Below are 279,536 nucleotides of genomic sequence, written 5' to 3' on the forward strand. Positions count from 1 at the left end.
ATTTCTCTTCGTTCAAAGAGTATGGCAGTCAGGCTTGTGCAAAATTCCGAATTTTAGAATGGATCTCCATTCAATTCACGAATTGGAATTTGAATTGAATTGGCTCCGCCCCACAGGAAGTTGAATTTGAATTTGAATTTGAATTGGAATGACAGGAAGTGGAATTAAATTCATGGCAATTCAAAGTAATTCCACAGTCACACAACAGGAAGAATGTGTTGAATCTCACATGCATTCAGTTTTGGGAAAGTCACTTTGCACTGTAAAATCAAATAGCTATTCTTACTTAAATTTAGTTAGTATAACTCAGTTATTGTCTTTTGTTGATTATGTTGATTTTGCTTTTTGAGATTACTTGGCTAAAAGGAGTAATTTAATGTTGAGGTGGAAAAGTGAACATGATCATTTAAGTCAAGTAAACTACTTGAATTGCTTAAGTTTTGCTACACTGTGAAGTTAGTTAGTTAGTTAACCTTACTTAACCTGTTAGTTAACCTTAGTTTAAAAAAAAAAACATGCAAACCGATTGTCTTGAAATTACAGACTAATCTGGAATAGGAACTCCAAGTTGTGCAAACAAATGCTTACTTTGTGTAGTACACTTACACTATGAGAATTCCTATTTAAACTAACTTGGCCATTACAAGTAAAGTATATTGTGTGTTTATTAAACACAAGGTGTGCTACCTGATGTTACATTTCCCACAACGCATTTCCAGAATGCCACTGCCCTGACCCACATATTTGTAAAGATATCACATATTAATCCTTACTGAAATTCAATCTTAAATTACAATAAAGTGACAGTGACACTAACAGTTATATACTAAACATATCCAATATCCAAAACACTCTAATGCTGTGGGTAGAACATCAGCAACGTTACGTTTATTTATATATTGTTTTACACTCTGAAAGTACTGCACAGAGAAGGGGAAACCTCACTATGTACCACCAATATGTGGCACACACCTGGGTTTGTCCAGCGGATCAGGGAACCCCCTAATCTTTGATGTCCACAGTGAGTCAGGACTTTGTTTTTCCATTGCATTCAAAGGCCTGATTTCTGCAGTTCAGTGTATACATGATATTGTTAAGGCATTGGGGTTGATATTAATATCCTGACCAGAGAAGAGAGTGTCATTTAATGGACAGCCACTAACACCACCATTTCTAGAAGCAACATAAGTTTGCAAGGAGATCTCCCAAAAATCCTAATCAAGCTCACATTTAGCCTCAGTAACTTAGCAGAGAAAGGGTACCTGTATGTATGTTTTCCAGCTACAGATCTGTGTCTGTCTATAACTGTCAGCACTAGTTCACATGATTAGTCTGTTTTGGATAGTCATTGATGGGGTGATGTATCAATATAAACAGTATATATAGCCTTTAGTGTCACTGTCACTTTGTTATTGTAACTTAGGATTGAATTTCAGTAAAGATTAATATGTGATTCCTTTAACAATATGTAGGCCGGGCCTGTGGCATTCTGGAAATGCAATTTTGTCATATCAGTTAGCTGAATTGTGACATTAGTTAGCACAACTTCAATACACCTGTTGTGTTTAATAAACATGCAGTATACTTTACTTGTAATTGTAATGACCAAGTTAGTTGAAATAGCAATTCTGTGTACTGTAAGTTCACTACACACTTTGTTTGCACAACTTGACATTACAGACAAATCTGGAATGGGAATTGCAAGGACAATAAGTTTGCATGTTTACTTTTCTACCTCAAAATTAAGTAACACTCATTTTACGCAAGTAATCTCAACAAAAGACAAAACCTGAATTCTACTTACTAGAACATTTTAAGTAAGTAAAACTATTGTTTTACAGTGTGGAAATGTAATTTGTTACTGTTTTAAGTTAAACGTTGTGTGTTTAATGCAATCATATCAGACATATACTGTGAAGCTTCATTGATTAAACACTACCCTTAAATTATGTATATGAATTTCTTCGAATTTCATTGAATTTCAATTCTACTTCCTTTAATTCAAATTCGAATTGTAATTCTACATCCTGTTTTTGACCTTAATTCAAATTCAATTCAAATTCAAGAATTGAATTGGAATTTAGGAGTCATTCTCAATTCAATTCTGAACTGTGCACAAGCCTGATGGCAGTATGATCATCTGCTGGTCAATGACGAACATTAGGTTAAAAGGGAAATCTGGTGTTAAATGGGTTTTACAAATGTTTGTTAAGTACACTTCATTGACAGTGTAATTAGGTTCTTAACATGTAAAACAAGGCATTGGCAACATTGTATGTGTGCTGAAAGTTTATTTAGAAGCAACATTTTTTTCATTCAGTGAGTAATTATTTTAATTATTTCTAATATAATTTTGAGTTTGCAATAAAAAACACAAAGACAAAGTGATTTCAAGAAAAAAACAATGTTTTATAAAATGTTCATCAGGTCTTTTCTGTGTCTTCACAGCATTCTTTAATCAATGGGTATTGAAGATTCACCAGAACAAAACTTAAAATCTTGAATGATTTCAACCTTGAATTGGCATGCTCATGAACTCTGCACCTTGCAATGTTTCTGGTAGCTATGATTTCACTCTCAGTAAATTTTTCATTTTCCAAAAATGGTGGAATGTTTACTGAGACACAGGGCCGTGGGAAGTGAGTTTTGGTTGGGGGTGCTGTAGTCGGTGGGGGGGAGTTTGCCAGGAAAAATAGGCTTTATTGAAATGGTAAAAAAGTTATTGTATTTTATTTAAATGCCTTTCTCTGTTAATGGACAACAGCATACTGACATTGCATGACACACAGCACAGGCATACATCACTGTCAAGACCATTATGGCTACACTACAGAAAAAATGCGACAAAATGTCGCAAACCACAGATTGATACTAACGCAAACAAAGTAACCGTCTGCTATCTGACGCTACACTAGTAAGGTAACAAAGTTGCTGTAGCCTTGCACCGGAATCGACGGTGAACACGTGAAATATAAAACTGTTGAACACCAACATTAATAAAACGTAATAATTATTGACGCTTCTGACATGGGTGTCAAAACAGGCTAAAGACCCTATCGCACAGCATATTAGACAGAACACATTGACTCAAAACATATGCATAACATAGGCCTACGAAACACAATATTCAGTGGCGTGCACAGACATTTTGGGGGAGGTGCTCAGGAGGGGGACTTTTTAAGACGTGGACTAATTCTAAAAAATTACACGCATTACGTTGAATAAAAATTGACTTGTGCTGCAATTAGTAAATCAATATACAATTAAGACAATAAAGAGACCAAAATGTGTTAATTTATGTTGCCTAACAAAACCTATACAACAGAAAACGTTAGGTCTTAAAGGATAATTCCGGTGTGATTTTGACCTAAAGTGTGTTGAAACATGATACCGAGTGTGAATGTATGTCTCATAGCTCACCTCGGCTTGTCCCCTGCACTCAAAAATCTGGCGCTAGTTAGCCAATGCTAACCAACACAGTGTTTCGTTGTGGTGCCTCGGGCATCGGCCTAGCCATGCAAATAAATCACTGTTTTACACCATTTACGAGGCTCAAAGTAGCTCCATACTTCATTGGTAGACTTCGAGGGCCTTGACATTTAAAACGAGACATAGAGAACTTTGAAAAGCACTGGTAGTTTATTTACAAGACGATTTATACAGATAGTACCTTAAGGAATTTTACCGCTCGACGCCATCTTGAATTTAGTCACGATAAGTCAAGTAATGAAAGTACCTGAAACGAACAAGTATGATAAGGGATCAGATTCCAAAAATAATTCTGTGAAAATGCATGGATTCCAGTTGCTGCTACTGAAAGCCACTGAATTATTTTTGGAATCTGAGGTGAGCTATGAGACATACGTTCACACTCGGTATCATGTTTCAACACACTTTAGGTCAATATCACACCAGAATTCTCCTTTAACACAGATTTGCAATTGCAAACTCTACCGAAATTATTTGTAGCCTATGTGGTCGTCCTCACGTTATCTGTCATTGACTTGGGTTACAGCGTTTAACTTTATCAGGTGACCAGTCGGCTAAAAATGCTTAGTTGTTTGATGCTGTATGAAACATTTTACCGCACAACAAAATGATTACACGTTGGGCTTAGAGGGCAAACTGTACGATTTTACTTAATCTGTAAGACAATAAAGCGACCAAACAGTACGAGAAGGAGTTATAGTGGGCTACTGACTGTTGTCATTACATGAATGCAGATGGGCATTTTTCACAGGTAATGGGGAACTTCCAGTTTCTTCTGTCACAAATGAATGTGTTAATACATGTTGCCTAACAAAACATATACAACAGAAAACGTTCTTCTTAACACATAAATTTGCAAAATTTACCGAACTTATTTGAATGTGGTCGTCGCGTTATCTGTCATTGATTTGGGCTACAGCGTAAAACTTTATCTAGCTTCATAGTTTATCAGGTGACCAGTCGGCAAAAATGCTTGTTTGGTGCTAAATGAGACATTTTACTGCACAACAAAATTATTACATGTTGGGCAAACTGTAAGATTTTGCTTGATCTGTATGTTACCTGGCTGATGGGGCAGGGAGAAGCAGCCTGTCAGCGACCATGCCTGCTATCTGAAGACGCTTACTGAACTGCTATGGTGCTGCGCATCTGGCGTGCCCTGCGCGTGCGAGTTCACTTGACAAAGGAAGAGAGATAGTTAGGCTAGACTTTCTGTCTCTGAAGGCGTCTGTCTGCCTGCCGGCCCAAAGTTGCAAGGGTGTTTTTTCCGCTCACAGTTCCAATGACTCCAAAGCTGTTCAGTTAAGGTAAATTAAGATAAAAAAAACCCTGCACCCCCTTTAAAGGAATTCATTCCTCTGTAAGAGGAATATGTTGCACTCATGGTGGCTCATCGTGCTACAAGTGGTGTTGCAATTTCAATGCCTGTGCAATCAACTATAATCCTGCAGTTGGTGAAAAGGGAAAAGATGGGGAGCAGAGCTCATTTTTTGTCTTGATGGAACAGAACGTATTGTGTGGTTGAAAAGTAAATTATGTAAAACATGTATAAATCCACTTAATCTGCAGTGTCCTGCCGGCGGGACTGTTACCCCCCTCCCCCACCACCCCCCAACATTGTAAATCATTTGTATACATCAGATTGTTATGTTAGCATAGTCATATCATACATAATTTGAACGCTTGGACTCTTGGGAATCAATACAATGTGTAGTGCTTTACATTGTCAGATTAATCTAACTATGTCTCACTTAAATTTAATCAAAAATGCTTTCCTACCCCTCCTCTGCCTTTGGTGCTTCCCTACCTTCTAGCTGCAGTGTAGTCATTCCATATCAGAACCCCTGAAGTAAAATTAAAATGCAAGCATGAAACTTCAAAGTGTTACCTTTCATTTGAGACCAAATTTATGCTTCTACACCAGTGTTTCTCAAACTTTTTCAGACCAAGGACCACTTAACCAATGAAAAAAAACCTCACGGACCACCTAGCTAAAAAAAAAAGAAGAGTAGACGTACTTCAACAGTATATTACACAATAGGCCTCACCTTGCTTATTGTGTCAGACGATTCATATGATTTAAACTGGCGTAGCATACATAGGCATGTTGCAGAACTGTTTGAATTTACATACAAGTTGGTTCAATATTGCAAACAACTCATCTATATTATATTTTACCACGTCTGCTTGCGGACCACTTGGGATAGCTTGCGGACCACTAGTGGTCCCCGGACCACACTTTGAGAAACACTGTTCTACACAAAGTGGTTCATAGACAGGAAGCATTTGATTGTCAGTATGCATTTTGGATAACCAAAAGTCCTATGGGGAGTTTCCATAAGGCATTTTACAAAACGCATGAGCATACCTTGGCAAATAATGGTCTAAAGTACTCATATTTTCATTCTATATTGATCTACTTTTGAACACAGCTTCACAAGACCTGAAATGTGGTGAGTTCAGAGATGCTTGTTATCCGGCAGAAAGAAAAAAACAATATTCTAGCCTCTGTAACTCTCTGTCAGTACATCACACAGTTATTCACTGTTTTCCAAGAAACTACAGTGTCTGAGCTTTCTAAAGAGGTCAAGCATTTGATTATAGACCAAACTAGGTGGGAACAGTGGCCTCTGAAGCAGGCGCTGTGCAATTTCAGGCAAAACCTGGAAATTGGTATTGAGAATGAAGCTGATAAATGTGGTGGTAATGTTTGAAATTGTTGCAACACTACAGGAGAACAACTGAGCCAGATGAAGGTTGGTATAATTCGTGCAACTTCATTAATGTAATAAATATCTGGTCTTCAAATGTGATGTTGACCACTTTCCAACCAGCATAATAATGTCATCCCTAAAACTAGCTGCATGCCTTACTACAATATTAAAAACGTTTTTTGTTGGGAGCCCAGTTACAAATTCTTCACTTAACTTTGAGACTGTATTTTCGTTAGATCTTTGCGTAGATTGATGCTAATGTATTAAAGAGGAGTGGATCCCTACGCCAAGATGGCAGCTCTCTTGACACATTTGTTCCAATGAAGAGCAGTAGTCAAGGCGACATCTAGTCAGTATATATAGATGGGTAGATGGAGATAGACAGTCAAAAGGAGGAGATGAAGAAGACTTCTTACAGGGTGTATCCATGACTTCAGCTATGTGGAAGTAAGACCTCTCCCTGTTTGTGACTTACAGGGCCAGTCTGTGATTCTGCACATTTTGACAGATTCAGTGAATTGCTATGGTTCTCAAGTAGGAAGCAGTAGGGATGTGTGGACTGAACACTGACAGACAATCAACATGTTGAGAAGTATGGAAGGGTATGTGCATTTTGATTGACTGGTGAGCTCCTGTAATGACCTATTGCAAAACTCAAACCCAATTACAGACTGCATCTTTAAAAAGAAAGAAACTTGCAAAACAGGGCAGTGTTCTGTTTGTTTTACTACTCACGATTGACAGTGTGACACAAAAGATGTTTTTAAGGTTACAGTTTTAAAATGAGATTCCCTTAAGTAAGGGATAATGTATAGAACGCCGGTCATTATTGGTAAAATAAGTCCCGACAGGGCGAACCGGACCCGACGCGCAGCGGAGGGGTCTTGTTCTGCCCTGAAGGGACTTATTTTGGAGCGTTCTACTTGAATTGTGAAGAGCCATTTGAATAGTGACAACATTTTAATAAAACAAAACAAAATTGTAATAGTGATTGTGAATAGTGATTAAATGTTGTTTACATCAGGTTGTTTTCATACCAGACATCAGTATCATAACACATTATAACAACTAGCAGAAGACACTTAAGAAGAAACTTGTGATGCAGCCCAGCAAAGAAAGTTTGAAACTACACTAATCCACTTAAATACTGTGTGCTGCTACAACTTGTTACAAACCAACCGAAGTCTTGTTAAAGGCATATATCCTGCACCTGAATTACTGAATTGATTAAATGCTTCTCATCTTTGTATAATTACTGACTCTACAGTAGGACAGTGTCCTGTAGAGTCAGTAATCATACACTCTACACTTTAGGACAGTTTTCTTCTCTTCTCTTTTCTTTCTGTTTCTTAACTGGTGTTGCGGTAAAAAAAAAAGGTGGGTAAAAAAATGGTCAATTAAAATGCTACACTACAGACCTAATGTGAGACCTTTATTTTTGTTACTTGTTTTGTACTGTATTTGTATGCCAGTTGTTGCTATGGGGGTCTCCTGTACAAACAAGTACAGGCATTTTGGGCATCTTACCATGTAGCGCTAAATGCTAAAAAATATGGGTTGTAAGTAACCTAATGACCATGGGGAATTTAGGGTCCCTAGGCCAGACCAGTTAAGAATCACTGCTTCAGGGCTTTCAAGTTCCCAGGTACTGTGCCGGAATTCAGGCAAATGCTAGGATGCATAAGATTTGATGATAAATTTGACAATAATTTATAAAGCTTTGAACAATTTTGTTAATTTAAGCCACATAAATGTAACCTGACTCTCGCCAGATGAATTTCGTTCTGCCTAGCTCCGCCTAGCTCCACTCACATTCATCTGGGATTGGTTCAGTTGAGAGTGATTTCGGCACCAGATTGTATGGTAGAGCCAATCAGGACGCAGGGCGGGAGTTTCATAGATGTGACGTAGCGTAGAAGTGACTGTGAGACTGTTCTCAGCGTCACGGGTTGGCTTGTGAGTGGTTGAAGTAGCACGTCAATAGATGACGGACAAGTGGCTTATCCAATCATACGCAAGGATTTTTTGATAAGGCCCAGCCTTCTGAAGCACCACTCCAATGGATCGATCCCAGATGGATGAGTGGAGCTAGGCGGAACGAAATTCATCTGGCGAGAGTCAGGTTAACATAAATGTTCCTTGTTTTTAGTCCTGACATTTTATATAGCACCATAAAGGATAATTGACTACACCTGATTATACTGTATATGAATGTGTTTGTTTTAATCCTCTAGAGTTCATTTAATGTGATGATGATATGAATACTTTTATTGTCAAAGTCTGAAATTTATCTTGCATCAATAGAAGCTCCATTTGCCTTAGTTCTCATACAACGAGCCTCACAGTCTGCTTTGGTTCTGAAACGGTTTCCATTGCCATCGCAACCACTATACCAGAAGTGAAGGCATTCTTTTTTCACAGTATCGAAATACCACTTCACAGTGTACTTCTGGCACTTTCCCTCATCTTGCCTAAGGGTACACACATCTGCAAAAGAGAAGCAAAAGAGTACAGATTATGGTCTCCAGTTTGTGCTACAAGAGATCTGATGTCCATAAATAATTTAAACTGGGACAGGTATTTTTCAAGTATCCAATACATTTCTCTGCAGATGATGAGTTTTAGATGAACATAATTTTATAGAGACACAGTATTTGGGACACACAAAGATTTTTCTTTTACTACCTTGCAGCAGTGTTGCATCCTTTCTCTGATGGAATACGTCAAATTCTGTGGGCACATAAAGCAGCCAAAGTCACGTCAAAAGAAAATCAAAGTGACCATAGAGTGGTATTCTCCAATTATTTATAAGCATTAACTACATTGCTCTGTAGATACATGATATTTTTGTCTCAAAGATAAGGGGCTCTAATTTGAATTGGCTGTGTGCATTATGAGCTGCCCTCCGAAATCACACTGTGAGAACACGACTTTACACTAACATTTCCCTCGGGCCCAAACGGTAAGGGGCCAATCAGCGACAAGAGGGGGATGACACTAGTTGCAAAATCGAAAGTAGCTGTGGTGAACGGTATGAGCAAAGCTTGCAAACATATTGCTGTGGGAAGAATGTGTAAATGTCTGTACAGCAAAGGTAGGCCTACATACATTGTTTACTGACTGCCCAGACTGTACATATCTGTCTATACAGTTCATACTGAATATCCATATTTACTCTGTTTTTCTTATAATATTACTGTTAATACACTGCATATATCTATATAATATTTATGTTGCTGCTACTATACTGCACATATCAATATATTTTAGTGGAAAATGTCTTTGCATTGACAGTATCCTTTCAGTGTTGTTATATCTTCACTATGCTGGGCTGTGTCAAAGTCTGTTGACATAAATCATAAATCAACCAGTCAGGTCCGAAGACTGGAATTTTACAAATATTAAATGTGTAACTACATTGTCCTGTAGATGTGTGATATGTTACAGTATTTGATATTGTTGTCTCATAGTCTCAAATCATTTGCAGTGTAAAATGTCTTTGCAGAGACAGTGGGATAGAGTTTTCTTTTAGTACCTTCCAGAATTGATAAATCTTCTCTCTGTTGGATTGTTTCAAAGTCTGTGGGCACAAATGATAAAACAGCCAATGTCAAGTTATGATAACTGCAATGGCCAAAGACTGGTATTTTCCAAATATCTATTTGTATTATACTGTTTTGTACATGCTACATTATAATTTTTTAAGATAAGGAGACTTTAGTGGAAAATGTCTTTGCATTGACAGTATTTAGGATCCGGTAAGAGATGTTCTTTTACTACTGTCATGAGCTCTCTCTCTGCCTGGTAACACACGCTGATTGAATCCCATTCTGTGCCACTTGGCTGCCTGCTCTCTCTCTACTGTCTGATCACCTCCACCTGTTCCTACTCTGCTCCACTCTACTCTCTGCTCTGCCTCACCCTCGTAACCACCGCAAACCAGCACCAGTTACCTACCTGCCTGTCTTGGAAAACGCCTCTGACTCTTTGCCTGTGAACCCGGACCCGCTCGACTACTTTTTTGATCTCCAGCCCCGGTAATCTTGACCTGCCTTCCGTCTCTCTTCTACGAATACCGCCTAGCCCTTGACTGTACTGCTGCTTCGTTTCAATTGCTGTTGTGTGTGTTTTCCCCAGGACTTCCCGGATCATCCAGCTCCTGCCATCGCTGCTCGGCTACTGGGGAACACACACACGCAGACTCTTGGAACCCCTGAAACCCCCGTAACCCCCAACCCTTAAATAAACTTTCTAACGTGACGCTTTTGTGGTCCTCGTCCTGTTTGGTGTCTGACCACTACCTTCCAGTGATGTTATATCTTCTCTCTGATGGATTGTGTCAAAGTCTGTTGGCACAAATTAACCAAAGTTAAGTCAGAAGAAATCCTGAGGAACCTTAGACTGGTCATTTCCAAATATTGAATGTATTATCTACATTGTTTGGTATTTTCAATGTGATATTTCTGTCTCATAGCCTCAAAGAAAATTTTCCCTTTCGGTCGATTCACTCGGTACAACACAAATACTATGGGATATCATGCCCTCGTGTGGTCTGGCTAAAGACACCTCTATTCACACCTGAAAGGCAAGACTCGTGGTGACATGGGAGGCCCCGTCCTCACAGTATATTACCCAAGTCGCCACCGTCACTCTAGTTCAAGCTCTCATCTCGCTTGGACGCCTCTACAGTACCTGTGCCTGTCTTGCTTGCTAGCTGGTAACGAAGTGTGTAAAAATAGCATTAGCATCTCTGAACGGTTTAACTGTCCATCAGCCTGGCTTGACAACAGCATCTATTGGTGAGACGACCGCTACTTCGGGCGCTGTTTGTGAAGGCTAATTGTGAGGTTCGAATCGTGTGTGTGTGTGTCTCGCCATGAGCTCACAAACTCAAACATCGACCTCCCCACCGCAAGTGAGACCCTGTCCCCAGGGCTGCTGAGAGAGACTACCACAAAGCCTGTCCGGTCTGCTTGGGAATAGTCCATGCCCATAGAGCTTTGACGCATCCTGATGCCTGTGTATTTTTTGCCGACAGCTCAGGCGTGCCACACTCGAACGCCCTGTGAAATTAGTTGAGAAGATCCTAGGACATGCTGCTGCCAAGCAGGACCGCTGAGTGCAGTCCTGAAGACGAGTTGGAGCTCTCGCTCAGTGCTGCCACGAGCTGTGCTGACCAGATGGAGGAACTGAGCGAGATGGAGCTAGCTCGTTCTCCGGTCCAGCAACACTAACCCCCCAGGGCTGACGATGACTGTTACGTCTTGGGCTTGGATGAGCACGGTCTGTCCGATGACAAGCAGTCTGATCTGCTGGGTGCCAAAGGTCTCCTCCAGCAAACGACGAGGGTGAAGTGGATAACTCCTTTTTCAATTTGTATCGTCATGCAGATCGGAAACTGGGAAAAATGGAAACTCGGAAAGTGGAGTGGCAACCCCAGCCCAGAGACCTACCAGGTTTGCTGGTTTCTTCTTGCCTCAGGCTCCAACAGTGGTGTGCAATGCCTTCCCCTCTTCCCGGATTTAGTCACAGAGGTGACGTCCTCTTGGAGCAAGCCACTGTCTACGCACTCTTCAGTGCCAGTACCCCCCCCTCTTTAGCTGCCTATCTAGCCCCGTCTCCAACGTCTCTTCCTTCGAAACACTGCCGCTTTTCTTACGCACAGCTGGAGAAGAGCTACCGGGCCCAGGCGACGGCGGCAAGCACTATGTCCTCCATATGGCTGCTGCAGACGTACCAGGCTATGTGCCTAGCTGAGGTATGCTCTGCAGTATACTTTTATACGCTATTATCGCCTGGACGTTGTGGCCCCTTCAGTGGACTCTTCAGTCCTTTCTTCTGCAGCCGGGCATTGAGGTGGCCTTAGGCCCTGGCTGTGTGGGGCGTGTATATAGGTCCCATAGTATCTGTGTTGTACCGAGTGAATCGACCGAAAGGGAACGTTAAGTTATGCATACAACTACTGTTCCCTGAGGGAGAGGAACAAGGTACAACACTAGGTTTCCCCGCTCAGCTTCAGTTGCTCGCTGAAGAGCGCTAGGTTGAACTGGGGAGCGACGGTGGTGACTTGGGTTATATACTGTGAGGGTGGGGCCTCCCACATCACCACACGTCTTGGCCTGGAGGTGTCTTCAGCCAGACCACGCGAGGGCGTGATATCCCATAGTATCTGTGTTGTACCTCATTCCTCTCCCTCGGGGAACAGTAGTTATATGCATAACTTAATTTATTTTTTTTGTGAGAAGTCTTTTCAGAGACGGTGGGATAGAGTCAAGAGTTTTTTTTAGTACCTTCCAGAGTTGATAAATCTTCTCTCTGCTGGATTGTTTCAAAGTCTGTGAGCACAAATTATAAAACAGCCAATGTCAAGTTATGATAACTGCAATGGCCAAAGACTGGCATTTTCCAAATATTTATTTCGTACATGCTATGTAATATTTCTCAAATATATTTCAAAGATTTTAGTGAAAAATATGTCTTTGCATTAACTCATTGAATGCCAAGCTGTTTTCGGAAGCTTTGTCCTAGTGTGCCAGCAATCTAGACCATTGTTGATGATTTTTGTACAGCCACAGTATATTCTGTGTTATAGCTATGAACACATACAATGGCTCGTTTAAAAGGTGAGACTTTAAGTTCTCAGTGGGTGCGAACCGTGTATTTCTACACGCCTCTGTTCCTGAGAAATCCCAAGCTAAACAGTGGCTAGTTTTCATCAAAATCTGTTTATTTTTTTTCTAGAAATGGAGATATAACGTCTTTCATGAAATATGAAGTGTTGCCTGTAAACTTTCCGGGAAGTGATCAGCGAGACCTGGCGAGACTGCCACCTAGTGATAGACCCACGAAAATGGCCTGGTTTTGACCTGACGTGCATTCGTCACTGATTCGACCCAAAGCGGCAACCGAGTTATGATAAAATGTCCAGATAAAATGTCCAGATGTGCGTTTTCATGAGTTTTTGATCGTCATATATTTCATTTCCATTCATCACAGAGTTCCCAAAATCACATATATGGTGTGTTAGAGTGTCTAGTTTCGTAATTAAAAAAAAAAGCTAAAAACTTAATATTAAGTTTTTGGCACTCAATGCATGGGAAGGAAAAGGCACTCAATGAGTTAACAGTATGGACCCTTTCAAGAAAGTTCCATTATCAGCATCATAGTTGGCCCCACAAGACTTCCTTTTTAACATTCCATATGTTATCTTAATGCAGAGGAAGTAGATTGGGGCCCAAATAGAACGTTCAAGCATTGTTTTTGTTTTTATTGATGAAAGGGTCTATTTAGGATCATAGCTGTCAACATTGAGCTTTGAAAATAAGGGAGATTTCCCGGGTTTCTCACGCAGAATATCGGGAAAATGTCAACATTCGTCCCCCAACGTTGGAAGGGTTGCAGTATTAGTCCGTTTCATAATTGGAAGCTTGTGCATTGGTCAGCTAAACAATACAACAAAGTAGCCTACTTTATTTACTAACAACAACAGCCTATATTAATTTGGTCAACTTTATACAGCCCTAGCAAGGCTAAAGTTCTGTAGCCTAATCGATGGCCCTGTGCGCTGTCATTCTCTCTCCTGCGCAAACAAAATATGTGCGTTCCAAGTAGCCTATAGTGCATAATTCTTCATAAAGTTGAACAAATGCATTTGGTTATTTTAGAGATTTTAGAGAGAAAATATAAATAGCCTGTCATGCAAGTTTATGGGCTACAGTGCAAAGTTGGGAAGTTATGGTAGGCAACTTGGAGTGAATATACAAACAGGGGAAATTCTTTCTCTACTCGCAGCTGAGTGGTAGGCTGATACACACAGCGTTCGGCCGTAGCCTAGGCCTACACTATGCAGGTGCCACTGAATCGTGCTCTCACGACAACCACGCCATCTTCTTAAATAGTCTCAATGTCGCCTTCAAGCAAGCAAAACGATGCTTTGAAAACATCTGTTTTGTTGGAAGGGCAAGGGTGTAGCAACAGGACAACAGTACAGAGACTGACAAGTCCGATGGTAGAGCTAATGTTATGAGATTGTTAAAATATGGGATATTTACGGGAAAATATTAAAGCGGGAAAAAAGTTAAAATACGTGAGAAACCCGGAAAAAACGGGAGGGTTGACAGCTATGTTTAGGATCCAGTAAGAGATGTTCTTTTACTACCTTCCAGTGATGTTATATCTTCTCTCTGATGGACTGTGTCAAAGTCTGTTGGCATAAATCAACCAAAGTCAAGTCAGAAGAAATCCTGAGTGGCCTTAAACTGGTATTTTCCCAATAATGAATTGTATTAACTACATTTTGCTGTAGATTCTATGTGGTATTTCTGTCTCATAGTCTCAAAGAAAATGATTTTTTAGTGAAAAATGTCTGCAGAGACTGAAGGATACAGTCAGAGAGTTTCTTTTAGTACCTTCCAGTCTTGATAGATCTTCTCTCTGCTGGACTATGCCAAAGCCTGTTAGCACAAATAATAAACCAGCCAAAGTCAGGTCAGAAGATAACCTAAGTCGACATCAACAAAAATGTACAGTGTACAGTAAAGGATGTATTGGATGGATGGATAAGGATAAGGATGTAGCATGACTATGGGGAGACATGGACGCAGCGAATAAGTTTAAAAGCCCGAACTCGGGGAAAACCTTAATGACCGTAAACTTAGCTCACATGTCAGTTTAAAGATACACACAAGTCGTGCCACTGAACGTCATCAGAACACGACACAATAAACAGTACACAACAACTCAACAGATAAAAGCGCAGACTGTGACTGCAACAATACCATACAAGTGAACACGTAATGGCTGGCTGTGAATTCTGTACAACGCGGTGCCCCTACAACAGACAATTAAGACATTTAAGGTGCTCCCAGCGATGTTTTGCGGTTTCTAAGCTAAAACATTTTTTGTCACATACTGCAAACATCACCTCGCCATCCGCTAGCTGCCTGTGCCCTGAATACACGCGGTCTTTGTGGATAGCCAAGGCTCCATAAAACGGCAGCAAAAACAACTTGGTCCAACCAGGACCATAAAAACATAAACTGTTCTAGCGAATCACCGATGAGATGTGCATTCAGGAGAGTTTCAATTGCATGGGAGGGAGGGGGAGGGGGAGGGAGTAGCGAGCTAGCTCTCTGTTTTGTTTGAACGTCAACAGAAGTGACGTTACCCAACATCGCTTAGAGCGCCTTTAAGACAAGTAATGGCAGCCTTACATTGTACGATTTTGGTCTGTTTTCACTGTCGGCGACTAAATTTCCAAAGTCGGACAGAAATAATGGGAGTTGTACTGGAATCGCGGCGCGCTCCCGTCAATTAGATCGTTAAGTGTAAGGTGCGAATCTTAACGGTTTTAAGTCAGTCCGAGTCAGTCCTTTTCTAGTTTTGCCGTTACGACAATATCAAACGTGTTTGATATTATCGCAAGTCTTTAGTCGTGACTCATGCAAATAGTGACGTGAACTATAAAAACCAATAGTGACCTCTCTCCAACACCAAACAGGGGCAAAGTAAACAACAGCTGTAGCCTATATGATTATTTGTTATTCTTATAATATTTGTCATTTCTTATACATATAGTCAGCTCTTCCACGTGACAGAACGACTCTATATTGGTTAGGGATGTCACGCATGAAACAATGCTGCAGAAACACGAAAATACGACTTTAAGTTTCGCATGCTATCATTTCAGTTCCTGTTCCTATCTATTGCACGATGAGTAATAATTTAAAGGAATCTAGTTGCAGTCTTGTAAATAGTGACCCTGCAAGATCCCTAGTCATTGCAAAATCATAGTCTGTGACTTAAAACTCTACTATGGTACTTGTCTTTAGATGTGAGAGGGTCTGAGACTGTAGTCTTTCAAAAATCTTTTCCAAATCTTTGCAAATCTTTCCAAAGTCTGTCAGTGTAAGGAGGGCTTAAAGTAGGGAGTAAAAAAAGAGATGCTTATCCAATAGACTTTTTTGTCACATTGTTAGGTCAAATGGTAGGGAAAGCTCTGGCTGACAGACGGGGCTTCAGTGATACCTGTGGCTGTTTGGTTAAATTACACCTGTACTCTTAATCAGGGCAGACACTAGGTGGGTTTACATGGATTTTTTTGTCATTCCGATTAAACTATTCCAAATTAAAACTTTTGTGTCATTTCTTTACATGGGGTACATTCTATTCCAATCAGGTGCTCTCAAGCACTTTAGAATCTTTAATCAGAATAGCCGTTACTGCTTTGCTTTAGCTTGAGAAGCTACAGCGGGCAATCCAATTGACCATACACATGGCTGGTCAGTTGGAATAAGAACGGAATACACCACCTCTTTGATTCTGAAAATTATAAACGGATTGGCAGTTTTATTCCGATCAAGGTGTTTATATTTGTCATTTCTATTCCATGTAAACCTACCTAATGAGTTGAGGCCTGCTGTGGCAGCAGGGCCTGCTCCCCCTCTTTTGTTTTTAGCCACTTGTGTGCACATGGAACCGTGGCATTAGAACAACCTTCGGTGTTGGATATTTATTTGGATTTTATACCATCTAAAGAAAAACAACAACTTGAACTAAAAAGAACCAACAGAACCGCTTGCGCTAGTCCAGATAAAAAGGAGCACCAGACAGGGAGTGCCAGCACACCACAGGTATGTTGACTGCTCTCTGAGGCTCCTGCCAAGCTGACACACACACACACATTCACGCAAGGACCTACTACCAAGTGCTGCATCAAGTGCTGCATGTAGGGCTAGCGTGTAGTGAGCAGGTTCTCTTGTGGTTTGGTGTTGTGCATTGCAGAAGGCTTTAGTCTTAGTCTTAAGGCATCCAATGTAGTTTGGGGTATTTTTGGTGACTCTAGAGCTTGCCGTACAGTTATATTTTTATTTTACCTTTGTTGTTGTAAATACTTCACGGTTTGAGTCCTTCCCCCTGTACATGCTGTATGTGCTTTTGTTTTGGAGCTGAAGCACTAGCAACAAGCAAAGAGCTATATCTACTCACCAGGTAATGTTTCACGATTCTCGCAAGATGTATCCAGGTTGACGAGACCTGAAGTTGCATGGCCGGTTTTCCTGGTCACTAACCAGCTATGTTCTATGGCTATGTTAGGTGAACGTTTCTCCTTTTACAAGTTTGTTTACCATCAAATTGGTGCATAGGATTGAGTAAAGGGAGAAAGGATAAAGGGGCCAGTGGGATTGAAACTCATTTGCTCATATGCTAAAAGCTACTGAACCCCAAAAGCATCACTGTCAAGAAAGATAGCAGAGAAACAGCCAAATAGATGGAAGAAAAACTGCTATGATCAGAAGGGAGCGTTCCTACAGTATGTCCCCCAGGTCCTATGTTCCCCGCTTTGTATGGGACCAGGGAACATAGCGTTTTTTAAAACGCTACCCATAACCACATTATATACAGCATACACTGACCAACTTGCTGTTTTCAAAACAAATAAAATAAATAAAAATAAAATACATATACACATACATCTACACATTAAACAAAGAACAGCAGGACACAGAAGCCAGGCATAGCACGTTTGAGAGCAGAGAATGCCAGAGAGTACAGGTAGCTTTGAGCCTGGATTTAAAGAAGCCCTATGCAACAATTTTAGCAAAAATGACCTTAATTATGCAGGTTGAGAGTCGTTCTGATGGTTCTACAACACTTTTTGGGTCGTTTGGTGGGTGTTTCGTCTCCCCCTATGCTTCTCTACCCTTGGGTGAACTTCGTTTTTGTAATGTGATTTGATAGTCTCTTGAACGATGTGTTTGCTTGACCGTTTTATTGTGAGCCCTGTATGTGTTTAGCTTGGTTTCTTGATGGCTAGCTCGCTAGCTAGTGGGGGTTTAGCGTAGCAGAGCTATTTCGTGAAAAATGCGAGCCCAAATCAGGCAAAAACCCAGAAACAGCGAAGGAATAACCAGACCTGCATAGGGCTTCTTTAAGATGGAGGGAGCAGTTCTTATATCAAGTGGCAGCTGATTCTACAAACTTGGAGCAGCGACTGCGAGGGCTCTGTCGCCTTTTTGCCTTAGCCGATAGCAGGGGATGTGGAGGTCTTTGTTGCTCGATCTAAGAGACCTGGGAGCTGAATTGGGGTGTATGAGGTCAGAGATGTAGATTGGGGCCAGACCATTTTGTGCTAACCACATAATTTTCCCCCCAACATTCTAAATCAATTGTATGCACCATATTGCTATGTAGTATAGTAATGTTATACACCATTTCAAAGCTTTGACTCTTGGGAATCCAAAAATGTCAACTTTTTCATGTACAATCTGTATAGTGCTTTACATTCTCAGATTAATCTTATTATGTCTCAATTAAATTTGATCCAAAATGATGGACAAAATGATAGTAATGGTACTTGGACACTTAGGATCAAGGTTATACTTTTTAACGACTGGACAACCGCTGTGCTTAAAGCATGCAGGAACAGTGCCAGAGGCTAGGCAGGAGTTCAGAAATACCTGAATGCTGAGGCCAATAATGTCAAAAGCATATTTTATAATTATTAGGGTTTGTCCCTTTTGCTAACATTTGTTATTGCTAACCAACTGGTACTTGTGGCACATTTGTGTATCAGGTTATGTATATGTTGTTGTTGTTGATATTGTGACTGTAGTTGCCGAAGAATTTTATAGACTATAAGAACTAATTCTTGAGGTGCAAAAAGACTAACATGTTCACTGTGGTAGCATCTTTTTTTAATAAAAAAAAGTAATATCTGAACGTCTGTTTCCTCCCATGAATGCACATCAGTTGTCCCACTCCTGAGAAGCACCAGATTCTTACCGAGTTATATTGAAGAGTTGCTATATATTGGCTTTCTTTGTTCAATTAATCTAACTTTAACAGAAATGTGCATTCATATTTACATTCATGTTCATTTTGATAATGTAATAGGATACATTTGCAATTCACAGATCACATCACTATGTGACACTGGGTATTGAAGGCTATCACCCAAGTTCTCCTGACGTTGACTCATGCATAAAGTTTATTTGAGGGTGTGACTATAGGCATACCACTGGTGTCTCCGCGGCCTGTGTTTTCTTTAACCCCATGTTCTATTTCGTAAAAGGTCTCTACTTGGGTGTCTCCTTTCCGATTGGGGATAGTTGGTTGTGGGTTGTAGTTGGAAGTAGGCAAAGGGATGCTGATGGAAAAGCACACATTAAAAAAAATAATAATAATTCAAATAGATCAGGAGTTGCTAGTCAGGTGCAGTAGGCTGCCTACTGAACATGTGCAAAGTATTTTTCACAATTTTCTGAGGGTTTGTTGAGTCAAAACATGAAGTCTAGTTTTGAGCAGATTAAATAAAAATAGTTCACTACTATTTTAGGCTTGTTGATTTAGATGTCAGAATACTACTGTATAAAATGGAATAAATATATGCATGCCACAACCAACATAGCTTTTTAGCACAGGGCATAAGTCTCTCACTGGCACAAACAGATGAAATAGAAACTGGCTCTGAAACTATTATCATCTTACCTGTCTATTAGAACAATAGTCGGCTCTTGGTCTATCTCTTGCTCCAAATGCTGACACATCCATCGTTCAGATGGGACAGGATATATATTGATTCCCCCTGTGTAGCATAGAGACAAATATAAAAACATAGTTCCTTGTATTGCATATAAACCATAAATAAAATGTTCCATGTAAATAACAATACAAACAATAGTATTATACTTTAGTTCAAACAACAAATATATGTACAGTGCTCTCCACTATAGACCCCTTCAATGTTTGTAAACATCTAGCTTAGGTTGGGTGCGCGCGCAGCATGGGGTCAGAAAAATGGAACAGCTACAGTAATAGACCTGCATGTTGAGCTGTCAAGGTATGTACGGTCATTGTCACCCAAGGGCCGCGAACCGTACCTTAATAAATTAGTATTAGCTAATGGTAATTGTTTACCTGAGCTGATAACAGAATGGATAGACGACGTTAGCAAGTGGCCAGAGATTCATTAGCACGACGTATACGGCTATCTGGTTGACAAGCCCAGACACGCAAAAAAGAAGTATAAGTAGACATTTGTCTTTACACACACACAATTCAATGGAAATTGGGATGGAACGTTTTCTGACCCCGACATGTGCACACCTTTTCTGTGACATGAACTGTGAAGGGTTCCCAATCCTTATCAACTGGAACTGTGACAAACTTGCCTAGATAAGGACCTAGCTTTACCCCCCCACCCCACACCCCTCCACACACACACACACACACAAACACACACGCACAGTGAGGATGCAAGAGGCAAAACATTCCATAAGGATTACTCTTGGATTAGCATTTTTGGGTCACCCAGTCTCCAAAATATATTGGCCCATTGCGAAGGCATACAAGGAAAAAGGCCTTTCCTGTCATTTATTTTTAAATTTAAGGGCCTGTGGGACTTTTCTCCAAAGGCCATGGGAACATCTTTTGGTGCATGGACATGGACATTTTAAATTCAAATCCGTCTGCCTCTGCCCATACACTGAAAGTGGGTCATGATTGGATCATCAAGCAGATCTAAATTCCAGTGATCCAATGATCTAAAGTCCAGATCAGTCCTAGCTTTGTATCCTCCAGGTAAATGAGATATTATTAGGAGAAGATGGGTATCTGTTTTATTGGTAGGTATTTAAGGGAGCTTTTACAAAGTATTAAATACAGGGGTGCTAATAGTTGTTGTCCACATTTTTTGTTGAAAATATGTATTCCTTGAAAAAGTAGGCCTAGTCATTTGTTCAAGTTTTATAAATTGAAGTTGCACAGTTTCCTTACTCTTAAGGAAGCTCAGGAAGGTTCGCAAGAAGCGCATTGGCATATTCCTGCTCTCCTTGCTTCACCTCTCCCAGATGGACCATATGTTGCTCCAAGGGAGGCTGGCCAGCTCCTCCACTTGTGTGGTGTTAAAGTTGTCCCCAACAGTCAGAGTGAACAGCACCACACCCTGACATCTTGCTAATTTGGAGGCATATTCAAGCTGGGCTCTATCCCAGTAGCTTGTTTCCCCACCAATAATGGCTAGAACCATTCTGTTCCTCCGTGGCTTTGTGGCCGTTAGGAGGCCTCTGTTAATGACCCACTTCAATGCGTATCCCAGCCTGGAGGACCCACCAAGCTGCTGCATGCTCTGGAAAATGTGGCTTTTCATTGAACTGCTGTCCTGAAATCTCATAAAATCAAACTCCTGTTGGACAGGAACTTGTCCTGCTGTGGGTCTGTATGCGCTAGAGACTTGATACAGGGCAACTCTGGCCTGATTATCAGACCTGGATGGCTGGCTGCTCACAGCGATCTGCTCTAGCACTGAACCCAGGAGCTCCTTCACACCCCCGTAGTGGTCTGCTTGCACAAAATGTGACCCGTCCACTAACACAGCTAGATCCAGGTCTACTTGGATAGGAGTTGGAGCCTGGTTCACACTGGAACAGCTTGATGCTCTTTTGCACGGATCTGGAATGAGTTAAAACAAATCACAAACTATAAGCCATTCAAATAATCCTAGTTTGGTTACAATATATTTCTATACTATCACTGAAGCTTTCCTTTTGAAATCTAATTAAAATTTCATACCTGCCATATTGCAGATGTAAACATATCTAAATGTATACTGTGCACTCAGATGAGTAAACAGTACATAAAACAATCTTGGTAATGTAAATTATATAGAGAGACAAATTCCAGCTATTTTTGACAGACAGTCGCATATAGCTTTTGAAAAGTACATTCACTATTTGAGAAACATCCATATTAACTTATTATAAACTGACCTAATATAAATACATGCATGCATACTTATGAGACCATTAGGAAAAATGATTATGATATGATTGCATACCATAGCATATTATACACTTTTGAACCTCACTCAACTGTGGTTTCAGTTCTTGACCACTCCCCATTAGCTTCACTATAAAGCTTCGGGTTTCATCAGCCTGTGTAGCAACAGAGAGTGCTTGGTTACTAACACACACAGATGTTGACCAAACATTTTTTGAAAATGTACATATTCAAGCAACATAAGTTATGAGAGTGCACTGTACACTGGTTGCAGACCAATTTAGGAAGGTTTGCAGTCTATCATAAACACCAATGCATGAATCTATTGAGTTACCAAACCTTGTGATCAAAATGCAACGCATTATGGGGTTAAAGGGCAGCTAAGCAGCCAACATTCAATGTGTAGCTTTGTGCTTCTACAACATACATGTAATGCCAGGAAAACTGTGATTTTGACATTTTAGCCTAGCCCCGAATACGTTGGATCTGACAAACGTTTTAATTGGTCCAAATTCCCATCCGATCTGTTGTGTAGTTTGAGCAGGTTTGTGATTTCTGATTAGAGGATATCACAATCACTGGACCATCTTTGGTTTGATCTGAGTGTATATTTGGAATGTCAGAAAAATGTTGTTGTTTGTCTTGCAGTGTGAGCACAACAATTGTGTCCCATTAAAATATGTAGTGTTAGTTACCATATTGTATGAGACTAAAAAAATGCTCTGTCTGACCTACATAAGAAGACCTCTCATAACAAGGATTCACAATTGTTTCCCATTACCTCTAAAGCATGTAAGACATTAGGGGCATTCCTGAAGGAGATGACAGCAGGGTGAATGTGGTGGGCTTTGAATTCCAGGACAGCAGTGTTAATTGCCTTGATATCCTGGGAGGCTCCATTGGTGACGAAGACAGCCACCTTCCGCATGAGCAGACTCTTTCGTGTGCGTTTAAAGACATGTCTGGCCACGAAGCGCATGGCTGTCCCAATGTTGCGGCGGTTTGAGGTGCGTTCCAGGGCAATGTTATTCACCTCTTCGATGAGGTGCTTCTTACGATGGTAGTCTGAGAACCGGACCAGGTACTTCACACTGGAGCTGAAGGACACAATTGCCACCCTGGCGCCCCTAGGGCAGTTGCTCTCAGCAATGGACATGTCCTCCAGTAAGTGATGGACAATGGCGCGCATCCTTTCAAACACCTCAGGGGTCACATCCTCAGACATGTCGAGGGCTATCACCAGCTCAGTGGGGTAGGCTGGGCAGTCTTCATGACCTGACGATAAAAAGAATAAGAACCATACAAAATTATACAACATGCTTACCCAACCCCACTTCCACTCATGCCATATTGCTGGAATACAGTACGAAGGTCGTATCCATTGGCACTTGTGAACATAACATAACATAACATAACATAACATAACATAACATAACATAACATAACAACATGCATAAAATGGAGACCGACAAGTTTTCAACAAAATTCAATACATTTAAGTCGTCTAAAATCTGATAACAAATCACACAAGCATGGTGAAGACAAGCAGCACGGATTATAAGGGAATAGAATGAAAGCCTCTACAGTAGAACAACCTGTCCAACTTCCTAGGTGTGATCAAAGAAGCAAACTAAGCTCATGTACCAGCCTAAAGGCTGTTGCCCTGCCAATGCATGTTCTAAATATTTGTTGATGAAAGATGATTTGTCAAAGTAATAGATCAATCTGCAGTGGTATATCTTGACTTTAGGCTTAGATAGGATTTGGAAAGGGTGAGGTAAGCGCTTTGATAAATTAAAGTGTTAACGTCAGTTCTGGCCAGGCCATGGTAGTCAAGAAGCTTGCCGCCCTCCCCTTCATCTCATTCATTCCTAATTGATCCAGGTGCATCCCCTCAGCCGATAATCTTTCTTCCCTAGCGACTGGCCACACAGATTCGGCACGCCTTTTAAATTCTACCCACTTCCTCTCAACCATATACAGCTCGGTTTTTGCTACCCACCGCCTCCCCTGCTCCACCTTGTCGTGTATGATGTGGCATGTTCTCTTGTCACATCGCTTGGCTCTGTTCATGGGGGGAATATTTATCTCTCCCTGTCCTGCTGGGTTGAGAATTCCCTAAACTGCTGCTGCCCCCTGACTTAATGCTTTTCCATGGTGCTCATGGAAATAGGGGGGTTCCTCTGAACAGAGCTATACCGCCAAATGTAATTCATAATTTACAATAAAGAAATTTCATTCAGAATCTTCTCTTGTGTTTCTTGACTAAAATGGTTCTGACAGAAATTTGGTTTATTGAATAGGTATGGATTGCTAAAATGCGATAGAGGAATATGTAATTCTAATCCTTAATCAAAAGGCATTCCTTAGGTGGTATGCTTGTCACTCACTTCTCAAGTCACCTCTCCTATAAATTACAGCACTTGTGATAACAAAGGGTTTGACTCACTTACCCATAGAACAAGCTGTTGAAAGAAGAAAAAGTCACAAACAATTAGTCAACACTTTGCCAAATCTTTAAAATATGAAGTATAAAATGTTATGGAATACAGAAAGCAATGCTTAAATTCAGTAGATATGAAAAAAAAACAATGTGGTTTAAAGGTACAGTCAGTGATTTTGGCAAAATATTGTTGACATTTGAACTCATGAATTCACACAATGGACAGCTGGAAGACTTGACTGCACATTTTATGGGAAATGGAGCTATAATTTATTTGTATACTGATACAGTACAATAAATAAAAATGAAAACATACCGCAGTTGTCGCGCACATAGTTGACTAGCTCACAGTCCTACAAGATATAGCATTTACATGTTAGATGTGGTGCAAACTCATCAATGTAAACCAAGGTAAGTGAATGACCAAGGGGGAAAAGAGCGTACACTCATCTGTCTGGGTCCTGAAGCTCCTCTGGGGCCCTGAAAAGTAAACAGCACACTTCCATTCTGACCTAGTTTATGCATTTAGGCAACACTCACTGAGAGGACACAATGCAGCTGGAAATCTTATAAGCAGGATCAACTACTGGCGAAATGAGGAATTGCAGCCTAATCACTAATCAGTATTACTGTAAAACAAATCAGTAGTTAGATGTACCACATAGCGGTACAAAATATGACCGCCTTTCAGTCCTGCACATTCTCTCTGCAAAAATAAATCACGCTGGTCAATTTGTCTCCATCTCCTACTCCATCCCCTACTCTTGCAACTTTTGTGTATGTAAATGAGTGTGTGCATGTGTGTGTTTGCTTTTGTATATGTGTCCTCGTCTGTGTGTGTGTTTGCTTGTGAGTGTGTGTGTGTTTATGTGTGTGTTTTTTTCGTGCGTGTGTGTCTGTGCGTTTGTGTTGTGTGTGTGTGTGTGTGTGTGTGTGTGTGTGTGTTTGTGCATGCTTGTAGAAAAGCAACCCTTCACTCAACACCTCCATCTACAGGCCGATTGGTGTACAGTCACTAAATGTACACATAAATTAATGTATTGTATGGCACCCCATAAACACCCCATAAAATAAAAACAAATCTAACGTACCCTGTGTCCAGCTAGTCCTGGAGTTCCGGGTTCACCCTGTGGACCATCCCTACCGGATTTGCCCTGATGTAGTGGGTTATAGTTAAATTTTACATAGAACATGATAATATCTTAATAATAATACAAATAATAATAAACATTATTGGACTGGATACAAAACACCTCACCCCTTGTCCCCAGCTTCCTTTGCTTCCAGGACCTCCACTTTGACCTTTTGCACCATGCTCTCCCTATGGGGTGAACACAAAAAAATTAAATATGTTTTACTCTGCTCTTTGAGTCTACTACTAATTGTTTGGTGATAAGTAAGTATGTATTAGGACTTACTTGTAGTCCTGGATAGCCTGGATAACCTTGCTGTCCCTTTAAAAGATTGCATTGATACATACATTTTATATTACCACAGATATTCATAACACATCACCTCAATGGTATTCAGAAAGAAATGTATTTAATAAATAGTCCTAAATAAATAAAACAATATATATATACAAACTGCATTTGGTTGTACCATGTCATATATTATACTTGGAACATGTTTGTCTTACATCCTACAAAGTTTGGGCTGGCTATGAATAATACTCTTCAAAACATAGTTTCCAAACATGGCTTCCCAGATAATTTGTCTTTAGGCTGTCAAACTTAAGTAATATTAAGAGCTGAAAAGAAATGAAGACATGAACAGAAATATTTTATAGTCCATGCTTTTGGGACCCATGATATAGGTTTGAATAAAATCTGAGACGGTGCAGCAACAACCTTATCTGATTTGATATGGAATTACCCATTTATCTTCTTTTTAAAAAATATTATTATTTTTTATTTATCATTTATTTATCCAGGAAGGTCCCATGGAGATACAATATCTCTTCTGGCGGGGAGTCCTACTCATTATTTACCTTTGATCCTTTTGGTCCAGGGAATCCATAGCCATCTCTACCATCCTGTCCCTAAAAGTAGTAGTTATGATATCCATACAATTAGTCAGTAATTTATATGTTGCATTTTTGTTTCTTGCCTCTTAACATGAAACACAATTTCATGATTAGCTTTATGTTTCCCACTGCCTGCCTCTGGTGTTTGTACAGTCATGACTCTGATTCTGACTCTGACAAAGTGGGCTAGACTGAGCCATACACTATTCCAGCTGATCAGCATTCTGTAAGGAATAATGGCCACCAAGGTGTCCCGTTATACGGAATTAATGGACGAGACAGAGGCAAGGGTTCCTCCGCCAAGTCCATTAATTCTGTATAACGGGACACCTCGAAGGCCGTTATCCTGCTTATCACTCAGTTGCCACTATAGGCAATGGGCTTGCCTTTAAAGCATGCAAAGGAAACTAACGGTTCAGTTTAAAAATAAGCTGACTTCTTCAGTTTGTTGTCCTACTTTCTTTGGTCCTGACAGTGATTGAGCATTGAGTGGGCATTTACATGTAGGTTGTCTACAGTTGATTAAATTTTTCCTTAGCCTAATTCCAGGCTCAACCGCTGTTCACCATTCAATGAGTAGCATTAAGAAGGAACGGTGATTTAGCTTTTTTTTTTTACCAGATCTACGTCACACTGTTGGTGTCTTGTTATTCAGAATTAATAGCCACCCTGCAGCCAATCAGAAAATGGTATTTCTTCTCTCTGTGTGATAAAGCTAGTTAACACATGGCTTCAGGAACACAAAATAGAGATAAATAATTGCAGTGGCTGTTGAGGTCAAATAGGAGCAGCCTTCTGCCAGGATTGCAGAGTGTATCTTTAAGTGTGAGAATTCTGAAAATAGACAAACCTGGGGTCCTCTAGGGCCGACTGATCCAATGTCTCCTTTAACTCCAGGTTCTCCTGGTTGACCCTAGACAGAGACGCAGCAAAATATGAGGGCTAAAGTTAACAAACTAGACTTGACAGTGGAGCTCTGAGGACGATAAAAAACATGGGAATATTTTAGTAAGCAGCGTAGGTGTGAGTATGAATGGATGGCAATGCATTTGACTAACCTTATGCCCTTTCTGACCTGGACTTCCTCTGTGTCCAATGTGACCTGTAGATCCTCGTGGTCCCTACACAACAGTATTGCACTAATTTGTGGTGATAGTGATTTTGTCCCCACCTTTCATTTACTATGGTTCACCTTGTGTGATCACTCCTTCACAGATTTGTGAATATATACTGCCCTGTAGGCATAAACTCAGATTTACTGAAAATATGGTGATTACTGTTGACACATTTCTGTTTTTGTGTTGAAATATGCTCTCTGTGATCTAGACTGGTTTTCTAAGAGTGACTTACCTGAAGACCAGGTACACCAGGTAACCCTATTGGTCCTGGATGACCCATGGGGCCCTTGTTTCCCTGAAAAGAGATTTAATTGATTAGAACATTTCTGAAAATGTGACCAAAGCATTTCATGTTTTATATCTATTTAGTCATTCAGAAAAACTGAAAGGTATTATTTTATTGAAGTCAGCATAAGGCATCCTGGACATCCAGTACAACCGAAAGCCGGAGACATTTCATGGCACATTATTTTTTAAACTATACAGTATGCTTTATTTCTTTTGGCTTCAGTCTGTGATTCTGGAGGTTATTTGATATTTGCCAATGATTTTTTCAGTGCTTACAGAATGAGCAGCTAAGAGACAATATGGAGCAATTTGGTAAATTATTTAAAATAATAATAATAATAATAATAATAATAATTGGATTGTGTTTACTGTGCCATGTAAACATAGCCAAAAGGAACGCTATCTAGGATGCCTAATATATGGTGCACGATGAGACACTCGAGGGGATGGTGGAAGTGATACCGGGGGTCCTTTCAGCCCAAAGTGGCCCAGATGTCCATGATCTCCAGGATCCCCACGCGATCCCTGTAATAACATGAGCATGAATGCCAAATATGAATTGAGATAAATATAAATGTTTATAGAAATATTACAAATATCTAACCTTACATATGAGTTCAAAGTTGATTATTTATTATATTACACTGTCCAAACGAAACATTGTGGCTTGGTCGATGTTCTAATGACTGCAGACTATGATACACTATGGGACTTACTGTATAAAAATCATGTTATGAGATTAACACATTCATATCCATTCAGCTACACAAGAGGCACCATATGCCTTGTGGACATGTGAAACCCAAAATCACAGTGTCCACCTGTGTGTTACGGTGGAATTAATGAAACATCTGTTGCTTTGGACTTGTTGAAATGATACAGTGTTGCATTTCCAACATCAGGTGAGGTAAGATTCAAACTAGATGTACCGCATAGCGGTACAAAATATGACCGCCGCTCAGTCCTGTACATCCGTTCCGCGAAAATAAATCACACTTCAATTTGTCTCCATATTTTACTCCATCCCCCACTCTTGAAACTTTTGTGTATGCTTGTTTGGCATGCCTGAGTGTGTGTGTGCGGCTGCACAGAAAGTAGCCTACTGGTGCTGAAAAGGTGAATAGATTGTAGAATAGCCAAAGAAGATGTAGCATTGTTATAAAACCTTTAAAATCTCTAAACAATCACAAGTAGGGCAGTTCATCACAGTTCATCCATTGCAACTGGATTGAAAGGTCACTTACACCTGTAGGCTACATTGTATTTGGGAAAAGCAAAAGGTATCAGCATAATGTTATTTATTTATTTATTTATTTATTTATAAACAAAAACATCTCTGTCAGTTCCATGCCGTTTTCAACAGCTATCACAAACAAAGGTCATTTTTGGATGGATGGATTTTTTGAGAATGTTTCTTCTTTTACATAAGATTTTAGTAATCTTTAGTTCATGTAATACTTTATTGTCAATGCACAAATTTAGTAACAGTAGTCTGAAACGTTATTGTTAATGCACAAATTAAGTAACAGTAGTCTGAAACGAAATGCTGTTTTACATCTAACCAGTGGTGCAAATAACTGACATGTGCAAATGGAACTTGATGAAATGTGTCGCTAGACTGTTCATACATATTTTAACGGGCCAAAGTTGAAGAGCTGTTGTCCGTTATTGTTCGTGCAGATATAGGCTGATTAATGTTACCTTGCATTGTGTAACTGAGGTCCATGGCTAGTCTGGCTTTCACCAAACCAAGCTCAATCTTTTAAGAAATCAAAAAATAAATAAATAGCGCTCTGGCTATTCTAAATGCAAAAATGCATCAGGGAGTTATGACAAAACTGTAACTAACAAACTAGATCCTAATAGAAAGTTGTTAGCTTCCCTAAGCTACAGGTAGGCTTATAAGGTAGGCCTGTTTACAACATAAATTGTCAATAGGCTATGCTGGCGACACAAATAAAATCTCCTTTGGAAACCAATGGCTTACGCCTTACAGTATCAAGCGGACTTAAACTGCCATATCGTGGCGAAAAGTTGTAATAAAATTCACGCAGCTCCATGAGTCAAGGAAAGCGCGAATGAAGTAGCCACTAAATGGGACCCACTACCATAGACAGTAAAAGAAAGCCCACTACACAGTAGCTTAAAGTGTGTTGCTAAAGCAGCCATAATGAAATGAAGGTGTCATTGTTTGGATACTTCACACACACGTGCTTTTTAATTTCACAGACTACAACTACCAAGCTGGAATCAAAGCACATCGATTCCCCTCTCACACCCTGCACGCACTTAAAACAAAATAAACAGGCGTCTCAGTCTCACGCATGTATAGGCCAAACTGTATCAGACCAGTGTAACGTTGGTAAATCTTCCATTGCACAGAATATTTTTTGTAGCACGTGCAACAAATGACAGTCGAAAGATACAATTACAGTGCTGCTATCAATTTGCTTGGTATAACCGCATTTATAGTTTTCTACAAATGCAATCAATCAAATTGGCCTCCATCACTCAACCAACGCTAACGGTAACATTACCTAGGTCCTTATTGATAATAAGATTAACGTACCTGCAGTAAAAACCAAGCATGTCCGATAAACATCCTCAGATTTATTTCGGCTTCAAGAAGAAATGGGAATTACATTTCATGTGAACATCATCCTATTCTTATTAGACGTTCTCTGCGGTAGCCTAAACCAGTGTTTCTCAAACTTTTTCAGACCAAGGACCACTTAACCAGTAAAAAAAACCTCACGGACCACCTAGCTAGTTGATCAGCTGGAGACTTCGCTCACTGCCTTGCACAACAGACAGACTGAGGAAGTAATTTGTCCCCAGGGCCATTGAACTGTTCAATGCTTCACTTAAGGGAAGAGGAGAGATAGACTTCTCTGCATAGTCTGTCTGCCTCTTAACCCCCTCTTAACCCCCTTGCTTACTGTGTCAGAGGATTCATATGATTTAAATTGGCATAGCCTACATAGGCAGTGTTGCAGAACTGTTTTGGATTTACATACAAGTTGGTTCAATATTGCAAACAACTCATCTACTGTATATTATGTTTTACCACGTCTGCCCGCGGACCACTTGGGATAGCTTGCGGACCACCAGTGGTCCCCGGACCACACTTTGAGAAACACTGGCCTAAACTACAGTCCTTGTAGGAAGCGTCCATTGTTTTTCCAACCCACTTTTAACTTCCAACAAAATTACGTCTCACTGCAACGATGCGCCATATAGTGGACAAACGACTACTTATCGCCAATACTGGAAATGCAGCCATGATGATGAATATTTATTTTGACTTTCTTTTAATCCTACTGAATTTGTAATTATGTATCGGCCGTTCTAATACCGATAGTATGTGGGTGCCTGTGTGTGTGTGCATGTGTATATGTGTGCACCGCCATCTACAGGCCAATGAGTGTACAGTCACTAAATGTACACATAACCTAATTTTTTTTAGACGAAACTTGGCATACCCCCAGAGAATGCCAGGTCAATCATACACATACAATTTGGTGCAGTTCTGAACATCTTAACTGAAGATAGGGGCGATTAAAGCAGAATAATATTGCATTTTCATTTTTTACCGGGGGGGTGCAAATCACAAATGAGTGATTATGGGCCAGGTTGATGTGGGCCCTTGAGACCAACATACCATAAAAGATTCTTCATCCTCAGTGCCACGGTTCAGGTAGTTATTTAGGAAAAACTGCTTTTTTTGCGGTTCGGTGGGCCCAGCACGGGGAGTGGCCCCGGGCCCGAAACGAAAATGTTTCCGTAAAAGTCTAGTGGGGCTACATACCCACCAAATTTCATGTGCCCCGTGGTTCGTGTGGTATCGTTGACCAAAAATTCAGGAAGTAGATGACGGGGAAAAAAAAAAAAAAAAATTGACAATCCCTATATGAAGGCTAGCTTCGCTTAGCTGGGCGGTCATAATTACCTTAATGCCTGGGGGACCTCTTCTACCTGCAGGGCCCTTAAAAACAGGAAAGAAAACACAATCATGCCAGGGAAGGGGGAAATTATGTGAATTATGTATTTTAATAAGAGAGTATATGGATATACCAGGTTTCCAGGATCTCCTGGTCTTCCTGCTAAACCATCCTGTCCTGTATCTCCCTGCAAGAGGAGCAGAAAGCTTAGTACAGGCATTCTTTAACAAAAGCAGCACACCTACTGTATGTTCATTGCCATCTGTCTGCCCCACACACTGAAGTCTTATTAACTGCATATTATCATATTGATATGATACGTTTGTGATACTTGACTTAGTTCAATTTTCTACTAACCTGTCTTCCTCTGTTTCCTTGTTGTCCCTTTTGGCCAGCAAAGATGTTGCCTGCACCAGGTTCTCCCTGAACAGATGCACAATTAACACATTTTTGAAAAATGCAACACAATGAACTGAACTGTCTTAAGTAGCCCTATATCAGATCACAAACCTTTAACCTTACAATATACAGTACATTTACATAAAACTAGATTATTTAGACAATTTGTGTATTATATCAGAAACTTTATTTATATTTCCTTGTCAAGGATTGCATGCTGATTCATTTTCTATATAAGCTGCATGAGAAAATCCTTAAATCCTTTCGAGTTGTTACCAGAAACCAAATGAGTAATAATGCTGACATTAATACTTACTGTATCTCCTTTTCGACCATGCTGTCCTTCTATTCCAGGCACTCCTTTAATGCCTTGTCGACCCTTGAACACACATGACGATGATAGATTACCGAAGGTGATCAAGCCTCTTTCAACAAAGGGGCCAGATTTATGACTTGTATTTAGTGTTAATGAAATCATACTAATTGGATGTTGTGATCGCCTAAGTTGGTCAACTAAGATAATTAACTAATGAGTAACCAAGTGTAACTGTAATAGGCAAATAATCATTGTTCAGATGTCAATAAAACTTATTTGGAGCAATTTGGTAAAAAAAAAAAAAAAAAAAAAAAAAATATATATAATAATTGGCTTGTGTTTACTGTGCCATGTAAACATAGCCAAAAGGAACACTATCTAGGATGCCTAATATATGGTGCACGATGACACTCGAGGTGATGGTGGAAGTGATACTGGGGGTCCTTTCAGCCCAAAGTGTCAAGGTACAACTAGAGGTACAACCCAAGTTAAGTGTATGTTACAAATAGAAAACCAGTTAGAGAGAGACTTTACTGGGCTGCCAGGCTCTCCTCTGTCTCCAGGAACACCAGCCACACCAGTTTCACCCTGTGAAGAATAAAAATCAAAAAGTTAATCTATAAACTTCAAATGTCAAAATTGTTGTTCATATAAATAACCAGTGAGAGATCACAAGTATTCATCAGTCACTCATTACAAGTGTAGCTATATGCTGTATTCCTAACAAAAATGCAAGGGAGGCCTAGCAGAAATGCAAGGGATGCCAAACAACTAAATTCCGAAAGGTTAAATAGACAATTTGCATTTTGTATTAGCAGATGCTGTCAAAGTAAAATAATCTGTTTTTTCCCCTCTGTTCTTGACATATCAGAAAATATCTGTTGCTGAGCCCTCATTGATGAACTGGCAGAGTTGTGAACTGGCAGAAAAAAAGGGTCTGCTTAATGTAAATGTAATCGAGCTCCTTAAGATGTACATCCTTGCTGGCCTAGCATGCAGGTAATTGTGCATTCTATTTTGCAAAACCATTTGAAGCTCTTCAAACATTTCTATGTAAATTGCAGAGTTAGTCTGTGAATTGGTGTATTACTACAAGTAATTGTGAGGGATAATTTGAAAACACAGACAAGGAAGAGAGAAAATGACCTGTTCACCATGAACTCCATCCAGGCCATGTTCACCATCTTCTCCCTATCAAACATGATTGGTACACATTGAACATATTCCAGTATGTCATATTCCAGTACAACAGTCAATGCTCCACTTATCACAGTGGTTGTATGTCAAATATACTCTATATGCAATAGTTTTTTTTATAGAAACCAAGAAATTAAGTAAATCAATTATATAATAAAAAATGTACTTAAAAATAGTTTGTTTACCACATCACCATTGTACCCTCTTGTGCCCTGAAAAATCCATACATCATATATATATATAAATATATTTAAAAAAAGCATGCTTATTGAAATGTCTTAAAATTATCCAGTCAGTGTACTCCTACCTTGTGACCTCTTATGCCTCGGCAACCTGCATCTCCTTGAATCCCAGTTTGACCTGGAGGTCCTCTATATCCCTGAAATAAGGAGGTTGTATGTGGTTCAACATTTGGCCTTTACATGGGTACATGACTACTGGATGCCTACACAATGTTATGATTTGATGGAGGGATGTCTTCATACGTGTCAGTTCCCTGACACTCAATACAAAGTCTCTGCAAACACTCTGACTCTGAGCAACTATATCTTTCAGGGAAAACCAGGCTCTTAAAGCTGCAGTTGGCAAGTCTGACAGATTGAGGGGACTTAGCCAATATTGTGAATGTTTACAACTCTCATGCCCCTCCCCCACTACCACTGAGCACCCTCACATCGAGTTGGTGTTTGTCAGTGTGCACCAGACTGCACCAGAATGATTGACAGTCAGATCTCACATAGCCCTGCTCTGATTGGACCAGAAGAACCGGGAGCTCTGGATTTTTGCAAAACAAATAACATGCTAGGTGGAGGTAGAAGTGTGTTTTTTTTCTAAAACCGGCTGATTTATGTTGTTCTGTCAGAGCATAGTGTCGGTTTCAAGTGAATATGATCAAAAAAATCTTGCCAACTGCAGCTTTAAAGAAATTGAGGTTACTGTGCAGAGAAGTAAAGTGAGGATCACACACACACACACACATCATGAGGGAAATGGAGAGAGCTAAGTTAAATTGGAACTTTACCCTCTCACCATCTCTGATGCATAAGCATCTGTAGCATTCTCTATTGATATATTGAAACTTACAGAACCGCCCTCTTCTCCAGGATATCCTTCATGACCCTTTGGCCCTGGATTGCCCTACTCAAACAGAATAGAAATTATTAAAACTTCAAATTAAACTCACAAAACATTATTTCAAATAAAATAAAAATGAAATAGAAATAGATACAGAAACTATGTAATATAAATGTAATACAAGTAATACACACGGAGCCTCTCAGTGTGTCCTTACCTTTTGGCCTGGCGGTCCTCGTGGTCCTCGCATTCCGTCTGGACCACTGCACTTACACATCACACCACAGCAAACCCTCTCAGTAGCTGTGTCCTAAAGAGGTGCAGGCAGAAAATGGAATGTAATTTGAGGCAAAAAGTCAAGGAGGAATGAATTGAAGGTCAAAAATATTCAGATGTAACTTTTACTAAAACTTGAGTTTCTTCAGTTGGTCTTTTAAAAGCCAAATAAAGACAATCAAGGCCTGTTGTATTAAATGGTGTACTCTGAATTAAAGTTGATCCGGTGACGTGGCTTACTATTTCTTTCCGTATGCCTTCTTCTATATTATACATCCTGATGGAAAAGGGCTTCTTGTATCCAAAACTTCCCCCAAACTCAAGCATCTGAAGCTCATGGGTATTTTGAGCTCCCTCCAAAGCCACTGTTACCAGTGCACTTACTCCTGCAATGCACATTATTAGGGTAACATTATTTAATTTGGTAACACTTTACTTGACAGTATCGACATAATAGTGACATGACACTGTCATGAACGTGTCATAAACAAGTCATAAACGTTTATGACATAACGCTTCTGTTATAGAGTACCGAAGCCACTGCGTAGCGTTGTCAAGGCAGCAATTTCACTGGAACTAAACAAATCAATCTAACCATAGTAATCATGGCTTTCTTAATCTATTTCAATGATTTTACGTTTTTAAGACGTTAGTATATTTTTTCTTACACTGTAGGAATCACCTACTACCATATATATTCATACCAACACAATCAAATTTGTGACTACAGAGTTTTATTTTAGCATGAGTTTCCTCGGAGCCCCTAAGGGGACATGATCAAAAAAAATCTAAAGTTTAGTTTCATGTGCTCACCTGAAACTTTCATGTGCTCACGTGAAAGTTTCATGTGTAAGACTTTTATGCGTGAAAGTTTCATGTGCTCACAACTTTCATGTGTAAAGGTTTCGCGTGAAACTTTCATAATGCGCATGAAAGTTTCACGTGAAGGTTTCACGTGCGCACATAAAAGTTTCAGGTGAGCACATGAAAGTTTCACGTGAGCACATGAAACTAAACTTTAGATTATTTTTTGCTCATGTCCCCTTAGGGGCTCCGTATAAAAGAGACCTGCATGTAACTTGACAGCATGCAGTTAAAATCCTTAAATTCACATTCATTGAAACTGACAACTGAAACTGACAAAATTCACTTCGATAATTTAATTGGTCAGAATGTTGTTTGCTGTTCGATAATTCGCCTGAGTTTATTGTTTTCTGTTGAAGGACCCAACGTGCAGGAAGAGGAAGGAACGCATGTGTCTTTGAAATAATGAACTAGCCGGCAAGAAGCCAAACAGCAATAGGCCTACTGTCCTACCTACCGTTTCTGTAATATAAACAAATAAAAATTTGTTGCAGTGTTAAATTGCAAACTTCTAGCCTGTCAACCCTTGAAATACAGAACTACTTAGCTAGCCACCAAACATCGATGTCTCTTACCTAAAGGAACGTCACCTATTACCAACCGCCCCGTATTTCCAACCTCTTACGTGTTTGCTTGATATTCATTTCTATACAAACCAAGACGGCAGATTCCTACAGAAACGCAAGCACCCACACCATAAGTATATCTAAATTAACTATGTACCAAAAATGTTTACATTTTACTGTGACTCAAAGAGCTACAGTGTTGTAACTGTAAGGCTGTGTGTGTACACAATTTAAGCCACTTCGAAAGTTTGTTTAGATCCAGTGATTCTGCCGTCATTGAAACGGAACGTCACACGTAGGTACTTTATTAAGTGACATTCGGTTTTTGTCATAACAAGTTAGGGTTAGGGTTAAGGTTAGGATTATGGATAGAGGTTAGGGTTAGGGTTCATGTGTCATGACAGGGTCATGTGTTCATGACAGTGTCATGTCACTCTTATGTCGATACTGTCAAGTTGTCTGTTCTGGTATCCCCTTGGCATCATTTCAAAAAGCAACAAGCAGCCACATGTTTTATAAAATATTTTTCAGTGTTTGATTTTGACAAATTCTGTAAACCCTAAATACAGTAGGCTATATTCCGTATGACACTGAACCGTTTCTATATGACATAAACAGTGAAAAAAATGTTTTGAATGGATGACGGTGGTCTGTTTGACACTGCTATCTCAAATATATGCATTTCTATATCCTACCACTTCTCCTTAGATGGCTTAATTCCAATTCCAGTTTCTCCACTGGCTCATCAAGCCCATCAGAGAAAATAATCAGCACCTGAAACATAATAAAGACAAGTACTCCATTCACTTATCACAACTGAATATTGCTCTAACTTAAAGTCGGAGAGTGAGTAGTACATTGCAACGAAACACCTGACAGTTAAGTTTTGTGTGAAGATTTTTTTCCTCCGTGGAATCCAGAGCTGGAAACAAAATAATTTAAAAAGACATAGGGTCCTTTTTTAAGCATTTAAACCAACACCAAAGCACTTTTCCTCTGTCGCACGCACAATATTTGTTTATCCAGCACTGGCTTTGCTAATAACGATGTCCACAGACAAGGTAGAGTATGTTTCATGATTGTATTAAAGGAACACTAGGCAAGCCTGATGCTTTTTTCTCTACGAAGCTCCCTCTAGCGCATGTACGTGTTGATACGTGTGTGTGCCCTCGCTAGGTCTGAAGCTCTTTTCCTTTTCATTGCATCTTCCGTCAAGGGTTTTCGCTGTTTCTTCGCCGGCTCTGCCCTTATACACACGTTTGCAACAACCGCTAATGTTTCGTTAGCCTGCCTCTGTGCTGGGGATGCAGGATGTAAACTGATCCTGCTTCTCGCGATGTCTGAGACTTTGTGAGACTGAAGGTCGGTGGGTACGATACACCGAACTTGCAAGTGGGATATTCTTCCTACAGGCAGTAGCGGTGGGCGAGAGAGTCTTCATTTGCCCTGTATTGAATCATTTAACCATATACGACTTACGAAGATGATTAATTAACACGAAAACGTTGCCTAGTGTCCCTTTAAAGTATGATGTATTGCAACATCAGAAGCAAATCAAATATGTAGTTTCTTATGTCTCATTCCATCGAACTACAGATCTGCCAAACTTACTGTAGTGTGTTTATAGCCGATAGAGGGCCCCGAAGTGAATGCAGAAGTGCCGTTCACCCTGTTACAAGTTGATGAAATACTGAAACGATTTTGGAAACATTATTTTAAGGTACAAAAAACTCTTTGGTGTTGCTTTAAGCGTGTGATCTGAAAAACATCATTGTTTAAATGCATTTAGGGTGTGTCCATATCCACTTTTGGTATTTTGACAGCGGGATAAATTATCGGATTTCTGGCAGTTGGTTTAAAATTGTTGTAGGCCTACTTTACGTTTCTTGATTAATCATGGGTGTGTTTTGGGTGTAGCAATAAACCAATGAGAGTGGCATCTCACATTTCTTTTAACAACTAGAAGTACTTGCACTCACATAAATACATCTCTGCACCCGCCTAGGCAATGATGACTCCGTCAGTCACAAACTAGCAAAGACACTTGTGTCCCGCCTGGCGCCAACCATAATGTAGGCTTTGTGTGAAGTTTCATAACAAGTAGCCATGTAATAAGCAGGCTAATGTGTAGTTCACTAGTGTTGGAAAGTAAATCCCCTCAGGACGAAGCAAAACTAAGCAAATTCTGTTTTCCTGGTTGGGATTTATTATCCTACGCAGACCAATCATTATCCCTTGCATAAATGTACAGTATATGTATACGTAAAATATAATATAGGCCTATCTGCCAACTAGAAGTCTTGATGCTCACCTTCACTTTAGCTGCTGAATCTTTGAAAACTTTTTCAAAAGATTTCAACAACGGTGTGTTGAAGACACTGTCCTTATTTATCACTATGTCTGTCACTTTTTTGACAACATCTGAGTTGTACTCCTGAAATGGGAAGTAATCCAGCTCCTTTCCCTCTTCATTCACCAGATTGAAGGCAATCTTTGTCTTGATGATGCTATTAGGAGCGCAACATATGTTATCCAGAGAAGATATTTTGTTGATTATCTTGGGCAGTTGTTGCTTTAACTGGAATGGTCCCAAGACGAGAGGGAGGTTAATTTGCCTTCTGGCATAATCAAATCCAATGGCAATGTCCACATTACATCCTATGGAAAACACAGAAGCAGTGCATGTTTTTTTTTAAATAATGGTATAAAACTATGTGCAGAAGATGACTGGCATATGCCTGTCGTGAAGGTGAGATAGGACTAAACTGTGAGTTTAGCTAGCAAAATTCACCATATGATCAAAAATATTTGTACCAATTATAATACTTGATTTAAATCCATTTTATTATTCACAGTATTATATTATTAATGCAGGGGGTAAATAGGTTAAATCACCTTGATAATTAGGCTACTGCTGGTTCCAGATTGATCTTTTAGGACATGTTAGAGTAGCCTACTACAGTATGCCTGTTGGCAACCACTCTGAGTAGTCAAAGGCGATTCAAAACGAGTCAGAAAGGTCGAAATCGTCAAAATGTCGGTGTCCACCACTCTAGTTCATCCAAAACAAACCAGGAAAGGGACTCAAAGTGCTAAATACCGGAATTTTCCTTTAAACTGGCTGGCAGACACCTTACAAATATAACCTCAGACTTATTTGCTGGTTACGGTAACTAGGTCAATGGATTTTACTGTCTATTTCTCAATACTTTTTACAAAATCTAAGCAAGAAAATGGCAAACAAATAAGATTAAAATTTTAGCATGACAGTCTGGGTTTGCAGACACAGGCGACACCGAACTTCGAAGCCACACAACCCCTAGCGTTATTGCACCGCAATGCAAAGCAACCCAACGCAGAACTATGAACGGGTCACGATGCCGAGTGATGGCGTAGCTACGCAGTGGTTTTGACGCAGAAGCATGTTTCAGCCTTAATACCCATAGGGGCAGAACTACAAGGCCAAGAATGCTTTGCGGAGTTGGAGAGAAAGGTGCAGAGGAAAAGAAAAAAATAGGCTTATCGTTGTTGCTGCTGGTGATGAATAAACATCGCTTTTCAGTTCAGTTGTACATGAATTCTTTGTATACTACTACCCAGAAAACCTCCTCCTGAAGATATCAAGGTTTACATTAACTTGGCTGTTCTTTCCTCACTCTACCATAGTAGATCTCCCATGCAAATACCTTCAGAAATTGGCAAAAGATCTTACCTGGGTCTAGGTCTGGGTTTATGTTTGGGTCATCAGATCGTGGGCAGAACGTGCCAACCAGCGTTGGCAGCATCTTTGTAAGTTCTTCATATGCTTTAATTGGAAAATACCTATCTTGACTGCCAGCAATCTTGAGGAGCTGATCAGTTTGAACTCTACCCACTCCGATCACAAACACATCTATTTTATCGGCTCGAAGATCATCAGTAGCAGCTTCAACATCTTCATCTGTCTCTCCATCTGTAATTAACAGTAGGGTTTGGCGGACACCCATGCTTCTGCGACTGCCATGTTCAGTCTTGAAGAATTCCTGAATGAATTTTAGTCCTGGAACAATTTTCATGCCTTCTCGAAGTTGCTTTATACCATCTATCGCTCTAATAACAGCTGTCCCATTCTCATACTCATTAAGGTAGAATTCCTTTTGTTGATAAGTGCTGAACTGAGCAACCCCAACTTGTAGAAAGCTTGAACTAATGTTAAAGGATTTCACCATGTCCATCATGAACTTCTTCATTATTGAGAAGTGTGAATCAGCGATGCTTTCTGAGCCATCCACCAGCATGACCAGATCCATTTTACAGTCTGGGGGAGAGAGACCATTTAAGAGAGCATTCTTATTCACTCAAAACCTCTGACAGAATATTGCATGATTTAAGTCACTTTCTAAGAGCAAAAGAGGGCTTGCCGTGGCTTACTACAGTATATGGGCTTCAGCACCATACAAGTTTTACATTCAAATATTGTAGTTTTATTATGATGTCTTCATGTGAGGAGGCTGTTATTTACTACAGATAGGATACCAAAGAGCTGTTATTAACTCTTACCTGCTTTGTTGACGTTACAGATTTCTTGGGTAATTCTTCTGTCTAATACCTCCAAGGCATTAAAATCATCCACATAGAACACCCTGTCATGGTTGTTGGTCATAGTTAACAGATGATTCCGTAACTGTTTATTCCCGATCTGCTTTACTCCAATTCCAAATATACTGATTCCGTCGTTTCTCAGTTTTGCAGATGTTTCTTCCAATTGTTGAGCATCGCTTGCCTCTTCATTTGTGATGATTATGAGAAACTTGTGCCCCCGTTTATTACTTTGGACACCATTAAAGTACTTCAGAGAGTACCTCAGTGCTCTGCTTGTGTACGTGTCACCACGTGAAGGCCTTAGACGTGATATGGCTTGTCTCAGCTCTTTTTTGGTTTCATATTGATTCAAAGCAAACTGGATTTGTGGTTCAGTGGAGTAGACAATGCCCCCAATGCGCACATGGTTTTCTCCAATAGAGGAACTGTTCACAATAGATGACATGAGGTGTTGCATACTCTGAAACTGTTCATGGCTGACACTCTGTGAACCATCTACAAGGAAGATTATGTCTGCCATATCGATTTGACATCCTGAAAAAAAATGAAGCAGGAATACATTGGTGGCATTATTGGTGGCACTAGTGTCTGACAACCATCTTTCTGACAGCCCTCTTTTAGAGATGACTAAGTTCAGTCATTAGGAATTTTTCAAAATAACAAGCAGTGGTTATCCAGAGTTTGTCAATGCCTATTGTTGTTCTATGGAAGCTCTGAGCTCCAGTCAAAAGTCATTAAATGTATGCCATGCTGGTTCAGATAGACCAAGGTAGCACTCTATTGTTAATTGTAGAATAGATGCTCCTAATCCGCAAAAACTACAACCACTAAACACTATAAATCCAAATTATATAGCAAATGTATAAAATTATATAGCAAATGTATAAAATTGTTTACCATCCTTAACACTGAGTGTGTCCCAGATTCAATTATGGCTTTTATTTCTTGTGTTATCTGCATAAAATTTTGTCCCACAGTCTTAGACATCGAGGATTCTTTTAAAGATTTTTTAAAAGGTATTTTTTGTCTAAACATTTAAGCTTTTTATGTAAAGTAAATAAAGTGATATAATCTGATACAAGGTCAGCTTAATGGCTGAAATCTAAACATTTTTATTCTCAAAAATAGTATACTAGTTAGTTACCCTATATAAAATAAATTTTCCTTGTTTACCTTGGATGCACTAAAGCAAAAATAACACTAAAGAACATTCAAGACTATAAGAAGATATGGAGTCAAAATGCAACAAATGAGCTGTAATGTCAGTTGGGCACTTAACCTTGTGAGGCTTGAGTTATTTGACCTTTGGCCTCCTCCACGGTGGTGCACAGCACCTGGACGATGTTCTGAGAGATGCCCTGAAGAGCACTGAAGTCAGAGACGCTGTACACATGCTGGTCATGAGGCTCATTACCAATCTTTCTCAACTGTTCCGCATCTGCATCTTTTATCCCGATAGCATACAGTATGATTCCCCGGCGCCTCAGGTCATCTGCGTGTGGCTCCACGTCATCTTGTGATCTACCGTCTGTGATGACAACAGCAATCTGCGGTACCCCCTGTCTCGCTCGACTCCCTGCTTGCTCAGTAAATTGCTCCTTGAGAATGAAATCTAGTCCTAAACCAGTCATGGTGCTACCCCCTTTGTAAGGCAATTTCTTGATAGACGCGATAATCTCTTGTTTATGTTGATAGGTGTTCAGGAGAAACTCTGTCTGTGGGAAGGTGCTATACTGTACTAAGCCAATGCGGACTTGATCAGGACTGACACTAAAACTGTCAAGCAGAGTGTGGAGGAAAGTCTGGACCTGCTGGAAGTTTTTTTCCCCAATACTCCAGGAGCCATCAACCAGGAATACAATGTCAGCCACAGCCTCCTGTGTACATACTGGAAGAATGAGGAGAATCGGATAATACATATTGATGTAATAAAATCTCGGCTGAATTAGTTGTGATGCATGCCGTCTTTTATTTAAGTGAAGCCTTGACATTGTAATTGCAGTTTTCCGTGCACTGCAAACACCCTTTTATCTTATAAAAAGAACCAACCTTTTTGTTCTGCTGCACAGACAGAGACATATGACCCAATCAGTACGATGACCAGAAGTAGTGCCATTTTTTCAACGCATCCTGAAATATGAACATTGTAAAGATGGAAATGACTGTATTTCTTTTGTGATTTTATAGCATTACCTGAGATGCTTTTGGAAATTCTGCAAGATTTTTTTCATGATGTTCTAAAATACTCTGACAAACCTTAAGGAAAACACAGGTTGGTTTTATGGCTGTGCTTTTAATATTCATACATACATCATTGCATACTTGACTTTGCTCTGATTGGTCAACATCTTAAGGCATCTTCCAGGTGTATCACTAGATTGCCTATTGCCAGGGCTCCATCTTATTGATTCAGATTGCTATGGACTGTCCAGGGTAGGGCTGTCGAGTAAATCCAGTGGGGGTTATTTTGAGTGCATGTACTTGTCTAATTGGGTTGTGGTCTATGACCATTTCCTTTCTAAGGCCATTACAGGCAGGGAAGGAAACAGTACACTCTGATAAGCCTGCTACGTCTCCTAGTCACATTTACATATCTTGTGTCCATGAAACCGGCCCTTTTTCTTCCACAAATATTCAATTCAGTCCATGATTGCATGATACCGGGACAGTTTTGGGTGTCGTAGAGTACAGTTTAAGGGCGGTGAGATATAATGATTATATGATCAGCTGCATGTTTAGTGCATTTAATGTATTATGAGAAGATACAGCATGCTATGAATTGACCATTGTTTAAGCTATGAACTCTACAGTCCAACAGTGTCATAATGTTTTTTAGACATACACTCACGCCACTCATATTTGCTTGATTTAGGGTGGAAATAGGAATAAGAATTGTTCCAAAACAAGATAATACATCAGAAAACATTTCCAGTTTTTTGATAAGAGCAACAAAAGCTACGTAGATCAGTTGTTGTTTTGACCATCACTTGCTGCAGTGTCTTTCCTGAACAAAGTAATCCTTTCATATGAAAACCCTTTCATATAGAAAACAAAGGTCACTAACACCAAATTGTGATGCCTTTCCAAATTGTTATGGAATTTACTTCACCATGCACCATTAAATTGTCTTGATTTGAGGTGTACTAAAAGATCACATAAATGCGGTATACTTACATCAGAGCCATGCAGAGTCAAGGAAAGATCACCTATCTTGTTCCACTGCCTCAGATAATATGCTGCCCTGGCAGATCCTGAGATTTGTGAGGGTGTGCCCAAAATTCCTACTGGAGTGTCCTAGCTCATTACATTTTTTCTTCTGTACAGTGCACACAGAAACACACACACCGTTCTTGGCTACTGGCTACATGGCCATTGGTGAAAAAATATATGTTTATCAGAATTGACCATAATCAATCCAAAATGACCAGACATGACTACAAACAGTATGAGCTCAAATGCCTTAGGTCGGAGTTACCTTAAGGTACATAAGTGACTTTCCAAACTTTCCAATAAATCTTTAACAACATCGGCCCTAAGTACATGTCACAGTTTGAGGTCTGACATACTAACAACAAAAACACCAATATTGTTGACTCATAATTAGTGCCACAGTTTATAAATTATTAGATTGCATTTTACTTTGGTAGTTTTGAAACTCAGACTTGAAATAGTTTTTGAAACTCAATTCTCAGGAGGGAGTCCATTGGTGTGGAGAAAAAGAGCAGAAGGTTTGGTCTCCCATCGTCCGGAAACATGTGGATGAAATGTGTTGAGGGTTCATGGATGGTGATGAGGTTTCTCATATAGACCCTTTCAAGAGAGTTCCATTATCAGCATCATAGTTGGCCCCACAAGACTTCCGTTTTAACATTCCATTTGTTATCTTAATGCAGACGAAGTAGATTGGGGCCCAAATAGAACGTTCAAGCATTGTTTTTGTTTTTATTGTTGAAAGGGTCCATAGGGCTTTGACCCCCAATTACACATGATACTTAGGGATGTAACAATATCAAAATCTCACAATGTGATAATACCTCGGTAACAAGTCCACGGTACGATATTTCTGGGAACTGGGAAATGACCTGGGTCGGACTCAAACCCGGTTCTTTGTGGGCACGTGGACCCGAGCATGGTATATGGACACAGCAACCCCCCCAGGATTGACTTCTTAAAGAGTTAGATGACAACTGCTGTTTTAAAATGAATGCCTAGAGAGGTACCTCCCTGCTCAGGAGTAATCTGTTGATGTGAACAGTAAGAAACTAGTAAGAATAGTAAGCATTCTATAATCATAGACTTTTCATAAATCATAATGTAAGCTTTATAGCTTTGGTATTTATTAATTGAAGACTTGATGCAAAGAAGTTGATGAACACCATTTTGTGGAATAATTAATGACGTCACTCTGTTTCTTCAGCTGAAATAGCCAGATTAGCTCTCTGAATGCTCTTCAAGACTGGGACACTCTGAAATTGTCCTTAAAATATGGGTGCTGTTGCAATTGTGTTTTGTTTATTGCTCTGAAAACTCGGAGTGGCAGTTAACAAACACATTATTTATTTACACTACATCCAAGTTCACACATGGTGACACATGATGTCCCTGAATTGAAGGGATGTGCAGTGTATCAGGGTGATGTGGTTATCTACAACAAGCAAGTCATGGGATATATGCATGTTCGGCAATGGAGGGCTTTGTTTGATCTTTTAACAGCAGTGCATCTCACTGTGAACCTGGATACGTTTATATTTCCCCAGGAGACAGTAACATATTTTGACAGTCAAATAGGGTCATAGCTGGATGCCAGCAATTGATGTCATGTACAGTATAGCCTGGAACAGTTTGCTGCCCTGATGGCCATTCATGTTTTGTGTTTTCTTGTGTTTATCTTGTCTTATGCTTTTTGTTTATATTTTGTTCTCCATGTGTCTTATCTTATCGGTCATGTGTTCTACCTGTTTCCCCCCTAATTACTATAGTGTCTGCCTGTTTTCTGATTGTCTATCCACCTCTTTCTTATTTTGTCTGTCATCTTGCTTATTTAAACTCTTGCTTAAACTCTTGCCACACTTGTTGCTGAATTACTTTGATATTCTCTAGCCATATGTCTGTCCTCTGTCTGGGATCTTGTTTTTTGTGGTGTTACTGACTTTTGATCGGATTTTACATTAAGTGATCCCTTGTTAGGAACTACTACCCTGTTGGACTAGTTCCTGGTTTTGACCTATGCCTGATATTTGTTCTGTGTTAGTCCTTCCTCTCCGTTTCTGTCTGTTTTGTTACCATTCCCTGCCTAGCATGTCTGGTGTTATCAGTTCGCTTGTCTGGAAATATCAACTCTGCATTGTCTACAGTTACTCTACTGTTTTGTCTGAAAATATGTGATATGCTTGACTCATTATAGAACTTTATTTACACTTGACACCAGTTTGTTGTACTTTTGGGTCCTCCAGACAAGCCCCTCTCGAACAGAGGATTTCATTGACAGATCTGTTTGCAACTCTTAATTATTCAGTTATTCAGTTTAAAGGAGGAACCTTTTGCTTTGATTTGGGCCATAATACAGTAGTGTCTACGTGATAGATATAATGTAGGTATGTGTAATCAACATCATACAAATGTCCCAAGATTAGTGAACATAAACAGATGGGTGCATTCCATGGAACCACACTGTGCCACCATTGTAATTATCCTAATTGCTATAATGACACTGAAAACAGGAAAAGGATGGAGTGGTTCCAAAAAATCACACATACACACATCAAGATTCCTTTTCTATCATCACATCTATATTAAACTACAGAGTCTCTGAATCTTCCTGTTCTTTGCAGTCAGTTCAGTCCACATCAACGGGACGGACCCACCTAGCCAACTTAGACCATGGCTAGGTTGGTTAAGGGTATTTGGATGTTTGTTGCGGTAATATGGTGGCAGCATGGGGCGTAAGCTAACTGGCTAATTTGTTTTGTGCAACTTCTTTTGTTTGTGATGGGCTGTGCCTAGGTTGATGGTTGGTTGGCCAAGGTTTTTATGGCTATGGTTCAGTCCACATCAACGGGACGGACCAACCTAGCCAACCTTGACCATGCCTGGGCTGGTTAAGAGTATTTTGGGTATTGGATATTTCAACGTGGTAATATGGTGGCAGCATGGAGGGGAGTGTCTCCAGGACGCTGGTTTCACTGTTACCCCTTCATGAGGTGTCGTGGGCCTAACTTAACGAAACATCGGTGAATGAGGGTGCCCACTTGATAACCCCAATGACATGCCGCATACTATATACTGCTGTTGGATGGGCCATTTGTATTGTGTTTGTGACCATTTGTTGGCGGATTTGTGGGTAGTGTGCTTTTTTAAAGTTAAACTTGAGCAGGGGCTTCTGAATGTGTTTTTACCTTGGATTTTGGCACAAGGGATTTTAACATCTAATCCTGTGTATTAATGTAATGCAAATGCCTAACAATGTCCTGTGGGACCTAATGATGATTATGACAAACATTATTAAACTGGCAGATGCCTATAGTGGCCACTTGTATATTTGACTATCAAAAGAAAATGAAAACAATCGGTACTACCTAAGTTGCTGCAGCTACAGTCTGAGTGCATAATCATAATCATCACCTCAAGAAACAGAGATGTATGTGAAACATTGGCAGAATTCTGGTATAGCCTGAAACCAGAAATGTCAGAAGGTAGGGGCATATGCTTTGCTTTTCTTTTTCTTTTGTAGAACAACAGTTCTGCACAGATTATTTTAAACTATTATGAGTTGTAACATTATATTGATTTACCCACATAATCATATGGTAGGGTATGATGTAGAATAGCATTCTGTCAGTACAGTTAATGACCAGGAGGCTCTTGAAAACCCTCTATTGGTTAAGCTTGAGGCAGTGGTACACGTTGTTAGCATTAGATCAGTCATGTCTTCCTTGCCATTGGACAAACCCATAACAGAAATACTACAATACTGTGCTTTTGTTGTTACGTGGCAATGCCTTGACTTGTTGGAGGCTTTTGTGTTTGACAATCTGATCTTTGACAGATTAGTTTCACTTTAATTACTATTACAGATGCATTTGATCATTTGATCATAAGTGGAGAAAAGTAGTCACTCTGCAGTTTGGTATCTTTGTGTGCACCCAAATGAACATGGACCCAGTGTTCTGAGGGAATCAGAAAGAAACTTATATACATGCATGTTAAAGATAAAGGCTATAAGAACATTTCCAACATTTCTAACCCTAGCTCTAGACTATGTTGCACATATTATTAACAAGTGTAAGGTCCATGGGACTGTAGCCAATCTCACTGGATGTGTATGCAAGAGGAAAATTGACCCCAGACCGAACAGAAAGATAGTGCAAATTGGAAGACAAGGAACCAAAGAAAACTTCCTATATGAACTGCACTGCAGTAGAGGCTATTGTTGCTTTTTATACGGCTCTTCACAATGCTAGTAGAACGCTCCATTGACTTGAATGGGATTTCCCAACGTTCTACGGTAAAATATTTCCATGTAATTACCGCTGCAAACATATAATTACCGCTGTCAATGGCAACGGGTTTTGTGCTGCTGATTTAAGTTTTTCATATCACTCCGCAAGTAGTCCGGTCACTTCTTGCATTGGAACTTCATTCAAAAGTGAAAGCAGACGGTTGATCAGCTGTGTTCTAAAGAATGTTTTATTCAAGTTCAGCGTGTGTTGCGAACTATTTGTTTATCAGCAAAAGCCACGACGAAACGGTAACAAATAAGTGTAAAGAGACATATCGTGGAGTTTATTTTTTCATTTTGCCAAGTAGCCATATAATAAGCGGGATAATGTATAGAACGCCGGTCATTATTGGGAAAATAACTCCCTTCAGGGCGAAGCAAGACCCGGTTCGCCCTGTCGGGACTTATTTTGCCAATAATGAGGTTCTATACATAATGTCATTATCCCTTACTTATTAGCCTACACGGCTCTTCACAAGGCAAGTAGAACGCTCCATTGACTTGAATGGGCTTTCCCAAAGTTCTACGGTAAAATATTTTCATGTAATTACCGCTGCAAACATATAATTAATGCTGTCAATGGCAACAGAGTTTGTGCTTCTACTTCAGGTATTTCATATCACTATGCAAGAACTGGAACTTCATTCAAAAGTGAAAGCAGACAGTTGATCAGCTGTGTTCTAAAGAATGTTTGATTCAAGTTCAACGTGTGTTGATAAACGGTAACAAATAGGCTAGGCTATGTAGGCTAAAGTCATATAGAGTGACCGTCAATAAGTCCCTTCAGGGCGGAACAAGTCCGGTTCGCCCTGTCGGGACTTATTTTCCCAATAATGACCAGCGTTTTATACATTATCCCTTACAGCAGATGTTCCGCTAATGGAATGCTTCAGTTACATCCCAGGTGTAGCCTTCCTTTAATAATACAGTGGAAATTCTTGCATAAATATATCTGGGAGAGAACCTGCTAGTAACTTGCCTGGTTTCACCAGACTCATTACTTCATTTCACCAAGTGAAGAGTCTGGGTATTAACAATAGGGAAATGTTATGTTATGAAATGTAAAGTCCAGCATCATAATGGGCGTAGATTTTGCATTAAATTTGAAATCACTGTTCTAGCCTATCCAATCACATTGATCATAAATTCCTACAGTACTTCCTATTTCAACTAACCTTTACAGGATATTATACAACAACAGTTAGGTCCAATTGAGCTATTTATTCATTTTTGATTGGACGAGAGGTCATCACGAGTGGCGATATCCCAGCACAACGACTCTTAAGACTTTTGACTGCTAGTTCACTCCGCATATTGCATTGAATTACCAAGACAAACGTTCCAATCATTCATAGTGAGAGAGCAACGATTTCATAACTTCACCTTGGAGTGAGAAAAACGCAAAGTAGGTGGCTGGCAGATGGCTTGTTAATGAGGTCAGACATATTTTTTTGTCACAAAACCTGAGTTTTTAGATGTAATTTTGATAATTTATTAACCTGACTCTCGCCAGATTAATTTCGTTCCGCCTAGCTCCACTCACATCCATCTGGGATCGGTTCCGTTGAGAGTGATTTCAGCACGAGATTGTATGGTAGAGCCTATCAGGACGCAGGGTGGGAGTTTCATAGATGTGACGTAGCGTAGAAGCGACTGTGAGACTGTTCTCAGCGTCACGGGTTGGCTTTGATGTGAGTGGTTGAAGTAGCACGTCAATAGATGACGGACAAGTGGCTTATCCAATCTTATGCAAGGATTTTTTAATAAGGCCTAGCCTTCTGAAGCACCACTCCAATGGATCGATCCCAGATGGATGAGTGGAGCTAGGCGGAACGAAATTCATCTGGCGAGAGTCAGGTTCATAGTTTATCGCTACGTATTACAAAATTTAAGGGCACAAACGCTGAACTTATTTGGTAATACAGAACTACTGCCGTTTTAGAGTTAGCTCCGCCATTTTGGATATTTTTTTCGAATTCACTTTCAAGCAACTTACGTCTCAAATGGTGTCACGTTACTTGGCAACGGTAATGTGGATAATACAATGTGATTTTTGAATGTTAAAAGTTGCAATTGGTGAATAAACTCTTTTGAGAGGTGGATAAACTATTTCTGAAATTTCAGAGGTGAATAAACTGTATTTCCTAATAATAACAATAATAATAATAATAATAATAGGAAAACATAGAAACACAATCACAGTATTTGATATTTCTTCTACAGTAAAACAATCAATACTGTAAATACAACTAAAATCACAGTGTTTAATTGTTTTTTATTTTACGGTGAATACATAAAATACTGTAAATGGAAGTACGGTACCTTTACTGTAAAAATAATTGACAGTAACTTACTGGATAATTGTTGCCAGTAAGTTACTGTAATTTTACGGTATTTTTTTACAGTGATTATCTATGGGAAAAACAACTTATCAAGGAGATAATATTGAGATTGTGAATTATCATAACATTTGATCAAACATCTTATGCGTCAGCTGGCACGCAAACAGTTTCCACCACTTTTGACTTGATATGTTCAAGGACATGAAAGTCGTTCACGATGAAGACCCTGTCCGGAGTGCCAGCAATCTGAATCAGCTCATCCTTGTAGACTTTGCCCACTCCAATGACATACACATCAACTTGCATGGCTCTGAGAAACCTTGCCTCTTCTGTCACTTCATCCTTTGACTTGCCATTGGTGATCACAATAAGGTTCTGTGAGACACCCTTGTTTTTCAGGCTGCCATTTGCTGTCTGGAAGTACCGCTTCCTGGTGAACTCAAGGGCCCTTCCGATAAATGTGCCTTGTCCTATTAGATCGATGGCATCAATTTTAGCATGTGCTGTGGCTTCACTGTCAACCTCGTTGAGGTGGAACTCTTTCTTGGGGTAAGCGCTGAACTGGGCTAGGGCAACCTGCACAGCCTCTGGTTTGATGTGGAAGCTGCTCACCACCTTTTTCATAAACGTCTTCATGATGGTAAAGTCAGTGGCACTGATGCTGCCGGAGCTGTCCGTCAACATGACCAGGTCTACCTTCTTTTTCTGGCATGCTAAAGAAAAATATATAATATAATTATATAGTATAATTTATATAATATATAAATTATATATATATAATTTGCATTTTATGTAGATTTGTAGTTCACTTTCACATAGAAATTACTTTTGAATATTATGTCGAATTTAATCTTGACATGCCAACATTAAACTCGAAATACAGTTTTAAACATACAGTTTAAGCTATGTACACTTCCCACAACTCCAATATTTGACAACCATGAATAGTAGGCCTACTTCAAATAGGTGCTATTTCATATAGATTGCTGCTACGTCTTGGTGGATGTCCTCATTGCCATCATCGTGAAGCGCGTAGCTTTATCTCGCGGTTATGGAAATACCATGCACTATGCCATATAGCTGGAATAATACATGTTTCCAATGATATACTGTTTCTATAGTACGAAATGTTATTTCACTCTGTTTTTACATGGGTAAGGCCACCGCACATCCAAATAAGTGCCCTTCATGACCCACAGGCCGTCAGTCCCCATAAGTTAACAATCATCTTTCTAAAATTGCTTTTCCATGTCTCACCTGCTTAAAATATATAAAGTATAAACACAGATACAGTCCCCTCCAGAATTATTGACACCTTTGCTAAAGTTGACTAAAAACTGGTATAAAAAATAATCTGTTGGGGATTTATTGTGGTCCTGTGGTGGTGTAACGCTTTGTGGTGGTGTGTAACGCTTTGCAGTGCTGTGTTCTATTTGCAGAATTCACATGAGAAAATATATAAATAGGCTTAAAAATCTGTTCTTTAGGACGGCACAGTCAATGGGTTATTGATGCTTATTTTGATTTTCAATTGAGCACAGTTACTTTATTAATCTCTAAAGTAATGAGTCAAAATCACGAACAACTTCAGGTGGCGCTCTCGTCCATTATATAATCTGGCCCAGTTAGATGGTGTTCTCCCCCCAGTGCTCGTGGTTCAGTCCAACCACAAGCACAAAAAAGGAAAATTGACGCATCATTTAAATTTTTAACTTCTGAACAGAAAACCGTAATTGTGCTCAATTGAAAATCAAAATAAGCATCAATAACCAACCAACTTTTTATTTTTATTTCCAGACTCATGGTCCAATAAATACACATACCAATCCATTTACTGTGCCGTCCTAAAGAATGGATAACGGATTTTAGGCCTATTTTTATATTTTTTCATGTGAATTCTGCAAATAGAACACAGCACTGCAAAGCGTTACATGGACCTATTGTAATCTCACAACAGAAAAATTCAACCTTGAAGGGAAGCAAATTTATTTTAAGAAAAAGGAAAATCTCAAAGAAACTAGACTGCATTTCCGGCGGGAACTGCGAAAGTGTGCTTGCCCTGGTCCGGTCACCAACGTGAGCAGATAGTGGCATATGCTATGCTGAACCTGGCTTGATCCAGGCATTGTAACAGTGCCTTTCAGTGTTGGAGCAGTGGCAATATCTCAAAAGCTCTAGGAGAGGGCTATTCAACTATTGGCTTGCGGGTTGAATGCGGTTCGTTGGATTTTACCTTTGGGCCTGCCTTCGAATAAAGCTTCTATGACTGAGATCAAATCAATAAAATAAAATGACAGCAGTGATTGGCTGCAAAAAAATAATGTCACGCGTTTTGCGCCTCTCAAACTGGGCTAAGGTAACCTACAGAGGAATTGAAATTATGAAATATGACCAAGGCATTAAAAAGCTTCTTGTTTGCCAGGATACTTTTTCACTGATTTATTTTAAAAAAAATATGAGCTATGAGTGTGAATGTTATATATTCCATCCCCCAAATTATGTTTTACTGGTTTATTTGACAAATAATCTATATGAATTTGCTCTATAAAGACCTTATGTCTGTTTGGGATTGTTTTGTGAGCCTGGGGTTGTTTTGAGAGCCTATTGATGTAGCCTATCTCAGATGTATCTCAAAATAAAGGAATACTTCATATTACTCTAAACCACCGTCTGTAAATCAACTGTATACTACTGTCTACATTGCACTGTATTTCTTGTCAATGAGTAGGCTAGTTTTGGTTGTTGGTGGTGTTATTGCATCCCTTAGTTATGCCTACAATGCAAGTTCCCTCGCGATTGGAAGCTCCTGTAGACAATAGTAGACGCATTTCAAAACATCGCGTTAGGACTCCTCGCCACTTCTTTTAAGCTGTCACAGACTTAGACTACTTTTAGGGCTAAAGTGCTAAATAGCAGTCCTAAAGTTACAAGTGAAGTAGGGGTGTGACTTTCGAAACCGACGTCTCGAATCAGTGTGGAGGCTTCGAAGCACAAGTGTTTCGAAACACTGCTTCGAAATGTGGTTCAAACCAGCTATGTCATGTGACCACTGCTTCGAAACATCGTTCAAAATCCCCATGTCATGTGACCAAAGTTAAGTGAACATTCGGTGCATTTCACCGGTGTCGGCAGGCGTGCTCGCGCGTTCAATTAAACAAAAACAAAGCCCGCGTTTTCTACTAAACAATAACCATGATGGTGTAGTGGTTAGTGAGGGTGTTTTTTGCACGGTAGCCAAGGCTGCTCAAATGTGGTTCGATCCCCGTTTGATTTGTAAGGTAGGCTATTGTTTCAGATCGTAGGCCTATCTGTTTTCTTACTTCACCATTAACCACACAGTTTCAACTAAACTCTCAGAATGGTCAAAAATCGAGAGTTTTTATAAGAAGAAAGTGATTTAGAGAATACATAGTGGCAGCAATAAGATTCTCTTAGTTAGACTTCATGTGGTCTCCAATCCAGTAAATGACCACGGGCATACTGCTTAGCTTTTGACAAAGACTGAACACAGGTAACACAGCGAGCCACTAACTTTAAAGACTACATCTCCAATACGAAGGATTTGACAGATTTGTTTCACCCTAAACAGCTCTGAGGTGTTGGCATTGTTTCAAAGCTTCGGAACAATTCGGCATGATTGCTTCGAACGTTTCAGTGTTTCATAAAGCCTCGCTTTACCCATCCCTAAAGTGAAGTTATGAGTGCAAGCATCTCATATCAAATGACCATGGCATTACGCAAAACAACATAAATCCTAATTAGCAACATACATCTCCTCCCTATTATGGCGTTCCATTAGTGCCAAAAATAATGCCTATGTCGACTAAATATTGCTTTTGTCAACTACTTATGTCCACTGAAGATGTCTATGCAACATTCACTTTACGACAGACGTGACAAAACGGCCTTGTTCATGTCATTGCTCACCTTACAAAACGACACCCCCTAGTGTTGACTGTGATGTTGTGCCATGACTCTGTTGCCTATGTCGTTTGATTCTGCTATGTTGACCTGCCTGTTGTTTGATTCTGCTGTTGTGCATGTCGTCTTCTGTGTCGTTTGGATCAGCTGTTGTGCATGTCGTCTTCTATGTTGTTTGGTTTTAATGTTGTGCATGTTGTCTTCTGTGTTGTTTGAATCAGCTGTTGTGCGTGTCGTCTTCTGTGTCGTTTGATTCAGCTGTTGTGCCTGTCGTCTGCTGTGTCGTTTGATTCAGCTGTTGTGCATGTTGTCTTCTGTGTCGTTTGATTCAGCTGTTGTGCCTGTCGTCTGCTGTGTCGTTTGATTCAGCTGTTGTGCATGTCGTCTGGTTTTAATGTTGTGCATGTTGTCTGCTCTGTCGTTTGATTCTGCTGTTGTGCGTGTCGTCCTCTCTGTCGTTTGTTTTTAATGTTGTGCATGTTGTCTGCTCTGTCGTTTGGTTTTAATTTGGGTTTAATGTTGTGTCGTCTGCTGTCATTTCATTCTGCTGTTCATCTCGTTTTCTCTGCTATAGTGCAGGGCGACTCCCCTGTCGTTTGACTGTGCATACGTTTAGAATATTCTTTGTCTGTTGATTGTGGCGTTACCAAGTTCGGATGTCAGATGTGTCGCCTCTCATGTCAATTGATTGACTGGTGTTGTATTGCTACCTGTGGGCATCAGACGTGCCATCTTTCAAGTCGACCCTCCCTTTCGTTGTATCCACAGACCCCTGCCCCCCATCATCAAACGTGGATAAACCAATCGCGGCTCAGCACGAGGCACTCTCGGCCAACTTCAGCCCAGAGAGAGAAACACCTGTAGACATTCCCTGACCCTGTAGAGCCATGGACTGAGTTGCGAGACTTTTTGATGTTCGTCATGGTTCATGTGCACCTCAACAGTCCCTATATTTCAGTGTTTCTCAAACTTTCAGACCCAGGACCACTTTACAAAAAAAAAAAAAAAACCAAGGACCACCAAGCTAAAAAAAGAAAGAGTAGACCTACTTCAACAGTATATTATACAATAGCTTACTCACTGAACCACCTTGCTTATTGTGTCAGAGAATTCATAATTTCAACTGGCATAGCTTACATAGGCAGTGTTGCAGAACTGTTTGGAATTACATACAAGTTGGTTCAATATTGCAAACAACTCATCTATATTATATTTTACCAGGTCTGCTCACGTACCACCTGTGGTTCCTGGACCACACTTTGAGAAACACTGCTGTATTTTGTGGTTGTCAAAAGAGTGTTAGCCTTACCGGACAACAGCTTTATTACTTGCAAATTTAGATACCCAATATTTACAACATCATCTCAGATATGTCAGCATGCTGTGGCCTACAGATCTAGTGTTTAGGCATTTCTGTTGGTGACCTATTCAGTTATTTTGATAAAATAAAAGTTGCCACCACAGCATTAATAAAATTGTAAGACTCAGCCATAATCATGTGTCAAATAAATATAGAAATGATCAATTACAGCTTAAATGTTAAAAATAAGATTATATCAATACACAGCCACTGTTTCCATAACACACTTGCAACTCAATAGGCAATCAACCGTTTCAATATAACAGTTGCAACTCATATTTCAAATAGCTGGTGAGACTGCAGCATAAAAAGGTGACTGATACATTTTAGATATTTTATTCATTTTTCAATGTGTGAAACAAGTGTGTGTTAACTAAAAACTAAACTAAAAAACTAGGGGGAAAAACAACAAAAATACCAGAAGGGAGGTGTGGTGGGACTGCAACATAGAAAGGAGGTTTGACACTCATTTATATTTTCAAAAAATATTTCAGTTCCTAATGTCTGAAGTGTGTGTGTGTGAACAACAGAAAATACACAATGTGCAAAGGATGGGTAGCTGTCTATAAACTCTGCACACCTATAACAGGGACAAGCTAAGGAGGATGCAGCACGTTTGATGGAGCCAGGAATGTTAGGGGAGGTGTTGAAGATGTTGAAGCTGAAGGCTGTTCATCTTACTGTACACCTTTCTCGTCCTCAGCATCCTTGGTCCTAGGTAAGCAGAACAGGCACAGTGGAGAATGGAGGGAGAGAACAGAGCAGGTAACATTCAGTTTATACTTGGAACAACTTCACATTCACAGCTGCCACATTAAGTCATAACCATAGACCAAAGCAAGAGGCCATCTCCAGCAAGACCCACCACACACAGCCAACCACCTTACATCTACACATAAACTGTAATGATAACATGAAGACAGATGTTGTTGGGGATGACTTTCTGAGCGATGTTGAGAACAGTACAAAGCTGACAGCCAACCAAAATCCATAAAATTTTAGCTATCATATTCAAGGACAGACTTTTCTTAATTGGTCAGTGAGGATACTTATTATAGTAATCGTTCCTGATGTGAACGGCCATTAACACAGAGACAACCATACTCATTTATCCTTCATGACTGCCAACCCACTCCCATTTCAGTGTCCAACCTGCCATGCACGTCTTTAGTAGAGTGACCAGTGCTGTCCTGAAAAACCTGGTTGAGGAGGAGAAACGGTCACAGTCCTCCCTGAAAACATCATGGTTCCTTGAGGAAGTAGACCACCGGTTCGACCTTGTCGTAATTGCCCTAAGCAGATTGAAAGAGAATGAGTTAGAGAAAGCCATAAACTTGCATTGGGACACCTTCCATCTTTTTCGTGGCCTGAAGATTGGTCAAAAGGGCAGCTGGACACCGGTTCAAAACGTAGTGGTGACTGCTGCAACATTAATCCTGGAAGTAAGCCAGGTACAGAAGTGCATTCTCAACAATAGCTTGTCCGAGGATTGCCTGGAGAACACTTTCAGCTGCATCAGACAGAGGAATCCTGTCCTAACGCCAGTAGAGTTTCAACACAGTTGTCCAGTTCCTCTCGATGGTCAAAACCGGAAGCTACCTCCTGGACTTCCTGGATATCGAGAAGACCATCTGCAATCTTGGTCTGAGGGAGGAGGAGGAGGAGCTGATCCAGCTGCCCTTGTGCTACAGCAACACCTGACTTAACAAAACAGATACTACTGTATTATATCATATAGCAGGATACATTGTTAAGAGGGTCAACAGCAATTGACTTAGAGTAATGCCAGCATGCTGTAACAGGAAATGGCAATGACAACACACTTCTTTCATGCTATGACCTAAAAAAGAAATTTTCAGCACATACATTAGAAGCAAAATCAAATAAGGCACCAAGGAAGGAAAAGAGAACGGACGATTGGCAACTTGGGAGCAAGGTTTAAAAGCAGAGAGGCAAAGGAAGATGTACTTGGCCTGTCCGTTCCAGCTTCAGGGAGCCCCCAGCAGCCTAATCTTCATGCCAACCACCACTACATCACTCCAATAACCATCCATCAACCCGGTGAGGTATCTGCTGTACATGTGGTGTTTACTCAATGTCTTGATGAAATCATCACCCAATTAAGTCTGATGTGAGCTCTGAATGTGAGCTCCCTGCCTGAAATGGGGCTTTGCAAACCTTGCTCCCACTGTGACTGTCAATGATTCAATAACAGCCTGGAATATCACTTTACCATGCCATTATCAGATGAATTATACCTCATTTTTTTTTAATGGGTGGCAGGGCTGTATGTTAACGCTTTCGTTGTTAGCACTGGTGCTACAGAACCATACAAGGTAAAAAGGACATATATCCACAAAAGGTAAAAAGGACATTTTATCCTTCTTATAAAGATTACTGACCTAATGATAGGCAATGTCCTCTTGTCACTTCAGCCTCTCTCGGCATCTGCAAAGCTCATATGCATTTAAGAAATTATTTGACAGATACAGCAATACAAATTATTCCATCAACATTACATCAAGAACACAAACCTGCACTGGTGAGACTTTAAAAGTGCAAATTTACAGGGAAATAAATTATCTGAAAGCAGTTGGAGCAAAAACTCTATCTAGCTATATCAGGTTCAAAGCAAATGTAGCACATAAATTTACTCCACTGTTCATCTGCATAACAGTAATCGCAAACTCGTTGATAACCAGCACATCTGAATATAGTTACCATGCTGAATGAAACGTATTTGATCAAAATCACGTTGGTGTCCTAGCTCATAACGTTAAACATGCTAACACTAATGTCAGTGAGCTGTCTCACTAACGTTAGGTAACGCTTCGGCAAATATCGTTATAAACTTAAAATCCCATTGATAACCAATCTAATTAAACAACGTCGTACTTACCACTGACATTATTAGGCAGACAGCAATGGAATTGAATGAGACCAACTGGCGAATGTCAATTTGTCAAAGTTTGGCACTGTTGAGCTCTCAGCACAATCAGAAGTGACTTGGGAATATCTCCGCCATTTTTCCATGGTCTTCTAGTTCAACAAATCACGCAGACCACAAGTTCCAGTTCACTTTTCATGGTGTTGATGAAGTAGGGTAAAACTGAGAAATAAAAACACAACATTTATCCTATTAAATAAGCTGGCTACAGAAAATTACCCTAGCTGCTAAGTTAGGTTCGCCAGAAGGCTAGCACTAACGTGACTAAATACCCTTCGCGGTGTACTAATTCGTTTACAAGTTAACATTAAATAAGTGACATGAATTACATTATATTTCTAATAATCTCGTAAACATAGCATTTCATTCACACGTACCAACGATGCTTTCAAAAGCCAACTTGAAGCTTAAAGAGGTTTGAAACCAGTGCAGATCACCATAACTTTCCGATCCAGTGTGTAACGATAAGTTGAGTCCAAGGCATATGACATCATCAGACAAAGACGTAAGTATCCGAAGCGCTACCCACTTTCACCATTAGATGGCATTAGTGGACCATTACTCTCGTCTCTGATAACTAAACCAGAGCTAGACATTCTCTGACTAAACCTTAAAAACATGGAATTACATTCGTTGAACACAGGACAAAAATGCATTTAACTGAACATGACACGGCCTAGTTTGTGTGCCCTTTTGTGTGCCATTTGTGTGCACCTCATGTTTTGCTAAATTAAAGACTTTTCCTTAACTCTGTTTATTCAGTCCAGTCCAGTGCATCAACTGATCAACTGGTCAGGATAACCCAAGCTGTCAGATGACTCTATCTCGAATGGATGGCCTGTTGAACAACAGAAATACATAAATTACAGAAACAGCAAAAAAAGAGCGAAACTAACATGTCTTACATAAACATTTTCAATTTCCCTTTGTCTGCAGCCTGCCATTTTGGCTGAAAACATTACATTTGAATCACATTGCCTAAAGTACATTCTCACCTTTACCGACAGTAGCCTGACCAGCTTAGTGGATGTAGCATTTACTGCATAGGCCTATATAGGGTACAGGAAACCTTTGGATGGGAGCAGAAAATGTATAATGCTCTGCAAGTACATTTCGTCATTAACTCCTTTGATAATTATGGAAGTGATTAAATGACCACAATGAGGAGAGTGTAGGCCTAAAGGGCTGATGCTCTACAGAGACCAGCGTTTATGGCCACCTCCTTGTCCCTGTCAAAGCAGCCATAGAAGTGGTTCAGCTCATCAGGCAAGGAGGTGGTAATTTATTTCATTCCATCAAAGGAGTTAATGACGGTATTTACTTGCTGATCCATGATAAATGTTCTGCTCCCATCCACACGTTTCCTATGCCCTGTATATACAGTAAATGCCATGTCTACTGAGCTAGAAGCTGGTCAGGTTACTGCCGACAGGACAATGTGATGCTAATGTGATTTTTTTCAGCAAAAAATGGCAAGGCTGCAGAGAAAGGGAAATTGAAATTGTAATATGAAAGGCATGTCAGTTTCTCTCTTGCTATTTGCTGTTTTTGTAATTTATTCATTTGTGTTGTTCAACAGGTAATGCATTCCAGGCCTCCACTGACAGCTTGGATCATCCTTAGTTGATCAGTTGATGCACTAGGCTATATATCCTATTCTTCTCAATAAATAGAGTTAAGGAAAAGTCTTTAATTTAACAAAACAATAGGTGCACACAAATGGCATACCAAAGGGCATACAAACTAGGCTGTGCCATATTCTGTTGCATGCATTTTGTCCTGTGTTCAACGAATTTAATTCCATGTTTTTTACAGGTTTAGTAATCAGAGATGAGAGTAATGGAGCACTGATGCCATCTAATGGTGAAAGTGGGTAGCGCTTAGGATACTTACGTCTTTGTCTGATGATGTCATATGCCTTTGGACTCGTTACACACTGGATCGAGGAAAGTTATGGTGATCTGCACTGGTTTTAAACCTCTTTAAGCTTCAAGTTGGCTTTTGAAAGCATCGTTAATGCATTGTGAATGAAATGCTATGTACGAGATTATTAGAAATATAATGACATTAATGTCACTTATTTAATGGTAACTTGTAAGCGAATTAGCTTACCTCTGAAGGGTATTTAGTCATTAACGTTAGCCTTCTGGCGAACCTAACTTAGCAGCTAAGGTAATTTTCTGTAGCCAGCTTATTTAATTGGATAACTAGGATAAATGTTGTGTTTTTCATTTCTCAGTTTTTACCCTACTTCATCAACACCATGAAAAGTGAACTGGAACTTGTGGTCTGCGTGATTTGTTGTTGGAGAGGAGTGTATCTATCGACCCTGGGAAGGTGCTAGAGGGCAGAACTAGAAGACCATGGAAAAATGGGCGGAGATATTCCCAAAGTCACTTCTGATTATGCTGAGAGCTCAACAGTGCCAAACTTTGACAAATTGACATTAAAACCAGTTGGCCTCATTCAATTCCATTGCTATCTGCCTAATAATGTTAGTGAGTAAAGTCTGACGTTGTTTTAGTAGATTGGTTATCAATGGGGTTTTAAGTTTATAATGATATTTGCCAAAGCGTTACCTAACGTTAGCGAGACAGCTCACCGACATTAGTGTTAACGTTAAACATGCTATGAGCTAGGACACCAACGTGATTTTGATCAAATACGTTTCATTCAGCATGGTAACTATATTCAGATGTGCTACAGTTTATCAACGAGTTTGCTTTGAACCTGATATAGCTAGATAGGAGTTTTGCTCCAACTGCTTTCAGATAATTTATTTTCCCTGTAAATTTGCACTTTTAAAAAGTCTCACCAGTGCAGGTTTGTGTTCTTGATGTAATGTTGATGGAATAATTTGTATTGCTGTATCTGTCAAATAATTTCTTAAATGCATATGAGCTTTGCAGATGCCGAGAGAGGCTGAAGTGACAAGAGGACATTGCCTATCATTAGGTCAGTAATCTTTATAAGAAGGATAAAATGTCTATTTTTTACCTTTTGTGGATATATGTCCTTTTTTACCTTGTATGGTTCTGTAGCACCAGTGCTAACAACGAAAGCGTTAACATACAGCCCTGCCACCCATTAAAAAATGAGGTATAATTCATCTGATAATGGCATGGTAAATCTGCGGCTGTTATTGAATCATTACGTAGCAAGCAAAGCCCCATTTCAGGCAGGGAGCTACAGTGATATTCCAGGGACTTTGTCCCTTAACAGGATGTGCCATTGACAGTCACAGTGGGAGGGGAACTCACAGGTTTGCTAACACCTACCTCATTAATATTATAAGCGTTACGCTGAAGTTCTAATTGTTAGTAGTGAAACCACCTAACATTTTTCAATATTTCCATCACCATGTGTAGCTAACACCCATGGTTATGATATTCAGAGCTCACATCAGACTTAATTGGGTGATGATTTCATCAAGACATTGAGTAAACACCACATGTACAGCAGATACCTCACCGGGTTGATGGATGGTTATTGGAGTGATGTAGTGGTGGTTGGCATGAAGATTAGGCTGCTGGGGGCTCCTGAAGCTGGAGCGGACAGGCCAAGTACATCTTCCTTGCCTCTCTGCTTTTAAACCTTGCTCCCCAAGTTGCCAATCGTCCGTTCTCTTTTCCTTCCTTGGTGCCTTATTTGATTTTGCTTCTAATGTATGTGCTGAAAATTTCTTTTTAGGTCATAGCATGAAAGAAGTGTGTTGTCATTGCCATTTCCTGTTACAGCATGCTGGCATTACTCTAAGTCAATTGCTGTTGACCCTCTTAACAATGTATCCTGCAATATGATATAATACAGTAGTATCTGTTTTTGTTAAGTCGGTGTTGCTGTAGCGTTTATCAGCTCCTCTCCTCCTCCCTCAGACCAAGATTGCAGATGGTCTCCTTGATATCCAGGAAGTAGCTTCCGGTTTTGACCATCGAGAGGAACTGGACAACTGTGTTGAAACTCCACTGGCGTTGGGACAGGATTCCTCTGTCTGATGCAGCTGAAAGTCTTCTCCAGGCAATCCTCGGACAAGCTACTGTTGAGAATGCACTTCTGTACCTGGCTTACTTCCAGGATTAATGTTGCAGCAGTCACCACTACGTTTTGAACTGGTATCCAGCTGCCCTTTTGACCAATCTTCAGGCCACGAAAAAGATGGAAGGTGTCCCAATGCAAGTTTATGGCTTTCTCTAACTCATTCTCTTTCAATCTGCTTAGGGCAATTACGACAAGGTCGAACCGGTGGTCTACTTCCTCAAGGAACCATGATGGAACTGGCTCCATCAAACGTGCTGCATCCTCCTTAGCTTGTTATAGGTGTGCAGAGTTTATAGACAGCTACCCATCCTTTGCACATTGTGTATTTTCTGTTGTTCACACACACACTTCAGACATTAGGAACTGAAATATTTTTTGAAAATATAAATGAGTGTCAAACCTCCTTTCTATGTTGCAGTCCCACCACACCTCCCTTCTGGTATTTTTGTTGTTTTTCCCCCTAGTTTTTTAGTTTAGTTTTTTTGTTAACACACACTTGTTTCACACATTGAAAAATGAATAAAATATCTAAAATGTATCAGTCACCTTTTTATGCTGCAGTCTCACCAGCTATTTGAAATATGAGTTGCAACTGTTTTATTGAAACGGTTGATTGCCTATTGAGTTGCAAGTGTGTTATGGAAACAGTGGCTGTGTATTGATAGAACTTATTTTTAACATTTAAGCTGTAATTGATCATTTGTATATTTATTTGACACATGATTATGGCTGAGTCTTACAATTTTATCAATGCTGTGGTGGCAACTTTTATTTGATCAAAATAACTGAATAGGACACTAACAGAAATGCCTAAACACTAGATCTGTAGGCCACAGCATGCTGACATATCTGAGACGATGTTGTAAATATTGGGTATCTAAATTTGCAAGTAATAAAGCTGTTGTCCGGTAAGGCTAACACTCTTTTGACAACCACAAAATACAGCAGTGTTTCTCAAAGTGTGGTCCAGGAACCACAGGTGGTACGTGAGCAGACCTGGTAAAATATAATATAGATGAGTTGTTTGCAATATTGAACCAACTTGTATGTAATTCCAAACAGTTCTGCAACACTGCCTATGTAAGCTATGCCAGTTTAAATCATATGAATCCTCTGACACAATAAGCAAGGTGCAAAGACGATAAGCAAGGTGGTTCAGTGAGTAAGTTATTGTATAATATACTGTTGAAGTAGGTCTACTCTTTCTTTTTTTAGCTAGGTGGTCCGTGGTTTTTTGGTAAAGTGGTCCTGGGTCTGAACGTTTGAGAAACACTGAAATATAGGGACTGTTGAGGTGCACATGAACCATGACAAACATCAAAGAGTCTCGCAACTCAGTCCATGGCTCTACAGGGTCAGGGAATGTCTACAGGTGTTTCTCTTCTGGGCTGAAGTTGGCCGAGAGTGCCTGGTGCTGAGCCGCGATTGGTTTATCCACGTTTGATGATTGGGGGGGGTCTGTGGATACAACGAAAGGGAGGGTCGACTTGAAAGATGGCACATCTGATGGCCACAGGTAGCAATACAACACCAGTCAATCAATTGACAGGGAGAGGCGACACATCTGACATCGAACTTGTAGCATACAATCAACAGACAAAGAATAGCCTATTCTAAAAGTCTGCACAGTCAAACGACAGGGGAGTCGCCCTGCACTATAGCAGAGAAAACGAGATGAACAGCAGAATGAAATGACAGCAGACGACACAACATTAAACCCAAATTAAAACATTAAACCCAAATTAAAACCAAACGACAGAGCAGACAACATGCACAACATTAAAACCAAACGACATAGAAGACGACATGCACAACAGCTGAATCAAACGACACAGCAGACGACAGGCACAACAGCTGAATTAAACGACACAGAAGACGACATGCACAACATTAAAACCAAACGACATAGAAGACTACATGCACAACAGCTGATCCAAACGACACAGAAGACAACATGCACAACAGCTGAATCAAACGACACAGCAGACGACAGGCACAACAGCTGAATCAAACGACACAGAAGGCGACCGCACAACAGCTGATTCAAACAACACAGAAGACAACATGCACAACATTAAAACCAAACAACATAGAAGGCGACATGCACACTGCTGATCAAAGCGACACAGAAGGCGACATGCACAACAGCTGATCCAAACGACAGAAGGCGACATGCACAACAGCAGAATCAAACAACAGGCCTGTCGACATACTTGGCGACATGTGCAACAACAGAGTCATGGCACAATATCACAGTCAACACTAGGGGGTGTCGTTTTGTAAGGAGAGCAATGACATGAACAAGGCCGTTTTGTCACGTCTGTCGTAAAGTGAATGTTGCATAGACATCTTCAGTGGACATAAGTAGTTGACAAAAGCAATATTTAGTCGACATAGGCATTATTTATGGCACTAATGGAACGCCATACCCTATAGCTAGCCACACAAAAAATGAATGATAGCCTACTAAATCTCTGCTTAGCATGCTTCTCCGCTTAGCATTCTAATAACAGAAGGAGCACATTTATGTTGACCACTACAACATGACTCATTATGTCTGTAACTCTATAAAACACTTACTTTCATAAAGGATGCAAACCATCCAGCACATACACATGGAAACCGATATTTTAGGTACTTGGCCACAAACTCAAAAGGTGTCTCTCTGAAGCTCTGTTTTAGAATCTTTGCTCTGAATGCTGCGTTGCTAGGCAACATCAAATAAACGAAATGAGAGTCTTTTCAAGGTATTAAAAGTGTACGTGTGATTAAGAATGGATGTGTGTGGTTTGCAATTAGAATAAACAAGAAATAACATTTCCAATAATTTCCCATGATAAATTACATAATATTTGCACCTTTCTTACTTGTGAGGCTCACACATATTTAGTGAAATGTAATACAATGTTGCCACCTAGCGTTCAGATGTAGGCTATTTAACATTAACGTGACATTTCCGGCTTATTCTTTCGTCAACTCCATGCTTTTAGGAAAACAATCTTTTTATCATAGTTCCCTCTTCAATGAGCGATTACCAGCTCGTTTTTGTAACAGAGATAGCTGTTTATTGTCCCTAGCTTTACAGAAACACCTATTCATATTAATACGTATGGAGTGCTGCCGACCACTGTTCATTACATGGCCCAGAATGCCTTGCATGACAAAACAACACAGTAAAACCTAAATGCCCGTAAACATATGAATTTGCATACTTGTAACATTTTTAATAATACTCTCCCATTATGATATTTAACAATAATGAAAAATTTCATTTGAATACCGTCAATGTGAAAATAACTGTACTACGTCAGCAATAAATAACTAATGTTCTCCTTACTGTTTTGGTTCGTAAGTCCATACTATCCCATGGCTGAACAAGGATTTCATGATTGGGCAGGATTGCCTGGAGAAATTGTGGCTGCCCAGAGACATTGTGCATACTTGGAAGGCATTGTGATAGATGTACAACTGCAAATGTGGAAGGTGATAGTTACCAAATACGGGTGGGTGGTTTGCCAAATGCTGGAAACTTTTGAAATGTTTTCTCTTTTTTTTTAGCTTATGCACCCTCACATTGGAGTCCCGAGTTCAAATACAATACAATCGATATGTGACAGTGTTCCTGAGATATGGACGACTTTCTGTTTCTGAGCGTCGCCGCCGATTTCGTTTGGCTGTGACGGGCAAACGCTTTTGAAAATCAAAAATCCTTCTGGTAACTTTTGTGAGGCTTGGTCCAAGGATAATGTACGTCAAGTTTCGTGGCGTTCGGACCAAATTTGTGACCTGTGAAAATTTAGTTTCGCTTTCTGTTCAATCCAATATGGCGGACGAACGACAAGCACACTTAATAAAACTTAAGAAGAACAATAAGTGTGCTGCTTTGCAAGCACACTTAATAAATATTTTTAACAAAAACACTTCACTCACAATTATTGGCACCCCTGAAAAATATTATAAACAAGACCTAAAAGAAGCATTTTCCTATCTAATTTCAATTTATTTAAGTTAATCCTCTAAAGCCCGCGGTCGAGGTTTACTTTCGACAAAATGCGATTACTGAATAAAGCGGCCGATTTAGTCAAATAGGGTGTCATATTTCGTTCGACCTCCACTCCACTAGATGGCAGACATGTCATACGTCATCCCCGAGTCGAAAAAACGACATGCTTTAAAAAAAACTTTCTAGCTACAGGTGCATTGAATCAGTGCGTGAAATACCGGAGCTAGTGTGCGTGTGAGCCACTTTGTCAGAGCGATATTGTCAGCGTCAGCGGTATTTGCATTAGATTATCGTCTAATGGCATCAAAAAGTTTACCTGAAATGAAGTGTTGGGTCTTCTATTCGCGGACCCTGATTCTGAAGGGAATATCTGCCTTCAGAAAATGGCGGTGATTCGTTTAGTGAGGCTTCAGATCGTCCCTGCCTTGCAATGATGCAGCTGGACAAAGTGAAGTTTACTCCATAGTTTAGCTTACACCAAGCACAAACATTGAATCGTTTGCCCAATATCACTGGTGGGAATAATGTTTCCGCGGGTTGGTGTTCATCGGGAAGTTAGCAGGGTGTTAGTGGTGTGGCCGAACGAGGGCTGGAGGTAGCCTAATATCCATAAGCGCTAGCTTCTGTCTTCTGAATGTGTGCCTCTCCGCTATCGCGGCGACAGTAACGTGGTGGAGCCTTTGTCTAATGCCACTGGGTATGTTAGGCGAGGTCGAAGTGCTCATAGGACAGTTAGGGGGGCATTAGAGGCAGTGTGGGGAGTCGCAATGAGAGGTGACAGTAGGCCTAGTCCGGAGCTCGCCAAATTCTCTCCACTTTCGGCGCGGCGTGAGGCAGATCTGGCCATGCTGCTCGCGAACAGGAGCAGAGGTGGTGACACAGGGCAGGGAGAGCCATTAGGCCATGCATAGTCTATCACAAGATGATGGGAATGCGGCACTGTATGGATAGGATATGGATATGGATAGTCATTATCTCTACAGCAAAAGGCCTGCTACAAAAAAAAAAATTGTCAGCCATTTATTAGTAATGATTTACACTGTTGATTATCTATTTCCCTGACCATTTTAGGACATGTGTTCTTTTTTGTGTGTTCATGTCCTTGTGATGTGTGTGTGTCTTTGTCAGCTAAGAAAAAAAAAAAAAAAAACATCAACAAAACAACAAAAAGAAAACAAATACTAACATTGTCTCTTGTCTTGTCTCGTCATCTCACTCCTGATCTGTGCCTTGCCGTGGCAAGTGAGCTTTTGAACTAAACAGGTCTTGTCTACTTGTGTTTTGTGTGTCATCTGAATAATATATATGTGCCCCATACATGGAATCAGAGTGCCAACTGTATGTAGTAAATGGAAAATCTCTACAGCAAAAAGGCCAGCCTACCGCTACATGCATTTGGTTTGTTTCTGCCATTTATTAGTAATGATTTATACAGTTTGTTTACTACTTACCTATTTACCTGAGCATTCAGTATTGTCCAATATAGCAATACAGAAGGTGAGGGACATTTTGGGGAAAAAGAAGTGGTGCATTTTATCATTCAAACATGCAACTTTTCATGAAAATTCTATAATCCAAGATGGCCACCACCATATGACGTCATAATATGCAAACCTGGATCTCCAACACACATCCTCTACATACTTACAGCACACTGCCCCCACCTACCCACACACACACTACAGTCACTGCTCCACTCCCCTCCCGCCCACACACACATCTTCACTGACATCACTCACATACATCACATACAGTACTCTGCTTGCAATAGTAAGTCCCTGCCCCCCCACATACACAGCACATTATTTCATCAGGAAGCTTCTCCACACACACATCCCCAACATACTTACAGCACACTGCCCCCCAAATACACAGCACATTGTCTCATGAGGAAGCTTCTCCAACACACATATTGCACACTGCCCTCTCCCCACATACACAGCACACTATCCCATCTCCCTGTCATCCCCCAACACACACACCAAGACCCCTGGCAGTTGGGTTAGCCCCCCTTGAGCTGTGGATCTGCCCAAGGTTTCTTCCTTGGTGGGGAGTTTTTCCGTGCCCCTGTTGCTCTTGGGTGCTCCTTGTTGGTGCCCCCACCCAATCCCAATCCTCCCCACCTTTTTTTATGCAGCCCTTGCCCTTAATCTACTAAACCCCTCTTCTACTGCACTTTTACCCCCCACCATTAATGCACAAATGGGCTGACACCAGACATAATTTCACTGTATTTCTTACTTCCAGTAACTATATGTATGTGACAATAATCTTCCTTGTATCCTTGTAACTTTTTTTTGCGATTTGGGGGCCCAGCCATTGAAGTGAAATGGAGGGGGCCAGAAACAATTTTTTCCCGTAAAAGTCTAGTGGGGCTACATACCCACCAAATTTCATGTGCCTTGGTGGTTCTGTGTCTCGGTATTGTTGACCAAAAATTCAGGAAGTAGATGACGGAAAAAAAAAACTTTTTCACACATGCAACATTTTTAGGACTTTGGTGACCCACCTCTCACCCAAACAGTAAGGAATGTTAATTCTGCCTCCAGAATTGTGTAGTACAGGCTACAATGAACTACCACACCAGCTTCCAGAACGTTTATTAGAACAGACGTTCCAAAAATGGCAAAGGATGAAATGTGAAATTCCAATGTGTCAATTAGGGCCGTGGCACCCGAATTTCAATTTTCAATGCAAACCGTTTGAGATATTGACCTGAAACTTCAGATTCCTTTGTTTGGTAACATAAGGCATAGTTTCACTGCTTTTCAGCAAAATCTGATAGGTACCATGTACATGATACCCCGATATTGGCTGTTTTCACATGGAATGACCCAATAAGCATGGTCTGAATACTCTTTTCAGAAACCAAGGCCTCTAGAACATACACAAAGGTGTCAGTAGTGTAGATAAAACTAAACAAGAAGAAACCCCGCTGAAATGAGGGGCACCTGAGACTGTTCATTAATTTAAAAAAGGACTTACGTGGTTTATGTCTTTACAAAGCTCACTGGAGATGTCCTTGTGCAGGACCTCCAAAGCATTATAGTTGGGCACATAAAACACCCTTCTTCTCTCTCCTCCAGTCATGATCTGCAGCTCACTCTCTGTGGCACCTGCCACACCAATGGCATATATCATGATCCCATAACTCAGGATCTCTTTAGACCACACAGGCAGCACAACAGGATCTGTGGCTGCTCCAGTAATGACGAAAAGGATCTGAGTTACGTCCTGCTCGCGACGGCCGCCATGTTGTTTTCCAAATAAGTCCAGTGCATAGCGAAGGGCAGCACCTGTGTAACTGTTTCCACCTGGTATTCTAATGGTTGTTATGGCTGTTCGTACCTCCTTTGCGGTAGTGTACTGATTTAGAGTGAACTTGGACTCTGCGTCGTCCGAGTAGATGATGGCACCAAACCGGACCAGGTTCTCTCCAACAGTTGTGCTACTCACAAGTGAGGTCATTAAGCGTTGCATGCTCTTGTATTGATCCACACTAATACTGCTGGAGCCATCAACAAGGAAGATCATGTCTGCCACCTCTGTCCTTCTGCAGTCTAAAAGGGAGTAGAAACAAAACAATTCCCCTTATTCACCCGGCGGCCAGAACAAGGCTAAAGGGTACACTTGCCATTACACCTCAGTCCAGCAGATGGTGGTGGTACTTTGCAACTCTGTTTGCAAACTGCCAAAAAAAAAAGTTTACCGAAAAAGAAGGGTTTACTGGCCTGTTCTTTTTCTTCAGTGAGTTTTTCAAACGGAGTGCATTACCACCACCATCTGCTAGACTTAGGTGTAATGGCAAGTGTATAGTGAGATATTGTGTCTGTGTGTGTGAAAAAGTATTGCTTGAGAATACGATTGCATGGTAATGTACTAGGGCAGCACGATTTGGGGAACATTTCTACTTGCGATTTTTCTGACATATTGCAATTACGATTTGCGATATGATTTTTGAATGTGAATGATCTGATTCAGTTCAATATTCCAAATGTCTCTAATTTTTGACACCCCTGATTCGTGACCACGACCAGTGCACAAGAAGCACAGAACCCCCTGACCGACTGTAAAGCTCACCAATCAGAATTTCTGTACCCTTCACTATACACACCCACCAACCAGAAGTGGCACAGTCAAGGTGGATGACATGAATATAAAAGTAATACATATGTGACAAGATTAACTGTGCATGACTATTTGTATTGCGTTTAGGTAATTTGAGTTGGTTCATATTGCAATTACAATTGCGATTGAAATAATTCTGCAGCCCTATTGCACAAAAGAATATTTTGTATAACAACAATGTCAATGGACAAAACTCGTCTGTGGACAGTTTCTTGGATTAATCCTAATACTTGTCCAAAAGGATTAAATATCCTTTAGGGAAGATAGTCTTTGTTTTCTTTCAGTCTTGCCTTAATTCATGTATGGGAAAACGTTTTACTTTTGTCATTAATTCGATAACAATGAAGAAAAGAAGAAAGGACAGGAAAAATAATAGAGAATAGAGAACTGTTCAGGTGCTCTTTCTTTTTTGAAAAAAAAATTCAAGCATTGGTCATCTCACTGGGGACTGCAACCACTTACTAGTGTCAGGATGACAGATCTTATAGAAGATCTTATCCTCCAAAACCTGGAGGCCATCAAAGTCTCTCTCTGTATACACCCTGTCTGTGATGCCACTGATTTCATTCAGCTGGGTTATATTGGCGCTGTCCACACCAATGGAGTAGATGATAATATTTTTGTCCCTCAGAGCCTGCGCAGGCAACTTAACGGCATCTTGGGCTTCACCATCTGTGATGACGATCAGGATCTTTGGGACATTGAGGCGCCCGCCCCTTGAGGTGTCAAAGTACTGGGAGGTAAAGCTGAGAGCTTGACCAGTCAGAGTTCTCCCACCCAGTTGCTTCATGGAGTTCACTTTCTGCACAAGGTCATTTTGGGTTTGGGGGCTGTCAAGAGAAAACTCCTCGTTCTGGACGGTGCTGAACTGCAGCACCCCCATGCACACAGAGTCTGGCCCAATGACCCGGCCAGCGTAATTGTGTTGTTGATGAAAGCCTTCATCTTGAGGAAGTCTGCAGGGTGAATGCTTCCAGAACTGTCCACCAGAAATATGACATCAGCCAGCATTTCCTTGCATGCTGCATGGGAGAAATCAAAGCTTGGGCAAACCAATTCACAGTGCACAGGACACAGTTTGAAAAAGTCATACACTTCAATCATAAAAACACATTTTGTTCACCTGTTTGAGAGAATATGTCTGTCACAATATCATCCTTGACTGGTCTAAGTGCATGAAAGTTATTGACGAAGAACCTCCTCTTCGGATCACCGCAAATGTCCAGCAGCTTGTCGTTATTGGCATCCTTCACCCCAATGGCATAAATGGTGATGCCCTGTTGGCGTAATCTCTCTGCTGCCCTTTTCACAACTTCATTGTCCTGTGACTCCCCATCTGTTATTACAATGAGGTACCTGGGTACCTTATCACCATGACTCTTTTCAGCCTCCTCAAAATACGGGCTCATAAAATTTAAAGCGGCACCTGTATAAGTGTCACCTCCAGTTTGTTTGATAGCATCCACAGCCTTCTCCAAAGACTTTTTGTCTGTGTAATCGGCCAGGTTGAACTCCAGGTTAGGTCTGGTTGAGAACTTTGCCAGACCAACACGTACCTGGTCTGGTCCAATAGGAAACATCCGAATGAATTCCAAAACAAACTTTCATTCGGCCAAAATCCTCATAGGGAATGCTGGATGAGTAGTCAATCAAAAAAAATAAATCTGCTTCCTCTGTTTGGACACAGTTTACAAGACAAAAAACCCACAGAACATAATTACTATAAAAATACACAACCCTGGGACTATTTACATTTTATTTCATGTCATAAATGTATCACTTTCAAGCACTGCTGTAGACACTGACCTTGTTTCATTGGTGGTGGTGGGGGTGGTTTCGTAATTTCACGGCAAATTCTTTTTGCCAGATTTGCTTCCATTGACTTAAGTTTCACAAAATCATCAATGAATACCACATAGTTCCTAACTGGGTCGGTGGCTATCTCTCGCAGTTCATTCCAGATGCATTTTAATACCCACTGCATAGACTTTAACTCTAAATCCGCTTTAATTTCAGAGCTGGACCACTGGCGTTATCGTGAGACACACCGTCTGTGATTATTACAGCAATCTGTTGCACACCACTGTCACGCCGGCTGCCCCTCTCCTTGGTAAACATGTTGTTCGTTGCAAATGTCAGAGCTTTCCCTGTGTATGTATTGCCCCCATGGTATGGTAGCAGCTTTATGCTCTGCAAAGTATCAATTTTATTATCATATGTGTTCAAGTAGAACTCGGGACGAGGGTCATCGCTGTAAGTGGCTAAGCCCACCCTCACACCCTTTGAGCTGATATCAAAGTCTTTGAGAATTCTTGACATGAATGCCCACATCAGCTGGAAGTTGTGTACTGAAGCATGATTAATGCTGCTGGATTCATCTACTATGAACACAATGTCTGCTACTTTGGCTGTTGTACACTCTGAAACACAGATGGCAAGATGGCATTAAATGAAAAAGTAAACAATGCATGTAAAGCCAGATATAAACAAACAATTCAGTTATAGAAACCAACGTCTTAATTAATGTACTAAAAAGGGTTTGGGTTTGTTGGTGAATGCAATACTAATATTAGCCAGCAGAGACTGCTAACTGCTAACATAATATTTAAGTAGTGATCCACAGAGAGAGCAAAGTTTGTGTCTGTGAAGTACAACTTTGTTTTGTGATTTCTTTACAATATATGGTAAAACTGGAGTGTATATTTCAGACAAATAAATCATCATAAATACATTTTAACACTACTTGCCAGTTTTAACAGTGGCATCAGCAGTCTTGTCAACAGCAGCCTTGATGTCTGTTATTGTCTGATGAGTTGATTGTCCAAAATAGATATAAGGGTCTGTTGCAATGGTCTGAAGCTCCACTCGGTCAGCTTGGCCAAGCCCAACAGTAAGTACAGTCACGCCTTGTTCTTTAATAACTCATGACGCTTTGATCACATTGTCATCTGATTTCCCTGATGTTATGAGCACCAAATATGGTTTAAATCCACGGGCTCCATACTCCGAATTGAAAAAATTATGGTGGGCATAGGTTATTGCCTCTCCAGTGTTACGCGTCCGACTTCCCCTTAATCTCCATTTTTTCAAATAGTCCATGATATCAGATCTTGTGTTGAACTGGTTCATCTTGAAATCCACTTTGACAGTATCACCAAACTGAGCCAGGCCCATACGATTGCCGTCAATGTTTATGCTGAGTTGGTTGGAAAGTCGAATAAGCATTTGTTTTATGACCTGAATCTGTGACTGAGCCGAACTGTCCACAAGAAAGAAAATATCAGCATATCTTGGTGTTAGATCTGAAACAAGTTATAAAAGAGAGGACTTAATAATCCAATTCGATAAAATCATACATTAGACAGAGAAGGAGAGAATGATGTTTTAATATTAGAACGTGTATTAAAGATGTATTAATATTAAATAATGTATATTTTTAATGTTGCTAATATCGAGACCAAATTGATCTGTAGGTGTCAAAGCATTAAAGGGACACCAGGCAAGCCTGATGCTTTTTCTCTACGAAACTCCCCCTCGCTCGGTCTGAAGCTCTTTTCCTTTTCTTTGCGTCTTCAAGGGTTGAAGGGTTTTTGCTGCTTCTTCGCCGGCTCTGCCATTATACACACGTTTGCAACAATATAGCGTTTCGTTAGCCTGCCTCTGTGCTGTAAACTGATCCTGCTCCGGTCGGCGGGTAGGATACACCGAACTTGCAAGTGGGATTTTATATACCGACTTACGAAGATGATTAATTAACACGAAAACGTTGCCTGGTGTCCCTTTAAGAAAATAATAAACTATACCCTCTGCTTGGGCATTCACAGCGGTGCAAACTGATTTCTGCATACTGTCTATTACGTTCTGCAGCTCCTGGTAGTTGTTGATGCCTACCAAGAAACGCTCACTAGGTTTGTTGGCAACAGATTGCAGCTGTTTGGCATCATAGTTGCCAACACCAATGGCGTAGATGACAATCCCCAATCTCCGCAATATTAGGGCTGGTCCTGCCACGTAATCAGAGGATTCGCCGTTTGTGATCACAATGGCAATCTTTGGGACGTTAGCTCGGCTGCCTCCTTCCGGGATAAAGTACTTATTCTGAAGGAAGGTGAGGCCCTTTCCCAAACAAGTTCCTCCTTGATGGAACTGGAGCTGGGCAATTTGATTAAGTACATCTCTGACGTTGTCATGATCCTTCAGCAGGAACTCCTGGTACGTGTCATCAGTGAACTGTGCTAGGCCTATGCGCACTTTGTCTGATGCTACAGTAAGTCCACTCACAAATGATTGAAGGAATTGCTTCGTCTGATTAAAGCTATCCACTCCAATGCTACTCGAGCCATCCACAAGGAACACAATATCAGCAACGGTTGCCTGAATTTCCCCTTGAGGATCAATAAAGTATCTATCTATCTATCTATCTGAAATTATAAAAAGATGAATAAATTAATATTTATTTACAAGTTGAGCACTAGAGATAGCAGAGGATTTAGTAACCCAAGTATTGACATCAGAATGCCATTTAAAATGAAGTACAAAATGTTTCTCTTAACTTCTTTACTTTCTCATAATAATTTAGTTTGATTCCTCTCTACTACGTCTGGTATTGCACTACCTGTAGAAACCTGTGTGGTCTGCCGTTTGGCCTCCTCCACGTTGGTACACAGCACCTGGACGATGTTCTGAGAGATGCCCTGAAGAGCGCTGAAGTCAGAGACACTGTACACATGCTGGTCATGGGGCTCGGTGGCAATCTCCTTTAGCTGCTCATCGTTCGCATCTTTGATGCCGATTGTGTAAATGGTGATGCCCTGATTCTTCAGGTCCTTGGCATGTGGTTCAACGTTGTCCAGTGACTGGCCATCTGTGATGACCACAGCAATCTGGGGCACATTCTCTCCGGCACGGCTTCCTGCTCTTTGCACAAAGTGCTCCTTCAGGATGAAGTCCAGTCCCTTGCCAGTCTTTGTACCGCCACCCTGGTATGGCAGCTTGTCAATGTACTCGAGAATCTCTTGTTTATTCTGATAGGTGTTAAGGTTAAACTCTGTGCGGGGAGTGTTGCTGTATTGTGCCAGGCCAATGCGGACATGATCTGGAGCCACATCAAAGCTGGCTACCAGACTGTGGAGGAACTCCCGGATACGCTGGAAGTTCTGTGACCCACTACTCCAGGAGCCATCAACCAGGAAGACAATATCAGCCACAGCCTCCTGTGTGCATTCTGGGAGAAAGATTCATTCTCATCAGTGAAAGAAAAGCAATCCGATTGACAGTTGTCATACTCAAATTGTTACCAGAAAGTGTCAGAAAGTTCCTGATAATCATAGGACATCTGTATTTTTTCGGAGATACATTTACCTGTGCTTTGTGATGCACTCAGGAGAAAACAAGATGCTGTGATCATGGCACCAAAAAGAATATAAGTCTTTGCCATGTTCACAGTGTTTCTGAAAGCCTGAAATAAATAACATGTAAAAGACAATGACTTTGTGTAAAGAAGTTACTTGAACTGATGACAGACCATGGTAGCCATCAACATGGCTTTGCAAAAGATAGCCATCTTAGTGTACACACTGCCAGTGGCATGTTTGCCTAGATAGTAGTGTCTGAAAACATCTGTGCAACTCGAGCATCACTGCCCATCAAACCTGCAAAAACATAACCCCCGCAGTAGCCAAGAGAAGCTAAAGATTATTTATTATTACATGATCCAATATTATAATAATGTGTCAGTTTATTATTTTGTTTTATGACACTGATAACATAGTTTGGGTATTTTACAAAGGCACGGTAAATACAACAGAAATTCCACCCATCTATAGAAGTACCCACCACTAGATACTAAAGAAGGAGGTGCAACGGATAGAAACACTCCTTCAATCAAGTCCCAGAGTGCATCAGAGACCACCAAGTCTGTGTCAATCACTCCATACCAGTGAGAGGCTCACCACACACACCACTCTCCTCGACCCACATTGCCCCCTGGTTCCTTCATGGCTTCAAACGGCTCCTGATGGGAAACTCTCCAGTAAGCCCAAGAGCCTCCCTCATCACAGCCAAGCAGCCGAACCATTTCCTATCATGACTGATACCCTGGGACACCCGATCAACAGCCTGAAGAGGAAGAGGAGACAGCAGTGGAGGTTGGAGATGTAGAAAAGGAAGAGGAGACCGCCGCCGTGGATGGAGAAGTGGAGGAAGAAGAAATCACCCACAATTATGCCCAGCCCGAAGCAGCGGAGGAGCAACCAGCTCCACAACCAGGTCCACCCTCACAGGTAGAGGTGAGACTTGACAGATCTAGAGGCAAGAGGGATAAGCGTGAGTCATTACCTAGGTCAAAGAAGGCCTCCTCTTATACTTACACTTATGCCAGTGGAAGTTCCCGAAGCTCTCATAAGAGCCACCAGATGGAGCTCACCCCTCTACAGGCAGCCATGATTGAGGAGAGGAAGAAACTTGCACAAGATCCAGGAGGAAAAAGCCTTAGATGACCGGGCCCAAGAACTAGACAGGCAAGCACAAGCAGCGTTGAAGGAACGAGAGAGGTTGACCCGATCCATGACGCTACAGCGACGGCTGCGTAGAGTTCAGCGAGAATTGGAAGAGGCTCGGCTAATAACCTCGTTCACCGGAGAAGTGACTACTGAACAACCACCTGCTCCATCTGCTCAGTCTAGTGTTTATAACCCCCCTCAAGGGTTGGCCCCTCTTTCCATGAGCTCAAGAGTTTTAGATGCAAGTGAACCTGTCGATCTGTTCTCAGTGCAGCGTGCTCCCTCTGCTGGTCCTCAAACATCTGCCTCCAATCCTGTTCCAGTGAATCAGCCAACCACTACTTTGTTCCAATCCTTACCTCTGGCTCTAAGTCAGCCTGTCAATACTGTGAGTCAGTCTGGGACTCGCTATCCAGTTCAAGGGAGCCACACAGTAGTCCAGACTTTTTAGTCCAGAACAGGCCGCCACTCCCTCACCTCCTTCGTTCCACCATTTAGTGCGGACCGCACCACGTCCTGCCAAGAGTCAAAGACCCTCAGATCCAGTCCCTGAGAAACCCGCACCTATTTCCTTGTTTAAGCCCAGTGAAAGGGCGTCAGAGGGAGCCAGCATCATGGAGCTGTTAGTGGCCACAGCTTTTGACATCCCAAAGCCAAGACTGCCTTATTTTGAGAGTGGAAAGGAGAGTGACTTTGTTCTGCTTAATATGGCGTTGGAGAACCTGTTAGACATCCACGCTCACCTCTCTGAACAATACAAGTTCCAGGTCCTCATGGACCACTTGAGGCTGCCCAGTGCGTACAAGCTAGCCAAGTCTTATATGCACGCCTCAACTCCCTACACATCTGCTCTTGCTGCCCTTAAGGCAAAGTATGGCCAGCCACGGCAGTTGGTACAAAGTGAAATAGCCAGTATCCTCCATTCACCACCTTTTAGATTAGGAGATAGCAATGCATTCCAGGACTTTGCTCTTTCAGTACATTCATTGATCGGCATGCTGCGATCAGTTGACGGTGCAGGTGGAAGTGAGTTGCGGTGTGGCTCTCATGTCGACAGACTACTTACCAAGCTCCCCTTCACTACCGGGACAGTTTCGTTGAGCACTGTTTGAATCGTGGCATCTTGAAAGATGGCAAAGAACAAACATACACCTTGGAAGACTTCTCTGCCTGGCTCCAGGTGAAAGCCCAGGCCAAGAGTATTGCCCAACAAGTCTCAGTCCCTACTTCAATGGAGAGACGAGAAGCAGTCCAAAAGATCCAGGGGAGAAAGGGGACACCTACCACTATGTACCTGAGCAATACAGCCACGGTGGAAAGCCAGCCTTGTGTCCAACAGGGCCACAGAAAGAGGATTACCATCTTTGGTAAACCCAAGTTCCAACCTTTCTGTCCATACTGTAACAACAACGACCACTTCCTGGGAACCTGTCCAAAAGTGAAGGAGTTCAGCCCATCAGAATTGAATTGATCAGAACATGGATAGAGAAGATGATCGTTGCTACAGATGTGCCCCCTGCCATAAGCCAGATAAATGCACCCTCAAAAAGCCTTGCAACACCTGCAAAGAGCTGCATCTCACCATCCTGCATGGCATCGCACATCAACTCTCCACCAGCTCACAAAGCCCTGGCAACTCTGCTACGGCAGACATTCTCAATGTGCTCGTCCGTGCACCCTGTGCCGAAGACACACTGTACATCGATCAGCCAAACCGATCTCCTCGTGTGATGTTGAAGGTAGTTCCAGTCTTCCTAATCAATGGCCGGCAGAGGCTGCAAACTTATGCCATACTTGATGATGGCTCAGAGAGAACGATCATTCTGACTTCAGCAGCGTCCCAGCCACAGCGCCATAGGCCATAGTCTGATGCTTGGGAGGACAGACAGTTCACTTTCCCACTTCAGCCACTGATCAGCCAGTTCGGATGGAGTGATGGGGTCATCCCAGCCTTGTTTGGTTTTCCACAAATCCTGTACCGCACTCCAGTCAGTCAGTATGATCCATTAAGATACATCTTACCTTATACCACCCAGGCCAAAGTGCTGGTACAGGATTTGTGGAAAACCAAACAAGGCTGGGATGACCCCATCACTCCATCCGAACTGGCTGATCAGTGGCTGAAGTGGGAAAGTGAACTGTCTGTCCTCCCAAGCATCAGACTGCCTCGCTGTTATGTGCCCCCTTGTGCCGACCAGTCGGATGTGTGCCGAGAGCTTCATGTCTTCTGTGATGCTGCAGAACGGGCCTATGGCACTGTGGCTTACTTACGTGTCCATGACGACCAGAATCACATTCACGTGGCCTTCATCATGGCCCGCTCCCGAGTGTCACCAAAGAGACAGTTGTCGATGCCCCGACTCGAATTGAGTGCTGCCTTATTAGGGGCACAGTTAGCCACTACCTTGAGGTGTGAACTCTCCTTACCCTTGGCCCGAACCATCCTTTGGAGCGATTCCACCACAGTGCTGACTTGGTTGAAATCCGAGTCATGCCACTACAAGGTTTTTGTCGGCACCCGGATCGCAGAGATCCAGGAACTCACAGACTCTGATGACTGGAGGTACGTTGACAGTCCAAACAACCCAGCAGATGCCCTGACCCGAGGCAAGAAACTGTGTGACTTGGCTCAACCCAACTGCTGGACGACGGGGCCGCTCTTCCTGCAGAAGCCTGAAAATTGCTGGCCTGTTGCACCTGATGTTGCCCACTCATCACCACCCGCAGACAGCACTGAATTGAAGAAAGCTGCAGATGTTGGGCTGATGAGAGTAGGAGGAAGGTTACGTCGAGCCCAGGACCTGGATCCCGACGTTATTCACCCAATTATCCTGGACCCGAAGCATCCAACTACACAGCTCATCATTAAGGACTATGATGAGTCCTTGCTGCATCCGGGCCCAGAAAGGGTCTTTGGAGAATTGAGACGCAGGTATTGGATCGTAGGAGGAAGACCAGCCATCCGTAAACATCAGCACAGCTGTAGGGAGTGTCAAAGATGGAAATCCTCTCCTGAAGTGCCAAAAATGGCCGATCTACCACCAGCGAGGCCGCGTCTTTTCAAACCACCATTCTGGTCCACTGGTGTAGACTGCTTCGGACCTTTTATCATCCACCATGGCCGTAGAACAGAGAAGCGATGGGGAATCATCTTTAAGTGCTTAACTACTCGTTGCTTGCATCTTGACCTGCTGGGAAGTCTGGATGTTGATGCCTTTCTCCTAGCTCTCCGTCGTTTCATATCACGTCGTGGCCAGCCCGTTGAGATCTGGGCAGATAGAGGAACGAACTTCCGCGCCGGGGACAGAGAGCTGAGGGAATGCTTCCAGGCGATGGAACCCAAGCTTCAGGAACACTTGGCCAATCAACAGATTTCATTCAACTTCAATCCACCAGGGGCTCCACACTGGTGGAGTCTGGGAGCGTGAAATCCGATCAATAAAGACTGCCTTGCGAGTGATTCTGGGAAAGCAAACCACTTCCGAAGCTGTCCTCCAAACTGTTTTGATCGAGGTAGAAGGCATCATGAATTCAAAGCCTCTAGGCTATCTTTCCTTAAACGCCGCTGATCCTGATCCAGTCACTCCCAATTTGCTCCTGATTTGGCGGCGGGATGCCTCTCTACCACAAGCCATGTTTGCCAACAGTAAGCTCCTTGGGCGAAGAAAGTGGCGTCATAGCCAGATGTTGGCTGACCACTTCTGGACGCGGTTCATTCGTGACTACTTGCCTAACCTACAACCCAGAGGAAAGTGGCTGAAGGAAGTCCAGAATCTGGAAGTAGGGAGGAATGTTCTGATTCTTGACCCACAACTGCCTCGGGCCTCTTGGCCGACAGGGCGTGTCACAGCTGTCACGGCCGGTAGAGATGGGCGTGTCCGATCCGCTGATGTCCAAGTCGGCAGTCAGACTTGACCAGTGTCACGTCTGATGATACTTCCTGAGCTGACTGATGACTGAGTCTTTTTCCGGGAGGAATTGACTCCAATTCCAGGGCGGCTATGAAAAGACTCCCTAAGTTTATATATATGTTTATTATTAATATATCGTTTCTTATTCTTTAATGTACATTTCATTTTTAACCGGCACAAAGTCCTTGGAGAAGAAAGTGCTGCAAAGAAATTGCAGGATTCTATGGCTGTCACCAAACCACGCCCAGTTTACCTGCTGGGAAACCCCGTAGCTCCAGAGCAGGGGCTCAGACTAGATAAATTGTTTGCTCGCCCTGCATTCACTCTTTTGTTCATCAACCCAGCACTCCAGTGTGTCCTGTGTCGTGTGCGTCTTTTGAGTTAACGTAAGTCATCATTTAATGACCTTAACTTTGACTTTTGTGATGTTTATGAGTTAGCTCTGCCAGCCCATATTGTGTAAAGTTAAGGTCTTTGTTTGTTGGTTCAATGTGTTTGTGTTTGAGCCCCATGTGAGAGATGGGATGATGCTGGTTGATTTGGGATGTCAAGTATTGTTTAGTTGTACCTTATATAGCCATATGATTTAGTTTATTGTTTAAATGTTAATTGTTTGTTTGTGAGTTGGGATCTGTACTGATTTCTCCCTTCTCTGTTTATTTCCTGCAGCACACACATACAAAACCCAGTGAAGAACAAAGAACTAAATGGGAAATCAAAATAAACTGCTTGTGTTGCACTGAAACCCTGCCATCTCTGTGTCAATCACTCCATACCAGTGAGCTTTCTAACCGGGGCTCTGCCTGCTCACCACACTCACTCTCCTCGACCCACATCGCCCCCTACAGTTCCTTCAGGTGTTATGTTAGCTAAGCTGCAGTTGCCCATCTACAAGGATACAAGGATGTTTATTTGTCACATACAGAGATTTACAGGTGCAAAACTGTGAGCGAGCTGTTGGTGAGCTATCAAGCTAATGCTAACATTGGCTAGCAAGCTAATGTTCGCTAATGCTAAGCTAGCTAGCTAGCTACCTTGGCAAACAAGCTGGTTTACATTAGCTAGCTAAGTATTTGTAAATTAAGTATTATATACCAGCTCTATGTGCTTCAACTTACCGATCTCTTCTATTGGTGTCTGTACATTTCATTTTGGTCGCCATCGCCGGCTTCAGATGTCCAGAGCAGGCTAGTGTCCAGCCCTTAGCTCTGTGTCCAGGCTACAGAGCTAAGAGGTGGGATTTGATTGGTCCGTCTGTGTTCATTCAGAGTTTTGACTGGATATTGAATCTACTGGAGATAGAACCCTATTATCCCAACTCGGTTTATGTTTTGTGAGATGGAACCTTTTTATTTTATTAATAACTGACTAAAAAATATTTTTGATACAAAAATAACATCACACAGGCATTAACCACCTAATGGATCAGATTATGTCAAAAACTCAATTTCGACCAAAAGTGGAGATAGAACCTTAATAATTCTAAGCTCACGAGGTGTTATTTCTCGCCGTCGAATAATGACACTGACATCTGCAAGGAAATACTTACTGTGCTTTTGCCATAAGCCAAATATGAATAACAAAGCAAAGAAACAACTGCTTTGTTTCCCAATCAGGTGTGGTAGGTACAGTGTAAGGTCAAAATGATCAAAGCAGACACTTTAATCCAAATCAACCGCAAGCAACATGGAATGCAATGCAAGCAACCAACTGTCAGGCAGTGACATTACCACTTCTCCACCAAACCACACATTTCCTTTATACTGTAGCTAACCTTTGTGAAAGAAATACACATCCCCAAAACAGCAGTAAAGACTGTTTTGACTGGAAAATAGTGGAAAAAAAACACACCCTTTCAGCCTTGTGTGTTGGGAACTGGCACTCCTCCAGATATGAGCCATCTGGACCTATACACTAACATTAATGTAATTGCACGTTAAGTCACGTTTAGCCTACCTCCAGAACTACTTTTGCTATTTTGCAACATCGACACCAAAAGCAGCGTGCATAAATTGGCTACAGTTTAACATACTTACATTGACTGGTATACTGATAGTTCTCGCTCCTAAAGCCTGAGAAATTCAGAAGAGCTGGATGTGAAGAAAGCAGCGCTTACTTACACCCTTCCCATATCTAGATATCTGGTAACAAGGTAGGCTATAAGGGAATCACGCTGCTTTTTGCAAGGCATCGTTACTCAGTTCTAAACCCAAACTCCAATATCTTGGCTGTGTGGTTTCAGAGGAACTCAATAAATTATGCCTGGGAGGGGTCTTAATAGAAAGCATATTGATTCGAACCAGTGTGAGCATACACCTGTAAATATACAGTTAATTTAAAGTTCTCCTTTTCATCGAGTCTAGACTACAGAACGACATTAAATTAGAACTAATCTGACTGCTCTTTTTAGCACTGCCTACTGTATATTCCACATTACTGAGTAGCATACAGAGCTTTGTTGCCTCTTGGTCTTAAACAGCTGGATAAAATCAGTAGGCTATGAGACACACTGTCATTAGTCTTTTTTATGTTAAAGTGAGCATCATACTGTAGTTCACGTTATGCTTAGAGCATGGAAAATGACCAAAGACCTTTTTAAAATCCATTTTATTTGAGGAGGTGAGGTAGAACTTGGTTGCTAAATATATTTGACAACCCTTGTCCATTAATACAAGGGGCATCGTTCATGCCTAAGGCTTGTCATTCTTCAGTGTAGGTGGACTGATTATTCGGAAATAACCCTCTGTACCCACAGGTTACTTCAGAAATTCTGTTTAATCAATGTCATAAGCGAGACATCATCATGTTTGTGTTCCATTAAGGGAGAGAGAGAGAGAGAGAGAGAGATGTCTCCCTTCATGCCATAAATCTGGTGATAAAGCCCTGAAGCAGTCGGTTTCACAATCATTCCCAGTTGCACTGTTTTTCCTCAAATTACACACACACACATCTGCATGCACACAGCCCACACCTCCTGGTGAACTTAAGAAGTCACAGCCCGCTCCAGAGTTTGTGGAGAGAGACTCCACAAGAGTTTCTCTCACACAGCTCTTAATCCACCAGCTCAGTCTACCATTTCTAAACAAAGGGAATAGTGTCAAAGTGAAGGTAGAAAACACTGTAGACTGCTGCTGTAAAAATGCACAAAGAGAGCATGGCTTCGGGGTTGTATCTGTGATGGGTTCGTTTTCGAGGGGCTAATTACAGTACAGATGTTGCCTGTAGGATGCCAGTTTGATGAGGAATGACAAATTCAAGGCCTGAGGACCGTCTCTATCAGATCTCATAGCTGAAAACATAAAAATGCTATACTTTGGTTTGCTTGGGTTTGGCCTGGTGGACATTTTGCTATTTACACGCAGGTGCTAGAAATGAGCACAGGAGCTCAGTGCTGATGCCTAAAACACGTCTGTACCTGTCAGGAAAACATGGGAGGATCCTCCATCAGGTGCACATCCCATTTCACGGCAGTGTAAACCTGTCAGGTATAGCTCAGCGGTGCATCACGTGGTACGAAAGGGTATTGCGTTTTCAATAAATTCATACTTCATACTACATTCATTCATAAATTCATACAAATCAGACATTTCTCGTAAAAAAAACAGCACCAGCTGAAATTCAACTTTAAGATAGTGTCACATTGTCAATATTATGTTGATCTTTGATATCAAAAATACTTGATACAACAATACTATGTCATTTCCAATCAGCAATGGCCATACTCCAGTTTAGAGTAATGTCATGTACATTTTAACTGTTTTTCTCCAATCTTTACAAAAGTACCAAAAAAACTAACTGACATGCAGGCACACACAGTTATGTGTGTGCCTGCATATTGTGTGCAAACAATAAAAATCAATCTGTGCAAATGGATAGTTCTGTGCCAACAACAGCGCTCAGTTAATGTGCAAATAGATCATTCTGTGCAAAAAATACCACTCAGTTGAAAAATATAAGATAAAATGAGGACGTGACAGCATTCTTGATTCTGTATTTTTCTTTAATTCTTTTTTTTTTTTATATCAAGCATCAGATCAATCAGCATCAAATGTATAAACGACTCACAAGATGAAATTGTCCTTACTCATTTTCAGACTTCCACAAATTCCAAACCTATAAGGGGTGTTCACACCAGGAGCAATAACTATAAAGATAACTGTAACTATGATACAAGCGTCCACACTAACCAACAATAAGAAAAGTCTATCCTTATGTTGATGAATGTGATACCTAAAATTTGATGGATTCTGATTGACTGTCAGCTTTTTATTGATCTTAATCACTCTGAAACAATGATGTTGTTCTTCATGTCTTTACAGTTATATTATATGTGTGGGACATTGTCATTAGATAGCAATACTTCTTTCCCCTTATCGTTATAGTTATTGTTTTTTGGTGCGAACAGCCCTTTAACATTTAAGTCCTAATGACAACTGCTTGTAATGGTTTTGTTCAAGTTGACATTTTATTTGATAAATTCATACAAATTTTGTTGATACAACGTTATGTTATTACATCTAGGTTGAATGTGGTAACAGTCAGGAAATTATGGCAACAGTCACACGTCAGACATTTCTCGTAAAAAAAAACAGCACCAGCTGAAATTCAACTTTAAGATAGTGTCACTTTGTCAATATTATGTTGATCTTTGATATCAAAAATACTTGATACAACAATACTATGTCATTTCCAATCAGCAATGGCCATACTCCAGTTTAGAGTAATGTGTATTCATGTACATTTTAACTGTTTTGCTCAAATCTTTACAAAAGTACTTTTTATGTTCCAGATAACCACAAAAATTACAATAGCACAGTTATGGAACGCTGTCAGTGCAAAGTGAAGACAGCTAACACTTTGGAGACACTAGGAAAAGCTCTATAAAATTACATTCGTAAATTGTTTTAAACATGAGTTTACCATCATGCTTGCCACTGTTAGAGTTGAATGGTGATGAATAGCCTTTCATGATGTTTTTTTATTATTATTATTTGTTTAACAGCTTAGAGATCCAACATCTTGTTGGTGCAGAAGTAGGTGTAGATGTGGAAAAATATTTACTTGTCACTTACAGGGAAGCTACACCAGGCGCGTAACTGAAGCGTTCCGTTCGTGACACGTAAAATCCATTTTAGAAGAATGGTCTATTTTTCTTTTACGTACAGTACGCGCCACTATCACGTATGGTGTAGCTACTTCCATTGATTATAGTGGAAGCTAATTGTTGCAGCAGACCCAACACGAACAGAATACTTCAGTTACATGCCTGGTGTAGCTTAGCCCTTAGACATGTGCAGTAAAAATTCCCATGGTCCCAATAAATGGTTCACTAAAAATGACCAATCAAAACTATACATACTTGGTACTGCACCACTTGTAACAGTATTTAGATAAGCTCTATAACAAAATGTGTGTGAGTCCTCAAATTATTTTCATTCTTTTCCCATTAACGCGCCTTCACACAATGAGCCTCGCAGTCTGTTTTGGTTTCGAAACGGTTTCCGTTGCCATCACACCCACCATACCAGAATTGGAGGCATTCATTTTGCACTGTGTCGTAATACCACTTCAGAGCATACTCTCGACAGCTACCCTCATCTTGCCTGAGGTTGCACACGTCTGCAAAAGAGAAATAAAAGATCACACCAAATGTTTACACCTCAAGTAGCAAACTTGGATATGTCGAGGTGGCATTTTACATAATTTTTAATATCAAATTGCACCTTTGCATCACTGTATGTCATTTTGGTGTAATTTGAGTATTTTTAAGTATTTGTTCATTTTATGAAGTTATTATTTCAGTGTTATAAAGATGTTTTTTTAGGGATTTTAAGTTCACCAGCTGAGAAGTTTATTATTTTACTACCTTGCACTACGGTTGCATCCTCTTTCTGTTGAAGTACATCTACGTCTGTGAGTACAAACCAGACATCGGTCATTTCACACATCAATAGAGCAAAAGAGTTAAATCATGTATTTAATTGTTATACATCCAGTTATTTAAAGAGAAGGGTAATATTGCTGCATGGGCCATTCAGTGTCAAATCACACAGAGTTCAGGAAAATGGTCACTGCATTGTCTCGGAATTTGCTCAGAGTTTGTCTACATAATGTTTAGGTCCCAAAACAAAGACCTGTAACTTCGTCCTTGATTTTTCATAATTTTTACACTCAAAAATTCCTGATCTTGGAAGCCATATTTGGACATTAGTCTACCCAAACTTAGTTGGATGACAAACATGTTCTCAGACTGACCAGACCATTTAAAGTTTGTACTATATGCCCATTTATTTTATATATGGCTCTTTATTTGGAACAAAGTTCAAATCTAGTGAAACCGAGATATTTTTTGTACCCCATTCTGTCTGCAAATACAATACTTTATCAATGTTGTGCCAATATTTGAGGTCTCCAAATGCACATGACATTAAAGATCAAACAAGGTGTGATTGCATTTTTGGGCCATTTTCATAAGACTAAAATGGTATGAACAGTAATTAAAAAAAATAATGAATTATACCAAATGTCACACTTTTTGCACTCTCCCCAACTCTAGGGCCTTACAAAAAGCATATACAATCTTTAATGATTCAGCCGTACTGAAAAATGGCAATACAGTACTTTTTAAAAATATTAATGCCCAAACATTGCTTCCAATATAAAGTGTTTTCAGGCTGTAAAACGAAATAAATGTTAAGGTCTGAAAGACAGGATTTGATCAAATATTTTACAGTCCTTGGTTTTGGGGACCATTCATGATATAGACAAGATTTCAACAAAATCTGAGGCAGGGAAGAAACAACTTTATCTGATTTGAAACAGAATTATCCATATACTTTTTAGTCACATTACAGCATATGTAAGGGATAATGGACGACACAGTGTTCGGTTATCAGAAAAATAACGTACGTTTGAGACTGTAATGCAACCTGACGCACAGTGGAGGGGCCATTATACCTTGTAAGTGCATTATTTTTCTGATAACTGAACGCCTTAGAGCATTATCCTGCTTATACCACTGTTGACAGTGTTATGTTATTTGCTGTTATAATTTCCCATTTTTAATTACTAAAACTTTCTTGTAGAACTACTTCTTTCCGCCACATATCAACTCATTTCTCAACTTGCAGGAATTTCAACCAACAATGGTATAATTACAGTGTTATTTACTGTTGATGTATTAAGTTTTTTTTTTTTTTTTTTTTTTTCCCCGTAATCTACTTCCTGAATTTTTGGTCAACGATACCCGGGACACCGAAACACCGGTGCACATGAAATTTGGTGGCCCACTAGCCCCACTAGACTTTTACGGAAAAAAATTGTTTCGTCCCCGGGGGCCACTCCCCCCCCCGTGCTGGGCCCCTGAACCTGCAAAAAAGCAGTTTTTCCTAAATAACTACCTGAACCGAAGCACTGAGGATGAAGAATCTTTTTATGGTATGTTGGTCTCAAGGGCCCACATCAACCTGGCCCATAATCACTCATTTGTGATTTGCACCCCGGTAAAAATGAAAATGCAATATCATTCTGCTTTTAATCGCCCCTATCTTCAGTTAAGATGTTCAGAACTGCACCAAATTTTATGTGTATGATTGACCTGGCATTCTCTGGGGGTATGCCAAGTTTCGTAGAATTTCATCCATGGGGGGTCTAAAAAAAAAATTAGGTTATGTGTACATTTAGTGACTGTACACTCATTGGCCTGTAGATGGCGGTGCACACATATACACATGCACACACACACAGGCACCCACATACTATCGGTATTAGAACGGTCGATACATAATTACAAATTCAGTAGGATTAAAAGAAAGCCAAATATTCATCATCATCATCATGGCTGCATTTCCAGTATTGGCGATAAGTAGTCGTTTGTCCACTAGATGGCGCATCGTTGCAGTGAGACGTAATTTTGTTGGAAGTTAAAAGTGGGTTGGAAAAACATTGGGCTTCCTACAAGGACTGTAGTTTACATGAAGAGAACATCTAATAAGGATAGGGCGATGTTCACATGAAATGTAATTCCCATTTCTTCTTGAAGCGAAATAAATCTGAGAATGTTTATCGGACATGCTTGGTTTTTACTGCAGGTACATTAATCTTATAATATCAATAAGGACCTAGGTACAATACGAAACTAGGTACGTACGTGGCTAGGAACCTGCAGTCTGCCCTGGCCGAACCTTCTGTTGTGTCTGAACTCCTGTCCAAGGAACTTAATAAAGGCTATGTTCTCGGCCCTTTCTCTGTCCCTCCTTTCTGCCCCTTCGCGTTAATTCCCCTCGGCGTGGCCCACTCGGAAGTACTCGGTAAAGAAAAGGCTGATTTTTGACATGCCCTCGCCCTCACTCCAACATCTGGTCAGCGTTAATGAAATGATTCCCCTCGAACCGTTTTCACTCCCACGCTTCCGTCGACAATGCCATTTGCCTTATTAAAATCCGACAGGGAAGCTCTCCTGGCTAAGGCCGACATCACAGAGGCAGCGTTCAAGGTTATGCCGATTCATCCCGCTGGTTGGCCGTTGTTCTGCGTTAAGTGGCAGTCAACTTTTTATTTCGCCGTCGCGGCTCACGTTCGGCTGCAGGAGTAGTCCCCACATTTTCAATTGTCTGTCCGGAAGCTGTGCTGGATTTTTGCTCCCGCCTCCGTTCATCCTCCACCTCCTGGGCGATTTCCTGCTAATTGATTTCCCAGCGGACCTAGTTCAGGTCTGGGCGTCCTTCGCGCTGTGTTCTTGGAGCTCGGTGTCCCTCTGTCGGCTGAAGACCCTGGGCCCGTTCACTCTCTCGAATTTCTGGGCATTATCCTCGACTTCGGTTGCAATCACGGGCCTCTCTCCGGGGAAAAATTAGCTAGGATTCGCGAAGTGTCCGCCTCATTTCTCTCCGTGGGCACGTTGACCAGCGAGACCTCCTCTCTCTCTTTTTGCCATGCGCATCATTCCGCAGGGTCGCTCCTTTATTTCTCGCCTGTTAATTCTGGCCCTCCGTTGTCAATTTATCCGACCCGTCGCTCGACCTGGGTTGTCAGTGGGATCTTGGTTTCTGGTCTAAATTGCTTACTGAATGGAACGGCATCTCATTTTTCTATAACGATCACTCTGATTCGTCTGTCTCTCTCGAGCTGTTCACGGATGCCGCTCCGTCTCTCGGTTTTGGGGGTTGTATAAAGACGCGTGGTTCGCAGAGAGATGGTCGGACGAATTTATGGCATTCGCCTCCGATGCTGCCTCGTCCGCCCTCTTCGAGCTGTATCCCATCGTGGTAGCCTGCGTACTCTGGGGTACCCACTGGTCAAGGAAGCGCATCACTTTCTTCTGTGACAACGAGGCAGTAGTGGCCATAAGTAAACAAAGGTAAAGCTCGCTGCCCTAAAATAATGTCCTTTTAAGGAGGCTCACCTGGCACTCTGTTATACACAATTTCATCATAAAATGCCATTCATGTCCCCGGATATTTTAACGTTCAAGCTGATGCCCTCTCGTCTCCGTTTGCAGGAATTCCACCGGCTCTGCCCTTCAGCCAACAAAGTGTCTACACCGTGCCCTCGTTTCGCCGAGCTGATCCTGGATTAAATCCTCTTTGCCTCAGTTCACTATTAGTGAAAGCCAAAACGTATATGTTAAAAGGCGTTGCTAAGTCCACAATCAAAGCCTATAATTCAGCCTGGTCCTGGTTCTCTATATTTTGTCAGCACCATCTGCGCCCATCCTCCCAGTTCTCATTTCTACCGTCCTGCGCTTTCCTGGTCTACTGCTTTGATCACATGACCTCAAACTTCGTCAATTAAGCAAAACAGTCGCCGGTTTACAATTCCACGCTAGGCTCCCGACCCCGGTTTCCCTAGTCTGTTCTCCAACTCACAAATCGCCTTCTCCTCAAAGGCATCCAAAATTCTTCCCGGCTCCATTGATTTTCGCCTCCCCATTCGGCCGGATATTCTAAACATCATGGTGGCGGTGCTTAATAGCCAGCTACCAATGCGTTGATAGCCTGCTGGAGGCCTTCTTCCTCTCGGCTTTCTATGGCTTCATGCGGTGCGGAGAATTCACAACAAATTCTCTGTACGACCCCACGCGTAATCTCTCTCTCTCTGATCTTTCCTTTTTCCCCACTTATTTCACCATTTGTCTGAAATATTCTAAAACCGATACTTCTGGTTGTGGTACTACTATTTCAATTGCAAAAATAAACAATGCATTATGCCCGTTCGCTTCCATGGTTCATTACCTTAAATTACAGCCTCATACTTCACCAGTTTTCCCCCTATTTATCACACCAGATGGTCAGGCCATGACACATCGCTGGTTCAGCAGCCAGCTAGCTAACGTGCTGCTCAAATGTAACCTCTCTCCAAAGAGGTTCACTTCACCTCATTCGCATTAGGCAGCCGACTGCCGCAAAAAAGGGCTGTCCCCGTCAAAAGCGCTAGGAAGGTGGTCATCCGACGCCTACACATCATACATCAGACTAACGCCTCATGATGTTTTCGATGCTCAGAAATTACTCTCTCACGCTAACTCAGGTACCTCTTTACCTTCTCAAATTCTGGTGGCGGTGGTTAAATTCTGGCATTCGCCTGCACTAATCGCTGTAACGTACCGGGGCCCAGCATGCCGGTAGCTCGTGGTGATTTAGTCTCAGCCACAGGCCTGTTGCCCTCTTCACTGGTTGCCCAGCTCGTTCGACGCTTATGGTTCAGGTCAATACTCGCCGGTTGCCCGGCTCGTGATGCTCGTCTAGGTTGCCCTAGGCGCTGGTTTGCCAGTTTGGTCAGGTTGCCCTGGATGCGGTCGCCGGCCATCACTTGGTCTAGGTTGCCCTAGACGCTGGTTACCCAGCTCACTGTCCAGGTTGCCTTGGACGCCGGTTGCCCGGCTTGTGACGCTCGTCTAGGTTGCCCTAGACGCTGGTTCCCCAGTTCGGTCCAGGTGGCCCTGGATGCCGGTTGCCCGGCCGTCACATCTGTCTAGGTTGCCCTAGGCGCTGGTTGCCAGCTCATGGTTCAGGTCGCGCCCGTCACGGCGGTTGCCCGGCTCGTGGCGGCTTCGTCTAGGTTGCCCTAGGCGGCTGGTTGCCCAGTTCGGTCCAGGTGGCCCTGGATGCGGTCGCCCGGCGCGTCCGTTGGTCTAGGGGTTGCCCTAGGCGGCTGGTTGCCAGCTAATGGTCAGGTTGCCTTGGGCGCCGGTAGCCCGGCTTGCGTCTCATGGTCTAGGTTGCCCCTAGGCGCTGGTTGCCAGCTTCGCGCATAAGCACTAAAGTCCAGGTTGCTCTGGATGCGGTGGCCTGGCTGCGTCCGCGATGTACTAGCTTCGCTAGTCACTGGGTGCCAGATGGTGAAGTGCTTATGGTCAGGTTGCCCTGGGCGCCGGTTGCCCGGCGCCCGCGGTGGTCTAGGTTGCCCTAGGCGCTGGTTGCCAGCTCGTCAAGCTTCTAAATCCCACTACAGCGAAAGCATGCTGCGGGCCCCACTACAACCCTGCTTGTATCCAAGCTGTTCCTTTATTCTCATTAAATTGTTAACTGATTCCTAGTCTGTCTACTGAGTCTTTCTGGTAGAAATGATGGCTTCAGTGAAAGTTCTACTAGGAAGACTCGTAGTGTAGCCTTTACTCCTCCCATGCTTACGGAGCCAATCTTAACTGCCTACTTCGGGAAAGCCCGCCAATCTGATCATTCACTCATTCAATCAGCTAGCCTATAGAATTCAGTGGGCTCTTTAAATATGTACCACCTAACACTGCTTCTGCTTCTCAGTACGCTGACCTTGACATCCCCTCCACCTCCCCTCCAGCCACCTCTGCCAGCAGTCCACGTCAATCGGGCATGGTCTGCCTGCCACATCATCTTCCTTCAGCCACGCCACCAGTTGGCCCCGTCACCGTCGTGGGGGTAGGCTCCCCGCCCCTGCCTTCATCCATCGGCGGGAGGCGAGATCGCTGGGCGGATCGAGGCGGGGCCTCGCCAAAGACTGTTGCCTATTCAGGACTCTATCATGCTTGTATCCAAGCTGTTCCTTTACTCATTAAATTGTTAACTGATTCTATTCTGTCTACTGAGTCTTTCTGGTAGAATTGGCTATTCTACAATCTATTCACCTTTTCAGCGCCAGTAGGCTACTTTCTGTGCAGCCGCACACACACACACACACACACACACACACACACACACACACACACACACAGGCATGCCAAACAAGCATACACAAAAGTTTCAAGAGTGGGGGATGGAGTAAAAGATGGAGACAAATTGATTAGTGTGATTTATTTTCGTGGAAAGGATGTAGTTCATCACAGTTCATCCATTGCAACTGGATTGATAAAAGGTCACTTACACCTGTAGGCTACATTGTATTTGGGAAAAGCAAAAGGTATCAGCATAATGTTATTTATTTATTTATTTATAAACAAAAACATCTCTGTCAGTTCCATGCCGTTTTCACTAGCTATCAAAAACAAAGGTCATTTTTGGATGGATGGATTTTTTGTGAATGTTTCTTCTTCTACATAAGATTTTAGTCATCTTTAGTTCATGTGATACTTTATTGTATCTGTTGTACTTTATTATTTATTGTCAATGCACAAATTAAGTAACAGTAGTCTGAAACGTTATTGTTAATGCACAAATTAAGTAACAGTAGTCTGAAACGAAATGCTGTTTTACATCTAACCAGTGGTGCAAATAACTGACATGTCCAAATGGGCCTTGATGAAATCGCATTAAGCTAGACTGTTCATACACATTTTAACGGGCCAAAGTTGAAGGAAGAGCTGTTGTCCGTTATTGTTCGTGCAAATATAGGCTGATTCATGTTCCCTTGCATTGTGTAACTGAGGTCCATGGCTAGTCTGGCTTTCACCAGACCAAGCTCAATCTTTTAAGAAAGCAAAAAATAAATAGCGGGCAGATCAGGCTGGGTTCACCCAGCCTAGTCCATAGGCACCCGTATTGTTTAATTTTCCGATTGAGATATCCACGCTCTGGCTATTCTAAATGCAAAAATGCATCAGGGAGTTATGACAAAACTGTAACTAACAAACTAGATCCTAATAGAAAGCTGTTAGCTTCCCTAAGCTACAGGTAGGCCTATTTACAACATAAATTGTCAATCATAAATAGGCTATGCTGGCGACACAAATAAAATCTCCTTTGGAAACCAATGGCTTACGCCTTACAGTATCAAGCGGACTTAAACTGCCATATCGTGGCGAAAAGTTGTAATAAAATTCACGCAGCTCCATGAGTCAAGGAAAGCGCGAATGAAGTAGCCACTTCTAAATGGGACCCACTACAGAGTAGCTTAAGGTGTGTTGCTAAAGCAGCCATAATGAAATGAAGGTGTCATTGTTTGGATACTTCACACACATGTGCTTTTTAATCTCACAGACTACAACTACCAAGCTGGAATCAAAGCACATCGATTCCCCTCTCAAACCCTGCACGCACTTAAAACAAATAAACAGGCGTCTCAGTCTCACGCATCTATTGGCAAAACTGTATCAGACCGGTGTAACGTTGGTAAATCTTCCATTGTACAGAATGATTTTTGTAGCACGTGCAACAAATGACAGTCGAAAGATACAATTACAGTGCTGCTATCAATTTGCTTGGTATAACCGCATTTATAGTTTTCTACAAATGCAATCAATCAAATTGGCCTCCATCACTCAACCAACGCTAATGGTAACATTACCTAGGTCCTTATTGATATTATAAGATTAGCATTACCTGCAGTAAAACCAAGCATGTCCGATAAACATCCTCAGATTTATTTCGGCTTCAAGAAGAAATGGGAATTACATTTCATGTGAACATCGTCCTATCCTTATTAGACGTTCTCTGCGGTAAACTACAGTCCTGTAGGAAGGGTCCATTGTTTTTCCAACCCACTTTTAACTTCCAACAAAATTACGTCTCACTGCAACGATGCACCATCTAGTGGACAAACGACTACTTATCGCCAATACTGGAAATGCAGCCATGATAATGATGATGAATATTTGGCTTTCTTTTAATCCTACTGAATTTGTAATTATGTATCGGCCGTTCTAATACCGATAGTATGTGGGTGCCTGTGTGTGTGTGCATGTGTATATGTGTGCACCGCCATCTACAGGCCAATGAGTGTATAGTCACTAAATGTACACATAACCTATTTTTTTTTAGACCCCCCCCCCATGGATGAAATTCTACGAAACTTGGCATACCCCCAGAGAATGCCAGGTCAATCATACACATAACATTTGGTGCAGTTCTGAACATCTTAACTGAAGATAGGGGCGATTAAAGCAGAATAATATTGCATTTTCATTTTTTACCGGGGGGTGCAAATCACAAATGAGTGATTATGGGCCAGGTTGATGTGGGCCCTTGAGACCAACATACCATAAAAGATTCTTCATCCTTGGTGCCACGGTTCAGGTAGTTATTTAGGAAAAACTGCTTTTTTTGCGGTTCGGGGGGCCCAGCACGGGGGGGGAGTGGCCCCCGGGGACGAAATGAAATTTTTCCGTAAAAGTCTAGTAGGGCTACATACCCACCAAATTTCATGTGCACCGGTGTTTCGGTGTCCCGGGTATCAATGACCAAAAATTCAGGAAGTTTCGCTAGCGGCGGTCATAATAATGTTAGCGTAATGGGACAATCACCATGCAGCATGCAATGACTACTGTCATTTTGCAAGACAATCTTTCTGTTAAAAATAGTGTTAAGTGTTATTGAGGAGAGGTAACACCTGTTTAGTCAATGTTGACAAATACAAGGTCCACAGTGACGTTTGTGGGGTGAGAGGTAATCAACTTACTGTATTGACTGCATGTGTCGAAGCATTCACTTTCCGTGTTAAACCGGTTGCTGTTACCATCACAACCACCGTACCAGAAGAGCGAGCATGCACCGATCTCTGTATTATAATACCACCTCTGCTCATACTTTCCACAAAATCTGCCGGCATCCACACTGAGTTCACACTGAGCTGCAAGCAAGACAATCATGTTTACTTTTTGACATGCAGGGGAACAGACCAGTTTTAGTGTAGTTGAGGGCAAACAGACGTGCAAATCAGGTAAAACTTGCAACAGACAATTAGCCTTTTCAGAACAGACCTGTCAAAGGCTTTCTTTGTGAAAAAGGTGATGTTATGTGTAATTTAGCTTTTATTTTTTTCCTCATTTCATTTTTATTTTATTTACATAATTTTAAGAGGATTTACTGGTGTATTAATTTGTCACACGTCTTGAGCATTTTAGTGTTCATTATAATGATTTTACAGGATTTTCAATTGTTTAATGTCACCTGCTTTGCATCCAAGAAAGCAGATGTTTAGACTGTCACACACAGGGAGCACATGATGGCTGCCCTACAGAGCCTGATGTTGAGTCATACAGAAAGTTTAAGTGAGGAAATGAGACTAAGTGCGATGAGCAGAAAGGGTACCATCAGTGTCTCCGCGCCCAATGGCCTGCTGACCCCCATCCTTTGTTTGGGTGTTCCGTGTCTGGTCCAGGCCTGTCTGCTCAGTATACTCTTCTACCTCCTCTGTGAATTCTTCCACAACTTCCGTAGTGCCAGTGGATGTTGGCCAAGGGACCCTGAAAAAGAGCATGGGTTTCATTTTGATCTTTGGGTGTGGATACCTATAAGCAGGGGTGCCGCTGGGGGGTTTAGGACGATTCTAAGGGCCCAGCACTGGCTGGCATGGGGCTCCCGGAGAGCTCACCCAATAATACTATATTACCGGGGAGGGGGATTAATGTCTGTCCCTTGCCTATAAGAATAGCCTAAGTACAATATTAGCAAGGAATTAACAAGATATTGATGTCAACCAGATGGTGGCCTATAATTGCACTGACAACTTGCTTTTGAAAACAATGATAATTTTAGTATAAAGGTATTTCTACTCTTACCTAGAACATAGTGTTAATTTTAACATAATTTTACTGGATTGTGATACAAATATATTACTAAATATACTCTTATTCTACTTATTTTACATAATATACCCTTTGCCATTCTAGTAGACAATACAAACTCATATTGTCTAGAATGACAAAGGTTAGATTATGTAAATTAAGTAGAATAAGAGCATAAAAAACACAATCTAAACTGAACAATGAGCATAGCATCACGGTTTCCATAACATCAACTTACACCTTGATTCCGAGCAATCCCAGTGACCCCTAAGGGAAATTCAAAGTTGCAAAGTACTAGAGGTCTGTAGACCACTGGCCAAAAAACATTTGATGTTTTTGTCACACAGATCACATCAAAAAATCTGGAGAAATATATCCTTTAGAAGTCACATTCTTACTTTTCAAGAGGGCGTTCTGCAGCTTCAAGAACACTCCCTTGGTTTTGTTGCTGGAAATCCCGACACATCTGCTTGATAGTTGCAGAAGGGTATGTGTTCACCTCCCCTGTGTGAATATAAGCAGCCACACCAGAATCACTGCAATGTAACCTCAGATGCTGCTTCATGGAATCATCTACATTCCATGTAAATAGCATAAAGAACACTCGGCTAGTATGAGCACAGAACTTTCGATGGAGACAACACTATAGGCCTGTTGATGTGGTGTGGGCCTGGCAGAATCAGGCTAGATGTGGAGGCACTACAGACAAAAGCTCTTGTACTTAAAAGCAATAGCATAAATGTAATAAAGTGTACACATTGTTTCTCTCACCACATACTTCTAATAAGTAAAATAAAAGTTATTTTGGAAGTCATAATTTATTGTATGTTTGAGTGGGACTACCCATTAGGCCCACATTTGGTGGTGGAAACTTTTCACTAATTAACTTTGGCTTGGCTTTGCTTACTTACATGTAAATCCATTTGACCACACCTTTCTTAAAGCAATTCTTTGTGCAATAGTGCATGTGTGTCTTTAGTTACCGCAAGCCGTTTTCACTCCCAAAATAGTACCTTATTCTGCTGAGAACATCAATCAAATCAAAACTATAGGCTAAACTAATCTTATACCTTGAAACTCAAAGTACAGATATAAAGAGAAAAGGGCAATGGTGAGTTTGTATAGATATAAGTAGAAAAGCAAGAAAGAATGCTGTTTCTCGCATAAGGGATTCCTTACTCTTAACGAAGCTCAGGAAGGTTCGCAAGAAGCGCTTGGCATATTCCTGCTCTCCTTGCTTCACCTCTCCCAGATGGACCATATGTTGCTCCAAGGGTAGGCTGGCCAGCTCCTCCACTTGTGTGGTGTTGAAGGTGTCCCCAACAGTCAGTGTGAACAGCACCACACCCTGACATCTTGCTAATTTGGAGGCATATTCAAGCTGGGCTCTATCCCAATAGCTCGTTTCCCCACCAATAATGGCAAGAACCATTCTGTTCTTACGTGACTTTACGGCCGTCAGGAGGCCTCTTGTGATGACCCACTCCACTGCATATCCCAGCCCATAGGACCCACCAAGCTGCTGCATGCTCTGGAAAATGTGTTTTTTCATTGCACTGCTGTCCTGAAAACTCGTAAAGTCAAACTCCTCTTGGACAGGAACTTGTTCTGCTGTGGGTCTGTATGAGCTGGGAACTGGTTGATACAAGGCAACTCTGGCCTGACCATCAGACCTGGATGGCTGGCTGCTCACAGCGATCTGCTCTACCACTGAACCTAGCAGCTCTTTCACACCCTCATACTGGTCTGCTTGCACATTGCGTGACCCGTCCACCAACACAGCCAGATCTAGGTTTACTTGAACAGGAGCTGGAGTCTTGTTCATATTGGAACAACTTGCGTCTCTTTTACAAGGATCTGAAATGAGTCAAAAGAGAATCACATAAAAAAAAAAAAAAACCTGTCAGCCGATGAAGGTTAGTCTACGTTGTGCACCATCTTTCACATTGATAACAATTTGTTCTAAAATATACCTAATAATTGTATCACAGTCACAAATCTATATACGCAGATATGTAGTGCCTCTAAAAAACATTCACCTGTCCGCCTTGGACAGTTTCACCTATTCTTGTTTACAATATTGAATCAAAGGTGTGACGACTAGGTACTGTGAATGACTTGAATTTCCCCTTGGGGATCAATAAAGTATCTATCTATCTGAATGTTCTGTGTTTGCTAACAATAGGTTCTCTTGAATTGTCCAGTGTCCAAATTGTTGCTCAAATTAACTATATGAAATGCTAGTTACAACATACTTAATTTTCATAATAAATTAAATGTAGGCTAGAATATATTTTAAATTGTGCAGGCCTAATTTGAACTACCAATAATTTGGCCATAAATATATGAAAAGTACATAAATATACAGACAAATACATACTTATTCAATTAATGAGACAATGCATCAATGAAATGAACTCATGGATGAGTGAATATATAAAATGAATGAGATAAATTATAAATTAATGAACTTTTAAAATGAATGAGATAAGTAATCTCACATACCGTAGCATATTATACACTTTTTAACATCACTTATCTGCTGGCGTTCTTGACCACTCTCCACCAGGCTCAGTATAAAACTTTGGGTTTCATCAGCCTGTGTAAACATCAAATACTAATTACTAATGCGCAAGGTCAATGATGTTGACCAAAAACTATATGGCAATTTTCATACAGTGAAACCCCCACATGTCCAACCCCTACATTTGATGACAAGTGAAGACAACAAGGAAAGAATTAGGGTGACTACATGTGCAGAACAATCTGGTAAAAGCACCAATCACATTATTATCAGAATTTTGAATATTCCATCTTACATAGTAAGTGGAAAAGTAACTAGATTCGGTAACACTTTACTTGACAGTATCGACATAAGAGTGAATGAACACATGACACTGTCATGACAAATGAACCCTAACCCTAATACTACCCTCTAACCCTAATCCAAACCCTAACCCTAACTTGTTATGACAAAAACCGAATGACACTTAATGACAGAAGCGTTATGTCATCAACGTTTATGACTTGTTTATGACACGTTCATGACAGTGTCATGTCACTCTTATGTTGATACTGTAGAGTAAAGTGTAACCCTAGATTCCTTCATTCAGGAATCATGATGAACTGTAACTAATACTAACGATTACTCCAAAGGGTATTCATTCTGATTTAATGAAATTGGATTGGACATTTTCTTAATCAGAGTAGAGTATAATCAGACTGAAATCGGATTGTTTGTTACTGCACTAAATGTAATGTTGATGGAGTGTTCAAGGACAGACATACATGACAAATGAGATATCCAAAAAGACATCACATATAAGTTAAGCGGGGCAGTGTGGAGTGGTACCAAATTGTACTAACCGTTTAAACCGTTTATTTTCATAACAATCCGTCAGTCTTCCTATGAACAAGATTCATACACTTTTTTCTTCATTATTGTACTTACCTCGAAAGCGCTTCGGACATTAGGGGCATTCCTGAAGGAGATGACAGCAGGGTGAATGTCGTGGGCTTTGAATTCCAGGACAGCAGTGTTAATTGCCTTGATATCCTGGGAGGCTCCATTGGTGACGAAGACAGCCACCTTCCGCATGAGCAGACCCTTTCGTGTGCGCTTAAAGACATGTCTGGCCACGAAGCGCATGGCTGTCCCAATGTTGCGGCGGTTGGAGGTGCGTTCCAGGGCAATGTTATTCACCTCTTCGATGAGGTGCTTCTTACGATGGTAGTCTGAGAACCGGACCAGGTACTTCACACTGGAGCTGAAGGACACAATTGCCACCCGGGCGCCCCTAGGGCAGTTGCTCTCAGCAATGGACATGTCCTCCAGTAAGTGATGGACAATGGCGCGCATCCTTTCAAACACCTCAGGGGTCACATCCTCAGACATGTCGAGGGCTATCACCAGCTCAGTGGGGTAGGCTGGGCACTCTATCAGACCTTAGAACACAATACAAGAGTGTTATCACAGAAAATAAACTGGTACTATAATTTTATACTATAACAATCACTGGCATCTACAACTGTCAAGTATGTGTGGATGATATAGAAATGTGTGATCTATTTTGGCTTGACAAGCTTTCAAGGGTTTATAATCCTTTCAAGGGTAGATAATAACACTAGGATCAATTAAAAATTATGATTTCTTTCATGCTGATTACTTTAAACATGACAATAACTCCATGTGAACAATAACATGTACGTACCAAAAAAAGACATGTTTTAAAAAAAAAAAAAAAAAAAAAAATGAAAACCTTACCTGAGGCACAAGCTGTTTAAGAAGAAGGTGACAGATAATTAGTCAAAATCATTTATAAATCAAATACAGAATGATATGGAATAAAATAATAGTACTGGCCCCTGGCCATGGAACTCTTGTCAAACTGCAAATATATGAATTTATGGCAAACAGAAACCTATTACTTACTTCAGTGATACAGCATGCAATAATAGTATAAAATGTAAACATACCACAGTTGTCCCGCACATAGTTGATTAGTTCGCAGTCCTGTAAAATACAGTGTTTACATTTCAGAGTTGTAGAATGTCACTAATGTAACCAAAGAGAAACCAAGAACAAGGGGGAAAAGAGCGTACACTCATCTGTCTGGGTCCGGGAGCTCCTCTGGAGCCCTGAAAAGTAAACAGCACACTTTGAATCTGACCTAATCTCACCTTGCTTTTCCATTGCTGTAGGCATTCAGGAAACAGCACTGAGAGGATCAAAGACAGCTGGACATTGCTCCAGCTGGGCCATTTACTGTCTAATGAAGGAATTGCCGTACATTGAGCTGATAGTATAATCCAAAGTGGTTTACAGAGACAAAGACAGTCCCTCTGGAACAACTTGGGGTTAATTGCTCAGGAGCAGAAAGGTATAAAAGGTGTGTACAGTATATCAGATAATAAATATCACATCCAACAAATATTAATAACTGATTAAGCATCCTTAAAACCAAAAGCTGTAAACATGAAAAGTTTTATCTTTTAATCCTCATGACATATAAGTTCAACCAAAAATACAGTGCTTACTGATTCACAACGTACAAAAACATAGCTGGAACATCATTTCAATGATCGTTTTATTTTTAATTATCATTATTTCACTAATTCACTATCTTACCCTGTGTCCAGTTGGTCCAGTAGTTCCAGGGTCACCTGGCAGACCACTATTGCCAGCATTGCCCTGTTTTAATATTTTGCAATTCAGTTATAAATAGTAAATGATAATATTTCAATACTGAAAAAATATCATTGTTGTGGGTACACGGCAGTTCTCACCCCTCGCCCCCTGTTTCCTTTGACTCCAGGACCTCCACTTTTACCTTTAGTACCATCCTCTCCCTATGGCACAAACAAAAATTATCATTGTATCATGTCCTCACTTGAAATATGGAATTCAATTCTTTGTCTTGTAAAATCTACACAAATACTGGTAAAGTATAGAATATTTCAGAGATGACTTACTTGTAGTCCTGGATAACCTGGAAAGCCTGACTCGCCCTTTAAAATATTGTATTGATCAGTACATTAAAATTCAGGTCTTTGCATTACACATTTTTCACAGGTACTGACAAATGTAAATGCAACACTGACCTCTGGTGGCACAGCATGTGGCATTCACAACTCAAAACATGTCCCATAAAACTTGTAAAATTCCTCTAAATAGGATACTATTTTCACATTTTCCTGTTTAGCTTCTTTAGACAACAGCACTCTTGGCTGTACCTTCAGTCCTTTGGGTCCTGGAGGTCCGTAGCCATCTCTCCCATCAAGCCCCTGATTCAAGCACAAACAATGAAAATAGTTTTAAGGACATTAAATAACTAATAAATGACTGACAAGCAGTTAAGTTGTGCATTAAGTTTTTGTTTTTATTTTTGTTTAAGTGATTTAAAAGTTTATTAAACATGCAGCACAACTGCATCATTATTGCAACACTGATTATCATACTGTTTGTCTGGGAAGGTGAATCCATGGCTTTATACCACCAGTGTTGATAATTGTTAAAGAAACAGGATAGAAGAGCTGTTTGCAAATTTAAGTTTGAGAAGCTTTTTAAATAGACGTACCGGGGGTCCTCTGGGGCCTGCAGATCCAATCCCTCCTTTGATTCCAGAATCTCCTTGTTGACCCTAAACAGGCACACAGTGAACATGATGAGGGTAGGACTAAACATAGGATTGGTGTAGTAGTGGTTAGTGAAGGGCAGTGTTGGGAGTAATGCATTAAAAAAGTCATGTAATTACAGTAATGCATTGCTTTTTGCTGTAATGCAGTAATGTACTGTAAGGCATTACCAATGCAATTATTTTTTACTCGGTACAATTCTCAGTAACTGACTGACTGACTGCTTTTTAATCCAAAATTGAGAAATGCTCAATTGGCACCAGAGAAAATTATCCAAGAATTAAAAAAGAAAATCTATGCTGGTCCTGGAATTTGATTGCCTTATTTAGATGACTGCAGAAAGGGAATTTGAGTTATCTCTGCCATTCATGCAACAGATCTAACATGGTTAGGCTATACTTCTCATTTCAAGCAGTGAGAATAACTAAAATGTTGCTTTTACAGACAAAGATCATAGCCATTATTCTCAAACTATATGCATTAAGTCTACACCACTGTAAGTGGAAGGAAAGGCAACCAGCAATGATGAGAACCATTTAAAGTCAACATACAATTTCACTATGGCTATATTTTACTATATTAAGTTGTGAGTGACCTTTGGCCTTTGGGGCCTACATTGTCACGTGAGCCATAACTGCAACCATTATATTGTTCTTTTGTTAGCCTTAAGCCTAGCTCAGTCATTATGCCATACCACATAACCTCCTGTTGTGTAATGAGCTGCATTGAACACATGAAGATCTATTGAGAACACCAAATCCATATTTAATGTTATTTTGGTGAAAGTAATGTAAATGTATTGTAATGCCTTACAATTCAAAGACAGTAATATTGTAATGTAACAAATTACTTTGAGATGACAGTAACAAGTAATAAATAATGCATTACGCTTTTGAAGTAACTTGCCCAACACTGGTGAAGGAATATACTGTCTATGGACAGTAGAATATTTTAATATTTTAATATTCTACTATCCATGTTCTAATTTAAACTTTTACGTGCTACGGTGCACTTATGCGTAGAATTACGTATTAGGATGCCCTAACAATTTGCCTGCCCGATTTGTACCAAAGATGTGGCTGAGAGAGATTACGTGGGGAGGAACTGTTATTTCAGTTAGCCTATTAGCTGGTTTGATGCTCAATGAGCTCAATGCAAATCAAACAGGCTAATAGGCTAACTGAAATAAAACCATTCCAATCTCTATGTATGGTGAAGGGTATGTGATGATGTTGGGCTATTTTAATTCCAAAGGCCAAGGGAACTTTATCAGGATGCATGGTATCCTGGATCCATGAAATAACTGGCCTTTAAAAATACAAATCTGCCTGCCTCTATGGGAATTTAACATAGGGGTGCCAATACTTGTAATTGGTGTCCTTAAAGGTTGGATATGTCCTCATTTTTTTACTTAAGGCATTAAGATCAATTTCCAAAAGATGATTTTATATTCCTCTTTTTAGTCAACTTTAGCAGAGGTGCCAATAATTCTGGGGACAACTGTAGTTGAAATGCTTAATATACTGTAGGTCTTACATGTCAAGGACAGGATCTTGGGAGGAGGAAAATTCATACTGTGATATGCATGTTTACCTTTTAACACATACTATAACTATGTAAAGTGTCAACAAATGGCACAGACATAGAAACATTCAAGGTTGTACCTATTGGTGTTGTAAACTGTGTTGCATTTTGTGGTAAATTTTGTAATTATTGATTTAAAGCCTATATTTGGCATACACAAGTTGTATTATTTGAAGGAAAGATTTGCTTTTGTTGTACTTTTTAAATGTTTTGTAGATGTTAATCTTTTGCAAACAAAATGTAATTTTGCCCACAATGGCCAGGGTGCTTTGGTTTAGGCCTGTGTGATAATTGTTTTGACAACAACATCAGTCAGCAGGCAAAAACTGTCTCATGCATGAACTAGCAATCATGTGGTGTGTGGGACCATTGACCTAACCCAATGATGTTTATGCTATGGATCTTTAGGGCCCCATGTGTGTGAAGAGTGTGGATGTGAGCATGTATGTGCATTTGATTTGACTAACTTTCTGTCCCTTTGATCCTGCACCTCCTGGAGATCCTTTGGGACCTGTAGTTCCTGGTCGTCCCTTCAGAGAGAACACATTTTATTACAGTGATTGGTGCTGTTTTCCATATGGCTTCAGGCCATTAGGAGCAATTTGTGGGATAAGACAAAAAAAATGTATTGGATTAGAATCACCAACTATACTTTTAATGCAGCATAGTGTCATTTTTGCAATTAATCTGCGTTTTTGTTTTAAGCAAATATTCACAGAATAGTGCAACACAACACTCTGTGATTTACAGTGTGGTTATCTTTGACAGTTACCTGAGGTCCAGGTAAACCAGAACTGCCACTTGGCCCTATTAGACCGATAGGACCTCTTGGCCCCTGAAAGACAAATAAATCAGGCATTAATAACCATACAAGGTAAAGACCATAATCATGAGCAATAACAACACTACATGAAATTACATTTCATGTTGAAACTGAAAGCTTTTGCTTAAACGTTTTACTGATGTATCTTTGAGAAATGACGTGTAGAACAGAAACACAAAACAAATTTACTACAGTAAGTTTTAACAGCACGTTTTCATGTCCTGGAGCTTTCATCTGTCTGAAAATGGGACTTTGTATATACATAGTATATCTGACTAAATTAGTGATCATTCCTTTCTTCATTTACAGTTCATGAACTCCTGCCAGAAGGTCTCCTTCATACTCGTTTTGACAACAAAAGCTTTCTGTACACACAGCATATTCAGTATCGGTGTTTGTATCAAAACACATCAGCAGGCTATTTAATGAGAGGTATTTAAGTATAACTTTCCTCATTTTTCAACAGAAAGTCTAACAGTAAAACTTCTTAACAACAGTTAATTGGTCGTTCTAGATTAATTAAGAATGGAATGAGTTTATTGTCTGCTTCCATTTGTTAAAAACGTATACACAGCATCAACATCAACGCCGTCTTATTGGAATCTACAGTACTTAAGCAGACCCATTGCAAATGACAACCTATAGGGCTACAGTATGTACATTTGCAACGTTTGATTATACGTGTAGTCCAACTAGCAGTGTTACCTGAGCGCCTGATGGCCCAGGGCTGCCCTGGATTCCAATATCTCCCGGATCTCCAATTGATCCCTGTAATAAAGCAGATGCACAGCGGTTAAAGTGGGATTTGGCAGGTGGGGGAACCCTAAAATCCAGTGTCAATGCAATGGGGAAAAATGATGAACATATTGAGTATCGTGGTGTAGCAATACTTTTTGGACAAGAATTGTTAGCTTTTTTGTCACCTCTGTACATGCGAAAAATTAACTCACCATTTATTTTAACAATATCATCGCACTACAGTATATCGTTGGTATGAAATAATATATTTATTATTTTTATCTGAGGTGGCGGAACTGCCCCAATAACACACACACACACACTTTAAACCCTGCAGATGCATGATACATTAATCAATTCTAGCAATATTGTTGATAACTATTGGTCAAATTTACCATTATTTCTTTGTGATATTGACATTTGCATAAACAGAACAGACAAGTTGCTCTTTATTTTATACAAAATTGTCTTGCAATCTGACAGCATTCATAAGTACATCTGCATCTAACCTGTTACTAGCTATGTTAAAAACTCCAATACAACATTTAATAATAATAGTTGCAGCAAATTGATACATCGCATTGTTGTGGGAATACAAATAGATGTTATATCTTGCTCAATACTAACTCCAGATACAGTAGTCTCAGACAGGAGACTAGACCATGGATTATCTAACCATGGAATATCTCACATGTCCATAGAATCCATAGTCCATAGAATATCTAACATGCTGATATTATACACCTAAAATCCTTAAAGTCCCCCCTCAGCTATGTAGGCTTGTCTTGAATGTCAAATTTAGATTAGCCATAACTAAAGACTAGGGTAGGTTAAAGACTATGGCCCTCTTGTGCTTTCCTGTATTATCACTCAGAGCAGCCTTCCTATAGGACTGGATTAAAATATATCTGTCCGAGACCAGTGTGCATATCTGAATTTGAGACATCTTATGCAAAATTATAGAAGAGAGAATGTCCGCTCAGGCCTGAAGAAGACCCAGACGGGTCGAAACGTTGTTGGTTTTTAATTAAAAGTTTAGAGCTAAACTCCGTTGTTCTCTCTTCTATTACGCTCATATACCTTTGTCCTGCACCTGGCCTAAAGAAAGGTGGGATGTGCACACAACTACCTCACTAAAAATCTTATGCAATGTTGCCTCTTCAACAGCAGTTCAAACTTTACCTTGACACCTGGGTTACCTCTTCTCCCTTGAGGGCCCTTGAAAACAGAAAAAGAATCAAAATCATACCAGTGAAATTGGTGACGCAATAAGACCCAAAGACATTAATGCAATGAGGGGATGATGGGCATACTGTGTTTCCAGCATCCCCTGGTCTCCCTGGCGAACCGTCCGGTCCTGCTTCTCCCTGTAAAAGGAGCAAGAGGCAAAAAGCTGAGTCAGTAGTGCTGTAAATCTATCTACTTTTATCGTGTCAATTTGTATCATGCACCCATGTTACTTCACAAACCTGCATTCCTCTGTGTCCATTCTCTCCTTTTTGGCCTGCTATAGTGTTGTCTGTCCCAGGCTCTCCCTGAACAGAGCGAAAAGGAAATGTTTTGAACAGGAAAAGACACTACATGTAGGTCATCCAGTGCACCTTGATATTAGACTCAAGATTCACAGAGCCTCTTATATTACACAACATTGATGTAACAAATACAAGTTGTTGCTGCTCTGGCAATTCCCTCAATTAGTTAATGTGACACAGTTGCACATAGATTTTAGTAACAATGTGTCAATAGCATCACAAAGAACAGTAGTATTCTCCAACCATAGATCACATGGTAACTAATGTTTTGTGCTGCTGTAAGAGAAAATATTAACATTTTTGAATGACCTGTGAGTCAAAATACACATGAAATTCACATGAGTGAGTGATTAAAGCTGACCAAAAGTCAGTAAAACTTACAGGATCTCCTCTCAGACCACTCTGTCCCTTGACACCAGGGTCCCCTCTAATACCACGGCGACCCTGGAACGCACAGGAGGATGAGAGGATATTTCAGATGGAATAATGCCTGTGTTCCAATTTGCATACTTCTATACTAACAATACCTAACATGAATGCACAAGTGCATTCACTTGTGCATTTTTATTCTATCTATAATTTCATGTGCTGGCAAATACATTCCTAAATCTAATGATCATGCTGATTTTGAGGCTGTCTTGAATGAAAATATGTTCAGTGCATGCAGATGCAATAGACCCATTAGAAAAATACTTTACTGGGCTGCCAGGCTCTCCTCTCTCTCCAGAAGCACCAGCCACACCAGTGACACCCTGTGAAGGATAGATATCAAAATGTTAATGTAAAAACAAGTTAAAATATACATTCCGACTATCATAAAACTACCATAACTGCAGTTTCATTTTGGATGAGTAAAATATATTGAATGTCTGTTTGTTTCAGCAAAAAGTCTTTGAAAACATTGAAAAAACAGGAAAGTTGAGGCACTCCTGATACATGTAAAAAGCCTTTAATCGGAAATGGCTACATGCTAATGTGTTTCAACTCAACCCCTTTTGAAGAGCACCCTGAATGTTTTGACTATAACAAAAGAAAATTCGACCCAGAGAAGCGTTCCTTCTTCTTTTCTTTCAAAAAAAAAGTTTAGTTGAAGAGAATCTGGAGGTAAATTACCTGTTCACCATTAACTCCATCCAGTCCATGTTCTCCATCTTCTCCCTGTCAAACAGAAATTGGATCCATGATGCTAAATGAGCTAAGTGGTATTGTCATTAATACAGTTCTGTGTTACATTTATATATTTGGATGTATGTGCTACACACCACACTGCAGATGTACATTGTGCATTTTTCTTTTTCATTTCATTAATTGAAGATTAAGTGAAAGAAGATCGATTATTTCTGTACTCACTGTATCACCTCTGTAGCCCCTTCCTCCCTGCAAATCCCAGCGACAATGAATGAGATATTTTTTTCAGTTTTTACAGAAGACATTTCTTTTCAAAATGTTTTCAAAACTCATTATGCATATGTACCTTTATGCCTCTTCTCCCAGGGCACCCTTGCACTCCTTGAGTTCCATTTGGACCTGGAGGGCCTCTTTCTCCCTAAAGAAAACAAACTGGTGTTTGAAATCTTTATTCTAATTGAACACAACTCTGAAACCAATTTGTTTTTGTTTTTTTTTGTTATTTGTTATTTTCTATTGAAATACATAGACAAGAAAGCTGAAATATTTTACATTAAGTAGTGGCACTTGGCTGCCAGATTAGTTACAAAATGTGACTCCCAAGGTACATTTGAGTTTTAAGACTTAAGTACATTTCAAATACTGTATAGCACTCTGACTGAGGCATCTTACTTCAGTCACTTTAAAGGTGCAGTATGATGCATTTAACGCCATCTAGTGGTGACCTTGCAGTTTGCAACCAATTATATACCTTTTCAAGTGTGTAGGAGAAGCACAGTGGCCATCAAGTGCCATGGAAAAGTGGAAGGCCCTCTTTTAGTGACAGTGTATTACGTATTCCCCCTATTCGCTACATCGCTTTACCACACCCCGTTCCATCCCTAGGGGGCAGCCGTGGCCCACTGGTTAGCACTCTGGACTTGTAACCGGAGGGTTGCCGGTTCGAGCCCCGACCAGTGGGCTGCGACTGAAGTGCCCTTGAGCAAGGCACCTAACCCCTCACTGCTCCCCGAGTGTGTGCTTCACCTCACTGTGTGTTCACTGTGTGCTGTTTGTGTTTCACTAATTCACCGATTGGGTTAAATGCAGAGACCAAATTTCCCTCATGGGATCAAAAAAGTATATAAATATATATATATATCCTTGGCAAACAAACAAACACACACACTATTTGATTTATACAGATATATAAATATACATGAAAATGACACTTACAGGACCACCCTCTTCTCCGGGATATCCTGCATGACCCTTTGTGCCTGGAGGGCCCTGCACAGATGATGGCCAGCACATTAATTGGAATCACAAAGCACACATGTAAAAGAATAATAAATAAATTGATCACGGAAAAATTAATTATACATTAATAATGAATTGATCAAAAATCTGCCTCTCAGTGTGTCCTTGCCTTTTGGCCTGGCGGTCCTCGTGGTCCTCGCATTCCGTCTGGACCACTGCACTTACACATCACACCACAGCACACTCTCTCTGTAGCTGTATCCTAAAGAGGTGCAGACAAGACATGGACTTACTGTAAACCCTTCAGCAGGGGAGCTTTTAACATTCTAAAAGAAAATTATGTTCTGCAACAATGCAAGGTTCTAAAATTACATGTTGAATTCAATAAACCTAGTTATTCGTTAGAACGTTCAATTTCCAGCATTCTTGTCACACTGGTGTGATCGTACCGGCTGAAGGGTTAAGTAAAGTCAAAAAGTTAAAGAGAAATGACTTATATATGCAGACCATATATATATATATATATATTATTGTGTGTATATATATATATATATATATATATATATATATATACACAGACAAGCTGAAGCACGACAGACAACACCACACAGAAATAGTACAATAGTACAATAGTACACTTTCAGCTGGATCTGCCACCAGCAAATCTTTCTCTTCCAGGGCACACACTATTGTTAGTAAAAGTGTTATATGGGCTCATAGGGAAACACTATAAAAGGAAATGGCTGAATTGTCTACCATGTTCTCTCTTAAAACGAATGTGTTGAAAATAACACAAATTGTGTTGTTTTTTTTTTTTTAAAGGAACCCAGGCTAGTACGACATGTTGGCCTTATAAGATTAACGTTGGCATCAGCTATAAAAAAGGTGGTATAAAAAATCTAGAAAACCTGTTAACTCGTAGGCCGCCATGGTTATGCATGTCTTAATGATTTCCTGGGTAGTGAGTGACGTGAATCGGTTGAACCGGCTAGGTCTTGACAGTAATCCTAAGTGGAACTCTTTACAACAAACCCTCTCATTCTCAGTTATCATTGGCAAGCTGTTGCTGGACAAACATTTTGCCCCACTCTCACTTCCTCTCCTCTCTAATCGTCTTCATTAATATAAATCTCGAGTAGGCCTACCATCCTCCGCGTTATCCTCCTGATTTACGGTGTGCTCAGGTTCACACATCTCTATGTCCATAAAGGGACAATACAGTTTATGTTGTTTCTAACACATTATTTTTAAAAGTGTATGTTGATCTATTAATTTCAATGCTTCATTCAATATAGGCCTATCCAACTAAATGTTATCACCCGGAGAGAAGATACTCTTTTCTAATTGGCTGGTGGGTGGCTATAAATTTTGAATAACCATTATGTAAGGGATAACGGCCGCCGAGGTGTCCCGTTATGGACTCGGCTGAGGAAACTGCCCTCAGCTGATCCGTTGGGGAGTTTTTTGCCTCCTCCTCGTCCATTAACTCCGTATAACAGGAAACCTCGGCGGCCGTCATCCCTTACATAATGGACAAGCATAAAACAATAAGTGGCAAGGCACAGAGGGCACAGACCTCTCTGACAATGGGCTCATAATGAAGAACAGGTATGCTTATACTCCTTATGGATCTATATTGAATTACACTAGGTAGCCTACTGTAAGTACAAACCATATGCTATAGACCCTTTCAACAATAAAAACAAAAACAATGCTTGAACGTTCTATTTGGGCCCCAATCTACTTCCTCTGCATTAAGATAACATATGGAATGTTAAAAAGGAAGTCTTGTGGGGCCAACTATGATGCTGATAATGGAACTCTCTTGAAAGGGTCTATATCTATGCTTTATAACCAGCATCTTTTCTGTTGCTGTTGCTTCTTTATAATGTGCCTTATTGTGTGCTATAGTGTTGTTTTGTATTGTTCTGTTTGTAAAATGAACAAAATCCATAATAAATAAATGTTTAAAAAAAAGGTAGCCTACTGTAGGCCTACTGTTTTTTTTTTTTATCCTGGATCCTGGAGTTGTATTATGTGTTATTTTTAGACATTATTACATTAGTCAATACAATGTATATATACAAAACTAGTTTTCTGTACTGTATGTTGCAAAGATCTGAAGCACTCAAATGGGTTATCTCAGATCTTTTTGAATTCTTTGGATCCCTAAACTGAAGATCACCAGAGGGACACCCAGCCTTACACCCTAGTGGCACTCCTTGCAAAACTGTTCTTAGTTTTCTGCATTTCCCTGAACAATATTGTGTCTTTATAAGCAAGGGATGCCGTGACACAAAAAAATACTGCTCTAGATGACTCGCTGTTGAGACATGCGTTTCACAGAGGCAATGTGAAAGTTCTAACCTGTTAATTAACATGGGAAATGAAAAAAAACAAATGCACAGGTATCGTAGCCCTGGTCACTACATATTACAAAAACTTGTACAAATCCTAAATAATGGAAATTATACAGACAGTGCATAAAAAGCACACAGTTAAGAGGAGTGGTAGCAACAGATTTTCATAAAACGCTTCTTACAATTTGTTTCAGTATGGCACTTTCCACATTATGCATTCCGATGGCAAGAGGTTGCTTATAGCCAAATCCTCGCCCAAACTCAACCAGCTCCAGCTCGTGGGCATTTGTGGCTCCATCCAAAGCCACCGCCAGAAGTGCGTGGACATCTGGTCAGAAAGTAGAGAAGAACAACACGGTAGAAAAAACTGAGTGGATTTGTGAGAGTTTAGTAAAGCTACTGTATGCTCACCCATCATTGTTTCCTCAAAGCTACTGTATGCTGTCTAGACATCCCATCTAGTGGGTTTCATACAACATCCTTCAAGTTTCCAATCCCCCTGGAACTAGGAATGCACTGATTAACAAATTCTGTGCCGATACCATGTATAAAATAATCATTTGACCAAGAACTGATGCTGATACTTTGTTAGTTCGTTTACTTTGTTTTTGTTGCCAATTATACCCTTCAGTAGAGTTGAAAGAAAAATATTCATTAACAAAAAAGAACCGAACCATCTTCAAGTCTTTTAAGCCTTCATAGCACAACATTTACCAAGTGCAGAATTGATGCAGCATAACAGATAAACATCAGCCACTGCCATCGGTAAATGTTATAAATGTGCTAATAGCCGATATCAGTCAACAAGGCCGATATTGGCTGATACCGCTGTTGGCTGATTTATCGGTGCATCCCTATCTGGAACAACTCTAAAGGCAACTCCAGACCCATGCAATTTCTTAACCCTATGATACTTCTGAATATTGACAGGATTGAGGAGTTCTGATAGCCTAGAAATCTAGACGCGCCCCTAGCGTCAGCAAATTACATTTGCTGCCAGGGCTAGTCTAGCAAGTCTAGTCTTGTGAGCTCCAGAAATCGAAACTCAATCAGGCCAATGAAATTGTGTATAGAGTCGTTAGGTGGGCTTAACATAATGATTGATGGCAGAGTTGCAACGATTTGGCTTGAATTCCCTGTTACTCGAAAACAAACTAGATGTACCGCAGAGCGGTACAAAATATGACCGCCGCCCAGTCCAGCACATTTTTTCCACAAAAATAAATCACGCTGAAAGGCCTATATGATTCTAACTGTCTCACTAAATTGCATTATCCACACTCAATTCTCACTGGTATCTGCTAGACAACAAGTACCAAAACATGATTAGTTCATAGATTTCACATGTAAAATTCATTTTATACAACCCCACCCCCATCTTGCCTGTTCATAATTCTGAGAAATTCTTGAATTGTGTGCATGTGTGTGTACATGTTTATGTTTATGTTTATGTGTGTGTGTGTGTGTGTGTGTGTGTGTGTGTGTGTGTGTGTGTGCGTGCTTGTGTGTTTGTCTGCGTATGATGTGTGTTTGTGCATGTGCATGCATGCGTACATATGTCTACTGTGTGAGTATGTGTCATAATTATGATTACTGTGAATGTATGTGTGTATGCGTGTGTATCTGTTTATGCACATGTGTGCACATGGAATGGGTTAACATGACACCTGGAGGCAAACATAACGGAAAAAATTGGTCATCCTAGGCCCCACGGTTCTCAAGATATTCACAGAAAACTGTGTCTGCCCTACCCTCCTTTCGGGGGTCCAGTACAGCGGGGGCTACAGATCAAAACAAAAACGATGGTTCCATGCTATCCATGTGGGGTTACATGCCCACCAAGTTTCGTGGTACCCCGGTCTTTCAGTGTCCCGGGAATCCTTGTTGGTGTAACGGTCACTAAATGTACACATAAATTATTTTATTGTAAGGCCCCCATGAACGAAAGTTCACAAAACTTGGCATGCATTCGGAGGGTGTCATAATGATCCTACACTTTTAATTTCGTGCAGTTTTGACCATGTCAGCCAGAGATATTGTGATGAAAACACCTAATTTTTGCTTTTAATTTTTTAACTAGGTGGCGCTATACATGAAATAAGTGGTAATGGGATGGGTTGACATGCCCCTTAAGACCAACATACAAAAAAAAGGTGGACCTCCTAGGCCCTACGGTTCTCGAGATATTCACAGAAAACTGTCTCCCGCCACCACAGGCCAGTTGGTGTATACTGTAGTAACATAAATTAATTTATTGTTTGGCCCCCCATGAACGGAATTCCACGAAACTTGGCGTGCATTCAGAGGGTGTCATAATGATCTTACACTTCCAATTTTGTGCAGTTTTGACTATGTTAGGTCACAGATACCCGCGATTACCTCATTTTAATTTCGTGCAGTTTTGACCATGTCAGCCAGAGATATTGTGATGAAAAACACCTAATTTTTTTACTTTTTGTGTTTAACTAGGTGGGCTATACATGAAATGAGTGGTTATGGAATGGGTTGACATGGCCCCTTGAGATCAACATACAAAAAAAAATGGTCCTCCTAAACCTTACGGTTCTCGAGATATTCACAGAAAACTGTGTCTGCCCTACCCTCCTTTCGGGGGTGCAGTCCAGCGGGGGGGCGACAGATCCAAACGAAAAACGATGGTTCCATGCTATCCATATGGGGTTACATGCCCACCAAGTTTCGTCTTTCAGTGTCCCGGAATCCTTGACGGAAATTTGGACATGCGAAAAAGGAAAAAAATAAAAATAAAAAAAATCTGACTAAACCTAGTCTGCGCGGCGGTCATAATAAGATGGATGTTGCTGTTGGCAAACAGTGTGACACGAGTTAAGCTTTTATTAAGTTGGCAAACGTTTGAACTAGCCAACTAGCTCCGCTGGTGGGAAACGCATGGGACTCATAGCGCTGCCGCTGTCCTATTGCGTGCAGAGGGAATATGAAAGACAACTGATTATCCCGCCCTCGGACTGCACTGATAGCTTCCAGACCCACATTTTAATGTGGGTCTGGAATCAGGGTGAGTGCCCAGACCCTACATTTTAATGTGGGTCTGGCTCGTCAGGCTAGAGTTCTGACAATTCCATCAAGGAATTCTTGCAACATTCTTCCGGCTGGGTATTGCCTGCAACCTCACGATAAGATACTTTACTTATCACAATACAGAGGCCACAATACAATTCATATTGCAATACATGTTAATTCTGAATGATGATCATACTGTATCCAACACAGAATTAGGTCTTGTGAAGAGTCTTCAGGGTCAAGTTTGGCTTTCCTTCTAAAATGTAGCTTGATTATAATGTTATGTATGTCTGCTCCACAAATGTGCAGTATGTTAAAAATCCATATTTGAAGACATACCGCTATTTCTCAGAGATTCAGACTCTATCTGAAGCATCTCAACGGGATCATCAAGCCCATCAGTGAAGATGATCAGCACCTACATTTTTTTAAAGAAAACACAGTGCAATTATTAATGTGCATGCAGCTCAAATGCCATATGACATCTTCTGTGAGCCAGTCGAGCAAAAGCAGGCTCAGAGGAACAGCTCTATTCACCTTACTCAGGCGGCATCCATTGTAAACCAAAACGAGACTGCAGGGTACACAAACCATAGAATTGTTGTATTATATGCATTAATGCATTAATGACATGCTGTAGGCAGTGTCCCCTGTAGCCTCGTTTTGGTTTACACAATGGCCACTGCCTGAATAAGGTGAATCGAAGGGTGACTACAACAAGCAAAAACAAAGGCCATTTATTTGGTGCAGTGTGCAACTGTGCTATCTAAACCATCACATGACTCCAAAGCCAGATTTTGTATGTAGTTGCTGTTTTTAAAAGATATAAGAAACTGAGTGGTTTTAGTGCATTTGTAATCATAGCCATGTACTATGAGTAACAGAGGTCAGTACTATTATTAGGCATTATGTATAAACATTGTATATCATTAATGTGATATATATTCTCTTGCTTACTGTTTGGCATGCTTACCTTCACACCAGCAGTTGAAGTGCTGAACATATCTTTAAAGGACCTCAGCAGCTGTGCATTGAAGGCCAGGTCCTCTACTGTCTGCAACGCCAGCACCTTTGTCATCACATCTTTGCTGACTGTTTCAAAGTTGAATTTATCTAGCACCTTGCCCTCTTTAGAGACTAGACGGAAGCCGATGTGTGCCTCGATAGTTTGGCCCTGTGCACAACACAGGTTGGGTAGTGAGGGGATGCGTTCAGCAATCTCAAGTAGGTAATTCTGCAGTTTCACTTGTGTACTGAATAGTGATGGTTTGGGCCTGTTGGAAATATCAAACCCAATGCCGATGTCCACAGAGCAAATGAAGGCTGAAGAAAAATCAAAGTACAGTACATGTTAATATTATCTATGGGAAAAAAAAACAATTTTACAAGGAGATAGTAAAGATTAAAATTGTGAAGTATCATAACATTTGATCAAACATCTTACGCGAGGTTGCTAGTGGCCTGCAAACAGTTTCCACCACTTTTGACTTGATTTGTTCAAGGACACGAAAGTCGTTCACGATGAAGACCCTCTCTGCAGTGCCAGCAATCTGAATCAGCTCATCCCTGTGGATATTGCCCACTCCAATGACATACACATCAACGTGCATGGCTCTGAGCAACATTGCCTCTTCTTTCACTTCATCCTGTGAGTCGCCATCGGTAATCACAATAAGGTTCTGTGAGACACCCTTGTTTTTCCGGCTGCCATTTGCTGTCTGGAAGAACCGCTTCCTGGTGAACTCAAGGGCCCTTCCGATATATGTGCCTTGTCCAATTTGATCAATGGCATCAATTTTAGCATGTGCTGTGGCTTCACTGTCAACCTCGTTGAGGTGGAACTCTTTCTTGGGGAAAGCGCTGAACTGGGCTAGGGCCACCTGCACAGCCTCTGGTTTGATGTAGAAGCTGCTCACCATCTTTTTCATAAACGTCTTCATGATGGTAAAGTCAGTGGCACTGATGCTGCCGGAGCTGTCCGTCAACATGACCAGGTCTACCTCCTTTTTCTCACATGCTAAAGAAAAATCATAATTTGCTCACTTTCACATTAGAAATGACTTTTGAATTTAGTTCATGTGCTTGCAATCTGGCAACCTACATGATGTTACTGCAAGAATATACTCTTATATTAAAACTAACCCCCCCACACACACACACACACACACACACACAATCTGAGCAGTGTAGATCCAGGCCTGCTTGCAATGATTTTTTAGTACCAATGACATTCATTCATATAGCTTCAGTGAGCATTGATAACAATAAGCATGGTCTCAATACTCTTTTTAGACACCAAGGCCTCTAGAACATGCACAAAGTTGACAGTAGTATAGATAAAACTAAATAAGAAGAAACCTTTAGCAGAACCCAGCTGACATGGGGGCACCTGAGACTGTTTATTTAATTTAAAAAAAGGACTTACGTGGTTTGATGTCTTTACAAAGCTCACTGGAGATGTTCTTGTGCGCGACCTCCAAAGCATCATAGTCACTCACATAAAACACCCTTCTTCTGTCTCCTCCAGTCATGATCTTAAGCTCACTCTCTTTGGCCCCTCCCACACCAATGGCATATATCATGATCCCATAACTCAGGATCTCTTTCGACCACACAGGCAGTAAAACAGGATCTGTGGCTGCTCCATCAGTAATGATGAAAAGGATCTGAGTTACGTCCTGCTCGCGACGGCCACCATGTTGTTTTCCAAAGTAGTCCAGTGTGTAGCGAAGCGCAGCACCTGTGTAAGTGTTTCCACCTGGTTTTCTAATGGTTGTTATGGCCGTTCGTACCTCCTTTGCGGTAGTGTACTGATTCAGAGTGAACATGGACTCTGCGTCGTCCGAGTAGACGATGGCACCAAACCGGACCAGGTTCTTTCCAACATTCGTGCTATTCACAAGTGAGGTCATAAAGCGTTGCATGCTCTTGTATTGATCCGCACTAATACTGCTGGAGCCATCAACAAGGAAGATCATGTCTGCCACCTCTGTCCTTGTGCAATCTAAAAGGGAGTAGACACAAAACAGTTGTGTGTGTGTGCATGAGAGATATTGTGTCTGTGTGTGTGTGACAAAGTATTGCTTGGGAATACAATTGCATGTTAATGTACTAGGGCTGCATGATTTGGGGAAAATTTGTACCTGTGATTTGTCTGACAGATATTGCGATTACGATTTGCTATATGATTTTTGAATGTGAATGATCTGATTCAGTTCAATATTCCAAATGTCATATTGCGATTACGACTACGATTGTAATAATTGTGCAGCCCTATATTGCACACAGACATTTTGTATAACAGCAATGTCACTGGACAAAAATCATATGTAGACAGTTTCTTGGATTAATCCTAATCCTTGACCAAAAGGATGAAATATCCTTTAGTGAAGTTATTCATTGTTTTTGTTCAGTCTACCCTTAATTCATGTATGGGAAAACATGTGTGTAGATTTTTACTTTTATAGTTGATTCAATGACTATGAAGGGAAGAAGAAAGGACAGAAGAAAGATTAGAGAGATAACAAATTGTTCAGGTGCTCTTTCTTTTTTGGACAAAAGCAATATATTTTCTGTCTCATTTAAAGCATTGTTCATCTCTCTGTGGACTGCAATCACTTACTAGTGTCAGGATGACAGATCTTATAGAAGATCTTATCCTCCAAAAACTTGAGGCCATCAAAGTCTCTCTCTGTATACACCCTGTCTGTGATGCCACTGATTTCATTCAGCTGGGTTATATTGGCGCTGTCCACACCAATGGAGTAGATGATAATATTTTTGTCCCTCAGAGCCTGCGCAGGCAACTTAACGGCATCTTGGGCTTCACCATCTGTGATGACGATCAGGATCTTTGGGACATTGAGGCGCCCGCCCCTTGAGGTGTCAAAGTACTGGGAGGTAAAGCTGAGAGCTTGACCAGTCAGAGTTCCCCCACCCAGTTGCTTCATGGAGTTCACTTTCTGCACAAGGTCAGTTTGGGTTTGGGGGCTGTCAAGAGAAAACTCCTCCTTCTGGACGGTGCTGAACTGCAGCAACCCCATGCGCACAGAGTCTGGCCCAATGACCGACCGCGTAATTGTGTTGTTGATGAAAGCCTTCATCATGAGGAAGTCTGCAGGGTGAATGCTTCCAGAACTGTCCACCAGAAATATGACATCAGCCAGCATTTCCTTGCATGCTGCATGGGACAAATCAGAGCTTAGTCAAACCAATTTACAGTCCAAAGAACACAATTTGAAAATATTTATATAAAGTCATATACTTCAATCATAAAAACACATTTGGTTCACCTGCTTCAGTGCATATTTGTGTCACGATATCATTCTTCAGTGGTCTAAGTGCATCAAAGTCATTGACCAAGAACCTCCTCTTCGGATCACCGCAAATGTCCAGCAGCTCGGCGTTATTGGCATCCTTCACCCCAATGGCATAAATGGTGATGTCCTGTTGGCGTAATCTCTTTGCTGCCCTTTTCACAACTTCATTGTCATGTGACTCCCCATCTGTTATTACAATGAGGTACCTGGGTACCTTACCCCCACGACTCTTTTCAGCCTCGTCAAAATACGGGCTCATAAAATTTAAAGCGGCACCTGTATAAGTGTCACCTCCAGTTTGTTCGACAGCATCCATAGCCTTCTCCAAAGACTTTTTGTCTGTGTAATCGGCCAGGTTGAACTCCAGGCTAGGACTGGTTGAGAACTTTGCCAGACCAACACGTACCTGTTTTGGTCCAATAGGAAACATCCGTATGAATTCCAAAACAAACGTTTTCATTCGGTCAAAATCCTCATAGGCAATGCTGGATGAGTGGTCAATCAAAAAAAAGAAATCTGCTTCCTCTGTTTGGACACAGTCTACAAGACAAAAAGCACACAGAAGATAATTACTATAAAAATACACAATCCTGGGACGATTTACATTTTATTTCATGTAAATTTATCACTTTCAAGCACTGCTGGAGACACTGACCTTTTTCCTTGGGTGGTGGTGTGGGTGGTTTCGTAATCTCACGGCAAATTCTTTTAGTCAGATTTGCTTCCATTGACTTAAGTTTCACAAAATCATCAATGGATACCACATAGTTCCTAACTGGGTCAGTGGCTATCTTTCGCAGTTCATTCATAGATGCATTTTTAATACCCACTGCATAGACTTTAACTCCTAAATCACGCAATTTCAGAGCTGGACCACTGACGTTATCGTGAGACACACCGTCTGTGATTATTACAGCAATCTGTTGCACACCACTGTCACGCCGGCTGCCCCTCTCCTTGGTAAACATGTTGTTCATTGCAAATGTCAGAGCTTTCCCTGTGTATGTATTGCCCCCATGGTATGGTAGCAGCTTTATGCTCTGCAAAGTATCGAATTTATTATCATATGTGTTCAAGTAGAACTCGGGTCGAGGGTCATCGCTGTAAGTGGCTAAGCCCACCCTCACACCCTTTGAGCTGATATCAAGGTCTTTGAGGATTCTTGCCATGAATGCCCGCATCAGCTGGAAGTTGTTTACTGAAGCATGATTAATGCTGCTGGATTCATCCACAATGAACACAATGTCTGCTACTTTGGCTGTTGTACACTCTGAAACACAGATGGCAAGATGGCATTAAATGAAAAAGTAAACAGTGCATATAAAGCCAGATATAATAAACAAACAATTCAGTTATAGAAACCAACGTCTAAATTAATTTACTAAAAAAAGGTTTGGGTTTGTTGGTGAATGCAATACTAATATTAGCCAGCAGAGACTGCTAACTGCTAGCATACTATCAAAGCGATCCACACAGAAAGAACAAAGTGTGTGTCTATGAGGTACAGCTTTTGTTTTGTGATTTCTTCACTATGTATGGTAAAACTGGAATGTATATTTCAGACAAATAAATCATTATAAATACATTTTAACACTACTTGCCAGTTTTAACAGTGGCATCAGCAGTCTCGTCAACAGCAGCCTTGATGTCTGTTATCGTCTGTTGAGTTGATTGTCCAAAATAGATATAAGGGTCTGTTGCAATGGTCTGAAGCTCCACTCTGTCAGCTTGGCCAAGCCCAACAGTAAGTAAAGTCACGCCTTGTGCTTTAATAACTCGTGACGCTTTGATCATATTATCATCTGATTTCCCTGATGTTATGAGCACCAAATAGGGTTTAAATCCACGGGCTCCATTCTCCGAAGTGAAAAAATTATGGCGGGCATAGGTTATTGCCTCTCCAGTGTTACGCGTCCGACTTCCCGTCAATCTCCATCTTTTCAAATATTCCACGATATCAGATCTTGCGGTGAACTGGTTCATCTTGAAATCCACTTTGACAGTATCACCAAACTGAGCCAGGCCCATTCGATTGCCGTCTATGTTTATGTTGAGTTGATTAGAAAGTCGAATAAGCATTTGTTTTATGACCTGAATCTGTGACTGAGCCGAACTGTCCACAAGGAAGAAAATATCAGCATATTTTGGTGTTAGATCTGAAACAAGGTATAAAAGAGAGGACTTAATAAACCAATTTGATAAAATCATACATTAGACGCAGTTGGAAGGAACAATGGAATTGTATATTAAATAATGTATATTTTTAATGTTGCTAATATCGAGGCCAAGTTGATCTGTAGGTGTCAAAGCATTAAGAAAATAATACACTTTACCCTCTGTTTGGATATTCACAGCGGTGCAAACGGTTTTCTGCATACTGTCTATTACATTCTGCAGCTCCTGGTAGTTGTTGATGCCTACCAAGAAGCGCTTACTAGGTTTGTTGGCAACAGATTGCAGCTGTTTGGCATCATAGTTGCCAACACCAATGGCGTAGATGACAATCCCCATTCTCCGCAACATTAGGGCTGGTCCTGCCACGTCATCAGAGGATTCACCGTCTGTGATCACAATGGCAATCTTTGGGACGTTAGCTCGGCTGCCTCCGTCTGGGGTAAAGTACTTATCGTGAAGGAAGGTGAGGCCCTTTCCCAAATAAGTTCCTCCTTGACGGAACTGGAGCTGGGCAATTTTATTAAGTACATCTCTGACGTTGTCATGATCCTTCAGCAGGAACTCCTGGTACGTGTCATCAGTGAACTGAGCTAGGCCTATGCGCACTTTGTCTGATGCCACAGTAAGTCCACTCACAAATGATTGAAGGAATTGCTTCATCTGATTAAAGCTATCCACACCAATGCTACTTGAGCCATCCACAAGGAACACAATGTCAGCAACAGTTGCCTGTTGACAATCTGAAACGATAAAAAGATAAATAAATTAATATTTATTTGCAAGTTGAGCACTAGAGATAGCAGAGGATTTAGCAACCCAAGTATTGACATCAGAATGCCATTTAAAATTAAGTACACAAAATGTTTCTCTTAACTTCTTTACTTTCTTCTTTACATGTTAATTTAGATAGATAGATAGATAGATACTTTATTGATCCTCAAGGGGAAATTTAATTTAATTCCTCTCTACTACGCCTAGTATTTGTACTTGCAAGATAACACACAACCTTCAAATGCGCACAACCTTCAAATGCTGGTTTCTGTCTAATAATTAAGTGAATTGCACTACCTGTAGGAACCTGTATGGTCTGCCGTTTGGCCTCCTCCACGGTGGTACACAGCACCTGGACGATGTTCTGAGAGATGCCCTGAAGAGCACTGAAATCAGAGACGCTGTACACATGCTGGTCATGGGGCTCGGTGGCAATCTCCTTTAGCTGCTCCTCGTCCGCATCTTTGATGCCGATGGCGTAAATGGTGATGCCCTGATTCTTCAGGTCCTTGGCATGTGGTTCAACGTTGTCCTGTGACTGGCCATCTGTGATGACCACAGCAATCTGGGGCACATTCTCTCCGGCACGGCTTCCTGCTCTTTGCACAAAGTGCTCCTTCAGAATGAAGTCCAGTCCCTTGCCAGTCATTGTACCGCCACCCTGGTACGGCAGCTTGTCAATGTACTCGAGAATCTCTTGTTTATTCTGATAGGTGTTAAGGTTAAACTCTGTGCGGGGGGTGTTGCTGTATTGCGCCAGGCCAATGCGGACATGATCTGGAGCCACATCAAAGCTGGCTACCAGACTGTGGAGGAACTCCCGGATACGCTGGAAGTTCTCTGATCCAATACTCCAGGAGCCATCAACCAGGAAGACAATATCAGCCACAGCCTCCTGTGTGCATTCTGGGAGAAAGATTCATTCTCATCAGTGAAAGAAAATCAATCCGATTGACAGACAGTTGTCATACTCAAATTGTTACCAGAAAGTGTCAGAAAGTTCCTGATAACCATAAGGCATCTGTTTTGTTTCAGAGATACATTTACCTGTTTTTTGTGATGCACTCAGGAGAAAACAAGATGCTGCGATCATGGCACCAAAAAGAACACAAGTCTTTGCCATGTTCACAGCGTTTCTGAAAGCCTGAAATAAATAACATGTAAAAGACAATGACTTTGTGTAAAGAAGTTACTTGTATTTCAACTGACAACAGACCATGGTAGCCATCAACATGGCTTTGCAAAAGATAGCCATCCCTTAAAGCACAATTCATTTCCATTCTTTCTCTAAGCTGTAAGATGGAAAGCACATGGCATGCGCTGTGGGCCTGGAGAGAACAGAGAGGAGAACTGAGAGGACAGCAGATGGAACGACAGCTATGTGATGAAAGTAATATTTGTGTAAAAACCAGCACTCACAATGTGAACAATGCATAGAATAGAACAGCACCCACATTGTGTGCAATGCACAATTTAGTGCAGCTTTATGCAAATAATTTCAGTGATGTCTTCACTGTATTGTTGTCTGTATTGTTCTGTTTGATGATGAGTAACAAATATTGCCTCAAATGTTCTGTGTTCTGTGCAGTCTATGTACTTTGACTCTTTTCTTTGCTGTGGTTAGGGTGACCAGACGTCCGGAAAAATTCGGGACAGTCCCGAAATGCAATTGGTTGTCCTGAATCCCGAATCCTGTCCTAATTGTAGCGAAAACTGTAGCCTAATAAGATAAGAGTCTTGAGTATGCTATTGTCTGATAGAACTTTTCATTCATGGTGGTTGGCAGCTCATTGCCTGCAGCAGTCCTGTATTTGTAGAAAATTGATAACACGCATTGATAATAAGCTAATAATAATAATAAGACAATAAGACTTGTAACCGGAGGGTTGCCGGTTCGAGCCCCGACCAGTGGGCCGTGGCTGAAGTGCCCTTGAGCAAGGCACCTAACCCCTCACTGCTCCCCGAAAGCTGCCCGTTGAAGCAGGCAGCTCACTGCGCGGGATTAGTGTGTGCTTCACCTCACTGTGTGCTCACTGTGTGCTGTTTGTGTTTCACTAATTCACCGATTGGGTTAAATGCAGAGACCAAATTTCCCTCGCGGGATCAAAAAAGTATATATACTTATATACTTAATTTTCATTCATTATTGACATGGAGGCTCAGTCTGGTGTCCTGATGAACACGCCGCTAAAAAAAACACAAACGAGTGTGCAAATTGCAGCAGTGAGGACAGGAAAAGTGCAGGAAGCCACGAGAAGGAGTGATTGGTCTTATAATGATTGTTGCTGATGTCTGGCTTACACAAAGCTACAACAACACAATCATTATGTTTTCTTAATGACCGACAGTTTAGTTTATAGATAAAAAAAATGGCATAAAAAGATTTTTGGTGCAGTTTTGTAATTCATCTACGTGTAACACCCTCTGTCCCTGTCCCGAATTTCACCCGGGTCATCTGGTCACCCTAGCTGTGGTGCTATCACAGTCAAAATTAAACAGCATAAATACCGAATAGAAATTCCAGTGTCTGATTACATTTGACATACTATATCCAGAGCCGGACAGTAACGGAGTACATTTACTTGAGTACAGTACTTGAGTACTATTTTGAGGGACTTTAAGAGTTGTACTTTACTCGAGTATCATTTTTGGGGAGTACGATGACTTTACTCAAGTACATTTGAGAGGCAAATATTGTACTCTTTACTCCACTACATTTCTATCTATAACCGTGAGTACCCGTTACTTCTTCTAAAAAAAAAGGAAAAAAGAAAAATCTCGGAAACCCTCAATTTGTTGTTTCCCTCTCAAACGTGATTGGATTGTGCAGGTGCCACTGATTGGGACAGCCTATCAGCAATTACCTTCAGCTTTCCACCAAAGTCAACTCCATGGTCAGATTTAGATAGGAGACGAAACCATGGACGAAACAATGGATGAAGACGCAGAAGGTTACTGGATGCCGGGAATGTGCCAACCCGTGGCCCCACCTCGCCAGACTATTTCAATTTGCTGAACAAGTTAATGATAGTTTTCGTTTCAATTACAAAATAGTATTTTGTATTTGAAATACATATTTTAAATACATGTATATATAAATACTGCCCATCTCTGGCAACATGGTAAAAAGATGAAATTTTACTTCAATTTCTTTTACATTCTCCACATTAACATTTTTCATAACTCCATGTAGGACATTTCTGTACATAAATGTAAGCACTGTGGCAGTAGTAATGCAATATTTAGAAAATGTACTCTTGATACTCAAGTACTTTTAAAAACAAGTACTTCAGTACTTTTACTTAAGTAGACATCTGACTGTTGTACTTTTTTGTACTGATCTGTACTTTTACTCAAGTAATGAAGCTGTGTACTGTCCGCCTCTGACTATATCTTCACATCTCATGATACTACCCAAAGCTATGGCACATTCACAATGTTTGTTGATGATGGTGGTGATTTTTAATACAGTACATTGTACAAGTTCGTTGCATAGAAGCTGGTTAATTAATTATGTCAGAAGAGCACATTGCACAAGTCAGTATTACAGGCCGTATGTCACACACCATCTCTCTGTGATGAGTGCATCTGTGGTTCCATTGTCAATACTAAACAGCTGCCAGGACTCCTACATGGTCACCAACTCAGGAAGCTATCATGGTAACAAATGACGTGTCGGTCAGAGGCCACATGGAAGCCATTAAATCTGCGTTAAATCAGAGAAGAAGGCACAGAGGTGTTCTCTAGTCTAGAGTATCTCCAGAGTCCTCAGCAGTGTTGGTACTAAAATTTCAGGTCTATTCAGTTGGGCACTTCTCTCACTCCATGGGGGGTTCCCCTGTATCAAGCAGCTAGGCTTGGCATTGGAGAGGTCTTCTAGAGCAGTGTTTCTCAAAGTGTGGTCCGGGGACCACTGGTGGTCCGCAAGCTAGCCCAAGTGGTCCGCAAGCAGACGTGGTAAAATATAATATCTCTCGCTTTGGACAAAGGCGTCTGCTAAATCCATAATCATAACCATAACCATAACCATAACCATAATATAGATGAGTTGTTTGCAATATTGAACCAACTTGTATGTAAATTCAAACATTTCAGCAACACTGCCTATGTAAGCCATGCCAATTTAAATCATATGAATTCTCTGACACAATAATACAATCAAAGTGGTTCAGTGAGTAGGCCTATTGTGTAATTTACTATTGAAGTAGGTCTAATTTTTGTTGATTAAGTGGTCCTTGGTCTGAAAACGTTTGAGAAACACTGTTCTAGAGGCAGTTGCCTTAAAGACATCTGTGACCATTTGTTACGTAACGATGGTATTTCTTTTGATGTTCACCATTAGGAAAAAAATTCATTTCCTCTGGAGTGAGTCTTGCAGACATGCCATCCATCACCAAACAGAGGAACAGAGGGAAAGTCCTCCTTTTGCATTCTCCTCCTGAGCTTGCCGAATCAGTGGAGGGGCTCGGCTAATATAAAACACTCATTGTAAGGGGTTATTTCTCGCCGTGGAATAATGAAACTGACATCTGCAAGGAAATACTTACTGTGCTTTTGCCATAAGCCAAATATGAATAATAAAGCAAAGAAACAAATGCTTTGTATCTGAGTCAGTATTATCAGGCATGGTACAGAATAAGGTTAAAATGACCAAGCATGTTTAAAATGAAAGTTTAAACATGCGAAAGTTTAAGCTTCCTTATTTAGCAGACACTTTAATCCAAATCCATCCAATCAACCAATGCAACCACAAGGAACATAGCATGCAACGCAACGCAAGCAAGCAACTGTCAGGCTGTGATGTTACCACTTCTCCACCACAACACACATTTCCCTTCTTCATACTGTAGTTAACCGTTATGAAAGAAATATAGCCTATACATATTCAAAACAGCAGTAAAGATTGTTTTGACTGAAAATAACATCACACACCCTCTCAGCCTAAAGCTGTGTGTTGGGAACTGGCAATCCTCCAGATATGAGCCACCTGGACCTAATTAAGAATGTGCCTGAAAAAAGCGAACCATCAGTGGGAGTACTGTGGGGATCAGTGGCAGCAACATCCGTCCATTATTGACTAAAGAGGGGTCTACTCCAAGGCATTTACTGTAGGTTTGGATTCAGTCCCCTGAGTCTGTGTAATTGTAGCATGCTTATTTATTCTCCAAAGGAAGTGGGCTAGGCATCTTCCAGCTCTCTGAGAACATGACTTTGTAATCAAATCTGGTCCATTGTTCAGTCAAAATGTCCCCAGCAATTACTAGCAATTAAAGTTTTTCATATCAGTGAATCAGATTGGGCTTGCAGAGTTTCTATTTTTTAATGTACACAGAGCTTGTTTAAATTAGAAAGTATTAGTACAGTGTGTACAACCTCTGTGAATAAGTCACAGATGAAAGGTTAGGAACACTTGAAACACTTTGTAATGTTTAACATAACAGGCAGAGTTAGAGCAACAATAGGTTTTTTGCCTCAAGATAACCGCATCAAAAACCGACTTAACATAACATAGAGAATGGTGTCTGTGACATTGCCAACAGACACAGAATGCCTGGTGTTGCACTATGCAACTTTGTGGAACAGTGCTGGAACAAGCAAATACAGACTGTGTTGGTACAGAGTCAGTTTAAGATATCTGTGTGCACTAAAGCCATCCTTACACCAGAAGACTTTGACAAGATTTGGGAAAGATTTTTGAAAGATTGTAGTCCTTTGAGTAAAGCTTAAATGGGGGTTATTACTGTAGTTAAAAGACTCCAATCTTTCAAGAATCTTTCCCAAATCTAAGTCAAAGTCTTCTAATGTATTATTGGTAGCATAAGTCTGACAAACCGAATCTCATCAAAGCATACCAAACATTTCCTTATGACCATATTTGACAAAATAAATAGACAGACTATTAATCATAAGCTCAGTTGAAAGCCAGATGTAAATAGGAGCACAGATGTTTGAAATTGTGAATGTAAACAGACGTTACTTGGTCGTCTGGATATATGCAAAAAGTCCAGAAACAAGGGGCCACCCATAGGCGAACTTAAACAGTATATGCTTCAAGGTTCTTTGTTGTTCAACAAATCGATTCAGTACATGAAGCACTGAACTTTCATAGGGTCTTTCTGATCACGCTAACCTGGATATGCACAAGTCAAAGAGTTCAATTTCCAGATGTTCATTATGCTGATTAGGCTTTCCCTCATTGTCATGCTCTCCTTGCTTCTTTCTGCAGAAGATTATGTGAAATATGATCAAAAACAGGGGGAAACTGCTCCTGAATGGATGCTGCCCTCATCCGTTCAAAGCCTGTCACTGTGCTTTTGATTTTTTTTTCTTATTAACTGATACAGACGGAAACTGCCCATTATGCAACATCACCAGTGGAGAAAAAAATCCAAATAAGCTTTGCATTAAGAAAGTTATCTTAAAGTGTGATGACAAAAAGCAACATTGACATACATTACATTGAATATCTGCCCATGCACATCATGCAGTGATGTAAAAGAGAGAGCAATTAACATGCTGGGAACACAAATGCTAAAGGGACACCAGGCAACGTTTTCGTGTTAATTAATCATCTTCGTGAGTCGTGGTTAAATGACTCATTACGGGGCGAATGAAGGCTCTCTCGCCCGCCCCTATTGCCTGTAGGAAGAATATCCCACTTGCAAGTTCGGTGTATCCTACCCGCCGACCGAAGCAGGATCAGTTTACAGCACAGAGGCAGGCTAACGAAACGCTAGAGATTGTTGCAAAAGTGTGTATAATGGCAGAGCCAGCGAAGAAGCAGCGAAAACCCTTGACGGAAGATGCAAAGAAAAGGAAAAGAGCTTCAGACCGAGCGAGGGGGGTTTCGTAGAGAAAAAGCATCAGGCTTGCCTGGTGTCCTTTTAAGGCAAACTGCTATGGACTTTCTGATACATGTGATGTGACATGTTGCACATCATCATTATCATCAGCTAAGAGGTTTTTATTGTATGTACAGGAAGCCTGATCATTCACTTATGATCCACTTACAGCGGAAATACATGTTGCTGGGATAGAGGAGAGCTGCAATGCTACACCTTGTTTGGTCTGACAGACTGCTGTTCTAAGCTGCTGCCAGTAGTGTGCATAACATTATCTGCTCTTCCACTGGTTGTTAGTCGGTTTACCTCATTACTTGTTAGTAACTACTAGTTAGCCTACTGCAACAGCACAATTAAGTAAGCTATCTTACAGCAGTGTTTTTTGTTTGAACATTTCAATCTGTATGTTTAACTGCACAGCACAAATATGAGACACATTGGGCATTACATTAACTTTGTTTGAATGGAATTGCATTATGTAGCATATATTTAAGCCTAACTGAAGCATTTGCTTTGGTTGCTATCTCCCCAACAGATGACACGGCATTTGAAGAGACAAAAAAGTATACTACCTGTAGACGTAATATCCTTCGATCCTGTAATTATTCATTCAGACATGTTTCTATAAAGAAAAAGAAAGATTAACGATGTGCAATTTATTTTAGCTTTATGATTTAATATGTTACAGACAATTAGACAGAGTCGTCATTTTGTCTTGGAATTAAATGCCAATTCCGTACATTGTTTGATTCCCTGATGTTTAATAGACTGTGGTTAATTTGTGTAATTTGTGTAAATATCCTTGGCAGCCTAAACAATCATTATTCAAAACATTCTAGATCCTTTTACAATTCAAGACACGCTGAAAATAATCCTTTCCAATTACAGTACTAATACAATCACGTTTAGTCTTGGATTTTAACCTTTTCCATGGGTTTATAACATTAATATAATAATAATATATAGTCACGTTTAGCCTACCTCCAGAAGTACTTTTGCTATTTTGCAACATCGACCCAAAAAAAAGCAGCGTGCGTAAATTGGCTACAGTTTAACATACTTACATTGACTGGTATACAGTTGATAGTTCTCGCTCCTCAGCCTGAGATATTCAGAAGAACTATATGTGAAGAAAGCGGCGCTTACTTACACCCCGCCCAGATGTCTAGGTCTCTTGTAACAAGGTTGGCTATAAGGGAATCAATCACGCTGCTTTTCTCAAGAAATTCTTGGTTTACGGTTAGCGACGTTTTTTAATAGTTAGAGCTTAGGTCGTTAAAAATAGCCATATCGGAAATGCGAGGTATCTGAACTCGAACTCCAATGTCTAGTTGTGTGGTTTCAGATGAACTCAATAAATTATGCCTGGGAGGGGTCTTACTGTAATAGAAAGCATAATGATCCCAAACCAGTGTGAGCATAGACCTGTAAATAACAGTTAACTTAAAGTTCTCCTTTTCATCGAGTCTAGACTACAGAACGACATTAAATTAGAACTAATCGGACTGCTCTTTTTAGATAACGCCTATATTACTAAGTAGCCTAGAGAGCTTTGTTGCCTCTTGGTTTTAAACAGCTGGACAAAATCAGTAGGCTATGAGACTAGTCTTTTTTATGTTAAAGTGAGCATCATAGTTCACTTTATGCTTAGGGCATGACATGTACATGGAAGATGCCTCAAAGACATTTTTAAAATCCATTTTATTTGAGCAGGTGAGGTAGAACTTGGTTGCTAAATATATTTGACAACCCTTGTCCATTAATAAGATGTTCATGCCTAAGGCTTGTCATTCTTCAGTGCAGGTGGACTGATTATTCGAAAATAGCCCTCTGTATCCACAGATTACTGAATAATTAGGCCTATCCCATTCCAATATGGCAGTAGGTTATTTAATTGCACCTGACAGGCCTGCATGCAGCAATGCACATATTCAATTCAATTAAATTCAAATTTCTTAGTCACACAGAATTAGATTAGATTAGATTCAACGTTATTGTTATTGTGCAGAGTAATTATACAGAGTATATGTAGTGAAAATATATAGGCAGACACATGCAATCAGATTTACCCTGTCCACTCAGTGTTTGCTATGGTTGAGCAGAGCCCTCAGAGTGTATTTGCTAACAACGTTTTTCAAATTTGAGTTGAGTTTTTTCAATGGCAAATATATGACACAGTCAGCACCTGCAAATGGCTGTGTCATGTGCCCAAATAAATGATTTCAAAAGGAAAGACACTCCCAATAGCAGAAAGACTTGTTGGGGAGAAATTGTTTTTAATCGATGTCATAAGCAGTGTTGGGAACGTTACTTTAAAAAAGTTAATTATATTATAGTTACTCCCTACTTGTTCCAAAAAGTAACTGAGTTAGTAGGCTAACTGAATTAATTTATGATAAGAGTAACTCGTTACCAGGGAAAGTAACTATTTGCGTTACTGTTACAAAAAAAAAGTTGCTATATGTCAAAGATTTTGGATTTTTTTTAGCAGTTTTGAGCAGCCAGTTGAAATGAGTAGAACAGACAGGTGTTTGTAGGCTACATAACTTTCAATATTTATTAGATAGATAGATAGATAGATAGATAGATACTTTATTGATCCCCAAGGGGAAAATCAAGATATTGCACATCGACAGACCTATAGTAGACTTCAGCCTGTGTCATAGGTTTTTGTTGTGAGGCAGAAAGATCTAGCTTTTGCTGCTTGGAGGTCTTTGCTCCGAGTCCTTCTTTGCTAGTGAATGGCGAGCTATCATCTGTGGTGGAGGTATCGGTGTTTTTGGCCACTAGCTTTAGATGCCTGTGTGAGATATTTCATTAAATTAGAGTTGCTTACAACGGATGTCGACAAAGTCTTCGCTCCTGGGCATAATGTACACATTACATGCACGTTCTTGCCTTGATGAATTTGAAGTAGTGCTTATGTCTCCACCTTGAAAAGGGCAACTTTTCGGGATTGCTCCTGACCTCTGCTGTTTCGTCGAATCTCTAATTTAGCGGTTGCGTGTGTGTGTGTAGCAAGTGTGCTGGCAAGTGTGTAAAAACACAGGCTCTGATTGGCTATCATGAAACATGACTCTGCTATAGCCAATCATAATCGCTTATGTCGTTATTAACCCACCTCCTCACTAGCTGTGAGCCAGGGTGCGTTCGGATTACACAGTTTATTCAATCAATGCATAGTAACGCACCGCATTTAACGTCCAGTAACGTTAATGGCGTTGTAACAACGGGAAAAGTAATTAGTTAGATTACCCCTTTAGTGAAAAAATAACGTCGTTACCAGGGTTGGGTAGTAACGGATTACATGTAATCTGGATTACGTAATCAGATTACAAAAATCAAGTAACTATAATCAGCCCAGATTACAATAAAAAAATTGTGTAATCAGATTACAGTTACATTGTTGGGGATTACCTGATTACATTTTAGCCTATCTTTTAATTTGACAACCAGTTCATTCAGATGTTCACTTTTTAGACTTTTTTAAGATATAGTTAAGAACAAAATTATTCATACCCCTGGCAAATATTGATTTTCTCTTGACCAATATGTTTGTTCTTAATTAAAATGGCACTTGCACATGCCAAAAGGTTGCAAGACAATGTGGCAAAAACATGAAATAAAAATTGCGTGTTCAAAATTATTCATACCCTTTTTAAACAATCACTGGAAACATCTTTATTTACCACCACAGCTCACAAAATGGTTCATATAATACCCACTAAGCCTCTTCATGTCTCCACAATGGTTGTCGACTGCACCTTTTTAGCAGCAATCTAGGTTTTGAGGCAGGAACGATTATTTGCCATCACTTTGGCCTTGTGCTCACTTTTTTGATGGTTTGAGGTCCGCTCTAAAATGTTGATATTGTTCTCTGTTAATCATTTCTTGCCTTGTTTGGCTGTATGTTTTGGATCATTGTGTGGTTTAATGTTCAAATGCTACCTTTTGGGGCAGCCATGGCCTACTGGTTAGGGCTTCGGCCTTTGAGCTTGCCGGTTCGACTTCACTAATTCACGGATTGGGAGAAATGCAATCAAAAGATATACTTACTAACTTATATACTATTGGGGCAGGTCTCTCGGCACACTGCCTGATCTTTTCCTCCTAGCCTCTTGTTTTAGTGTTACCGTTTACTTTGAGAAAGTCACCAGGTCCCCCAGGTTGAAAAACATCTCAAAATAATAATTTTCTCACCCCCACAATTGAAATTTGGGTTTAATGCTTCCCTTTTTTATGCCAATCTCAGGCCATGTCCCTGGGTCAAAAAAATCCAGCGAAAGCTAAATTATTTGTCCAGGTGTGCCCTTATAAAGGTTAAGCTGAGTTGTGCATGTTTGGAGAAGAGTGGAGAAAAATAGAATGAGAATTCTTTCATCAATTCTGTGGTGGTGCCTTTTACTTAATGGGCATATTTATTGAATCTAAAGTAATAAATCTAAAAGTAATCCTAAAGTAATCAGATTATGTTACATGTTTTTGCTAATCCAACTGATTATGTTACTGATTTACAAAAATTGCCATGTAATTTGTAGTCAGTAATGGATTACATTTCAAAGTAATCTGACCCAACCTTGGTTGTTACCTAATGCCATTCTTTTAAACGGCGTTATTCCAAACACTGGTTATAAGTGAGACATCATCCATTAAGGAGAGAGAGAGAGAGAGAGAGAGAGAAAGAGAGAAAGAAAAAGAGATGTCTCCCTTCATGCCATAAATCTGGTGATAAAACCCTGAAGCAGTCAGTTTCACAATTTTTCCCAGTTGCAATGTTGCACTGTTAGAAATGTAGGATCGACACTTAATTCTTCTTCTTTGTGTCCAAGTATTACTACACCTGAAAGAAATATCACCTAAAGTATCTCAACTGTAGCCTGGGTGTTCCCATGCTGCCTCAACTGCTGCATGGTATTTGCTTTAACTACAAGTATGTGTAATCCTCAGGGCACAGCTGGGTGCTTTCATACTCCTGTAAAGGAGCAATGAACAAAGAGTGAAGATAGGAGTGTTTCCTCATATCACCATGGGTGCACACACACACAGAGAGAGAGAGAGAGACACACACAGTGTTGTAATGTAACGGAGTACAAATACTTGACTAGAAATGTCACGTATCTGTACTTTACTTCGCTATTTAAATTTATGTCAACTTTCACTTTTACTCCACTACATTTCCTAGATAAAATGTATACTTTTACTCCGTTATATTTCCACTAAGCATCTTCGTTTTTCGTTACTAAAACATAAAATTAGAAGAAATGTGTGCGACTGCAATAAGGGAGGTTTGGCTTAATCACTGCTCCTAGATTGCATTACGCGACGCGCTCAGCGCTCTATTTCAGCTTGTTTGTTGCTAAAGGAGGAGGACGCACAACTGAAACCGCCATGGAAGCAGGAGCACCTACTGGAGGACCTCCCGTTATCATAGACGACCACCCCGACGATAGTGGTGAACGTCATACACCCGTGGCCGTATTTGCAAGAAATGTTTCTGTACATTGGCAGCTTTCTGTGAAGCTGAAGACTCAGCTACCTGCCTCAGCGGCCTGTGAAAGGCTATTTAGCATTGCAGGACTTGTATTCAGTCCAAGAAGAGTAAGACTGAATCAGGCCCGGGGTAGGTAATCGGGAGAATTCGCCGCTTCACTTTTGGGCTGGTCGAAGAAAAAAATATTGACATTTGTCACGTTAGTCTATCTTTTCAGTAGGACATGCTCCGCATTCTGTGCATGACACCAATGCAATGCCTCTGCATGGGTTGTAGCCTACTTGAGGGAGTTCTCCCCTCCCAAAAAGAATTGGTTGGGTCCATATAGCCCGTCTTTTCCAAAACGTTTTCTCAGATAAGGATAGCCGAGCCGGCCCTACAGTAGACACAAGCGTCAGGAAGGATGGATGGCAGCAGATCAACCAGTCAACCACTGAAAATGATGAGCCCGAAATTAGTGATGAGGAGGCCATGACTACAGGGACAAGTAGAGAGGATAAATTAAAGTTATTTAATGTAAGAGCAATTACCCTACATGATAAATATGCCTTGTTTGTTCAGAAGAGGGTGTAGTAAAGGAGTAGGCTAAATCACCAAACAACAATATAGCCTACCCATGCAAAAAACATGTAGCCTAAATATTAGTTCAATATGCCTCTTTGTGGAAGTGTGGGATAGGCTACATTTCAAAGGCTTTCTTTCTTTCTTTCTTAACTTGTGGAATAGTGGAATATTTTTTGTTAACTTCTCAGTTGAAGTGAATTATTATATAACCTTTACTGTACACATTTGTTTAACCATGGTACTAATAAAAACTACAGGATAGTAAGAGCTGAAATGTTGCTTCATTTATCCAATTTCCACTATGGAAAACGTTGGCCAGTCTTGGGCCTGAAACTCCCGGGCACCTGAATTCTGTCAACTTTGAAAACCTTTGAAGATGAACACACACCTTTTCAGTTTCAACAATGACTGGCATATTAGTAGCTGCTGGACATAGGTGGCCTGTGTGTGTGTGGGTGTGTGAGAGTGAGATGGTGACCTGGGGAGTAAGCCCTAGAAATGCTCATACCACATGACCAAATTGTTCACAACACTGCACACACACACACACACACACACACATACACACACACAGACACGAATGAAGAGTGAAGATAGGAGTGTTTCCTCATATCCCCATGGGTGCACACACACACACACACACACACACACACACACACACACAGAGAGAGAGAGAGAGAGAGAGAGAGAAAGAGATATATATACACACACACACACACACACACACACACACACACACACACACACACACACACACGAATGAAGAGTGGAGATAGGAGTGTTCCCTCATATCACCATGGGTGCACACACACACAGAGAGAGAGAGAGAGAGATACACACACACACACACACACATCTGCATGCACACAGCCCACACCTCCTGGTGAACTTAACAAGTCACAGCCCGCTCCAGAGTTTGGGGAGAGACTCCACAAGAGTTTCTCTCACACAGCTCTTAATCCACCAGCTCAGTCTCCCATTTCTAAACAAAGGGAATAGTGTCAAAGTGAAGGTAGAAAACACTGTAGACTGCTGCTGTAAAAATGCACAAAGAGAGCATGGCTTTGGGGTTGTATCTGTGATGGGTTCGTTTTCGAGGGGCTAATTACAGTACAGATGTTGCCTGTAGGATGCCAGTTTTAAATGCATGTTTACAATTGACGTTATTTTGATAATGCATCCAGTTGAACCAGACAAAACATGCTTCAGATGCAAAGACTATAAGTACTGAGAGGATGTCACAGGTGCTGATGTCTCAGGTCGTGGTATTCTATCATACTGTAGTTAAACTGAATGCTAAAGTTATCTGTGACAGACATACTTTATTGTCTGTCTGAGGAGCCTACAGTAACATGTTTTCTCTTTCTTGCTTTAGATATGGATAGATAGATAGATAGATAAGATAAGATAAGATAAGATAAGATAGATAGATAGAAAGATAGATAGATAGCTATAGATACTGTAGATAGAAAGATAGTGTCCGTCTGCCCCTGATGAACACTGGCAATACCTGTCAGAGATACTTGTCACATATTTTAAAGTGATAGTAAATTCAAAGATACTGAGATGTCTGCCACATCTGATACTTTCATCACCTTAGATAATTCACGAGTAAAGATTAACCTCATGTTTGAAAAAGCACCTTCTGCTGTTTTTCTAGCTCTTACATGGTGATTCATACATGGTCTTTGGAGAACACGGTCATCTCTGGCACAGCTCCTATGGTGACAGCCTTGTTTCCTTGGTGACCCCAGTGTATGCCTTTCTCTGTGACTGACAGGAGGGGAAAGGGAGAATATTGTTTCAGGTTTTTTTTTTCTCTACGGGGATCATGCATGTGTGTCAACAAGTAGATGTTTGTAGATAGATGTCCTCTCTTCTGGTCAAGTGGGTTAGAATGCCCTGACTGCGTGTTAAGACAGGCAGGAGCTGTAGACATTGTCTGAGTACAAAGGAGGCAAATGATGAATAGAGGGGCTTGGGAAGAGAGACACACATGTATTTATGTGCCTACACTGCAGCCATTGCTACATTAGTCTTAGATAGATAGATAGATACTTTATTGATCCCCAGGGGAAATTCAAGAAAGGATTAGGATTAGGATTAGATGAGCTGAAGGAAATTCTCTGAAATTGTTGCCCACTAAAAAAGTTGTGAGCCGATTTTTCTACCCATATGAATGCGAAATTGAGATGGCTGATGCACGGGATATAGGTCTACACGTGTGGAGAGCTACAATCATTGACCTCTTTAGAGATATGAGGGATGACAAATTCAAGGCCTGAGGATCGTCTCAGGCCTGAGGATCGTCTCGTATCAGATTTCATAGCTGAAAAGTGAAAACATAGAAATCCTATTTGGTTTGCTTTGGTTTGGCCTGATGGACATTTTGCCATTTACACGCAGGTGATAGAAATGAGTACGCTCAGTGCTGATGCCCAAAACACGTCTGTATTTGTAAGGAAAATATGGGAGGATCCTCCATCAGGTGCACACCCCGTTTCACGGCAGTGTAAAAATCTGTCAGGTATAACTCAGCGGTGCATCACGTGGTCCGAAAGGGTTTCGCGTTTTCAATCAATTCAAAATGAGGTGATTTTCTTATTCGTATTGTTTTCGGCCTGTCTTCATATCCCTCCTTTCAACTGCATGGGTTTTGTTGATAGCTGATGTCCTGTACTACAGTCTACAGTCAAGGTGAGTTTAATTTGTTTTAGCATGCCACGACAAATTCATGCCATGATACATTCAGTTACATGCGACCTGCTGCTTCCATAACAACATGCATATTTATCACAGTGAAATTAATTAAATGAAATTAAAACACAGCCTACTAACCAGAAATTGAAAAGTGGCCATGTAGTGGACACCAAGAATGTTAAAAAAATAGCGTGCTCGAACGCCACGCTTTTTATGACTATTTCTATTTCTATTTCATTTGTGTTCCAGGTGTTGAAGTTGCATCTCCAAAATCAGCATGAATATTGTCGGCATTTCGGTTTTACTGTCATGGATGACCATTGCATGTTCCTTTCGTCAAAATGATGTTGAACTGTTCTATGGTAAGAACCATTAATGTAGTAATATTTCCTTTTTGCTGTGACTTATGTCAGGGCGATGGGGTATGTTAAACTATTTTCCACTGTAATTGGTGATACTGTTGCAATTAGGAAAATGGACGATGTAGGTTATAGCATACAGTACCTAATCCTTTGACTTTGTTCTTTTGCCAGACATTCGAATTAATGTTCGAACAGGCATGTTCTGGGCATTACCTCAAACAAACATCATAGCATAATGAGATAATGAACACAGCTGTGTGTAACAGCTTTTAAGGATCATGCTATGTGGATCTGTTGCTGTAAATGGTCGTTTGGCACTGTTCATGATTATAAAATATAGACTTCCAAGAGACTGGTCGCAGAGTGTGTAGATGCTAGCACCACCCAAACCACATACTTGTTTGTTTCACTATACTTGCTGCCTCTCCAGCTGATATCACTTTGCTCTATGGAGGCATTTCCTTCTTCAAGCCTTTTGGCTGCTCTTGGCCTAAATCTCTAATAGCTCAGCAAAACGTATGTCCATTTCACACTATTCAGGGTTGTCATGTTGTGTGCCCTCATCAAGAAGCATAACTGTGCCTGCCTGCCTTTGTGCATTACTAGAACTATGGTCTACACTGTAGTGGAGGAGCTGAACACTGAGGCAGTGGTGTGCAGTGCAGAATTATTGAATTCCCTTTCATGCTGGAATTCAAAAAGGGGAGGAACTGAAAATGTGTTGCGTTAGTAGAGACATTAGTAACATGTGTTTCTGTACAACTCAGTGGGTGTAACAAGTTGTAAGCTGTATGACTTCCAAGGTCATAGTTTTCAAAACACAGACAATATATTTTTTAAGTAACTCTATAGGGGGCTTTTTTGTCATTGGATAGAGAGTGACAGGAAATGAGAGGGAGAGATAGATGGGGGTGGGGTCGGGAAATGTCGTATATCGGTCAGAATCAAACAGGGGTTCCTGTGGACACTTGGACGCTTATGCGGTTGATGCTGATGCTTGCGTCAGCCAGCCAACTGTCCCCCAAAACACATAGGATACTGATCAAAATATCAAACTGTACTGTATATCACTTACTTTGGACACAATTGTTTGAATTAATTTATTTATTAACATCATTATTATTATCATTATCAGTTCAAATTTTTATTTGACTTAATGAATTGAAATGTAGGACTGTCCTCATCTTTGTGCTGCCCTCTCCTAATGTCTTCTGTTTACGGCACAACAACTGTCCACAGAAGCAAACTCCCATCTGTCAAAACATCTTGAAGAGATTGAAGCTGTAATCATGGGGTGGTTTAACCTCATTGCATTAATCTGTCTTAGACATAAGGGCCCAGTGTGCTGGGCAAGGTGCAAGTCTAACAAAGTCTAATTTAAAGGTGGTATGTAATTTGAAGGACATTTTTTAGTGCAAAACACCCACAAATGACTTATCATCCACACTTTTAACATAATGTCAAAACACTTAAAGCGTAACTTTCGCCAAAATGCATCCTAGGGTGTTTTTGTGAATGTACTCGAGTCAAACTTTCATTTAAAAGCATAATTATGTCCGAAGCGCCACTTTTAAGCTTGTCTGTGTTGTCGTTTTCGGGTCAAATGGCCTTTTGAATGGGAATCGTAGGGGCACTACTATTTTGATACATGATCGCGTCAAAATCGCTATTTTTAAAACACTAAGAAGGCTCGACACAACATGAAACTTTGATCGAAGCATCATCAGTGTCTCTACATATGAGCTCGAGCATTGAGAACATTGTTTGTACACATAGTTTAGAAAGGTTTTGGACAACTCACTCTCTGAAGATGGCGGCGAGCAGAAAAACCAAGTGAGTTGTTTAATTTTGACACTTCCAAATGAAATGCAACATATATTTTCCACTGACTTTAGACCTCAAATGGTCAAGTTATTTTTACAGATACAGATACATACCAGCCCCTCTGTGGCCTACCCTACTTTTGGAGCGTGTCAGTGAGTGTTTTCTGGACAACAGTCAAGTCTGCAGTATTTCCCATGATTCTGGTTGTGTGTACTGAACCAGACATTCCTGTTAGAAATTTTTTTACGATATTGGATTTGTTATTTCCATAAGCTATAAGCCATAATCATCAAGATTTAAACAGGAAAAAAATGCTTGAAATGTCACTATATTTCACTATTTCACTATGTGTAATGGATATCTAAGGTATATATACTTGTACATTAATAAACGTTTCACATAAATAAATTACAGAAACAAAATATTTTTTTCACAATATTCATGGTTGATATAATATGGTTGATCATTCCATGTGGAATTACAAATCTCTCATTCATTTAGAGAGGAGCCTGATCAAGCCTGCTCAAACTAGATGCCTTGAGGCATTGCAATACAAACTGTATGTATCAGTGATTGTAAATCAAAGACTTCACAAGTATACCTGATTCCATCTGGTAAGTTGCAAATATCTGTTCCCCTAGATTGTGCAGTGGATGTCTACATGGTCTTGGACACGTCTGAAAGTGTGGCCCTAAGGGCAAACTCTTACGGCTCCTTTGTGGACAAGATCAAGCAGTTTGCACTTGACTTTGTGGACCAGCTGAATATGAGGTTTGCAATTATTTTGAACCAGTATTGATATTCGAAAAACATTTGTCAAAGTTTTTAAAATTGTATGTTGTTTGTTGAGTTGCTGCCTGTGTGTTTGTTTACTTACAAATGTTTCAAGGCTCATTTTCATTGTCATACTTTCCTTTAAGTGGAAAGTAACAGAGAAGAAATGTTTCTAAGTTTGAAAATGCATCTAAAAAATACAGCTGCAAGCAGCAATGTGGGGGCATAGCAGTACTAGCAGGAATGGCATTGCCATGGCATGAGCAAGCACTCACAGCAACTTTGATGGCAATTGGATAAAGAATGGCTGAGATATAAGCTAATTTACTTTATTCCAGTGCTCCTAGAGGTCAAATTATGGCAATTTCTGGGCATGTTCTCACAATCAAGTACCGAGTCTGTGTACCAAGTTTGGCTTTAGTGCATCAAAGCGTTGCTGAGATACGAGTCCACTTCCTGTATTGCAGAGCCCCATATAGAAGCCAAATGATGTCAATTTCCTAGTTTGTCCTCACAATCAGATACTAAGTCCCCTGTTTGGACATACATTAAAGTTTGGACTGAGCTCACTTCCAAAGTGCCTCCTATAGAGGCCAAATGATGTCAATTTCCTACTGTGTCCTCACAATCAGATACTAAGTCCCTGTACCAAGTTTGGACTTAATACATCAAAGCGTCGCTGAGATGTAAGCCCACTTCCTGTTTGGCGGCCTCGTCGCCATATTTGATTGGCTGTCACAGGCAAACATAGCCTGACGAGCCAGACCCACATCAAGATGTAGGGTCTGGGGACTCGCCATTCGCAGTGCTCAGTCCGAGGGGCGGGATGAAATTCCCTCTGCACGCAATAGTATAGCGCTACAACTCATGTCCCATGCGTTTTCCCACCAGCAGAGCTAGTTGGCTAGTTCAAACTTTTGCCAACTTAAAAAAAGCTTAACTTGTGTCACGCTGTTGCCAACAGCAACATCCATCTTCCAAGCAACAACATCCATGCCTTCTTTGTTTTCAAAGTAGCAGGGCGGGGCTTTCGACACGCCGCCCGGGACCGGGGGGCCGGTCTTGGCGCCCCTCCCCACCTCCGGGTAAGGGGGGACGGGCCTCTCCCACGGCACAAGGCCGGAGGAGCTAAGATCATGCAAACGGTTTCTTTTCAATCATTTTCATCACAGTGGGACGTATTAGGCTTACAGGTTGCCCCAGTCAGGACGAAGTTATGACTCACGGTTGCTGAAAAGTTTTGAAATTTACTTTGATGATTTAGTAGGTGTAAAATATTGAATAAAATGTTCTGCTGTATGACTGGCTTTATTTTAACTCTCATATTGAACTTTACGACGTGCAAATTTACAAAATTGGATCAACGATATTGTCTTCTACAGGCGTCAATGAGAGAACACTTCACTTACATGATTTTGGTTTCGATTTTCTAATTGGAGTAAGTCTTTGTGACAACACGTCATGATACATTTGATAATGTTTGATCGTTGTTTTGGGTTGAAGCATCTTTTACGTAGCCTAATGAATGCGCTCTAGAAAGTGAAAGTAGCCTAACCTAGGCCTATGCGCTCTGTGTCTGAGCTGTCTGTGTACGTCCGCCAATTGATTACGTTCCTCAAATGGAGAACACATCAATCCCATGGTATTTTTTGCCCTAAAATGCATGAAACATGCAAGTTCAAAATCCCGCCGGTACGTTACATCTCCGTTTCATATTTGCCTATAGCCTACAATAAATGAATTGAACGAACTCAACTGACAACAGGTATATCTACTGATTTGGTCATTGAGACTATACAGAATACAGAATACAGTACAACAAACTTTCTGTCTTTCTGAAGTTTATTTTTGTATTCCGGGGTACAGTAGCCTAATTGCCTAATGTCTTGACAATAGTTTTTCTTACCGGCTTGCTGTTTAAACTGACTGCGCCGCTCTGAACTTTCCTGCCAGGTTTATGACGTAAACCGCTACATCTCGGCTCTGGCATTGCCTAAACTCATCGTGTGGGAAATCAGATTATCTGTCAATATTGGGCTTTGAAAGTAAGGGATATTTGCTCAGTAATAGTAGGCCTAGGCTACATATTGTAACATGTATAGAGAAACCGAGGGGAAGTTAAATTAGAAATCGTTGGAAATTGAAAACACATACAAAAAAAGATTCGGGGCTTTTAAAAAGAGATTCGGGGCTTGAGCCCCCGAAGCCACCCCCTTCACTTCGCCAATGCAACCACCCAGCAGTAACTTCTGCATTCAGTGAGATTTGCACCACCCTAATTTTATTTTTGACTCTTCCCATCACCGTTGCAACCTCTGAGGGCTCATTCTCCAAGTTAAAGACCATTAAAAACCACTTGAGGAGCACAGTACAGACAGGAGAGACTGAGTGGACTTGCCATGTTGTCCATAGAGAATGAGGGAGCAAAGAAAATGGACATAGGCCTACACAGAGCATCGTGGACTTCAAATAGTGCTGCGTATTATTGTTGTTTTATTATTAGGGGTCATGTAGCCTAATGTTTTTGTTGTTCTCTTGGTTACACTTCATGTACGTTCGATGGACTTCAAAATTACATAGTTGCTCTCCATTGGCTGGCGGCTTGAAAGACCGCTGTTGCGGGCATGTGTAGCCTATTTTGTAAAATTATGTTATGATGAGTTTAATAAAGGGCCCGGTCATGTGCCCCGCCCCCGGCCCGGCTCTGACTTGTTCCGCCACTGACACGAAGTGATTGGCCTTATCGGAGTTTAATTTTTCCATTTTTCCAATTTTTAATGCGTGGATGCAAGTCCAGTTTTGACCCATTGGTGGCGCTAGAGTGTTGGGCATAGAGTTCTGTAAATGGGTGAGAGTGGAAGTGGAAAGGAACATTGAAGAAACGATTCTCAGATCTTGAAACATCCCTTGGCAGTTTTGGGTTGCCACATAGACGGATTTAGAACCACAGTGGTCTTGGGACAATTACCCCCCTTACCTGCAGGCTGAGTCAGAAACATTTCTTGTAAAATGTCACTTTGGCATCAAATGTGTTGAAGGAGAATTCCGGCAATTTTTTTTTACATACTGTAGATGTCTGTTTCTTAAGGTCACTGAGTACGAATAAAAATTAAAACAACACTCTGGGGGGCTCATGAAGTGTAGCACTGTAGCTGCCTGTAAGCTCTAGCTGTTGGCTGTTCATGTGCTGTTCATGAACATGTTCATGAGCCCCTATGTTCATGCCCCCAGAGTGCTGCACTGTAGCTGCCTGTAAGCTCTAGCTGTTGGCTGTTCATGTGCTGTTCATGAACATGTTCATGAGCCCCATGTTCATGCCCCAGAGTGCTGCACTGTAGCTGCCTGTAAGCTCTAGCTGTTGGCTGTTCATGTGCTGTTCTGAACATGTTCATGAGCCCCTATGTTCATGCCCCAGAGTGCTGCACTGTAGCTGCCTGTAAGCTCTAACTGTTGGCTGTTCATGTGCTGTTCATGAACATGTTCATGAGCCCCCATGTTCATGCCCCCAGAGTGCTGCACTGTAGCTGCCTGTAAGCTCTAGCTGTTGGCTGTTCATGTGCTGTTCATGAACATGTTCATGAGCCCCTATGTTCATGCCCCCAGAGTGCTGCACTGTAGCTGCCTGTAAGCTCTAGCTGTTGGCTGTTCATGTGCTGTTCATGAACATGTTCATGAGCCCCTATGTTCATGCCCCCAGAGTGCTGCACTGTAGCTGCCTGTAAGCTCTAGCTGTTGGCTGTTCATGTGCTGTTCATGAACATGTTCATGAGCCCCTATGTTCATGCCCCCAGAGGGCTGCACTGTAGCTGCCTGTAAGCTCTAGCTGTTGGCTGCAGTAACTTGAGCTAGGTAGAAGATTGTTTTCAGGGTTTTCCCCCCCTTACCAACAGACCTCGAGAAACGGTTTATGAGAAACCGTTTAAAATCGCTTAAAACACTTTAAAAGCTTCGCCTATTTCTTTGTACAACCATTAGGCTTTGCACAGGAAGATGTATTTATTTCTTCAGGCAAATATGTATCTGCTTAAATATCTCAGGATAAACACAGTGGAGCACAGTGGAATCCTACAGTGGACATAAAAGTGAAATAAAAAAGCAAAAGCTTTTTTTTTCCAAATGTAAAACATTAGCCAATTAAAGATGGTTATACAATATCCACATGTGTTAAAGAGGAATGTTTATAATATGCCTGAATAGTGGCAACTTTACATCTGACAACACGTATCTAGATTCTCATACTGAAACAGGATACAATTCTCACTCCCCAGACCTGAAACTTTCTCTCATATTCTGTATGCTATCCCCCTCCCATCTCTTTGTATGATTGGATGCATGTTAAGGCAAATTCTGCCACATGTTTGAACAAGCTGAGTGAATGTGTGCAAGGATGGAGGACTGTGCCTTTCATGGTATTGAAATCACTTCCTCAGAAATGTCCTCAGAGGCAGAAAAGCACATTCCAGAATCTCTAGCAAGAATCCTATCTCACACTGTCTTCAAAGTGTCATCCCTTTGTCTGTTCTGAAGAGACATATTGACAAATGGCTCTTTTTTATGTCTTCAGGCTAAATAAAGCACACATTTCTTTCAACACTTACACTTTAGGAATGTGGTTTCCGAGGGCTATTCTGGTTATGGTATTTTCATTAATTTGTACATTTAACCCTATATTTACCTAATTAACACATGTCCTAGACTTAGATTTAGAACTACTAATTTACATATGGATGTTTTACTGTGCCCTTATGCTATGACAGGATAAACAGGAACATAAAAGAAGCAATACATTTTGTGGTGCTGCAGTTAGCTGTGGTTTGATTTATGATGATTGCGACACTTAATTGAACTTGATGAACACACATGCACACACACACACACACACACACACACACACACACACACACACACACACACACACACACACACACACACACACACATAAACATCACACACACACACACACACACACACACACACACACACACACACACACACACACACACACACATTCACACTGTCTCTCTTTCTCACTACCACCAAAAGGTACTACCGCTGCGACCGCAACATGACTTGGAGTGTAGGCATCCTACACTACAGTGATGAGGTGAAGATAATGAGTGAGCTCATTAGCGTCCATGAGGCTGGTGGCAAACCCAAGCTGAAGAAAGCCATTCAGGACATCCGCTACATTGGCAAGGGCACGCACACTGACTGTGCCATTTCAGTTGCCACGGGCCAACTCATGACCGGGTAAGACAACCAATTGGACTGTTGTAGTGACACTGTAATAAACCGTCATTTCATGTACCAGTAAAGAGCTCCAGTCTTGGAGCTGGACTGGGACACATTTAGTCTGGCGATCACCAGACGGACTCACAAAAGAGAATTGGTTTGGGAATGCTTGGTTCACTTACAGTACTATTTCCAAGAGGCAGAACCAGCAGTGAAATGAAACTGAAATTGGTACATCAAACTTGAAAACTGAATCCTAAGTCGTAAATCATGAGAATTTCTTAAGTACGGCAAACACATCTTTCTTGTAAACAAAGGTTTAATACAGTTGTTTGCTCAATTCCAAAGAAGAGACAAATCCATGCCAACAGCGCAGCCATTGGAAGCAGGATAAGCTGGAAGCTGGATAAGTGGTTTTGATTGTTTCTTGGGTTTTCTGTGATTTTGGAAATGGCTGTGAATTGCTAGACAGATCTGCAGAGCAAATTCAAATGAGATCACGGATTTTACTTTATACAACCATTAGGCTTTGCACAGGAAGATGTATTTATTTCTTCAGGCAAATATTTATCTGCTTAAATATCTCAGGATAAACACAATGGAGCACAGTGGAATCCTACAGTGGACATAAGTGAAATAAAAAAGCAAAAGCGTTTTTTTCCAAGTGTAAAACATTAGCCAAGTTAAAGATGGTTATACAATATCCACCCAAGCTAGCTGCATATTGTTGTTGGAACATGCTCCACTAAACTGAACTTGTCCACAATTAACCCTCCTTGACTCAAAATCTGCAAGATTGTTTTGTCATTACAGTGTAACAGTACCTAATTTTGCATGAATTTGTTTAGCTCGCCTGTCCTTGGGAACAAATACATGGTTGTTGTAACAGACGGCCACCCTTTTGATGGTTACAAGGAGCCATGCGGGGGGATCAGCTATGCTGTTTCTGAGGCCCGAGGCATGGAAATCAAGATCTTCGGGGTTGCCATCACCCCCGATCACTTGGTAATGAGGAGTCCAAGAAAGAGTTGTTTTCTGTGTTGTGTGTGTGAGATAAGCTGCATGTCTTGAATTGCTGTGGTTAGGTTAGCCCTAGGTGTTTTTTCTTCTGAATCGGGTGCAATCAAGTCACAGCAAGTATATGTACTTTCCAAATATAAAGTATTTGATCAGACATTTGTCAGCCCTTGTACTTATTAAATGCAAATCTCTCTGGCACACAGTCAAGTACAAATGCCACATCTCTGAGATATGGTTTAATGCTTTTCTGCCTTCAGTGTGCCTTCAGGTTTTGATGATTGATAATTTGATGATAAGTCATTTCATTCTCTATATAATTCTAATTCAGGACAATCGTCTAAGTGCCATAGCAACTGAAGACATGTACCGTTACAACCTGTCTGCCACAAGCAACAACCCTGAGGTGGTGAGGAACACCATCAACACCATTGTCTCCACCATTGTGAGTAAGGACGCTGACCAAATCTCTTTTAAAGTGCCAGAACCGAAGGGCCATTTCTGTCTAAACAAAACCATTCTCTTGATCAAATCTGTGTCTGTTCAGTTTGTGAAGTTCTGCTTTGTCTCTTCCTCTCATGCCTTTCATTCCTTTTCCCCTCCATCTCTCCCCGCTTGCTGTCTGTCTGTCTGACTCTCATCTAACTTCACAGTACAAGGACTCGGAAACATTGGTGAGTCATAAAGCACTGACAGATTTACCCAGACAAACAACATTATCATAGACTTGCTGCAGCACACTGGTGTGTCGTTAGGACTGTGGACTGAGGGTTAGGGGGGAATTATAATTAACAATTTGCCCAAAATTGTAGGCTATTGTAATCACTTTTCATGAAATTTCTTGTAAACCAAACTTTATTTAATATTCAACCACCTTTCTTGATACCAAATAGCTTAGCTGCATTCAGAAGCAGTACAAAGTTATCCGGTATGTCCTGCTGTATAGCTGAAAGGCATTGAAAAAACTGTAATAATACCTAAAAAGGATGCCTGACCATGAACTTGATCCACCCCTGCTTTTAAATTACCAGTGTTTTTGCAGTGGGGGCAATAAACAGCAACAAACTTATTAAGGGGATTCCTATGCTTTATAAACATGGTAATGTGCCCTGTGCCGTGAGATTTTCTTATATTAAATAGTGTGCCATGAGAGAAAAAATTTGGGAAACACTGTAGTTAACTGTCTGAGAAACACTCTGAAACTCTGGGCTGAAATGGTTATGCTGTGTTGCTGTGAAATGCCAAATATAAAGGCCAAGCTCTGGCCAACATTCCAACATTGCTATGCACAATTATATTACATCACCCTTGATTTTTTTCTTTTTTATTCTGTTTCAGTGCTGTTCATATGAATGCAAGGTGGGTGCAAGTGTGTGACATGCTCTCTAACAGTGTGCCTCTCACCCCTCATACACCCGTCATTAGTTAATCTACTGTTTTTATTATAGACTGACAAAAGGTGGCACTAAATACACTTAATTTAACATGCCCATTCTCTGGAATATGCTCCCAGCATGTTTTTAAAAGTGATGTCATGAAACTCAGTGATGATTTCCACCTATATGTATGTGTAATTACAATAAGCTAAGAATGTGATCGATGTGGTGTGCTAATTGTCATAGAGGTGAATATATATCTTCTGTAAGGGCCTGTATTGGGCATGCAGTGATGTGATGTCAGCTCTGACTGACATCTGCTCATATTCACAGGCTCCTAGAGGATCGGTCGGGCCATCTGGAGAGGCAGGAGATGTGGTAATGTCTTCTTTATTCTGTCAATCACAAGGCACCATGACAGGCAACAGAAGATAGATAGATAGATAGATAGATAGATAGATAGATAGATAGATTTCCCTTGGAATGAATAAAGTATCTATCTATCTACCGTATTTTCCGGACTATAAGTCGCACTTTTTTTCATAGTTTGGCTGGTCCTGCGACTTATAGTCAGGTGCGACTTATATATGAAAAAAATTATATAATTGAACATGTTTTTAAATGTTACTTTATATTAACTGACATGAACCCTACATGAAACATTACTGTCTACAGCCTCGAGAGAGTGCTCTCAAATGCACAAGTCCTGTGCACTTTCAGTCAGATTAGTGCTTGTGCTATGCCTGAAACACTGCGTGCATACTTAAATCCTCAAATGGCGGGATTCTATTTATAGCTGGGCCTCAGATTAGGACAAATAAAAGCCAGTATAATTTTGTTTAAATTTAACTGATAAAAAGCTCTTCTTAATCATTTATATTGTTGGTTGGTTTAATATTGTTTGGTTCATAATATTCCAAGCGTTGCTCCAATGAAAAGTCATCAGAGAGAAACACCATGAGAGACATTATTTTACCCCATAGTTGCATCTCAACTACCATACACAGTAAGTGTGCTCATACAAACATCCCCTATACAACATCTAGAGGCTGAAGGCAATAACCTACATTTAAACACAATTGTTGCTACCAGGCATCAGCCTACGAATTTTATAAAAAAGTAAATCATGCATAATTTAAAAAATAACTAAATGTAGGCTATCTTAGACCTCTTTGGCTATACTGAATACGGTTTCCCTTGCAGCACAGCACACGTTCCATGAATGAATGAAAGCGGATGCCTTATCTCGCAATAAGCGGATGGAAATCCCGACACTCTTTCATACATTAAACGTAATAGTGAACCATTAAATACCCCACAGATTTCAGTGGTCACCCGATATTTAGCAATATAATCAAACAGTCCAAACGTAAATCAAATCTCAAATTGAACATCTTCTGCTTTTGATAGCCTACCGGTATGCCGCTCCAAACGAAAAGTATAGGCCTATGTCTCACAATTCTGCATTCTCCACATTTTTAGCTAAATTTTCATGTATCATATCAGCATTTTTCTTCAGTGAATCTTTTGTAAATTGCTTTACAATTACCGTCGGGCCTAGGCCTATCGACTGGCTTGCTTCATTCACGTCTAAAACGGCATCTTTTTCTCTCTAGTGAGCATTTAATCTGCTGCCAGCTTGTGACTCCATATCGCCCAAAATGCATGATTGCATTGTATTCTCCACATTTCAGATATACTGTATACCACATGGCATTTTCTTTCAGTGAATCTTTTACTTTGCAATTACCTTCCTGCCCTCCTCTTGACTCCTTAGTCTTCATTAACATGAATCTTTTTGGCCTCAATAATCCAGTTACATAGTCTCTGTTTTTGGTTTTGGATTTTGTTAAATACATTTCTAAATAAATGCGACTTATAGTCCGGTGCGATTTATATATGTTTTTCTTGTTCATGACGCATTTTTTGACTGATGCGACTTATACTCAGGAGCGACTTATAGTCCGGAAAATACGGTATATACCGTATCTATCTTTTTGAAAATGACCAGTTTTTTCTCTCGCCAAACTGTTGACTAGATTCTTTCCCTTTTGCTAGCATGTCAGATATCAAAGGCCTGTTAGGTTGTCTAGTTTTGTTTAATGTCAAAGCATACTATGAAGTGCGCACATCCAAAAGTGTTTCAGAAGGTGCCAAATCAAAAAGGGCATACAAGTGAAAAAGTGAAAAAGACTTGCACACTGCCTTTGAACGACTCAACTTTTAATAGAAAAAAGACACAACATTTCGATCTTACGATCTTCTTCAGGCTTCTTCTGCCTGAAGAAGATCATAAGATTGAAACGTTGTGTCTTTTTTTTAAAAGTTGAGTTGTTCAAAGGCAGTGCAAGTCTAGTTTTGTTTAATACCATGGTATAGCTGTTGAACTGAGCGTCGCACAGCCTCTGAAAGTGAATCGGTCTCAATCGCCTGCAATCAGTTAGCATTATTTTTTTAACATTTAAAAAAATAAATAATAATGATGATTAACACATTCATTTTGACAGCACTAAATTAAACACATTACAGTTGACCACACCACAAAATTAACCACATATTACAATCACAGCAGACAAAAGAGAAAAGTGGTCTTCCTTCTCTGGTGGGTTACTCGGTGTGTCTCACTGACTGTCCAGAGGTATTTAGGGCAGCAGTGACAGCCACTAGGGCATTTGCACAGGTGTGGCTGGGAGTTGATGGAAGATGTTTGGGGGTTTCTGTAAGGGCATGTTTGACAGACGTCCAAACACTGGCTATCTTTGAATGTATTCTGTAAACATAGAAGGGGGCCCTTTTCACTTCTCGTGTTTCAGGGTATTGGAATGAGGCTCACCTCTCCACAATGCCTGGGGGTACATGGGGTTAGTCTGCTGTTGTATAGGGGATGTTTGTATGAGCACACTTACTGTGTATGTGTAGTTGAGCGTTCATGCATTACTATGGGGTAAAATAATGTCTCTCTCTCTCTCTCTCTCTCTGTTTGTGCATGTGCGTGTGTTTGTGTGATTGGTACCATGCATGGTCTTAGATAGATAGATAGATAGATAGATAGATACTTTATTGATCCCCAGGGGAAATTCAAGTCAGTCATTCAACACAGTGTGTGGGTGTGATTTGTACCATGTATGGTCATTGTAGTGTGTGTGTGTGTATTTGTGTGATTGGTACCATGCATAGTTTTGCACAGTTTGCCAGACATAATTTGGCTGTCATAAAGTTTGCGAGCATATATTAACACCTCCACTTAACCTATACATGCAGTAAACAATTTTATTGACAACAAATGTGGATGGCCAGCGACCACCCAGCTAATGTAAATAAAACACTGGCAGCTTGCTATAAACCCATACATGACAAGTACATTTCTACTGCAATTACTGTCTGTTATATGTCATGCTACAGCTGTAATAATTATTGATACAACATTATGATATGTTTTAATGTAATACCAACAAAATGTTGTAGTTACAAGCCAGGCAACATTTAATGAAATGTAATGGTATGTACGTACAGGTGGGAATGACCTAAATGATAGTGCCATCCTATTGCTGCAGTCATGTTGGGTAGGGAGTCATTCTATTTTACACCAGCTAGTCTGTGGCATAGCAAATAAATATCAGCCATATTTTATGGAAACTGATTGACTCATTTAAATTAGTGTGACACAGAAAATCAGGTTTGAAATAAAACTTTCATTTTTGACATTACCTGCACCACTTGAGTTTGATTGTATAGCACTATCATGTCAGGGAACCTGATATAGTAAAAGGACCGATGTGACGAGACTTTACGCTGTATCTTCAGTGAAAACTGACCTGAAAACTGAATCGCTATCTTCAGTGAAAACTGGGATTTCGAGTAGGCTGGAAGTTTATACCCTGTGCACTGCAGGGAAATCAACAAAACAACGCTCTAAGTAAAAAAAACAAAACGATGGGGGTGGATCCCCTAGCAATCACAATTAAACCACCAAAAGCTGGAAGAGGAGATCAGAGATCGGGAGGGATGTGCCTGGGGTGTTTATCATTACCCTCACATATTTCATTCTCAAGCCATGGTGCTTAATGAGCCAACAGTCTGTCAGTGCACTTCAAACATGCCTGCCAGATGTTCTGCCCATTTAAGTACACAGATCTGTCAGAGCTACAGAAAACAGGCATTTGGGGGCATCTGGGAGTATTAACACAAAGTGATCCTTAATTAAAAAAAGTGCTTGTAATCTTTTGTGTTTCCAGGGAACTCCAGGAAGGCAAGGTGTTGCAGGGAAGCCTGGTAGTCTTGGAGCTAAGGTCAGCAATGTTTTGGCAGGCAGACTAAAAGTATTTATATAGTTGTCATACAAGAAAAGTTTCATATTCTTGAGCACTGATGGTGAGTATGTAGTGGGGAATATGTGTTGACAATACGAAATATAGAATGTTTAGGTTTTGCATTTGGGCAGACACCTGCCCAAATGCAAAACCTAAACATTGTATATCCTCTCTGAAAATGCATTTCCTTATCTTAGCAAACTACTTGTTTTGTTTTTACTCATTGTTTTCCTGTGATCCCCTTCTAGGGTTCAGCAGGTGACCAGGGACCCACAGGACACAGAGGAGAGAAGGTCTCCATTTTAGTTTATTAAACATGTTTGTATACATGTACATTGTCACTGTAACTTCCCCAGACATCAAAATGTCTCTACTAAGTCCCTATTTTAGCCATGTGTTCCCTCTGATCTCATAACCTCTAACCTCATGACCTCTAATATCATGATCTCTAACCTCTGTCTCTCATCTCTTATCTTTAGGGTGACAGTGGACCGGCTGGCGATAGAGTAAGTTTCTGATTGCTGATTGTGCTAACCTGTAATATGTAATATCAGCTGTATACAGTAGGGGACATACCATATATACAGGGGACATACCATAGATATATGGGACATACAATAGATATACACTACCAGTCAAAAGTTTGGAGACAAGAAATTTCCATTCCACTCCATTATAGACAGAATACCAGCTGAGATCATTTGCATTGTTTTTTTTACTCAGGGCAGCAGTTTTCAGATTACATTATGTTCTTACATAATTCCAAAAGGGTTCTCCACTGTTTTCTCAGTTAGCCTTTTAAAATGATATCAGATTAGTAAACATAATGTGCCTTTGCAGCATTGGATGAATGGTTGCTGATAATGCTGCAATGTAGATGTTACTTTTGCAGTTATGTAAGCACATAATGTAATCTGAAAACTGTTGCCTTGATTAAAAAACAACGCAACTGATCTTAGCTAGTATTCTGTCTATAATGGAGTGAAATGGACATTTCCAAGTGTCTCCAAACTTTAGTAGTGTATATATGGGACCTTTCAGTTGTATACAGTAGGGAACATACCATAGATATATATACAAGACATACCTTCTCAAGTGTCTTTCCGAGTCTTCCAGTTCCAGTGTTTTCAAAATATTTTTTTTCTTTTTACCTCACAGGGCCCAAAAGGCCCATCTGGACAAAAGGTCTGTATTAACTGGCCCTTAAAAATGACTATGAATATTTACTTTGAATTACTTAATTGAGCGTCTCTCCGTTTCTCCATTTGTGTAACAGTGTTTGTTTTTCTTGTTTCAACACTCGTTTACAGGGAGAGAAAGGGCAGAATGGTGCGGATGGAAAAGACGGACTGATGGTGGGTTGCTTGTGTCTTTTTTTCATGGCTGAGCCACATATGGCCCTTCATTCTGCACATTTAACAAGAGGTCTGGAATATTATAAATGGGGAACACAAGACAATGTTGCGGCGAATTGCTCATAAACATGTGTAATTACATCAATTATATATGTTTACATAATACTTATGTGCTTTCATTAAATTTGCAGTCATTAGGTGTAAATGGATGCACAACACACCTGCAACTTGTGCGATGGCCAGCTAGTCATACAGTAGGATGAGTTTTGTTATTACAGTGCATAGAAGGAGTGGAGGAATTATTCAAAGTCAAAGTCAAAGTCAGCTTTATTGTCAATTTCTTTACATGTTCCAGACATACAAAGAGATCGAAATTACGTTTCTCACTATCCCACGGTGAAGACAAGACATATTTTACCAATTTAAGTCCACAGACAAACATAACATTCAAGTAAACAAAAAGTAAGTAAATAAGTAAATAAGAGGGCACATATAATAATGAAAAAATAAGAGCAGCAAAATTTGGTTGAAATTGTGCATAGACAGTCAATAAAATACTAGTGCAAAGTCAGGCCAATAAAAGGCTTGGGTAGTTCTGTTTGACCTAAGTAATAAAGAAAGTGGCATAGTGGTGCAAGTTATGTAAGAGCAGCAGAAGTGTTGTGTTTTCAGGACAACAACACCAAGTTGTAAAGTGTACAAGTGTGCAAGTGTTCAAGTGTGCAAGTGGAGTAGTGCAGGCGGCCATTGTGGGTCCAATGTCCAGGATGTTATGTAGCTGAGGGTGGAGGGGGGGAGAGGAGGGAGAGAGTTCAGCATCCTTACAGCTTGGTGTATGAAGCTGTTGGTGAGTCTGGTAGTGCGGGAGCGCAGGCTTCTGTACCTCTTCCCAGAGGGCAGTAGATCAAACAGATTGTGAGCGGGGTGACTTGCATCACTCACAATTTTGGTCGCCTTGCGGGTGAGGTGGGTGGTGTAAATGTCCTTCAGGGAGGGGAGTGAAGCACCAATGATCTTTCCAGCTGTGTTCACTATGCGCTGCAGGGCTTTCCTGTTGTATTCAGTGCAGCTTCCGCCCCACACAGCGATACAGCTGGAGAGGATGCTCTCAATGGTGCCTCGGTAGAATGTGGTCATGATGGCTGGTGGAGCACTTGCTCGCCTGAGTTTCCGCAGGAAGTACAGGCGGCGCTGAGCTCTCTTCGCCAGTGATGCAGTGTTGGTGGTCCAGGAGAGGTCTTCACTGATGTGCACCCCCAGGAATGTGGTGCTGCTCGCTCTCTCCACCACAGCACCGTCGATGGTCAGTGGCAGGTGTTGGGTGTGACCTCTCCGGAAGTCATATTAACATTGACAAAAGGGGATTATAGTTATAGTTTTTATAGTTATCATTTATTAACTAAAAGGGATTTACAGCAAAGGGAGCAGAGCAGAAATGGGGGATGGGAGAAATGTGATTTAATGACATGACATCACCAGCTGTAGTTGGAATAATGACAGTGTTTTCACAAGACATTTTTCACAAAACGTCCAAGTTTGGAAAATTCCCTTGTGTATTCATAGTAAAAAAACATTCTTGATTCAGTCCAGTATTGCAATAATATCTCTTCAAAAATTATATAAATCCATAACATTTAAAAGTTGTAAAGACCTCATCCCCTTATTGTACTTACTCCATCATCCCCCAACACTAGCGTAACATGTGGAGGAAGTATCCCAGACACTAACAGTCACAATGTTGTACCGCCCATTTTGAATTTAGTCCTTGATGTGGATGTTTACTCTAACCTACCAGAAGAGTTTATATAACCACTCAAGGTAAATTTGTTGTTGGCTTTGGGCCAAAGAACCAGACACCACTGAATTAAAGGCTGTTCCTTTAGAATTCATATGGGGCTTGCTCTTGCTCTGAAGTGTATGTTGGCAAATGTTTGCAAATGTGTCGCCTGCATGTTATAGGCCTAAGGCCTGTGAGTTTTTTCAAGGAGAGCAGACAAGTCACCTGCTGAGAAGTTGAACAAATTAGACATGTGGTACCATTTTTCTCTTGGATTTACTGTTTGTGTTGTGTCCAAACATAAGGGACATCCCACTGCAAGCTCATCTGCACACTATTCATTGTGCCCTATTTTTAATGGTCAGACACTTAAGGAAAGCAGAATTGTATAGTTCAAATTGCCTTTATCTGTTAAAAGCAGAACAGCTACAGAAAACGTGTCTTGAATGGCTGAAATTAGCTTTGTTGACATTGATCCATAGGAACACCTGGTGGCTACTTCTAGAGCAATCATGACTTGATTAGTTCCTCAAATGGCCTTTTGACATGAAAGGCGACTCCCATCACGCTTTAAATGGATCTCAGCAGTCTTTGTGTCCAACGTGTGTAGAAAAGTTTTGAAAGTCAAGCAAGTAAGCTTTACTCAAAGAGTGCATGAGTTGCTTGATGGTGTTTTAAGCCCCCACCGTCGACTTCAAGGCACCTAACCCTAACATTAACCCTAACCCTTGCCTAATCCTAGTGCCTTCCATGCAGCGCTGCCTGGAAGACGATGTTGGGAATTTAAAACACCATTATGCACATGAGTTAGTGTTAGTCATGCAGCTCTATCTGGCCATGAAATCAATTCAGCCGGACAAGAGAGGAAAAGAAGAAAGGGTACCAAGAAGGATGGAAAGAAAGAAAGAAAGAAAGAATGAATGAATGAATGAATGAATGAATGAATGAAAGGAATGAATAAATTAATGAATAAGTGAATGTGCATCAGATTTATTGAGATCAGGATGAACCATTTACTAGAGAAAATGAAAGAGATATTACATTGAAAAAGTAGTAGTTTTTTTGTCAGAAGTTTGAAGCAAGAGTTCTTGTGCATGCTAGGTGATATTATAGTAATTAGACAATACCCTAGTAGACAATACCTTATAGTAATAAGCAGTACACTTATGATAATTAGACAATAGCCATTACCGTGACACTTCACAAGTGCCAGAACATAATGGACATTTTTTTTGTGGAATTGTCTATGATCACCACAGGTGCCCACACAAAAAACACAAATACCGTACACTAACAACATTTTATATAATGTGTATAGGGGGAGCCTGGACTGGTTGGCCTGTCAGGTTGCAAAGGAGATGATGGCATGGAGGTATGTTTTTTTCTTCCTTATGTGTGTGTGCTTTGATCTGTTTCACAGACTTTCTCTGCCAACGTTGTCTCTCTATGTCTCTCACACACTCCTGTGCTTATTCATCAAGGTGGATTTCTCAGATGCACTCCCCCACTTGTTTATCCCAACTGAACCTTCAGTGCACCCTTTCTCAGACATTCATTTTATCATAACTCCTTTATCATGCACACACACACCAAAAGCTCCAAAGGCTGTTCGTACAGTATATCACTCCTGGTGCCATGTTCAGTTCTGAGTGCTGCAGGGATGTCAAGTTATGGTCCACTGATTAGTTTGTTTCTCTGGCAAAGTGTGCTGCAGTCCGAGCCAAAACATTTTTGGGTGTTCAAAGTCGTGCCTTGGGCGAGAGAGCCTTGTTTGGCGATATGCTCTCTCTCACTCTTCGACCGCTGTTAGACTACTTTAGTGCAAACAAACTTGGCAATGCTCCTTCTCAGTCAAGCATAAATAGCATAAATAGCATGAGTGGCTCGCCTGCTGTAGATCATGAAGTATATCATTGCATTGTTTCAACAACTTAGTCTTGATCTCTAAACATCTTAATTTGCCCAGGAGTTGGAGGGCTGCTTTTGTTGTCACCAAGCCTCATTCCTGTGGTCAGTTGGATTTGAAAAGACATGACTAACTGTGTGGTCGTTTCTTCTCAAAGTACAGAGTTGCCATCAATGTCCACACTGTACTGTATCTACAGGGGGAGCCAGGTCCTCCTGGACAAAGAGGAGATCCAGGGTCATTTGGAGGTCTGGGTGAAAAGGTAAAGCGTTGTAAAATATGTTGTCTGCACATTTCACTTTTGGTTTCCAGGTCAGTGAATCCATTATGAACAGATGTAGAACACACTTATAATCCCATTGTTAGAGTTAGGGCAGTATCAAGACTATAGTGAGTGTTTCAGGAAGAGCTCTTTGTAGAGCATTCCATGTAGATATCTTGTGTTTTTAAGTAATCCCTTAGAAACATGTAAGAATTTGAACATGAAATAATATACTGTGGCTATTTTTTGATAAGTTTCATTGTATGGAAATGTGTTTATAAGATGGTCAAGAGGTGATTCACCTGATACAGTACTTCATTGGTCTTGCCTAATAACTCATCTCAGCATGTGTGTCAAGGGAGAAACTGGACCAGTTGGATCTCCAGGACTCCCTGGGGTGCCTGGGCCCAGTGGACCAAAGGTAACCCCCCCACCCCCACCACAGCCCCTCCCATCCACCCAATTACAGTATACAGTAATTACTAGTAAATTGTGAGGAACTCCTGCCGAAACTAAACTTTTTTTTCTTGCACCATTTCATCGCTTAAGGGTGATTCAGGCTCCTCTGGCACAAGAGGCAACAAGGGAGACAGGGGTGATGATGTAAGTTTTCTTTTCTGATGTTTTTATTTATTTATTTATTTATTTTTTTCAAGCCTCACAGAAATCTGTCTCAAAAATTATTTACACACATCTCACATTACTTTGATGTACAGTACATTACTCACAAGAAACCAGTATTCTGAAGGCAGTGCCAATGACGTAATTGCATGGGGGCAGCCGTGGCCTACTGGTTAGCACTTCGGACCTGTAACCAGAGGGCTGCCGGTTCGAACCCCGACCAGTAGGCACGGCTGAAGTGGCCTTGAGCAAGGCACCTAACCCCTCACTGCTCCCCGAGTGCCGCTGTTGATGCAGGCAGCTCACTGCCCCGGGATTAGTGTGTGCTTCACCTCACTGTGTGTACACTGTGTGCTGTGTGTGTTTCACTAATTCACATATTGGGATAAATGCAGAGACCAAATTTCCCTCACGGGATCAAAAGAGTACTGGTATATATACTTATACTATACTGACATGACATACATTTTAATTACTATGGCAAAACTTTGCAAGGTATTTGAAATTATTTGAAAATTATGTTCTTGTTATGTAGTGTCATGTCTCAAGCCAGCCAACAGTTAACAACCATAACAAGCTGTTTTAACAGCTAACTCATCTCAGCATGTGTGTCAAGGCTCTGGTAGAGCATGACTGGAAAGCATGCATGTCTTACAGAGTCGACAACAAAGCATTTTCTAACTTTTGTGGATTTGTGGACTGTTCACTCATATGTCAAAGAGTGCAACAATAGAAAAAGCCACAAAGAATGCTGCTAAACCATAGCCATCTGGACTCCAGAGTCGTTTCCTGTTGGGACAGCTTGGTGTGCAATCAAGTATAAAATATCACTATTATGGTGCTAGTGCTAGTATTTGTCCATTTATAATCCAGAATGTTTTACAAACTATCCTCAAGGTTTGTTTATTTACATAAAAAATACAATGTATATGGTTTAAATATCGGTAACACTTTATTTTAATGTGTCACTGTTACAGTGTACTTACCTAATTAGGTACAGTGGTACAACCTGTGTAACAACATGTACTATCAGGTACTATCATTGTACTTGCATTATGTATTTGTGGGTACCTACATATAGTTGTTACATTGTAATACTGAGTGCTTTTACAAAACTTTGCCAATTTGCCTAAATTTTCATCAGAGGCAAAGAGCTGACCTGAGACCTGCTGGATGGGGTAAATCGGGTCATGATAGATGATATACAAAGCATGCTTAGCTCCAGTCAAGGCCTCATTGTCTTCAGTGTACATGTAACAGCTGTGCTGCTACAACCTTGTTACTCTTTGATACAGTGGAATAAACTGGAACAGGTCTTGTCTTGGAACAGGTCTACTAATTCACATGTACTGTGTGGTGTAACAGCAGACACGTTTCAACGCATCAATTACAGGATGTATATATGTAGATGTAAGTACTTAACTGGTACACTTTATTTTAATGGGTTTATTCCACTGTATCAAAAGAGTAATAAATGTGTACCAACACAGTTGATACATGTACTACAGTATGTAGGGTAATGGCAGACATGTTCCAAGACACCAATGACACAACATACATGTAATATGTAATTGTAAGTACTTAACTGGTACACTTCATTTTAATGGGTTTATGCCACTGTATCAAAGAGCAAAGAGCAACACTGTATCAAAGAGCAATAGTACATATATCAACACAGTTGATATATGTACTATGTAGTGAATTAGTAGACCTGTTTCAAGACATCGAAGACATAACATACATGTCATATGTACATGTAAGTAATTAACTGGTACACTTAATAGGTTTATTCCACTGTATCAAAGAGTAACAAGGTTGTAGCAGCACAGCTGTTACATGTACTGAAGACAATGAGGCCTTGACTGGAGCTAAGAATGCTTTGTATATCAAATCTATGACCAGATTTACCCCATCCAGCAGGTCTCAGGTCAGCTCTTTGCCTCTGATGAAAATTTAGGCAAATTGGCAAAGTTTTGTAAAAGCACTCAGTATTACAATGTAACAACTATATGTAGGTACCCACAAATACATAAGGCAAGTACAATGATAGTACCTGATAGTACATGTTGTTACACAGGTTGTACCACTGTACCTAATTAGGTAGGTACACTGTAACAGCGACACATTAAAATAAAGTGTTACCCGCTTAAAAGATTTTACAATAAATATACATTTGATGTCTTTGAACGTTTCTGAAAACAAGATATTTTCCTCGCTTTAAGCCCTGCATATGTCTTATACTTGTGAGGATTAGATCAACAGGTGGTGTTTTACAAGGCTTTTCAATGTGTCATGAGTCATATGTGCATGTACTGCATATGCAGTGCTATCAAATTGCATGGCTGGTTCACTTTGTGTTAAAGGAGCTGTTTAGAATCTGTAGCATAATGATGTAACTGTGAGTTTAACTGAAATATCATACGTTTATTTGTTTTACCCGGTATTTCTTATTTATTTATTTGTTTTACTCTAACATTCTATTGAATTTGTACCTGTTAGGCCTAAATACAATGCAAAAGTTTAGAAAAATTTACTGCATGTAGTTTGGTTGTTTTTTGTATATGAAGATGGTTATAGAAGTGTAATCACTTATATACACAAATATATACTGCATAAAATGTAATGGTGATATTAATGTCAGAATTTCTTTGCAGGGTGATTTTGGTGCTCCTGGGCCTTCTGGATCTGAGGTACTGGTCATGTCAGACTAATTGCTAACTGCAAATAATTCCACCAAATTTAAATTTTTTGCAATATGATAGAATAGTGAGTGCATAACATGACAAACATGTACAAACAACATTTACAAACAAACAAAATGTGAAACATACATACAAACATCACCAGCCATTTGATCAATAAGGAAGACATGCAAAAGTTTTAACTATTTTAACTTCCTTTATGCTTATCAGTTGAAGCCCTTGTAGAATTCATAAAAAAGTTTTTGTATTGGAAAAAAAAGGGAAATCACTTGGTCTTCTCTGGCCCTTCCTCTTGCTACAGCTCCGTCCACTCAATCTGACATGTCTCCGTAGGTCCCACACACTGTACAGCGTCACACAAACATATCATCTGGTAAACTACACCTCATCCCATTCAATGTAATGGGCCTACATTGACTTATTTTAAGCACACTACTTTAAATGATTAGGTGAGCCTCTGTGAAGAACAGCAAGTAAACCTCTTATTTTACATATACATCAGGCTACTGTCCAATCTTAGCTAAAATAGTAATAAGATGGACTTACAATGTGGACAAATTAAGATCTGAAGTAGAATGTTGTCACAAGCTTTCTTTAGGGGTCCCAACACTTATGCATCATCATCTTATTTTATTTAAGGTTGGTTGGTTTGTTAATGTAATGTAAACTAATTTAACAGAAATAGCATTTAGACCAAACATGTTTTTAACTACAGTTTAAACTGCTGTTTAAAATTATGTTTTAAAGATTATTTTAAGAGTATTTGATCATAATTGGTACTATTACAGGCAGTCATAAAGCTGTTATGTCTTGAAATTCTGTTAGAGGAAGAAGCTCTGTTATTGGCCGGGCACACAGTTAACCCAGTATGAGTAATAGTGAACATGAATAGTGAACATATATACAGTAATAGTGAATAGCAAAATAGTATATGTGATAGTAAAAAGCATCTCTTCCCTAATCTCTGTAGGGTGGGAAAGGAGAGAAAGGGACTAAGGGGGCCTCCCGGGATCCGGGGCGGACCAGGCGAGAAGGTAGGCCTACATCACATGACATGACACCAAACATGTTCACCTGATGCACAGTAATGCATTTGGTCATTCTCGCAGATGTAATCCTTATGTTCTGAAATGAGTCCAGTACTTGATGCCAGCTCCTACAATAATTTATGTGAGCGCTTTGGTATTGTTATTCAAATCACCCCAGTCATCTGGATCTATATTAAGCAGCATGATTCATTCAAATTCTTTGTACATAACACATGCACTGTGGTGATAGCCTGGCAGTGGAATATATATAGCTAGCAGCTTGGTGGTGAACATCAAATACAAGAAAATTATTTTTTCAATATATGGTGCTAATTTCATTGTAATTGTCAACTAATTGAAATCTAACAAAAAAATGGAGCTTGAAGTATTCACAAAGCTCTGCATTTGATATTTGTTACTCAGAACAACCAATTAAAGGTTGCCAAAATTGCTCATAAAATCTCTTTGGTCTCACCCAGGGGTGTGTTTCTAGAAAGCGTAGCTGGCTAACTTCCGTCGCAACCTTTTAGTAGGGCGGCTAAGGGCAGTTTTTCAGTGGAATCATGCAAATAGTGATATAAGCACCAAATTTGGCAGAGTTGTTCTCTAGGGCATACTAAAACTATTTGTCCGATTGGCCACTAGAAAATACAAGATGGCGGTCATATTTCAAGATGGACCCAAAAATGTACCCTACCCGAATTAATCCACCAGTCCACTTACCAAGTTTTGGCTTTGATACATGAAAGACTGTTGAGATCTCACTTTGGCGGCACTGCAGTCATCTGACATCTTTTTTTTTTTTTTTTATCTTTCACACACACGTACAGTTGTTTGAATCACAGATGTATAGTTAAAGTGAGTGAAAGGAAAAAGCAAACTGTCAGTAGTCAGTAGGGGGCTGCAATGCCACCAAACAGGAAGTCAGGTCATATTTCAGCAACACTTTCATGTATCAAAGACAAACTTGGTACATGGACTGGTGAATTCATTGCAAGGACGCACATACAATTTGGTGCCTTTTGACCTCTAGGGGGCACTGCATACGGCAAATATGCCTTTTGGTTGTGTTAATGCATGTAGCCTAACGTTTGATTCATATGCCCAGTTTTCAAAAATGAGTTAGTGTTGGAATCCTCAGATCCTCCTCTGTCTGATACTGTTGGTGAAATTGAGCCAGTACGCATAGGCCTATTTCTATGAGAAAAAAACATTGTCAGGTGCATTTTTGGTGGCCATCTTGAAATATGGCCACCATCTTGGATTTTTGGCCAATCGGGGATTTTTTTTAAAGTATGCCCTAGAGAACAACTGTGCCAAATGTGGTGCTTGTATCACTATTTGCAGGATTTTGCCCAGCTATTTGTAGTTAGAACCGTGGTTCTTGGATTTGATTGTTGATTGTGTGGCGGCAACATCAAATACATCTCTCTCTTTCTATGGCTCTGGTCTCTCTCACCTTGAGTGATTCAGGTGTCCAAAATAAAGCTTAGAGAAGGGAGGTGGGGGCATTAGTTAAATTTGAAAGCTGAAACCATGTCCACACAATGACTGTTTTCCTGAAAACGGTAATATTTGTTATCGTTTTGGCCTTGCTTCCACACGAAGACAGCGTTTTAGGTAACCAAAAAAACGAAAACTGGTTCCAAGGTGAGAACTTTTGAAAACCGAGTTTTTCTTGTGCCGTGTGACCATGCAAAAATGACATGGGCCCACCCCAACCTCTAGCACTTACCCAGGTAATTACATTACATTACATTACATTTGGCTGACGCTTTTTAACCAAAGCGACTAACAACATGGTAAACAGTAAGTTTTAGAACAATTCTCACAATTTCAGGACAGTTTAAAAAAAACATTAGAGTACAGTAGGAATAAGTGCGTCGGTGAGTGCTGTTTTTAACATTTACTTGTCAGTTTAAAACGGCTGGTGAGTGCTAGGATCAGTAAGACTTGTTGAAAAGTTGCCGCCGAGCCAGCCAGGAGTCGAACCTAGAATCTTCTGATCCGTAGTCAGACGCGTTATCCATTGCGCCACTGGCCCTGACAGGTAATGTATAGACTGTATAAAATAGAGAATTCTATAAAATAGTGAATCGTGAAGCATCTGCACCACCACAGCGACATCTACTTGCCTGGCACATGCACTATAGCGTTTTCGCCTGCCCTGTTTACACCTCTTCGTGAGGACACAAGAACTTTTTCAAACGGGTCGTTAAAGGTGTTAAGATGGTAAGAGAAAATATAACTCGTTTTTGTGCAGATGTGGCTTGAGTGTGTTGAAGAATGCCATGTGTTTTGGTTTTTAACACCTAATAAATGTTTTTCACTCCAAGTGCGAATGGAATATCAGTGTCACCTCTTTCCCTCCAGGGTGACCTAGGGCCTCCAGGAGCCCAGGGACACGAGGGCCCATCTGGAGAAGTAGGATCAGTGGTAAGCCATGTCGTCTGTGATGTATTGGCTGTATGTGTGCACATGTGTGTGCGTCAGGGATGGAAATTTAAAAAAAATTCCACCTGCCACTGTGGCTGGTGGATTCCAAAATCTACCAGCCACTCAACTGTTTTACCAGCCACTAGAGAAATGGCATGAAAATGTGATATCTTGATCGGCATTATTGCGATAGGACTAAAATGTGCTGAATTTTGCCCTAAACCTACAAGTACAGTAGGCTAGCAACAAAACTAAAAGCCAACAGAACCACAATAATATGCCATAGTGTCATGTCATAAAAGTGGTGTGGCTCCTTTAAGACTCCGTTTGTGTGAGTTCTGGAGCATCCTATAATCGACTCTCCAACTTGATCTAACTATACTGTACATCATCTGATTTAAATATTTACATGTATCAAGGCAATATTTAACATTTAGTATTTATTTTCTGTTTGGCCTGTTATGAAATGCACTGAACAATAAATTCACAGCTCAGCTTTAGGAAACTTAATGCTTAGCATTTTGTGAAACTACATTGGAAAAACTCTGGTTTTAATATTTACAGTTATCTAGGCGATATTGTTAACATTTATTTTGTATTTGGCCGTATTGTGTATTACAACAGTCCAAAGTTAGAGACCTCGTAGACATTTGCTTCAATTTCAAAACCGGATTACTCTGGAACGGCTAATTGCATAACGGAATGCTTTACACCTTTGTGTTCGGTAAATTCTGCTGTTTATTACAGTGCATGAAAATGCACTGTACTGTTCTTCCTAGGCAACTTCTTCTACTTCTTCTTATTATTATTATTCCGCTTACCACTTTTATTCTTCTTCGAATTTCTCTTGAATAGTTTAACGTTTTAGAAACTTCATTCAAACTTTGTAACGTAGGTCTTCAAACAGATCAGGTTGGTATGTCTTTTCAACTTTGAAACTTTTATACTTTTTAAACTATTAAAGAAAAACATTTTTAAAAATCCCCATAGATTTAACATTGCCGATTATGACATCATAATACGGCCATTAAGCAATTAGAATCCTATGGCAGGTGTTCAGGCCACCTGGATCAACTGCCAGTCTCAGGCTTTAAGCATACAAACTGGCCCTATTAAGACTACACATCCTGTTCAACTGCTTCCTCTGCCCAAAATTGTTTCAAAATAAAAGTCCTCACTACAATAATCCACTGTTAAACAATTTAACCCTTTAAACTACTGAACTTTTTTACATTCAACTTTTAAATGGTCTACTTTTAAACTATCATTAAACTATCTATCTATTAAACTAGCTGTCTATCAACAACTTTTAAACTATCTACATTCAACTTTTAAACTTTTAAACTGTATACATTCAACTTTTAAACAGTCTACTTTTAAACTATTATTAAACTATCTATTAAACTAGCTGTCTATCAACAACTTTTAACTTGTCATCAACTATGTCAACACTTGTCATCAACTATGACTCCTACCCACTGTAGCTAGTTAGCATGGTTAGCATAGTTAGCATGTTAGCATTGTTAGCATATTTAGCAAAACTGCTAAAAATGATTAGCTAGGTTAGCTAAGTCACATGGTTAGCATAGTTAGCATGTTAGCATGCTAGTTAGCATCGTTAACATAACTACTAAAAATGATTAGCTAGGTTAGCTAAGTCACATGGTTAGCATAGTTAGCATGTTAGCATGTTAGTTGGCATAGTTAGCATAACTACTAAAAATGATTAGCTAGGTTAGCTAAGTCACACGGTTAGCATAGTTAGCATGCTAGCATAGTTAGCATGCTAGTTAGTATAGTTAGCATAACTACTAAAAATGATAATCTAGGTTAGCTAAGTCACATGGTTAACATAGTTAGCATGTTATCATTGCTAGCATAGTTGGCATGTTTAGCAAAACTGCTAGAAAACATTAGTTAAGTTAGCTAAGTAGCATGGTTAGCATAGTTAACATTGCTAACATAGTTAGCATGTTTAGCAAAACTGCTAGAAAACGTTAGCTAAGATAGCTAAGTAGCATGGTTAGCATGTTAGCATTGCTAGCACTGCTATAAAACATTAGCTAAGTAGCATGGTTAGCATAGTTAAAAATCTTAGCATAACTGCTAGCAAACATTAGAGCCATTCCAACTTTTAGTTATCGTCAAATATCTACCTATACACAGCCATTAAACTATTTGAATATCAACATTCATTAAACTTCCAGTCTGTCAACAACTTTTAAACTATTTACCTTCAACTTTTAAACAGTCTACTTTTAAACTATCAACTTTTATTAAGCTATGCAACCACCATGTCTATCCTAGCATCACCGTAGTAACCATCTCTGTATTATCGGTTTTAACTATACATGATATTGTGGGGCCTGAGGCGATGGGTGGCACGCAGGTCCTCCCCTCTGTCAGGTCGTCGCAGTATAACTGCAGGGGCTGGGTGGAACTGTGGCCATTAATGGGTGCCCAGGTTGGCAATCAGTCAGGCAATCAACCAGGCAATCAGTTATTCCTATTATTATACTTATCATTAATAGAGGCAATTACAACTCCTCTCCTCTGAACCCTCCCTCTCTCCCTCTCTATGTTCCAGCCTCTCCTCCTGGCCCAACAGCAAACCAGCCTTATACATATGCACACACACACACACACACACACACACATACATCCTCACATACTCACTACCCCTCACCCCCATCCCCACCCCATCCCAACACCACCTCATTCACACTCTTAGAGCTACCATCGCACCCCATCCCCCTTCTTTTTCATTCAGGTCATCAATTTCATCCCTGATAATCATATCTGTAATCATCCTGGGACTTAAAATCATCCTTAGCCTTTTCTGTTATTAATGTTATGTTGTGTTATGTTTGTGGAAGCCAAGTCAATGTGATGTCTTGTTAAGTTACAGTATGTGTTTATGTAATGCACGCCTGTTTTGTCGTATGTAGTATTCATGTGCATGTCGTAGTGTTGCATTTTCTGTAATGTCAATGATGTTTGCAAAAAAAAAAAAAAAAAAAACTATACATGATATTTTACATCACAACTTTAGCATTTTCATGCAAATTCCTTGGAATTGCATTTCTAGTTCTGATATGTAATCTCTTGAATGAAAAGTTTGTGGGATATTCCACCACAACGAATGGGTGTGGAGATGTCCGCCTGTTTGCCTCATAGGTCTAAATAGTAGCATGTCATCTTGTTTTCCGTGAAGGTGTCGCGGGCCGGATTAAAATAGCGGGCCACTTCAAAAAGACAAATTCGGCGTGAGAATATTAGTCTGTTTAGATACAGCAACAGATCCACAGATCTCACTAGATTTGTTTATGCAGCCATCCTGAAATAAGATAGCAGTGGCACATGAAAGCATAGCGACAGTTTCTTAATGGTAATGGAAAAAAGTGAAGCACTGCACCAGTGACTATAGGCTATGCTGCAGGTGGCGGCTCACTGGTAGTTGTTGAACTTCAAATCAGCGCGATTTACGGCTGGTAACGTTACATGATCCCTACAGACACTTTCTTATTTTTAACCGTCAATAACTATGAAAATTAGATCGGATCTGACTATTTGTGGTAGCCTATGCTAGCTCATCTACCCGCCACAGTGGCTGGTAAGTTGACCAAATTCACTCGCCAGCGCACAAAACTACCCGCATTTGGCGGGGGGCGGGTGGCTAATTTCCATCCCTGGTGTGCGTGCGTGTGCGCTTGTGAATGACTGAGTGAGTGAGTCAGTGACAGGGTGTATGTCCTTCACATGGTTAATTGCTGTGTGCTCAAAAGATAAAATGTGATATGACACAGCCAGAAACCCATATCTGGTTTCAGAATTAAATCAGCAGAAGACTATGAACTTCAAATTTTGAAGCTTTGTCTTGTTTACACAGACATTTCACATTGTGAATTTTCTGTTGCCTTGCATTGAAGTTTCTCTCTCTATCTCACTCTCCCTGCATGTGTGTGTATGTGTGTGTGTTTGTCTCTGTGTTTGTTATGCAGGGTGCAAATGGAGTTTCTGGTCTAAAAGGCTACAAAGGAGAACCAGGCCCTACGGGTCCTGAGGTATTAGCACCCCTTGTTAATCTATTTTTTTATTCAGTTCAGTTTTGGCTCACTTTATCCGTGTTTTGAGTGGCACAGACCATTTAATGTGTTGTTGCAAAGCTGGCCTTGTGTTGCTACGCCTGCACACACTTAGTGCCAGTCAGTGATCAAACTGTCTCTGACTAGTGAAATGAACACACTTGGAGTGTATTAATGTGGTCATTTTTGGCTGTTCCATTCCATTTCCACTGGTGTGGCCTTAGTTTTTCTGGTGAGCTGTGTTCTTTCCAGCTCTGTGTTCTTTCCAGTTCTTTTCTCAATTTCCAGCGAACATCAAAATGCAGAAAAGCATTCGTAACTGATTTCACAGCTGCTCCAAGCCTGTCTATGGAGCAGCTGTAGAACTATGGAACTCACTGTAAAATGTACCGGTAAAAATCTTATGAACTGGACTGGACCTTCTAACTGCATTGTCATTGTAAATAGTAGTAAAGCTAGTCCTATATATTGGCTACGTTTTGGTGCCCCCTCTGTCCCTTGGTGCCCAATGCATAATGCGCGGTGCGCGTGGTGGTAGTGGTGGGACTGGTAGCGCCAATAAAGACATTCATTTGGATGTTGTGTTATTTACCGAAGAATACTTTCTCTGTTGTTGCAGATTTGTGTTAGTGAGGTAGTGCACAAATGTTTGTGGCTTTGAACAGAAAATGAGGACGAGTGTTGGTTTAGAACACATATACGCTTTCTGAAATTTACATATATACAGTACATAAGCAAAACATTTAGTTTAAAAAATCAAAGAACCAAGGGAAGAGCATGTAAGACTTGTGGTTTACAAGGAGTAGCAAGGGTAGGAGATCGAGATGAGTTGAGAGGCATGATTTATTTTCCTCAGATAGTTCATGCGGCACTGTGCGGCATGCGATACATCTAGTTCTGCACATTATTATTGTTATAGTGTATGATATGGATGTTTCTGTCCTCCTGAGCTAAAGTAATATAGTTGTTAGAGTTATAGTTATCGTTTCCTGAGCTAAAGTAATATAGTTGTTAGAGTTATAGTTATCGTTTCCTGAGCTAAAGTAATATAGCTGTTAGAGTTAATGTTTATCGTTTCCAGTGTGAACGGGCCCTCTGCGGGAGTTCTAGCCATGTAAAGTTTTGAATTCATAGGAAGCATTAGAAATACCAAATGGAACTCTCCCATTACGGTAACTTGGCTTTGCAGAAAAACATCTGCTAAAGGTAAATATGTCTTTCTGTGTCTGCATTGTGTGTGTACTAGGGGGTGAAGGGCACCAGAGGCCTGCCTGGGCCCCCTGGAGAACGTGGCTCAACAGGAGAGAGGGTGAGTCACCACAGCCTGGCCCTGACTCTGTCCCAAAAAAAAAAGAAACCTGTAAAAATGTACTGGTACATTTTTTGTGTGTGTGTATATTTTTACAGATGATTATGTCACTCCCTTAATGGAAGGTTCCTTAATATATAATGTACCGGTAAGCGAGGACGGCACTCTCAGTTCTCTTTCAAACTTTTAATCACCAACAAGGATGTTGCCGATTAAAAGTTTGAAAGAGAACTGAGAGTGCTGTCCTTGCTTACATTATAATGCCTGTGTACTGTGCAAGCCTGGGTCGAAACGGCCAACAACATTGCATGCAGTGAGGAGTTACTCCTGTAGCATTCACTCAGAGGCCATGATATTTATCTTTATGTAATGCGTTTCACTGTAATGCCTCTGTGTTATACGACTCTCTGACATCTTGAGTGATTAAATGGTGTTCATTTCTTGTTGTTTCCTTGAATGTAACAGGGAGAAGATGGATTCCCAAGTGAAGGGCAACTAGGATACGCAGGATTCCAGGTTTCCCCTCACACCATTCTCCTTTTATCCTCAGTCCATTTATCCTCTACACTTCCATGGCTTTGTTATGGGGCCAATGTCAGCTCTTTCTCCAGAAGTCATTTTAGTACCCCAGTGTAGGAAAATTCTGGAGAACTCATTTACTGCAGCTGCCTGGAAGCTTTAGCCGTTGGCAGAACCGATTGGGTTTTTGTACCGATAGTACTCGGTGACTTCGAGAAACAGAAATCTATGTGAAAAATCGTCAGAACTCTCCTTTATGTAGGCTATTTATATATGTTGATCTTGATGATTCTTGAATATGATAGTTCCTGTTGGCATGCTAGTGTTTCAAAACACTTCACCTTCACAGTGGAGACTTATAAGTATAGTATATGATGTATACATACTCTTTTGATCCCGTCTCTGCATTTATCCCAATCCGTGAATTAGTGAAACACACTAATCCCGACAGAGTGAGCTGCCTGCTACAGCGCCACTCGGGGAGCAGTGAGGGGTTAGGTGCCTTGCTCAATGGCACTTCAGCCGTTCCTTCTGGTCGGGGTTCGAACCGGCAACCCTCCAGTTACAAGTCCGAAGCCCTAACCAGTAGGCCACGGCTGCCTACTTATTGAAGGGGCATTGAAACTGGGGGGGATTTACTGTAAGACTGGTTAGACTGTGGACCATAGTACTGTATTTCTGTTGCCAGAGCAACTTGAATTGGATCTTTTCATAAGAAGGATTCCTAGCATCCCAAATGCACACCAAGACAAACACAAACACAGACACACATGCAGAGAGAGAGAGGGGGGTTGAAACACAGTCAGCAACATAGATAGATACAACCCCAAGGGAAAATTCCAGAAACATCTTTTCTGGGCTGGTGGATGGATCATTCTCTTCCATGTAACTATTGTGATTACAGTGCTGTAAGTAGTAGCAGATGCTGAAGTCTAGTCAAGAAAACCAATTTCCAGTTGAACTTTCCACCTAACTCTTTTAGCAGGACCCGATAATTTAACACTGTTAAATTAACATTAACATTAAACACTGATCTTTTTTTGTTGATTTCACCTTTGTATTATTATGACCGCCCGCTGTGGCGGTCATATAGGTTTAGTCAGATTTATTTATTTATTTATTTATTTATTTTCTTTTCGCATGCCCAAATTTCCGTCAATGATTCCCGGGACACTGAAAGACCGGGTTACCGCGAAACTTGGTGGACATGTAGCCCCACATGGATAGCATGGAACCATCGTTTTTCGTTTTGATCTGTAGCCCCTCCGCTGAATTGGACCCCGAAGGAGGGTAGGGCGAACACAGTTTTCTGTGAATATCTCGAAAACCGTAGGGTTTAGGAGGACCATTTTTTTGTATGTTGATCTCAGGGGCCATGTCAACCCATTCCATAACCACTCATTTCATGTATAAGCGCCACCTAGTTAAACACAAAAAGTAAAAAAATGAGGTGGTGTAATTGAAGGTATCTGTGACCTAACATAGTCAAAACTGCACAAAATTGGAAGTGTAGGATCATTATGACACCCTATGTATGCACGCCAAGTTTTGTGGAATTCCGTTCATGGGGGCCACACAATAAATTAATTTATGTTACTATACACCAACTGGCCTGTAGGTGGCGGAGACAGTTTTCTGTGAATATCTCGAGAACCGTAGGGCCTAGGAGGTCCACCTTTTTTGTATGTTGGTCTTAAGGGGCATGTCAACCCATCCCATTACCACTTATTTCATGTATAGCGCCACCTAGTTAAAAATTAAAAAGCAAAAATGAGGTGTTTTCATCTCAATATCTCTGGCTGACAAGGTCAAAACTGCACGAAATTAAAAGAGTAGGATCATTATGACACCCTCTGAATGCATGCCAAGTTTTGTGTACTTTCGTTCATGGGGGCCTTACAATAAAATAATTTATGTGTACATTTAGTGGCGTACACCAACAAGGATTCGGGACACTGAAAGACCGGGTACACAAACTTGGTGAGCATGTACCCCACATGGATAGCATGGAACCGTCATTTTTAGTTTTCATCTGCAGCCCCGCTGGACTGGACCCCGAAAGGAGGGTAGGGCGAACCAGTTCTCTGTGAATCTTTTATGGTATGTTGGTCTCAAGGGCCCACATCAACCCTGGCTCATAATCACTCATTTGTGATTTGCTGATAAAAAAATGAAAATCAGTAGGATTAAAAAAGCCAAAATAAATATTCATCATCATCATCATGGCTGCATTTTCAGTATTGGTGAGAAGTAGTCGTTTGTCCACTGGATGCGCATCGTTGCAGTGAGGCGTAATTTTGTTGGAAGTTAAAAGTGGGTTGGAAAAACAATGGGCCGCTTCATACAAGGACTGTAATTTACGCCAGCGAACATCTAATAAGGATAGGACGATGTTCACATGAAGTGTAATTCCCATTTCTTCTTGAAGCGAAATAAATCTAAGGATGTTTCTCGGACATGCTTGGTTTTACTGCGGAATGCGTTAATCTTGTAATATCAATAAGGACCTAGGTAATGTTACCGTTAAGCGTTGGTTGAGTGATGGAGGCATTTGATTGATTGCATTTGTAGAAAACTATAAATGCGGTTATATAAACAAATTGATAGCAGCACTGTTTGTATCTTTTCGAGCTGTCATTTATTGCCGCGTGCTACAAAATCATTCTGTGCAATGGAAGATTTACCAACGTTACACGGTCTGATACAGTTTTGCCTATACATCGTGAGACTGAGGCGCCTGTTTATTTTTGTTTAAGATGCGTGCAGGGGTGTGAGGGGGAATCGATGTGCTTTGATTACAGCTTGGTAGTTGTAGTCTGTGAAATTAAAAAAAGCGTGTGTGTGAAATATCCAAACAATGACACCTTCATTTCATTATGGCTGCTTTAGCAAAACACCTTAAGCTACTGTGTAGTGGGTCCCATTTAGAAGTGGCTACTTCATCTGCTTTCCTTGACTCATGGAGCTGCGTGAATGTTATTACAACTTTCGCGATATGACAGTTTAAGTCCGGCGATACTGTAAAGTAAAGCCATTGGTTTCAAAGGAGATTTTATTTGTGTAGCCAGCATAGCCTATTGACAATTTATGTTGTCAATAGGCCTTTATAATCCTACCTGTAGCTTAGGGAAGCTAACAACTTTCTATTAGGATCTAGTTTGTTAGTTACGTTTTGTCATAACTCCCTGATGCATTTTTGCATTTAGAATAGCCAAGTGTATATCTCAATCGGAAAATTAAACAATATCGGGTGCCTATGGACTAGGCTGGGTGAACCCAGCCTGATCTGCCCGCTATTTATTTTGATTTCTTAAAAGATTGAGCTTGGTCTGATGAAAGCCAGACTAGCCATGGACCTCAGTTAAACAATGCAAAGGGAACATGAATCAGCCTATATTTGCACTAACAATAGCGGACAAAAGCTTTTCAACTTTGGCCCGTTAAAATGTGTATGAACAGTCTAGCGGCGCATTTCATCAAGGCCCATTTGGACATGTCAGTTATTTGCACCACTGGTTAGATGTAAAACAGCATTTCGTTTCAGACTAGGCTACTGTTACTTATTTCATTGCATTAACAATAACGTTTCAGACTACTGTTACTTAATTTGTGCATTGACAATAAAAAGTATTACATGAACTAAAGATGACTAAAATCTTATGTAGAAGAAGAAACATTCACAAAAATCCATCCATCCAAAAAATGACCTTTGTTTTGATAGCTGTTGAAAAGCTTGACATGGAACTGACAGAGATGTTTTTGTTTATAAATACATAAAAAATAAATAAATAAATAACATTATGCTGATACCTTTTGCTTTTCCCAAATACAATGTAGCCTACAGGTGTAAGTGACCTTTCATCAATCCAGTTGCAATGGATGAACTGTGATGAACTGCCCTTATTTTGGCCCGGATGTCTTTATTGGTCATATTTGATGCAAACTAGTTTTGTCATGGTGGTGCAGACTGGCAGACTGGCTAAACTGGCATGCTATGTATACACACATGTAATGCGAGTCAGTGATCAAACTGTCATAGTTTTTTTCCAGACTACTTCTTGAGAAGTAGAAGTAAAAAAAACAGAAAAGCAGTATTATACAGCTGCTTCATTTTCTATGGAAAGACCAAGTTTTTGAAGTGACATATATGTATCTTACAGCATAATGTAGTTAATTGTGCAGATTGTATCAGGAACAGATTAACAAATATGTAAATATGTCTCCTCGTTATGAATGATTTCAGAATTCAGAAATTATTTCGTTCATGTATACCCCCTATAATATTGTACTAAAGAAGTTTATTACCATATTCATTATATAACACAACTCTGTATAAAACTCCTAAGTTAATATGAAGACATTACCATATACTTACTATATTAACCTGGTCAACTCTACATAGGACATCTCTGTGTAGATTGAATTGATATTAGGTTGCACAAATCATTGTATTAAGCACTTTGTGTGCTGTTTCTGCTCTGGTCACTTCATTGAGAGTGTCCTTGGGATTTCCAGTCTAAACAGTGGTAAACTGGACAATAAACAATTTAGCTGACCAACTCAGAGTTTCAATGCAGTGAGAGGGGGAGCGGAAAAGGAAGTTTATTATGTCAGTGACACTGATTTACTGTCAAATAATCGTGTCTTAAATCTTTAGCGCTGTGAGGTCCTAGAGTGTGAGATTTCTGGAGTGGCTTGGCTGCTTAGTTTCTTGCAGCCAAGTTCAGTTACTGAGCCCCCATAATACCGTCACACCTTGAGATCAATTACAGTAGATTCACCAAATAAAATATTTCCTGCATGAAGCTACACCAAAAATACCAAACAACTAAGCTAGAAGCTGTAGGTAAGCTCATAATGTTAATCTAATGTAATCTATCACTATCTTTATAACAATCAGGTTGTATATAACAGGCAGCCTACTGCAACATTCATTAACTCTTGTTTCGAAAGGATGAATTGGCTTTCTTCTGTTTTTCAGGGACTCCCTGGCCTAAGGGGACCAGCTGGATCAAAGGTATGTTTGGAACACACCATCACATGTAACTTCATCAGCAGGTTCCGTTTCACGAGTGTTCCGACACAGTGGCCAGCCACACAGGAATAGACTGAAAACCTTTAAACGCCTTTTTGTCTGCTGAGGACTAATGAGTAAGCAGAAGTCAGAACAGAAGCAATAGAGCTCCAATCAGATGATCCCTCCTCATCATTCTATTGTCACCCCACACCTTCCTATTTGTTCCCACTTGAGCTCCAAAGAATGGCAAAGATTTCACATTTTGCTGAAATGCAAACTGATTTACAGGCAATTTCCCACATTAATTTCATTTAGATAGGAAATATATTTGTAAATAATGGTTTACTTGTAGATCAGTGAAACATGCTGGACATAAGTATAGTATATATACTCTTTTGGTCTCTGCATTTATCCCAATCTGTGAATTAGTGAAACACACAGTGAGGTGAAGCACACACTAATCCCGGCGCAGTGAGTTGCCTGCAACAACAGCGGCGCTCGGGAGCAGTGAGGGGTTAGGTGCTTCAGCCATGCCTACTGGTCAGGGTTTGAACCTGCAATCCTCCGGTGACAAGTCCGAAGCGCTAACCAGTAGGCCACGGCTGCCCCAAGTGAATACAGCAAGGAATGGACTTTTAGAAGTGTGCTTCTTTTCAAAAGCCAAGCCCAGGCTCTGCTCTAACAAAGTGTTGCGGACGTGTTTCTAAGACAGTGGGGTGTCCTCAGTCATCCATCAATCAGAACCTTTCCTTGTGGAGGTTATACATGCACAGGATGTTGATCTATCTGTGTTCTCATCTGAACAGACCTCCAAGGTTTGAGACTAGCATGGGATCTCCCCTCAAAAATCCATCAATGGGCCGTGTTTGAGTTGGGACGAAAATGGTTTCTTTTATTCTCAGAAATGCGATTCATGTGGAGTGTGAAAAAGCAGAGTCTGGGAGGCTGACAGAAGTGAAACAGATGTTGAGAGGAGACTGCTCAGGGGCCATTGTTTGGTTAATTGTTGTTCAGAAAACACAGTTTATTTCCTATGGCTTTTCTTCAGAGAGCTTGTGCCTGTAGTCTGTAAACTGGCACGATCACTCTCTGTTGGCTTGCTCTTGGTCCTAGCTTGAATATCTGCCTCGACGCTGCAAATAATACAGATGTTCACCCAAGGGACAGCCTCCCTTGTCCTCCTCCCACCCTAAAGCATACGTACAAATAATACAGATTTTCACCCAAGGGACAGCCTCCCTTGTCCTCCTCCCACCCTAAAGCATACGTACAATGAGTCTTGTTTAGCTCAGAGTCCAGTTCTAACTCCACAAAGCCATTCTTCACAAAGATCCTCCCCTCAATGGCTCTCAGATGGCTGCAGTCATTGGTTTTCCCAGTAAATGAGTCAGAAATGTGCTGCACAAGGGAACGCCAGAACAAATGAATGACCTCTAAAGTATAGAGAAACTGACCATAGCTATGAAGTTTTACGCCACCTCAGCCCCAGATGAAAAACACTGTCTTATTATTTGGAAAGCAACCTATTTTGCTGTGTGATTTAGTTGTGGTTGAGATCCAGTTCTTTTCTCTTGTATGTGTTCATGATGCAGGGTGTCCGAGGGTTTCCAGGCATGAAGGGGGATATTGGGTTACCCGGAGACCGCGGGGATGATGTAAGCCAATTGCTATGCAGCAACTTGTGTTTTATTATTATTATTATTATTTTATTATTTTACAATGTCCAGCTATTTTGCACTGGATTTAAAAAAAAATCCTAACTAAGACCTGTAAGGGCCATACAACATTATAGACATCTACATATCAGCATTAAAGACAGCCTGGTGAATTGCACTCATATGGGTAGGTCAGTACATACAGTACTCCACTGTTTTTATGTTGTAACATATGCTTTATATGAGTAAATGCAGTCTTACTCACTTTGTATTCTGTATGAAGGGATGTGTCACCACTTAATTTCACCAAAACTCATTTCACCAACACTGTTTTTAATGGGCCAAATTCCAGGTTACATGTGCCAGCTGCATTTTTTTTATAATACTAGGGAGCAAGTTTATGCAGAGGAAAACATTAAATCCAATCACTCCTTCCAGGTCTTATAGTCAAATTGACTTCAATAGAACTGCTCTGCTTCTTGAAAACTGATCTTTGAACCTTGTCATAACCTGTCCAATAGCTTGAAGGTTTTCAAACATTGTAAGGATTTTGCATCTTTTTCTTTTGTGTCATTAACCAGAACAACCTCCCAGGACGAGAAGGGCCTGCAGGACCAAAGGGTTATCCCGGCTTGGCAGGAGAGCAAGTAAGCAACTCCAGAATGCTACGAGACACTTCCTGGCATCAAGGAAACATTAGTCATAATGTGTTATCTTTTCTAAGAAACTGATTTAGAGCTGATGAGATAGCTCCACATTCAGCCACACATGTCATTAAAGATAGCACACCATGTAAGTTATGTGCATTATGTTTCTTGTAAACCTCTGCTTTCTATTTCAGGGGACTCCTGGACCAGAGGGCCCCACCGGGCCGGATGTGAGTCACCCTCTAATGTGTCTGAATGCGATGTGATAGGATGTGCAAATGTGGTTTAAAGACTTGTCATGGGTGCAGTTCTGAGAGCCTAAAAAAGAGAAATTGCGTCAGGGGTGGTGACTCTAGCATTGAAGCATATGGTTTGTTTTAACATGCTAGAAGCATTTGCAAAGCCAGTGCTTAAAGTGTCTCCAGTTGTATATGTTAATGTAAATAGTGAGTGAGTGAGTGTGTGTGTGTGTGTGTGTGTGTGTGTGTGTGTGTGTGTGTGTGTATGTGTGCGCGCGTGTGTGTGTGTGTGTGCGTGCGCGCGCGCGAGAGAGATAGAGAACGAGAGAGAGAGAAATGCATTTTTTGTTCTTTTTTTTTCAGGAGTGTGAGATTCTGGAGGTCATTCAAAAACTATGCTGTAAGTGATGGAAATGTGCTGCACAATTGTTTTTGGCCTGTGGTTTGACTAACTGCCCTGCACCACATAAATGAACTACATTTGTAAATTAACTAAATCTACAAAGACCAATTAAAGCATTAAACACAACCTCTTCCTTCTTCTGAAGGTTGTCAGCAACATATCTGACACAAACAATTTGCCAAAACATATAATTACACATATACTTGTTTATAAGTGAGAGGCCAAAACTAGTTTATTGTCTCCAGAAAAGAAAAGCACAGCAAGATCAGGTAGAGTAAATATTTACACATGCCTCCTGGACAAACATGTAGTAAATGTCATGTGAGGTCATGTTTTCAGTTTTAACAGAGGTGTTTGAATAGGATGGAGTGGAGGACCTGGATACAATCAAACAGGAAGAGATTGCAGAAACCCTCTCACCATCTAAACAGACCCATATAAGTACATTTTTGTTTGTGGCTATCTGTGGTCCACAAGAGACCAGACCAAATCAGACGAAACAATTTTAAATCTGTCATGTTTGAACACACCCCTGAGCAAGGGGTAAAAGAGAGAAACAGTGTTTATGTAAGTGAAATAATGCCATTTGTTTTACTTTTTCAGCTTGCTGTGGTAAGTGATTTTTACTGTATACATGACATTTTTTCAACTCTGTGTACTGCCATTTAAAGATTAATGTTCAAAGTGGCAAAATATTGCAATCATTGTCCATATTCACTTTTCACGTCTAGCAAATGCATAAAGCATATTCATATTAGTCATCATAGCCATTGAAGGAGTGGAATTCTACTTCTTGTCCTCTGTTCTCCTCACACTTGTAACACGTTCTGCTTTGTTGTTATATGTGGCGTACACGTGTGTGTGTCTGTGTGTGTGTGTGTGTGTGTCTGTGTTTGTGTGTGTGTGTGTGTGCGCGCGCACCCCTAGAGTGTGAATGTGGACCGGTGAAACTCCTCTTTGTGCTGGACAGCTCAGAGAGCATCGGGCTTCAGAACTTCACCCTCGAGAAGGAGTTCATCATCCGCATCATCAACAAGATCACAAAGTTCAGCAAGGAGGTGGGTGACACCACAGAGAGGATTTGGAGACGGGCACGTCAGAGTCAACCCTGCCCCTTTACCCACTCTGGCTGAAGGGTCCTCGAGATTGCACTGGTGCTGATATTCTCATGGAAAAAGGGTTTAAAAGTATTAAGCACACTTTTTGTCAATTCATCATACAATCAAGTAACTTCAACTCTTCTAAAAAAATATTTACTATTCAGCAAATTACTTTACACTCAACTATACACAAAACATACACACACATAGATACATTGTGCAGAGTACAAGTACAGAGTACAGTTGCCCTTCTTGTTGCCAAAAATACTAGTAAACTTACAGTAATTTGCTATAATCTTCTTTAGGCAACGGTTAGGCATATCTTTATGTACTGTATATACATTTGTCAATACCTGAAAAAATAAAATACTAGAAAGAAACTAAAATTCTCTAAGGTCTCTGGAAGAGCGGAACAGATTCTGTACAGGACGCACAGCCCAAATAGCCTGGAAAATTGCCTTCATAATACTGTTGGTTTAAATTCACGTTAAGCAATCTTTCAGCAGCAGGAACTGAAAACTACACCTTGGAGCGTGTGTTGAGAACATGCTTTCTAAGGATAGTGTGTGCATAATATGATTTTAATTTTTTCCTCAATATCTCTGGGTTCAGTGCTGTGTTGAACGTTGAATGGAGATGAGGTCAGTGGCCTATGGGTGCCTCATGGGTAATTGTGTGTGCAGAATGAGCCTGGCTCTCGTGTGGGCGTGGTCCAATACAGTCATGAAGGGACTCAGGAGCTGGTGTCCATGGATGACCCCAAAATCACCTCACTGTCCCAACTTAAAAGGTGAGATGAGATCCCTCGGGCCCTCTCACTGGATACTCACACTTACAGGAGTACCAGGGAAAATCATCTATAAAACATCATGTGGAATCCTCTGAAATCATACATATTCAGCACGTCACCTTAAAGCTGCAGTTGGCAAGTCTGACAGATTGAATGAGATTGCAATTTGCAACTCTCATGCCCCTCCCCCAATACCACCGAGCACCCTCTTATCGAGTTTGTGCTCGTCAGTGTGCACCAGACTGCACCAGACTGTGATTGACAGTCAGATCTCACACAGCCCTGCTCTGATTGGACCAGAAGAACCGGGAATTTTGCAAAACAATAACAGGCTCTAGGTGGAGGTAGAAGTGTGTTTTTTTTTTTCTAAAACTGGCTGATTTATGTTGTTCTGTCAGAGCATAGTGTTGGTTTCAGTGAATATGATCAAAAAAATCTTGCCAACTGCAGCTTTAATAGGATATGAAACAAGTTTTAACATTTTTTTAAATCCCTCTTGATAATAGGATATGATTTAATGAATTCATTCTTTTATTTAGTCAGTCATGTATATGATTTCTTTTAGTGCAGTGAAGAACATGCGCTGGATTGCTGGGGGTACCTACACAGGAGAAGCACTGGACTTTGCCAGCAAGGCCTTCCGCACCTCCCAGCTTGACCACAAGGTGGTGATAGTGTTGACAGATGGCAGGTCTGACCCACGGGACACCAAGCCACTGACATCTCTGTGCAGCATACCCAACAACAGAGTGAGCCACCTGTTCTCTGTCTTCAACTTATAGAATTGACAAAATAGCTATATTATGCTCATTGTTTAACATTATAGTGTAGATTAAAATGGCCCATTCTATCAACAAATAAATACACACACAAACTCACAAATAGGTCTAGTATAAGTCATGGTTTAGAACATTTTCCCTTTGTGAACAGTTGAATTCATTAAGATCACATTTTATGAAAAAAAAACTTTTTTTTTGGTGCTTTTACTATTTAAGAAACTATTTAAAATTGTGAAAAAGGGGGAAATACAGTATGTGCCCTTTAAAATGAAAGCTGAGTGCAACTCACTCCACCCTACAGGTGCTAGGAATAGGGATCGGCGACGTGTTCCGCCGAGCTCCTTATGAAACGTTGCTGGGGAGAATCAGCTGCCTGGAGTCAATCACTCCAGGACATTACCTGAAAATCACAGACCACTCTCAGCTTCTGGATGATTCCTTCTTTGAAAATGTCACCAGCTATATCTGTAAAGGTAGCCCCACAGATCTTTACTTGCTCATCTGGTCTGCACTCCCACATTACAATTTCTTTTTAGTTGCATACAACATACAAACATTAACATTACGCGTTTCAATCTGTTCTGATTGCTGTGCTCCGACTGTACATTCAAACTGCTCATGCTGCCAGCCAACAAAAGATGTTGACATGCCACAAATCCAATCCGATCTTACTGGAGGTGGAACGTGATATAGGCTATACGTCTTTGAATCAATCATCCTGAGCCTGCTGAAACCTCTTGACAAATCGCACACGTGTCTGCCTAAATATTCTATTCTAGAACAATGAAAGGTTCTACTTTCTTCAGTCTTCATTCAATTAAGCCCTTTTTCTACATGCACACAGTACCACTCATCTCTAACCTCTCTGACTTGGCACAGCTGTTACTGTTTAGATACTGGTATTTCTAGCTGTCTAATATCTTCCCTTTCTTTTTTCAGACAAAAAGTGTCCAGACTACTCATGTCGAGGTACATTATGCATTTGCCTATTGGCAGTGTTCATTCTCACTAGCTCTAGCTAAAAATATCTTACCAAACATCCTGGCAGTTATACCCTACGTATAACAGTGACAAGTAGCAGTCATAATATTTATCTCAGCTATAACAATTACACTGAAAAAAAATAATCCCCTCATCTTCTTCCAGCTGACTTCAAGGAGGCAACTGACATTGTTTTCATGCTTGACGGGTCCTCCAGTGTGGGCCAGAGGAACTTTGAGCAATCCCGAGCATTTGTGGGAAACATGGCCAAGCGGCTGCTGTCTACAGACTACAGTGGACTCCTGCGCGTCTCGGTCATGCAGTACAGCGGAGCCCAGCAGCATAGAGTGGAGGTCCCGTTTACCAGTCAGGTGGATGACGTGCTGACCCGGCTCCAGGCTGTGCGGTACATGGATAGCACCACGGACCTCCCGGCCGCCCTGGGCTTCTTAACCACCACCATCAAGAGGGAAGCTCGGCGCGGGGTTACCCAGAAGGTGGTGATCTTCACGGATGGGAGGTCTGAGGCCACTGCTCGCGCTGATATACCCAAGGCTGCTGCAGCCGCTCTGGGGCAGAATATGCAGGTGTTTGCCCTGACGGTGGGAGAGATCGTGGACGAGACGGGTGTGTGCCAGCTGGTGACTGGGCAAGCCAGTGGTTACAGTTATGAGGCTGTGGACCGCAGAGTCCACCGGTTGGCTCACTACTCTGACCTGACCAGGCGGGTGGTCATGCAAAGCCTTGCCAAAAAATTGGCTAAAGCCTGATTGCTGTAAATCGTACAGGCAATGTTGATAACTGTAATAGCTACTGGAATTATATTGACAGTGTTATTTCTGTGACATAGGCTGCCTTTTAAGAATAACTAATGCCTGCAGACAATTTATTGATGTGTGCTTGTGGTTGTTAAATGTAAGCACCACTCCAGAATGTCTGGATTTTGTTGCCTATACATTTGCCTGCATTACATTATTATCACAGATATGAGTAACCTATGAGAGATAATTATAGGCCAATGTGAAAATACACTGGAAGACTGCATTAAATAAAGATATATGGAAAAATGTATGTTTGTTTTCTTGAAATCAATGTATAGATTAATTAAGTAGGCTTAGGCCTACCTATGAGAGATGATGTAGCCTAAAAAATAGCCTACACTGTATCCTAGGCTTAGGCCTAAGACAAAATAAACATGTGATGTGAAAAAAAAAACGATCTGTAATTCATTTGTAGTAGCCTATAGCTTGTCAAAACAAGTAAAACATTGATGAGGATTTGATATTTTCTTTATCATAATGAGAATATTTACAGAAAAAGGGTAATTTGAGATGTAAACTTGCCTCTAGAAGTCAAAGCATTTTTAATAGGGCGAAGCGGTGGATGACGAACAAGTCGACTCTACCCGGAAGCAGAATATGGATTTGTTTTGAACTTGCTCAGCTAGTGTTGGAGGAATATCGTTTTGAGGATGTAACGTGTTGACACAGTTTATGCATCTGAGAGGTGAAACGCGTACATATTTATTTAGTAATGACTGTGAGTGTTCTTTGTTTTACGTCTCTGAAATTGTTCTGAAATAGTGTGATTTACGATCATCTGTCAACTTCAACCTGCCATCGCATTTCAAGTAACGTTACTGTTACTGTTAGCACACTAGCTAGCTAGCTAGCCAGCCAGCCACGCAATGTCAACATACCCATGATCTCTCGATATTCTGTGTCATATAAAGACATATACAGTAACAACCGATTGTTACAAATGACAGGGGATTCGTGAAACAATTTCCGACTTAGTTGAGATCGAAAGGTAGCCTGCTTTCTCGTTGGAGAAAATGGACTGCGCGGCGCTGGAACTTGATGCAGTGAAATTCGCCAAATCTGCTGTTTTGTTCGACCAGAAGGGAAAGTATAATGAAGCAGTGTTCTATTACAAGGTATGACGTTTACTACACAGAGATAGTTATGCTAAATAGGCCTACGGCTATAGCAACAATTAAGTAATTGTATATTATTAATCAATATACGCCCATGTTATGTAAGTGTGTGCTGTAAAGTGTGAATTATAGCCTACTGTCATTTTTCAGGAAGCGGCGCAAGCACTGATCTACGCTGGCATGGCGGGATCTAAACTGGAAAACATACAGGACAAGGTGAACGAATACCTGGACAGAGTGCAGGCTCTGCATAATGCAGGTCAGTCAATTTATTTCACTGTCAATTTGCCTCTTAATGATGCTATAGCCTACAGTCATAGTCATGATTTAGGCTATGTCTGTGGTTATAAATCATACTGTCTTGGCCAACATGCTGTGACATCCACCCATGACCTATGCGTACTAGATTCTGAATACTAGAAAGGTTACTAGATGCATTCTTAGGCTACTGTATGCGCACTAAATATGAAAGTGGAAAGTGAGGTGGTGGCCACCTCCCACCTGTAAGTCATAGTTTCCGTGACTTGCAAAACTGCTTCCAGTAAGTAGCACAACAGCTAGGCCCACAGTTTGAGAGTGGGTATGACTTGCCAAAGGTCCAAAGAAGGCCTGTTAGGTCATAATGGCCATGGTATGATGCCTAGTTTGAGTAGTGACTTGGAAGTCATCCTGTGTGTACGCCACCCACGCGGTCATTTTCCACTTTTTTGTCCACCTGTTATATGAGAAGTGGGAAAGTTGGATTATGGAAACCTGTTGAGCTTCTCTCATTCAGCATACATACAGCACAATAGACACAGCAACGGCTTACACAAACAAGCATGGGATGAAGTGAAATTATCTTGGTGTTTACAGTAAATTGTAGAGCAGTTTTCACAATTACAGTGGAGACATGCAGTAGCTTTGAAACTTCTGTGTGAATTATATTTTTTAAATTTTCTTATGCACTGAATATTTTGCCCATAGTGGTAAATATGGAATCAACACAACTGTGTCTAGACTAGAGTCAAAGCTCATATCTTCATTCAGATCATACTACAACATGTAATCAAATGGTAGATTGGCTTCACCTTATGATTATTTCACCATATGATTATAATGCGCATACAGCGAAGTTATACAAGATATAGATTATTTTATGTATATGAAATTGTTATTATTCCTTCTTTATGTCCATCAAGTAGGTAATTTTTGCCTTGAGTTTATGGCGAATGTTTGCAAACACTCGCAAACAGTCTGAAGAAGTAGTTCTCCGCGACTATACAGTGGAGCAGGACTTGAGCTGGGCAAGTTGTTACGGTTACAGTGGAATGTTAACACTAAATCTTTCAAATTTACCTTTTCAGAGAAAACATGCTTGCCATAAACATTTGCCAAATTAACGCATTGAAGTACTGTCACAGTCACTTTGAGTCAAGTCATAGTTCGAGTCTGCCAGAAGATTATAGGCAGGCATATCCTGTGTAATCCAGTGACTTGGAAGTCATCCTGTGTGTACGCCACCCACGGGGTTTTTTGTCCACCTGTTATATGAGAAGTGGGAAAGTTGGATTATGGAAACCTGTTGAGCTTAAGAAGAAGTAGTTCTCCGCGAACGCATTTGAAGTTGTGCACTTCTGTTGTGCACCTGCTGAACCAAGGCCATAGGTCTCTAAGGGAGCACAAAAAATAAGGCAAACTGGAATGCCACTCTAAACAGCAAAGCTCACTGAATAGATCCTCCATCAAGGTAGCCTGGGTTTTCCCATGCTGCCTTACGCGCCCAATTTTATTCAATGAGATGAGGTTTGGCGTTAGGTTACCATCAAGGAAGAACCCATTCAAATTTTGGAAAGTGAAACTAACTCATGCAGGTAGCCTCAATTTGGGATCATCAATTTTCATGAAAATGTGTGTAATCCTGGGCAATCCTTGCACAATCCTGCTAACAAACAAACCAACCAAACAACCAACAAACAAACCAACAGAGGTGGAGACAGAAACCTGCTTGCAAACGTTTGCTTATGTTTGCGAATTTGAATGCACCTCTGATCTCTGTCTGAACATCCACCTTGCAGTCCAGGCCCAGAGCAGTGACCCGCTGAAGACGAAGCAGCAGCTGGATCTGGAGCGGGCCTACTTCCTGGTTACACAGGCCTTCGAGGAGGATGAGAAGCAGAACAGCGATGAGGCCATCGAGCTCTACACTCAGGCGGTGGAGCTCTGTATCCAAGCGGTGGGTGGGCTACTGTAGCTCTCTTTGTGTCTAAAGTTCCTGTAGCTCTACTTGTGTCTAAAGTTCCTGTAGCTCTACTTGTGTCTAAAGTTCCTGTAGCTCCCTATGTGTCTCTAAACTTCCTCTGGTTTAGAGAAAATACTGCCACAATGAGCCCCGGACATGAAAGCTAATTTCACTCTGTTGTTCGGACTGCTGGTTTAAGTGTAGTGAATTCTGATGAGGATTTATTTTTTTTTATCTCAAGAAGATACCGAGTCAGCTTGCTCTTTTAACCCAAACCTCCTTATATATTGCGTGATCTGTACAGTATGTTTGACAGGTTATTCATGCCACAACAAGCCTTAATTGCAAATTTAATATTGCCTCTTCAACCTTCATGTCCACTGAACTGTTTAGAGTGCTCTCTTGATATGTCTCACTTTCTATCATCTTTAAGTCAAACTGTCGTGTGGAAATATGTAGAATTAGCTTATAAGCATTTTGGTAATTTCTCATGCAGCCACACCTTTGGTTGGTCGACAGGTGTTTTAACCTGACCTTCAGATGCATGCCCTGTATGTCGTGACAGGTTTATTGACTGTTTCTGTAATTAGAGACAGTCCTCTGGATGTGTGCATCTGCATGCTCTGATCTCGCTGCTCTGTCCCTCCTCCTCCTCCTCCTTCTCCCACAGTCAAATGAGACATCTGACCAGGCTCTACAGGGCAAACTGAAGCAGCTTGCTCGACAGGCGCTTGACAGGTGAGGGAGGCAGGTGGCTATCTCATCAACTCTGCACCGTCTCTGTCTCTCACTCTCCACTTGATTTCATATCCACTACTGAAAACCAGGTTGTGTTGTGTTATGTAAACCAAAGAATAACATTTTAGGCTTCTAAGGTCAAGGTTTGTTGCTGTGATTTACATAGCCAAATATGTAAACTGTTTAAACTTTTTAAATTACATTGTGACTGCTGGCACTGCTATAACCAGTGTGCACAGTATCTGCTGCTACACCAGTACATATGGTGGAGAGTCCCTTCTCTCTCTCTTACCTCTTGGTTATTGTTATGGTTATATGATTTAGCAGACGCTTTTGTCCAAAGCGACTTACAAATAAAAACAATACAATAGTTACAAATTAACAGTGAACAGTTTTAAAATATTGGTAAGACTACATTAAGCAAAAAATAGCTAAAATAAACAACAATGTCAATGCAATATCAATGGTTAATAGCCTAATTAAATACACAAATACCATCATATACAAACCATGATGAACCATCATATCAACTGATTTGTGATTTTGGCTGCATGACCCCACAGAGCAGAGGGGCTGAAAAATGTTGTAACCAAGGCTGCTGCCCAGGAGAGGGCAGCCTCAGCAGCCCCCAGACCCAGTGGTCAGGTGAGGCAGTTCCTGCCCCTGGGCCCGGACTTCTCCCTCCATGACCGGGCACAGCCGGTAAGAGCAGCCCAGTCCAGCGACCCACAGGGGCAGCGCTACACCACAGAGGAGATAGAGGTGCTGAGGTGTGTGGTGTGGTGTGTGTGTGTGTGTGTGTGTGTGTGTGTGTGTGTGTGTGTGTGTGTGTGTGTGTGTGTGTGTGTGTGTGTGTGTGTGTGTGTGTGTGTGTGTGTGTGTGTGTGTGTGAAAGTTCTCATTCACTGGATAGAGGCATAGTATGTTTATGTCTAGTTATCAAGTTACATTTATGTACTTTGATCAGAAGTTACTTTTTATCTATAACTTTTTATCTGCTCTTACACGGCAATAAAGGTAACACACATTTATTCAGATTGTATTTGCATATACACAGGATATGCCTGCCTATAATCTTCTGGCAGACTCGAACTATGACTTGACTCAAAGTGACTGTGACAGTACTTCATGTTTGTCTTTTCAAAAGTTAAACACTGGCTTATGTGTGGAAAGGGTGGAGGGTTTATGGAGCATGTATTGTTTTTCACCTCTTCATTGGTCTGAACAGGAGCACCTCCAAGATTAACGGGATGGAATATGTTCCATTTATGAGTGTGGACTTGAGGGAACGCTTTGCCTTTCCTGTTCCTTTCACGTGAGTCAGCTCCTTCTGATTCCTGGATTTCCTCACACTTGTTGGTCATTCTTGTGTCTTTTTAACGCAGAAGTAAGAGAGAGTTTTCAGAGCATATTTCTTGCACTGCAAGAATTCAAAATCAAAATTTGAGTTTGATTTTAAGTCGTGTGTCAAAAAAACTAAATCATTACCAATCAGCATTTTTGCATGCCAATCAGCTTTCATCTAGCCAATGCTCTTGACTTGTCTTTTCTATCAGCATAGTTGTCATAACTAAGAAACTCCGGTAACTCAAGATCTGTCAGATTAAAGCAAAATGAGATTAAGTTCATCTGAAAATATCCCCTGTTGTCTCTCTGTCATAGGGACAAACGTGGCAAACTGGCTTTGTCACCCAAGCAATCTGCCATCTTTTCTCGCTGGGTTCGTCCAGATGAAATGTGCAACAATCCTACCATGATATTCACTGTGTCCAGTTTCAGCATCAAACAGGTTGGTTTACCATTGAGAGGCTGATTTCTGTTAGAATGAGCATATCATATGAGCATATGTTAGCATGGTATCGGGTATTTTTTCTACTGTCATTTTCAATACGTGTTTTTGTTTTCTTTTTCTCCAGACGGTCGTGTCTGACTGTTCATTTGTGGCCTCATTGGCTATCAGCGCAGCATATGAAAGACGCTTCAACAAGAAACTCATCACAAGGTACAGCTGCCAAAGACTCTGAGCCAAATCAAGCCAATTCAATCCAATACTCAATTCATTCTTTGCTTCCTTCACCTTAGCTTGAACTCTAGTTAATTTAGTCCATCTGTTTTCATAGCTTTGCTAGGTTCTGATAGCCTGACAAGCCAGACCCACATCAAGATGTAGGGTCTGAGAACTCACCATTGGCAGTGCTCAATCCAAGGGGCGGGATAAATGGCTGTCTTTCAAATTTCCTCCGCACGCAATAGGATAGCGCTACAACTCATGAGTCCCATGTGTTTTCCCACCAGCCGAGCTAGTTGGCTAGTTGATCAAACTTTCGAGTCACGCTGTTCGCCAGCAGCAGCATTCATCTTCTTTGTTTTCAAGTAGCAGGGAATTCACGCAGACCCGCCGCAACTCTGCCGTCATTATGTTAAGCCTGTCCACCGACTCTATGCACGATGTGATTGGCCTGACCGAAGTTTGGTTTTTCCAGCTCGCAAGCCAACGGAGAGTTGCTAGACTGCAAATTACATTTGCTGCCGCTAGGGTGCATCTAGATTTCTAGGCTAAGGTTCCGACTCTTTTGACCAAAAATTTAGAGCTTAGGGCAACTGGGATCCATAAATGCATAACAGTTGATGTATATTCTGTATGTTGTGACAGTCAGACTATAGACTACTAACCACCCTGCTCTGTCTTTGTATGTTGGCAGCATCATCTACCCTCAGAACAGGAAAGGAGAGCCAGAGTATAATCCTTGTGGGAAGTATATGGTGAAGCTGCACATAAATGGCGTGCCTAGAAAGGTAGGGCTACTTTCTTAACATTGACATGCTCATGTATACATGTACAGGATGTCAGATTTGGGTAATGTTGTGGCCTTTGCCAGATCTACATGTATGTTCATCAAGCAACCGTGGTACTATACCAGACCTATTTATTTAAAAAAAAAAAAAAAAAAAAAAAACAGGTCCGTCATCAGTGGTGGCACTATTTGTGCTGTTCTTTTTTTCTGTATATTCTTTTAGCCTTTTTATTTAGATAGGGACAGTAAAGATCAAAAGAAAGCGAGTGAGGGAGAGAACGATTGGGAAACGTTATTGGGTTAGATTCAGACCTCTGTCCCTGTGGGCATTTGGACCTGATTGTGGTGTAGACGCTGTTGGCACTTGGGCTGTTCTTCTAATGAGCCTATATTTTTCTGTGTTTTAGGGGCTACCACAAATTGCCCCTCAGAGGACATGGAGGTTCTCAAAGTCTATGTCATCTTGTCTATTCGATGCAGTGCCTTACAGTCTACTAGTAAACAACACAGTTCCCACTCAATAAATCACTGAACTGTAGTTGAGTGGTATCATGCATCATTTTTGTGTTATGTCGAAGTGGAGTATATTTATGTGGACAATGCACACAAGGGGAAAGTCTCACAGTCCACTTTCAATTCATAGTTGACTCGCAGGTCTCGTAAAACATCTTAATTGAGTGAACGCTTACGTAAGGACCCCATACTTTCGTTACATAGTCTTACATGTTTCTCACTAGCAGACAGACCCTTCCTATTTAGATAACGGTCAAAATAGCCTAAATTGTGTAGACCGCAGTGTACCATGTGACATGACGGAAATGTTCAGCCTGCTAGGTCTCCACATTCCAGGCTCATCTTCATCACATCACATTACATCTCTATTCACACACATCTACCTCCTTTTATAGTCTGCTTGCACAGCCAAAAAACTGATTTGGAGCTCAGGGCTAGTGTCAGAGTGGATTAAAGTAAAAAACATTCAACTGGAACAGAAGAGGTTGACTGCCAACACTGTAGAGACAGAGACACACCCATCAAAACCCAACTTCATCCAGCCTGCCTTATCTTTGGCTTCTCCCAGCTGGGTCATCCGCAGTGGAGGTCAAATGTCTCTGAGGCATGAACTTGAACAAACTTAGTGATGATCGTAGATTGGATATACCATTAGAATGTGAACGGACTTGGCAAGAATCTTTTTCAAGACAGGCAGCAGTTATTTTTGTGTAGTACGTTCAATTGCGCCTACAATAGGTGTCTTAAGATTAGTATACTTTCTGTCTGCTTGTCAACATGAATGTTGTTTTTTTTTTTTTCTTAGGTGATCATCGATGACTACCTGCCCGTGGACCGTAATGGGGAGCTCCTCTGCTCCTACTCCAGCAACAGGAACGAGCTCTGGGTGTCGCTCATAGAGAAGGCCTACATGAAGGTCATGGGAGGATATGACTTCCCTGGCTCCAACTCGGTGAGTGTGTATTCCTCAAAACGTCCATTCTTTTCCAGACTGTTACAAGTACATTCCTCTTTGATGATAAGTGCGGACCGCGTGTTCCATGGAAGGAGCTGCTTGTGTGTTCTTTCTTGGCCAGCGCTGTGCTTTTGAAAGCATCGGCGCTGTGTTGGGAGTTTGTGGAGCTGATGGGTGGGCCATGGTCCGCCTCCCTCTTGTGTCCCCCAGAACATTGACCTGCACGCACTCACCGGCTGGATTCCCGAGCGTATTGCCATGCACTCAGACAATCAGTCCTTCATCAAGGACGACACATTTCGCATGCTGTATCAGAGGTGAGATTTCAGCACTGGGCTCACATACAAACACACCTATGCACACACAGACATGCACATATATACACACACACACACACACACACACACACACACACACGTTGCATGTCCAAACATATCCATTCATACACACTGGCACAAGAACATCACATGCGTATTGAAATTCAGACTCACAAGAACACACACAGACTGACATTCACTCACTTACAAGTGCTCATAACACCCATGCATGTCAGCACAATTTGGGGGCTAAATCTTGAAATTCCAAGTGTTGAATGCAGAATAAAGCCAAATAAACTCTCTGACCTTTCTCTCTCCGACTGTTTCCATTGTCCTGTAACGCTTGGACAGGTTTCATAGAGGTGACGTCCTCATCACCACGGCAACTGGGGTGATGACTGAGGAAGAGGGGGACAAGTGGGGGTTAGTGCCCACTCACGCCTACGCTGTTTTAGACATCAGGGAACACAAGGTGAGCTACATACAAAAAAGGATAATTAGTCAGAGTTCTGACTGTGAGGCACTAAAGTGATCATAAACCATAAAGTGGTCATTTGGTACGCATTAGTAACATATGTGCAGAACAAAGCATTGTTAACATCCCGAAGAATTTTCTGAGGTTTAAGTTGTCAATAACAGCGAAAACATGAATATTGTTTGAAGGAGTACAAAGGAAATTAAAATGTAAAGACTCATAGCCTCAACCTGATTTGATTATGGACCAATCATGCCATTCCCGTGCTCTGTAGATAATTTAATTCTGTAGACCTCTCCTGTCCTACTAATGTCATGTCAGGGTATTGGTGTCACATTTGTTTATTTTATGTCGTCCACTGATTTGAAAAGTCATGTTAGAAGCTTCTGGAATCGGATCTAAAAATATCTTGGCTTTCTCCATCTCCATCTTCCTTGACCCGCTGTGACTGTGTATATTCCTTTTTTTTCCTGGTGCAGGGAAAGCGGTTCCTGCAACTGAAGAACCCTTGGAGCCACCTCAGGTGGAAAGGCCGTTACAGCGAAAGGGATGAGAAGAACTGGACCCCTGATCTCCTCAAGTATCTCAACTTTGACCCCAAAATGGCACAGAAGTTTGACAATGGTAAGAAAACCGGCCTGTGTGCTTGCCTCGTAGAGCTTGCTTTCACTCACAAACTGACATAACAATCTGCTGTGCGTCATACATACTGCATGTTGATAAACGCGCTACCTATACGCTACCTATGCAACAGGTGTCTTCTGGATTATATGGGAGGATCTGTGTCAGTACTATGATGTCATCTACCTAAGCTGGAGCCCTGCACTGTTTAAGGAGTCTTCATGCATTCACAGGTAAGTCATCCACAATGACTGTATTTCTGAAATGAAAAAAATCACTAGTAACGTTTTAAAACTTTGATCCATTTTAAAAGTTGTTTTTACATTTTGTAACACATGCAGTTTTTTAACAAGTACTTTTTTTAGCTTGAATGTATTGCAGATAAATTCATTTCTTGTGTCAACAACCTTGTCCGTAAGGATGGAGTTTTCATCTTGTACATGTTAACTGTGAGCTGTAATGTAGAGGTGCTTGCTTGTCTCTCTCTCTGCAGTAGTTGGGATGCAAAGCAGGGTCCAGTGAAGGATGCCTACAGCCTAGCCAACAACCCGCAATACAAACTGGAGGTGCAGTGTCCACAAGGGGGCGCTGCAGTGTGGGTGCTGCTCACCAGACACATCACAGACAAGGTCAGTGAGTGGGCAGTTAGTCAGTTGTGATAGTGCCAGAGATGAGAAATCCGGCTTCAGAAAGTAAAAGTTCTACCACATATTTCCTCTGTATTCAGTAAAAAACAGCTGATTCTTACAAGCTCAACTCTTCAGCCAGGTAGATGTGCTAATTAGTGAAATCAATTGTTTTAGGTGCACAGGTAGAACCAAAACGTTCTGATGCCAAGTTCCCCATCTCGGGATAGCTCTGAAATGTCAGGGATTACGTTCCCATTTCATGCACTGGAACCAGTTGTGCCTTAGCAAAGGATGTTAGGCTGCATGAGAGCCATATATTTTATGGTCTCCATGAATGTACGTCATAAATCTTCACTGAAATGCCCATTAAAGGCAATATGATTTATCACAGGAAAGGTGAAAATAGGCCTGGTGTTTCTTTTTCATGTATTTTGGCCTGCTTTGACTTTACTGAGCTCTGTCTTTCATTTCTCCCTCTTCAGGATGACTTCGCACAGAATCGGGAGTTCATCACCTTAGTGGTTTACAAGACAGATGGAAAGAAGGTGTATTACCCCGGTGAGTACGAGCACTGAAGGTGATGATTTCCTGGAGATAACAGACGTGTTAAACTAACGGGCGTTAGCTGGATTATTCACAATCTCATGTTTATTGTGTATGTGACCATGGCACAGAGGTTTCTATGGGGAAGATTTAAAAAAATATATATATTTTTTTTTTTTTCATTTTGTAAAATGATTTTCTCTTGTATGAGGTGATGGTCCCTACAACAGCAGTAATCAGATGTCTCGTACTGTTCTCTGTGTGGTTTTATTTGTTACATTTTGGAATATTATCCTTACTCCTCAAGTTACCCTTTTTCTTTTCTCTTGGATGAGATGAGCAGTAAGCTGTGAGTACTATTCTCTGTGTCCTTGCAGCGGACCCTCCTCCCTATATCGATGGTATCCGCATCAACAGCCCACACTACCTGACCAAGATGAAGCTGACCAGTGCTGGCACTCACACCTTCACACTGGTGGTTTCCCAGTACGAGAAGCAGAACACTATCAACTACACGCTACGAGTGAGTGGGCCTCGGTTTGAATGCGTGCGTGCGTGCGTGCGAGCGTGCCAGAGGAGAGGAGAGGGAGATGAAATGAAAGAGTGCTGATGGAGAGATGAAAGAACTGCAGAGGAGCTTGCAGATCCCTGTGCCACCCCAAATCCCCACTTAAAGGAGAGCCGTGTTTACTGAAAATGCCAAACTACATCTGACGCCACCCCAACGGTGTGATGAATATTACATCAAACGTGCCTGTCTGGACATCTGACCTCGTATTGATCTCCTTGTGCTGTAACAGAGAGCCGTGTGTGTGTGTGTGTGTGTGTGTGTGTGTGTGTGTGTGTGTGTGTGTGTGTGTGTGTGTGTGTGTGTGTGTGTGTGTGTGTGTGTGTGTGTGTGTGTGTGTGTGTGTGTGTGCACATATATACTCTTTTGATCCCGTGAGGGAAATTGTGTGTGTGTGCGTGCGCACATGTGTGCATGGGTGGGTGGGTGGGTGTGTGTGTGTGTGTCTGTCTGTGATTATGTTCACACGCAAATACTCTGGAAGAGAGTAGGCGGTTTTGACAGAGCCTTGGTAAATTAGCACCAGCTCTGTGAGCCATCTCATTCCAGGAACACCAGGAATGTTTTGCTATCTCTGAAACATGTGCAGCACTTATGGCATCTTGTGAGTGGGTCATCTCGTTTCATCAGAAAAGTCCCAGGAACACCAGGAATACTTTGGCATCCCTGAAACATTATGAGACGATAATATTGTCTAGAAGTCATCATTGGGCATCTTGTGTGCTAAAATAGTGAAGCCATGCAGACACTCTAACGATTATGATCTAACTTTGGCCCCAATTCAGTCAGACCTGATAAATTAGTCCTGCAGTTTGAGCAGGCTCACAATCCCTGATTAGAAGACGTACTAGTGACAGCGTTCCAGCTCTGATCTGATCAGATTGGATTTCTGGCTCGCAGTGTAAGCAGTTGAACACAGCAATAGTAACCAGTCAAAATGTGTAGTGCGAGTTACCATGTTGTACATGACTGAGAAAAATCGCCATCTATAAGCCTACAGTCCCCAAAGTAATCACATGTCGAATCTTCCACAGGTGTACTCAGTGTGCAAGTTTAACTTCTCCAAAATCCCAACACCCTTCACACACACCAAAAGGGTAAGTCCGAAAGTCTATCTGATTAAACTTTCCTCCGCTACATGAGAGAGAACTCTGGCCCACCCACCAAGTTTGGTGTTAAACTAAGAGCGTCTGGCCTGGTCTGGTCTTCTCCTCAGATCAACGGCCAGTGGAAAGGTGTCAGCGCTGGGGGCTGTGGGAACTACAAGGACTCGTACAAGCACAACCCCATCTACCAGATTAACATGGACAAGGCCGCACCGCTGCTCATAGAGCTCAGAGGGTCCAGGTGAGAATCCAGTCGTTTTATTTATTTCATTCGTTGTTGTATTTTTAATTCATACAGGACAATAGAGGTTGACAGGAAATTAGTTGGATAAAGAGATGGGAGTTGGATTTGGGAAATGACCACAGGTCAGAATGGAATCCTGGTCCCCGTGGGAACTTAAACCACTCAAACATGGTGTGGATGTGGCCACTTTTCTTCACAACTCCCCTCCAGATGAGAATCTTGATTGCAGTATTGCCTCTTAGCCATGAGAGGGTGCCAACTGTCTGGGTTGGATATTTGGTGCTTTCCAGCTGGAGGCTGGTCGCAATGCACCAACCCAAGTGCACCACACCAAGTGCACCATGTCTACTGACTGATGTCTATTCACTGCTACTCAGAAATGTGAATTAGATTACATTGTATTGTTAGGTTACTATGTTTTCAGACTTATAATGGGTGACATAGTATGACAACTTAACGTTTTTAGCTGTACTATGTGTGTAATTATTTTCTGTGCTGTGTGTGTGTGTGTGTGTGTGTGTGTGTGTCTGCTGTATAATCAGACACAAGTCACACAGGTGCATGTGTTGGTGCAAAATAGAAATACAAATTGCCCAAAGAGGTTTGCTCCTGAAATACTGAGTTGATTCAGCCTGTGCCTCACAATGCCTTCAGCAGCATCCCTCTCTTTGTTCACCTCTGTCTCTTCTCCATGTGGAGGGTTCTCTGCAGTCCCTGCATGTCACTTCTCTTTTGAACCCTCGGTTCTATTCCCCTGCGTTCCCTGTGCTCTGTTTCACTGTCTCCCTGTTTCTGTCTTTGCCGAGTTGCTATTGTCTGCAACACAAGGACTCATATTTGCACTATCCTATTTTGTGTGTTGGGGTTGGGTGGGGTGAGGAGTTAAGTGATTCACAGCCCTTTAAGTTTGATTGATTGTGTCGGGTCTATCTGTCCGCAGGCAGTACAGTGTGGGCTTTGAGGTGCTGACCGTGTCTACTGTCGGAGAGCCAGGACCAGCGGGGTTCCAGCGCAAGAGCAGCGGAGACTACCGGTAACAGCGTCCCTTCTGATCTAAACATCTGTGTGTCCAGGCAGGAATGACAGTAGAAATGAGAGACCAGCACAGTGGTCTGGAGTTTGATCATGTTGGTTCAGAAAAATACATGGAAAATACTGATGAAATCCCAAAGTGAAAATCTTCAAAAGCCTTTTATTGCTTTTATTAATGGCTCCCTGTTCTTGTTGTCTTCGACTGGTCCAGTTGATCATTTTAGTATGTGGAAATCTGATAGGATCACTTCAGTATGTGTCATCTGTTTTCCAGCACTTAAAGACAATGTGGCTAATGTGTTACTGATTGCTGGAACAGCTAGCTTGTGTACAGCATGTCTCTCAAAGAGTGTGTGTGTGTGGTGTGTTTTGATTAGTATGCCTTTTGACATGAACCTTCGTCAAGCCAGACCACCACAGTGCCAAGTCATCTTGTTCATCGTTCTGTGTCAAGGCATGCGTTGGAGCTTTCATTCTGCTACTTAACTATAAAAACTATAAAGTTTAGCCAAAGACTTTCTAATGAGGAGACACAGCACTCAAAAAATCCTCCATAGAAATGCATGGGGTTAGTTTGTAACGCCAATATGGCCGTTGTCTACACATATCCCACCCCTTCCTCGGCAAAACGTTGACATGTGAATACATTGAGCCAATCATATGGTGTGTTGTGAAGACATCTTCCCAAACATGTGTTGTGAACTCGCCGCTGGAGCAAGATTGGTGCGCATTTCTGCTGAATAGGATGCCCGATGAGTGCCCAAAAAGCATTGCTATATGGCCGCCTAGTGGAGGGACTTGCCTAAAAGGACTTTGGTTTAGCTCAGCCAGCCCCAGAACACACACACACACAGACAGACACACACACAGACACACACACACACACACACACACACACACACACACACACACACCCTGGGGTGTGCAGCTCAAAGCCCCAGAACACACACACACACACACATACACACACACACACACACACACACACACACACACACACACACACACACACACACACACACACCCTGGGGTGTGCAGATCAAAGCCCCAGAAACACACACACACACACACATACACACACACATACACATACACATACACACACAGACACACACAGATACCCTGGGGTGTGCAGCTAAAAAAACCCTTTAGCTCAGCCAGCGCCAGATATTCAACACACATTGGCCACTTTGAAGTTTGCAGCTGGAGAAGTGCCTGTCGCGGGCATGTTTTTAATCATTAGCACGTCATTTCAGCACACAGTATTCATAGTCTGCTGTTGTCTGCTCTGGTTTTAGTTTGTTTATTTTAGGCTTCAGTGGCACGCTTGTCTAATCATTCTATTGAAGGGAACAAGGAACAAAATTAGTCATTGTGAGATAGCAAATAGCTAACAGATTTTCAGCACAGTAAAAATATGGAGTGCATGTGTGCTCTGTAGATATGTATCATAAGACCTCACTATTTGTGCTTAGCTTTGGCATTTGCACTATTTTAGATAAACTTTTCCCCTCAGAATAGCAACACAGTAGATCAGATCCCACATCCCGGTTTATGATCAGCATTAACGCTGCAGTCCTTGTTTTCCCCCTCCTCCCTTGTTTTCCCCATCTCCACACACGTACCTGTGCAGGTGTGGCTTCTGTTACCTGGAGCTGGAGCACGTCCCCGCCGGCATCTATAACGTCATCCCCACCACCTTCCTCCCCAAGCAGGAGGGCCCCTTCTTCCTGGACTTCAGCAGCGCCGCGCCTCTCCGCGTGTCCCAGCTGCAGTGAGGAGGACGAGGCTGGGCGAGCAGCCCAAGCTGTGGTCATGGTGGCCAGTGGATCCACGGCTGGGTAATGACATCTCCAGTGGTCACTTCAAATGTCCCTTCCTCATGTGACTGTTAACAAAGGGTTTATGGCCATTGACTAATTTTTACGGACTGGACTTGGGAGACATGAAGGAGATTTTGGTGATTTTGGTTGGTGGGCTGTGGCTGCCTCTTTCATTGTGACTATGATATGGGCTCGGCTGTCTCAGCAAGTATGTTTATATGAACAGTTGAGAGATCTTAGGCATCTTTTGCCCAACCTTGCAACGGACTATTTATTCAGTCGTGGCTGCACAGTGCACTCACTCACAGGAATACACACACACACACACACACACTCTGACATGGGAATATGACTGAAACTGTATGAGAAATGCTGAGCATTTGACCTAAGCAACGGCGATATTTATTCTCAGGAGACTGCATCCCTCCGACAGGGATCTCTTAACCGAATCTTTAAAATGATGATGTCTTCTCGCGGGCCAGAGTCGCGTCAGCGAGCAAGAGAGCTGGACTGACCGCCTGGTGCCTCCTGGGAAGGATGAGCACTTCCTCTTAAGGGCTCTACTCGTCTCCTTACCGCACTGCACTAGGAGGCAGCCGCACGTCTGCTCTCTGACACGGGAAGGGGAGGCACTTGCTCACATCCTCAAAAGGCATCCACGTACTCGTGCATCCATGTTCCCCACCCACACACTCAGATCATGCAGTCAAAAGCTGCAATTCCGATAGATTGTTGTCCTGCACAAGTCTCCAAGTACAGCCCATCGCACTTTTCCCATGAAGGTTTCAGAGGAATCTATTGCCAAAATGAGTAATTTACTGCATACAAAGTGAAGTTATATGATATCATATGATACTGTGTGTCTGCTGCATTTTTTGCTACATCAGGACTTTTTAAGACAGCTGTTTTATGTGAAGGTTCAGCCATGAGCATAGTCAGCAATGCACACTGTACATCACAAGCTGTTTTTGTCCACAAGGCAAATATACATACAATTATACACCTCTGTCTGCGTTGCCTTGTGTATTCATGACAGTGTTAATTAGTTACTAAACAGTGTTACGATGTTTTATAGTCCTGTTGGTGTTTATGATGCTCAAGATTGCACCAAACATGAAGCCTTGTGCAAATTATTTGAAACAAATTGAGAAGAGTGACTGGGTCCATTTCTCAAAAACAGGGAATTGTAGCAAGAATCAGAAAACAACACCCAGGGATGATCTATTTTTTTCTCTAGGAAAGTAAAAAAAAAAAAAAAGTCAAGTGACGCACATTAAAAGAGATCTTGGAGAAGTGATCAATTTAATTTGCACAAGGGTGTATTTTGTGTATATTCTTGTGCAAGCATGAAGTGTGTTGTAGGGGAGAATACCAATGTGTTGTAAAGCATGCTTCAGCTGCTTTTCAAAGCGCTTAACAAGTGTGTGTGGCCAGACTACTGTGGGCTTCACTGTGGTAAACACTAAGAGAAGTCAGTAGCACACTAACCTAATGAAAGTCATAGGACATAGTTTAACAACAACAACGGCAGCAGTGGTGTGTGTGTGTGTGAGAGAGAAAGAGGGAGAGAGAGCTAGGCTGGTTGACCCAGAACCAAAACATCAAAACAGAGCCTCGTCATGTTGCAGAGAGAAACACCTTCTGTTGTGTACGGTACGTGAAACAACCTCAAGCATTCACTGGACTAGGTACTTGATCTGAGCACTATTAGTGGTGCTTGTAGTTGCTCACAGGGTTTCAGATTGATATTTGAGAATCAAGGAATTATTGGATTACAAAAACCCTAAACCATGGAGAAGATGAAAATGCTAATCTGGAATCTTCCCTGGTCATGAGGAGAGAAATGCAAAGATGATGATGGCATTAACTCTCAAAAAGAATACTTCGGTACAGCATTTTTTTGCTTTTGAAGTTTTGTCCAAATATTATTTCTTTACCACAATACTTTTAAGTGCTATAAGACATTGACCTACAGCCTCTGTGAATATGTAAACCATTATGGAATGTTGAGGATCATGTATTACTGCCTGATACTAAGAGGGGCGTTGACAGGAGAGTCTTGCAGCGTCAGGCGTCCTAGCTTATATTCTAACCCATCACTCACCACTACTGTGAAACCTCACTATTGTCCATGGTTCCAAGCGTCAGCAGCCAGAGCTGCTGTATCTGATTAATCATTGAAGGAATTTATAATGAAGGCGCCAAGTTCAACTGCAACTCCTTCATACCATCTGCTGGTTGTTAAACTAAGATGAGGTCAGTGCATTCAAGTGAAATACTAGTTGACAGGACTTGCACTTCTTAACTTCACATTTATTATTTTATTTCCAGCAGAAAATGCTTACACAGGCTTGTGAAAAAAGAAAAAAAGGCTTGTAGCAGAAACAAAATCGGACAAAAAATACTGGAAGGAGGGATTCTACCTCTTTGTATTTTGTACTTTTCTTTTAACCCTCCATGTTGACTACACACAAAGTAACACGCAAAGAGATTCAGTAGACATTATAATGACACAAAGTGCACAGAAGTATACAAAACCATACTGTGGGTCAGCAGAGCCCAGACTCTGGCTGGTTCTGGAGCTGGCGTGGAGTGAGGCCGAACCCTGATTAGGGCTCGGCCTGCTCTAAAGCCGGCTTCTGTCTGGGAACAAGGCCACAGAAAACACCACACAGTCCACTGTCTGTCGCTCGTCTAGACACTCTAAATTGGCCATTGGCATCTAAGACTAGCAGCGGCAGCAGTACAATAGAAAGCTTGATGGTGAAACAACATTCTACTCTTCTATTCGTGGTCATTTCCTTAACAGTGCATTACGCTTACCCCATTGTCCATTCTTTTAAACGTTAGTAGGTCAGATGGATGTTTTTACCCCACCAAAATCCAAGACCTCCCCATCACCACAGTCTGTCTGTCACATGTCAAGACATCAGTAGTAGAATATGACTCACAAGACACATCACACACAGTAGTATTGCTTCATATCTTAATATTATAGTCTCGCACACACATCATCCGGCAGTGCTGCTGTAGCACGTGACCTGTGGGATAGGGAAGGGTGGAAGTCGGGAAGATGGATGGGAGAGCATGCACACTGCCAAACAGTGATGGGAGGCCCCATTTATCTGCAACAGCACTGTGGAGACGGACAGGGCACAGGGAGTTGGTGGAGCTGGAGAGAGAGAGAGGCGTCTGTTGCTACAGCGCAAGAGGGTCCAAGTGACTCCTTCACTTCCAAGGTCACAGTTAAGGTTCGAGAATGCTGACAATGGGCCAGCATCAGACAGATCGTATTACTTCTTTTTCTTTGCTCTGGCGGACAGAGAGAGGCTCCATATTAAAAGCATGCGTGTGTTTGTCCATGCACAGCTGAGTATCTGCTGAGTATCAGCTGCCGTGATCCAAGGAGGAGGAGTTACGACGCCTTTAGTTAGTCTTGCTACTGTGCATACTGGCGGCCAGGCAGTCTAAACAGCACTGCAGAAGGCAAAGGCGGAGTATTTACATGGCCAAGGATGGACGAGATGGTCTCCTTATGGTTGTGCACACTGCTCATCTGATTTCCACTACTTCATCCCGTTCACATGCATTCCTCGTCAACTGTTTTGCCATTCAATAGAAATACCTCACCATTAACCCCATTCAACTTCGCCAGAGCCACCACTATCCAATTCCCAGAGGTGGAAAAGTCCAGCTTCAGAAAGTAAAAGTCCTACCACATATCTGTTCCAGCTAGTCACTTAAACCAACTGATTCTAATTAGCACAACTCTTCAGCCAGGCAGAGCAGCTGTGTTAAGTGCACAGGTAGATCCAATACATGGTTGGACATTTACTTTCTGAAGCTGGACTTTTCCACCTCTGCCAATTCCATACACTAAGGCACATCCATGTGTGTTCGCCAGATCACACACCCCCACTACATCTTTGAGCTTAAGATGGGAAATCCTTTACTTGCTCTTAATGCCTTTATCCTCTAACAAAACTTTCTTTAACACCCCACGGTGATATTCTGTAAGTTCTCATCAGATGCACCATCTTCATCTTGTTGACGGATCAAATGTTCCAGGTCCACCATATAATTCAGGTTTGTAGACCACCATATAGTTCAGTCATCGTTTGGCGCTCATGAAAGTCTTGAAATGAATGTCATAAGGTACATGGAGGGTGGGGGTGGGCTGGTTTCCTTGTTTGCACACAGTAGGATAAAGTAGGTGGGGGGGGTGGAGGAGGTCATGTGTGGGGATCATTTTGGGGTCGGAGGGGATGACGTTGGCGCTACACCCCGTTCAACACCAGCACAGAGGGGGAGGGCTGGCGAGCCAGACTGACGCGCTGGCGCTCCGCGTTCTTGCCGCTGTCCGTGCGGCTGCGCCTCAGGGACAGCAAGCGGAAGCGCGTCTCCAGGCTGAAGCTCCTCTTGACCAGGCTGTTGCTGCTGTTGTTGTTGAGGGCATTGTCTAGTTCTGCTTCTGCTCCTTCCGCTCGGTCACCTGAGGGCAAAACAAAAAAAGGACCGTGTAAGTCGGGGGGTTTTCGACCAGTTTGTCTGCAGCCCACTGCCGGACCATGAGGTGACTGCCCGTGATCCCCACAACTTCAACAATGTAGTTTCATGGTATGGTAATTGCTATACCGTAATCGTCTATGGCAACCTCTATTTTTACCTCACACCCCACAAAAGATAGATCGCTTCTTAGTCAGAATGGTAGTCCCAGGGATACAATCACTTGAAAACCCGATTTACAGGACAATGGTCGTTCGTTACAATGGAATATATTGCACAGAGATGCAGTAATATGGCTATGACTACTGTGCTCAGGGCTGGAAGAATCACACACAAAAAACAGTACTATACCAGAGGATGGTGCAACATTTTGCAAGAAACGAGATGAAATTAGGCCTGTACAAAAGCCGTTGTAACATGCAAATCCTCTATTATTTGTGTACTTAACTGTGCAATAACAAGCACATGAAGAATGGAGTCAGGTGAGTGTACCAGGAAATATATTTTTAGCAGATACTTAACATTTTATAGGGAGTAGAGGCTGCTTAAAATTTCTCTACAGTCCTAGTTACAAAACCGTCCAAATGCACAGGCAGACAAAAGGTAGTCATTTATTCTTGTCCAGTTCTGCTTGGCTGTTTTTGCCAGTGTTCGTTGACGCAAGCAGCCAGCCACCTGACAGAATGACTAATCGGCCAGAGGTGCCCTCCAAGCTGGCGCAGGTGCGTAGACACAGACACACACACACACACACACAAACCTGCTACATCATCACACTTCTGACTTCTTCTCTGTTTCTTTTGCATATTCACACACACGTTACATAAGCATTTCTCTCCTCTCTGAATTCTATTTTGACATATGAGGCTAAAGGTCCAAGTGCTATGCAGATGGTTGCAGAGAGCTTGGTGACCCCCTTTCTATGCTGATGTACTAGCTCTTATTTTATTTTTCCATTTTTGTTTTCGTCATTCACAGCAACACCAAAAATACATTCAAGATAAGAGGTATTTTGGATGTTGTTTTGCCCCTCCCCCCCCCCTCAAGGTCAGGCTCACCTCTCTCAAGGTCACACTCTGGAGACGAGGCGCCGCTGCACTCACTGTGAGGACCCAGGATGGGGGAGATGAGGCCAAAGTCCGATAGGGACACGGTGCTGGGCAGGTCCAGACTGCAGGGCCGGGTGGAAGGGGTGGGGGAGGAAGAGGACGAGGAAGTGGAGGAGGAAGAGGACGGTGACGGGGAGGCTGAGCTGAAGGGACAGGGCAGCTCCAGTGGACTGTGGGGCCCCGAGCTCAAACTGCAGGTGGACTGGGTCTCCGAGTCCTCCTCGGACATGGTGCAGGTGCTCCTATTCTCGTCCTCAAAGGTCTCTGAGGTCACTGTGGACAGACAAGGTGGACATTATTGTAAGACTACAGCTTAACTGGCATCACAGGCTGCAGGCTGAGTCAGGGTAAATGAATCAATCTTTGTTCATATGTAATGCTTCTCATGCAGAGCAGCAATACAACATGCTTAATGCTAACACACAAATACAGCATACATACTACAAACATTATAGGAAAAAACGGTACTGTTACATTACTGACCAGTTAGAGTAAATAATGAAATGTCAAATGAACATCTGAGTGCTGTGTTGTTGTGACCATCTGTTGTCTGTGCTTTGAACGTCATTGCTGTATATGTGCAAAAGCCTTGACCTTGGTAAATATGCTGTAAATTTTATGCCTCAAAGGTCACCCAACGCTGAGGTTTCGCATTGGTCCTGTAAGTACTTGTGTAACTACAGTGGCCATAAAAGTTGCAAAAATACGTCAGAAGGCTCTTATCTTGCTGACCTATTGACCATGTGGTCCTTGCAAATGATCGGTCAGAAAACATAATCTTTATAATATCTATGCTGCTCTTCATTATTGTTTGCAATCCTCACCTACCAAAGTACATGGAATGACTTGACATTGCAAAGTAGCAATGTCTCAGGCAGGACTAAAAGCTGGGAGACGAATTGTGCAATGGATCTCACTGGTTCAGTTCATTTAAAATGATTTATGCTCTCTAAAGGCTCAATCAGTAACTCACAAATAGAACCTTCCTTAATCACAAATCACTCCCAAAGGAGATTTCACTTGCCATTTTAAATCAAATAAAATGGTGTGTTTACTAATAGAGAAAGAAATTTGTGTTCCAAGTTGTCAAAACAGTTCTTGGAACACCCAGTCGCTCTGTCCTCTTGAATTCCAAGTACTTGAACTTTACAGGAAGTCTTGCTACTGTACTTCATTGTTGCACACTCAAACTCCACCCCACATCAAAATTCCATCTCTAAAAGCAGTCAACAAACTGCAAGAACACTGACAATAAACAAAATGTGCCTGTGTATGTTCACCCCAAACAGAATCATTGAACACAAACAACTCCATTCATTCTGATACAATCCAAACCAATCATGGATACAGCACACTAGTATTGAATTTATAGCCTGTATGCACTGTAAGTGAAGCCCCCTGAATTGAAAGCCACTTATGGGCTAATGCAATTGGGCCGAGCAGTTGTTAAAGTACAGGATCCAATGGAGGATAATGACATTACATTACTGTTAATAATGCACTCAGGGAGGTGTTTAGATTTAGACGCTCAACAGTGATGAAGAGAGAAGGAAGAAGTGTACTTGATTACAAACATCAGTTTGTCAAGGATCTCCCCACATCTGGACAATTAATTTTACCCTCTACTTCTAGCCAACTGAAATTTAGAGTAAATAAACCAAAAAAGTGGATTTGTACCCCTGAAGCATGCCAGGAGCAATTGTTGGGTTGTGTAATGGAGAATATTGGTGTGTCTTTTTTTTATCCTAATGTCCACTCACTGGAAATGCCATCCGACTCCAGCTTGAAACTGGTGACATCATCTCCGGTGACACTGATGAAGTCGCCCTCGGCACCCACTCCTCGTTCTCGGGGGCCGATGACTGAAGACCGCCGGCGCTCGTGGATCTCATCCGAGATCATCTCCAAGTTCCTCAGGGCAGTCTTGTACTCCCCCTTTGCCTGGCTAAGCTTGGTTTGAAGGTCATCCACATTCTTCTTCAGTTGCTGGAAATGAATGAAGCAGTGGTCCATGAAGCCATTCTGTATTCATACTTATCCAAACAAAGACATTTTCAGCATGACTCAGGGACCCCTAACTGGTATTTTTGATATATTAGTACATGTGTGTTATTTTCATTTCCATGATAAAAGAATATAGCAATAACACACACATAAAATAAATGTGAAGATTATCTCTGCAGAATGTCTAAATGCTGTGGCTTTCATGGCAAACTGCAAAATTCATATGTTCAAACCATTATAATTCAAAAGAAGTTATATCCCGTTCATTAGTTACATGAAATGTTTAGACTACAGAACCATAGCGAACAATAGGAAATCTGCAGCTCGCAGTTGGCCAAAGTGATTTATGCCTAAAGGTCTTTGTTTAGTCTACAAGGTAGAGAATTCAAAAGATGTTTATCTGAATTAAATCAGTTCAGGAAGTTCCCAGGTTACGAAATGACAAGACAAATGGACTGTGTCAAACATTTGACCATCAAAAAGGTATAAAAAAGGTCCATTTTGGAAGGAAAAATAAAGCAACATTTTTACAGAGCACCAACCTCAAGCTGCAGGTAGTACTTCGCCTTGAGTTCAAAGTAAGGCCTAGGGGGAAAAAGAAGAGAGAGAGACAGAGATAGAAAGGCAGAAAGAATGTGACAGTGAGAGAGAGAGAGAGATTAGAAGCGCCAAATCATCTATGAATAGCACTCTGCATATTGCTATGGCAACCGTTCACAAAGTGCTGCCACATTCTGTCGGCAGAGTCGGAGGATTAGAGAGGGGTTCAGAGAGAGAGAGAGAGAGAGAGAGAACACAGAGATAAGCTTCACAGGATCCCAACCTCCACACTGCACTGCTACATCTTTCATTATGTTTGCATCCAGTCTGTCCACACACAGTACAGAGGAAACACACGCACAACACACCCACAAGCTCCTCAGTAGTCAGCCTTGCTGGCACTGCAGCGTAATTCCTCCTAAATGGTTCTTTGCAAGATCTCTAAAAGATCCCATGTAGGCTGTTTTCCATATCAAAACCTTTTATTGGCAATATGTTAAATAGTGTCTCTAAACTAGCTCTTCACAGATAACATTTTAATGTAATAACTAAAGGTCACATCATTGGCAGACTCCATGCAAAGCCGAAAGATCTCGTAAAGGTTAAAGTCTGAGTAGCTAACAGAGCTAAGCACAAACAAATAAGAGGTCAATTAAACTTCATTACACCATTGAGCATGCTTCTACTATATCATCCCCTCGCATTCATAAAAGGTATGTAGAAGTGTAATTAAAATAGACTTATATATAGTTAATGCAGCAGTACTGTGATTAAAGTGAATAAGCCTCGAGGACACCTCAGAAGTATACTCATTAACAAGACACTTTGGGGAATTAGGACTGTTCTAGTCTGAGACCTCCTAATTGACTCCAACCTCTTTCATAATCATATGAATAACTATTGGCAGTGAGATCACTGATCCGTGTTCTCCATTGAGAGTCCAGGACTAGGGATTAAACAATGTGCAGGAAACCAGTCCATATTCTGCTAAACTAGGACTACATGGTGGTAGGAAGAGATTAGCAGTAATTAGGTTTTTCATTGAGTTATGAACATAGGAACTATATGAACAGTGTATCCTTCCATAATGTCATATAAATATACAAATCATATATTAGCCTGCTAAACAAAGGTTGCATAGTAGTGGGGAAGGAATTAGCATTCCTATTCAATGTTATAAAAACAGGGCAGCTTTTTGTTTGTTCAGTAAAACTCGGTTAGGGCGGCAGAGGCTTACTGACTCACTTTGACTTGTTGATGGTGCGTTTAAGCTTCTTCTCCAGCTGCTTCATGCGACCCATGGCAGTGGTGTACTTGGCTGCCGTCTCCTTGTGTACCAGTTCACTGCGTGCTTTTGTCTGCTCTGCCTCCATGACCTGCGATGGAAACATCAAGATATCTGTATGGCCACAGGGGATTTACAAGAGGTGCTAACTAATCCTGCATTTACTGTGAGAGCATTCCTTCATGTATACATGATCATAACAGGAAATATTGTTCCCTCAGATCTTGTACCCAAGATATTTAAATTTCAAATGAAGACCATAACAGTAACAGAACACTGAAACAGGACTAATTGATATGTGTCATGTTTACTGCAATACAAAAGAAGAGACTACTTTTTAAAGCTTTGTCTGTATATAGGGGTATGTAATGGTAGGCGTGTGAAACCTCGCTCACCCTCTGAGTGGCATGGTTGAGCATCTCCTGCCAAGCCGAGTCAAACTGACGCTTGTCGTCTTCTAGGAGCCGCTGCTCGGCCAGAGCGATGGTCTCTTTGGCGGCCCGCAGCACCTCTGTGGCCCTCTGGAAGTCCTGGGTGGCCCGCTGGGCTTCTAGCTGAGCCTGGGGAACGAAGAGAAACCAGGCTCATCAGCTATGCATGGGCACCAACCACAAAATAGACAGACACACCCACAAATAAACAAACAAACAAGAAAACAGGTTTTCTGGTCAGAAATCAATATTTACAACACCTGGTGGCGAGAGGACCATCTGCTTACAAGACCAGGTGTTCAGGGCCCTCTCACAACACAGGCTTCATCTGATCTGTCAGCATCTGTCTGTCAGACAGAGAACTGTTTGGGAGTGTTGCTATAATATGACTTGGTGACAGCTGCCCCTCAGTCTGAAATATGACCCCTTTTCTGAGCAGCTAAGAATCAGTCAGTTTTGGAAGTGATGTGGAACTGGGGGCGATAATATTAGAGTACTTTTCTCTAATTGTAGAGTTCCTCTCTGTCTAATGAAATATGGTTATGGATACTAATACAGTACTGTAGAATAATTTAGTACTATTACTATATTTTATAGTACATATACAGTAATATACAGAGAGCATATAATTTGTAATGGTATTACATCACTTTGTGTCTTCAAAGTGATTTGACACAGAAGACAATAATTTGTGTGCGGCAAAATGGTGAAAGGGAAGTCTGTAGTGGTGAACATAAAGCTCCTAATGCTGGCAAAGCAGCTCCCGTGCAGTAGCACATGAAAGAGTTTCAGTGCTATAATCCTTTCCTTTCCCCCTCTTTCCTGTCTAATCTGTCAGTTATTACCCCCCTGCCCGGATACACTGCTCTAAACCTCTAATGCCCTAAGCCAACTTTACCCCACAGGGGCCACTCCCACAGCTTTGCACAAAACCCAGCAAATGCACTCAGGATGGCCATTTGAAGTGTCCGCAACATGACTTTCCCACACCCCAACCTTGGCTGATGAGAGTTTAAATGATGTTTTTGACTAGCCAAGGGATAGGACAGATATTTTTAACAAGTTGGACACACATCTGAAAGGCTTCTGACCCTATTCACTATTTACATTCATGATTCTAGGAGATTATGATTTCATTATCATTTTATTTCTTCCCTTTTGTCACTCTTTTAATGCAGGGAATGTAGAGTGTGTGTGTGTGTGTGTGTGTGTGTGTGTGTGTGTGTGAGTGAGTGAGTGTGAGCAAGAGACAGACAGACAGAGAGAGGGAAGACAGAAACAATAGAGATGTACAGCACTTCCCTAGATAAAAGTGACCTGAATATCAGTAAATGGCCTATTCATGTCCACCAGCTTCCCCCTCACAAACAAGCCAGTGCATGCTGAGAAGCTGTTGTGTCAGGTTCAGCCTGGAGAGCAGAAAGTAAGCCTCCTGACCCCCGCCCTAGTCCAGCTGAAACATGCCCCCTCACAAACAGACCCCTGGCTCAGAAACTGCTCATGCAGCACATGCTCCAAACAGACACCTCGTCTCGTGTTTTGATCCCCTGACCACCGTGTTCCTAGACACACACATCAGTACTATCAGTGGTACACCACATTTCCTAGAAGGAGAACCGGGGACTGAGCCCTTGAGTCTGGCATTTATCTGTTAATCAAAACAAGAAAACATCCAGTCGTTCCACTCAGGATAGAAAAGGTCATGTTTAAAACAGTACTCACAAACTGTTTAGAGAAATAGCCAAAATTACCCTGCCTGATATGCCAATAGACCTCTGAAGTTCGCCTACAAAAAAGCTACCATCTTTGCCCAAATAAGGAGATCCGGTATCTTGATATTTTTTCTATGGGAAAATAACATGGGGATTTAGAATTATCACACCTGTTAAACTCTTCGGGAACAAAGAAATCAGAAATGTAGATGTTTTGCTCTCACAGTTCTTCCAAAGACACAGATCTCTGCTACCCCAGAGTTAACTTACAATGCAACTTGCCATAGGTAGTTAGCTTCAATTAACACCCGGATCTCCTTATATGAGCAAACATGGCAGCTGTGGTTCCTTTTTGTTGGCGAACTTCAGAGGTCTATGTTTAGTTACTTCTTCGGTGTTTTTTTTTCCATACAACGAAGGCTTTGCTGCTGAGTTCATTAGCCTTATTTTACTCTTTTAGTTAGTTTAGGTTCAGAAACACTTAACTTATTACATATCTATACATTTTGCACAATATATTTAACAGTTATCTGTAGACACTATTTACATTCTACATCTACAGCAAGTCTTCTCTCTCCCTTCTCTCCTCTGCTTCCCACATCTGTTTTGCTTACACAGGGTGATAACCCTGTGGACAAACCGTGTGTGACTCACTGCAAATGGACACACAGTTTAGAAATCGAATTTGACAGAGCAAACCTCTCGGGAGCAGACGGAGACCTGTGGTTTGGTCAAGGCAAGACTGAACAGGCTGGCATGGCTGATGCCCTGGGCACTCAGAAACCCAATGCCCAGAGGGGCGGATGCAGGGAGCAAAGGACAGGAGAGAGAGAGAGAGAGAGAGAGAGAGAGTCACTGGACAGTGCCACCCAGAATGCCATCTGGCATACAAGGTTTGGCAGACAAGACACAGCAACACATACTAAATGGCAACAAGGAATTTTAAAGGTGTCTATGAAAGAAGATACAGCAACACACAGATCACACTACAGTCTTTAAACATGCAGGGTCAGAATTACCTACCATCAAGGGTGGAAATCAATCATATGTCACCAACTTATGATTCTGATACCATCCTAGCAACATCCAGGATTTTGCGAGGATGGTATCCAGGTTGCTAGGGGACGGTATCTAGGATGGTATCAAAATCTTGGGGAAATTTCACCAGAGAGGGTTGAAACCAAGTAGAAATCAAGGATTTTTGTTTTCATCATGTGATCCTATTACATATCAACTGTGGCACAGTTTGTTACACTAAAACTGTACTGTACAGCATTGTAGCGAACATACTCCGTATATACACTCACATCTTAGATCAGTATCACACAGTCCTCCTTTTCTCACCACTTTCCCTGTTTTTTTTCCTTTATCAAGGTCTTCAGTGGACACTTAAACTGAAAGTCCATCACTTCATTCTTTCTCTCCCCTGATCCGTGTGAAGAGTTATTTTTAAACTCAGACTTCAAAGACACCCAAACGATGTGTGATGATGACGACGACTTGCTTCAGTCAACTGACAAAAAGGACTGTTGCGGTCTTTGAAACTCTGAAATACTGGGAGAAAAGAAACAGTGAATATGACCGTACACAAAAGCTGCATGAAGGGGATTATATTATCTGTCATGATAAAGCAGGCTTCCGCCCTGGAGAGATCTTTTTTATTTTGAGCCCATGTCTGAAATGATGTCAGTTGAACAGAAGGAAAAACAGATGGCTGCCGTCTTCACTAGTAGAGGACATGCACACAGCCACCCCCATAACTCCCCCCATAGACTGGCTATTTAAATGCCCGATGCTCACCCTCTGCAATTAAATAAACTTGAAATTGACCTCGTCTTGGGTCTGTCCTAATGGGGAAGCGCCAAGCCTCTGACCATTGGGTCAAAACAACCAAAACAGGTCTGTGGTTTGCTAAACTACTATTTTATGTAGTCGTCAACAAGTCAGTGGGTCAACACAAATTCAGCTAGAAAATTAAAGTAAACTGTGGGGCCCTTGACCCAACAGAACCAGGTCATTCACTACAGCACAAAAAAGAACTGTGCCCCTCATTCTGCTTGGTTGTGCTATAGCAAGCTGTTTGTGGCCTTCTGACAGTAGGCCTACTGTACATGCTCTTTCCTCTGCTCCTCCTATGAGCCAAAAACGTGGAACAGTGGGGGCTTCAGGTCTGTATCATCATCATCATCATCATCTCTGCATCTATACAGGCAGCTGACACAGTGCTCAGACTAGATACTTACTTATCCACCCTCTTTAAGTTTCAATAGAGGTAGGTGTCATGACACCGGTGTGGGTGAAAAGTATGTATTCAGTTACAACCATACAGAGAAATTCATTTATCTTTTTCCAAGAACACACTTCCTGGGGCATCCTGGGCACTCTCTATCAGTGCACGTCTTCATTAGCCCATTACAGTGCTGAATCTTCTAGCTGGGTCTCTGCCAAAGCCCTTGTACTTTTCCCATTTTGATCTTGAGAGGAAAGTTTGCCAGGCCACAACCAGGCTTATAGCTGGTCAGAGCCCCTTAATGAAAAGTTCCACAGTAGCTCTGCTCCGATGATGAAATATAGGAACTCTGTTAGTAAATGTGAAAAGTGGATCTGGCTTGGGGTTATTCAATTATTTACCACACATGGGAGTCTAAAAGGGAGAGGTGTTTGATGAAGAGGTGCTTGTGGAAAATCATTCTGACATGACTTGAGTGTCGGGTGGAGGCATTCTTCAAAGGGAAAGTCATCTGATTTGGCTAACAGAACAATGTTGAGAACAGTCTCTGGAACATGATGGTTTATTTGATCTACTAACAACCAGAATCTTATTCTTCTCTGCTCCAAATATTGTATTAGCAGTGTGCTGCACGGCAACATGGACAGCAAGAAACTATCACGGCTTCAGGGATCTTTTGCTGCCAGGATTTTGATGGATGTTCCATTCACCAAAACAGGTTCACAGGTCAATTAATCAGTTTACTGTCTGATTACCATACTGATACATGGCGGAAACATGAGACCAATGAATACATTCACATCTTCTAGGAACCACATGAAACGGTATGAATTTGATTCATCTAACTTTGGGATGTCAAACATCACAGCACAAATACAAATCCCTCAGTAGGATTCGTCAGTAGGAAGGAAATAGATACAAAACAACACAGTTATTGGTTTTGAGAGAAAGTGATGTTGTCACATTACCAAAAACAGACTGCTGTCTTGATTTTTTTCATTTATGAAAGTGGAGCAACACTGATCAAAGAGATCCTGACACCGTTGCCAGTGCAGAGTCTGACACTTCACAGAAAGCCCATGTGAGCCTTCGTGCAGCTGTGGACAAATTTATCTTGCGGCCCATTTTGAGATTACTTTTATTTATTTATTTATCGATCCATTTTGTTTCATTGTTGGCCTACATTTCCACGATCCACAGAATAGATATGACCCACATGAAATCAGCAGGCTACTTTTTACAGGCAGGGTAGAGCAGAGCGAAGTGGAGTGTCGTCTGACAGTCCCGGAGAGGAGGGTTACTGATGCCTCACTAGGCAGCTCATCAGAGTGAGAGCAGTGACTACTCGCCCGACCTCAAACCAGAACGGAGAGGTTTCCATTTCACTTGGAAATGACAAGCCATGACAGACCACTCACCCTAAACCTCTTATACTGCTTTAGTGATACTGCTTTAGTGTGTGTGTGTGTGTGTGTGTGCATATTTACGTGTGTGTGTGGGGTCACGTGTGTGTGTGGGTCACGTGTGTGTGTGGGAGCCATGAAAAAAACCTATAGACCTACTGCAGACTACTACCTACCATTGTACCACTGTCCTATTGTCATTACTCATTAAGGGCACTGCTGATAACTGTGTTGCCTCATCATATTATATAATGTTAAGAGTCCCTTGTATTAGTTCACAGACAGAAGCTGTGAGTCAGTGAGGGGACATAACCTTGTCATCACAACCCCTCCAGTCCTGGCACACACGTCTACTCTGCAGCAAAACACCTGCCAAATCTCACACTTCAAGGAAAGAGAGAGCGCAGCTGGGAGCGAGAGAAAAGGAGGAGTGTGGGGAGACAGGTGGAGAGAGAGAAAGAGAGAGAGAGGTGAAAAGCAGAGGAAAGACAGAGCAAGATAATGAAGCAGTCAGAGGTAGAGATCACAAAAGGCAAAGAAAAACATAATACAGAGGAAAGGAGAGGGGGAGAGGAGGAGAGGGGGAGGAGAGGAGAAGAGAGGAAAGGAAAGGAGAGGAAGAGAGGAGAGGGAAGAGGATGGTACAGGAGACAGGAATGCAGCGAGATAAGAGGAGTGATGGTGAGACTCTGCAGTGCTGAGGGCCTCGGTGACGTCAGTTCTTTGGCACAGGGCCCTTCGGTTTGGCGCCTTTCACTCTGACCGTCTGCCAAACACAGAATTCCATAAATTACCCCTAGTGCTTGCTCACATCAACGTGAAGCAGCACAGTTTAAACAGTTTCAAACAGAGATGCTCCTTCTTAAAGCAGTTAGCAGCATCACTGTGTTGAGCGAGGGGGACTCCTTCCAGAATATTAATGTGGGGAGGTGTCTGAATCCATGAGCTTTGTGTCCCGCTGCTGCTGCGAGTCAGATCCCCTATACGGCAGGTCCTAGCCTGACAGAGAAGCAGTCAGTCTTGGCCTCTCATATCAGCCAGGCTGAACTGATGGGGGCTAGAGGGCACTTCCGCAGTCCGAAGAAAATCACTATCCATAGCAGCATGAGATCAGAGAGGGGGACAGATAACCACAGCCTGTGCTCTCCGCACATCCACCCTGAATTCCGTGCCAAAGCCAACCACCCACACCGATCTCACCACACCCCCCCATGTACGGCAAACTCCGCCCGTATACTGATCACAGCCAGCTGAGCTCTTCACAGGAGTATAACCATGACACGGTACAGTGCAAAAAGGAGGGGAGAGGAGGAAGCACACAGATGAATGGAATTCGGACCTTCGTGATTCAAACCCTTGAAAGACGACTTGAGAATCCACAGAGACAGTTCAGTCGTAACCAAGAAAGCGCACACATGTAAAGTGGGCTTCTTATCTAAAGTGAGGGAGGAGTTGAACAGATGCATATTTTATAAGAAGGGGAAAAGTCTGTGGAAAACATGGCCTCCTTTAGAAGAAAAAATAACAACTTTTGAGCTGATAAAGTTTGAAATGCCAAATGGCCTTGGCTGATCCTGAGGATTAAAACTTTGGTGAAGCTCATGTTTACTTTCAGGATGGAGGAGCGAGCAACAATTAGCATGCAAGCCTCCTTCAAAATGCTTACATTGAATAGCAATAAGACTGCCGGTGTTATTGGTATAAGAAACAAGCAACTTCTAAAGCCTTGGGTGGGAAGAAGTTATGGATTTTTACAGCCAACCACAAATGTGATTTTTATCGAAAGGGAAGCAAAAACTCTTTAAACTGTTTATGCCTTAGGCAACAACTAACCCTTAGACCCACTAGTGCTCAGGGCTAAATCAACAGCATTTTATCTCACCGGAAAAAATATGACCTTATTTATTACGACTGCACTACATACAGAGTGTGCATCTGACAATGTGAATGAGCAGCAGATTATTACTGAAGCAAGTGCTGCACTTGCCACATGCATTATTGCTTCATGCCATTCAGGACTCGTAAATAGAAAATGAATGACACAGAACGGATGTGAGTTTCTAACACAGAATAAATGGGTGCTATACATCCCTATAGGGTCTCCCTTTCATGGACATGAAGCCCTCCATTTCAGGCAGACGGGCGGCGAACAGACATTTTGGTGCAGGGTAGGAGAGGGAGAGAAGGAAGTGGGGGCTGCACAAGAGACTGCAGTCACCCATCAGATAAAACTCCAGCGCAGTCTGCCAGAGACTGCAGACTAAGACCACGCACGGTGGGGAGGAGGGAGGGAAAGGAAGAGAGAGAGAGAAAAAAAATCTGTTGATATGTATGGACCCTTTCAACAATAAAAACAAAAACAATGCTTGAACGTTCTATTTGGGCCCCAATCTACTTCCTCTGCATTAAGATAACATTTGTCTGTGGACTTAAAATTGGTAAAATAACATATGATAGTGGAGAAAATGTTAAAAAGGAAGTCTTGTGGGGCCAACTATGATGCTGATAATGGAACTCTCTTGAAAGGGTCCATATATGTATGTCCAGATTTATTGTAATAACTGCTTTGGCAATATGAATGACCATCATGAATTTGAATTTGAGAAAGGAAGAGAGAGAAAGCCACAGAGAGCAGCAAGTGTGGGGTGATGGTTTATTTGTGCAACATGAATACTCCATATGCAATCTGTTATGGCTTGCAATCAATCAATCATGCATTTGGTTTACTACTTATACTTGTGATGATCAATACAAATATGTACATGACCCTGCAGTTATTCTAACAATGTATAATGCAGACACCTACAGGAAAGGTGTATCATGTTCACAATGTAATATGCAACGTGGTTAAGTGTGTATTTGTGTACAATTCCATATTTACTTCTTCACCCATAGTGTGAAGTCTCTAGTGTAGCCAAGGATGGATCATACTGGATTTCAACCACAACAAACAGAAAAACCAAAACAATAGCAGACGCCAAGAAAACACTCTGGGTTTGACTGCGCCCTCCCCCTCGTGTTGTGCCAGTGAGTAAGGATTCGTCCACTCAAGCGGTGAGCGGACATCCATCTCCAGAGTCTCTCTGGCATCTCTGCAGTACTTCTTTATCAAGCTCGCACACAATGGGCCAGCCACAGTGTGCTCTGGGTAAATGAGCCTCCTGGGGGCTTTGTGCTGATTACACAGACGTGCCCTTCCTCCTCTACACCCCCCACCACCCCCTATCCCCCCGTCCCTCAGTCCCCCACAAGCATCACTCCCGAGGGGGGGGGGGGGACGCCTGCAAATTTGGCAATATGCCTCAAATATTGCCTCACTCTTAATGTGACAATTAATGTTGTGAATTGTGGCAGCGATGCCCTCAATCATTCCTCATGTACAGTATCTGAGGCAAACTGATCTGAAAATCTAGAATTATTTCTGTTACAATTATTTCTGTTTCAGATATATTTTGACTGATTTACTAGTCAGCTTCAACACCAGCATCTGGACAGATGGGGCTACATGCACAAGGCGAACATCATATGGCTGACCATCCCTCCTAATGGACATCAATGTGGTCTCTCAGACACACCCCTTCACACAAAATAAAGCTTGCTAGCCCCTTTGTCTATGTAGGGCTTGGTAAGAACAACTATGAATTCTATAGGCTGTTCTATTCCATCCTATTTAAATGGTTTGTATGATGTACATGTATAAATGTATTCTTATGGCTATAACAATAACAACAACAATTTCCATTTATATAGCGCTTAATTTCCTTCAGGATCAATAAATGATCTTTATCAGACACACAAAACACTTTACAGTGAAATAGGAACCTCACTAACCACCACAGATTTATAGCACGCACGTCAAAATATATGACAATATGGAGGAAACACAAACTTCCACATTGTCGAGGTTTAACACGACAGATTGAGAGCCAGCAGCCCAATTCATAATTAGGCTCTAGTGTCTGCCTTCTAGAGTGGCACAGAAAAGGGGGAAATCTTTTAAAATTTCATTGCCAATCCCTCAGGTACGCTGTAACCTTTCTCGGTCAGCCCAGGAGTATAGTCCCTAAAAAGTCTCTGCCACGTCAGTGAAAAATCTGGGTCAGAGCAATAGACTCCCTACCGACTTTTCAGGAGTTTCATAAATCGTTCAAGTTATACTGTGACCTACTTTTGCCATCGACAGACACGTGGATCTCAGACCAGTGAGGACCACAGGAGTCTAAGGGGAAAAAAACTAATAAAAATGGCATCATTGTGTTTTCTCATTTCTGTCAGGGCTGTTCGATAAAACCGTCAGGCATAAAACCGTCAGTGTTCTTATCTCTCAGATGTCAGCTGCATAGCTATCATAATAGCGTGGCATTTGTAGAATAGGGAACTGAAATTGTGTGTGATGATGTGCCGCACCACTCGGCTACCCTACAACAATGTGGCATTGTAAACTTTGCCCATGTTCAGCTCCAAGCATCTCTCATACAGACAACAAGCAACACAAATCTGGGGAGGCTAATTAAATTTACAGTGAATCATTAATGAATTCTAAGATTTTTATGACTACAGACTAAAGAATACACGCATGAATCCAAAATATTGGCTACTCTAAATGCATTTGTTCTGGTCTGCATACTGTATAATACAATTTTGAGAGACTGGTGGAGTTCCCCTTGAAATCCTGGAAATGTAGGGCATCTAAAAAAACGACATGCAAACCAATTCTGCACCAAAGTCTGAACTCTGGCCCTCTGACTGTCTGTGCATACCTGGCGGGCTACCTTCCTGGCCTCCCAGTACGGTTTGGAGTCTTCCACAGCCTTGCCTATCTTCTTCACCAGCTCATCCAGTTTCACAGTGGCCTCCACCAGAACAGACCGGAACTTCTGCCTTGCATCCTGATGGAAAGAAAAGGGAATTGATGGGAAGAGTGTTACCAGCATCACAGAACAGGCTCCTGGTCAAAAGTCAGTAAAGGGATATTAAAGATCAAAGTTTTGTAGGCTAAAAAAATATTGACCACTTTTGCTTAAAATGGGCTCAAACAAAACACTTTTCACACAGATCAACAAAGCATTTGAGGTCATTTTTCTAGGAAGTGAGTCTGCATTTCCTAAGAAAAACTGTGTCCACAAATTTAACTAACTCTAAATTGAATTAGCAGGATATTTATGTCGAACCAACCACATTAGCAAACAACAAATTAAGCAATAATCTTTAAAAAAGTATCCTTACACAAGACATTTCACACATCTTTTTGTGCAAAACCACAAGCCCAACACTGTATAACAAACAATCTAACATCATCAAAGATAATTCAGTTATAAACTCATTTCCCCAGATTTCATCTTCTCTGACCAAAACAAACAAAAAACCTTTTGTGGGAAAAATAGGTGCCATAATGTCAAACAGCTTGGAAAAACAGCTGATCAAAGACAGCCATTCAGGCAGAGAAAACAAAGACGCCTAAAAACCTCACTCTCAAATCAACAACCTAAAAGCCACCCATCTCTGGGTGAAATTTTAGAAATCAATACTTTTACTTAGAAAGGTCTGTCGCAGTAGGTCATCAACCAGCAAAGGCAATGTATCAAGGACTTACACCCAACTGTGAATGAAATAGATAAAAGACATCCGAACAATATGGGAGTATCAGCCCCAATATCAACCATAGAGAATGCAGACATAAGACAGTGTCCCAGTAATTTGTTCCTCTCCTCTTTAACTGATCTCAAACAGACCTGACCTGGAATAAAGAACAACCCTGGTGGTGGGGGTGGAGGGGCACCTCTCTTTTTCACAAGTCTCACACATACCCCCACTTCTTGTTTTATTCCTGGGGATGGTGGAGTGAAGTGTAAATAACATTCACTGGATGCAGTGTGAGCTACATGACAGTCAAAGTGCTCTTGGCTAAAGAAAATTATAGTGTTATGAGGTACTGTCTGAACTGTGCCAGTGTGTGCTGATATCCTCCTCCTCCTCCCCTCCTTCTCTCTCTCTTGATTTTTATTCAGAGAGGCAAATCACCCAAGAACCTCAGAGAAATGCTGTCTTATTCACGCTCTCCATTACACTCTACAAGGCTCTCTTTTACAAACAATTCCAAAATCAGTTTAAACAACCATGACATAAAATGGCACACATTTTCCTCATAGTATGAAAATTATTCCTTGTCAATGAGTCAATTCACAAATCTTTCCCAAGATCCTCTGCATCTTCTCACACTTATAGGAAACAAAATGGATGCATGCATGTTGCTGAGCAAGGTCCCCTACAGTCTGGCCTCATTTCCACTTATATTTAATGAAACATGACTATACCTAATTTCCTTATTATGCTTAGATTCCCCCAAACAAATGACCAATCAGAGATCCACGCCAAGCAAGCAGAGGGGCAGGGATGCAGGCCAGAGTGAAAGGAAAAGAGAGAGAGAGAGAGAGAGAAAAGAGAGAAAGGATCATGTGGTCAGGTCTTCAGCTGATATCTGTGTCTCTTGTTTGAGTGGATAACCTTGTTTACAGCACTGAGCATTCCTCACTCAGACTCAGAAGTCATCACGTTTTTGCTTGGCACACACAGCATCAACGCATCTTACTATGGCTGCCAAGGGAAAAGTGGAGTTGTTGAACAGCAAAACCCATCTCCTAATGAAAACAGCTGCAACATGACCTTATACAGCACAGCACAAATAGCTTCGCTCTGGCTTAAAGGGGCCCATGGACAGATTTATCCCAACTTTGCATCATTGGGTATCTCCGAAGTTCAGAGTCTATTTGCACAATACCTCTTAATCACCTTTGGATTATTCTCCAGTCTTGTTGTCAAAGGCAAAACAGTTTTACTCTGAATCACATTTTTTTTACAAATTACAAATTGTAATTGAGTATAGGTGCAGGTGATTTTGCAGGTCCCCTTTGAAGAGTCTGATGTAACATGAGCAGGTCGCCTACCTCCAGTTCAGTTTCACATCTGTTGATGTCATCTGTGGATTGGTTGAGTTTTTCAAGTTCTCCCTGTTGCCAGGAAGCACAAAATAATTCACATCAAGACAGGAAGGCCAAACTTCATACAAAAACTAAACATGACAATGATAATTGTATCTTCAAACTAAAATTAATCAGTATGACTAATGGTAAGAAGATGCAAATATCCTCATGGGAAATTGGTGATACACCTCAATGAGCTTTCAATCTCTCTGTGACATTACAATAATTATTAGTCATGGACTGATTTCATTCCAGCAAGAACGTTCCAATAGCCTAGTCAGGATATTTGTGTAACGAGCCAGAGGAGCGTATAGGCTACAGTTTTAATATTGCGGAGGAACATGCAATGTTAGGGCAAGTCTTAACACTATTCGTGTGAAGACGTAGCCTACATTCCCAGTAGCATGATAGAATGGCAATAGGCTATTAAACGGCTTCTTATATTTTAACACAAGTTCAGACATGATCAATAGACGACAACATTCGATCAACAAGGCTAGGCCTATATGTAAAATAATTTCCATACCTGGATTCTGGGGTCTACCTCTTCCTCCTCAGATGATGATTCTATTTCTTCGTCTGACCTATTTTCCTTCTCCAAAGTACCCATCTCGTACAAATTTCAGAGATTTCTGTGCTTCAGAACAAAGCCAGCCTCTTGAAAGGGCTGGAAGCGGTCTGTTTCTCTGCACGTTGGCGCTAAAACCTCAATCTATACTCAATCTTTGTTATGAAAATTCAAATAATTAGGTAGGCTACCCATTAAATACCGAGATCGGCCGTGGTCCAGTGTGCATTCAGCCCATCCATCCAGCTGCAGACTTCACCTTGTGCGTCTTCGGCATGTGTCTGGAATGACTGAAAGGCAAGCGAGATAATTCATTGCGACCCGCCCCCTTTACGTTTCTCAGTATAAGGGTGCATTCAGGGCACCTCGGAATGACAAGGACCGCCCCCATGGCTACTTTGTTTTTCCGACAGCAAGTGTTCATGTGCTTTGCCATCAGAATGTGTGACAAACAGGGATGCCACAACAAAGGTTAAAACATACACTCACTAATCCTAAACAAACAACTGTATTTGCTTAAAATATAGTGTAAGATGCTCGTGAAAGAATGATATGCAGCTTTCAAGTGACAAAAACGCAAATTCCCGAGTTCACATTAAATCTGTTGGACATGAAAGGCCACATGGACTACAAACGAACTACAACGTGACGACAAAAGTGATGACGAGCGCCTAACTGGGCAACTCTGTTAACAACTGAGAATCTAGCCCCAAAATCTAGCCCCAGTTTCCGACCTCTGACTCACACATTAAGTGACGTGAATGACGCGGAATGATGATGTTTTCACTCAGAGAAAGATTTTTCCGAAGCCCATGAACGCTAGGTAATGCTGGATAGTCTCAGACTAATCGACTGGTGTGCTGATGTGTGATTCTTCAAATCGTTTACTGACTTTGTATTGTCTGTGTCCAAAATGAAATAGGCCTACCCAAGTTTTTCCACATGACATCAAAAGAAAGTAATAATTTAAGCGATAAGCTAAAGGAAAATCCTCTTTAAAAACATGCTGCTCTTTCAGCAGTGACCATATCCGCTTAATCTTAAAATGGATTGTAAGAGCAGGCTGTATTTGGTAGGTAGCCTATTGACTGTGACAATAGACACAAAACCATTACAAATTCTGTTTAGTTGTCATTTTGAATGCTCTCCCTACGTCAGAGCCAAGCTGTGTGTTGCAGTCACAGCTGACGCCATTGTCCATCATACATGACTGATTCTGAGATAGAATTTCCTCTTTGAAATTAAATGAATCCTGCTGACAAAAGAACTATTGTAATCTAACCTGGTATCCAATTGAAGGCATTCAAGCCTCAAGCTCAGGCACTATAGTAATTTTCTGTAGGCCTGCAGCATCCCTCATTCCTTATGGGCAGACAAAGAACTGAATCTCTCCAAGTCATCTCTAAGTATTGAACTGCATGCTCAGGCAAGATGACTGCAACTGAAAATGACCTTACAACTAACAGTCAGCTCTGCAGTTGTCCTATGGGACTCCAAGGACAGGGATAACATCCTAAGGATAACATCTTCACGGTGTTCAGGCTCAGCTACCCTGATACCCCCCCCCTGAGACACAAACATGCACACCTTGTCTTCATTCCTGCTGTCAAACTAGGAAAATACAGATCGGAGGATTGGATGGTTGTCTGACAGTTATGTAATGTGGACAAAGCACCTGGTCACCACAAGGACATCCAACCAGATCTGTAGTGCTTCACAGTTCCCAGGAGTGTGGTGTGAGGGGAAGCTAAATCAGCACAGGAAATCATTAATTTTATTCTTTTAAGTGCTGCCATTGGTGGGGCTGGCTCCAGCAAGACCAAAGGCCATAACAAAATGTTTTGTTCCACCTCCTGACAAAAACATATAGTTAATCTGATTAATGTTGTGGGATTTCATACCTAACAATAGACAAAACAAGCTTTTACATCAAATGGACAGTAATATAACCTACATTTGGTAAGCTTACATTTCTTTGAATTATATAATATACCACACTCAAATAACACATTTTATCATATTTGAAAAATGTTCCTCTGACCAAATTACATAAATTGTATGGAGCTGATGCAAAAGCTTTGGTTTGTGATTATTCTGCTAGATGTGTAGGCCTACTTTTTATTTGCTGCTTTTTATTGTTTGACATTCAGAATGTTGAGTTCACTTACTAAACTTGGAAATGTTTCAGTCAAATCACCTAGGGAAAGACTGTGGCTGAATTCAGTCCATCAATCTCAGGGTTTGTTCATTCTGAACAACCATTTTCAGTGAGAGAATGTGTGCACAATAGCTGGATGTGTCGAGTCTGCTCTCTATGAAATAACACTGGCTACCTTTTATCAACGTGCTTGATTCAATAACAGAGAGAAGCTATTTATGAATAGTCTCAACAAACATGCTTTTTAATAGAGGAACGATGGAGAAAGGCAGTGGTTGACAAGCAGGGGAAGGTTGTCTCATGGTCTGCATGCGGTGGAAGGAACAGGGTGTGGGTGTGTTGGTCATTTCAATCTGTTATAAGTCTGTTAAATAATGAGGGTTGAACCTGATAAGGCTAGGACCTTGATAGCCTCTGCACTTAATTCATGATGTTCTCTGTGCTTCCCACCAACAGGACGTGAAACTAGGACATGCTGAATGGACACAGAGGCTGTAAGCAGGAACAATCACTGTAGTGCCACACAGCTCTCAAGGGGAAAGTTGGATAGTAGGAAAGAATGTTGTATTTGTGTTTTCATTGTCCATGTGTTACATATGCAGCTCTGGAACAAAACTTGAGAGACCACTGTACATTTTTCTGAAGTCATCCTACGGTTGCTGACGAGTGACATTGGAATGAGTTGACAGTCATATTCAAATTTACAGTTGTCTCTTAATTTTGAATATGACTGTCCACTCGTTCAAATATCTCCTAGCAACTGTAGGATGACATCAGAAAAATGTGCAATGGCCTCTTAATTATTCCAGAACTGCATGTTTGACATATGCATGCACAGTACAGGTTTCTAAGCATGCTGTAAAACTAAAAGCCAATTCTACGAAATCATTGAAAAGGTCAGGTGTAGGCTGGACCCTGTTGCCTGTTGGCATGAGGAATGATATTTTAATCAACCAATCAATGACTCACATAATGACTAACATTAGGCCCATCAGTGTTGTTATACACTCTAATGCCATTTTATCTGATTAAATATAAATTGTACAGACATTAAAATGGTCTCAAATTGAGTCAAATTAAGTACAGAAAAATGTATGGTTAAATGGATTTTTTAGATTTTGCATGTATAACCGATGGGTTCTAGATCTTTTGCAGAGGTCTGTTGCTGCCATCTTGTGGCGACCTGTTCCAGTAACTATGGAGGTGTTTATAGGTGTAGTATTTGACCATTCAATACAGGCTGAAATGTCACCAGGATACAATGAACTCAATGAATGTGGTGACACAAAACAGAGTAGGAAAAATGTATTCATACTTTTATTAATACTACGAAGAAAAAAAAAACAATATGGATAAAATTCCTCAAATCATGGTATGTACAAATGTTCATGGCTGTATTTCTATCAAAAAATGTGTTCACTGTATAAGAAATAACATTTTATACTATTCTTTAAATTGACAATAATATGCAACATCCTTGGTTCACTTTGCCACATTATTATACTTGGTTGTTCAAGGTCACTGGGCGTCTAAATTTGCTCTGAAGGAAGACGCGAGGCACACATAAACCCTCTTTCTTGTTCACGGTCTCTCGCAGAACATATTCATTCACCACAGTCTCAAATCCAGCGTCATGGAATAGTTTGGTCAGAATCTCTAGAGCAGATCAGAACAACTTACATGTAACAACACCATGACAAGCAATACAATATATTGCTGGTTATAACTTAAACTGGTTTGCAAAAGGTCTGCATCTTTCATTGTAGGTGAATAGGCTGAAATGTTGGATTGTTTTTGGTGAACATGCAATAAAGGGATGCTTTGTGACATTGTTTTGATACTGTGTGTCAACATTATCAGATTATTTACTCAATCAAGTTATTTACTGACCTTTAGAGAAGAAATAGGACCGTGTGCCATCCTGCCTCACGTAGAAGTTCTCCCCAAGCTTGTTTCCCGATTTAAACCGGAGCATGGCGTGGTCATACAGGCCATAATCTCTAAACAATACCACTCCACCTGGTTTTAGAACCTAGCAGATAAAACAAACATGAAAGACTGTCAGTGTGAAAACTGCATGTCTACAGCATAACGTTCAGTTAACATTAATTATGCAAATGTATAGTGTTGGAGTAACTTGTGTATGTATAATTGCTACCAATACATTACCATGTATAAATTCACAAGCGCTTGTTGCATCTTGTCAGGATGAATAGCAGAAAGCACAAATATGAGAGTTGCTGCATCCACGCTTTCTGCAGAGATATTATCCTGTAGGTCATCTTTGGTCAAATCACACTGGAACGCCAAACACCTCTCCGGAGAGTACAGAGAATTTTGCTGAAACCAGAAACACTGTTAGTAAAGCTTCTGCAAATAACTGTAACTGAATACTGTCTGGGTGCAGTTTGTAAACGTATCTGCCTGTGAACAACAGACCATGATTGAATAAACATGGGCTCTGTTCACTATTCACCTTCACAAACTCCACAGCTCTTGGAGAGAAGTCACAGGCATACACAAAGATATTGAGGTCCTCTTCCAGAAGTGGGAAAATACAATTACCCACTCCACAGCCAGCCTCCAGCAGCACCAACTTCTGGGACACAAACTAATGAAGGACAGATAAGACAGATGGGATGATCAAAAGCTGCGACCTTAAAGCCAGTTTAATCAGGTAATTTTGGGCCCAGTTTTACGATTACCTCTCTGCATGCTTTCAGCTCCTCAAATTCTCTAGTCGTCCAATGTCTGTCCTTAAAAAAGTTTGTTGTATTCCGCTTGTAAAACAAATCCCAGTTCTTCTGGGCATCTTTCTCAAGCTTCTGCTGCTTAAATTCGGACACCAATACTCGGTCGTCTTTCAACTTGTCCAGCTCCTCTTGGGAAAGAATTCTCGAGCCAGAATCATCTGGTTTGACGTGAGACTCAACTGACTCCATTTAATTTGCTCTAGGTGGTCAGTTATCTATCTCATCTCAAAATGATCTCAAAGACAAGTAACGTTATAGTCTGACTGACTCACTCCAGCATCGATAGAATCATAAGTAATTAACCTACATTTATATATATATATATTTATATATATATATATAAAACATGGAATATATTAATTTTCAAAACGATTGTCTATTTTTGGAGACAGTTGTCATAATAAATGATAAAATGCCTACAAAATAGTAGATTGCTTCCTTTCACATCAACTCTTCAAAACTCAGCATGGAATTTCTACTGTGTGTAGCTGTAATTGTCGTTCGTGTAGAAACAAAACCGCAATAGATGTTTCTTTTACATCGTTTGAAAGCTCAGCCAGAGGCTCAGCCCAACAAATGTATTTCTTTTTAAAGACACGATAAAAAGACAAAGCATGAATTATAAAACCTGCAAATACTAATAAATCAATCTAAAGGAAAACACTAGCTCGAGGCCTCATCGGTATCATTTGACAACAGAACCAAAACAGGAAGAGGTGTAGCTGATTCCATGACGTTTACGTTACACTTTGTTTTTGTACAAGAGATTAGGTAGTGTGCTCTAGCAGCTGCCTATCATGTAGCCTGACTTTATCATTTGTGATTTACTATCATATTTTATTCACTTAATGAAACAGCTGGCTTTTCTGGAATTTTAGTAAATGTGAAATTTATCGTTCGAAGTAAGCCATGAATGGAAATTCTAATCCGCTTTTGGACAAAGAAGAACATGTCTTAAAGCTTGGGGAAAGCTTTGAAAAACGCCCTAAGTCTTCGTTTCATACCATTAGATGTAAGTTGACCTTACTTTATGTTATGATCATAGTTAGGGGTTACAGTGAGTTAGCCTGACTGACAGGCTTAGCTGTGTTATGCTAGCATACTAGCTAGCCTGCATAATTGGCAAGTTATGTCACTGAGGTATCTATGAAATAGACTGCAAGCAAGCAATGAAATAATGTCAGTGACATTGAAGTCATATAACAGCATTAACGAGACATCTCTTTACAACTTTTCCTTTTAATAATACTCCATGTTGTGGCTTTTTATATGTTGTGCCATTATCCCTGTAAATTCAGTCAACCAGCTGACAGTTGTTTTCCTCTCTTTGAGTGCTTCTTTCATACGGTTTTTGTTTTTACAGATGATTTCAAACCAGCGTCCATAGACACAACTTGTGAAGGGGAACTGCAAGTTGGAAAAGGCGATGAAGTCACCATCACATTACCTCACATTCCGGTATTGTGAGACCTCCTCCTAGATGTGAACACACATAGTTAAAAACTAAACACATGCTTCCACACTACTTTTCTCTGTGATATTTTGAATAACTTTTTATTCTCTCCCAGGGTTCCACGCCACCCATGACGGTATTCAAAGGCAACAAGAGGCCATATCAGAAAGACTGTGTTCTGATCATCAACCATGACACCGGGGAGTATATTCTTGAAAAGCTGAGCAGCAGCATACAGGTCAAGAAGACCAGGTGAGGCTGCAGAACCATATTTGCCATCACAGAACAAACAATATTATGTGCTAGGCTTTATAAAAATCCTAAATGCAAACACATAGACACAAATGAATATGTTGACTAAATGTCAGTGTATCTAATAGCCATGCAGTCACATGCTTCATAAGGAGTAGCATGGTATGATTCCACTGTGTTATCTGCAGAGCGGAGGGAAGCAGTAAGATCCAGGCACGGATAGAGCAGCAGTCAGTGAGGGCTAACCAGCCTCCCTCACAGTTCCGTGCTCCAACCAAGCCAGGAGCAGGTGCCAAAGCATCTCCATCACCATCACCATCCAAGGACAATCCCTCCCCTGAGCCTCAGCTAGATGACATCAAGAGAGGTGAGGGCATGTCTCCTGCTGTGTGTGATGCTGTTTATTTATGACAGGAACAGCTGCGAGTTTGTTGTTTTTAATTTATATTGTTATTCATGTATTCATTTCTACCCAAAGAGACTTACTGATGATGCAGCACATTATTCAAAATATGCAGACTTGGGCAGTTTCATGTGGAGCTTTGCCAGAAAGCCATCATTAGTAGTCCAGGAGGGAAAGTGGACTACCCTCTGTTAGTGATGACTGCTGTCCTAAAACTGTCTTTCTTGTATTCATGCTCAGTTATATTCCTGACAGTGTACTGTATACTGTATTACTAAAATCATTATACATTACTATAATCATAATTACATTAACAGTCATTGCATTTCGTATTCCCCAAAGAGGTCTATCCATTGTTCGCTTTCTTTTTCAGTATACCTCGGGTAGTTTATGTGTGCATATGCTGTGTGCACTTTAAAGCCAGCCCATGACATGGAGGGAAAAGTCTTAAGTCAAACTAAACCTAATTTAATAACTAGGTAAAATGTGCTAAATGAACACCATGGGCAAGACCATAAGCACAAACACTTGAGTTGAGTCAGCTCAAAGCTCCCGCATGGCACATGATAGCTCTAACTCATGCACAGGAACACGGCTTGATGATATACTTTGCTCTATGCCCGCCATTTAAATAATGTCCCCTTAGACTTTAAACCCAACACTATGTCTCGTCACTTCACATCTTGGAATTGACCATTCCAAGGTGTCCAACTGAGTGATACATTTACATTTATTAATTTACTTTAGCTAGCCCAGCTAGCCCAGCTTTTTAACCACTACATTACCACTACCCCTGATACAGATCACCAATCCCCTATATGTACAAACTCCTAAATGATACTGGATTGAGATTTCAGATATGAGATATTTTATCATTATTTTAAAGGAGAATTCCGGTGTGATATTGAAAAATAATTCAGTGGAAATGCATGGATTCCAGTTGCTGCTACTGGAAGAAACTGGAATCCATGCATTTCCACTGAATTATTTTGTAAGAATCTGATCCCTTTTATCATACCTGTTCATTCTTACTTGTTGCTCAACTTATCGTGACTAAATTCAAGATGGCTGCAAACGCTTAAACTTTGTGAAGATACTGTCTGTATAAATCGTCTTGTAAGTAAACTACCAGTGCTTTTTCAAAGTTCTCAATGTCTCGTTTTTAAATGTCAGGGCCTCGGAAGTCTACCAATGAAGTGTGGAGATACATTGAGCCTCGTAAATGGGTGTAAAACAGTGATTTATTTGCATGGCTAGCCCGATGCCAAAGCACCACTATTGAAAAAGCTGTTGGTAGCATCGGCTAACTAGCGGCAGATTTTGGAGTGCAGGGGACAAGCCGAGATGGGCTATGAGACATACGTTCACACTTGGTATCATGTTTCAATACACTTTAGGTCAATATCACACCGGAATTCTCCTTTAATTTTCTAGAATATTTAGTAATGATGTTTTATTATAACAGTTCAGTTGCCTTTATTATTATATTATCATATCAGATTAGTTGCCTTTATGACCGTGTAATAATGCTGAAAGCATGGTAAACTCTCTAAACTCTTTAAACTGCCCGTCCCAGAGCTGCGTGCGGAGGTGGAGGTCATTGAGCAGATGAGCAGCAGCGGCAGCAGCAGCTCCTCGGACTCGGGCAGCGGCTCTGGGAGTGGCGACGACAGCTCCAGCAGCGACGGAGAGTGCGAGCGATCACCTGCTCCCCACCACCAGGCCTCTCCAAACCGCCTCCCCATGGTCAATGGCACTGACAAGTCCCAGAGCAGCAACCAGCTCATAAATACACTCAGTAAGTAGTTGCACCGAGGTTAAAGTCATGAAAACCCATACCATTATTACATGTTCATTATGAAGGTGCCATTTGGGGAAGTCCAGAATGACTTTTACACAATAATCTACTACCCCAAATCAGAAAAAGTTGGGACGTTGTGTAAAATGCAAATAAAAACAGAATGTTATAATCTGCAAATCTCGTAAACTCATATTTAGTTGCAAAAAGGACACAGGCAACATTCCAAATGTTCAAAAGTGACAGTGACTAATTCATGGAAAATATATGTTGATTTTGAATTTGATACCAGCAACACTTTTAAAAAAAAATTGTACGGGGCCAACAAAATGCTAGAAAAGTTGTGGAATGATAAAGAAAACAAAAGGAGGAACTATATTAGGGTAACTGGCAACATGATTGTGTATAAAAAAAAGAGCATCCCAGAGAGGCAGAGGCTCTTAGAAGTAAAGATGTAGAGGTATTCATCACTTTGTAAACCTGTGTGGACAAATTATAAATATAAATGCTTCTTCTAATATCATTAGAATCAGAGAATCCAGAGAAATCCTTGCAAACAAGGGATAGAGCTGATAAACAATATTGGAAATCATGGACTCATCAATCATGGACTCATCTGGGCTAAAAAGGAGAGGGCCTATCCAAGTATCCAACCCATCCAACTTGTTTTAGTGCTCAGTTCGAAGCCCAACATCTATGACGGTGTGGGTATTAGCAAAGTCCTTTTAGGCAAGTCCCTCCACTCGGCGGCCATTTGACAATGCTTTTTGGGCACTCGTCGGGCATCCATTTCGGCAGACATGCGTGTGCGCAAGGCTTCACGACACCAATCTTGCTCCAGCGGCGAGATCACAACAGATGATTGGCACGATGTCTTCACAACACACCATATGATTGGCTCAATGTATTCACATCATACCACATGATTGGCTCAATGTATTCACATGTCGACGTTTTGCCGAGGAAGGGGTGGGATATGTGTAGACAACAGCCATATTGGCGTGACAAACTAGCCCCATGCATTTCTATGGAGTATTTTTTGAGTGCTGTGTCTCCACATTAGAAAGTCTCTGGTATTAGTGCCTACAACATGGGCATCTTGCACATCTGGCAAGGCACAATCAATTCTGAATGATGTATACAGGTTTTGAGCAACATATACTGCCATCCAGGCAATGTCTTTTCCAGGCAAGACCTGGAATATTTCAGGAAAACTATTAATTAACTCTGTGAAATTAATCCTGCACATATTTAAGCAGTATGATTCCATAGAAGGTGCATCATGGAATGAAAAAACATGATTAAGAATACCCCATACTGTTAAGCTACTGAAATCCTATATCGGGCAGAAATGGGACAACGTTTCATTCTCAAAACTCTTGCAGCTGGTCTCCTCAGTTCCTAAACATTTACAGAACTTTGTTAAATGAAGAGGTGAAGCAGCACAGTGGTAAAAATGCCCCATCCCAACTTTTTTTGAAACATGTGGCTGGCATCAACTTCAAAATGAACATATATTTTCCATGAAATAGTAAAACATTTAATTTCCAACATTTGATATGTTGTCTATGTCCTTTTTGCACAACGTCTCAACTTGGTGTTGTATAAACTGATTTTAGCTGGAGGTGTTGATTTGGTTGGATCGATGTTTAAAAGATTGGTTTGCCCTTTGCAGTTCAGTGTTGGAATGTAACATCTATAGAAGCTTAGCAACTTTTTTGAGACATGCTGGACATGCCTTGACCAGAAGAGTTTGTTGCACAAGTACATTGATCTTTTTTAGTTGAATATAACTTGAAATGTGTATTTCCTCTACACAGGGAATGATCTTCAGTTGAGTGAATCTGGAAGTGACAGTGACGATGACTGAGCACCTTATTTTTCCATCTTCGCTGCCATTCTCCTTCCACTGAGTACCTCCCAATCCCTCAACCCCTAGCACTCAGTCTTCACTCACTTGTGCAAAGCTTGGCTCCTCTATATTTTAACTATCCCTCTGAGCACTGGGAGATTAAATGAGTGTATTTTTTATTAGATGTATATTTTATTTTGTATTTCAGAGTTCAGATCTTTTACATATGAAGTTGCAGGAAGGTGTGTATCTGGGTTTACATATTCAAAAACAGCAGATAAACATGGTGGAGATATGAATCAGGCAATGGAATGATTGCATTCTAACTTGAGTCTTTATTTTCATACTGTATTGGACCATTTAATCACTCCCCTGATACTGTTAGCATTGTCAGTATTAAAACGGTTACAATAGCCCATAAGCAGCAGCCCATTGTCATTTTAGACATATTTTTAGTTTATTATCTTTTGTGATGTTCACCTTGTATGGGTATCCACTGTACAGAAGAAAAGGCTTTCTTTTTCTATCTGAAAAAAAAAAATATATATATATATATATATATATATATATATATATATATATAGTATTGTATTGTATTGTATTTTAGACATATTCCAGGTCTACGAGCCCAGGAGGTGGCATTGCAAGAAGTTATTTATTTATTTTGTATATTGAGAGAATGTGTGCTTTTTTTTACTAAATTGTGTGCCCATTTTACAAAATTGTGTGCTTGTTTGATTTAATTGTGACCTCTTTTTAATTATTTTGTTTGTTTATTCATTGACAAGAACTCAGAGAAGCAGAACAGACTGTTCGGTAAAGCTGGAAAATTTGGCAATTCACACATTAGAGTAACGTTCCTATAAATCAATAACTCAAAAGCCAAACATTGTTAAAATACAAACGACAAAGTGTTTTTTATAGACTTAAAGAGACTGTAGCAGTGACTTTGTAGATGTACACACTGATCCTGACAGTCTGCTGAACACATTTGTCCAGTTTTTAAGGTTTGATTTTGTGAATATCACGTTGTAGCGTGTAGCCGAACTTTGCCTTCTATGTTTGGAAAGAGGTATTGTTTGTGTTTTATCAAAGCGAACAGCATAGTAGCCCAAGTTGGTAAAGTTCCTGTAAAAAAACATTAAGAACAAAAGCATTAAAAGAAGTGCAGGATTTAATTAAAACAAGCACATGATTCAAGAAAAACAAGCATATGATTTATTAGAATGAGCAGACGTTTTAGTAAAATGCACCTCCTGGGCTTTGTACAGGACAGGTGCAAGTGCATGAGATGGATTTGGCCTGTCCCATGACGTCTCCCTAGCAGAGGGAAACTCTGTGATTTCAGGATGCCTGCAAGTCAGCTCCATATGATAGTAGTCAGACACACAATCAGTGATGGGTAAAAGTCATGAGAAATGTTACATTTTTGTCACAAAGCTAGGGAACAATTGGTGCAACTTTATGCAGGTATCCTGTACAATAAACAAGGATTGTAAATGTAAATCAGGTTTCTAGGCCAAGTATACTTGCATATACAAGGAATTTGGTCTGCATTTATCCCATCCGTGAATTCTGATTTCACAGGTCACTTTAATGAATGTATATATGTTATCACATCATAGATCATGCTGTTAGTATGCATATTGGGAATGCAAAAAAGAACAAAATATATCAGTGTGGTAAGATAAAATGGCCATTATGCAGGACACAAAGTGTGTATAGACGTAGAGTCTTCACCATAGATCATGCTGTTAGTATGCATATTGGGAATGGAACAAAATATATCAGTGTGGCTCCCATGCTTTAGGTGTTACTGAAGAGTCTGAGCTGTAAGAAAGCGGCGGCCATTTTATCAGGATTAGAACATTCACAATCTGCAGTTGTATACTATTATCTTTGTGAGCAGTTCTTGTGTTTGTGTGTGCACTGTACTTCCCCACTGCTGTGGTGCATATCTAGTCCTTTCCATTTCCCAAGCTCAATGGCTTCTTCGCTTCCATATTGGGGTTGTTTTAGTTGTTTATCAGCATACTGTATGTATTTTGTGGAATTTTAAATGCATTAAAGTTTGTGTCTGTCCAAATGCTCCTTGTCTTCATGGATGTTTTAATAATTTGGCATAAAAAGATCATTTTTAATGATTATTATTATTAGACCTCAGCATGTTTAACCACCAGGTGGAAGTATTGGCCTTCCCAGTTCCTGTTCCAGTGTTTCAAGGCCTCTGCTCTAAATGGTAACCAATTAGAACATTATAGAGGAAGTTCCTTAAAAAATTATATTGTCTTTAGAAATTGATGGCCAGTGGCACAATACTATAGCCCCCAGTCTCAGTCCCCTATCGTGCACCTGGTGCAATGTGGCACAAAGCACATCACAAAGCTTATGCTCATCTTGCACTTAAAGAGTTGATTTTCTGTCACACATATCTGGCTGTTCTGTGATTAGGTGATTAAAAGGGAGGACCGACATCAGTTATGAGGCCATTCACATTTCCCCCATCATACTTAAATCATTTTAACATACTTAACTCTGGGTTCATTAACAATGTTGTTGGTGCTTTGTTTTGTGTAGGGATCTTGAGCAAGCTACTGATGAGGTTTGATGCCATTTTGAACATTACGGTTTAAAAAAAAAAAAAAAAAAAAAAAAAAAAAAAAAAAAAAAAAAAAAAAAAACCTATTTGGGAAACATTTCACTCAGGGCCCTTAGCTACTCCACTGTATGGGATTTGGGGCTATAGCATATACCGGAACAAGCTCTTTAGTGGTTGATCAATGTCTCCACGGCCTATTTGATGTCTTTTAATGCAGCATAAAAACTCCCCTGGGTTAAAACATTCCTAACTTTAGGATGACCCATAACATATGATACCAGTCATCTTGAGAGAACTCTGCCATCTCAATGGATGTACTGCTCAACGGGAAGTTCAAACACAAAGCGGACAAAGATGGCATGCTCCCAACAGCTCAAACAAATGAAATCTCAATTGAGCATGGTCTCTAGATAGATAGATAGATAGATAGATAGATAGATAGATAGATAGATAGATATATATCTCTCTATATATATACACACACACCATTTCCATTACAGGATTGTGGTAGAATGTAAGAGCTGCTAGCCTACTCCTTCTCCCTACTGAAAGGCTACAGGTTTAGAAACAGAATAATGCAAGGAAATTAGGCAATTTTGTAAGTTTAAGAAAAGTTTATTCTTTAAGCCACAATTAATAATGCAACAAGAGCCCAGATATCCATGTGGAGGAGTCCAAAGCCTGCTGGGAAAATAAACATGAATTAATTGCTGAAAATCTCAGTACACAAAATGATTGAGATACCAAACACACATACCACAGAAGGTCAACTGGACAAGCCTATCCTTTTCTGTGGAGAGAGAACACATTAGAGCAAATTCAAATCCTTATCAAAGCTCAGACACATTAAAACCATTTTACCTTGCAGGGGTGGGCTTCACAGTTTGGTCCACCGGAGCTTCATGTGGAGGACTGGGGACAGGAGCAGGCTCAGAAGCAGGAGGATCATCTAGCGGGATGTAGGTGGTTTGGGTATAGATCTTTTTCCCTCGCACATAACGATTGAAAGACTTCACCACATAGCGGGTCTGAAAACCCAAAGGCTCTGTGATAACAAGGTAGTGCTCTGGCCCTGATGAGGAACCCTCAGTAGCACCACCATTAGAGGTAGCCTCTCCACCAACATCCTCTATGAAGGAGCTGCCAAAACTGCCCCAAACAGGGTCTAATGAAGTCAGCTGAGGCGGTGGCGTTTGGGCTGGTGCCTGGGGCATATGATGCCATGCTGGGGGTTTCTGGCCCGATGCTGGGGGCTCTTGGGCTGGAGCCTCAGGCACCTTAGGTTTCTTGTTCACTGGAGCTGGAGGCATCTTATTCCATGCCGGGGGCATCTGAACCCATGCTGGGGGCTCTTGGGCTGGAGCCTCAGGCACCTCGTTCACTGGAGCCGGAGGCATCTTATTCCATGCCGGGGGCATCTGAGCCCATGCTGGGGGCTCTTGGGCTGGAGCCTCAGGCACCTTAGGTTTCTTGTTCACTGAAGCTGGAGGCATCTTATTCCATGCCGGGGGCATCTGAGCCCATGCTGGGGGCTCTTGGGCTGGAGCCTCAGGCACCTTGTTCACTGGAGCCGGAGGCATCTTATTCCATGCCGGGGGCATCTGAGCCCATGCTGGGGGCTCTTGGGCTGGAGCCTCAGGCACCTTAGGTTTCTTGTTCACTGGAGCTGGAGGCATCTTATTCCATGCCGGGGGCATCTGAGCCCATGCTGGGGGCTCTTGGGCTGGAGCCTCAGGCACCTTAGGTTTCTTGTTCACTGGAGCTGGAGGCATCTTATTCCATGCCGGGGGCATCTGAACCCATGCTGGGGGCTCTTGGGCTGGAGCCACCAGGCACCTTGTTCACTGGAGCTGGAGGCATCTTATTCCATGCGGGGGCATCTGAGCCCATGCTGGGGGCTCTTGGGCTGGAGCCTCAGGCACCTTAGGTTTCTTGTTCACTGGAGCTGGAGGCATCTTATTCCATGCCGGGGGCATCTGAACCCATGCTGGGGGCTCTTGGGCTGGAGCCTCAGGCACCTTGTTCACTGGAGCTGGAGGCATCTTATTCCATGCGGGGGCATCTGAACCCATGCTGGGGGCTCTTGGGCTGGAGCCTCAGGCACCTTGGGTTTCTTGTTCACTGGAGCTGGAGGCATCTTATTCCATGAACCCATGCTGGGGGCTCTTGGGCTGGAGCCTCAGGCACCTTGGGTTTCTTGTTCACTGCTGGAGGCATCTTATTCCATGCGGGGGCATCTGAGCCCATGCTGGGGGCTCTTGGGCTGGAGCCTCAGGCACCTTAGGTTTCTTGTTCACTGGAGCTGGAGGCATCTTATTCCATGCCGGGGGCATCTGAGCCCATGCTGGGGGCTCTTGGGCTGGAGCCTCAGGCACCTTAGGTTTCTTGTTCACTGGAGCTGGAGGCATCTTATTCCCATGCCGGGGCATCTGAACCCATGCTGGAGCCTCAGGGGCTTGTTCACTGGAGCTGGAGGCCTCAGGCACCATGCTGGGGGCTCTTGGCCTGGAGCCTCAGGCACCTTGTTCACTGGAGCTGGAGGCATCTTATTCCATGCCGGGGGCATCTGAACCCATGCTGGGGGCTCTTGGGCTGGAGCCTCAGGCACCTTAGGTTTCTTGTTCACTGGAGCTGGAGGCATCTTATTCCATGCCGGGGGCATCTGAGGCCCATGCTGGGGCTCTTGGGCTGGAGCCTCAGGCACCTTAGGTTTCTTGTTCACTGGAGCTGGAGGCATCTTATTCCATGCGGGGGCATCTGAACCCATGCTGGGGGCTCTTGGGCTGGAGCCTCAGGCACCAGGTTTCTTGTTCACTGGAGCTGGAGGCATCTTATCCCATGCGGGGCATCTGAACCCATGCTGGGGGCTGTTGTGCTGGAGCCTCAGGCACCTTAGGTTTCTTGTTCACTGGAGCTGGAGGCATCTTATTCCATGCCGGGGGCGTCTGAACCCATGCTGGGGGCTGTTGTGCTGGAGCCTCAGGCACCTTAGGTTTCTTGTTCACTGGAGCTGGAGGCATCTTATTCCATGCCGGGGGCGTCTGAACCCATGCTGGGGGCTCTTGGCCTGGAGCCTCAGGCACCTCTGAGCCGGAGGGGCATCTTATTCCTTGTTCTGGAGCCTCAGGCACCTTAGGTTTCTTGTTCACTGGAGCTGGAGGCATCTTATTCCATGCGGGGCATCTGAGCCCCATGCTGGGGGAACCCTGCTGGGGGCTGCTGGGCTGGAGCCTCAGGCACCTTAGGTTTCTTGTTCACTGGAGCTGGAGGCATCTTATTCCATGCGGGGGCATCCCCATGCTGGGGGCTCTTGGGCTGGAGCCTCAGGCACCTTGTTCACTGGAGCGGAGGCATCTTATTCCATGCGGGGGCATCTGGCCCATGCTGGGGGGCTCTTGGGCTGGAGCCTCAGGCACCTTAGGTTTCTTGTTCACTGGAGCTGGAGGCATCTTATTCCATGCGGGGGGGCATCTGAGCCCATGCTGGGGGCTCTTGGGCTGGAGCCTCAGGCACCTTAGGTTTCTTGTTCACTGGAGCTGGAGGCATCTTATTCCATGCCGGGGGCATCTGAACCCATGCTGGGGGCTCTTGGGCTGGAGCCTCAGGCACCTTAGGTTTCTTGTTCACTGGAGCTGGAGGCATCTTATTCCATGCCGGGAGCGTCTGAACCCATGCTGGGGGCTGGTGTGCTGGAGCCTCAGGCACCTTAGGTTTCTTGTTCACTGGAGCTGGAGGCATCTTATTCCATGCCGGGGGCATCTGAACCCATGCTGGGGGCTCTTGGGCTGGAGCCTCATCCACACAGGAATAAGTTTCTCTTGATGGGAATTTAGGTTTACCTGAACAGGTTCATTGGGACGTGATGCATCTTTACCGTTCATGAAGCTGCGGTCGCTCACAGAAGCCACAGGGACACTGGGCACCTTAGGTTTCTCGTTCACTGGAGCTGGAGGCATCTTATTCCATGCCGGGGGCGTCTGAACCCATGCTGGGGGCTCTTGGGCTGGAGCCTCAGGCACCTCGTTCACTGGAGCCGGAGGCATCTTATTCCATGCCGGGGGCATCTGAGCCCATGCTGGGGGCTCTTGGGCTGGAGCCCTCAGGCACCTTAGGTTTCTTGTTCACTGAAGCTGGAGGCATCTTATTCCCATGCCGGGCGCCTGAACCCATGCTGGGGGCTCTTGGGCTGGAGCCTCAGGCACCGCTCACTGGAGCCGAGATATCTTTTCTGCGGGGGCATCTGAGACTCCATGCTGGGGCTGGGGAGGCATCTTATTCCATCACTGGAGGAGGCATCTGAGCCCATGCTGGGGGCTCTTGGGCTGGAGCCTCAGGCACCTTAGGTTTCTTGTTCACTGGAGCTGGAGGCATCTTATTCCATGCCGGGGGCATCTGAACCCATGCTGGGGGCTCTTGGGCTGGAGCCTCAGGCACCTTAGGTTTCTCGTTCACTGGAGCTGGAGGCATCTTATTCCATGCCGGGGGCATCTGGCCCATGCTGGGGGCTCTTGGGCTGGAGCCCTCAGGCACCTTAGGTTTCTTGTTCACTGGAGCTGGAGGCATCTTATTCCATGCTGGGGGGCATCTGAACCCATGCTGGGGGCTCTTGGGCTGGAGCCTCAGGCACCTCTTGTTCACTGGGAGCGGAGGCATCTTATTCCATGCGGGGGGGCATCTGAGCCCATGCTGGGGGGGCTCTTGGGCTGGAGCCTCAGGCACCTTAGGGTTTCTTGTTCACTGGAGCTGGAGGCATCTTATTCCATGCCGGGGGCATCTGAGCCCATGCTGGGGGCTCTTGGGCTGGAGCCTCAGGCACCTTGTTCACTGGCATCATTGCATGGGCATCTGAACCCATGCTGGGGGGCTCTTGGGCTGGAGCCTCAGGCACCTTAGGTTTCTTGTTCACTGGAGCTGGAGGCATCTTATTCCATGCGGGGGCATCTGAACCCATGCTGGGGGCTCTTGGGCTGGAGCCTCAGGCACCTTGTTCACTGGAGCTGGAGGCATCTTATTCCATGCCGGGGGCATCTGAACCCATGCTGGGGGCTCTTGGGCTGGAGCCTCAGGCACCTTAGGTTTCTTGTTCACTGGAGCTGGAGGCATCTTATTCCATGCCGGGGCATCTGAGCCCATGCTGGGGGCTCTTGGGCTGGAGCCTCAGGCACCTTAGGTTTCTTGTTCACAGAGGAGCTGGAGGCATGGGCTGGAGCCTCAGGCACCTTAGGTTCACTGGAGCTGGGAGGCATCTTATTCCATGCCGGGGCATCTGAACCCATGCTGGGGGCTCTTGGGCTGGAGCCTCAGGCACCTTAGGTTTCTTGTTCACTGGAGCTGGAGGCATCTTATTCCATGCCGGGGGCATCTGAGCCCATGCTGGGGGCTCTTGGGCTGGAGCCTCAGGCACCTTAGGTTTCTTGTTCACTGGAGCTGGAGGCATCTTATTCCATACCGGGGGCGTCTGAACCCATGCTGGGGGCTCTTGGGCTGGAGCCTCAGGCACCTTAGGTTTCTTGTTCACTGGAGCTGGAGGCATCTTATTCCATGCCGGGGGCATCTGAGCCCATGCTGGGGGCTCTTGGGCTGGAGCCTCAGGCACCTTAGGTTTCTTGTTCACTGGAGCTGGAGGCATCTTGATCCATGCCGGGGGCGTCTGAACCCATGCTGGGGGCTCTTGGGCTGGAGCCTCAGGCACCTTAGGTTTCTTGTTCACTGGAGCTGGAGGCATCTTATTCCATGCCGGGGGCATCTGAACCCATGCTGGGGGCTGTTGGGCTGGAGCCTCAGGCACCTTAGGTTTCTTGTTCACTGGAGCTGGAGGCATCTTATTCCATGCCGGGGGCGTCTGAACCCATGCTGGGGGCTCTTGGGCTGGAGCCTCAGGCACCTCGTTCACTGGAGCCGGAGGCATCTTATTCCATTCCGGGGGCATCTGAACCCATGCTGGGGGCTGTTGTGCTGGAGCCTCAGGCACCTTAGGTTTCTTGTTCACTGGAGCTGGAGGCATCTTATTCCATGCCGGGGGCGTCTGAACCCATGCTGGGGGCTCTTGGGCTGGAGCCTCAGGCACCTCGTTCACTGGAGCCGGAGGCATCTTATTCCATGCCGGGGGCATCGGAGCCCATGCTGGGGGCTCTTGGGCTGGAGCCTCAGGCACCTTAGGTTTCTTGTTCACTGGAGCTGGAGGCATCTTATTCCATGCCGGGGGCATCTGAACCCATGCTGGGGCTCTTGGGCTGGAGCCTCAGGCACCTTAGGTTTCTTGTTCACTGGAGCTGGAGGCATCTTATTCCATGCGGGGGCATCTGAACCCATGCTGGGGGCTCTTGGGCTGGAGCCTCAGGCACCTTAGGTTTCTTGTTCACTGGAGCTGGAGGCATCTTATTCCATGCCGGGGGCGTCTGAACCCATGCTGGGGGCTCTTGGGCTGGAGCCTCAGGCACCTTGGGTTTCTTGTTCACTGGAGCTGGAGGCATCTTATTCCATGCCGGGGGCGTCTGAACCCATGCTGGGGGCTGTTGTGCTGGAGCCTCAGGCACCTTAGGTTTCTTGTTCACTGGAGCTGGAGGCATCTTGATCCATGCCGGGGGCATCTGAACCCATGCTGGGGGCTCTTGGGCTGGAGCCTCAGGTGTCTTGAACTTCTGAGCCCCCTGAGCCGCGCTCAAAGTCCACACAGGAATAAGTTTCTCTTGATGGGAATTTAGGTTTACCTGAACAGGTTCATTGGGACGTGATGCATCTTTACCGTTCATGAAGCTGCGGTCGCTCACAGAAGCCACAGGGACACTGGGCACCTTAGGTTTCTTGTTCACTGGAGCTGGAGGCATCTTATTCCATGCCGGGGGCGTCTGAACCCATGCTGGGGGCTCTTGGGCTGGAGCCTCAGGCACCTCGTTCACTGGAGCCGGAGGCATCTTATTCCATTCTGGGGGCATCTGAACCCATGCTGGGGGCTCTTGGGCTGGAGCCTCAGGCACCTTGGGTTTCTTGTTCACTGGAGCTGGAGGCATCTTGATCCATGCCGGGGGCGTCTGAACCCATGCTGGGGGCTCTTGGACTGGAGCCTCAGGTGTCTTGAACTTCTGAGCCCCCCTCAAAGTCCACACAGGAATCATTTTCTCCTGATGTGAAAATAAGTTTTCCTGAACAGGTTCATTGGTACTTGAGGATGCATCTTCACCGTTCGTGAAGCTGTGGTCACTCACAGAAGACACAGGGGCACCGCCAGGAGGCTTCGGTCTGGAGCCAAAGTACCCAAAACTCTGGGGCTCTGGGGCACATAACCACTTCAGTTACAATATCCTCTGGTTGTATTGTTTATTAGGCTACAAATAAACTCAATTCTTACCTTGAAGGCGAGGACTGCATAGGCCTACATCAGTCAAGAAGAAAAGGCAAATCCAAAGTAGCCTATAGAGTACAACACATTTAGACAAACTGATTGACTATGTACAAAAAAAACCTAATCAGCAATACTCTGTGTGTACCTGAACATCAAACCAAGACTCATGACCAACTGCAAAGTCTTCACTCAAACCCCCCAACTCCAGACGCAGCTGCTCACTCCTCTATAATGCTGCAGCAACACTCCAGCTTTAACTCACAGTTAACCAAGCTGGGCTTTTAACAGTCTGGCTCCCAATTAACCAAGTGACTTCAGCTGAATCTTAATTAACCAACTGGCTTCAGCTGATTCCAGTTGCTATGTGTCTCAACTCTCTTCAAGTGTGAACTGTCATTCAGCTCTCCTGGGATCCTATGGGTGATGTGGCTAAGTATCCTGAACAAACTCCTATTTTATTATAAAAAATACTCCATGAACTATAACATCTTAGTGATTTATGATGCCATCTACTATGGTCTAAAATGAAAAAATAAATAATGTTTTTTGTGACAAGTGATTGTTCATGTCTATAAAAGTAAATAAGAATCTTAACCCACCTAACGTTTTGAGTGATGCATTTTCTACTCAACTTTGAATTACTATTTATTTTGGTTATTTGTTATTCAAACTAGGATCTGCATTTATTTAAATTATTTTAATTAATCCTGTCTTATATACAAGTATAAACAAGTAATTAAAACATTTCCACCTAAATTTGTAGAATATCATGTCAATTTAATCTTATCTGGTTCTCTTCAAGTTGTAAAATTATTTTTTTTTTTCTGCCTTGGTGATATTTAGGACAATGTTTCATGTTTTGTAATGTTTCATACAGTAATACAAGTCTACTGCTCTGAATAGGCTAAATACAACTTTATCATTTTTATGTAGCCTACTGTATAGTTAACTTTGGCCTTGGTGCCCTGACATATAGCTTTTGTGGCCCCCTGCCCAATATGCCCAACTGAATAATTTAACTAAAAATGTCCTAAAAGTGTCAGGATGTAGGTATGTAATGCCATTTATACAAGAATGCTGACCATTCGAAGGTTCACACTTCTCTTGGCCTGTTACAGCTAAGTGAAGTTTATGTTTAGCATCACATTTCTCTCAGCATGCCTGTGACTGCTAACTGCCCTTTTTGCATTCAAGGCAAACCTCCCTCCTGCTGTGCAGAGATGGCTAGATGGCTACCACAGCCAACCCCTTCTCACCAGACTGTATTTTTCACTAGATGACTATTTTTCCAGACAGACAGGCAGGCAGGTGCTTTTGCTTTTCCTATAATGCTCAGGATGACTCACCTGTCACATATACCATAGGTATGGTTTCATGGGAACAAATTTATGACAGTAAGGACAGTGTAGGGTGAGGCAAACCTGTGGACCAAACGGGTGGAGAGGGAGCCACTGAAGATCCAGCTATCCAGCTGTACAATGCTCTGTCTAATCTCAACACAGTATTTTGAAGCCATATACTTTGTTGGCTGTTTGCCAAAGAAATATCCTGTCTAAACAATGATGTATGTCACTTTAGCCAAATGAATACATGTAAATAAAATGTAAATTAAATGTACACAAATTGATTACCTTCCATTCAATTCAGCCAGCTGAATTAAGCTTTGTGATCTATAGCCACCAGGTGGAGCCAAAGGGCCAGTCAGACATGTTTTTGCCAGGGTTTCACATGCTGAAGGGTAATACAACCTGCATGGATTTTGTGAATGGAATTTATTCACACTTGAATAGTAGTTTCTGTGACATTCGTTAATCGACTTGTACAGACTTCTCCTAGTAAAATGGCGGCAACCCAAAGAGGAGTTTAGGTAATGCACTGACTGCACAAACAGTCCTTTTTCATACCCTTTCTGTATACTTGCAGCTTTGGTTTGTCTGCAGGGACCCTCTCCACAGCATCACAAAAGTGTAACTAGATGTACCGCAGAGCGGTACAAGATATGACCGCCGCTCTGTCCTGTACATCCGTTCAGCGAACATAAAGCATGCTAAGCAATTTGTATCTTCATCTTCTACTCCATCACTCTTGAACCTTTTGTGTATGCTTGTTTGGCATGCCTGTGTGTGTGTGTGCGGGCCGCACAGCAAGTAGCCTACTGGCGCTGCTAAGGTGAATAGATTTATATAGATAGATAGATAGATAGATAGATACTTTATTGATCCTCAAGGGGAAATTCAAGAAATTTCTAGAAGATTTGTAGCACTAGCCAAAACATTTGTAGCAGTGTTATAAAACCTTTAAAGAAGCCCTATGCAACAATTTTAGCAAAAATTAGGTAATAAGAAGAAGACTAGGAAGAACAGTACAGTGCATTTTCATGCACTGTAATAACAATAAGAAGAAGACTAGGAAGAACAGTACAGTGCATTTTCATGCACTGTAATAACAATAAGAAGAAGACTAGGAAGAACAGTACAGTGCATGACTGTAATAACAATAAGAAGAAGACTAGGAAGAACAGTACAGTGCATTTTCATGCACTGTAATTAATGGACTTGGCAGAGGAAACTCCTTAGCCTCGTCTTCGTCCGTTAATACCGTAGCCTTAGGGACACCTCGACGGGCGTTATATCCAGGGCCCGAATTATCTTTTTGTCTTTAAGGGGGTCTCTCTATCTTATCAAAAGTTGCCACACCCCGCGCATAGCCTAACAAGGCGATACAATTAAATAGCCTAGGGCGCTGAAAGTGGCTTTTTTTTTAGTAGCCTATGCGCACGATAGGCCTAGACACACGCACACAATAGACAGAGATTTTTCATAGAAATTGATTACTTTTAATTCATTTCAACATATTATTGATTGTAATATTCCATATTTAATTTTAATTTCAAGAGTGCCATTCTCAATTTCACAACGTAGGCTAACTCATTTGAAGCAGACCACCGTCTCAGATAGGCTATCCTCAGTGTCAAACACAATAATGCATGTAGTATAACTTATACACAGGGAAAATGCACTAACTGGCAGAAAATAATAAAGCCATTGCAGCCAAACTTGTAGTAGGCTATAGGCTAATGTGCACATAGTAACAACACCTGGGCGTTCAGTCGTCTCGTGTGTTGAACCGTGGGAATAAATAGACGAACAATTTTGGAATTTGGACTGAGATGTTGTCGGGTAGCCATTGAATAGGCTATTCTGCCATCAGAGATTGCTAACAGGTGTTTCAAAATATCTGGGAACTTTCCGGAGCTCTGAATGACAGAGGATAGCTACAGATCAGTTCACAGAATCATTGAAGTAAGGGCCATAATTTATAGCTTTGTTAATCAACATAGAAGAGGTAAGGCGCAAGTTCAACAGCAAACAGGACTTTTCCGCACATATCAACCCATGTAGGCTAGCCCAATGAACGCCTATGTAAATACACAAAAATTCTCTTCAAAGCAGGTAACTTCTTCAGACTTGCGAGTAGGCTACTGTCAAATCGATCGTATGCGGTTTGCTCATATTCACCCCTTGCAGACACGTGACTTAAGTCACGTGACGGCTCCATGCTGGACGGCAAATTACATTATGTCATAACGATTATGATGAACTGAACACCATTACTATAACATCTTTGTAGTTCAATGTATTGCTGTTTGGGGTCTGATAGTCAAGGAAAGATGCCAGTGGTGTTGTTAGATGAAATGGGTCATGATCGCAAATGTAAAGTTATTAAAACTGGTGGTAACAGCAAGTGGAGATAACGTTAGGTCATAACGTTAGGCTACTTTAATTAACATTATGGTAAATGAACACCCATAAGTATTTCTAGACTAAAATATTGCAAAGCGATTTGGTTACTTTATTTGTCTTGCTTTTATCAGTTGTAACATAGTCAAAACGTTAAGAATGTCATAACAGAACATGAAATAATATCTTAGCTGCCACACTTAGAAGCTAGCTCCCATTGATCAAATGGTAGAGGCTCTTAATCGTGAATTAGGCGCTCTGCTTGACAGAGTGGCACCCTTAAAGACTAAAAAAAGGCCCTGTAGCAAACTGACACCTTGGATGAACGAAAATATCCATGATCTAAAAAGATCATGTAGGAAAGCTGAGAGAACATGGAGAAAAACTAAGTTACAGGTTCACCGTGCCATTCTAAAAAAAAAAAAATTGCAAATTATAATAGAGCTATTCGAATGAGAGGAGGAACCACTTCTCTAAGGTAATTGCTGAAAACAGTGGAAACTCTAGGGTGTTGTTCTCTACCATTGATAGGCTATTGCATCAAACACCTTTTGATACACTCAGTCAGGCATCCTCTCTAAGATGCTAAGAATTTGCAGACTTCTTCAAAAACAAAGTCATTTCTATAAGGGAGGCTATTGGTAACACAAGTAATATGTTTGATAGTACACCCAAAAAAACAGCCCCCAAAATTAAGGTCCTTTAGCACTCTTACTCAATCTGAGCTTGGTAAAATTATAACTCAAACCGGCTCCTCAACATGTGTTTTAGATCCAATCCCTACTACATTCCTCAAAAAAAGTATATGATGGCTTAGCTCCCTTTTTTTCTCAAGGTAATAAATACCTCATTAGAAACAGGTATATTTCCAACTGCTTTTAAAACCGCTGTTGTGAAACCTTTACTTAAAAAGTCAAATCTTGACCATACCAATCTGAGCAACTACAGGCCTATATCAAATCTATCGTTTTTGAGCAAAGTACTTGAAAAAGTTGTTTGCAATCAGTTAAATACCTTCCTCAACGAAAACAGTATCCTTGAAAAATTCCAATCAGGTTTTAGATCAAATCACAGCACAGAAACGGCTCTAGTAAAGATAGTCAATGATCTCAGACTAGCTACCGACTCAAACAAAGTCTCAATCCTTATTCTTCTGGATTTGAGTGCGGCATTTGACACCATTGATCATAGCATCCTAATTCACCGCCTTGCGAAGTGGGTGGGTCTCTCTGATAATGCTCTAAACTGGTTTCAAACCTACATTACTGGCAGAGATTTTTATATCAGTCTAGGAGATCATGTATCTGAAAAACATGACTTGCCTTTTGGTGTGGCCCAGGGGAGCTGCCTTGGTCCCCTGCTATTTTCTCTATATATGCTTCCATTGGGAAACGTCATAAGTCAGCATAATGTAAACTTCCACAGCTACCCAGATGGCCTTTGCTCCCTCACTGCATGCCTAACCTCCATTAATCAGTGGATGAGCAAAAACTTTTTGAAACTAAATGATGACAAAACAGAGGTACTTCTGGTTGGACCAAAACTAAAGCGAGATATTATTCTTAGTAATCTGGGGAACTTGGCACACCAGGTCAAACCAAAAGTAACAAGCCTCGGTGTCATCTTAGATGCAGAGTTAAGTTTTAAGCCCCATATCAGTAAAGTTACTCAGACAGCCTATTTCCACTTGAGAAACATTGCCAAAGTGCGGCCCTTTTTAACTCAACAAGATGCAGAAAAACTAATTCACGCCTTTATCACTAGCAGGTTAGACTACTGCAATGCACTTTTCACTGGTCTTCCCAAAAACATCTAAAGAAATTGGCACTCATACAGAACTCTGCGGCTAGACTTTTAACTAAGACTAAGAAGAGAGAACACATCACCCCTGTGTTGGCTGAACTGCACTGGCTCCCTATTTCCTATAGAATTGATTTTAAGGTTATGTTAATTACTTACAAAGCTCTGAATGGCATAGCACCTTCATATATCTCTGAGCTTTTAATATCTTATCAACCACAAAGGAAACTTAGATCATCCAATTCTAATCTTTTAATCGTACCCAAAGTGCTCCACAAACAAAGTGGAGAAGCTGCGTTTATCCATTATGCCCCCAAACTATGGAACACCCTGCCTCTGTACATCAAGCAGGCGAAGTTCAGTAAATATTTTTAAAAAGATCTGAAAACATACCTGTACAGGAAAGCTTTTAGTTAACTCATCTTATCCTGTAGACTACATTTTCAGATTATTCTACATCTGCTACTATTGGAGGGCGCAGCCAGCCAGAAGCAGATGGGCTCCCCCTATTAAGTCAGGTTCTGCTCAAGGTTTCTTCCTGGAATATGGGAGTTTTTCCTTGCCACAGTTGCCATATGGCGTGCTTGTGGGGGGTAAGAGGGTTAAGGCTGCCAGTCTTATGACGTCATTTTCTATATTTTTGATATGTTGCTGAGTATAACATGAACAGCAAAGAAAAGTGATTGATAATGACTGACTGACTATTATTGTGTTACATGCTTCAAATGTAAAGGACTTTGAGCTGCATTCTGTGTATGAAAGGTGCTATACAAATAAAGCTTTATTATTATTATTATTATTATTATAGCTCTAGCTAACGTGTATCGTAGCTCATAGTGCTAGGGCTAATGTAACTCGTCAGTTTGTATGTTGCCCAGCGAATAAACTTACTTCTTAGGCCTACATGTCTTAAGTTAAAGAATTGAAAGAAATAGGAAATAAAAAAACTTGAACGGTATTATCTGTTTACATTCAGATCTTGCCAAAGACTTTGCCTAAGTGCTATCTGCCGTCCTGTTCAGAGTCTATGGTTGCTATAGCAACCGCTGCTGTGCTTCATACACTGAGGAGATAAGCATGCAATTGTGGTTGAAATACTCCCGAAACACAAAGAAAACCAACCAAAATATATCTATGCAAGAACATGGGATGTTGTTGTATTCCAAACAATAAGCCAACAGTCGTGGAAGGGCATTACTACGGTTAAATCTCACTATAATCTCCTAGCTGTGCGATATGTCCCATTACAACCCATTGATTTGATTCGTGTTCTTGCCGTCCACTAGGCTATTTTGCTGTGGCGCGAACAAAACGTGACGTCACTTGCAAGGGGTCAATAGTCTAGGCAGAGAGGGTTCAAGCGGAGCGAGAGGCGCAAACGTTCGACAATTTCCGCGTTCGATTATTGCAAGGGGGAGGGGGGGAAATCCCCCTTTATGCAGACCAGAGTAAGCCCTTGCTGCACTAATGTCAATGGAGACTTGTGGAATTTTACCAATAAATTGGTCATTTTGTCTTTCTGGATTTGTTGAGGGTTTTTTTGGAAAATTGTGTCATAATCTGTAAGTGTTTGGGATCATTTCAAGCCTAATAGTGTAATTTTTTAGTGTTCGGATTTGTAATAAAATAACTTAATATTAGACCATGCTGCTGCCAGTTACTGTCCGGTTGTTAGCATGCTAGCTAGCCTCTTAGCTAAGGTAACATTTTAAACGGAGAAGTGTAATTTCTTTGAAATGACAACTAGCTGAATAACACTACTGACATTAGTTAAAGTGGATAGTCTATACTCAAGCGAATTTGCAACAGTATATTAAGTTTAAGCGAAGTCCTTCAACTACTAGTCACTTGTTAGCGCATAGCTGTATTGCCATAGCTACTACCATCCACTTGTATAGCATTTTAAGCTAGCGTTAGCTAGCTAGCTAGCTCGGTTCACATGACTAATTAAATTATTCATATCATTTCCTTAAGAATGATTCATTGGTATCATACATGATTATGGACAATAATACTGTGAACACAATTATGTTTATCTGTTGTTATTGCTTATTAAGAGAGAAAGTTTATTTAGTGACGTAGGGTGACACTCCCACTTATGCAGACCGGAACTGTCCCGTTTTGCTCCCATAGTAACGAATTACGTTGCTCTATCTTGCTAGTAATCAAGGATCTTTGGTCTAGTGGTGTGGTGGTGAAATGTCATCATGCTGCGTCCAAGAGCGTAGGGTAGGTCTACGTCCTGTAATAGCCTATATTTTAATTTCACGTCTGTAATGGTAAGAGATCGCACAGGGATAGATAATGAGCGGTTGTTTAAGATTAAATTACAATGCCAGACACCTTCAGATATCAGAGACTCCCTCAGATGTTTTACTTTGTTGCTTTCATGGGAGCCAGTCCTCAGGAGCTCGGCTCCCTCTGGCTCCCACGTAATTCGAGCACTGGTTATATCCCACAGGCCTACATAGTCAGCTTGCCCACAAGGTTATCGCTAAATGTAATTTAATTGTAAATGCATATTCTGGTCTTCCCCAAAACTACTCTGATTAAAGGTATACTATGCAGGTGTAGGTATTTTTGGCAAGTGTAGGGCTCCCTCTAGAGTTGCGATGTAGGCTATGTATATGTTACTCTGCTATTATAAATAGCAAACTTCTCCCGACTTATCCTCCCTGTACACAATGCAAATGCTTTAGTTGTGGAGGTGAAGGATTAACAACACTCAAGAACTATCTCCAAAGAGTTATAGCCTATCTAATGATAAGGTAATGTTTCGCGATTCTCGCGAGATTTGTCGGGGCCGCTCATGGAAGTTGTATGGCTGGTTTTCTCAGTAGGGACAAACATATTAGAAAGCTAGATACACATTGGGCTCCAAAACGTACGTAAATAGCGACGCCATCTTGGTGGGGGCAACAATCACTGGAGGCCAATGGAAGAGCATGTGACTGACTGGAAATCAGAAAGGTGCCTCTGATTTCCGGTAAGTGTAAAGGTGTTTGCCCCCAGCAATATTGCGCCTGCGTTTACGATGCCACCTAATAGAACTCGATGGACAATGCCGTATCTAGCTTTTTAATATCTATGGGGACAAAGTCCTTTTAGGCAAGTCCTTCTACTCGGCGGCCATATTGTAACGCTTTTTGGGCACTTATCGGACATCTATTATGGCAGAAATGCGTGTGCGCAAGGCTTCACCACACCAACCTTGCTCCAGCAGTGAGATCACAACACATGATTGGCACAATGTATTCACATGTTGACTTTTTTTTGCCACGGAAGGGGCGGGATATGTGTAGACAACTGCCATATTGGCGTTTCAAACTAACTTCATTTCTATGGAGGATTTTTGAGTGCTGTGTCTCCTCATTAGAAAGTCACTGGTAGGGACTCACTACGTCTATGCTGTATAGCTATGCTAGTCGAACGATTTGCCTATTACAAGTTCATTTATGATCAAATTGGCTTCGTAAAGGTGAAAATCTTGCATAGTGTGCCTTTAATGTCGTTTTGGTCCCCAATGATAATTCACACTCATTATCATCCAAAAATAGACCCAAGGTTGTTCTTAGACTGGACTTGTCCTCTAAGCACAATGTTAAAAATGGGGCCCATTTCGAAAAAACATTACACACAATTAACTCAACTACACACCCAAGTTGCAGAAAACATCAGATCTTTTGCAAAGTGAAACACTTTGTGCTGAACACAAAACACATTTGACATTTCTGAGGTTATAGTGTAGGCCTAAATTATTTTTTTTCAGTGATATAAGAGTTTAAAGATTAGATAATTTAGAGTACATAAATATATTGACCAAACACACACAAAAAACTAAGCATAGCCACTAGCAGACCCACATTATTTTGGTTGAATGGCTCAATCGATTTTTTACAGCATAGTCAACAAATGATGCAAAAATCTCCTTTATTATATACATTTTGTCCTTGTAACTTTATTCACATCTCCTCCAGGTCTAGTTGTATCTTCACCTTCCTCTCTCTACTCATCTTCCTCCAAAGGTCCCCCCTCTTATCCTCACTCTTTCTCTCACTTTCACTGTGATGTCGGTTGCTTTCCATTTCTGTTGGACACGTAAACTCACCTATTGCCTTTTACAGTACTTAGAGCCTGATAGGTGAGTTCATAATACAGGTGCCTTTCATAAAAAGATAGAATATCATGGAAATAATGTCTTTAACAAAGTGAAACTTTCATTTCATCTAGATTCACTACACAATAAAGTGAAATATTGCAAGGCCTTTAATCTTGATAATTCAATTTTTTTATAATACAAAAATGTCAACCTGTGAAGAGGTCTAATCAGCTAATTAAAGGGACACCAGGCATTCTTCCTACAGGCAGTAGGGGCGGGCGAGAGAGCCTTCATTCGCCCCGTAATGAGTCATTTAACCATATACCGACTTACAAGATGATTAATTAACACGAAAACGTTGCCTGGTGACCCTTTAAGTCAAAACACCGGCAACGGTTTCCTGAGCCTTTAATCTCAATCTGTGCAGGGCAATGGAGTTTTCCACAATGTTTGCTATGTCCTTGCGTCTGATGACTGTGTGTGATGAGGGTGGTTTTTTTCAATGGTTCTGTCTTGAAATAGTAGAGAGGTGTTTGTTTTGCAAACTACTGCGTGTAGTGTTTTGCAAAAACTGTGAAGTTGAGAATGTGCTTATACTTGTCTTGTGCACATCTGGGTTGAGGTTTTGCTGTTTGTATTTAGTTTTTCTTATTTGCTTTAATACTTCTGTAAACTGTAAGAGCATGTCTGTCAAAACAATTAACACAAAGGTGTAAACAGAACTCTGCCCAAAATGATACGTTTTGTTTGCAAAAGGCTCTAACACTTACAAAACACTTAAAACATGCAACAAAAGCAAATTACTGTGTGCTGTCATTACAAGCCGGAGAATAAAATGCAAAACATAGATTTCAATATGAGGAGGTTCAGCCTTCATTTTTTGTTATGTCTGTATTTGTTACTTTACATAATTATTGTATGCTTAAAAATACAAAAAGGTTATCACAGCATGAATTGTATTCTTTCCTCCAAAGAGGTAACTGTCATTGAGTAAGCACTTAGACAAGTATTCATACAAGTAGGCTTGTAACGTATCAGTTTTCATTGACATACTGTATACCTACAGTGAGCACTTGGACTATTCAGCTTTCATTCTGCCCTCTTTATCCATTAACCAGTACTTTCATCATTACTACATGTGCCTTTGGTATCTGTGATCCAAGCATGCAAATAGCAAGAGAGGTTGTGTCTTTTATGATAAAGGAGTAATTACTGATTGAAGAATTGTGCAAAGGAGTTTCACACACAGACATTAGATATTGTTTTGCAAGCAATATCTGATAACTGTGAATAGATGCTTCCTGTGTGTTCAACACAGTTAATCTAATAGAGTTGGAAGTCTTTCTATGATAAACACTCTGTAAAACTAGGATAAGGAAAACAGAACAAGGAAAGCGGCTTCATTTCTCATAAGTGGATGGAATCAAAAGTGCTGAATTTCCATGGGATAAATAGGCATCATATGTGGCTGTAATCCAGTATTGTGCTGTGTAACTTAAAATGGGTTTCTACTTAAAATATTCTTGATTCTCAAGTTTGTTGTGTACAATTTTATGGTAAAGGTAATATTCAACTAACTGGCTGCTTACTTAACCATTTCTGTATAACAAACAGGAGTTCTTATTTCCTTACCAGTTGAATGTAAACAGTGCAGCTAGATATAGAATGGTATTGTGTTCTGTAACCATTAAAAGTATTCTATGTTTTTGTCTTGGTGCAAATATGATCGTTAAAAGGTTTATTTACTTTGCATCAAAGTTACACAGTGAACCTTTTTAGAGGAATAGGGATGGTGACTGTTGGAGAGAGGTGTTTGTTAAGAGAGTGAAATGTAATGTGAAGTGGTTGGGAGGACTCCTGAACCAAAAGGCCTCTTCTGGAGACAAGACAGGATGTTCATTTAAAGCACATATCATTGTTCTTAAATATCATAATTCCAAAGTACATATGAACATCTTCAATTAGAAAATGAACACACAACCATACACTGAGCATTTTCTTTTTCTTTTACTTTTTTTTCCAAAAATACAGTACAGTTTCCCTGTGATGTTGCAATAACGTGTCACATTTGGGTATTTCTCCTCAGAATAGCACAAAATACAACACAAATATAAATATATTTTCCCTTTACATTATTTTTTAAACAAAATTAGATTATTTGGCTCTTGCTACAACATTTCAATTGGCCAATGCATATAAATTAACAATATCATAAACAACAACCATACTTAATAATATCAATAATGACATAAAGGTGTCTTTTTGTACAAATCTTGTTAGTTTACAGTATAAAATTTAACACATGAATGACACGGAAGTTGGGAATTAAATAAGACAGCCAGAGCTGTATTCTTAATAGTAACTACTGAGTGTGTGTGTGTGTGTGTGTGTGTTTGTGTTTTAGCTTTCTTTGCTGAGTTAGATGAGAGTGCTTGGAGATGTGAATGCATTGTTCAGCTGCAGGTCTGTGTCACCTGCTCCCACTATGCAGCATCTTGAGTTGCTTTTCCAGGTTGAACACGGATAGTTGATAGTAGCCAGTATTCAGAGAGGTCCAGACCAACAGGCCTTTGGGCTTAGAGTCTTGGCCTCAACTGAAGGAGGGGAATGGCCTTTCTCTAATCTGCCTCTCTTCTCTTTTGTCCTGAGAGCGCCTCTGGTGGTGGCGGCGGCCTGCTGTGTTACCTCAGCAGGGAGAAGAGAAGTTCATCATCATTCAGCAGTGGCTCTGTGAAGTCACCCAAGTGGAAGAAAAAGAAAAAGGGGCTTCGGTTGTGTCCAGGACCGTGGGAACCACTGCAGTCTCTCAGCGTTTGTGCTGCAGCCCTTCGACTCCAGAGTCCCTGTCCTTCCCTTTCACCCTTATCTCCACCCTGAGGCCTCCTAGGGTCATCGGCCCGGGCAGGACGTGGGCTTGATGCAGCGGCCCTGGAACAGCACCAGGTTGGCTGGGCAGTGGCATCCGGCCACACACGGTCTGTTGCACGGCCCGATCTCGTTCCAGTTGTCGCACGTTTTGGTGCAGCCTGGCCCACACGTGTCATACACGGCGCCGTGCTTACACTGGGTCGCTGGATTGGAAAGAAACAGAGAGAGAGAGAGGGTGAGACAGAATTTAACACAGATAAAGCCCCATCACCCCATCAAAATGGTAATGTTAAAATATTTTTTTCGTGTTTTGGTTCCACACATCACACCCCTCCTTTTTCACAAATAAATGTACCGTATGCATGTTGTTTTTAGCATGTTTAGCCCTTTGTGGTTGCTGAGTGTTATCTGATAGCTTATACTAGATACCCTACAGGTGAAAGGCACCACCATCTAGCCTTTTAATCTCTATGCTCATAATGTAATGCCACTGGTCACTCTGCTTTGTTTCTAGCTCTTCACAAAGTGGCAGGAGGTGCCCCCCTAAAGTCTCCTCAGTTGGATACTCCCCGTTGCTGTCCCTTTAGCAACCATATACAGTAAGATTGTGAAGAGGCTAACACTGGGAGGAGGCCCATGAACATGCCCCTGACATGTCATACTAATACTGTAGGTGGACCAAGAACATGCTTCTGACATGTCATGCTAATAGGTGGACCATGAACATGCTTCTGACATGTCATGCTAATAGATGGACCATGAACATGCTCCTGACATGTCATGCACTAGGTGGGCTGCAGGCATTATGACTTATGATAAAGACATTGATCTGGGCCTAACAAACAGGTGGGACTGACAACCAGTGTGTGTGACACTCTGTTTTTTCATGATTGCTCTCATCAACTCTTGCCAGATGTTTCCTTTTTGTCCATTAAACTGTGTGAATTTAACATTTTCAACATACTGGTGTGTATAACAATATGCTTTTTTTGCGCTTTTTTGTGCCCAGTTTGCCTAAAACTGAGGCAAAAGGTCATTCTCGTACCCATGGCAACAATGTTATGTAGTGCAATTGCAGGCTGAGACAGAATCAGAAATCTTATTTGTCACTGGACAAGTCCAACGAAATGGATGGTCAGCAGTCAGCTACTCACTCATGCAATTCTGCTCGGGTCGCCAGAGCACCACGGCTCCCTCTCGTTCACACGCTCGGCTGTAGGCCATGAAGGACTCACAGTAGCAGTTCTTATGCACCGGACACTCACACATGTCCGTTACACATGACCTGAAAGAAAAGGTGTGGGTTAGAGAGATGAATAAAGAGGAATGGAGTGTGTGGCTGTGCCTGTTTCCATTGTGCCTGTTTCCATTGCAATCAAGTAACTTGTCACAATTTATTGACAAAATGTCCAATTACTCAACTCAATATCCTGTCAGTGTGTCAGGAGTGCAAGGTTTCAGATGCATTCCACCAATAGCAATGCATCTGCTGTGAAGCAATGTTTTCAGTGGCCAAAGAAATCTCGATCTTATCACACAAAAAGAGAACAGTCAGGGTTTTCCTGTGTTTGAGGTTTGCTGAATAGTTTAAATCTATGGCTAGCTCACAGTCATGATAGGTACACAGGAGGAGATGGATTATGTTGTGACATCCTACGGATCCGGTGGAAATTCCACACAAATTTATCAGCCAACTGTCAGTCAGCTGTTTTTCCAATGCAACTAACCCTAACCCTAACCCTAACCCCAAAGGAAGAATCTAATACAAGTAACCCTTGGACACCTGCTAAGTTCTTGATCATAGTCCAAAGATGACCCTGTCTACCCTAATCCTTCAAACTTTTCCACGAAACTGCTTAGGTATTTTGAGGTTTTTCATCCACAAACAAGGTGCTTGGTCATCCACATCTGTTTTATGTGTACACAGAAAGAGTCTGAGGATGACTTTTGCACATTTTTGTTAAGTACACAAGAGGAAGGCGGTATAACAGATTGCTCCCTTTGTTTTTGAGTGACCAAAATGGTGGTCTATACAGCCACATTGAAAAACACTTTTGCAGACGGGGGGGGGGGGTTTGATGACGAACTCTCAGTCTGGTGTGAATTGGTGCTTGGAGCCTGTTGAAAGCCCCTGTGCGGTTTGGAGAGTGATAAAGTCACGCAATACTTCAAACCATACCACCATCATCTCTTCCAATGTCTTTACTGTATGATTGTGTGTGTGTGTGTGTGTGTGTGTGTGTGTGTGTGTGTGGTGTGTCTTTTATTCACTTTTAAGAGAGAAATCCTTCTGGTTGAGTGAGAAGTAGTTGGGTGAATGGTAAGATAGTAGACACTGCCTCACTGTGATCTTTTACAGTAACCCATTATATCGTTCTGCTGGTTTCCCCTTTCGTTGAAACAACCAAGTTGAGATTAAATGGTGGGGAGCTAGGCTTTGAGCTACTGCTAATGTCGCATGAGTTCAACCCCATCAAATAAAACGTCTTATGAAACATTTCATGGGTTTCACGGCACGGGATGCCGTATGGAACTAAATGCTATTTCTCCGTCAGGGCAGATTTACGAAGGACTGAAAACAAAACATTAAAAAAGAACGCCCTGAACAGAATTTAAAGAGTTGTGAAGATTGGATAGTTTTGTTTGTGATTTTTGATGCCAATTGCTAGGCACTAGTGTTGCGCGGGTTAAGTTTTTTAACATCCGCACCCGCCCGACCCTCAGGAACTCGATCTGCACCCACCCGACCCTCAAAAATATGTGCTGATTAACGGCCCGAACCTGACCCGACAAAAAAAAAAACAACAACAATGTGTCTAATAGCCTAGGCTATCCTTTGTACATATTGAGGTAGAGACTATGCTTTCTTATTAACTAAACACTGAAACAAGAAGAATTTGCACTGTAGGCTATATGCTTCAACAAAGAGTTGTTGCTCTTGGCTTGGCTCGGTAGCATGGATTAATTGAATCTGAATCTAGCTTCATTGACATAGGCTAGGCCTACTAAATAAATAATCAAACTGAAAGATCCTTAATTCTTTATTGATGTATTTAGATAAAAATCAAGTAATAGGCTACATCATGTAGCCTAACATGAACTCTCTCTCTCTCTCTCTCTCCTCAGGCGCGCGTGCAAACACACACGCATTGGCACAGACATGTTCAATCGGTTTAAACCTTTCATATCTGTCTGTTGCCTAAACTTTAAATTTTTATGAACTGAACCAGAAATCTGTCTAATGAAAGAAAGTTGAAAATGATCATTATAGCATGCATCCACGAACTTAACAAAGCTGCACCTGCCTAATGAAAGAATGTTGCAGCGCACCCTGAAGGTCTTGTAGACTAATCATATCTTAACCTGTTTTATGCAGTTAAAAGAGATTGCAAGAAGGTTTGTTGCACTTAATGTTCTGTAGCCTACATTATTAATAACTAAGTGAGAACTTTGTGAGAAGAAGTGCTTTGTCAATTTTTGACCCGCCCCGCTCGCACCCGCGATATTTTCCGATCAAGCTTACCCGCACCCGCCAGACCCGCGGGTAAACCCGCGCAACACTACTAGGCACATTAAGCATTTATCTCCACAAAAGCACTCTCTTACCTGAGATTGAAAGGTGCTAAAAAAAAAGCCTTATCAGACCAGTGCTTGTTTGTGAACTCTACACAAGCCACATGATGGTAACCAAACTATTGCACCTGATTTCCAGAAACTACTTCTGGAAGTACATTCTCAGTGAATGCTGGCAAACACACCTGTAGAAGGAGGTGAAGTCCACAACCGGGTGACACTTCTGGAATTCCCAGGACTTGATCTTCTGACAGGCCCGGTGTGCGCGGAACTTCACCTTGACGGAACCGGGACACAGGTACGAGGTGGGCCTGCGCGGCGGCTGAGTGCACACCTCGTTGCCCTCGATGCGCCACGTCTCTGCAAACTCGTCCACGTCGAACTTGAAGACGCCATCACCGCCGATGGTGTCGTCCCGTTTGTGGCCATTGTAGTTCCCGCAAAGGCCACACAGACGACCCCGCAGATGTGGTGCGGCCACCACCTCCACGAAACTGTCCCCATCCCAGGTGATCTCCAGTCCTGAGGGGGGTGGGGGGGTAAGACAAGGTGAGAAAGTGGGAGATGGGGGTCTATATGTTATAGGTCTGAATGATCAGTTTCACAATCTCTCTTCCTTTCTCTCTCTTTCTCTTTCACAGCCACACACACACACACACACACACACACACACACACACACAACACACAATCTCTCTTTCTTTTTCTCTCTTTCTCTTTCTCTCTTACAGCCACACACACACACACACACACACACACACACACACACACACACACACATTGACTGACCTAAGATGGATGTCAGTTTGAGCAGGTAGCCATCCAGGTCGATGTGGACACCGGTGCTGTGGAAGGGCAGGGCGATGCGCGTGCCGTTCTGCCTGACCGTCAGATGCTGGTGCAGGCTGATGCTCAGACCGGGAACCTGCAGCTCCACAGACTTGGTCCAGGAAAAGGAGCGCGTGCGTCGCGCGTCGTTCTTCACCAGCACCACGAAGCTGGCCGCCGACGAGCAATCTTTGGTCAGCACGTATTCACACGTGCCCTGGAAGTTAAACGTGCGCCCGTCAAACGTGTTGTAGTGGGGGTCCCCAAAAACAGTACACACACCTGGCTCTGGAGGAGAAGGAGAGGAAGAAAACACAGAGAGAGGGGACAGAGATTATAGATTTATCATCTCAAGAGTATACATTTTTGGACTTCAAGGCTAACAAAAAATAATCTAACAATATCCTCTGACCTGGGCAGGTAAGGTATACAGGGCAGGTAACAGATTGGTGTGTAATTTCAACATGATGAGTGAATAAATAGCTATAAATAAATAGCTTCTAGGTCAACAAGCAAAGGCCTGCTCATTCCCCTTCAGACTGAAACATATTGAGATCAGAAGGAACTGAATGACTTACTCACTTTCAGTGCAAACAGGACAGCAGCCAGTTCGATTCAGTATCTTATTCTGTGAATAGAATAGGCAGAGAGGTGGAGAGATAGAGAGAGGGAAAGAGAGAGAGGGAGAAAGAGAGAGAAAGAGAGAGAGACCGAGAGAAAGTGAGAGGCAGTCAGAAGCGCAGCCGCAGATATAAATACACGCTGTCAGGTCCAAGCAGGGGGACAGACTGACAGACATTGTTCTGGGGAAACATGAGATGAGGACCGAGCCACAGAGCAGAGCTGGCGCTCAGGCTAGTGTGGCAGTGGTTGAGGGTGGGTGGTGTAGTGAGTGGTTGTGGGTGGGTGGTGGTGGTAGTGCTGACTTCTATCAGAGCACATCACAGAGCCCCTGTCCCACGCCCACCTCCTCTCTACCCCAAGGATGTTTTCAAAAAGGCAGACACCCCACTCACACACACACACACACACACACACACCCTCTCACACACAGTGTTATCTGGACCCCCACGCCTTACAAAGGGATGTCATGTCTTTGATGGCTTTGCCTTTGAGGGGGAGTTTTTTTCGGGAGCCTAAATATAGGGTAGCGTTTCTCCAGCGTCACTCAAACTTGGGTGAGTCAGAGGCATTTTGATCTGCTTACAAAGGCAAGGGCTCGGGAGACTGGGTGAAGGTGTGTGTGTGTGTGTGTGTGTGTGTGTGTGTGTGTGTGTGTGTGTATGTGTATGGTGGTGTGGAGGGGAGGGGGGTGGTGGTGGTACTGGCAAGTGTGACGGGTGGGGACTCTGGGAAACTGCAGAACAGGTGAGCAAGTAATTTTACATGAGTGTAGAGGGGAGGGGACAATGGACAATGTTAATGGGGAATGATGGTGATTTTAGATCAGGCAGCACAAAGGTCAGCAAAGTGCCAGTGGGGACCTGATCTATGTTAGTCTCAGGTAGAAAAAAAAGGTTGATTGTGGGTGAGGTTGCCGACAGTATATCACTCTGTCTGACAAGAACACGTCGCATATGTGCATATAGCAATTGTGAGTTAGTCACACTCCATAACTCTACTGGAAGAGGCAGAGGTAGAGTTATGGACTTTGAGTAGACACAACAGGTGGGTAAGCAACAGAGGATGGGAGGAAACAGTATCGGCTCAAAACAAGGTCCACATCAGTCCCATCAGCCCTCAAAACGAGGTCCACACGAACCGTCCCTCAGCCCTCACATTCTTAGAATACTATTATTCATTTTTTCATATCTTAAACACTGTCTCTGTGAGTTTGAAATTTTACAATGTTTGTACATACAGTCTCCTTATGTAGTGAAGCCACAGCTACTTGTTTGTTTGGTTATTAGTCTTATCTAGCTAGAGCCGTTCTAGTGCATTATCTTTAGCTGATCCCGTGCAAAAACTGGTGACCCCCTCCCTGTTACCACCAATGCAAGATCTCACTGTCCCCCCACACACTCACCGATGGACAGCTGGTGATGGGTACACACTGTTTGGGTTGGCACTCGATGTTCCCCTTCACACAGGTGCATAAAGTGCAGTTCACAGACGACCACCTGTCCCCCTCCTACGGTATACGTGGCATGGACAGAGAGACACAGGAATGCTTGGTCAACACACACTCCACACTCATCTACGACACGTCACCAAAGAATCTATGTGCACCACCACCACACATACCTGTGTGTGCTGTGTCTATTCATACAATCACACACACAGCAATCAAAATAATTTGTCACACTTTACTTGGATGGTCTCTTACCTATGGACTATCTACAGATAATCAGATGTAAATAAACTATCTATTGATACTCTGTTGAGAACAGTTTATGGTTAGAGTAAGATTATGGTGATGTTCAGTAATTCTTCAAAACAATTTTAAAGACTGATCTTGAATTTTGACAAACCATGTGTAAAGACAATCAAAAGTGCTACCAAATAATCTGTCAGGTTATACGTAATGTTGATGATGTCCACATAGCATGCTAGCAAGCCATAGGATGTTTCCCCTGCAGAACTCTTTATTTTCTCACTGGGTGTTGGTATGTGCTGCAAAGTTGACACTGAGGATGACCTTAACTTCAGGGCGGTACATAATGAAGTTGTTTGTACAGTGTGCGTTATTGATGGGCGACGTAGGGAAACTGTGATATGGCCCACCCTGTAGATCTTGTTCTTGACGCGACAGTACTTCACATCCTCAACCTTAATGTAAGACAGACATTCATCACAGCAGGGCTCCTGGCCTCCCCGGCAACTGCCTGGTTTGGAACACTTCTTCTTACAGACCACTGTGGAATCCTGGGAAATAGATTACAGGCGTCAAATACATGCAGTCACAGACAAACAAGTTTGCCAAGATTAAGTCCAAGAACTCTGCTCCATCCTCCTGTTTTTATAAAACTTTAACATTTAGAATGGCACCTGATATGGTGACCCTAATGTATACAGTATGTTATTACAATTAAGGATATTCTGAATACGTACATGTGTCTTATGGGGTTGACAAAAAGTGATTGTTGGTCAATAGTAGCATTTGCCAGTTAGAATTTGGGCATACCAATGAATTTTACTTCATTTTTGACCACAGAAAATCATGTGCACTGAGGGCTACTGCACCTACTAGTGCAGTAGGACTGAGAGTCAAGAAGTGCAGCAAAGTCCAAGGTCATACTGTAAGTTTTAGTCCCAGAGACATGAGAAGCAATGATTTTCTATGGCACACATTCTACGGTCTGTAAATGACTCTGGCATAAACACAATTGCAAAAGCAACTGGGACAGAAAGGGCATTCCCCACAGAATGTATCCTGCAAACGGATGCAGGATGACTGCCCATCGATAAAGTATCCAGAGACATGTTTAGTTGCTTTAGCTCTGCTAATGCCCTGAGATCATTATGGGATGCAAGGATAACTCTCACTGGCAGGCGGTCTCTCACCTTACAGATACACGTGGTGCAGTTGTCGTACTTGAAGGATGTTCCGTTCTCGTAGACCTCGCTGTGGAACAGACAGCTCCCCAGTGACAAGTCAAAAACCTTCCTCTGACCTACAGCAGAGAGACCAACAGATGCTCAAACATATCAAGCCTACAGGACGGCCATTTTCATCTTGTGACATTGACTAATCCGACAGACCTATTTAGTACTTGTAAATCCATACAATGAACATCGTATGAACAAAATTATGTTCATAAGATGGTGATTGAGAATGTAGTAAATGAAGTAAAAACGGTGGTTAAAATAAGTCAATTCATCCAAAGGTCTGCTGAAATGTTTAACTAATTGGAATGTGGAGGTGGAGGATCTTTGACCCTGTCAATGAGGTGTAGAGCCATGTTGGCCATGCATGACTTTCTGCTTTTCTCATAACTCATAAATGGGGTCAACGCGGGGAGAGGTGTATGAGGGGGGAGGGGGTCTTACCCAGGCATTTGGGGCAACACTGGCCTGCTGGCGTGTGACTCAGATGGGCAGGACAGGAGAGAACGGGGCAGATCTCTCGATGGCACATCGTACGACCTCCCTAAAGTGACACACATGCACGCACACACACACACACACACACACACACACACACACACACACACACACACACACACACACACACACACACATTACAACAACAAAATACATGATACATTAGTCCATTAAAGTTTAAATTGTGGTGAACTGAAACTACTGGCACTTCTTTCTTTCTCTACTTTCACATAGAGTGATCTGTTTGTTTTACCTCAACTTCCATCTCAAGACAATAAAAAAATCCCTCCAATCTCCCAGATCTGTGGGATGATATAACGGTGCATGTGGCAAATCCCTTGACCTGCTGCACTTAGGAACCAGCCGTGGCTCTTCATGCCTGAGAGCCCTAACTGATTTACTACTCACAGAGACGAATGGAACTAATGGCGACAGCGGCCATGGTGGCGTGGAGGAGAGCATCACTCAGCCAGGCCTCAGAGGCGGCCTGATGAGCGAGACCAAATACCTCACTTCCCGCACTCTCGTCCTAATAGGACAGCTAAGGCCCCACGGTGGCACGAATCAACTATTTCTGACGGCCGTGTGAACATGAATTGGTGTGTGTTCGGGCCTGTCAATACAATTGTCTCCATATCTATATCACTTAAAGGGACACCAAAGAACTTTCCCTCTGTCGCACACAAGCTATTTGTTTATCCAGCACCGGCTTTGCAAATAACGATGTCCACAGACAAGGTAGAATATTTTGCATGACTTATAAAAGTTCGATGTATTGCGACATCAGATGCAAGTCAAATTTGTAGTTTCTTATGTCTCATTTCTATCGAACTACAGATCCGCTACCCGATCTGGCAAACTTACATAGTGCGGTTATAGCCGATAGAGGGCCGCGAAGTGAATGCAGAATTGCCGTTCACCCTGTTACGAGTTGATGAACCACTGAAACGATTTTGGAAACATTATTTTAAGGTATAAAAAACTCTTAGGTGTTGCTTTAAAGGGACAGTAAAAAGACAACTATGTGGCCCTTTTTCCCAGTTATGCCTTTTCATTAGTTAGAGTTCTGACCAAGCGTCTTACTGCTGCACTGAAGTAGATAGATTTGAGTCCATGTGATGTACAGTGTGAAGCATCAATTACTAAAGCCATCACTACTTAAAGTAGTGACAAGATTGGTTAGCTAGTAAAACTGTTCCAGGTTTTCCCAGGTTGTAAAACATACATGTTTTTCTTAACTGATGCATATCTTTGATAACTGCAATGCATGGGACGTGCTACAAGTGATTTTTGTTGATTTTGAAAAAAAAAATTAAATACAGAACTCAGTACAAAGATGGTAAAGACAAATCGATGCATATCAAAAGGTCAAATTCAAAGAACAGTGTAAACGTTAAGATTTCCCAAAAACAGCACAAGGCACAGAAAAACTTTTCTTCAGAGAAAAACGGAATGACAAACTGAGGACACGGGTCAATATTGCATTATATTATTAGCAGATCAATGACCAGGACAGTTTAGCCAGGTCAGAAAAACACTTCCTATTCCACTCCGCTGTCCTTTCCACAACCCCTCCGCTCTCTGGCAAGCCATGCTCAAGCACTAATGTGTTTATATGAAGTCCCTGATGTGCTTATTTATCTTTACGGGGGAGGAGGTGGAGGTGGAATTGAGGTGGAGTTTTCCTGCCATGCTGAAAAATCGAGGGTGTCATAAGACAAATTAATTTGGTCCGCCCTTGCATCTCTGCTGCCCTGAGAGAACATGCAGCACCACGACCATGGCACCATTGCATTCCTCTGATAAAGGTCGACTTGAAGACCAAACTGCAAGCCATTTTTTCCCCCAATGAGTTTCAGTAAGTTGACGGGTAGCTTTCAGAAAACCTCAGAATGCAGAACTGTTCCTACAACTCAGCTGCTCAACATCAATATCTAATTCAGTGCACAGGTCATGCCATATCCATTCTCACAGACAGCTGTGTGTTGCTTTGGGTAGAAATACAAGGTGCAATCTGAGGTGATGCAGAACTAAAACATTACAGTTGGCCTATTCCTAGATCACAGCGGTATCAACCTGAACGTCACCACAGCGGCAACTCTGTCAAATCCTTAAGGAAGCATTAGTTTTGGTCTGCAATTCCTTGGTCATTATGAAACATAATGTTAGTAGTTATATAGCTATAGCTCTGAATTGTCACTCCAATATATATATATATATATATATATATATATAAACATACTGTAAGTCATTGTGATGAGTATACTCACAGTGCAAATGCATTTGATACATGGCTTTCCCTCTGGGTGGAACTCCTCCCGTTCCTTGTACAGACGGCCCTCGAAGATACACCCTGTGCAAGCGTGACACATCAGGAAATCAAATTAGTCCGGGACATCATGACTTAATTCTCGTCTGCGGGATTGCCGAATCAAACTAACTCGTTCCAGCAGAAACAGATATGGCAGCTCATATATCAGTGGGGTTTGTTCACGGGGGCTGATCCCGGTTGCAGGTGGAGGATGCATCGCGGTCTGGATAAGCAATGGAAAACACTCTTTACAGCTCCTGCCCGACAGCTCGAGGCCACGCTCATGTCCTCTGAAGCAGTACTGATTTGGAGCCAGTAATGCCAAAGTCAGGCCTCAGCTGCTCAGCTCACGCCAGCAGAGACTGGGAGCGAGACGGCCTGAACTGACTGCACCAATGGCCCCTGCGGCACGGCCGGCCGGATGAAGGGAAAAACAACTGGCTGATCACCTGGACAGGACGGGCAGCATTTCTTGGGGTGAATCTTGGGGTTCTTACAGTGGACAACACACTGCATCTCAGCCTCAGTGATGACACCTTCCTGAAAGACAACAACAAGGCCAATTAAAAAAAAAAAAAACAAGACACAGCGACAAGATCACATTATTTGTTGTTTACTAGATGCTCTTCTCCAGTGACTTTCAGTGAACTAAAGACTATAAGCAAACAAAGCAAAACAAAACAAAGCAAAGCAAAATCTAAACAACAACTTTCAGCCTGTCTGCCACGCCTCGAGAGTGTCCCTGTGGTGATAACATTCCACCGGCTTGTCCATGTTGCTCTTTCCCAGCTAAGACTCCGCGTCGCTGCAGTGTGGACCTCAGCACATTTCTGGGCGCGCATGCCTCTCATTCCAGCACTAGAACAACTCGGCTCTCGGTTGCCTGGCCACGCGTAGCCCCCTCGGCCTCGGCCTAAGCTTAGGGCACTGCGGGGCAGATTAGCGGGCAGCCGCGTCTCTCTCACTACACACTCAACACACACTCAGTGTCAGAGGAGAGGGGCCTCCCCTGTCCAATCAGCTGACCTTTGACCTCCTGGACCTACAAGCTTTAACCACCACATCAGCATAACTTAGAGGAGACTGAGTGACGGGGGACGTGGAGTGTGTGTGTGTGTGTGTTGTGTGTCTGTGTCTGTGTGTGTGTGTGTGTGTGTGTAGAAGGGGTTAAAAAGGAGAGTGAGGATCTCATGAAGATCAGTGGCATGCTCCGATTCGGACAGGCCAAATAGCGCTCTCAGTTCAGACAGAGGGCGGCAGTTGTGCACTCGTGGGCTGAACGATCGCATGACTCTCTCAAAAGTTGGCATGAGAAACTGTGTTGAGAGCAGAACACACAACGCAAACACCGGGAAAACACCGGGAGGTCCTTTCCCATGCCGAGCGTCCAGGGATGAAGATAATTGTTGCGTTCGCTTGTCCTGGCTTCCAGCATGGCCGCTCTCTCCGACACCTCCGTTACCACTTTAGCATTTTTTTTACACGGACTCACATGTTCCTCGAATTAGGACCTCCAACGTTTCTGGAACCCACTCCAGAGCTCAAACACGCGCCTGTCATTTTTTGTTGAGCAGAGCGCACACACGCAGGGTGAGCAAGTACTGTGCTGTGCTACGCTCCTTTTTCTCGCATTAGTTCACACAGAAGCCAGCTGAACGGCAGCCCCTGGCAGACTGTGGAGAATGTGTGGAAAGAGTGTGTGTGTGTGTATATGAGGGAAGTACATGTGTTTATATGTGTGTGTGTGAGAGAGGATAGTGTGTATGTATGTGTGTGTGTGTGAATTGGTGGGGGGGGATGCAGATGGTTGCTGGGAGGACAGGCTGTGGTGTGTAGGGGTGGGCCTCTATGGGGGGTGAAGTTTGGGAGGCTTGAGTCCAGATGTGTGGAGGACCACGCAGCCAAGTTCACCTGGCTCCTCTCCGGAATAAATGAACCATAAATCGTTTAAGGCTGTCTCTTTCTCTCATCTCTCCGTTCTCTCTCTCTCTCTGTTTCTTTCTCTCTTTCAGAATTTCCTCTTTCTTTCTCTCTCTATCTTGAGTCCACCGCATCTGTCCCCCATCCGATTTTACTCTCCGCTCTCTCTCTCTCTCTCTCTCTCTCTCTCTGTCTGTCTCTTTCTCGTCTCTCCCCCTCTCTCTGGACTGAGTGTGTCTGAGGGACTCACCTGACAGCGGCGAGTCATGCAGGGCTTAGTGGAGGAGCTCCAGCTGTATGAGCTGTTATAGGACTTCCCTTCCAGTTGGCAACCTATAGCAAGACAGAAAACACACAAAGAGAGAGAGAGAAAGAGAAAGAGAAAGAGAGAGACCAGAGAGAGAAAAAGAGAGAGGATAGAGAGGATGATGGAAAAGATGGGGTGAGGAGAGGAAGCGTAAGTCAGAGTAGACAAGAAGAAGAGAAGGAGATGGATAGGGAGAAAAGAAGAACACGTTAAACTATGCTGTCATTTGGTCAAAATGGTTATTTACTTTACCATAATCCTCCAGATACCCAAACATAAGCACCATACATCAGGGACTTCCCATGAAATTGCAAACACTACCCCACATCACATGTAAGCAGTCACTAATATTATTTTAGAGGAAATGGGCACATGGAAACAACACAGTGAGTCAATTTCAGAGATAAGATCACGATCTGTACAAACAATCAAGAGCAAGAGTAGCAGCCCTAAAACACACTGATGGCGTGTTCTCCAGGGCCGGGCCATTCCCCCTATAGTAGGCCTTCAGTGTCTCTATCAGAGACTTCCATAAGAAAACATTATTAAACACGTGGCCTACAGAGAGAGAGAGAGGGAGAGGTATAAAAAAGGACCAGTGTGGAGATATGGCTGGAGTGTTCTCAACAATAATACTTAAGATGGATTACAGCATGGGGATTTCCATTCAGAATAAACCCGAGAGAAAAAAGAAAACGAGAGAGAGAGAGAGAGAGAGAGAGAGAGAGAGAGAGAGAGAGAGAGAGAGAGAGAGAGAGAGAGAGAGAAGGTGTGTTAAAAAGTCCAGGCATTTTTTAATAAAGCCCAACTCGTAAAAGCGGTCCCAGCCACAAACAAAAGGGCCGCACCCCCATGCTGGGAGGCAGCGAGGCGGAGGCTTGTGTTTGGATTGACCCCAGGAGGAACTCCAGCCCGACCGTAGTGACCCCAGGAGGAACTCCAGCCCGACTGTGAGCATGAGCAGGAGCAGGAGCAGGAGCGAGCCCATTGCACGTGGCCCCCGGCCTGGGGCCCGAACTGTGGAGCCGAGATTCAGGGCCTCATAAAACTACTACCCATTTATTTCTGTGCCCCATTTATCGGCCTGCTGCTGCATCCCATCCCTGACAGCCGCGCACCTCAGAAACCATTGGGCCACCGGCCACATCTAATGAGGAGTCACTCGACGAGGACTTTACATCTATAGGTCTATAAGTGCAGTTTAAATTACAACTTGTGCAAATCGGTCCGATTTATGGACTTGGAGAGACTCGAGAGGGAATCAATCACAGAGAGCGAGGGAAGCCCGAGGTCTCACCACATCAGGGAGATTGTAGCCTCCATTGTAGGGAAACGGGGAACGGGGAAATAGGGAAATACTTCTGCAGTAGGAGCATCATTCCTCCATAGGGTGGCAGCAGTGTTGGGTTTGTCTATCTGTGTGTTCCTCTCTCTCTCCCTCTCTCTTCCTCTCCCCCTCTCTCTCCCTCTCTCTCCCTCTCTCTTCCTCTCTCTCCCTCTCTCTTCCTCTCTCTCAGTCTGTCTGTATGTATGTCTATTGCATTGTTGGTGTGGAATGGAATGACTGGTAATGGAAACCCCCCGCCATTCCTGGGTAAGTCCTTGTTTGCCATGCCAGTGTGGACAGTACTGTAAACAGATTTTAGAGCTTACCTTTGCATCGTTCACAGCAGGCTCCCGTCTGTTTGACCACCAGCGCGCAGTCCTCCGCCACTTGGGGGCATTTCTCCTGCTTGCAGTCCACTTTCTTGTTCTGGAGCCCAAAAGGAGGAGAGAAGAGAAGAGCTGTTCAACAGATAATTCAGCATCCAAAGCTTGAGCATAAATAAAAAAACACCCAGTCCAACCAGGCGTTTACATGCCTGTGTTAGTGCTGCTGTAAATTATGGCTACACTCCCCTCCTGAATGCCGAAAGGCCTTAATTTGAGAGTGAGGCATGGCAAATAAACCCAAGTGAATAAGAGAGTGCTGGCTAAGAAGTGGTCTGCTTAAACATCAGGAATATTTGGACACACACGTGTTGAGTCCATGGCATGGCAAAACTACGCTACTGGGCTCAAAAACGCGGTCCAAAGGCTTTTTGTTTCCCACATTGGCTATGGATGGCTGGTGCTGCCAAATAACCTAGAATTGGCTAGAGCCCCAGGGGTGATCTATATGCCATACCTCTGAATGGGATTTGTCAAAAAGAGCAATGCCCTGACCCAAGCTAAACCAGATGGGGCACATGCTGTGGGAACACTGCGGATCTGATTTTCATTTGTGACTAAATCACACTTGTTCAATGCTGTCATTCCACTGCAATGAAAGGAATAAGGAGCGTAGTGTTAAAAGAGGTAGGGGCAGATGGAAAGAGAGGAGCAATGCAGTCTTCTTCATCCAACGCCAGATTTTGAAGTGCCCCATCTGACTGTCTGACAGAGGTAGCTCCAGGGAGAGACAGCTCAGAGCAAGGTCAGAAGAGAAGAGGGGAGGAGAGCACGCGGACAAAACCCCCTTCAGAGAGCCGTACACGTGGACGAACGGAGACGGCGTGTGGGGATCATCTTCCAGGCAAAGTGAGTAATAAGCCACCTCCCATTGATTTCCCTTCAGAGAGCCTCTGCTGCAGGTCAATACAAAGGATTCATTAAGGCATCATATCTGCTCAGGAGACAGTCAGGGCACGACAGCAGGAAAGCGAAATAGAGGGATGGATAGACAGAGAGAGATAGAGAGAGAGAGAGAGTTGGCGAGGCAGTCGTGGAGCAGAGTGAAAGCTCAAGTTAGGCAGAGAGAGAGAGAGAGAGAGAGCAGTGACAGAAAAGAAAGGTGGCAGAGAATCCTTACATATGGCCTGCTATACAAAAGAATTCTTGTGGTGCAACATCTCAATTTCTCAAATGACGTGTATCGCATGCAACAACAATTTCACGCCCTCTTTATATAAATCACACGCACACTCCGCTGACCAACAGACAAACATCTCCAGAGAGCCTCTCCTCTTCTCCTCTCCTCTCCTCCTCACTCTACTCCCGTTAGCTCCTCTGCTGCTATACCTCCGAGCTAACTTCAGGCTCCCATTACTTGTGTATGCTTCAAACACCCAATAAAACACAGTCCCCGGGACAGCGCTTTGATACTGAACTCTGTTCCCTCTACTTGTAAAGAGGCAGGGGATTTATTCCGAGGCAGCTTCGATTTGGATTGCTGTCACACAGTCGCAGAATAAGCCGAGTCTCTGGTAGTGCCGCTGATCCCAGCATATTGATAGAGCCAGAGAGCTATTTTATGATGTGAGAATCCAAGGAGACAGTGTGAAGGGAGAGATGGGACTCTAACTGTCACGACCACAGACGTAGAAAAGTAAGTAGTATTTCTAAATTTATGACCATGACAAACTGCTGTGCTTTAAGGCAATATGAATGGGTAGTATTCCATGGATGCGGGATAAGCATACAGTAAAGTCAGAATCATAACACACTATAAAAATACAGAATGACTACTAGCAAAACAAGAAAATGTCTACTTAACCAGATGCTGGAAAAACAGTGTGTATATTTGACCTATGTAAATACATCAGAATTGGATAATCATTGCGGTTGTGATGGCATGGTGGTTTTAAGTGTTAGGCACTGGACCATAGAGATGCATGACTGAATCTCGGTCAAACGGAGGAGCCTCAGGAGCCAGAGGTCTGAGATGGGGTACTATTTAAATCTTTTTCAGATTCAGGGACAATGATATGAGGCAAGTAAGGACATGAAACCTTTTAGACTTTGACGCAATATGAGCACATAAACTAAAGCCCAGCTTCCCTATTAGGGTACCAAATGAATGGGTAGCCATATCTGTAAAATACCATCTTCTTTTTTTAGATAGGCCTACCTTATAAACAATACCTTCAATAGGCAGTATTGCAACTGTCACATGCCACTGAATAACTACCAAGAAGTTGGGTAATAATCAAATACAGCAAATTAAATGCACTTAAATTTAACATTAGGGTTCCTTAACATCAGCGTTTTTCACAACTCAACCACATTCTATCATTTAAATCTGAATGGTCAAACAGTTAGAAATTATTAGAACACCTGGTCTAATAACCAATCCTATTGAAATGACAGCTTTGTATCATTGTATTTTTAAATGTCTGAAAATGTGCATGTATTGACTGTATGTGTCAAACAAAAAGAACTGCCAACAACGTCACAGCCCATTTCTCCCTCGTATTTCAGCACTGGGCTTTTCAGAGTCCATCACAGAACCCAGGATCCATTAGCACTAAGTGGCATGAGCCAGTGTGAGTAAGGGTCAGGGGTCAAATGAGGTGACAACTTCAGATAACCTCCGGGAAAAACTTCCCGCAGTGCAATCAGCGAACGCTAGTTTCCCATCTCCCACAGGACACGTCCATTCCGCGATCACCGATTCACAGACAGACAATAACATCTTCATCAGTACTGGCTGCCTATAAATAGATGTCTTGGCCAAGAAATTCACTCAACCGCACACAAAGCTCCCCTCCAACAGTGAACATCTCTCTCTCTCTCTCTCTGCGTTCACCCTCCACTGCGGGCATGCCAAAACAAGTGAACGAGCTTCTTGGTTTTCACTCAGCTCTGGCAAAAGGCAATGGCAAACACAGCGAGGGCTCTTAAGAGGAGCACTCCACTCCACTCCACTCCACTCCATTAAAGCCTTAATCCTGCACTTCTTGCCCTCTCACCTCCCACCTCTCTCTAAAAAACAAACAGGTCCTGACCTTGGGCGGACACCTCGCACTGGGGACAACCCTCGGCACTGGGGCCGCTCAACCAGTGTGTGTGTGTGTGTGTGTCTCTGTGTCAGTTTGTGTATGTGTGTGTGTGTTTCTGTGTGTGTGTGTGTGTGTCTCTGTGTCAGTTTGTGTGTATGTGTGTGTGTGTGTTTGTGTGTGTGTGTGTGTGTGTGTGTCTCTCTCTCTCTGTGTGTGTGTGTGTGTGTGTGTGTGTGTGTCTCTCTCTCTGTGTGTGTGTGTGTGTGTGTGTGTCTGTCTCTGTGTGTGTGTGTGTGTGTGTGTGTGTGTGTGTGTGTGTGTGTGTGTGTGTGTGTGTGTGTGTGCATGCATATTATGTGTGTGTGTGTGTGTGTGTGTGTATGAGTTTGTGGGAGCGGGGGCCTGGGGAAAGGGAGACAGGGCCTCCGACTGTGACTCTCTCTCTAATCCTGCGTGGAGGCTCCGGATGCCTCCTACCTTGCTTTGTGTGACCTGTCATGTCCTGAGCTGGCCTTGAGGAGTGCTTTGGCTCACGCCTGTGTGTGTGTGTGTGTGTGTGTGTGTGTGTGTGTGTGTGTGTGTGTGTGTGTGTGCCTCTGAACACCCTGACCGCCCATGCAGAGGCTTGTTTAACTAAACACCCCCTCACTCCGCCGCCACTACAAGGGCTTAGCAGAGGTTCTAACAGGCATGAGGATGAGAATGTTGTAACTAAGAGGTTTGTTACTCAGTGCCGTACTCACAGGATCCAAGATTCCGCAGGGGGAACAGTCACCTTTTAAATTCAGATTTGTTTACAGATAGGCCAAAACAGCCACCTGGACGATCAATCATGAGAAAAGAGACAGACAGAGAGAGAGAGAGAGAGAGAGAGAGAGAGAGGGGAGAGAGATAGAAAGAAAGTGGCAGGATGAGTAAGTAACACTGACAGAGTGAGAAATTAAGATAAAGAGAGAAAGGGAAAAGAACAAGGACATGTAGAGGGAAGAGAGAGAGAGAGAGAGAGAGAGAGAGAGAGAGCTGCAGGCTGAGGGACATGTCAAGAGGATCACATGGCTGTGAGAACCGATTTGTGGCTGTCTGTCATGGCTTTGGAGGGCCAGCAGATTCCTGCCTTTTGCGCGCGGCAGCCCCTGGAGAGAATGGGCCCTCTGTGCCCCACCCCCCCATGCTTCCATCAGTGAATGGCCATTAGAGGGTACTTAGCAGTGACAGTGAGCGGCTCCCAGGCTCCTGCGCGCTCCGACGGCTGCCTCCGACCACGACGACGTGGCGGCACTGCTGTCTTTCAATTTCAACGCCCCCATGCATGTGACAAGCCGGGCTGAGGTGGAGATTAAAGCTTGTGTCGTGACCCCACGATGACTGATAGCATTCATCAGTGGCAAAGAGGATGGGCTTTTGATAAGAGCATGGTTAAGGGGAGACTACTATCAAAGGGGTGATCCAATCCCTGAGAGACAGACTGACAAACCACAAAGCCACAAGGAGAACACACACATGACAGACAGACATGAGAAGGAATAGCTTCAAAGTAGGGGGGGTGATGATGATATTCTCACCCAGGCAATCAAAGCTCAGAACTTAGTCTGCAATCTTTAAAAGTCTCCTTCTTCAGTCAGTGCCAGGTGCCATAATCATTTTAATGTGATGATTACACAACAGGGTAAGGAAAATGGGACAAATGAGGGCTCGGATTGACTTTAAGTCAGCTGGTGTAAAAATCCCAACTAGTCTATCTGCCAGTGCCTTCTAATTTTATATAATAGACTTAATTCCAATAAAGTGGTAGGTATACACTTAACAATCCCTGTTGAATGCGCAATTTTCGTTTTTGAATTATGCAAGACATACTGTTAATGGATGGATATTTCACAGTTAATACCAGCATAACACGCTGACACTCACCAGACAGACGCAGGATATGCAGGGGTTGTCGGTGATACTGGGATAATGGAGCACCTCTCCTTCATTTTCGCAGCTGGGCTCGGTACCTGTGGAGAGTCCAAGAACAATCAATAAATTCTACATAAACCCACTATGATTGGAGCCATATTGACAGAGATATGGCGTTGTGTAGTCTAAGCAAAGCGCGTCGAAATAACAGAGCCAAACCGTAAATTCAGGTTAAGCGAAGAAAACGGCTGGTACTGATAAAAAGGAGTCAGGAAAGGACTGAAATTAAGTGGACGACTACCGTTTCGATTATGTTATATTGTGTCATATTTTATTATTGTTGTTATTGTGTTAACACAATGGTGTACCATTGTTATAGCGTAAATCCGTTGCTTTTTACATACAGGTTGTGGATTTCCACGAAGCCTTCATCTCAGACGCAGACTAACCCAGGGACCACGGGGGCGACTGTAAAAATGTACAACCTTTCGCATGTCATTAAACCAGTTCTGATCTAAATGAGCGAAACCAAACTCTCTCGCACTCTCTATCGCTTCACACCTATTTTACACCTGCTGTGCCAAAGACAATTTCTTTCACCCTAATCGCTCCCCAGACTTTCCCTCCCTAACAGTGAGAAAGTCAACCGGCCAGGGAACATCTCCCAGGCTCAAAGCAGAAGACAATAGACAGATGATACTGCCGCATATTTCGAATACCTGGTAGGGACCCGTTCGGGAAAACTGATCCGAAGGGATTATGTGGTAATAGTGTTCAGCTGATACCGATATCAATGCTGCTATTAGACTCTACCCCTGCAGAGATGGACCCTTCAACTAATGCCAGAGTTTGACTCTAGACAGGGTGACCTTAACAGTGGGACTTCACATACGCTTTCTAATACGCCTTTCGAAGATAAAACTCTGGATATTTCGGGTGCGTCTTCCCGCAAAGGCTACTAATCAGCGCGTAACTGTTGCAAATATTACAGCTGTGCGAGCGTCATTTGACCACAAACCTAGGAATGAAACACGACCTGTTAAAAAACAACAGGGTAACAGACACGGATGAGGCTTACTTAAGCGAAAATTATAGGCTATTGCTATATAGCCTACTTTGCACTTTTACGCACATACTGCACATAGCGGACGTGCCATTATACATTTGTGAAACCTATCGGCGGCACCTTTAAGTAGAGAAACCTGCATATTTTGTGGGAAAAGTCCTTACCTATAATAAAAGGTGAAATTAACTGCGCTGTTTGTACCAACAAAAATACCAGAAAAAAGCTGTGTGAGGATGGTGTGGGGAAGTTTCATAGCCAAGACTCCCGTGTCACAAGATAACTGCATCCTAAAATTGGTCCCGAGGAAGAGAAAAAAGAAAATAGAAAACGTATCCAAACTTCGAGGAAAAAATACATTAAAATCCAATGAGGAGATGGTGAATGTGTTGAGGGTTTAGTAGGAAAATCGTCTTCCTTTGAAACGCACCTCCGGCAGTTGTTCAAACTCAGCCCATAACCTTCACAAAATGCTAAATGACATTGCTTGTCTCCAGGCATCCGACAGTCGACCGGACACATGAAAATTACAATGACAAAGTCGAGCGGACAGGCAGGCGACAGCCCTCATGACACAGCCAGGAGAGATTTTAATGTCCCCAAAACTGGAAGTGTGAAAAATCGCTCCTTAAAATTCATAAGTGCATCGTGGACTTCGCCGGGTGGATGCGCACAGATGTAAAATATGTACAAATCGCAGGTTGATAATAAATATGGAATTTGACAAATGCCACCCAACAATTTGAGTAGTATATCTATCCACGCTGATAAAACAGTTCAGTCTTACGTTTTGCCAAATGAAACGATGTTTCGCAGCTGTCATGAGATGAATTGTGACTCAACGGACCTAAAAACTTGAGCTACAACTGCTCCCGCACTTCGCAGCGCACGAGTGGCAAATCAACCCGACTCTCAACTTCTGGCGTTCGCACTGAGACCCGAAGCGATGCCACAGCAATAGAAACGACACGGCTCCAGTTAAACATTCCCGCGGCTAAGGAACCTCCCTCCCAACACGGAGAGATCGGCCCCTCAATATTTAAATCCTTGTCTGGGGTTTAATAATCCCACTGTTTTGGCGCACGCATTGCCCGCAGATCCCTGTTGTTCGCTGCTTGTTGGGTAATGGAACAATCCCAACGAATCCTGAGAGACCCACCTACTGCTCGGGCATCTAGTTTTACCAAGCCCTCTATAGATAACATGTATTTCACATGTCTTTACAGGAAATCCGTGCGCTCGACCGCGGAGGACCAGACGAGGAAAACAGACGGATTTACCGAAGACAAGCTCAAAAGTCTGCACCATGCGTTATATCCAAGCTAGGGAAGATAAGGGCTGTTCGGAGCACTAGGAAATGTCAGAGCAGAGGACCCTTTGATCTCACCAATGTAAGCTAGGGCGTCACGTCAGTGTATCAAGAGTTGCGTGTAGGTAAAATTAACAAAAACGCCACAATTCCGTTCGGTATACATGACCAAGTACAGAGACTCTAGATTTAACTCACTTTTTCCCGACAAACCCCATAAATTAAGGCGGGATCACAACCTTTAAAACACGAAGAAAGTTATTCCATTACTTCTATTTATCAGGTTTCACGGGTTACGTGTTATTATTTTTTGTGACAGATTTATGTTTTACAACACTGGCTTACTTGAAATTGCAGCTCATGGTTAAGTTCAAATGGAAAGGCGAAACACACGTCTTCAAAGCACCAATTATGACCCAGCCCCTTTTTATGACACTGAGCTGTCAAAGAAACAATGTTTCCTTTGCTTTAATTGTACAATTTACAGTGTCATACATTGGAAACATGCCTCATGGTATTAAAGAAGCCTATTTTGGTGGCACCCTGGTAATAACGGTTTATTTAAAGACAGAAAAGTTCGGTAATATTAAGCACTAGATGGCGCCAAACAGCACCATTGTTTCTAGTATTAAAGTCCTCCATGACCAAAGCAGCTTTTATTAGAGGTCGGGTCGAGTCCATGTTTGGGCATGCTTTCTCCTGGCTCACATTTTAATCCCACTGTCTGTTGTGATGTTTACAAAAGAGAAAGTTAGGGGATATATGTTTCCCTGTAATAAAGCATCTAATGTGACATGAGAGTGCAGCAGATGTTAAGTGGCTTTCCTCCTAAGGGTGTGTGTCCCATATGTGGTGGTTAGGACAATATTTGAGCTCATCCTCCCGGATGTCAGAGGGATGTATGCAATCATCTGAGCGCCACTGAGACTTAGCATGGAGTCTGTGTGACAGTGATCTGAAGTCCAGGTGCTGAACGTGTTTGTGAGTGTGTGTGTGAATATACATTTCTCTGTCTGTGTCTGTCTCTGGCTGTGCATACATGTGTCTGTCTTTGTGTGTGCACGCTTGTCTGTGTGCATTTGCGTCAGCTGCTGAGGGTTATGATGGGAAGGCAGACCGAGGGACTCCTGTCAAGGAACCGGACTCAGCTGTCGAGTCGCAACTGGGCCTCGTGACCCTGGGCCAGACCCTTGGGCCCGGACCTTGTAGTGTCCCGGGCAGCAGAGCGCATGTGAAAGCAGAATGCACACGACCTTTGACCTCGGCTGGGGTTGGGCACCAGCAGCGGTCCTCAGCTGTGCAAGAGATCAGGGGTCAGGGGTCACTCACATCTGCATGTGTCCATCTGCTTACACACAGATCACTTGTACCTGTAGGCTGAAACACACACACACACACACAGACACTCACTCTCAAAGCGATAGTGTGTTTATGAACTGTTTTCAAACTAATGCAGAGAGACAATACAGACCCCCTTCACACAACACACACACAGTACACACATTATGTAAAGACAGGAAAGTCAGTCAGTTGTATGAAGGTAATTTATTTATTCTTTGTTTTGAAATCC

The 279,536-nt window shown here is 41.7% G+C and overlaps 9 protein-coding genes, 1 long non-coding RNA gene and 1 other non-coding gene across 21 annotated transcripts in view; 3 read left to right on the forward strand and 8 right to left on the reverse strand.

Annotated features, from left to right (window-relative positions):
* Nucleotides 1-19,699: 19,699 nt before the first annotated feature.
* Nucleotides 19,700-77,304, reverse strand: LOC125305771 (collagen alpha-6(VI) chain-like). The gene is given in 47 exon segments (XM_048260712.1): nucleotides 19,700-19,788; nucleotides 20,979-21,653; nucleotides 22,039-22,135; nucleotides 22,762-23,255; nucleotides 24,434-24,445; nucleotides 24,740-24,776; nucleotides 24,868-24,903; nucleotides 25,515-25,577; nucleotides 25,682-25,744; nucleotides 25,842-25,877; nucleotides 26,414-26,464; nucleotides 27,300-27,362; nucleotides 27,508-27,570; nucleotides 27,800-27,862; nucleotides 28,318-28,380; nucleotides 31,805-31,840; nucleotides 31,930-31,983; nucleotides 32,154-32,219; nucleotides 32,512-32,574; nucleotides 33,046-33,099; nucleotides 33,658-33,702; nucleotides 33,894-33,920; nucleotides 34,016-34,087; nucleotides 34,792-34,845; nucleotides 35,000-35,092; nucleotides 35,299-35,444; nucleotides 37,184-37,262; nucleotides 38,800-39,146; nucleotides 40,201-40,785; nucleotides 41,028-41,603; nucleotides 42,349-42,957; nucleotides 43,119-43,199; nucleotides 43,316-43,325; nucleotides 51,054-51,622; nucleotides 70,160-70,738; nucleotides 71,769-72,213; nucleotides 72,216-72,328; nucleotides 72,430-72,911; nucleotides 72,913-72,996; nucleotides 73,100-73,265; nucleotides 73,268-73,726; nucleotides 74,054-74,111; nucleotides 74,247-74,608; nucleotides 75,110-75,680; nucleotides 75,902-76,530; nucleotides 76,668-76,764; nucleotides 77,284-77,304. Coding segments are annotated over 46 exon segments (9,387 nt in total). The 3' UTR covers nucleotides 19,700-19,788; nucleotides 20,979-21,039.
* LOC125306257 lies at nucleotides 56,463-59,605 on the reverse strand. Of its 4 annotated transcripts, none has more exons than XR_007195528.1 (5): nucleotides 59,515-59,605; nucleotides 59,090-59,299; nucleotides 58,593-58,638; nucleotides 57,343-57,834; nucleotides 56,463-56,904 (listed from the first exon to the last, which is right to left on the reverse strand). It is a non-coding gene; the product is annotated as an uncharacterized LOC125306257 (long non-coding RNA). The 4 variants fall into 4 exon arrangements; XR_007195527.1 differs by having other exon boundaries at nucleotides 58,593-58,646; XR_007195526.1 differs by lacking the exon at nucleotides 58,593-58,638 and having other exon boundaries at nucleotides 56,465-56,904; nucleotides 57,324-57,834.
* Nucleotides 77,305-85,702: 8,398 nt separating the features above from the next.
* Nucleotides 85,703-131,443, reverse strand: LOC125305956 (collagen alpha-6(VI) chain-like). 3 transcript variants are annotated; one of them, XM_048261044.1, is made up of 43 exons: nucleotides 131,380-131,443; nucleotides 130,888-130,937; nucleotides 124,521-124,617; nucleotides 123,771-124,379; nucleotides 122,861-123,442; nucleotides 122,129-122,683; nucleotides 121,183-121,797; nucleotides 120,501-121,067; nucleotides 119,831-120,388; nucleotides 118,634-119,212; nucleotides 117,653-118,225; nucleotides 117,182-117,531; nucleotides 116,548-116,626; nucleotides 113,352-113,497; nucleotides 110,979-111,071; nucleotides 110,786-110,839; nucleotides 109,917-109,988; nucleotides 109,793-109,819; nucleotides 109,556-109,600; nucleotides 109,141-109,194; nucleotides 108,824-108,886; nucleotides 108,380-108,445; nucleotides 108,224-108,277; nucleotides 108,093-108,128; nucleotides 106,878-106,940; nucleotides 106,122-106,184; nucleotides 105,817-105,879; nucleotides 103,708-103,770; nucleotides 103,364-103,414; nucleotides 103,103-103,138; nucleotides 102,917-102,979; nucleotides 102,759-102,821; nucleotides 102,233-102,268; nucleotides 102,107-102,143; nucleotides 101,895-101,906; nucleotides 101,082-101,575; nucleotides 100,136-100,229; nucleotides 98,810-99,487; nucleotides 98,029-98,134; nucleotides 97,155-97,309; nucleotides 96,523-96,693; nucleotides 87,584-87,628; nucleotides 85,703-87,336 (listed from the first exon to the last, which is right to left on the reverse strand). In XM_048261044.1, the coding sequence occupies exons 3-43, from the start codon at nucleotides 124,594-124,596 to the stop codon at nucleotides 87,164-87,166; spliced, it is 8,319 nt and encodes a 2,772-aa protein (XP_048117001.1). In that variant the 5' UTR covers nucleotides 124,597-124,617; nucleotides 130,888-130,937; nucleotides 131,380-131,443; the 3' UTR covers nucleotides 85,703-87,163. The 3 variants fall into 3 exon arrangements, with proteins under 3 accessions (XP_048117001.1, XP_048117002.1, XP_048117003.1); XM_048261045.1 differs by lacking the exon at nucleotides 96,523-96,693; XM_048261046.1 differs by lacking the exons at nucleotides 87,584-87,628; nucleotides 96,523-96,693 and having other exon boundaries at nucleotides 131,380-131,442.
* Nucleotides 131,444-138,909: 7,466 nt separating this feature from the next.
* On the forward strand, nucleotides 138,910-184,647 carry LOC125306648 (collagen alpha-1(VI) chain-like). The gene is made up of 36 exons (XM_048262139.1): nucleotides 138,910-139,067; nucleotides 139,320-139,432; nucleotides 141,898-142,027; nucleotides 147,074-147,280; nucleotides 148,111-148,267; nucleotides 148,611-148,724; nucleotides 148,933-148,953; nucleotides 149,618-149,638; nucleotides 149,989-150,033; nucleotides 153,891-153,944; nucleotides 154,214-154,258; nucleotides 154,445-154,471; nucleotides 155,124-155,150; nucleotides 155,276-155,320; nucleotides 158,416-158,469; nucleotides 159,203-159,265; nucleotides 159,624-159,686; nucleotides 159,815-159,868; nucleotides 162,541-162,582; nucleotides 163,572-163,622; nucleotides 165,990-166,052; nucleotides 170,054-170,116; nucleotides 171,384-171,446; nucleotides 171,912-171,962; nucleotides 176,947-176,982; nucleotides 178,575-178,637; nucleotides 179,219-179,284; nucleotides 179,479-179,514; nucleotides 179,887-179,923; nucleotides 180,530-180,538; nucleotides 180,854-180,984; nucleotides 181,710-181,816; nucleotides 182,382-182,565; nucleotides 182,897-183,068; nucleotides 183,535-183,564; nucleotides 183,742-184,647. Exons 2-36 carry the CDS (start codon nucleotides 139,348-139,350, stop codon nucleotides 184,344-184,346), a joined length of 3,021 nt encoding a protein of 1,006 aa, XP_048118096.1. The 5' UTR covers nucleotides 138,910-139,067; nucleotides 139,320-139,347; the 3' UTR covers nucleotides 184,347-184,647.
* Nucleotides 165,588-165,660, reverse strand: trnar-acg. Its single transcript has one exon. It is a non-coding gene; the product is annotated as a tRNA-Arg (tRNA).
* A 341-nt stretch (nucleotides 184,648-184,988) lies between the features above and the next one.
* Nucleotides 184,989-201,092, forward strand: capn7 (calpain 7). Its single transcript, XM_048261989.1, has 21 exons — nucleotides 184,989-185,512; nucleotides 185,663-185,771; nucleotides 187,570-187,727; nucleotides 188,404-188,471; nucleotides 189,035-189,241; nucleotides 189,700-189,786; nucleotides 190,134-190,260; nucleotides 190,388-190,473; nucleotides 191,174-191,267; nucleotides 192,585-192,731; nucleotides 192,945-193,051; nucleotides 193,403-193,523; nucleotides 194,006-194,150; nucleotides 194,281-194,380; nucleotides 194,641-194,776; nucleotides 195,259-195,334; nucleotides 195,697-195,842; nucleotides 196,922-196,984; nucleotides 197,104-197,234; nucleotides 198,178-198,270; nucleotides 199,903-201,092. Exons 1-21 carry the CDS (start codon nucleotides 185,411-185,413, stop codon nucleotides 200,045-200,047), a joined length of 2,448 nt encoding a protein of 815 aa, XP_048117946.1. The 5' UTR covers nucleotides 184,989-185,410; the 3' UTR covers nucleotides 200,048-201,092.
* A 1,292-nt stretch (nucleotides 201,093-202,384) lies between these two features.
* Nucleotides 202,385-223,150, reverse strand: sh3bp5b (SH3-domain binding protein 5b (BTK-associated)). Its single transcript, XM_048261990.1, has 9 exons — nucleotides 222,819-223,150; nucleotides 222,257-222,319; nucleotides 220,073-220,201; nucleotides 209,932-210,096; nucleotides 209,497-209,627; nucleotides 208,254-208,296; nucleotides 207,468-207,693; nucleotides 205,657-205,980; nucleotides 202,385-204,584 (listed from the first exon to the last, which is right to left on the reverse strand). Exons 1-9 carry the CDS (start codon nucleotides 222,900-222,902, stop codon nucleotides 204,370-204,372), a joined length of 1,380 nt encoding a protein of 459 aa, XP_048117947.1. The 5' UTR covers nucleotides 222,903-223,150; the 3' UTR covers nucleotides 202,385-204,369.
* Nucleotides 223,151-226,348: 3,198 nt separating this feature from the next.
* Nucleotides 226,349-228,089, reverse strand: mettl6 (methyltransferase 6, methylcytidine). The gene is made up of 5 exons (XM_048261991.1): nucleotides 227,724-228,089; nucleotides 227,495-227,629; nucleotides 227,188-227,358; nucleotides 226,909-227,050; nucleotides 226,349-226,674 (listed from the first exon to the last, which is right to left on the reverse strand). Exons 1-5 carry the CDS (start codon nucleotides 227,958-227,960, stop codon nucleotides 226,517-226,519), a joined length of 843 nt encoding a protein of 280 aa, XP_048117948.1. The 5' UTR covers nucleotides 227,961-228,089; the 3' UTR covers nucleotides 226,349-226,516.
* A 399-nt stretch (nucleotides 228,090-228,488) lies between these two features.
* On the forward strand, nucleotides 228,489-233,706 carry eaf1 (ELL associated factor 1). Its single transcript, XM_048261992.1, has 6 exons — nucleotides 228,489-228,783; nucleotides 229,135-229,229; nucleotides 229,340-229,476; nucleotides 229,665-229,843; nucleotides 231,456-231,677; nucleotides 233,498-233,706. Exons 1-6 carry the CDS (start codon nucleotides 228,681-228,683, stop codon nucleotides 233,545-233,547), a joined length of 786 nt encoding a protein of 261 aa, XP_048117949.1. The 5' UTR covers nucleotides 228,489-228,680; the 3' UTR covers nucleotides 233,548-233,706.
* Nucleotides 233,707-236,727: 3,021 nt separating this feature from the next.
* On the reverse strand, nucleotides 236,728-243,394 carry LOC125306621 (repetitive proline-rich cell wall protein 2-like). 6 transcript variants are annotated; one of them, XM_048262093.1, is made up of 13 exons: nucleotides 243,193-243,394; nucleotides 242,752-243,009; nucleotides 241,662-241,811; nucleotides 241,017-241,049; nucleotides 240,425-240,562; nucleotides 240,052-240,192; nucleotides 239,020-239,211; nucleotides 238,009-238,146; nucleotides 237,685-237,921; nucleotides 237,502-237,597; nucleotides 236,990-237,414; nucleotides 236,886-236,918; nucleotides 236,728-236,809 (listed from the first exon to the last, which is right to left on the reverse strand). In XM_048262093.1, exons 1-12 carry the CDS (start codon nucleotides 243,241-243,243, stop codon nucleotides 236,909-236,911), a joined length of 1,869 nt encoding a protein of 622 aa, XP_048118050.1. In that variant the 5' UTR covers nucleotides 243,244-243,394; the 3' UTR covers nucleotides 236,728-236,809; nucleotides 236,886-236,908. The 6 variants fall into 6 exon arrangements, with proteins under 6 accessions (XP_048118050.1, XP_048118045.1, XP_048118049.1 ...); XM_048262088.1 differs by having other exon boundaries at nucleotides 241,662-241,816; nucleotides 242,757-243,394; XM_048262092.1 differs by having other exon boundaries at nucleotides 240,052-240,147; nucleotides 240,467-240,562; nucleotides 242,752-243,394.
* Nucleotides 243,395-255,004: 11,610 nt separating this feature from the next.
* bmper (BMP binding endothelial regulator) overlaps nucleotides 255,005-279,536 on the reverse strand; it is a 25,574-nt gene continuing 1,042 nt past the window's right edge. The window contains exons 2-17 of the mRNA XM_048260713.1: nucleotides 279,169-279,261; nucleotides 276,825-276,908; nucleotides 275,607-275,692; nucleotides 270,613-270,712; nucleotides 268,903-268,985; nucleotides 267,182-267,272; nucleotides 266,692-266,774; nucleotides 264,368-264,467; nucleotides 263,882-263,991; nucleotides 263,102-263,242; nucleotides 262,404-262,508; nucleotides 260,960-261,005; nucleotides 260,339-260,665; nucleotides 259,736-260,072; nucleotides 257,132-257,262; nucleotides 255,005-256,180 (exon numbers count right to left, since the gene is read on the reverse strand). Of these exons, the coding sequence (XP_048116670.1) occupies nucleotides 255,999-256,180; nucleotides 257,132-257,262; nucleotides 259,736-260,072; nucleotides 260,339-260,665; nucleotides 260,960-261,005; nucleotides 262,404-262,508; nucleotides 263,102-263,242; nucleotides 263,882-263,991; nucleotides 264,368-264,467; nucleotides 266,692-266,774; nucleotides 267,182-267,272; nucleotides 268,903-268,985; nucleotides 270,613-270,712; nucleotides 275,607-275,692; nucleotides 276,825-276,908; nucleotides 279,169-279,261 (2,099 nt within the window). The 3' untranslated portion in view covers nucleotides 255,005-255,998. The remainder of the gene's footprint in view (nucleotides 256,181-257,131; nucleotides 257,263-259,735; nucleotides 260,073-260,338; nucleotides 260,666-260,959; nucleotides 261,006-262,403; nucleotides 262,509-263,101; nucleotides 263,243-263,881; nucleotides 263,992-264,367; nucleotides 264,468-266,691; nucleotides 266,775-267,181; nucleotides 267,273-268,902; nucleotides 268,986-270,612; nucleotides 270,713-275,606; nucleotides 275,693-276,824; nucleotides 276,909-279,168; nucleotides 279,262-279,536) is intronic.

The sequence above is a fragment of the Alosa alosa genome, chromosome 13 (assembly GCF_017589495.1).
Source record: "Alosa alosa isolate M-15738 ecotype Scorff River chromosome 13, AALO_Geno_1.1, whole genome shotgun sequence".
Lineage (NCBI taxonomy): Eukaryota > Metazoa > Chordata > Actinopteri > Clupeiformes > Clupeidae > Alosa > Alosa alosa.

Bases quoted from the DNA above. Each gene is read 5' to 3' on its own strand.
- LOC125305956 (XM_048261044.1), bottom strand. From the start codon at position 124,596: ATGGCAAAGACTTGTGTTCTTTTTGGTGCCATGATCGCAGCATCTTGT. The intron at 111,072-113,351 runs GTAAGAAGCGTT...GCACCTCTTTAG, and splicing joins GTGCCATACTGAAACAAATT to GATACAGCTACAGAGAGAGT. The intron at 109,601-109,792 runs GTGAGTACAGAA...TCTGTTTGACAG, and splicing joins GGGGCTACAGAGGTGATACA to GGAGAAGATGGAGAACATGG.
- LOC125306648 (XM_048262139.1), top strand. From the start codon at position 139,348: ATGAATATTGTCGGCATTTCGGTTTTACTGTCATGGATGACCATTGCA. The intron at 170,117-171,383 runs GTATTAGCACCC...TGTGTGTACTAG, and splicing joins CAGGCCCTACGGGTCCTGAG to GGGGTGAAGGGCACCAGAGG. The intron at 183,565-183,741 runs GTACATTATGCA...ATCTTCTTCCAG, and splicing joins TCCAGACTACTCATGTCGAG to CTGACTTCAAGGAGGCAACT.
- capn7 (XM_048261989.1), top strand. From the start codon at position 185,411: ATGGACTGCGCGGCGCTGGAACTTGATGCAGTGAAATTCGCCAAATCT. The intron at 190,261-190,387 runs GTTGGTTTACCA...CTTTTTCTCCAG, and splicing joins CCAGTTTCAGCATCAAACAG to ACGGTCGTGTCTGACTGTTC. The intron at 192,732-192,944 runs GTGAGTGTGTAT...TGTGTCCCCCAG, and splicing joins ACTTCCCTGGCTCCAACTCG to AACATTGACCTGCACGCACT.
- sh3bp5b (XM_048261990.1), bottom strand. From the start codon at position 222,902: ATGGGTACTTTGGAGAAGGAAAATAGGTCAGACGAAGAAATAGAATCA. The intron at 210,097-220,072 runs GTATGCACAGAC...TTCGTTCCCCAG, and splicing joins CCAGGAAGGTAGCCCGCCAG to GCTCAGCTAGAAGCCCAGCG. The intron at 204,585-205,656 runs GTGAGCCTGACC...TTTTGCCCTCAG, and splicing joins AGAGTGTGACCTTGAGAGAG to GTGACCGAGCGGAAGGAGCA.
- mettl6 (XM_048261991.1), bottom strand. From the start codon at position 227,960: ATGGAGTCAGTTGAGTCTCACGTCAAACCAGATGATTCTGGCTCGAGA. The intron at 227,359-227,494 runs GTGAATAGTGAA...TTCTGGTTTCAG, and splicing joins GAGCTGTGGAGTTTGTGAAG to CAAAATTCTCTGTACTCTCC. The intron at 227,051-227,187 runs GTAATGTATTGG...TTTATCTGCTAG, and splicing joins CGCTTGTGAATTTATACATG to GTTCTAAAACCAGGTGGAGT.
- eaf1 (XM_048261992.1), top strand. From the start codon at position 228,681: ATGAATGGAAATTCTAATCCGCTTTTGGACAAAGAAGAACATGTCTTA. The intron at 228,784-229,134 runs GTAAGTTGACCT...TTGTTTTTACAG, and splicing joins TTCGTTTCATACCATTAGAT to ATGATTTCAAACCAGCGTCC. The intron at 229,844-231,455 runs GTGAGGGCATGT...TGCCCGTCCCAG, and splicing joins GCTAGATGACATCAAGAGAG to AGCTGCGTGCGGAGGTGGAG.
- LOC125306621 (XM_048262088.1), bottom strand. From the start codon at position 243,243: ATGATTCCTGTGTGGACTTTGAGGGGGGCTCAGAAGTTCAAGACACCT. The intron at 238,147-239,019 runs GTGCCTGAGGCT...CCAGTGAACAAG, and splicing joins CAGTGAACAAGAAACCTAAG to GTGCCTGAGGCTCCAGCCCA. The intron at 237,922-238,008 runs ATGCCCCCGCAT...GCATGGGTTCAG, and splicing joins AGCCCCCAGCATGGGCTCAG to ATGCCCCCGGCATGGAATAA.